A 288,358-nucleotide genomic window follows, 5' to 3' on the forward strand; every position below is an offset into this window, starting at 1 on the left:
TCAATTGCAATCCTAAAACATACTCATATACGATGCATGAAAAACTCACAAAATATTTGAGATATCTTCAAAGACAATGAAGCACACAATAAGACTACAATGGAGGGACACCATAAAACCTGATGAGAATATCCATAGTGAATCAGATGCCCACTTATTGGCACAACACAGTCCTCTGAAAGAGAAGTTGCACAGAAGTAATGCATCTACTCATATAAACTGTCCGTAATCTGGAAGAGTGTATTTTCTCTTTCTTGTTACCCAGACACTGGCAAGTCTTTCCAAATATCTGGGTTATGGATAATCTTGCTCTTACCAAGTCCTGATGTGGGAGGTATCAGGGAATATAAAATAGGTTAGGGAAGAAAGGATACCCACTTTTTTCCAGCATGTCACAGGTGACTAGAAACCCTCCACTCCTGTATAATAATATTCTAAAAGGATGAACAAAAGGAAGAGCAAGGATTTTGTTGAAGTCTCAGTTCCTAAGGATACCTTACTAAAAAAGGATAGACAGCAGGTACACACATAATAATGGCAAATATAAACATCTTAATGTACCTTCCTTCCCCAAGAACCTCTCCTACAAGTCAGTCTCAGTTAAAGTTGGGGCATTGTATTTCAGTAGTGTGTACATCTAAGTAAAATGGTTTAAGGAGAATATCCCCCCCCCCCCCCAAACAGAACCCATGTTACTGTAAAGGCTAGTTCTATTCCCTAGGAATTAACTCTGAAATATTTTCTACAACAGACAAGTTAATATGCAATATAGAAGAGCACATGCACATATCTAAAATGTAAAATATAAAGTACAAGATAAAAAAATCTGAACAATTTCCAAGTATGTTTGTTAGTCTTTCTTAGAAAAGTAGGCTGAGGTGAAGGGGCAAGTGGAGGAACTAGGCACAAAAAGGGGTAGGATCACCTGAGGCTGGAAATGAGAGTGAAACTGTAGGTGAATTAGATATAGACTCCAATGGCTCCAGTACTGACACTGCTTCAGCTTGATTTTGAAGAATTTCCAAAAAAGAAAAAAAGACTGACTTTCTTATCTTTTGCCAATAAAGAATTTTATAACCTGGGAACGGTGTTCCCTTCTACGATCATCCTTGCTGAAAATAGCCTTCTCTTCTTCAATGAGCCGGAAAGCCTGAGGCATCTGTGTTGGTATTACTATGTACCACTCATACAGTTGCAACAGGTAAGCTGAGTATTCTTCCAGTGCCCTTTGCTTTAACCAACACATATGGTTTTTTGAACCATTTAATTTCATTTCAACGGCACTGTATTTTCTTAAATTCTTACTCTTATAAGGCTAAATTTTATCTGATGGGTCTTTTTGACCTCAGACTGGAGCATTACAGTCATAAACCACTAAGCAAATGTAGCTGAGAATATATTCCATAGAGGAACAATGGTAGCATAAGGAGACTTGAAGGTGATGCAGTTCAGAGCACAACTAATGTTATCTTTAAACCATGACACAAGTAGTTCAATTGGCATCTTATTCAAAACTGATGTTGCACCCCCATGACTTTAGCAACTTAAAAGTGGAACGTTGCTACTTGGAGTCAGAGTGCAAGAAGAGCTAAAATCCTGGCTGCATTGAGGAGGGCTATATGGATGTGTCTTGGGCCTTAAATACAAAAGCAAGGAGACAGAACATGTAGGAAACTAAAAGACTAAGGACAATATATGATAAGGCAGGCTGATCATTTAAAGTTTAACATCACAAGGTGTTGTAACAAGTGCAATCCGAGTGAGGGACCCGACTAGGTTCAGCATGGTCCAGACATATGAAGACGCTATGAGAAGAAAACAGGCAGCCAGGGAAGGAGAAAGGAAAAGAGGATGGAGGGATATTTTGCAACTTGCTTATAAAAATAACTTTTAAAGTAATGTGCTCTGGGGAAATGGCAATCCATAAGCAAAATACAGTAATTTCGAACACATAAAATCCATGTGCACTCGGCCAATGAGAGTGATCTCTAGAATATCTCTAATTTGCAATAAATAGAGAATTCAATGAAATTTCTAATAACTTATGCTTGAGAAAACAAGCAAGAAACATAATAAGACCCACAAATAATAAATAAATACAAATTCTATTTATGAAAAAAATCACCAGATGTGTGAAGTGACCAAGTAAAAGAACTCAGCCAATCATGCTTACACATTTGTTATTCTTTTAAATCTTCAGATGATTAAAATCCCCCCCAAATGAAGATAATGAATGCTAATCAAGTGAGCACTAAGGAGTGAACAAAGCCCTTGCTTATAAACAAATGTTAGAGACAGTTAGAAAAAGGAATTAAGTCTAATATCACATATGTACGATCATTTATATTATCAAAAGAAAAATATTTACGTCACTTGAACACATGTGCCTAGAATCTGGTGACCATACATGCCCTCTAGATATTCCATGATTTATATGTTCATGTTCTAGTTAACTGTTAGGTTTTGCAGTATATAAAATTATCTATTTAACAGAGAAGGGGGCCAAGTGAGGATATTCCCCCTAAGGCTTGGTCCACTGTTCTTAACGCTACCTCGCTGATGCAGGAAATGGTGAATATGGATGAAAAAAAAAAATATATATATATATATATATATATATATATACATATATATATATATATATATATATATATATATATATATATATTTTTTTCAAACTATTTGCCATTTCCCGCGTTAGCGAGGTAGCATTAAGAACAGAGGACTGGGCCTTTTTTGGAATATCCTCACCTGGCCCCCTCTGTTCCTTCTTTTGGAAAATTAAAAAAAAAAAAAAAAAAAAACGAGAGGGGAGGATTTCCAGCCCCCCGCTCCCTTCCCTTTTAGTCGCCTTCTACGACACGCAGGGAATACGTGGGAAGTATTCTTAATCCCCTATATATATATATATATATATATATATATATATATATATATATATATATATATATATATTTTTTTTTATACTATTTGCCATTTCCCGCGTTAGCGAGGTAGCGTTAAGAACAGAGAACTGGGCCTTAGAGGGAATATCCTCACCTGACCCCCTTCTCTGTTCCTTCTTTTAGAAAATTAAAAAAAAAACAAGAAAGGGGAGGATTTCCAGCCACCCGCTCCCTCCCCTTTTAGTCGCCTTCTACGACACGCAGGGAATACGTGGGAAGTATTCTTTCTCCCCTATCCCCAGGGATAATATATATATATATATTCTTTTCTTTCCTTCATACTATTCGCCACTTCCCGCATTAGCGAGGTAGCGTCGAGAACAGAGGACTGGGCCCTTGAGGGAATATCCCCACCTGGGCCCCTTCTCTGTTCCCTCTTTTGGAAAATATATATACACGCACATACATACATACATACATATATATATATATATATATATATATATATATATTTCTTTTTTTTTTTGCTTTGTCGCTGTCTCCCGCGTTTGCAAGGTAGCGCAAGGAAACAGACGAAAGAAATGGCCCAACCCACCCCCATACACATGTATATAAATACGTCCACACACGCAAATATACATACCTACACAGCTTTCCATGGTTTACCCCAGACGCTTCACATGCCCTGATTCAATCCACTGACAGCACGTCAACCCCGGTATACCACATCGATCCAACTCACTCCATTCCCTGCCCTCCTCCCACCCTCCTGCACGTTCAGGCCCCGATCACACAAATATATATATATATATATATATATATATATATATATATATATATATATATATATATATATATATAGGGGAGAAAGAATACTTCCCACGTATTCCCTGCGTGTCGTAGAAGGCGACTAAAAGGGAAGGGAGCGGGGGGCTGGAAATCCTCCCCTCTCATTTTTCTTTTTTTTTTTTCCAAAAGAAAGAAGAGAGAAGGGGGTCAGGTGAGGATATTCCCTCAAAGGCCCTGTCCTCTGTTCTTAACGCTACCTCGCTATCGCGGGAAATGGCGAATAGTATGAAAAAAAAATATATATATATATATATATATATATATATATATATATATATATATATATATATATATATATATATATATATTTTTTTTTTTCTTTCAAACTATTTGCCATTTCCCGCATTAGCGAGGTAGCATTAAGAACAGAGGACTGGGCCTTTGAGGGAATACCCTCACCTGGCCCAATTCTCTGTTCCTTCTTTTGGGGAAAAAAAAAAAAAAAAAAAAAAAAAAAAAAAACGAGAGGGGAGGATTTCCAGCCCCCCGCTCCCTCCCCTTTTAGTCGCCTTCTACAACACGCAGGGAATACGTGGGAAGTATTCTTAATCCCCTATCCCCAGGGATAATATATATATATATATATATATATATATATATATATATATATATATATATATATATATATATATATATATTTTTTTATACTTTGTCGCTGTCTCCCGCATTTGCGAGGTAGCGCAAGGAAACAGAGGTATGAGTTTGTTGAGTATTCCTAGTAAATTATATGGGAGGGTATTGATTGAGAGGGTGAAGGCATGTACAGAGCATCAGATTGGGGAAGAGCAGTGTGGTTTCAGAAGTGGTAGAGGATGTGTGGATCAGGTGTTTGCTTTGAGGAATGTATGTGAGAAATACTTAGAAAAGCAAATGGATTTGTATGTAGCATTTATGGATCTGGAGAAGGCATATGATAGAGTTGATAGAGATGCTCTGTGGAAGGTATTAAAGAAAGAATGGTGTGGGAGGCAAGTTGTTAGAAGCAGTGAAAAGTTTTTATCGAGGATGTAAGGCATGTGTACGTGTAGGAAGAGAGGAAAGTGATTGGTTCTCAGTGAATGTAGGTTTGCGGCAGGGGTGTGTGATATCTCCATGGTTGTTTAATTTGTTTATGGATGGGTTTGTTAGGGAGGTGAATGCAAGAGTTTTGGAAAGAGGGGAAAGTATGAAGTCTGTTGGGGATGAGAGAGCTTGCGAAGTGAGTCAGTTGTTGTTCGCTGATGATACAGCACTGGTGGCTGATTCATGTGAAAAACTGCAGAAGCTGGTGACTGAGTTTGGTAAAGTGTGTGAAAGAAGAAAGTTAAGAGTAAATGTGAATAAGAGCAAGGTAATTAGGTACAGTAAGGTTGAGGGTCAAGTCAATTGGGAGGTAAGTTTGAATGGAGAAAAACTGGAGGAAGTAAAGTGTTTTAGATATCTGGGAGTGGATCTGGCAGCGGATGGAACCATGGAAGCGGAAGTGGATCATAGGGTGGGAGATGGGGCGAAAATCCTGGGAGCCTTGAAGAATGTGTGGAAGTCGAGAACATTATCTCGGAAAGCAAAAATGGGTATGTTTGAAGGAATAGTGGTTTCAACAATGTTGTATGGTTGCGAGGTGTGGGCTATGGATAGAGTTGTGTGCAGGAGGATGGATGTGCTGGAAATGAGATGTTTGAGGACAATGTGTGGTGTGAGGTGGTTTGATCGAGTAAGTAACGTAAGGGTAAGAGAGATGTGTGGAAATAAAAAGAGCGTGGTTGAGAGAGCAGAAGAGGGTGTTTTGAAATGGTTTGGGCACATGGAGAGAATGAGTGAGGAAAGATTGACCAAGAGGATATATGTGTCGGAGGTGGAGGGAACGAGGAGAAGTGGGAGACCAAATTGGAGGTGGAAAGATGGAGTGAAAAAGATTTTGTGTGATCGGGGCCTGAACATGCAAGAGGGCGAAAGGAGGGCAAGGAATAGAGTGAATTGGATCAATGTGGTATACCGGGGTTGACGTGCTGTCAGTGGACTGAATCAGGGCATGTGAAGCGTCTGGGGTAAACCATGGAAAGCTGTGTAGGTATGTATATTTGCGTGTGTGGACGTATGTATATACATGTGTATGGGGGTGGGTTGGGCCATTTCTTTTGTCTGTTTCCTTGCGCTACCTCGCAAACGCGGGAGACAGCGACAAAAATATATATATATATATATATATATATATATATATATATATATATATATATATATATATATATATATATATATATATTGCTTTGAAGAATGTATGTGAGAAATACTTAGAAAAGGAAATGGATTTGTATGTAGCATTTATGGATCTGGAGAAGGCATATGATAGAGTTGATAGAGATGCTCTGTGGAAGGTATTAAGAATATATGGTGTGGGAGGCAAGTTGTTAGAAGCAGTGAAAAGTTTTTATCGAGGATGTAAGCATGTGTACGTGTAGGAAGAGAGGAAAGTGATTGGTTCTCAGTGAATGTAGGTTTGCGGCAGGGGTGTGTGATGTCTCCATGGTTGTTTAATTTGTTTATGGATGGGGTTGTTAGGGAGGTAAATGCAAGAGTTTTGGAAAGAGGGGCAAGTATGAAGTCTGTTGGGGATGAGAGAGCTTGGGAAGTGAGTCAGTTGTTGTTCGCTGATGATACAGCGCTGGTGGCGGATTCATGTGAGAAACTGCAGAAGCTGGTGACGGAGTTTGGTAAAGTGTGTGGAAGAAGAAAGTTAAGAGTAAATGTCAATAAGAGCAAGGTTATTAGGTACAGTAGGGTTGAGGGTCAAGTCAATTGGGAGGTGAGTTTGAATGGTGAGAGGCTGGAGGAAGTGAAGTGTTTTAGATATCTGGGAGTGGATCTGTCAGCGGATGGAACCATGGAAGCGGAAGTGGATCATAGGGTGGGGGAGGGGGCGAAAATTTTGGGAGCCTTGAAAAATGTGTGGAAGTCGAGAACATTATCCCGGAAAGCAAAAATGGGTATGTTTGAAGGAATAGTAGTTCCAACAATGTTGTATGGTTGCGAGGCGTGGGCTATGGATAGAGTTGTGCGCAGGAGGATGGATGTGCTGGAAATGAGATGTTTGAGGACAATGTGTGGTGTGAGGTGGTTTGATCGAGTAAGTAACGTAAGGGTAAGAGAGATGTGTGGAAATAAAAAGAGCGTGGTTGAGAGAGCAGAAGAGGGTGTTTTGAAATGGTTTGGGCACATGGAGAGAATGAGTGAGGAAAGATTGACCAAGAGGATATATGTGTCGGAGGTGGAGGGAACGAGGAGAAGAGGGAGACCAAATTGGAGGTGGAAAGATGGAGTGAAAAGGATTTTGTGTGATCGGGGCCTGAACATGCAGGAGGGTGAAAGAAGGGCAAGGAATAGAGTGAATTGGAGCGATGTGGTATACAGGGGTTGACGTGCTGTCAGTGGATTGAATCAAGGCATGTGAAGCGTCTGGGGTAAACCATGGAAGGCTGTGTAGGTATGTATATTTGCGTGTGTGGACGTGTGTATGTACATGTGTATGGGGGGGGTTGGGCCATTTCTTTCGTCTGTTTCCTTGCGCTACCTCGCAAACGCGGGAGACAGCGACAAAGTATAAAAAAAAAAAAAAAAAAAAAAAAAAAAAAATATATATATATACATATATATATATATATATATATATATATATATATATATATATATATATATATATATATATATATATATATATATTCTATTTATTTATTTTACTTTGTCACTGTCTCCCGCGTTAGTAAGGTAGTGCAAGGAAACAGACAAAAGAATGGCTCAACCCACCCACATACACATGTATATACATATACGTCCACACACGCAAATATACATACCTATACATCTCAACGTATACGTACATATATACACACAGACATATACATATATATACACGTGCATAATTCACACTGTCTGCCTTTATCCATTTCCATCGCCACCCCGCCACACATGAAATAACAACACCCTCCCCCCGCATGTGCACGAGGTAGCGCTAGGAAAAGACAACAAAAGCCACATTCGTTAGCACTCAGTCTCTAGCTGTCATGTATAATGCACCGAAACCACAGCTCCCTTTCCAAATCCAGGCCCTACAGAAATTTCCATGGTTTACCCCAGACACTTCACATGCCCTGGTTCAATCCATTTCTTATACAAAAAAAGAAAAAAAATATTATTTCATTATTATTATACTTTGTCAGTCTCCCACATTAGCAAGGTAGTGCAAGGAAACAGACGAAAGAATGGCCCAACCCACCCACATACACATGTATATACATACACACCCACACACGCACATATACATACCTATACATTTCAACATATACATACATTTACATACGCAGACATATACATGTATATGTACATGGACATACTCACACATGCTGCCTTCATCCATTCCTGTCGCCACACTGCCACATATGAAATGGCACCCCTTTCAATGCATGCGAGGTAGCACTAGGAAAAGACAACAAAGGCCACATTCATTCACACTCAGTCTCTAGCTGTCATGTGTAATGCACTGAAACCACAGCTCCCTTTCCACATCCAGGCACCACAAAACTTTCCATGGTTAACCCCAGATGCTTCACATGCCCTGGTTCAATCCACTGACAGCACATCAACCACAGTATACCGCATCATTCCAATGCACTCTATTCCTTGCATACCTTTCACACTCCTGTATGTTCAGGCCCCGATCGCTCAAAATCTTTTTCACTCCATCCTTCCACCTCCAATTTGGTTCCCCATTTCTCCTCGTTCCCTCCACCTCTGACACATATATCCTCTTTGTAAATCTTTCTTCACTCATTCTTTCCATGTGACCAAACCATTTCAAAACACCCTCTTCTGCTCTCTGAACCACACTCTTTTTATTACCACACATCTCTCTTACTCTTTCATTACTTACTCGATCAAACCACCTCACACCACATATTGTCCTCAAACATCTCATTTCCAACACATCCTTGCAACCATTTAGCATTGTTGGAACCACTACTTCATACATACCCATTTTTGCTCTCAGAGATAACATTCTAGCCTTATGCACATTCTTCAACACTCCCAGAACTTTCACCCCATCCCCCACCCTGTGACTCACTTCCACTTCCATGGTTCCATCCGCAGCCAAATCCACTCATCTAAACACTACACTTCCTCCAGTTTTTCTCCATTCAAACTTACCTCCCAATTGACTTGACCCTCAACCCTACTGTACCTAGAAACCTTACTCTTATTCACATTTACTCTCAGCTTTCTTCTTTCACAAACTTTACCAAACTCAGTCACCAGCTTTCGCAATTTCTCATTTGAATAAGCCACCAGCGCTGTATCATCAGCAAACAACAACTGACTCATTTCCCAAGCTCTCTCATTCACAACAGACTACATACTTGCCCCTCTCTCCAAAACTCTTGCATTCACCTCCCTAACAACCCCATCCATAAACAAATTAAACAACCATGAAGACATCACACACCCCTGCCACAAACCAACATTCACTGAGAACCAATCACTTTCCTCTCTCCCTACTTGTACACAAGCCTTACATCCTCGATAAATAAAATAAATACATATATTATACTTTTTTTCATTATCCCTGGGGATAGGGGAGAAAGAATACTTCCCACGTATTCCCTGCGTGTCGTAGAAGGCGACTAAAAGGGAAGGGAGCGGGGGGCTGGAAATCCTCCCCTCTGGGTTTTTTTTAATTTTCCAAAAGAAGGAACAGAGAAGGGGGCCAGGTGAGGATATTCCCTCAAAGGCCCCGTCCTCTGTTCTTAACGCTACTTCGCTATTGCGGGAAATGGCGAATAGTATGAATATATATATTCACAATTTGTTAGACTACGGTACCAACATGTCACCACAACATGGACAAATGGTGATGAAAGTAAACAAGGCACTCCATTCATGGGAATGTCCCCTGCTTGAGTGCATGCTGCCAGAGGTAACCAATGGCATGAAACAAAATTTTCATTAAGAGCAAAGCTTCCCTTTCTGAAAACTCCTTTGCTTAAAAAGATGGATAAGGATATTACCCCTACACAGAATAAACTAAGTAACTTTTTCCCTACTGACAGGATAGCAGCAAAGAACAAGCTATCTCCTCTAACGTAAAGCTGGGTTTCCCAGTTTCCGAGACTAACATAAGTACTTCACACGAAAATTAGACCTATCAAAGATGTACTCATCTCCTTGTCTAACAAATATAAATTAATTTCCAATTCTTAGGACAATATTGTTTAGGACATCAAAATACCTTCTTGGGATGACCAGTTGCACCTGGAACCCTTTAGACAGATGTGGCTTATCAGTTATTTACCTTTACTTACCTCTCAAATAGAAATGCTAACCTCATACTATGACAATGGCACAAGTCAAAAGAATATTCACATATAGTCAAATGAAAAACTCAAGCTTCAATGGAAGGGCTTCCTTTTGACAATTGTGTAGGTGCTTGAAGGGCTTCTTTTCGACACTTGTGTAGGTACTTTAAAGTTCTTCCAACAAATCATAATTTGTGCAATGTAAACATCATCTACATCATGATGAAAAACTTATTTCTGAGCTTGCACCTTATAGATGATAAGCATGATCTATGAAACTGATGAAGCTTGTGCTGTGTACATTACACTTAGACAGATCATAGGCATGCATCTCTGTGGTTCGTTGTTAAGTGCAGAAAATAGAAAGAAAAATATATGGTCATCTCATCTGCTATATGTTGTTATTCTCATGACTAAAAACCTCTGGCAACATTATAACATACAACACACTTTACCATTACACAATAGTCTCTAGTCTGGCAATTCTGGGACTGGTAAGCTGCTGCATTATGGATTTTGTTGGAGTGTGCCAAAGGGACTTGACAGTGAACTGTATGAATCACATCAAATGGTGGGGTTATATATTTTCAATATGTAAGTTTATAAAAGCTATAAACAGTAGCACACCTGCTTGCTAAGTAAATGAACTTTACTGACATGGAAACAGTAACTTTGGAAAATAACAAAAATTACATAAACTACACTTCCTAGAATAGTATTACCTGGGTAGCAACCATGTAAAACAATGTATACTTACAAGATGAGATATCCCCAGAAGTAAGCAGAGCATTCAAAATGAGGGTAAATGTGGGCCAAAATCCAGGAACGCAAAAAAAGACAATACCAAACCAAGAAACCAAAACTTATTTAAGCTGGCAATTACAATGTGAGATGAAGAGTCATATATTTATCAAATAAGGAAAGAGAAAGCTCTTTAACTCTAAAATCTCTGTTCTTAGATTTTCTTTGTTCTCTTTACTCCAGTATAAAGCCATTTGTAAATGGCACTCTGAACAACTGAATGTAGCAAATATCAAATCATGGTAAAATGAAAATCTAAAAGTAATTGGTTCTCAGTGAATGTAGGTTTGCGGCAGGGGTGTGTGATGTCTCCATGGTTGTTTAATTTGTTTATGGATGGGGTTGTTAGGGAGGTGAATGCAAGAGTTTGGGAAAGAGGGGCAAGTATGAAGTCTGTTGGGGATGAGAGAGCTTGGGAAGTGAGTCAGTTGTTGTTCGCTGATGATACAGCGCTGGTGGCTGATTCATGTGAGAAACTGCAGAAGCTGGTGACTGAGTTTGGTAAAGTGTGTGAAAGAAGAAAGTTAAGAGTAAATGTGAATAAGAGCAAGGTTATTAGGTACAGTAGGGTTGAGGGTCAAGTCAATTGGGAGGTGAGTTTGAATGGAGAAAAACTAGAGGAAGTGAAGTGTTTTAGATATCTGGGAGTGGATCTGGCAGCGGATGGAAACATGGAAGCGGAAGTGGATCATAGGGTGGGGGAGGGGGCGAAAATTCTGGGAGCCTTGAAGAATGTGTGGAAGTCGAGAACATTATCTCGGAAAGCAAAAATGGGTATGTTTGAAGGAATAGTGGTTCCAACAATGTTGTATGGTTGCGAGGCGTGGACTATGGATAGAGTTGTGCGCAGGAGGATGGATGTGCTGGAAATGAGATGTTTGAGGACAATGTGTGGTGTGAGGTGGTTTGATCGAGTAAGTAACGTAAGGGTAAGAGAGATGTGTGGAAATAAAAAGAGCGTGGTTGAGAGAGCAGAAGAGGGTGTTTTGAAATGGTTTGGTCACATGGAGAGAATGAGTGAGGGAAGATTGACCGATTGACCAAGAGGATATATGTGTCGGAGGTGGAGGGAACGAGGAGAAGTGGGAGACCAAATTGGAGGTGGAAAGATGGAGTGAAAAAGATTTTGTGTGATCGGGGCCTGAACATGCAGGAGGGTGAAAGGAGGGCAAGGAATAGAGTGAATTGGAGCGATGTGGTATACCGGGGTTGATGTGCTGTCAGTGGATTGAATCAAGGCATGTGAAGCGTCTGGGGTAAACCATGGAAAGCTGTGCAGGTATGTATATTGCGTGTGTGGACGTATGTATATACATGTGTATGGGGGTGGGTTGGGCCATTTCTTTCGTCTGTTTCCTTGCGCTACCTCGCAAACCCGGGAGACAGCGGAAAAAAAAAAAAAAAAAAAAAAAAATTTGGTAGAACTCCAATCACATCCAATGCAAACTTGGTCCATACCGAAACACTAGCAGAAACATTAACTTGTTCCAGAAAACTGAATAAGATTTATCTTCAGAAAAAAAAAAATCTATTTTCTGTATGTTAATAAATTAAATAAATTTTTCTGTATGTAAAAAAGTTTCATTCATGAATCTTCAAAAATAATATAAATAGGGATTCCATGCCAATATGTGTTATTAATCATATACAACTTTTGGTGTTCAGTCCTTCATGTATATGATACACTGAAATATGGGTAATGTCACATCCTGCCTGCTAGTGGTTACACTATCTATCAATATCGATATCTGACGCATGTTCCTCTCTGGAACTCCCTCAAGGGGGTGGCCATGGCAATAGAGTCTCCTTAACTAGTGAACTTAAGTGCCACTTCCTAGCCATTAGCGTCTCACCTTTAACAGGCCAGTGGCAGACGGCAAGTTTAGCACAGTGTTTCCAGTGAAGAGTTACCTTCAGCGAGGTATTATAATTGCAGTACAATTGCAATGAAGAACCTCTCATCCTAAAGGAGTCCATACTTTCCCATCTACTGATTGTAGCACATCCTTGAAGCTGCAAAAATGCATGGAGAAGGGGTTCTGGGGTTATAAAATAAAAATAAATAATAATACTATTACATGGAAAATCACAGCAACATAGAAATGAAGCAATGACAAGAATCCATTAGATATTTACTGCAGAAAATAAATGTTTAAGATGTAACTGCAATTCTCATTATGTGTATTTCAAACCCTTAATCCCCATGGCGATACCCATTGAAGGCAAACTAGACAACAATAACAAACCAATATTTGGCAAAAGTGCAAAACAGAACATCATTCTTTGATTAAATTTTCATTAATCCCACAAAATTCTTTCACTCTTTTCAGAAAGATTATGTGATTCAAAGCCAACTTGTATCATCCAAGATGAATACAACATTTGGTGTTCAATCTCTCGGATGATGTCAATATGACTTACGTTACGAGCATACAGCAAAGTATACATGTCATCTTACAGATGATATGTGTACTTTGCTACCTTGCTGATGCGGGAAATGGCGAATAGTTTGAAAAAAAAACAAAAAAAAACTGCTCATCACTGTCAAAGCTTAAAATACATATTTTTCTAAAGAAATTTATACACCCTCCCTAAAATGTTGCTTTCTTCACAAATGTAAGTGGTACAAGCTACCTTTTTCATATCCTTAACACAACTACACTCATCACTAGATCGGGGAAATTAAGAAATATGAACAAAAATAACATGAGATAGCAACAGACATGATCAGCTCAGATTTCTACACTTATCAGTGGATACAGGATGCAATTTCAAGGGCAAAATAAAGGTAAATAAGACAAAAGCAATGAAAAAACCCAGCTCAAATTAAAAACAGAGCACAAAAAAGACTGCGACAATGTGTGTATACTTGGGCTATGGCAGTGGATAACAGGGTGGTGAGTTCTACAAACACAAGTGCCATTTCAACAAGCACCAATACCCTTGCATATGCCAGACTAGAGACAGTAGAGTGTATTTCAATAATGATCAATAATTTGCAATTTCAAAATACTGCATTACCAATTTGAAAGAAATAATAAACAATGAAAGTCAGTGCAAACAAAAAACTTCTCAAATGCAACAGATCTGTAACTTTAATACGACTAAAAGAAAATAAATTTTTGGCAGAGAAACCTTTTCAAGCACACAGCATACAGTATACCATACACACTGCCCAGAAATATTCTAAAATAGGTCGTCAGTATTTTTCTCACTGGTAAAGGCATATATAATTTGTATCCATTTACTGATAATGATACACACTTCACTTTGAATTATGAACCATACAAAATTAAATTATTTCAATATATCAATATTCCATACCTAAAGTTTCCACTACACTGTAATAAAAATTCTAAAGAATCTGGAATTCCTTTTTCAAATCAGCCATTAGTTTCCAATCAGTCCTGCTTAAGTCATCTCTAAAATGATCTTTACATGCATCGATTGACTCTCTCGAGATTTTGCTAACCAACATATCTTCAGCCTCAAAGTGTCGTCCATATAGTTTAGGCGTGCTACCTGGCACAGGCTCGATCTTGATGCATACATCTACACCTTTCTTAGCCAAGTCCACATTTTTATGGTCAAACTCCATAGATGTTACAATACCAATCTCAACAAACTGAAAATACAAAAACATTAAATCAGACTAAAAGAGACAATATCAAGAAAAGTTTAAGAAGAAAATACAATCAAATACAAATATCATATATTCATTTATGAATGTATGAGTAATACACACATCTAAAAGAATCAAATATATAGAAATGAAAGTCAAGCTGGTCATCCACACAAGAGCCAAGGTGGTGAATGCCTTAACCTACCATATGAATGGCCTGTGCTGGAATCCTCACTTGGATTGGGATGCTCATATTTGCAACGTAAGAAATACATGGTCTCATGCATCAAATATATCCTATATGAGATGTTCTATTGAAAGACACTTCTGATTTTAAATGTGTAAATATTTTCCAGTTGGCTTCATTGCTTCAAGATGGGATGAATTTTTGTCTCACCATCATTGAGTGGTGATGCCTTGCCTGCGTGGATGACTGAGTTCAAACCCTAATCATGGTGAGGGGTATCTGTATAGATAATATTAGATATTCCATGTATGATGCTGAGATCAAATCACAGTTAATCTTAAGTGTGAGAGGTTCATCCTTTGAAATCTATTAAAAATTTGCCTAAAATCCCAAGTACACGAGTGAGAAACTATTTCAGTCATGCTCTTGCCTCCCCCATGGACAGCACAACATTAATTCTTACTGAGGAGGGGGACAGTCATTAAATAGTTCTTTAAATTGTCGCAAAGGAGGGCAAAGATAACTATATCTGGACGAAATGATAAGGAAAGACATGATTACAAATCCATAAGTTTCTCAATAAATCTACCTGGTGGTACAGACAGGAATGAACTGATCAAAGAGATGATACAATATGAAAATGAGCAAAGGAAAGGTCAGAAATAAAAATAATAACTTATGTAGCACCATGCTAATAAGGAAGTGGAACACTTTAGACACCATAACATTTCAGTGACAGATATTAAAACACAGACAATCGCCAACTATGAAGTTTGCCACTCAGGTGTGAAATGTAGGTAAGGGCAACCTACTTTTGGGTGGATGCTGAAGAGTGCAGTTTAGCATGATTACCATGTCAAGCCCATAGAAGTTTGTAAAGAATCCCAGAACAACAACCCAACCAATGAATACCATCAATGGTTTAAATAGTATGTTAACTTCCATCTCTGTATTAGTGTGAACACTGATGAACATCCCCTTTTTCAAAGACTCTCCTTTTTTTTTTTTTTTTTAATTTTGCTTTGCCGCTGTCTCCCGCGTTTGTGAGGTAGCGCAAGGAAACAGACGAAAGAAATGGCCCAACCCAACCCCATACACATGTATATACATACACGTCCACACACGCAAATATACATACTTATACATCTCAATGTACACATATATATATATACACACACAGACACATACATATATACCCATGCACACAATTCACACTGTCTGCCTTTATTCATTCCCATCGCCACCTCGCCACACATGGAATACCATCCCCCTGCCCCCTCATGTGTGCGAGGTAACGCTAGGAAAAGACAACAAAGGCCCCATTCATTCACACTCAGTCTCTAGCTGTCATGCAATAATGCCCAAAACCACAGCTCCCTTTCCACATCCAGGCCCCACACAACTTTCCATGGTTTACCCCAGACGCTTCACATGCCCTGATTCAATCCACTGACAGCACGTCAACCCCAGTATACCACATCGATCCAATTCACTCTATTCCTTGCCCGCCTTTCACCCTCCTGCATGTTCAGGCCCCGATCACTCAAAATCTTTTTCACTCCATCTTTCCACCTCCAATTTGGTCTCCCACTTCTCCTCGTTCCCTCCACCTCCAACACATATATCCTCTTGGTCAATCTTTCCTCACTCATTCTCTCCATGTGCCCAAACCATTTCAAAACAACCTCTTCTGCTCTCTCAACCACGCTCTTTTTATTTCCACACATCTCTCTTACCCTTACATTACTTACTCGATCAAACCACCTCACACTCTCCTGTTTATTGTTATATATATATTCACTTCATCTTTTCAGTTCTTAGCTCCAGTCAATTCTGTACACCATTTATTTTCATCATTAATGTCAAAATTTTATATCTCATCTTCAGGTACTGATCTTACAAGCAAACTCATATACTAGTACAAGTCACCTGTGAGGAAAGGGAAGGGTAAATTCAAGATCGACATGATTTCACATAATTTTCATATGAAAATCATTAAAATCATACATAGAATTTGTCTGTGTCATACGAAAGCCAATCTATATCACTGGGATAGGGGAGAAAGAATACTTCCCACGTATTTCCTGCGTTGCGTTTTTTTTTTTTAATTTTCCAAAAGAAGAAACAGAGAAGGGGGCCAGGTGAGGATATTCTCTCAAAGGCCCAGTCCTCTGTTCTTAACGCTACATCGCTAACGCAGGAAATGGCGAATAGTATGAAAGAAAGAAAGATAACTCAAGGAACCTTCTTATGGGTCTTTTTCACCTTCATGACTGTTCTACTAAAAAGATGATAATGGACACCTTTGGAGTGAGAAACTTTCCAATGAAATAATGTTCCTTTTCATCCACTGATGATGATACCCCATCACAGATGACTTTACTTGTGGAGTAACCACAAGTGCGTGAAGTCCGGTAAAACCGTCAATATTATATAAATATCTACATACTGTATATACATATATATATATATTTTTTTTTCATACTATTCGCCATTTCCCGCATTAGCGAGGTAGCGTTAAGAACAGATGACTGGGCCTTTGAGGGAATATCCTCACCTGGCCCCCTTCTCTGTTCTTTCTTTTTGGAAAAAAAAAAAAAAAAAAAAAAAAAAAAAAAGGAGAGAGAGAGAGAGAGAGAGAGAGAGAGAGAGAGAGAGAGAGAGGGGAGGATTTCCAGCCCCCCACTCCCATACATATATATATATATATATACATTAAATTTGAACTAAATTATACCATGGTCATCATGGTGCAAGGGTAATGTTCATAATTTACAACTCATAAAACCTAGCTTCTATTGCAATACCAGGCAAGACAGGTAGTGTTATGCACAAAGATTTGCACTCTACCTAGGCTAGACAAATCTCTAATGCCAGAGGCTAACATCCTTTGTATAGTAAACGACAGATGGTATTAAGGTTCTTTTGCATTAAAAATTATCAAGTAATTCTAAAGGCAATAATAAATATAAACAAACTCAAAATCAGCTTAACATATACTAAATACCTCTTTCGAAGGAACACAAAGCGGTGTGCCAGTTCTAAGTAGTCCTGTGTCAACAGTAACACCCAATACAATTGGATCCCTTTTATTGAATATTGCCTGGAAACAGAAGACAATACATAAAATAATACTAATGTAATGAAATAAAAATCTCATAAAAAGGTAGAGGAAAAGATGACTTTGAGTTGAGATATGGGTAAGGATAATGTGTAAGATGTGTGATACTTCCTCATGGGAGGTATAATGAAGACAGAAGAGGTTGTGTGTGGCAAGAAATAAAAAAGGGAAGATACTTGCTCCCACACATCAAATACCATAAATCTTTCTCTTCTTTCATGATTGTACAACTACAGCTCTCAGTTTGGCCATGCCTATGGTGATAGGCTCAATAAACTCAAGAAATTAATGAGAGTTTGGGAAATTCAGTGAAAGGAAAAACTGAGAGTAAATCTCAACAAAAGTAATGTTATAATGTTATGAGGTACAACAAAAGAGAAAAGACAGGATGGTTAAAGTATAAGTATGGATGGGGAGGATGCGAAGAAAGTAGAATACTTTTGGGACCTTGAAATGGCTATGGCAGCTGCAGTGACTTACATGGTGAGAGAGGGGGAAGGCTAAGCTTTTGATTGCACTGGAAATGTGTTGAGGTAGAGGTCAAAGCCTGTTTGGGTAAAGTTGAGTATGTATACCGGTATAATAGTCATAAGAGTGCTGTTTGCATGTGTCTTGGGTCTTAAATGCAAAAGAAAGGAGGTGAGTGGCTGTGTTGTACAAGCTGTGAGGCAGACTGATCATGTAAGGAATGAAAGTGTAAGAGAATGGTGTGGTAGTAAGTACAGTCTGACTATGAGAGCTGACCAGCGTTCACTGAAATGATTCCTACGTATGGGGAAGTTGAGTGAAGAAAGACTAAGATGACCTAATATCAGGAATCGAGAGCAAGAGGGGAGGGATAGACTTAGGAGATGGAAGGACAGAGAAAAGGAGGCTTTCGGGTATTGGGGCTTACATATTCAAAAGGGTGAAAGGGGTGCAGGGGATAGAATAAACTCAATCAAAGTGGTATATGGAGGAAGGGGATAAGCTGCTGTTAATGGGCTGAACCTATATACACAAAGAAATAACAATAAACCATAAAATATTCAGTGGAGCTAGCCTGTGCATAGTTGGCTTTTCTTTCAGTACATTACAAATGGCAGCTAGCAAGTGCACGTATGCAAACAAAGTTGCTGTTTACATGTTCCTTTTAAGAAAAATGCTTTCCTGCCCTAGGATTACCTTCTACAGGGATCCCACAGCACTCAGGAAGCTGGCTATATAGAGTTAAATGTATATCTGAGTATGGTGGGTGCAGGAATGATGAGCAAATGTTCTATGCCTACGGTGTGTATGTAGCACGAGGCATTTTGTGATGCCACTATCATATTCATTAATACTTATACTGCCCAATAAACCCTTTCCATGCTGTCTATCTTTCTCCCAATCTTGGTGATGTTGGGGAAGATCATCACTCAAAGTTCAAAAAACTCACCAAATCTCAACAGGATTAAGTTTGAAATTTTCACTTACCGTTGGAATTATCTTTAGTCGACAAGGGAATACAGCAATACTTCTGAATTCATCTTGTTTCTTCTTTTTATATTCTTTTAAATATTCTACGTAGCGGTCTCCTAGGTGATATATAGTTTCCTCTGAGAAGATCTTCACACCCTCCTATACAAAAAATACATATAAATAAAATCATGAAATGGTTTGAAATGGTTTGGTCACATACAGAGAATGAGTGGGGAAAGATTGACCAAGAGGATATACGTGTCAGAGGTGGAGGGAACGAGGAGAAGTGGGAGACCAAATTGGAGGTGGAAAGATGGAGTGAAAAAGATTTTGAGTGATTGGGGCCTGAACATGCAGGAGGGTGAAAGGCGTGCAAGGAATAGAGTGAATTGGAACGATGTGGTATACCGGGGTAGACGTGCTGTCAATGGATTGAACCAGGGTATGTGAAGCGTCTAGGGTAAACCATGCAAAGTGTGTGGGGCCTGGATGTGGAAAGGGAGCAGTGGTTTCGGTGCATTATTACATGACAGCTAGAGACTGAGTGTGAACAAATGGGGCCTTTGGTGTCTTTCCTAGCGCTACCTCGCACACATGAGGGGGGAGGGGGTTGTTATTCCATGTGTGGTGAGGTGGCGATGGGAACAAATAAAGGCAGACAGTATGAATTATGTACATGTGTATATATGTATATGTCTGTGTGTGTATATATATGTGTACATTGAGATGTATAGGTATGTATATTGTGCGTGTGTGGACATGTATGTATATACATGTGTATGTGGGCGGGTTGGGCCATTCTTTCGTCTGTTTCCTTGCGCTACCTCGCTAACACGGGAGACAGCGACAAAGCAAAATAAAATAAATAAAAATAAAATCATAAACACTCACTAGCAAGAGGAAAAAGAAAGATGGTAATAAAACCTTCTATATTACCCAGAAAATTTGAAACTCAGGAAAATTCTATGGAGGACACATGGAATAGCTGCTGGTGCCCTGAAACTCAGGAAAATTCTATGGAGGACACATGGAATAGCAGCTGGTAACCCTCTCCCAATGTAATATTTTGGGTTCCTTGGATCCCCCACCTTAAAATTCTTCTGAAGCTAAACACATGCTGTATTTCATGACCCTGACCTCTAAGTTTTATTAGTGTGCTTCTCTTAATATGAAACACTTCCATGGAAGAAGGGCTACTCATACTACAATAAGAGCACTTTAGACATCCTATCTATCCATCTATATCTCTGCCACCCATTCTCTCTGGGAACTTCCTAAAGGGGGTGGTCACAGCAAAAGTCTCTCCATAACTGGTGAATTCGAGTGCCACTTCTTAGTGTTTAGTACTTCTCCTTATTGGCCTCTGACAGAGGACAACTCTTGTACAGTGTTTCCTTGCTCACTTTAAACATCCAAAACTGTTAAATGGGGGCCTTATGGTAGTATTGGAGAACAGGAATTAGTTATGGATGATGTAAAGACATGACAAAGAATGGTAAGCTGAATTATCATTTATACTATTTAAATGTGTACTAGATAAAAGAGAAACCCAAAGGTTAAGTGAAAAACCTGGTGAAAAAATTAAAGATAAACAAGTGTTGGAATTTTCAATATATGCAGTGACTAAACTAACTTGTATAATTCTGCAAGAAAGCATATCACTGGAAAAAATGAAATGCAGTTCAGTATAGTTTACAGCATTGTAATTAATCTTTAACTGTAAGTTAATTGAAGTAAAACTTACCTTGTCAGCCAAATCTTGAGCATCTTTTTCTACTTTAACATCAAATGCGAGAATGACAGCATACATAGGGTCATGTTCTAACATAGCCGCTGCTCTCATTACATCTTTTTTAACTACTGGACCAACACGAATACCAGAATAAGGCACTTTATTGGCCTTGAAAAATTCAAGGAGGGCTTCTAAAGCACCTAAAGTTGATGCTTGAACATAAACACCACGCTCCTTCACCTAAAAAGAAAAAAAGAAGTGATTATTTTTGGATGAGAATATACTAAGTATGTGTGCAAAAGCTGATACTATAATAGGCTTCAGGCAACTTGGCCTTAGTACTCTACAGAAGCACTCTTAATGGAAATATAAGATCTCATCCTTATTCTCCTAGTGGTCATTATCTTAAATATGTTCACCATTACAATACTAGTGAGGCAGCACCAAGAACAAAGACATGGACTCATTCGCTCATATCTGCTCTCTATCTACATGTACAATGGGCTGATATCAGAGCCCCCAGTCCAAAACTGGACCCAACAGACTTTTCTCTAGTTTTCCCCCACATCTTCATGAGCCTAATTTTGGTCCATTAAGTTGTCCCCTCTACACCATATCACTCTGGTTCACTCTACCCCTTTCAGGTCTCACAACCTTAACTTTCAAAGCATCTTTCACTCCTTCGTTCCTCCTCTTACTTGTTAAATTCTAAAATGTATACCCTCTTAGTATTCTTTTTTTCACTTATCCTCTCCATATATCCAAACCACTTCAAGCACATCCTCTCTAGATCTTTCATACATACCCCTCCTAAGAACAGATGACTGAGGCAAGAATTATGGTAAATGGTAATCTTTATAGGATACTTCTAAACCCAAATCTGAACGAACAAACATTCAAGCTGAGCTACAGGACAAATGCCACCACAGAAATCTATCACTGAAAAGGTTATGTACTCCACTTAAAGGTTCTACATCTCAAAGAAACTCAGGCCAATTGGTCTTTTTTCATCATGCTAATATATCACAGAAACTTTCAGTCTTTTTTCTTTATGCTGAAAAAAATTTCAAGTCACATACCTTTATCGACCTCATAGCAGCATTAAACTCCTTATCAACCTCTTCTTTTAAAAAATCTATCTCATCCTCATGGTATGCCACTAAAAGATTTAGCCCAGCAATTGCCTTTTCTAATTCACGGGCAGCAATCTTTACACCCTGGGCTGCTGCAACCTCTTTGAACTCATCATACTGGCCTTTTACTCTTATCTCTTTTAAAGGTTTGGGCAAGAGTAAAGATCTGAAATAAAAGAGTAATCAGTTTTCAAATACTGTTTTAGAAAGCAGTAAAACATAATTTTACAATAAAATTTTGAGTATAGGTGTAGGTCCCGACATCCACAACATACAATATAATCATTACTGCACATCAATATATGTGTCAGAGGTGGAGGGAATGGCAAGAAGTGGGAGACCAAATTGGAGGTGGAAGGATGGAGTGAAAAAGATTTTGAGCGATTGGGGCCCGAAAATACAGGAGGGTAAAAGGTGTGCACGGAATAAAGTGAATTGGAATGATGTAGTATACCGGGGTCGATGTGCTGTCAATGGATTGAACCAGGGAATGTGAAGCGGCGGCTGGGGTAAACCATGGAAAGTTTTGTGGGACCTGGATGTGGAAAGGGAGCTGTGGTTTCGGTGCATTACACATAACAGCTAGAGACTGAGTGTGAATGAATGTGGCCTTTGTTGTCTTTTCCTAGCACTACCTCGCATATACATGGGGGGGAAGGGGTGCCATTTCATGTGTGGCAGGGTGGCAACGGGAATGGATGAAGGCGGCAAGTATGAATATGTAAATATGTATATATGCATATGTCTGTGTATGTATATGTATGTTTCCATTGAAATGTATAGGTATGTATATGTGCATGCGTGGGCATTTATGTATATACATGGGTATGTGGGTGGGTTGGGCCATCCTTTTGTCTGTTTCCTTGCGCTACTTCGCTAATGCAGAGACAGCGACAAATTATAATAATAAAAAAGTAAAACCTCTCTAGCATTCTAGTACTTGAATTGTTCTTACCTAATTTGCGTAACTATAGGGCCCTCTGTACCAGCTAAGATTATCGTATCTCCTTCACGAAGTCTACCATTCACCAGGATTACATCTATTGTAGTACCATGACCCTGAATTGTCTTCACTTCTAAAACTGTGCACTGAAAATGAATGGGCAATAATAATAAATACAAATTACAGTGGCTTTTGACCTGAATGTACAAGATGAGTGAAATAACAGGAAACAATCAATTAGACACAAGAATGTTAAATACTTCTAAAGACCAGAAACTGGCAGTTCTCGTAATTAAAGTTTTCTATAGTAAAATTTAAGAGTCTACAACATTCTACACAGCAATACATTTTAAAATTTCACAAAAATTAAGCATCACATACCTGTAGTTCTTCTGAAAACATTAATCTCTTATGAAGTCTCTGCTGGCACATTTCACATATCAAGGCTATTAGATTACCCATCCCATCACCAGAGATGGCACTAGTGGGCACTAAAGAAACATATGATCGAGGATCTGGGTTCTTCCAAAACAATGCTGCATTCAAACCCTGAAAAACATTCAAACTCAATTTCATACACTTACTTTGATGAATATCCAATATCCTCTTACAAAGTCAATTCTAATGTAAAAATGAATGAGAATACTAAACATTTGCTAAGTACCAATTTGCCAAATAACCCCTAAAAAACTGCAAAAAGCAATACCAATATTGTGTTCACAATCTCAGGAAAAATGTAAACCTAAAAAGAATACTCCCAACAGATATTAATATAAGTACTCATTTCTTAAAAACAACAAAATATATGTAAGTACCAGTAGCATTCTTTCATGAGCATTAGTATCAATAATGGCATGCATTTTCTTCACCAAAGGAAATTTTGAAGGGTATGCAAAATTAGTCAGGTCCTAAAAATTCAAAGCTATGAGGTACTAGAATTGTGTAATGTCTTGCCATAAGTTACATACTGATATACATATTTTTCTACAAACGTTCAGTGTTTTCAGAATTAGCAAGGTAGCGTCAGGAACAGAAAATGGATTCTTGTGAAAAAAATTCCCTCAACTCCTTTCTGTTCCTAATTTTGTAACCTATCAACACAGGAAGAAAGGATTCCCTGCACCCACACTCCACCTGTTAGTTTCCTTTTACCAAAGACAGGAGAAACATGGATGGTGTTTGTCTCCCCACACAAATATGAACATCCCATCATTCAAAACTGCTATAGCATTTGCAAATTTTTTTAAAAATCTTAATCAACATTCAAATCTATGCTATCAACACCACAAAGGGTACCTGACACACAAGTATGAAGTTCCAAACTTATTATTCTTAGAGTTATTGTGCTTAAAATAAAGTGTCCACAAAAACACCTAGAGAGAGATAAACATACAAATGTAACAGTGATGACTTAATGTCCCACATACACTTGTAAAGGTAGGACATAAAAACCAAATGTTTCCTTTGCAGATAAATTTCAAGATACTTACACTTTCAATGATTAAACTATACTGTGGTTATGCATTTTTCAATTACTGTGGTTATGCATTTTTCAATTACTGATGTTATTCACTGAGGGAAAAAATAGTGTCCAGTAGGGGTAAAAATATGACACGGCCTATTATTAATGCAGCAGTTTTGGGTTACAAAGAGGGCTAAAATGTGGATAGTTATGGTTCTTGATTTGAACACCATTTTCCTTAGTTTGGCACTGAGCATAACATACTTAATACTTCATTTGCTGATAAGTAACACAACTTTAGTTTAAATGGTAGAACCACTTTACCCAAGAGGTAACTTTACTAAATGATAATTGTTCCTGCAACCTGTGCTGGACAAAGAAAAATCAACCCAGTCTGGAGAGAGAATAAATATACAATAAAAGAAAGGAAGGTGGAAGGACATTTTGAGGAAGCAAATGGAAAAGTATACAAAAACATGTACTGATTACAGCGTATGAGGAAATCTGTGTATGTCATCCCAACATAATGAGATGCTATATGCAAGGAATATCTATATCAGAAATGTGGACAGGGATAAATAGTGATACATGAAAAAACAAATGATGGATAGTGGTTTCACAATAATCATTTCTAAATTATTGAAATCAAAAAGGTAAACACACTTTCAAAAAGAGACTGCCAACTCAACTATAAAACAGATTACCTTCCTACCTGTATATTCAAAGCTTGGATAATTTCAGAATTTCTACGTTCGAAGTCATTCTTTGAGGATTCCTTCTGTAACCTGAGAACTTCTTGGATGTCTTTAGATGGGTGAGATTCCCATTCAAATACCCTGAGGGGAAAACAGAAAATAGAAATACTAAGAAAATTTGGTGGAAAAGACCTATCCATACAAATGTCATTACAATTTTTTGATAAAGTATATCAAACTGTTACATGTAAATCTTAATTTTTCTTTCTTTCATACCTATTATTCATTTCCCACATCAGTCAGAGAGCACCATGAACAAAGAAAAGGGCTCATTTGCTCACATTCATTCTCTAGCTGTCATGTGTCATGCACCAAAAACACAGCTCCCATCCAAAACCAGGCCCCACACAATTCTCCATGGTTTCCCAAGCCACTTCATAGCCTTGGTTCAGTCTGCTGACAGCACATCGCCCCCTGTAAACCACAATCCTCCTATTCACTCTATCCCATACAAGCCTTTTACCCACCTGCAAGTACAGGCCATGAGCACTCAAATTCCTTTTTACTTCATCCTTCCATCTCCAATTTTGTCTCCCTCTTTTCCTTAATATCATTTATCATCATCACACTTAGACATCTAACATACACCTCTAAACTACACTACATCTATATTCTTCCCATTCTTTACAGTCGTCAGTGCACCTTGATGAGAATTACATAAAGAAAGGGCAAATATCTGACAAGGAAAAGATACAACACCCTTATTAAGAATACCTCGATAAACTGTAATATCAGAAATGTATTTCAGAGACTAGTAGCTGGCAGGGAGCCACCAGGGTAGTACATTGCTGATAAAACCTTCCTGGGTAACATGAGGGTAGTGATGGCTGCATAGTGAGCCAGCACTTCAGTGGTTGTCAAGCTGCACTCCTCTGACTCGGGTAGCTGTCTTTTCTTCTCCCTCACCCATATGTAAACTGCTGGCATTCTGTCCACAAACATATAATATCTTCTTGTCACACTGAAAACTCAACAACACAACTCATTCTTTCTAATTCTAGCTTTACCTGAGGTAAGCACTATGTTCTAGCCCTGCATGTTGGCAAAATGTAGGAGAATCATATAAAAGAGGAAGGTAAGAACATAAGGCAGGAGCATTAGGTAGAAACATTAGATAGAAATAGTAGGTAGGAACATGAGGTGGGAGCACTAGGTAAAAGTAGTATGCTGGATCATTAGATAAAAGTAGCAAGCTGGAACATAACATAAACACATTAGGTGGAAATAGTTGGTAAGGTCATTAAGTGGGAGCATCTTGAAACACTGCACTAGAGTTGCCCTCTGCCAATGGCCTGTTAAGGGTGAAGCACAAAAGGCTAAGCAGTGGCACTGGAGACTCTTTTGTCATGGCCACCCCCTTCTTAAAGGAATTCCCAGAGGGAACAAGTGTCTGAGATATACATATATAGACATATAGAAAACTCAAAACCTATATAGTTTTACTTTACCTGTCAACCTTGTTTAAAGCAACTAAAAATGGTGTTTTTCTTTTTTTCAAGAGGTTTATTGATTCTACAGTTTGTGGCTCTAATCCCTGGGTGATATCCACAACAAGAATGGCAATATCACATAACGATGATCCTCTCATACGCAAATTGCTGAATGATTCGTGACCAGGAGTGTCAATGATGAGCAATCCTGGGAAGTTTAACTTACTCATGTCAAACTGAAAGGGAGAAAAAAGAAAAAACATTAAGAAATCATGAAACAATAATCCTGTTTCTCCATCTGAAAAAATATCAAAGGTAAAGTTCCATGAAAATCTTTGAATATAATCATACAGAGCCATTAATCAGTTAATTCTCTATGCAAGTACTTCCTTTCATTCTTCTATTTCTTAATTTCATCCAGCTCTTCCTTAATATCCCAAATTAAGTGCAGTTAAAAAACTCAAATTTGTCTTTAATAATTATATCATGACTGAAATTTTTAGATAAAAAACCATGATACCAAAAATTTAAACGAGACATTTGCTGTTAAGCATATATGAGTACTATAAAAGAGAAGGCTCTTTGTTACCTGTTCAGGCATCCTTGGAAAGTACATTTCTATTCCAAAGTATAAGTTTTCCATGCCAAAATATAACTTACAAAAATCCCTTTATCCCTCTACATCTCTCCCAATTAGAACGCAAACACTTCTAAGAGCACAAATAAAAAAATACATTCCAAGAATATGCACCTTCCCACACATGGAATACATATAATTTTATCTGCATGGATACAAGTTTTCTGCCCTAAATCCAAGAGAATGGAACAGGATGGATGTGCTGGAAATGAAATGGCATAGGACAGTGTATAGTCTGAGGGACACTGATAATATTCGAAATGACCATAAGAGTAAAATGAAGTGCACCATGACTGAGATTGCTTGGATAAATAAATTGCTTATAATATGTACATGGTATCATGTCATGCCAGAAAAAACATTAAAAGTGTAATAAGCTTAGGTGTAAAGTGTGAAAATGTACCTGGTCAATTATCCAAGATAATCACATAGATATGTAATATCTATGTCATCCACCTGCCTGTTCCCATCCACTCATCACCAAAGTAAAACAGATCAAATATAATATACTTTTGAGGGTATTCATTTTACTAATGGATAATATACACAAAATAATCTAACATACTTCTGAAGGGATTCATCTTACTAGTGGATAATCTTTTTAAATGCTTTTTTCCCAGTGTACACTAAAAACCACTTTATTCGTTTAAATCCACTCTCCAGCTGTCTTGTACAGTACAAATGCCCTGAAATCACAACTTCCAATCCACAGGTAAGCCCCATAAACCTATCCATGATTTCTCCCATACACTTCATATAGTTCTGACTTGGCCTAATGACAGCACACTGTCCCCATGTACAACATTCAAATTCTCTCAAACCCAGGAATGCCTCTCTTATCATGCATTCTCAGGCCCCAATAACTCAAAATCACAGCTACTCAATCCTTTACCTCCTCAGTTTCCTCCTCTTCATTGTCCTCTCCAGTTCTGACATAAATCCTCTTTAGTTAGTCTCTCCTCACTCATAATCTCCATATATGCAAACCACTTCTGCACACCTCGTTCACATTTTTAAATCATATTCAGCTCATTTTAACATCTCACCCTTACAAAAATATTCCTTACATGATCAACTACCCTAAAACCATATATCATCCTAAAGCATTGCATTTTCAAAAAATTTACTTTATATTCTTTTGTAAATAATAGAGCTCATGACTTTCTTTGAACAGTAACTTCCAGTCACTGGTAAAGATTTTACAACAAATACACTCTATGAGAGGAAATGGGATTCCAACACAAAAAAACAATAAAGGTAATACTTGCATCTTTAACCATGTGTGTTTGTCTCTGAACACCATGAGCAGGAACATTAGTTGCTCCAATTTGTTGCGTTATTCCACCAACTTCACCTTCCTGGACGTTAGTTCTCCGTAACTTGTCTAAGATCTTTGTCTTCCCATGATCAACATGACCAAGAACACATACCTGAAATGTATCAATATCGTAAGCAGTATCAGTTTCAACAATCCTCATGAATGTGTGGGTAATGTCCTGTAATATCTATGCAGTACATCACAGTTTACATCAAGTATGGGTGTTGAAGTATCCAGTAGTTAACTAAGGAAAATCTTAACTTAAAATATGATGCACACACTAAACCAACTTTTGCTGCATGTTACCATGAGATTTTTAACAGCTTGATAATAAACTAACCACAGGTGCTCTTAAATTCCTTGGATCTAAATTCTTTTCATTTAGATCTTTTCTCTTTGTTATCCTTGACAAAGCTCTTTGTTTTCGCTTCTCAGCCTCTGTCTGACGTTCTTCTTCAGAATCATCACTTTCAGATTCCTGTAAATATTTAAAATTTATGTAAAAATGGTGCATGAACTTAAAACCTGGGGGAAGTGATGCTGTTTCCTTTTGGAGTGGGGTAGTACCAGGAATGGACTAAGGAAAGCAAGTAGGAATATGTACATCTGTATATATGTCAATGTATGTATACACTGAAATATATTGGCATGTATACGCACATGTGTGGGCGTTTATGTACATACATGTGTATGTAGGTGGGTTGGGCCATTCTTTCGTTTGTTTCCTTGCACTACCTCACTAACATGGGAGACAGCAACAAAGTATGATAATAATATATAATAGAGCAGAAGAGGGTGTATTAAAATGGTTTGGTCACATGGAGAGAATAAGTGAGGAGAGATTGACAAAGAGGATATATGTCAGAGGTGGAGGGAACGAGAAGTGGGAGACTAAATTGAAGGTGGAAAGATGGAGTGAAAAAGATTTTGATCGATCAGGGCCCTATCATGGAGGAGGGTGAAAGGCGTGCAAGGAATAGAGTGCATTGGAACGATGTGGTATACTGGGGTCGACGTGCTGTCAATGGATTGAACTAGGACATGTGAAGCATCCAAGGTAAACCAAGGAAAGTTTTGTGGGGCCTGGATGTGGAAAGGGAGCTGTGGTTTGGGTGCACTATACATGACACTTCCACTTCCATGGCTCCATCCGCTGCCAAATCCACTCCCAGATATCTAAAACACTTCACTTCCTCCAGTTTTTCTCCATTCAAACTTACCTCCCAATTGACTTCTCCCTCAACCCTACTGTACCTAATAACCTTGCTCTTATTAACATTTACTCTCAGCTTTCTTCTTTCAAACACTTTACCAAACTCAGGATAGGGGAGAAAGAATACTTCCCACACTTTCTAGAAGGAGACTAAAGGGGACGGGGGGATGGGGGCTTTAGGAACCCTCCCCTCCTTGTATTTTAACTTTCTAAAAGGGGAACAGAACAAGGAGTCATGCAGGGAGTGCTCATCCTCTTTGAAGGCTCAGATTGCAGATTGGGGTGTCTAAATGTGTGTAAATGTAACCAAGAGAAAAAAGGAGAGATAGGTAGTATGTTTGAGGAAAGGAACCTGGATGTTTTGGCTCTGAGTGAAATGAAGCTCAATGGTAAAGGGAAAGAATGGTTTGGGAATGTCTTAAGAGTAAAGTCAGGGATTGGTGAGAGGACAAGAGCAAAGGAAGGAGTATAGGTTGTATGTCTGAGGAAAGGAACCTGGATGTTTTGCCTCTGAGTGAAACGAAGCTCAATGGTAAAGGGAAAGAATGGTTTGGGAATGTCTTAAAAGTCAGGGATTGATGAAGCAGGAGTTATGGGAGTAAGTGATAGAGCGTAAGAAAGTAAACTCTAGATTGATATGAATAAAACTAAAAGTGGATGGGGAGAGATGGGTGACTATTGGTGCCTATGCACCTGGTCATGAGAAGAAAGATCATGAGAGGCAAGTGTTTTGGAAGCAGCTGAGTGAGTGTGTCAGCAGCTTTGATCATGGGATCAGGTCATAGTGAAGGGTGATTTGAATGCAAAGGTGAGTAATGTGGCAGTTGAGGGTATAATTGGTGTATATAAGGTGCTCAGTGTTGTAAATGGAAATAGTGAAGAGCTTGTAGATTTGTGAGCTAAAATACGACTGGTGATTGAGAATACCTAGTTTAAAAAGAGAGATATACATATGTATACGTATGCAAGTAGGAGAGATGGCCAGAGAGCATTACTGGATTACGTGCTAATTGATGGGCATGTGAAAGAGAGACTTTTTGGATGTTAAAGTGCTGAGAGGTGCAACTGGAGGGATGTCTGATCATTATCTTGTGAAGGCAAAAGTGACAATATGTAGAGGTTTTCAGAAGAGAAGAGAGAATGTTTGGGTGAAGAGAGTGGTGAGAGTAAGTGACCTTGGAAAGGAGACTCGTGTGAGGAAGTGCCAGGAGATATTGAGTGCAGAACGGAAAAATGTTACAGCAAATGATGTAAATGGAGAGGGGGAGGAATGGGATGTATTTAGGGAAGCAGTGATGGCTTGCACAAAAGATGCCTGTGGCATGAGAAAGGTGGGAAGTGGGTAGATTAGAAAGGGTAGTGAGTGGTGGAATGAAGAGGTAAGATTGTTAGTGAAAGAGAAGAGAGGCATTTGGACGATTTTTGCAGGGAAATAGTGCAAATGACTGGGAGATGTATAAAAAAAAAAAAAAAAGAGGCAAGGGGTCAAGAGAAAGGTGCAAGAGGTGAAAAAGGGGGCAAATGAGAGTTGGGGTGAGAGAGTATCATTAAATCTTAGGGAGAATAAAAAAAGATTTGGAAGGAGGTAAATAAAAAGCGTAAGACAAGAGAACAACTGGGAACATTGGTGAAGGGGGCAAATGGGGAGGTAATAACAGGTAGTGGTGAAGTGAGAAGGAAATGGAGTGAGTATTTTGAGGGTATGTTGAATGTGTTTGATGACAGAGTGGCAGATATAGAGGGTTTTGATCGAGGTGAGAGGGTCTGGGAGAATGATTTGGTAAACAAGAGTTGAGGTAATGAAAGCTCTGCGGAAGATGAAAGCCAGCCAGGGAGCGGGTTTGGATGGTATTGCTGTGGAATCTATTAGAAAAGGGGGTGACTGTGTTGTTGAGTGGTTGGTGAGGATATTCAATGTATGGTGAAGTGCCTGAGGACTGGCAGAATGTATGCATAGTGCCATTGTACAAAGGCAAAGGGGATAAAGGTCAGTATTCAAATTACAGAGTATAACTTTGTTAAGTATTCCTGGGAAATTATATGGGAGGGTATTGATTGAGAGGGTAAAAGCATGGACAGCATCAGATTGGGGAAGAGCAGTGTGGTTTCAGAAGTGGTAGAGGATGTGTGGATCAGATGTTTGCTTTGATGAATGTATGTGAGAAATACTTAGAAAAACAATGGATTTGTATGTGGCATTTATGGATCTGGAGAAGGCATATGACAGAGTTGATAGAGATGCTCTGTGGAAGGTACTAAGAGTATATGGTGTGGGAGGTAAGTTGCTAGAAGCAGTGAAAAGTTTTTATCGAGGATGTAAGGTATGTGTACGAGTAGGAAGAGATGAAAGTGATTGGTTCCCAGTGAATGTTTGTGGCAGGGGTGAGTGATGCCTCCACGGGTGTTTAATTTGTTTATAGATGGGTTAAGGGGGTGAATGCAAGAGTTTTGGAGAGAGGGGCAAGTATGCAGTCTGTTTTGGACGAGAGGGCTTGGGAAGTGAGTCAGTTGTTGTTCGCTGATGATACAGCACTGGTGGCTGATTCGAGTGAGAAACTGCAGAGGTTGGTGACTGAGCTTGGTAAAGTATTTGAAAGAAGAAAGCTAAGAGTAAAGGTTATTAGGTACAGTAGAGTTAAGGGACAAGTAAATTGGGAAGTATTAGGTACAGTAGAGTTGACAGACAAGTAAATTGGGAAGTAAGTTTGCAAGGAGAAAAACTGGAGAAAGTGAAGTGTTCTAAATATCTGGGAGTGGATTTGGCAGTAGATGGAACCATGGAAGCGGAAGTGAGTCACAGGGTGGGGGAGGGAGCGAAGGTTCTGGGAGTGCTGAAGAATGTGTGGAAGGCAAGAATGTTATCTGAGAGAGCAAAAATGGGTATGTTTGAAGGAAAAGTGGTTCCAAAAAATGTTATATGGTTGTGAGGCATGGGCTATAGATAGGGTTGTGCTATCGGGGCCTGAACATACAGGAAAGTGAAAGATGTGCAAGGAATAGAGTGAACTGGAACAACATGGTATACCGGGGTCGACGTGCAGTCAATGGATTGAATTAGGGCGTGTGAAGCATCTGGGGTACACCATGGGAAGTTTTGTGGGGCCTGGATGTGGAAAGGGAGCTGTAGTTTCGGTGCATTACACATGACAGCTAGAGACTGAGTGTGAACGAATGTGGCCTCTCTTTTTTTTTTTTTTGTCTTTCCTAGTGCTGCCTCAAGCATGCACGGGGGAGGGGGTGCCATTTCATGTGTGGTGGGGTAGTGACGGGAATGGATGAAGGCAGCAAGTATGAATATAAAAAAAAATATATAATACATATTCATAACATACTTGATCGCCATTTCTCTTGTCAGCGAGGTAGTGACAGGAAACAGACGAAGAAAGAATGGCCCATTCACTCATATACACATATATACATAAACGCCCATCCATGCACATATAAATATCAATATGTACAAATATGCATACACATACACAGACTTAAACACATAAACACGTACATATTCATACATGCTTGCCTTAATCCATTCCGGGCACCACCCTGCCCCGCTGAAAACAGCATTGCTACCTCCTGCTTCATTGTGGTAGCACCAAGAAAACAAGACAAAAAGGGCCACATTTGTTCACAATCAGTCTCTAGCTGTCATGTGTAATGCACTGAAACCACAGCTCCCTATCCACATCCAGGCCCCACAGCTGGCAACTCCTTCTCTTAAATCGAATAAAAATACAAAATGTTTCAGCATGTGTTATGTTACACATATTTCTATTACTCCGATACAATATAATTCACAATTTACAAAACTGTTATGTATAAAAATTACCTCATCACTTTCTTCATCCTTATCTTCACCCTTTTCACTCTTCTTTGTATCTATTTCTAGGGAAGCTTTAGTGGCTTCTGATGTGTCTGTAAGGATATGAGGATTACAAAAATGCTCCAGTAAAGATTATATTGTAATTATACTGTAACATTTGTGAATATCTTTTCACTCTAGTACCGTGAAATGCCAGAAATCCTAGTTAACATTGAGAATTATCTTACATCTATCAATTATTACAAAATAACTTTTTCATTCTGAAAAATCAAACCTTCTTCATCCTCTTCGTCCTCATCACTATCATCCCATGCATCCTTCACTTCCTCTTCTTCCTCCTCCTTATCCCATGATTCCATTACTTCTTCTTTCTCAGTTTCTTCTTCAGCTACTGGTTCTGGCTCTGGCTTTGCTGAATCTGACAAAAGATTTTCAATACAATAATTCCAATCAGATGGATAAGAATATGAAGAACAATGACTGGATAAAAAGCAGAAAACCTCTGCTCATAATCAAATCATTAAAGATAAAATGAATAGCCTAAACAACTTAAACAGACATACATATATAATATATTCATGCATATTCGCCATTTTCCAGCATTAGCAAGGTAGCGCTAAGAACAGAGGACTGAGCCTTAGAGGGTGTGTTGAAATGATTTGGTCACATGGAGGAGAATGAGTGAGGAAAGATTAACCATGAAGAAATATGTGTCAGAGGTGGAGGGAACAAGGAGAAGTGGGAGACCAAATAAGAGGTGGAAAGATGGAGTGAAAAAGATTTTGAGTGATCGGGGCCTGAACAAGCAGGAGGGTGAATGGCATGCAAGGAATAGAGTGAATTGGGATGATGTGGTATACCGAGGTCGACGTGCTGTCAATGGATTGAACCAGGGCATGTGAAGCGTCTGGGGTAAACCATGGAAAGTTCTGTGGGGCCTGGATGTGGAAGGGGAGCTGTGGTTTCGGTGCATTATTACATGACAGCTAGAGACTGAGTGCGAACGAATGTGGCCTTTGTTGTCTTTTCCTAGCGCTACCTCACACACATGAGGGGGGTGGGGGTTATTTCACATGTGGCGAGGTGGCGATGAGAATGAATAAAGGCAGACAGTATGAATTACGTACATGCGTATATATGTATATGTCTGTGTGTGTACATATATGTATACGTTGAGATGTATACGTACGTATATTTGCATGTGTGGACATGTATGTATATACATGTGTATGTGGGTGGGTTGGGCCATTCTTTCGTCTGTTTCCTTGCACTACCTCGCTAACGCGGGAGACAGCGACAAAGCAAAATAAATAAATATAAATATATATATATATATATATATATATATATATATATATATATATATATATATATATATATATACATAAATGCCCATATACATACATACACATTTCAATGTATACATAACATACATACACAGACATATATATACACATGTACATATTATGGATCTGGAGAAGGCATATGATAAAGTTGATAGAGATGCTCTGTGGAAGGTATTAAGAATATATGGTGTGGAAGGCAAGTTGTTAGAAGCAGTGAAAAGTTTTTATCGAGGACGTAAGGCATGTGTACGTGTGGGAAGAAAGGAAAGTGATTGGTTCTCAGTGAATGTAGGTTTGCGGCAGGGGTGTGTGATGTCTCCATGGTTGTTTAATTTGTTTATGGATGGGGTTGTTAGGGAGGTGAATGCAAGAGTTTGGGAAAGAGGGGCAAGTATGAAGTCTGTTGTGGATGAGAGAGCTTGTGAAGTGAGTCAGTTGTTGTTCGCTGATGATACAGCACTGGTGGCTGATTCATGTGAGAAACTGCAGAAGCTGGTGACTGAGTTTGGTAAAGTGTGTGAAAGAAGAAAGTTAAGAGTAAATGTGAATAAGAGCAAGGTTATTAGGTACAGTAGGGTTGAGGGTCAAGTCAATTGGGAGGTAAGTTTTAATGGAGAAAAACTGGAGGAAGTAAAGTGTTTTAGATATCTGGGAGTGGATCTGGCAGCGGATGGAACCATGGAAGCGGAAGTGATTCATAGGGTGGGGGAGGGGGCGAAAATCCTGGGAGCCTTGAAGAATGTGTGGAAGTTGAGAACATTATCTCGGAAAGCAAAAATAGGTATGTTTAAAGGAATAGTGGTTCCAACAATGTTGTATGGTTGCGAGGTGTGGGCTATGGATAGAGTTGTGCACAGGAGGGTGGATGTGCTGGAAATGAGATGTTTGAGGACAATGTGTGGTGTGAGGTGGTTTGATCGAGTAAGTAATGTCAGGGTAAGAGAGAGATGTGTGGAAATAAAAAGAGCGTGGTTGAGAGAGCAGAAGTGGGTGTTTTGAAATGGTTTGGGCACATGGAGAGAATGAGTGAGGAAAGATTGACCAAGAGGATATATGTGTCGGAGGTGGAGGGAACGAGGAGAAGTGGGAGACCAAATTGGAGGTGGAAAGATGGAGTGAAAAAGATTTTGAGTGATCGGGGCCTGAACATGCAGGAGGGTGAAAGGCGGGCAAGGAATAGAGTGAATTGGATCGATGTGGTATACCGGGGTTGATGTGCTGTCAGTGGATTGAATCAGGGCATGTGAAGTGTCTGGGGTAAACCATGGAAAGTTGTGTGGGGCCTGGATGTGGAAAGGGAGCTGTGGTTTCGGGCATTATTGCATGACAGCTAGAGACTGAGTGTGAAAACGAATGGGGCCTTTGTGGTCTTTTCCTAGCGCTACCTCGCACACATGAGGGGGGAGGGGGATGGTATTCCATGTGCGGCGAGGTGGCGATGGGAATGAATAAAGACAGACAGTGTGAATTGTGTGCATGGGTATATATGTATGTGTCTGTGCGTGTATATATATGTGTACATTGAGATGCATAGGTATGTATATTTGCGTGTGTGGACGTGTATGTATATACATGTGTATGGGGGTGGGTTGGGCCATTTCTTTCGTCTGTTTCCCTGCGCTACCTCGCAAACGCGGGAGACAGCGACAAAGCAAAATAAATAAATAATAACATATTCATACTTGTTGCCTTCATCCATTCCTGTTGCCACCCCACCACACATGAAACAGCATCCCCCCTCCAGCAAGGTAGTGTCAGCAAAAGACAAAAAAGGCCACATTCATTCACACTCAGTCTCTATCTGCAATGTGTAATGTACCGAAATGAAACATCCATGCCCCATACATTTATCTATCCATTATACAATATCGCTGTTTCCCCCGTCAGCGAGGTAGCGCAAGGAAACAGACAAAGAATGGCTCATCTACTCACACACACATATATATACATAAATGCCCATTTACATACACACATATATGCATGCACATATCCACACTTGCTTGCCCCCATCCATTCCTGGTGTTACCCAGCCCAATAGGAAACAGCATCACTAACCCCAGCTTCAGCAAATGGAACCATGATGGAAGTGGAAGAGAGTCATAGGGTGGGGTTGGGGCAAAGGTTCTGGGATTGACGAAAAATGTGTGGAAAGAGAGAATGTTACCTAGATCTCCAAACACATTCAAGTCAAGAGTTCACACCTCTAGGCAAGTCATTTACAAAGACTGAGATGAATCAAGATCCCAGAACAGAACCTTGTGTTACACAGCAGGGTGATGTTGATGTCAACCCACACGAGTAACTTCCCACCATAAGTTGAATTCTGCATACATTGTAGGCTCCACTGGATGGCAACACAAACAAAGGATGACTCACTGGAGCTACCTGGAGGCCTCAGTAACCCACTTGTGACCATGATGAGTGTTTGCGTGCCTTTTCTAGGAACTCTCCAAGTCTGTGGCACCCATCCCCTACCCAGAACACCCCTACTTAGGACTGGCCAATCTCATGAATACTGTATTTTTCTTAAGCTACAAAAGCTTACTTCTTCTTAAAAGAAGCAATGGTTTTGATACTTTCTCTACACCTAATCATATGAATGAAAAAAAGAATCAAATGAAACTTATGCAAATGCATGCACAGGACTAGCTAATCTGGTTGATAGTATTTCCTACACTAATTTCTAGGCACTTTTTCTACATAAAAAGTTTAGCTACTTTCTGCACATTGGGAGACTGAATAAATCAACTGCACATCAAAATGGTTCAGGATAGTGACCAAACTTGTGAATCATATTCTAGTTTTGCTGAATATTTCCTAATCCATAAATATGAATGCTACTGTGATATTTGCCAGTAAAATTTATCTACTTTGCTATTTCCCACAGCAGAAGCTTTGGCAAAAGACTAGGTACAGTATTGATTTCCTAGTCCTTTCCACACATCAATTCCTGCAGCTTATTCTCTGCTTGACTATATATGTACTAAGACCTTTCACTCTGGCCCATCTTTAATACTTTGCATGTACTTGGATTGAATTTCAACCATCATTTACAGAACTGACTTGGGATTTTGTCAAAGTCACCTTATAAGCTGATGCTAACCATCTCACTTTTTAATTCTTTTTATCGTGGCATCATCTTCAAACATATTCAGGTAGGAATCCAACTCCTCTAGCATGTCATTTATGTATATCAAGCAAAGCAACAGTCCTATACTGCAGACTGGTATAAACCCCATTAAAACAAAGGCCCTCCCTCATACAAGCCAGCTCTGGGAAGGTTTACTCAACTGTTATTTATGCTTACCCTGTTCTTCTGGCTTTTCTTCCTTTTTAACTTTCTTGGGCTTAACTCTGGTTCCTGGGCGAGGTCGCTTCTCCCCAACCTCTGGCAAACTAACTCCCTGGGCCTGGATGAATGAATCAATTATAAGAGAAATATCTGGATTAGTGAATAGCTCTGAAATATTCCTTCTGTACCTGTTAAACAACCTTCCTTAAGCAAACTTAAAATATGCAAATGATCTTAGTAAAAAGAAAAGTCATATCATATGCAAAGGCTGTTTGCAAAAAAAAAGCGTGTAAAACAGATGTTAAGGCAAAAGTATGGTCTCCAAACCATGGGAGATTAAGGCTTTAGTGCTATAGCAGAAAAATTAAACACAAATTTTCAAAAAGAATAATATCCAGATACTGACTACTAAATAGAGAATGACTATCAATTTCTTTTAACTTACCTTTAAGTGCTCTAAGAGACCCTGTGCCCTTCGCAAATCTTGCTTCTGTTTTGCTGTTAATAACTTTCCCTGTGCTTTAAGTCTTTCTTTTCGTTCTTTCTCCTTCTGTTTCTTGTGTTCCTTCTTCTCCTGTTCTAATCTTTTCTCTTCTTCTATCTTTCGGAGCTAAAAATAATGGTACAAACATATCAGCAATGGCCTTTTAAAATCCAAAGCAATATTTCCTACCTTTACACCAATGTGATCCAAGAAAATTAGCTTAAGCTTTAGACAAGATAAATCAAGTGCAGAGCCATTCCATAAAATCAAGACATCACTGGCCTTTAACTTCACTTCAATGCGACTGGTCAAAGGTCATCTTCACTACACCCTGGTGCAAACTCTTCCACAACATATATTCATGGAACCTTCCACAAACTAACTCTGTCATCCCTATATGCCTTATACAAGTCCTTCTCTTTCTCTAGGTATTTCCTGAACATATTTTTCAAAGCAAACACCTGGTCCACACATCTTCTTATGTTGTTTCCATTTTTAAGGATTATAAAAAAAGAAATCTATAAGGGCTACAAAGACATTTTTGCCATGGCCACCCCTTTGATGAAAGCTTCTGAAGGGCATGAACATCAGATATATATGCAGAATACATACACAGAATAATTTTACAAAACTCCCACTATTCTTTTATCATCCCAAACAAATATCAAATCATACACATCCTACTGAACCCATCACTACAAAATAATGAGCTACCATCTGAACATGTTACATCAAGTTGGTTTCCCTAAGCTCAGCCTTAAAACAACAACTGTTTTCCTACTGTCTTGAACTATGCATGACTTCTTTTCCCATTCTTTATTACTGAAAAAGGTCAACAATCCTTCCTTTATATAAAGTCCATTCATATGCCTTTTCCATATATATCAACACAAAATAAATTCTCCTTTACTTTCATCCTTCCCAACTGAATTAACAGTGAGGATTCAAGCTGCACTCCTCTTACCCAGGCAGCTGTCTTTTCTTTCTGCCTCACCTACACGTAGACTTCTGGCATTCTGTCCACATACAAAATCTCTCTCCCTGTAACACACAACACTTAAGTCACACAACTCATTCTTTGCAGCCTACATTTCTTGTGGTGAGTGCTATGTGCTAGCCCTGCCTTTTGGCAATAGATATTAGTAATAGGTAGGAACATTTAGGGTGGACTATTAGGTAGTAGCAGTCAGTAGGAACATAAGGAAGGAGTCTCTGCAAATACTATAGTAGACTGACCCTCTGCCAGTGGCCTGTTAAGGGTGAGGCACTAAAGGCTAAGAAGAAGCAATGGAGTTCATTAGCTATGGAAACTCTAATTGCCATGGCTACCGCCTTGATGGAATTCCATAAGGGAACAGGCATATACAGATTCAGCACTCAAAACCATGTGAAAGAATCAGCACCTGCTAGATTCACAGTTGTGTAAAACCTTGTTGAACTATCAGCACCTGTTAAATTCAATGTTTGTATCTCTGATGCCTAAGTGAAATTAAAACTGACAATCTCAAAACTGTAAATCTTAAAAAGCCAAATTATGATACTTTTTTGCCAGGAAAACAGAATCTAAAATCAAGCAAACTGAAATTATATAACTATTGCAACTAATGATTCTTCTTACCCTTTCTTCTTCCCTTCTTATTCTCTCCTCTTCTTCAGCTTTCAATTTTTCTTCTTGCTCCTTTTGTTTAGCAAGGATTTCTTTCATAGCTGCTAACATTTTCTTGTTAGGTTTAGACTTCTTGGCCTTTGGATCCTCCTCCTCATCCTTTTCTCCCTTCTTCTTCTTCTTTTTCTTCTTGATGTTACCCTCACCTGAACATAGGTATGTATATTCATTCCACTGCTCTAACGCAAGAACCACTGTAAATGATGCATATTTTCCTTCCTTCAACTCTTTATTATACTAAATGAGCTAGAGTAATTTCTGTGTGGTAGCAAAAGGAATACATATGAGAGACCTCTAAAGAGTGTCCTAAAATAGTCTGAACACGAGCGATGACCAAGAGGGTATACATTTCAGAAGTAGAGGGAAAAAGGAAAAGGTGGAAACCAAGATGTAAGGATGAAATCAGATGCTTTGAATATTCAGGTCAATTTAAGAAATTTGTCTCCACCTCTACAGCTCTTTCTGGGTTCAAGTTACAGTGTTGATGTTGGTGCTCTAAACAACAGCCCACACAGGAATATGGCCCCCAATACAGTCTAGCTGATCAGAGGTAACAAGTAAATGAAACTCAAATGAGCTTTTGCATTTCTCCACTGGGTGGTCCATAATGAATCTAATAGTAGTGTGTTACAAAGCTCTAGCCTTATATGTTGACACAGGTCTTTCTTACTGAAGTTTCTTCCTTTCATAACTGACTGCCATTTCCCACATTACCAAGGTAGCAACAATAACAGAAGAAAGGCCACATTCACTTACATCCGTTCTCTAGCTGTCATGTGTAATGCCCCAAAACCATAGCTCCCTATCCAAAACCAGGCCCCACAGACTTTTCCATGGTTTATCCTGACCATTTCACATACCCTAGTTCAGCTCAATGACAGCACACTGACCCTGTATATTACATCATTCCAATTCACTCTATCCCATACACACCTTTCATCCTCCTGCATGTATTTTCTATTTACTTTTCTTTTAAACTATTCGCCATTTCCCGCGTTAGCGAGGCAGCGTTAAGAACAGAGGACCGGGCCTTTTATGGAATATCCTCACCTGGCCCCACTCTGTTCCTTCTGTTGGAAAATTAAAAAAAAAAAAAAAAACGAGAGGGGAGGATTTCCAGCCCCCCGCTCCCTCCCCTTTTAGTCGCCTTCTACGACACACAGGGAATACGTGGGAAGTATTCTTAATCCCCTATCCCCAGGGATAGGGGATACTTTTATATAATGAATATTTCACAGCCTTCCATATGTGTCTTGGCAGGGTGGGGAGACATCAATAGGGGAGCCAAGAAATGCAGCTGGCTAAACCTAGAGAAATATCATGCAACTCAGTTACCCACAAATCCACAGTATGTGCAAATATGTTATCCTAGCATGATGCCACATTTACATAGCCACTATTACAGTCACTTTCAGAATAAAACAAACTCTCTATGTACTTTTAGTATATACATTTTGAAGAAAAGAATTTGTTTCTTCACCAATGTAAATAATGTTCTGTCAATGTAGATAATATGGAAATACAGAATATCGTGTAATATACAGAAGTACGCTCATGTAAAAAATACATATATCACTTACTATATCATATCATATTATACTTGATTGCCAATTCCTGCATCAGCGAGGTAGCAACAGGAAACAGACAAAGAAGAATTGCCTATCCACTCATATACACACACACACACACTCCATTCTTCCACCTCCAATTTGGTAAAAAATATGTGAATACATATGAATAGTGGGAAACCATGCTTGAAAAAACATTTCAACCATGTATCTACATAGGAAGGAGAATGTTTGTTCCCTACCCAGGCCCTACCTTTCCATGCAATATCATCCCACACTACCAAAGAAAATATACCACTTTCCTGGGTAGTTTCTTAAAAAATGTAAGATATAGACATATGAAAAAAAAAAAGGGTTATTTCTGAGGAACTAGTAAGTTAAATGGTCAAGGTGTATGCCTGAATATGATGTAGTAACTAAGAACTGAACTTAGATCTAATACTCAACCAAGGTGTAAATGCACATGCAGACATGGATATGAATGCTAGGAGTAATAAGGCAATTTTTTCCCTTATTTTGTACAAGCAAAATAAAAACAAAGATTTACCCAAAAATCTGCTTCTAATTCTAACTCACTTCAAAGAATCAAATTTCCAAACAATACAACCCTGCAATAACATAAAAATAGTACAGATATCCATTTTTTTTTTTTTTTTGCTTTGTCGCTGTCTCCTGCGTTTGCGAGGTAGCGCAAGGAAACAGACGAAAGAAATGGCCCAACCCACCCCCATACACATGTATGTACATACGTCCACACATGCAAGTATACATACCTACACAATCCACTGACAGCACGTCAACCCCGGTATACCACATCGATCCAATTCACTCTATTCCTTGCCCTCCTTTCACCCTCCTGCAGGTTCAGGCCCCGATCACACAAAATCTTTTTCACTCCATCTTTCCACCTCCAATTTGGTCTCCCACTTCTCCTTGTTCCCTCCACCTCCGACACATATATCCTCTTGGTCAATCTTTCCTCACTCATTCTCTCCATGTGCCCAAACCATTTCAAAACACCCTCTTCTGCTCTCTCAACCACGCTCTTTTTATTTCCACACATCTCTCTTACCCTTACGTTACTTACTCGATCAAACCACCTCACACCACACATTGTCCTCAAACATCTCATTTCCAGCACATCCATCCTCCTGCGCACAACTCTATCCATAGCCCACGCCTCGCAACCATACAACATTGTTGGAACCACTATTCCTTCAAACATACCCATTTTTGTTTCCGAGATAATGTTCTCAACTTCCACACATTCTTCAAGGCCCCCAGGATTTTCGCCCCCTCCCCCACCCTATGATCCACTTCCGCTTCCATGGTTCCATCCGCTGCCAGATCCACTCCCAGATATCTAAAACACTTCACTTCCTCCAGTTTTTCTCCATTAAAACTTACCTCCCAATTGACTTGACCCTCAACCCTACTGTACCTAATAACCTTGCTCTTATTCACATTTACTCTTAACTTTCTTCTTTCACACACTTTACCAAACTCAGTCACCAGCTTCTGCAGTTTCTCACATGAATCAGCCACTAGCGCTGTATCATCAGCGAACAACAACTGACTCACTTCCCAAGCTCTCTCATCCACAACAGACTTCATACTTGCCCCTCTTTCCAAAACTCTTGCATTTACCTCCCTAACAACCCCATCCATAAACAAATTAGACAACCATGGAGACATCACACACCCCTGCCGCAAACCTACATTCACTGAGAACCAATCACTTTCCTCTCTTCCTACACGTACACATGCCTTACATCCTCGATAAAAACTTTTCACTGCTTCTAACAACTTGCCTCCCACACCATATATTCTTAATACCTTCCACAGAGCATCTCTATCAACTCTATCATATGCCTTCTCCAGATCCATAAATGCTACATACAAATCCATTTGCTTTTCTAAGTATTTCTCACATGCATTCTTCAAAGCAAACACCTGATCCACACATCCTCTACCACTTCTGAAAACACACTGCTCTTCCCCAATCTGATGCTCTGTACATGCCTTCACCCTCTCAATCAATACCCTCCCATATAATTTACCAAGAATACTAAACAAACTTATACCTCTGTAATTTGAGCACTCACTCTTATCCCCTTTGCCTTTGTACAATGGCACTATGCACGCATTCCGCCAATCCTCAGGCACCTCACCATGAGTCATACATACATTATATAACCTTACCAACCAGTCAATAATACAGTCACCCCCTTTTTTAATAAATTCCACTGCAATACCATCCAAACCTGCTGCCTTGCCGGCTTTCATCTTCCGCAAAGCTTTTACTACCTCTTCTCTGTTTACCAAATCATTTTCCCTAACCCTCTCACTTTGCACACCACCTCGACCAAAACACCCTATATCTGCCACTCTATCATCAAACACATTCAACAAACCTTCAAAATACTCACTCCATCTCCTTCTCACATCACCAGTACTTGTTATCACCTCCCCATTTGCGCCCTTCACTGAAGTTCCCATTTGCTCCCTTGTCTTCCAATATTTCTTATGAATTCCAGAAATCATAAACTCTGCTTTCCAAAAGAATTGGGTACTATAAAACTGCCGCTGTTGTTTTTTTTTCTAAGCGCTTACATATTCCACATTTACAGGGACATACTTGCCCCTGAAAGGAGTACTACTCATGTATCTCAGGAACACCTAGCAGTACCTCTGTTTCAGGTGAAGTAGAATTCTCATTGTTAATCATCCTGCAACTATCTCTCTTCAACTATGCCTATACAAGCCTCTGTGACATTATTTTCTTATATCTGTTCTAGAGGTGCTCTGTGACATTATTTTCCCTCTATCTGTTCTACAGGTATCATTTTGGCCAATCTTAAAACCCAAACCCACAGCACAAGACCAGATGCTTCTCTCCCTGGGAACTCTGCAAAGACCAGCAACACCAGGATTGCCTGTTATGATACCTTCCTCTTTAGGCATACTTTGCCTCTGCCACAAAAATAAATCACTTTTGAGAAAAATAAAAAAGTTCTTATATCAGTAAGGATGCACAACTGCCATCAAGTGAAGATACAACTTAAGAGGCTGCATACATTTGATCCTATCTATCTACATCTGTGATGCCTGTTCCCTCTAGGAACTCCTACAAAGAGAGTGGCCATGGCAAAAGGCTCCACTTATCTCTGTCCTTACATGCCTCCCCTGCTTATACCATTGCATGCATTCCTCCTTTCCCTCCCTACAGAACTCTTCCACTACATCCTTACCATGTAAATGTATGAGAAGTTGAATACACAGATACACAAACAGCAACTTACCATCACCTTCCTCTTCAGGTTCTGGTGCATCTTCCTTTGCAATTATGGGCTCCACCTGTCAAAATAAGGAAAAAAATGACTTTGGCAGAAAAACTTTTTCTTGTGACAAGCTGTGAGCTATAAATTTGACTGGATTTTTTCTTCACAACCCCACAACCTCGCTATGTTAGCAACATTATGACTCACTGATTCCCACATTTCAAGCATCCTTTAATCAGTTTCTTTCTTCACACCACTCCATCTCTCTACTCCTTACTTAAATCATAACTGCTATAATGATTGTTTCATATACAGTACACAAAATCTGTCAACCCTTAAGCATACACTGTTTCCATTTGCTAACATTTCTCATCCTCTAAAATTCAATTCTACCATATGAATCTGTAAGACTTAGCAACTACAAGCATGCTGTGCAAGCACTTTGAAATATCTTTCGAGGCATTAGAATTTGTAATGCTGAAGTTTCCAACTTAAATTACCCCTTTTCAGTCTTCTCATACATCTAGTATAGAATATGGAAGATAGAATACTTCTATTACTCTTCCCTTTAAATGTTAACTACAAAAAACTACTTAAATACCTTTGCTGCTGTCTCTGGTGCATCCTTTGCCTTCTTTTTTTTTTTCTTAGCTTTACTTTCATCTTTCTTTTCTTCATCATCCTGTACAAGAAATACTTTGTTAAAGAAAATCTAAGTGGTTTCTCATGAGATCACTAACAACATGCCTCAATTCTTAACCACTTTTCTGTCACAGAATAGTGTGAAATATATCTTAATGCTTAAATGTCTGAAAGTAATATGAACCTCAAGGGCCTCAATGTTCATAGCAGTTCCCTTTAAATCAATTAACTTTCGGTGGGTTTTTATTACTGCTTCTCTGATGCAATACAAAATTCTTGTGAACAGAGAAGAGGAAGGCTGATTGAAAAATAAATCCCATGAAATACTTGAAGCAGGCCACAGCCTTGGAAATTACAAGCTTTCACCGCTTGTGGAATATAAAATAGAACTCTCCTTGCATAAAAAGAAAAAAAATCACAAGTTTTAATACCTTTCAATATGCATATTTCTTTACTGGCGTATTTCTATAGTGCTATACAATAAGTAACGTTCTACAGTGCTAATAACCACAAAATTGTTATCTGGAATAATGGGAGTACAGAAAAAGAGTCACATTCCTGTTTGAGAGACTGCTGGTAGAAATAAATCTATATAAAACGTTAATCATACAACCTAAATAACATCCGTCCATACAATTAATAATCAATGGACATGCATATAATTCAGTAATCTCAAGAACTGCAATCTTCTGAATTGATCCTCTTTGAGGAGGTTCAAGGAATACATAAAAATTTGCATACATCATCATAAGCTTAACTTTCAGGTACTGTGAATGTGAAACTCTTAACTGCTAGGTCCATCCAATGATTCTTAATAAATCAGTTATCTTAAATATGAATGACTGACTGACTTTTTGGAGTGTGGCATAAGGTGGGGACAGACACCAGAATCAAAGCAAAACAACAGAGCAAGTACTAATATAAATACATGAAGCCCTGGTATCCATGCGTAAAGAGTGATGTGAAATGATTATGTACAATAGGAAATCCTTATGAACTGCTATATGGGATAACTGACTGCCCGTCAGTCCTTATACAGAAGAAACGCTACACAGAATAGAGAAAAACAACATGAAGCCCTGGTATCCATATGTAAAGAGTGATGTGAAATGATTATGTACTATAAGAAATGCTTATGAACTGCTATATGGGAAAAATGACTGCCTGTCAGTCCTTATACAGAGGAAATGCCACACAGAATAGAGAAAAACACAAGATAACTATGTCTCTTAGTCAGCAACTGTATTTCAGTATAATAATTTGTCCCTTCACCAGTATCTAATGGTTAACGATGATAATAGAAATGCCACTGCTTTTTAATTAACAGAAATGATTCCACACAGTTGCATGCAAAACTGAAATCCTAAACTATCTTTCATGTCTGATCCTCAGCTTACACTGCAAATTTACCTTATCTTGTTGCACTTCCTCATCCTGAGCAGCATCAACTTCAACAGATATCTCACTTTGATCCTTCTTTTTCTTCTTCTTCTTCTTTCCTGCGTCTTCTTCAGCTGGTTCTACTAGCATTTCTGCATCCTTTATTTCAACTTTGTTTGGTTCCTCTTTTGGTTTTTCTCCTCTATATTCAGATTCCAGTTCAGCCAATATCTTATCTAAGTCTTCTTCGTCATCAGCACCCTTCTTTCTCCCTTTCTTTTTCTTACCTTTCTTTCCTTTTTCTTCTTCAACAACTCGCAAAGGTTCTTCTTCCTCTTTCTTTTTCTTCTTCTTATTATCTCTTTTGGATTTCTCTTCCACAAGTGGCTCATCATCATCATCATCCATCAAATCACCATCACTATCACCCATGAGGGCAGCAAACCCTCCTCCCACTTTAAGTTTAATTATGATTTCGTCTTCTGATTCATCGGAATCCCTTTTGGCAGACTTTTTGGATTTCTGCAATATAATAATAATAATAATAATAATAATGATTTTCCATGCTTGTTCCACCTTTTCCACATTACAAGGTATGCATGGAAAAGATGAAGAATGGCCTCATTCACTCACATCCACAACCACATTAATAACAAACAACACTACCACAAGCACTACTACTACTACTACTACTACTTGCATCAAAAACACACACAATAATAATAATGTTATTAATAACAATAATCATATATTTTCATATTCATTCAACATTTCCCACATAAAGGTAGTGCTAGGAACTGACAAAGAATGGCATCATTTCCTCTAATCCACTATTCAGCTGTCAAGTATAATGAACCAAAAACAAAGTCCTCTATCCACAACCAAGCTTCATACAACCTGGTTCAGCCCACTGACATGTCGCCCCATGCATAACATAGCTTTAGTTTGCTCTATGCCATGCATGCTTCACACCTTTCTGTATGCTCAGGCCCTAACTAACATTTTCTCAAATCTCATTGCTTACTAACTTTACTAACTCATGCCATAAAGGAAACTTACATTTATCAAAGTGAGCTGCATTTTCATCAGTAATCGGCATTAAAATGCAAATTAGAATATTTCTGCTGGATTATGATTTTGTGAAAAGATACTTCCCTTGTGCTGAACCATTACAAAAGACAAATAGCTATGGAAGCAATATTTTGAATGAAAATTTGTGTTTTGTAAGTTTATGTGGATCAAATATGACAAATGAAAAAACCCAACCTTTTCCTTTTTCTTCTTTTCAACTGGTTCTTCTGGTGCCTCCTCCTCCTTTCCTCCAAATTCTGCAAGGGCCATTTCTGCCAATTCCCTGGAAATATCATCTTCCCAGTCTTCATTTTTTCTCCTTCCCTTCTTAGATTTCCTGCCCGTTTCTTTGGGTGCAGAATGCTCAATGTCATTTAATATATCCTCAACATCTCCATTCCTGCACAAAGTAGAAGGATGAATAAAGGTATTAAAATATGAACATCTACATCATGAATTCTTATAACAGACCTAGCATTTTTTTTAGGCAAGATCAAGTACTTATCAACAAATGTAAAATAAGAAGCATCAAAAGGAGTTATGATCGATTTATATACCAGCCCCATTTCATTTTTTGAAAAGCTTAATTCTGATCAATTCAAATTCAGCTTCCACGATATTTTGTTTAAAACTGATAAGTAGGGAATAATTTCATTTCACACATAAAAGCTGTAAGTAATGTTTTGAAATGCTTAATTCTTATTAGTTCTGGTCGTTTCCATAACATATTGTGTACATGATGAAAAATTACAAAAAACTACTCGTAAAGCCATGTCTCCTGTGCTAAGTACAAAACCAAGATAAGAAAGTACAAAACAGTTTATCATACAACACTGTCAATAAACTGAGGCTGCCTACCACTGCAAAACAAAATAAATATCCAGAGCTATTTTTGATAAATACCAAATCTGGCAATTTACTTCCTGATATTCATAGCCCTTGCTATCATCACCCTAATTATCACCAATACGTTAGAGAGAGAGAGAGAAAAAAAGCTTCAAATCATTCTCCCTAAGTCTCATTTTACACTTAATGCTGATGTTACAGCAAAATAAAATCTATGACATTCTTAAAGGACTGAGTTATGATGATTTGGGAAATGAGGTAAAAGAATGGGAAACACTTTAAAAAAAATGAACACGTGAACACCTCGCCTAACTTACCCTAGCAACCTATATTTTCGATGTTACTTTGGAAACTGTGAATGTTATGATGTCATTAGCATTCAGCTGCTTGTAAATTTGTTCCCTATGTGTAGTTACTGTTAGTTAAGTGAATTTCCTTCCTACAGGGGAATGCAACCAATAGGGAAAAGGAAGATGATGACAATGTCTATGGTAAATTTCAAGTATGATACAGAAAGTTAAGGTAAATCTTAGCCCTTACGTGAAGTTAGGTAAAGTATTTGCAGGTTCTAGTGGTTTAGGCTTGTGTTTCAGTTATGTTTCCCTCACGTTTTACACGTTCATCACAGACTTTATATCACCAATCATTAGAGAAAAATATGGAACACATCATGTTCCTCTTGTCAAAAATCACTTTTCCCAAGTACACATAGTCCAGCAATATGCTTTTCATCCGTTTCCACTTTGTTGTGATCCTAAACTGTAACTTTCCAGAAAAATTCAACATCAATCTAAAATTCCCCCATTCATCAGCTTAAAACTTCTGAAAGTACGCAGACAAGTATGTCCATAAATAAGAGGCAATGTGAAAGGGAAATTTTCTCCCTAATGACACCTGATCTACCTTATTCATCTTCTGAATTCTTTGACTCTGAACGTAAGATGACCCATATTAGATCAGATCTTAAATACAAACGAGGATGATAGTCATGTGTATCTGTTCTTAGCTGATTTTGTCACTGTATTGCGGGTAGCCCGGCCTAGTGTGCGAGACAGACTGTCACCATACATGTACTTGCACTACCGCCTCTGCCTCACTCAAACATATTTCATTTCACTTACGCTTCAGTTTTAGTTCCCTTCTTCTTCCCCATGGTCAAGATTTTTACAGAAGCACGAATTTACACAGACCGAGTAACATATGGAGGGAGCAAGGGAACACACACCAACTCTTCTACCATTAATTGGTGACACTAGCGCCGCCTCTGCGACGATTGCTAAACCATTCTGTATCACTTATGTTCTACGGGGTCTCAAATCCCAACATGACTTGGCACAGCAATCACTCCAAAACATATTAATGTATATCGGTGGACTTTCACACTAAACAATGGAAATCATCTTCAATTTTTTTTTCGTGTGATTATCAAAATGTTTTACTATTTCTATTCACTTTTCCCCTGTATTTACTACGATTTATAAATGACTAAGTTACAACATATTGCTTAAAACGAGGCAGAGAGGAATTTTCTTTTAATACCAGGTAGATTTTACATGAATGTTCAATTTAAAACCCTTAAACGATTGGCATGTGGCAAAAAAATCAAATTTGTTTCCATTTCCTCAGCGATTTTTTTTACAAGATTTTTTTTATACTCGTATTGCCCCCATCTATTAACTTATATATATATATATATATATATATATATATATATATATATATATATATATATATATATATATATATATATATATTTTATACTATTCGCTATTTCCCGCGATAGCGAGGTAGCGTTAAGAACAGAGGACTGGGCCTTTGAGGGAATATCCTCACCTGGACCTCTTCTCTGTTCCTTCTTTTGGAAAAAAAAAAAAAAAAAAAAAGAGAGGGGAGGATTTCCAGCCCCCCGCTCCCTTCCCTTTTAGTCGCCTTCTACGACACGCAGGGAATACGTGGGAAGCATTCTTTCTCCCCTATCCCCAGGGAAATATATATATATATTTTTTTTTTTTTTTTCCAAAAGAAGGAACAGAGAAGGGGGCCAGGTGAGGATATTCCCTCAAAGGCCCAGTCCTCTGTTCTTAGCGCTACCTCGCTAATGCGGGAAATGGCGAATAGTATGAAAAAAAAAAAAAAAAAAAAAAAAATATATATATATATATATATATATATATATATATATATATATACATATATATATATATATATATATATAAATTATATGGGAGGGTATTGATTGAGAGGGTGAAGGCATGTACAGAGCATCAGATTGGGGAAGAGCAGTGTGGTTTCAGAGGTGGTAGAGGATGTGTGGATCAGGTGTTTGCTTTGAAGAATGTATGTGAGAAATACTTAGAAAAGCAAATGGATTTGTATGTAGCATTTATGGATCTGGAGAAGGCATACGATAGAGTTGATAGAGATGCTCTGTGGAAGGTATTAAGAATATATGGGGTGGGAGGAAAGTTGTTAGAAGCAGTGAAAAGTTTTTATCGAGGATGTAAGGCATGTGTACGTGTAGGAAGAGAGGAAAGTGATTGGTTCTCAGTGAATGTAGGTTTGCGGCAGGGGTGTGTGATGTCTCCATGGTTGTTTAATTTGTTTATGGATGGGGTTGTTAGGGAGGTAAATGCAAGAGTTTTGGAAAGAGGGGCAAGTATGAAGTCTGTTGGGGATGAGAGAGCTTGGGAAGTGAGTCAGTTGTTGTTCGCTGATGATACAGCGCTGGTGGCTGATTCATGTGAGAAACTGCAGAAGCTGGTGACTGAGTTTGGTAAAGTGTGTGGAAGAAGAAAGTTAAGAGTAAATGTGAATAAGAGCAAGGTTATTAGGTACAGTAGGGTTGAGGGTCAAGTCAATTGGGAGGTGAGTTTGAACGGAGAAAAACTGGAGGAAGTGAAGTGTTTTAGATATCTGGGAGTGGATCTGGCAGCGGATGGAACCATGGAAGCCGAAGTGGATCATAGGGTGGGGGAGGGGGCGAAAATTCTGGGGGCCTTGAAGAATGTGTGGAAGTCGAGAACATTATCTCGGAAAGCAAAAATGGGTATGTTTGAAGGAATAGTGGTTCCAACAATGTTGTATGGTTGCGAGGCGTGGGCTATGGATAGAGTTGTGCGCAGGAGGATGGATGTGCTGGAAATGAGATGTTTGAGGACAATGTGTGGTATGAGGTGGTTTGATCGAGTGAGTAACTTAAGGGTAAGAGAGATGTGTGGAAATAAAAAGAGCGTGGTTGAGAGAGCAGAAGAGGGTGTTTTGAAGTGGTTTGGGCACATGGAGAGGATGAGTGAGGAAAGATTGACCAAGAGGATATATGTGTCGGAGGTGGAGGGAGCAAGGAGAAGAGGGAGACCAAATTGGAGGTGGAAAGATGGAGTGAAAAAGATTTTGTGTGATCGGGGCCTGAACATGCAGGAGGGTGAAAGGAGGGCAAGGAATAGAGTGAATTGGAGCGATGTGGTATACCGGGGTTGACGTGCTGTCAGTGGATTGAATCAAGGCATGTGAAGCGTCTGGGGTAAACCATGGAAAGCTGTGTAGATATGTATATTTGCGTGTGTGGACGTATGTATATACATGTGTATGGGGGGGGGGTTGGGCCATTTCTTTCGTCTGTTTCCTTGCGCTACCTCGCAAACGCGGGAGACAGCGCCAAAGTATAAAAAAAAAAAAAAAAATATATATATATATATATCATGTCTTTTTTTTTTTCCAAAAGAAGGAACAGAGAAGAGGGCCAGGTGAGGATATTCCCTCAAAGGCCCAGTCCTCTGTTCTTAACGCTACCTCGCTATCGCGGGAAATAGCGAATAGTATGAAAAAAAAAAAAAAATATGTCTTTACTCTTGGGCATGTATGCACACACACCCACCCCAAGTTAAGCTAGATACCTACTAATTAACCACCTTCGAACGGAGGATGAACACCTGGGTCAGCTGTAGGCCAAGTACCATGATAAGAATTCGAACTCATGCGGAATTGATAATATAGTTGACTCATTATCAGAAACGCTAGCCACTAAACCACGAAAGTCCGTACACAACCTTAGGAGAACATGAGGAGCCATAAAGTTTCACCATACCGAGCAAATATGTAAATAACTGCATTTGATGAGATTCCCAGATTATTCAGTGTCTGTAAATTTATCATTCACCGTGTTTCATATGATATCAACATACACATTAGCTTAAAACAATTTGGGTAACTTCTGTGTTCTTGTTCCTATCAGATAACCTATTTCTCATTTCAGCTTCATCATCATTTTGCTAATAAGATCCACTGTGCTCAGCATAAGCCTATCATGCTCTCCCGAAGTATACCGACCTATTCTTAAGGTCACTTACTCACTACATACATATATTAGCTACAAACCCATCATTATTACAGTCTATCCACTAAGAACACTTTGTCTACTTGTCCTGCATGCCCACTCTATATGTCTTCCACAGCCACTGTTAGTTCACTATCTCCAGTATAAGTGTACCTTACTCATATTTAACCTGCTATGCTATCTGTAAGTTGACTATGCTCATTATATATCCACCATGCTTACCATTTGTTCACTATATTCATTGCTTTTGTCATTAATCCCCTATGTGGCTATAAATCATCCTCTCTCTAAACCTAAGCATGCTAACTGTAAGTCCTCCATGTTCAGTTTAATTTAACAATACTCAATTTAACCCAATATGCTTAGTTATGTTCCGTCCTTATACACAACAGTCCGATGAATCATTTTTTTTTTCTCATTACAAAAACATTGTTAAAATCTACTACATTCATGTTTGGTACAAGCCCTACTCTTTAACAGCCTGTTTTCTGTAAGGAAAATTTGGACTTTCATCATTACAGTAATAATAAAAACAGCAGTTTGATTAATAATTTGAAAGCATGCAGGGGACCTTGAAACATTTCAGTTGTTAACTTCTTTGCCGTACCTAAGATCTGAAGGAGCATCCCAAAGACCTTTCATGAATCAAGTACTAATGGTACTTTAAAACTTTCAGCAGCGAGTTCTATGATGAATGGGTAGATTACTTGGAGTAAAACCAATACATGAGAGCCACCTTACCTACCTGCTTCTCACAATCTTGAAAAAGTGTAAATCAACACAACTTCTAAAAGTACATCTGAGGACAATGTTGCTCAGTTTGTGATCACAATATTTTTCACAGCTTACACTCAGGTATCTACCTTTTTCCAGTCTGCCAATCAAATTCAACATCAGCTGTATTCCCACACGAACAAATTAAAAAAATGCAAGCCATACTGAAATTAACTATTTGCAATTTACAAAAAATGTTATTAGATCAGTCTGTATGTCAAGCACAAAAACTCATTTCATGAAACTGGTCTCTGTGAGGCCAAACTGTATGAGAATGAACTTGAAAACTATAACTAGTTTACACATGGCTACAATATGCAAGGGGGTGGTGTCAAAGTTTATGGAAGAAAGTCTTTCATCATATCAGGAGCATAAAGATCTACATTACTATAGGAATTCAGCAAAAGGTATTGAGATCTAATGATTAAATTAAAATTCAATGATTCCCATTTTCATAAAGTAAATAATTTAGCTATAACCTTACAAGTCATTTGTTCATATTTTGTACTGAAGTTCTGTAGTTATCTAGTAAACTAAGTCTTCCACTGCAGCATCTCACAGTATTCTCTCAAATTAGTAGATCTATCAGATAAGGTCTACATTCACCTTCCCATCATTTCACACAACATACTTGTAAATGCAACTAATCCAATGGCACTTAATACAAGTAGTATGGCTATGGTTTACTGTAGTGTGGCTCTCATATTCAATTATGATTCACAATGAGTGACTCTGATGTTCAATTATGATTTATGGAAACAGTCTTACCTTTAAGAATAAGCAACATAATTATTTTCTGACATTATGATTTATGGAAACAGCCCTACCTTTTAGAATAAGCAACTGAATTAGTTTCTGGGGAGCCGAGCATTCTTCAGAACGAAAGTCCCCTAACTTTGACATCCATCCAAAAAACCATGCTCTTGAGGATTAATTCTACAATGAAATAAAAATTTTAGTTATGATTTAATCAGTTGTGAGAGATAAACAACAAATCATTTCAAATCAACTTTATATTAAGCATTGTATAAATTCCGTTTCATACATAAAAATTCCCTTTTACAGACTAGATTGCATTTTATCAATTCAACATATAAAACACACATTCACTTGTTAGACTTTCAAAATAAAAGCAATGATAAAGACTATGAAAAACATTTGGCAGGTTATGTACTACTTATAAACCCACCTAATGGCACTTAATAATGTGCTTTTGCTACTCGATTAAGGCTCAGTGATGCTGAAGTATAAATTCAACAATGTCACTAAGGCAGTAAAGTTTAACAACAATCTAATGTTTCTGCATAAAATCAATCATTTGTAGTAATTCTTAAGAATACATTAAGGAAATATCAATGCTACACTGTTTTTCACAACCAAAAATGCAAGTCAAACAACACAGCACATAACATAATATTTACTCCATCCAAATCACAATGAATGGAAGGTCTTTCCTGCAAGCAAGAAAGATTTATCAGTCTTTGCACATAGGATAATACTGACTGGGTTTCCACATGTCAAGTGCAGTAGATCAAACCCTAGTTTTCAGTTTCTGCAGCAATCGTCAATGCATGTCAGTCATGTGGCAAAATGAAATGTGTAAACCTTGTGCTTATTTGCCAGACTACTAATATCATATCTACAGTAATGTACAGATATTGTAAAAGTTAACTGAGTAAAAGAATGATCTTGCATGCAAATATGGTATAAACAGAACTACTACAGAAGTCTGTGAGATGACACAAGCAGTTAAAATCATAGCAGGTTACAATCAGCACGATTCCACCTCAACCCACCTACTGTGTATTGTGAACACCATAAAATACTACAAGACCTAACTAGGTCTAATTGTAACAATTTTCGAGAGATAATGTTCACATCCAATTACAAAAGTGAGAGTGGAAAATCTAGTATTGCACAAAGTACATCACTCACTCTGTTCATCCTCTTATACAAAGCAAAAGAAATATCAAACAGAGCAAATAATGCAATTTTGAAAAAATTATAGCAAAAAGCTGAAAAATTTACACAATAAACGCTGCATAATTCTTTTCATGTCCAAAACCTGGTATATGATAACTAAAACATTATACCAGACAAGGAAGGACTATACAAGAAAGATTATCTAATTCTATTTATGTGAGTTGCCACAGACAGAACACAGTAAAAACAAGGTGAAGATGAGGGAAACTTGATACAATCTGTATTCATTACACTGCTTCAATAAGGTGAAACTTGACAAGAAAGAGGACTGAAGCCTTTCAACTATGTACAGAATGACGTACTATGAGAGGCTGTGACCTGTGGTGAAACCAAATAACCTGTCTCTTAGCCTATCCATCAACATGAATTTCATCCCATTAATATGGGATGGACCAAGAACAAAGAGGGATGTACTTTTTCAATACATAAATTTGCAGACCTTCAGTCCCCATCCCAACAAGTTGATAAAGTCAGGGTTACCCAGTTAAACTTAATAGCATTATTCAAATGAAAGTGAAGATTGCCAGCAAAACGTTGTTTCATACAATATATTCATACAATGTGATTTTATTAAGAATGTACTGGTGCTCAAACATACCTGCACATTTTTTTCTGAACCAGAATATAAGGATAAATTGAAATATTTGGTCACAAGATAAGTAAAACTAATTTGTCTCATAACTGTCTGTTACTACACTACTCTACATAAGTACTTTATTAAGAAGCACTGTTTGTATGATAACTACTCATTTCAAAGGAAGGAAAAATTTTTGTAATGTAACATCTCATTCATAATGTTCCCAAATGAGTAATAAGGTATTCTTGGGTCAACAGGCTTGTTTGCTGGTTACCGATGAACATTTTGCACTAACATCTACAAGTGGAATTATGACGTAGTTGTATGGTTCTTGGAATCAAACCATGACCCTTGAGTTTACAATTCAGAGAGTTACTTGGTAAAAGACATGAATTGCTCTGAAAATATATGAGGTCATGATGTTACAATGATGCAAGTAAAACTTTCTAGACTATGTACAGCTACAGTAACAATACAGCTAGCATTAAGCTACAGTGTGAATAACAGATTTTGATGTGATGAGTCTACCAGTGAATCTACTAAAGATATCTTTAAACCAGTTTGTGTATGTCTTTTAATTAGAAGCTGCTACAGCAAATCTCTTGAAACAGTGCCTAATATAAATGTCTGTAAACTGTTCAAACAAGATAAAATTCCACAGGGGTTTAACAAGTTAACAGAATGACTGTAAGGAGTTCATATCAAACTAGCATTTTTGGATTACAGTAAATGCTATGCATGTTCCTGATTATGCTATGTAGTCAGAGGAAAGAATGTTCCATATATACTGCAATAAAATGTAGCTATCAATTTTTTAAAACCTTAGGAAATTCATATTCTATTCAGGTAAGAATACAAAGACATGGCTCACAAAAGAATTCATCATTAGTAAATAATATATTCACTGTGTGGTCCCTTGTGAGATATAATCAGAAGCAGGCTACATGGAAAAACTAGGGCTCATACAAGTTATTATGCGAAACTATTTTACAACTTAGCATATAATCTATGACAAGACTCGTACCCAAATGTGATCCTTGCTAATTTGGGTCCTTAGTAAAAAATTCTGCTTGAATAATTTTGTTATTAATAAAATGATAAGTCAAAAGCCATATATGCACATTTCAAGGGGTGTTGAACAGAAAATTTAATGGACTAATGAAGTAGCAATAATGATGGTCTTAATTACTCAACGATAGGAAACTGAGAAAAATATTCATTAGGGTTCTATAAAACTGGGTCACTGTAAGGAACAAGACTCTCCCCAAAGGATTTGAAAAAAAAAATCAGATCAGGTAACACGAGACTTCCTGGAAAAACAGCTCCATCCAGTTCATATTGAAGAAACATGACTGGTAGAGAATAACTGTCTTACTCAGGTAAAAAATACATGATTCAGTCACTTATTCCTAAACTCCTAAAATAATCCCGCCTCAACCTAGCTGCTAGGCAATTCTTTGCAACAGTGCTCCCTCCCATCCAAATCAATCCCATATCTACCCACCAATCCTAAATAAGAATGAAAAAGCCTACCCCTGCCTGACATTTCAGCTATCTTCACTCAAAGATCCTCCACACTTTAGCAAACACTCAACTGACAAAACCATTCTGCAATGAAGGAAGAGACTGAAGAGAGCTGAGGATAAAACAGCTCACTGGGGAACCCCACTAATTAGTTTTAGAGGTGAAGCCATCACGAGTGATTCTGGCATACTGACTGGCTATGAAATTGGCCATCCACTTTTTGTTACTGCTGTGGAGGGTTGTCTCAGGCCTTTTTTGTGTGGGATGAATTATAGGATGGTGTCAAAGGCAGGAGGGAGGTTGTGGTTGGTTGAATCTATCTAGAATATGTTGTGGTGGTAGAATATTTGGGTGTGAAGCCATACAGTGGGTGTTAGAGTAGGATACACCTTAAGGTTGTGCTACTTCCCATAGCAGGGAAATGCAGACTCCTTTAGAGTGAGAAGTTCCTTGGTTAGACTGCAACCTAGAGGTACAGCCTTGCTAAAGGTGACTTTTCACTCATAAAGTAACCTTGAGCAGGCAGAGTCCAGTAACACCTACCTACCTAAACAGCGCTACCTCGCACACATGAGGGTGGAGGGGGTTGTTATTCCATGTTATTCATGGAGAAGTTTTACCTAACAGAACCCAATTTTACCATTATTGTTACTTCCCTTTGCATGATTTCATTTGTTTAAAAGCTCAGTGATGTATTCCACCTCCTGAATATGGCTCTGATATGTGCATAGCTGCAATATGGCCATGAATAATACATTCATATGAAAATGAAGCAGAGGAAATGTGAAAATGAGAGAAAATTGAATGCAAAAGTCTCCAAGAAATTACAACTTGATATTAAGATTATACATGGCAGTGAATCAATACACATATGCATATGTGAATTCTGGCATATTTGCATAAAATGATAATACAGTAATGTTTGGGTAAACAGGTACATAAAAATGTGGATCGCTTGGAACCTGGACACAGCAGGATCTTTTATTCTTAATTTTTCAGTATTTAAGACAGAAAAAATGTAATTCTATGCTTCAAGTAAGTTTTCCTAGCTCACACTAATATGACAGTATGCTTCTCTTGTGCTGTTTTTCTCAAGCTAAATACACTTGAAACTGAACAAGGATAATAAAAATAATGCAAAAAATAATATATCTTATCTTAAGCTTTTCTTGATATCTGACTGCTGGATTTTGATGTTGTAGCTCTGCTTAGTTTTAGTGAATGAGGTCTGGTCACGAATTCTAGTATCCTCCCCTCTGATAATAATCAACCTTCAAAAAATCCTAGACCTACCTTTCAGTCTTCTGTTACTAGACTACCAATTTCTCACAACTGGATTTTCCATAGAATATGCTTCAAAAGAATCAGAATAAACAGACATATATGCCAAAAGCCCTTCACAAATATCCACTTGCCAAAAGAAACATAACAAGGAAGACAACTCCAATGATTAAAATGAAAACATAAAAGAATAGAAAACTGGACTACTGAAAAACACCAGTTATCCCTTTGCTAAGAAAACTTTTTAACTAATAATAGGGCTCCTGCTCACTGAGGTCAATTAACCAGAAACAATATCCAAATATTCAACAATACATAATAATTACCCATTTGGTAACAAAAGCATCATTTAGACCCAATTTACACTAGAGAAGATATCAAAACAAGTAAAATCAGCATGTATACACACAAAGTATATTACAAATTGATTCTATCCTCTATTTCTGAAAAAGAAATTACATGTCGAAACAGAAACATAATCAATGTGTGTAACTCTTTTCATGTGGCCACCCCTCACCAGGAGTTCCTGGAGGGGACGGGCATCAGAGATATAGACATAATAGACAGAAAGTAACTGCCAATATCCTCTTGGATAAACATAATCATACAAAGATAAGTGCTATTAGAAATGAAAAAACTTATAAGTAGTATATTAGAAAAGCTGCATGATACATCAATAAAAGAAAATTAACTGTTTCTTCTAAGAAAGAGGAGTGTTATTTCAAAAGCTACTGCAAAGAGAATGCTAAAACAGAAAAAAAGATTAGGGTGCATAATAACAAATACCATGTACATCATGGTTACAGGGTCCTGGAAACTGCTAGACTGCACTGCTGAGACTAAACAAAAATTTGACTTTCAACAGGGAGTGACAAAATTAAATCTCAGTCAGTATAAAGACTAAACAATGTCAAATCATACAAATTTTAATAAAATTTAATGAATGTAGATCATGGATTGAAAAGTTGCTCATAGGACACTGCCTCAGAAAAAAAGTTTTTAAATCTTCAAAACTAATTTTTTCCCTCAGTCTGTCCCATTAGCATTTCACACATATCCACATAAAGGAGGAGGGTTCAGAGTATAAACATGAAAACAAACTAAAGAAAAGAGGAGAACCAAACACTTCATTAGTGAATTGGAAGTACTGCATACTGGAGTCCGAGTATGTAATGCTAAGTGATGGACAAATCCATCTTTTGTAGTGAAAGTTGAATAAATCTAAAGATTTCTGAGGAACACTAATTCATCTAAAAAACAAATAAATAGCTTAAATCATGATTCCATATTTGATGAGCTGTTTCTGTAATGATTAGGTGAAATAAGTCAATGAAATGAATAAGTGAAACTACCACTTCACTTCCACTATTCCTGCAAGAACTAGGTGAGTTGCATCTCTGCAACACTACGTAATACTGAGGACAGTCTTATTATGCAAGATGAGATGGTGGGTTGGAACAGATTACATACCAAACATCCATCCACAAATGATTATGGTCCTAGTATTATTACTTCAGAGAGTATAAGTCAGTACGTCAGCTAATGTATCCTTACATATTTGGAGACAGGCATATATAAAAGGCCTCTATGAACCAGTTTACTGAAAAATTTTAAACAGCAATATCATGCTTCAGGAAAACTGATCAAGAGCAAAATTGTCCTCACTGACACTCTTCTGCTATAGGCACTGTGAACAACTAGGAAAAACCATCTTGAAAGAGCACAATATTCCTATCACAATACAATGCTCATCCTTTCCATCCTAAAACTGATAACCTTTTCAAAAGAAAAAAAATAGTATAAGTCAATGACCAAAAACAAGTTTTTACTTCAATTGTCAAGTTTATCAACTTAATGCTCTGAAGGCTCTTCATAGTAAAGTCAAAAATATCTATCAAACTCTAAATCAGAATAAGCATTATTCAGGCATTAAAGAAAGAATGTATAATAGGGCACGTTCTTTTATAAACAGAAACAAGAAAGTAATAAAACTGATGTAAATAACAATAGCAATGATAATAATGAGGAAGGATATTATTGATAATAAATATAAAATAAATAAATAATTCTACTCCTACTAATCTTTTTCATACCTTCATGCTTTGTCCCACCCTAGTGAGGTAGCGTCAGGAACAGACTGAGCCTTTGAGGAAAAATTCTCACTGGGCTCCTTCCTCGATTCCTTCTTTTGGAAAGTAACTATACAGGAAAGGAAGATTTCCAACCTTCCACTCCCATCCCTTTTAGTTGTCTTCTATGACAAGCAGGAAATACTTGGGATAAAAAAATACCAATAATAATCATAGTAATAATAATAAGAAACATCCATAAGTTTTTTCATAATGACTGACATAGGTAAAACTTGGGACAAAGAGGTATCATAGCAGCTAATCCTCGAGGGGCTGGTCTGCACACAAAAACTGTAGGGAGCAGCAGCCAAACGCATGCCAGGGATCCACACTTGGGGGAGGGGACACATGCAGACATCTCATGAGAACAATGGCCAAAATAACACCTAGATAACAGAGAGAAAGCAGCAACACTATAGCATAAGGAAAAGGAAAGATGAAGAGAGGTTGATGCTCTGTGAAGTGCATATAGATAGACACACAGGCTGAAGAAGTTCATTTGATGTTAAAAGCAAGAAGTATTTTCATAGCAACATGATATAAGGCTAAAAACTGTTAAGAATTACATATGATACCATAGAAATTTTTGTCTGACCAAAGAGCCATACATGCTTACCATTAGTAATGAAAAATAAAGGTTAATTGAGTTTGCAAGACTAAATCCTTGCAATACTCAACCCCTATGTGAAGCTGAAAAGTGGAATAAGTGAAGTAACGTGATAAATGGCTAAAAAATTTTGTCTGAGCAAAGTAATGAAAAATAAAGGTTAATTGAGTCTGCACGACAAAATCCTTTCAATACTTAACCCTTTGTGAAGCTGAAGAAGTGTAATAAGAAGTGGTTTTTCTTATGCAGCAATCAAACCAGTATCACAATACTTATTTCAGAAAAATAATAATAGATATATAATAAAATAATGATAATTATCATGTACCCACACTTGTCCAAATGAGACCCACTAAAAATCTTGATGGTTCAGGTGATTCATTTGTCACTAACACAGTGGCCAGCATGACTACCTCTGAGTGACAGTCTCATTATGATTTAAGATACAGACCTCACCCTCTTGTTAATAAAGGATTCAGTAATGCTGAAAAAAGGTCAATATGGATCACTAATCATGACAGTACGTACAGAATACAAAGGAAACATTTCTTCGATTCATGAAGAATATGAATATGTGGCACCTGTCATGAAAACACGAGACATAAGATAAAATGTATTTCTATTATTAAAGTACTGGAGTTCACCAGTTATGGAGACTCTTTTCCCCTTGGCCACCTCCTTAAGGGAGTTCCCAAAGGGAACAGGCATCAGTGATATAGACAGACAGATAGTAGTGGTCAAACACATAAATGTACCAAATATGATTGACTCCACATCATTACAACCATTTCAGGCAAAGGGCAGGATGAAACACTGAATAACTGTTGAGCACTGCACCTGAAGAATTTACTCATAACACAAGGTCTCAGTTTAAAGTTGTCTTCACAAAGTCTGCTGCATATTTCCATAGAAAGAAGGATCAGTGAGAGGAAAAAGTAAGAAATACCATGCTATAAGGCCAATAAAATGACATGCCATCAGTTTACTCCGTTGTGGGTTTGGTGCTTTTAACATTTCCTTAACTTCTGGCAGACCCATGTGGTTGCAAAAGGCATGAACTGCAAATAATGGCAAGAAGTGACCTGCAAAGAAAAAAGTATTCAATATTTCATCAAATATCTAAGGGCAACAACTGCACTAGTTTTTGGCCTATATTCCAACTACCTACATGAAAATATTCATCCCTCTAAAGCTCAAGTTTCAAGAAAGGTAACAATGTAGCAGATTAAAGAATATATTGTACAAATAAGGTGGATGACCCTAATCCAATGTGTAAGAGTTAGCCGTAAACCTGTAAAAACCATGTTTTAATTTTAAACTAGAATCCTTGCCTATGTTCATTTTCATGCAGTACTCTCGAGCAATTGGATAACTCTAGTTGAAGAAGTATACAAGACTAATAAGCCATTGTCAGATTCAAAGCATAACTATGATGTGTTCCCAAAAGTCTGAAAAATCTACTTAAAGCAACACTGCAGCCATAGGACAAATCAAGTCACCTTATGCAGCTGTCTAATATGTTAATGAAAACCCTCCTACCCAACTGTTCTCCAACCAGTTTAGGACCATACAGGTTGTAGGAAGGTGACACAATCTCTAACAGGGATGGTGAGATGGGCAATAAGATGCAGGTAAGTATAAGTGAGGAAATTAGTTTAAAAATTGCTTTCCACAAGCTAAAAGGTAAATTTTTGGGCAAACTTTCATTTGGCCTCATATTCATGTCGTCTTATCAAAGAAATTTGCAGGGTAGGAGGATCTACTCTATTAGAAAATATCTGGTCACCAAAAAACAAATGGCAGGTGACAGGTCGGTCAGGAAAATGGTTAAGTCAAAGGTGAGGTAGACTATAAGAAATGATTAACTATAGTGACAAATCATTAGGGCAAATGTTATTTCAGATGAAGATGTCAAAAGAATTACAGGTGATGGGATACAATGGAAGCATTTTGTATACAACAGAGAGGTAGTGTGAATGAAGAAGGTGATCTTGCTTGAATCAATTTACTGTGCAAATTGAAAAATTTAGTACCTTTATAGGTGTGAATGAATTTGTTTCACTTTAACACAAGGGGCATGGATTTCACATGTCTATGAATGAATTTAGAGTCTGTACATACCTGATACATCCACTGGAATTGGAAACCTAATCCATCTATCTATCTGTCTTGATAAATGGACAAACATAAATAATAAAAAATTCTCTGAATTAAATCCTTAAATGAATTTAACAATATTTACCGTTATCGATTACCCTTTTACTTTGGCAGATAATATACATTAGGAACACCCTGCAAATTTTAAGAGTCCAATATGATGATGAAACATTACCATAATAATGAGGAGTCACACACACACCTAATCGTCAAGGCCTCAATTCCTCAAATTTATAAATGCTGGAACATGAACACCATGTAAAAAGTTTCTTCTACTAAGAACATTTATAATCCTACCATATAACTGTTTTTACTGGCATATCTGTGTGACTCAGCAAGCTGTTACATTTTCAACCACCTGATAGCTGAACTGATGAGAATGTCTCATCCCTCACCTAACTTTTATCTTCTTTAAGTCATCTTAAAGACAGCAGATGTGTTTGGTGTAAGGTAGAATGCAGAGCGAGAAAGGCAAGATGAAAATGTAGGAGGGTTGGAAAGCCTTGCATATGATGAACTGTGAAAAAAGGACAGGAATGGGACTACAGGAGGGTAAAAGTGCAAGAAAAAAAAGGGTAGCTGCTGACTAGTTAATCAGACTATTCTATAATCATATGATCCAAGATGAGGTGCCACAGGACTGGCAAAATGTTCACACAGTGCCCTTATATAAAGGCAAACATTATAGAAATGAATGCACCAAATAACAGGAGTGAACATCCTTTAAAATAAGTGCTTATTGCAGAAATACTCAGCTAAGACTTCAGCTTAAGTTTTAATTTGTGCTAGATAGAAAAGATAAAGATCATGACCTGTCAAAAGGTCAATATATAAGCTTATTCTGCTAGTTCCAGCAGACTTATGCTTATCATATCATTGTTTAGTATGTCCCAATTTACTGTATCATTCAAGATATGCAATATACATCAGCAAAGAACTGAAAACTAACGAAAAAAGCAGCACCTTATCAATGGGTACATTTAGCCTTAACCAGAATGCAGAGACCAGCTTGCCTGAAAATGACTTTCGAGAATATGCCATTGTGTGAAATATGCCAAAGATAGCTGCAAGAGGTCATCATAAGTTACCTGCTGAGTACAGTATTGTTTTTCAATAAATTTTTTAGAATGCCCCTTGGGCGCATAAGATATTTTTTGTGACTATTAAGTGTGACTGTGGCATAATTAGTCATGCAATCTACTCTCTGGCCTAGTGCAACCCAACAGCTCGTGTGGGAACAATTGTACGTGTAAGAAAGTGAATTTGCTTGTTTTTTTTTTTGTTTTTTTTTCATACTATTCGCCATTTCCCGCATTAGCGAGGTAGCGTTAAGAACAGAGGACTGGGCCTTTGAGGGAATATCCTCATATGGCCCCCTTCTCTGTTCCTTCTTTTGGAAAATTTAAATTTGGAAAATTTGCTTGTAAGTGCAAATAAACCTAAGAACTGTGATGCTAGAAACTTCTGAAAAAATATAGTGAAGGTATAGTAAACATTTGAAATATTTTACATTATAAATGATAAAAGTCAAATGAGAATCATACCTGTTCTAATGAAGAGAAAGGCAGAATAGAAGCCAAATACTGACGTATAGAGGAACTGAAAACCTGCAGAGAAAACAAATGAGATATTATTCGACCTGAAACAAATTATATATCACAAAACAAAAGTGAAAAGGAATGAGGTGGAACCCCACAAGTGTAAAATTTCCTTCCCATATATTCACAAAAGTAACCACACACAAGCATACCAGTAACCAAAGTGTCCACAAAAGTGTGTGACTAGGATTGTGACTCTGTGGGAGAAGAGAGCAAATGGTATAAATTTATCCTGTCAAAGGCCTCAGTAATGAACAAAGGTACTCAATTATGCCAAGTCTTGAGTGAAACATAAAAAAGGCTTATGAAGCAGATGAACATGGAGTTAAAATGAAGAGTAATCTACAATCTGAAAGTTTTTGAGGTGGAAATTCTACTCTTTCAAAATGGGACAGGTCACAGCACTTAGGAAAATCAGGGAAAGGTCACTGTTTTAACTCCAGAACGACATTGTGGGAATCTCACTATGCATTCAAAAAGTACACCACATCCTTCAGGCAGTCTCAAAGATTTAGGTCAGTAATATTAGTGAAATTTTGTTCTAGGATAATGATAGGCAGTTAAGTATAAAATGCTTTGTGCTAATGATAGGCAGTTAGATATAAAATGCTTTGTGCTAATGATAGGCAGTATAAATGCTCTGTGTCTTCAGTGGGATGGTAAAAGCATAAGCAGGGAAGGTCTTGAGAGTGGTCTTGTGTTAGTATTTTCATGGTAATAAGTGGTGGCCAGTTCTGAAGCATGGCAGTGTGAGACTTGTTTATAGTGATATTATGGTTTATGAAGGGTTTTCCTCAAAGGGGATGTGTTGATAACTGTGTGAAAGGGGTGACTGTATAGTGTTTGTTGGACAAAGTACATGTGAATATTTTCTGTTGCACTAGCACTACCGCTGATAGGGAAGGTTTGGCTGTATAGGTGTATGAAGAATTAGTCTTACTTTACTACATTAACCCTATCCCCACACATGAAGCACTTCTTACCCATTCTAATGACATCCCTTCTCCTAGAAAGCAAACAACATACTCACGAGATATGACCCATAATCCATCCACACAGCTACCTCATCCCTAAACAGAAGTCAAAAACTAATTAATAAAATTCAACCAGAAACACATCCAGAAACAACTACCCACCTAACATTCACTGCCACAGTTAAAAACAATTCAATTACAACCCTTGCAGAAATCTTTTGCAACAAACCCCAGCAACATATCAGACTTTCATGCGAAACACTTGGCTCAGTTGCAATCCAAGCAGTTATAGATATCTTCAGCCACTCCTGATTACACTATAAAATTCCTAATATCTGGCATCTTGTAAGCATAACAACAGTCCTAAAACCCTCTAAGCCAGCAAAGTCCCCTTCCTCCTATCCCTATATATCACTTCTGTCTTCAGGATCCAAACTCTTTGAAAAACTGATCAAGATATTCCATTTTCACTGACTACAACATTGCTTCATACAACTCCACCACCATACTACAATTCCTTTACCACCATACATAAACTCATGTACCCTATGAATACTTACTGGATATGAGTATAACAGCTGGAAGATCTGTTCCTACTCGTAGACGGTCAACTGCATGGTGAAGATGGGCTGCAGGAAAAAAAAAAATAACGTTGAATGTCTCCTAGAGTACTGGTAGTACACTTTTATATGCTTTGCATTCCAGAGTATGAAATGGGAATTACTCTAAAGGAAAGCTGGGAGTCAGCAGGGGCATTAGTCCATCCCCCTACCCTTCCCCAACCACCGGCAAGCAAGTCATTTCCGATGGATACCCATGCCAGTGCACCATGGAACTCATGGTTTTCAAGGACTGAAGATAAACAACTCTAGGGCAGCTGCTGCCTTTGTAAAATACAGTTTTCTCCCATTTGCTTGATCTAGTCATAAATTAGTAACCTTCTAGGAAAATAAGACAAATACCAGACTTCATTCCTCAGAAATCCAAAAGAATGGCAACATGGCCTCTGAGATACCAGACATCTACCTTTACATAAAAGAATGAAGTTCCTGAAACTTCCCATCTTGTAAAAATAACCATTCAGTGCTTTAGTAAAGATTATTAGTGTCCTAAAGACAAACATTATTTCTAAGAATTACAGAGCTAATGTAAGTACACCAACACAGACAAAATGAGCATGTAATAATACTTTACTGCACATCACGCTGGCATATTCCATTAGTATGGCAAAATGGTGTGAAGTTTTTATAGTTAAGAATGTGTTTTTTATTCTTAAACTTCTACATTGAAAAAAAAGATTAATGAAAACAGTGCTTTTGAGTGTGTCTTTGTAAAATCATGAATGGTTAAAATGGGTCTCTAATTCAAGTATCTTACAATCATCCTTTGTAAAGAAAAAAATTTAGGCTCAGATATATAAAAGAAAGAAAGACAAGTTGTTGTTACTCTGAGAAAGGCCATGGCAGTAAAACTGTGATTTTGTTGATGTAGTTTAGTCAGTTAGAAGGTCTAAAAGAACATACTTTCATGTATGGATGTGTAAGGATAGTCTAGTCAAATGAAAAGGACGGCTGTATAGAGGAAGAACTGAGTATACAAACTGTCTTAGATGAATAAACTGAGGAAATAGGTGGTAATAAAAGTGTGAACAAGGAAAAGTGCCTGCAGGTGTGCAAAGGCAGCGAATGAAGGAAACAGCATGAGTTCCTTTGCCTGACAGTGGGAAAACATATATTGGATTTAAATAGAAAGGTATGCAATAAAACAGTAACTTTATCAGTTGATTTTAAAGCAATGTATGCAATAAAATAGTAACCTATCAGTTGATTTTAAAGCAATTACCATACACTAGTAAATGGTAACAGTCATTTATATGAGGAAGGGGGACAGGAGGCTAAACGGAGAAGCTTTATTTCAGGACTTATCATTTTCTATCTCTTATAGTAATGCTTCCATAAGCAACTAATATCAACCAATACAATTCCATATTGTGACAAACTCATTTAAAATAATATGACCTACCAACACCAAAGAACAGAGGAGCTATAAAGATAGCTTTTCCTGGAGATACACACTGCATAAGGATTGGCAGCATACAGGCACGAAAGGTGAATTCCTCAGAAAATGGAGCAACTACTTGATTACGCCACCAGATTGGATTTTGTGCAGTATTATACCAATACAGTGGATCTGAAATTTAGAGGTTTATGATACTTATCAACTACTAATGGTGCATGTCATATGATGAAAATGTGACAAATGCATTAACCATTACAATATGAAACCACATACCCCTATCCTTGACAACATCCCACAGACCTTTCCATGGTTTCCCCTGGCAACTTCACGTCCTGCTTCAGCCCACTGACAGTATATCTCCTGTATACCACATCACTCCAATTTACTCTATTCAGCGCATGCCTTTTACCCTTCTGCATGTTCAGGCCCCAAGAACTTAAAATATCTCTCACTCCATCCTTCCACTTCCAATTTGGTCTCCCCATTCTTCCTGACCTCTCCACTTATGACACATACATCATCTCTGTCAACCTAACTCATTCTCTCCATACATCCAAACTATTTAAGCAAAACTTCTTCAGTTTCCTTAACCATACTCTTCTTGTTACCACAACTCTCTTACTCCTACCTTTTTATCATTCATTCAACCATGCTACCTCACACCACATACTGTCCTCAAGCAATTTATTATCAACACACACACACACATATACGTCTTCCATAAATGTTCGCTGTTTTCCACATCAGCAAGGTAGCACTGGGAACAGACAAAAAAGGCTGCATTTGCTCATATCCATTCTCTAGTTGTCATGTGTAATGCACCAAAACAACAGCTCCCTATCCACAAACTGGCCTCACAGACTTTTCCATGGCTTCCTCTGGCTACCTCACAAACCCTTGTTCAGTTCCAACCTGGGACATCCACTTGGTCTGAAATGGAAGCACCTACTTAATAACCTTATTCTTATTCACATCATTTCTTGAACAACAAGAACAGTGGGTCACCTGTAAACCAACAGCCTCATCTAGAATTGGAACACTAGTAGGCCCATGGGCAATTCACAGTCAACAACTCCACTGAGGTATCTACTTCAAATCATAGCACATTAATTACTAGATCTTTTGCAACCATAAATGTTCAGTAAGACTTGCAGACAGCAGATAATACAAGTTGTGATACCTGAATAGAGCAGCAAATTGAACTGCCTAATAAGCTTTATTACTGCAGATTTAATAGTACAAAGACAAAATAAAAAGACAGAATCACATCAAGATAAAATGTCAATAAAATCTTAATCAAAATGAAGTTTCATCCACAGCTTAAAATACATTAACATCTACCAGGACCCACCTAAATACATGCGAAGTGTGTAACTGACAGGCACTGAGAGATGTGACTGGATGAGGGGACCCAGAAACAGTATGGATGTGAGGATCATTGGCAGTACTAATGCAGGGAGGAGTCCCTCCCATCTCAAGCCTAACTGTGACAAAAGTGTCACCTGTAAAAGAAACAGACAATATATTCAGAACTGAGTCTAACTTATCACTTATTACTTAGCACATAAATCTGGATACCGACAAGATATCAATTTTGTTTCTTTCAATAATAGCATAAATACTTATAAAAATTCATTGTTATTCCATTGCCACAAGAATTGTAAAAGAAAGGGGGTTATAAGAAATATAAGTTATATCCTAAAATATCTATATGAAGACTAATAATATAAAACAAAAAAAAATCTGCAGAAAGTACAGACAGAATTAACTTACCTCCTGCGAGTCTTTACTTCCAAACCAAATGACAAAAAATGGAGATATAATTGTCATGAAGAAAACACTGATGCACCGCTTCTTAATTGTTGATGGATGGTCTCTGGTAACAGAATCAAGTATTGTGAATATGCCATCAAGAATAAATGCAATACTATCAATCTATCATATTCAACTCATTTTCAGTTGACACTGGTTACATCAAAAGAATTTTTGCTGCTAAGTTCACTTACACATATCCTGAAGTTATGTTCAATGTGCTACAATGAACAAATGTTTTCACACACTATGAGCATTCCTCATTTCTTACTCTACAACAAGTTGTTTTGCCATGCAAGAAAAACATCTACATTCACACCTCTAAACTCAAACCCAAAATCCTACACCATGCACAATTAGAATTAATTTCTTGTCATCCTCCTCTGGAATACATTCAGTTCAAAATAATTTCCTCACTACGTCTGTCACCCTCTTTGATCTCCATTTTTTCTTCTTGCAGTTCTAGCCATAAAACCATAGATTTTCTTCAACAATTTCCCTTGGCCATATATCCATTATGGTTCTACCACTTTAAGAGGCCTTCATCTAAGGGTCTTTCCTAGGAGTTCTATCTGTTTTATCTATATCGTTGATGCCCATTCCCTCTGGGAACTCCCATCAAAGGGGTAACCACAGCAAAAGAGTCTCCACTTGTGCCTCCCTTGAATTTCTTCCCAAAGTAACACTATGTCTCTCAATACTATATTCTTTAATAATTCTCTTGATTCCATCTTTAGTACAGATTATAAATCATCCATCTCTACACCTACTGTAACTAGTCCCAGAAATCTTTGGTTATATGCTCATACAATGGAGTTTGGGCAACCTTATTCCGCAAACTACAATTTTTGTCCACTTACAATAGCCCTTTGTGCATGTCCATTTCTTCTGTCCTGCATAACTCTACAATATTCCAACCATAAGCTTTCCTGCTACCATCTTCAGTGATTATCACTCCTTAATACAGAATTCAAAAATTAAAAAATAATACAAAAAATTTTCACTGAAGCTGATATTACATGACAAATGCTTACCTCTTTTAACAAAGCAGAATTCTATTCTTACATTTATTTTCAGCATCCTACCCCTAAACAAATAATCAAACTGTTCTACTGTTCTAACCAGTTCTTCCTCAGGTGCAGCAGTCTGTGAGCAATTCGTTAATTTTACTGGATGGCTAAACTGAATGCATATCATGATGCCACTTTGAATACACCATTACATTTATCTGATGGTGAAAATTGCAAAACATTATAAACCCTGGTGAATCCTAATAAATCAAATAGGAATGCTGTTATCATCAGAATGTTCTCAACATGGAAATTACAAAAAATACAACGGAAGAAACTCCAAAAAAAACTTGATTAGTTGGCTTGTCTCCTACTGTATTTCGCTAACACTACGGCAATTTTCTAAAATTCCTGTAAATGAGCTGCGTTCCCTTATTCACGAAATTTAGGGACATCTTTCTTTTTTAGACTTTTGAAATATGCCTAAGGGGACATGAGTACTGTGAATTTTTACCCATTTAACACCATAAGGCTCATTGATTAACGAAAAGGTGGTAAAATCTAGTAAGCAAACCCCTAAAAAGGGAATCACTATAAGCCTCGCGTATATGCATAAGCTCCACCTTTATATAATTAGTGATAGTATAGGAATGCAACCTGATAAGAGACCTATTATTAACTCCTGTCGGACCAATACACAAGCTTTCTCACCTTCCCTGAGTTGCATTCCACACGTATAAGCTTCCAACATAGAGAACAGATAAAAGAAAACAGGCGAATACTTCTTTTAGACACAAGCTAATCATACTAGACACGCGATAGCCGGAACCAAGTCTCCCGTGATCCACTTTGAGTTTGTTTACAAAAGTGATCGCTTACGGAACGAAACACACTACACAACCTGTCCCATCTTCTGTGTCTCGTTGCTGCTACAACTTTTATAGTTTTCGCTCTCGACTGAAAAGCAAAAGTGGGTGTCAGGGAGTAAAGTTAGAGAGACGCAGGCTCAAGTGAGCCTGTATCGAAGCAGTTGTCATATTTTCATATTTCTCTTTCCTGTACAGGTTGCTGTCTTCCTTTTCTGATTCAGATACACGCGGATTGCTTGAATTGATTACGACCTTTCCATCTGTCTTGTAGCACAAGACAAAACATAATAACTCTAATCATCATTCTATATTTCAAGTTCCCTTTATCCCTGGGAGAGGGATTCCCATGTATCTCCTGCCTTTTGTAAGAGGAACGGGAGCAGTTGGATGGAAAGTTGGACACCTCCCTTTTCTTGTATTGTCAGATTCCAATATAAGGGACAGAAGAGCCGTGCGAAAATGGTTTTCCCAAGGCTCAGGCTGGGATGTCTGAATGTGCGTGGGAGTAACAAGAATGAGTAAGGTAAAATGGGCGTTATGTTTGAAGAGAGGAGTCTGGATGTTTTGGCTCTAAGCGAAACTAAGCTCAAGGAAAAGGGGAATAATGGTTTCAGAATGTCCGAGGTGTACAGCCTAGGACTGGTGTGAAGACAATTGCGAAGGAGGCTGACGTTTCTCATGTGCGAGGAGCTTAGCGAAAATGTTAACGAGTATCAGGGCGAGTTCAAAACTGATGAAGGTGTGAATAAAAACAGGTTATAGGAGGTGGGCGACTGTCATTGCCAACTCACCTGGTTGCATCACCTTATGTTTATGTATTTTCTTAATCACTTGTTTCTATGATTTTTCTTTTTTTTCTTTTTTGTCCTGCCTCTACAACAGAGTATGCTGGACATACTCTGCGCCTGTCTGTCGACACGTTCTTGTTACCTGGATAACTCAAGATCAACACATGATACACATTTCATACTCGAAAAACCCAAACCTTCCCTGAGTAGCAACTATTGATTGGTATTTTATACCAGTTCTTTAACCGCGGAAGCAATTCCTCGTCGATGACACAGACAACACAAGAAAAGATGTCTCAAAAATAATCTTTACTGATCATTTATCAGACAAATAGAACAAACCAGATCCAGCATGTATGATATACATGAAAAATTACATGAACCACCTGACTGTCTAACTCAAGTATTAATGATTGAGTTTACCAGCATTGTTACCCGTGAGGGATAAATGCCAAGACAACTAAGAGAGAAAGACACCCTCACAGTATTTGAAAGATAAAAAGGCTTAAATCGTAGCAATATGGAAAAAAATATGATAAAGAAAACTAAACTATGTCATCTGTCGCGGTAATAACCTTCAACGCGTAGGGATATAATGCAACAAATCCTCGGACGTTCACCTCGGTAATCATACTATGTTCTGTCAGCCCACAAATGTTTTATGTATTTCAGCTGAGACAGCACGAGAGCCGCTCTAGTCAAGACATTCCCAATAACGCTTCTCTCTCTCTCTCTCTCTCTCTCTCTATATATATATATATATATATTCTTTCTCCCCTATCCCTGGGGATAGGGGAGAAAGAATACTTCCCACGTATTCCCTGCGTGTCGTAGAAGGCGACTAAAAGGAGAGGGAGCGGGTGGCTGGAAATCCTCCCCTCTCGTTTTTTTTTTTTTTTTTTTCCAAAGGAAGGAACAGAGAGGGGGGCCAGGTGAGGATATTCCCACTAAGGCCCAGTCCTCTGTTGATAACGCTACCTCGCTAATGCGGGAAATGGCAAATAGTACGAAAGAAAAGATATATATATATATATATATATATATATATATATATATATCATGGCCTAAGAGATGAACAACTGGGTTGATGCTGCGGACAAACCAGGATTCGAACTTATGTGGGCTCGACCGATGGGGGAGCATAGAAAATTACCACACGAACAGCCGCCATCCACACACAAAAGAAATAATATTTCACTTACACACCTTTTTTTTACCTACATATATTCTATGTCGACACACTAGGCCGTTCACCTTTGCACGTCTAACTTTAGCATGATGTTTCTACACGTGTATTTGTGTGTTTGGAACAAACACAAATGATGTAGCCCTCTTATCTAGGCATTCATCTCTTAAAAACGTCAACAATAGTAATCTACTGTGTAATAACCGGAGAACTTATCATAATGTGGGTCTGAAAAGCGGAAACGTGTAATGCAGTATGACAGCAAAGGTCAACAAACCTTTCAATCTTTTCATTTATCTATTAGTGTGGCGACATGGCATAGAGGGGCTACCCTAAAGCTGTATCAGTGTTACACAGTTTTTCAGAGATATGGTTGGTTAGTTGCCCGTCACGCCATCACCAAAGACTATATAAACTTAGTCTTTGCTCCATCATGAAGGATGGCAAGTTATACATACCAACATTAACAGCTTTGATGTATCATAGAACATGCTTGGAGTGATACTACTCCTTTGAAAGGGTCCTGGAGTTACTGAAGAACTTTTGAAAGTTTCTTCACTTCCAGGACAGCGTTGTTTCCAGTGGCAGGAAAATTATTGACTCCTTGAGCTGAGAAATTTTTAGACGAGAGTACCGTACTTCCGATGATAAAACTTTGCTATAAAAAGGACTATTCATTATAGATTGTATTCGCGTTGTTACCCTAGGAGCAGTTTCTCTGACAAGAGTCCTATTGTTACCCAGGACCTACATCTAATGGCTCCTGCAGACCAAACTGCGGTACTTCCAATAGCAGGGAATTGTAGATTCCTTTAGAGAGAAAATTTCTTTCTTTGACGAGATTGTATTCCCAGTGATACAGCTTTGCTAAGCCGGCGGAGTCTGGTAACACCACGCCCTCTCTAAGGCTCAATCCTCTATTCTTAACGTTACCTCGCTAACGTGAGAAACGGTGAATATGCATGATATATATATATATATATATATATATATATATATATATATATATATATATATATATATTATCCCTGGGGATAGGGGATTAAGAATACTTCCCACGTATTCCCTGCGTGTTGTAGATGGCGACTAAAAGGGGAGGGAGCGGGGGGCTGGAAATCCTCCCCTCTCGTTTTTTTTTTTTTTTCAATTTTCCAAAGAAGGAACAGAGGGGGCCAGGTGAGGATATTCCAAAAAAGGCCCAGTCCTCTGCTCTTAACGCTACCTCGCTAACGCGGGAAATGGCGAAGTTTAAAAGAATATATATATATATGTATATATATATATATATATATATATATATATATATATATATATATATATTTATTTATTTATGTGTGTGTGTGTGTGTGTGTGTGAGTGTGTGCCACGTATACTGCGAGAACGTAAGTGGTCTTGGCATTATATATTTAACATCAAAATTTGTTATGTATTTTTCGCTAAATGGATATAGCTTGACGTTGACGGCCTCATTGACTCTCGCAGTTCGACTGACCCCAAAGCCCAACCAACCAACCGAGCAGGATAATCGATGTAGTAGTTCAACATGAAAAAAAAAAAATCAGTATGATACATATAAAAAGGAGGAACATCTTATGGGTAAATCTTTTCCTTCTGAGCATACTTTTACCTCTTCTTCCGTGAACGGGAGTATGCACAAAAGAAAAAATACGATGGTGTTAAGTATAGCAAGAAGACAGCGAGAAGTGACTTAGCGGATGATTTTACAGAGGTGTACAACATCTAAGGTTTCCACAGTCAAATCTGTAAGGTCCATACTAATAAACACTAACTATAATTAACAGATAAACATGTGTTAAGACCTTTCTGTCCCACCAAATTCAACACTTAAAACTTTTCTTCTTTATAACAAACTCTTCTCTCTTAGGTTTTCCAAATATTTATTCTAAGAAATGAACCACAAGATACTAGTGGACCGACAAAGAAGAAATTAAACACTCATTCCTAACAACATAATTCAATCATGATATGATTAGCCTATCATCTGTAACAACTTGTTTCGTTAATGATTAGCCAATCATTCCTAACAACTTGTTTCACTCATGATATAATTAGCCTATCACATCACAAAAATTAAATACGTAATTCATCCTTTACTGGGTTGAATTTTTATCACAGACATTTATATTGTGCACTGTAAGGAGTAACAAAAGATTTTGCAGTCTGTTTTTCAAAGTGCAACAACTGTATTCGTCCTAGTCAGATTTCCTTCTTCAACACGCCATCATAATAAAAAACCAGCTACAGTTCTTTGTCCTATAAATGTGATTCCGTTGTGGGAAGAGCTTGTCCCACAACCTGACTTATGGTACTTCACTGCGTGTCACTTATGTAGCCTTCATTACCCTCAAAATGGGTTTGATACACCAATAATGGAGAAACGGAAATGGCTTTTAAAGTCCGATTTGGGAATCCTCTCAACCATTCTATCTGCAATTGGAAGAAGATAAACAAAAAAATTAGATCTGAGCCAAGCAAACCCTTACAACATGGCATGTTAAAATATTAATCAAAGTATGAATTACTCTACAACCTAAGATATCACATCAACAAACAGCTTCAAGTAAATAAAAATACAAATTCAGAATGTCATTTTTTTATTTGAGACGTGTAAGTTTACTTAAAATTAGCTTGGATATATATATATATATATATATATATATATATATATATATATATATATATATATATATATATTTATTATATTTATTTTGCTTTGTCGCTGTCTCCCGCGTTAGCGAGGTAGCGCAAGGAAACGGACGAAAGAATGGCCCAACCCGCCCACATACACATGTATATACATACACGTCCACACACGCAAATATACATACCTGTACATCCCAATGTACACATATATATACACACACAGACATATACATATATACACATGTACATAATTCATACTGTCTGCCTTTATTTGTTCCCATCGCCACCTCGCCACACATGGAATAACAACCCCCTCCCCCCTCATGTGTGCGAGGTAGCGCTCGGAAAGACAAAAAAGGCCCCATTCGTTCACACGAAGTCTCTAGCTGTAATGTAATAATGCACCGAAACCACAGCTCCCTTTCCACATCCAGGCCCCACACACTTTCCATGGTTTACCCCAGACGCTTCACATGCCCTGGTTCAATCCATTGACAGCACGTCGACCCCGCCATACCACATCATTCCAATTCACTCTATTCCTTGAAGGCCTTTCACCCTCCTGCATGTTCAGGCCCCGATCACTCAAAATCTTTTTCACTCCATCTTTCCACCTCCAATTTGGTCTCCCACTTCTCCTCGTTCCCTCCACCTCTGACACATATATCCTCTTGGTCAATCTTTCCCCACTCATTCTCTCCATGTGACCAAACCATTTCAAAACATCCTCTTCTGCTCTCTCGTTAACCACACTCTTTTTATTTCCACACATCTCTCTCACCCTTACATTACTTACTCGATCAAACCACCTCACACTACACATTGTCCTCAAACATCTTATTTCCAGCACATCCACCCTCCTGCGCACAACTCTATCCATAGCCCACGCCTCGCAACCATACAACATTGTTGGAACCACTATTCCTTCAAACATACCCATTTTTGCTTTCCGAGATAATGTTCTCGACTTCCAAACATTCTTCAAGGCTCCCAGAATTTTCGCCCCCTCCCCCACCCTATGATTCACTTCCGCTTCCATGGTTCCATCCGCTGCCAGAGCCACTCCCAGATATCTAAAACACTTTACTTCCTCCACTTTTCCTCCATTCAAACTTACCTCCCAATAGACTTGACCCTCAACCCTACTGTACCTAATAACCTTGCTCTTATTCACATTTACTCTTAACTTTCTTCTTTCACACACTTTACCAAACTCAGTCACCAGCTTCTGCAGTTTCTTACACGAATCAGCCACCAGTGCTGTATCATCAGCGAACAACAACTGACTCACTTCCCAAGCTCTCTCATCCACAACAGACTTCATACTTGCCCCTCTTTCCAAAACTCTTGCATTCACCTCCCGAACAACCCCATCCATAAACAAATTAAACAACCATGGAGACATCACACACCCCTGCCGCAAACCCACATTCACTGAGAACCAATCACTTTCGTCTCTTCCTACACGTACACATGCCTTACATCCTCGATAAAAACTTTTCACTGCTTCTAACAACTTGCCTCCCACACCATATATTCTTAAAACCTTCCACAGAGCATCTCTATCAACTTTATCATATGCCTTCTCCAGATCCATAAATGCTACATACAGATCCATTTGTTTTTCTAAGTATTTCTCACTTACATTCTTTAAAGCAAACACCTGATCCACACATCCTCTACCACCTCTGAAAACACACTGCTCTTCCCCAATCTGATGCTCTGTACACGCCTTCACCCTCTCAATCAATACCCTCCCATATAATTTACCAGGAATACTCAACAAACTTATACCTCTGTAATTTGAGCACTCACTCTTATCCCCTTTGCCTTTGTACAATGGCACTATGCAAGCATTCCGCCAATCCTCAGGCACCTCACCATGAATCATACATACATTAAATAACCTCACCAACCAGTCAACAATACAGTCACCCCCTTTTTTAATAAATTCCACTGCAATACCATCCAAACCTGCTGCTTTGCCGGCTTTCATCTTCCGTAAAGCTTTTACTACTTCTCTATTTACCAAATCATTTTCCCTAACCCTCTCACTTTGCACACCACCTCGACCAGAACACCCTATATTTGCCACTCTATCATCAAACACATTCAACAAACCTTCAAAATACTCACTCCATCTCCTTCTCACATCACCACTACTTGTTATCACCTCCCCATTAGCCCCCTTCACTGAAGTTCCCATTTGCTCCCTTGTCTTACGCGGGAAATGGCGAATAGTATAAAAAAAAAAAAAAAAAAAAAAAAAAAAAATATATATATATATATATATATATATATATATATATATATATATATATATATATATATATATATATATATATATATATATATATATCCAAACATTATCTGGGACTTTAAGTTACTTTTAGTAATAAAGGAACTAAACAACAGAAATTATATGTATACAATTCTACAGAGATTATATTTTGAGTCTTTCTTTTCACAAGACCCCTCTCCCCTCCCTCCCTCTAACATGCACAGCATGATCACTCTACCCAATTAGCGCCTCATATTTCAGAAGTTCTACTTACATGCTACAGTGAGTAATTAACATCACGCCACTGGCTCAAATCTTACAGAAATACTTCACATCCTTACCGTTGGGTGTGTATTGGACATAACGGCAATATAATCGTCAACCACCAACAGGTGTTCGAAAGGCTTACTATCAAGGAGTTTCTTTGCACCTTGTTGATTGATGACGTACCCATGTGTCCCGTGGGATTGGACCACATGTACCAGTGAGTCAGAATTCTCCACCTGTTTCCAAAGAAATGACACAACTCATTACTACAGGTACATTTTTTTTTTTTTTACATTATTTTCCTCCATGCCGGAACTAGATTACAGTTATTTTCTAGCGTTCAAACACCTTTAATCCACACGAGACTTATACAGGGGAAGACAATTGAATTTAAATAGCAACAGGCCACTGGGTGCTCTAGAAGCTGTTAGAGAAAGAGGAGGAGTTCGGTAATTGAAAGAAAAACAGCGTGGTAATAGCAGAAAAAGCATCTCGATGATTTAAAGGGAAATGCATGTAAACTTTAAGCAAAACTATGGAGCCTTGAAGTCTATGCTTAAATATATGTATAGTATGGTCCTACATTCAGCTGCTCTGTTTGATATATAATTCCATTTCCCAACAATCCTACTGAAGAAAAAGTACTCTGCCATACTCAAGCTTAAACGTTTACTTAACGAGTTTGTATACATTACTGCAAGTGTACTCAAGAAAATCTAATCAAAAGGAGTTTCTTAGACTATGATTAAAGCCTATGAAATTCGGAATGCCTGTATCTATTCACCTCTTAATGTCCTCTTTTACCTACCAGAGTCTCTGTAGGGTGCCTGTAAACTATTCCAACTGTCATTTTCCTATGCATATCTTCCTACCACCTAATGCATCAGTCTCTAATCCGTAAATCTATTTCGTACACTGCGTGTACTAATAACATAAATGACTGAGACATTGTAAGAATTACTTACAGAAGGGGATGGGCCTGTTCCACAAGGGCTGCTGTTTCCTTCTTTTCTTTTTTTCCCCTCTTCAAAGCGCACGTATTTACTGGCTGAGGAGCCTGCTAAAACGCACAGCCACCAGATATTTCATGAGCTGCCCATCTTTCTCCTAACTCAAGCCAACTCAGTGTACATTACCTCATGCCTCTGACTCTCTTTTCTTATCAAAAGCAAGTATGTCTCACGCAGAACACTGACGTCCTGTTCCATTTTTAGTGAGAGTATAGAGGGTTCAGTACTCGCTCACACCATTAATGCAAGGTAATGGGATAATCAAGTATTCAATCATACCATTAATGCAAGGTAATGGGAAAATTAAGTATTCGATCACACCTTTAATGCAAGGTAATGGGATGGCTCGTCTAGTTTTCTGATGTTCTTATCTAGCCACTAGTTCTTATAATTTCTCGCAACCTTCTCAACAAGGGGATTGTTATAAAAAAAAAAAATAATGTATCCAACTGAATTCGTTCGTTTCTAAATGGAATATGGCACCCAAATGATAATCTGCATCACTGAGTGATAACATATGAAATTTCAACACAGGTCTCAAGATTTCGATGGCATTTACATCTGTCAATGGAAAGTAATGAAGCAATTTACAAAGATAGATCATCAATCAGTGGCTGTATATATGTTCTTCATTACAAAGTATCATTCATGCTTGAGAACTATTTTACCAAATCTCAAAAACGCTGTAGTTAATGAACATGGAAATGATGGACTAGCAGTTATAAAGTATTATGAGAGAACTTACCCATACTTCATCGAACTGTAAGACCATCCTGCGACCAAGATAAATATAATCCCAGTCAACCAGACTATCGGCCTGGTGTATCATATGCTGCAATTTTTGTCTAAAGTTAGGCTGAAACCGAACATCATCTTCAAACACCACAACCTAAAAAACAAAAATATATAGAAAATATACAAAATTATTCAAAGCCTCTGCACTCACTCAAAATATAAAACTACTGCAAACAGCTGATAGCATAACAGGCAGCTTGGATAGAGATACGCCAGATATACGAATTAGAATGCTGTGAACACACGGGGCCCAAAAACTATGAAAGGTCATGAAAGGAATGTAAGCTTACAGGCTTCAGCCTGGAGAAATATAAAAAACAAAATCCAGCCTGTTCAGAAGTGCTATTGTTTACAACTGAGGTATGGAGTCAAACAAACCTACAGAACTAGTGTGGATACATGTAAGATATGGTCTTCAGACACTATGAAGGCACAAGTTTATGTTTGCGACAAACTGGCAACGGCTACCATATATGTTAGGTCTAAAAACGGGAAAAAATTCTCTCTATAAGGCAGTGTGTGCTGTGAGCATTAGAGATTCTCCAGGCTATATTTAAGGAGTCACGGACAGACAGACCTCTCTGAAACTACATGCTGCTATACCCCGCAACCCTTAGGTTGAAACTTGAAAGCGAACACAGCTGGTACTGAAGACACTTTTTTGGAGAGAGAGAGAGAGAGAGAGAGAGAGAGAGAGAGAGAGAGAGAGAGAGAGAGAGAGAGAGAGAGAGAGAGAGAGAGAGAGAGAGAGAGAGAGAGAGAGAGAGAGAGAGAGAGAGAGAGAACCATAAAGAGAACCCACTGGATAACTCAGCGGGAGAAAAGGTCCTTCAGTTTTTAAACCCTACATTTCTTTCCTTTGCGATCTGTCCCACGAGAATGAGGTCATTATATCCACATGAAGGAGGACTCACCACAAATTCAATTAAGAAAATAAATACCCTCAGGGGTGACTCGGAGACACACTGGAATCTGTCTCTTCTAAAGAATATCCCCGAAGCCACAATGTCTGATTACTGTACCAACTGATGGTGGTTGCAAATGAGTGCAAAAGACCCATTCTTTATTTCCTCCAAAGGTGATTTCCTGAGGAGGGCTGAGGCCACCTTCCTCAAATCATATGCGCCAGCCTAAAGCCAGGTTGAACCCATAAAACGATTTCTTAATCCACAGAGATATTCCCTATTGGAAAAGGCTTCCAGTTCCCAGGCTGCACAAATATAAGGGTCACCTCAATCATCTTTAGTGAAGTCCAAGAGGGATCTACGAGAGGGCAGTGGGCATTATAGCATGGTATCTTGACGAAGACTTCTAGGATTGGATGACGATGGGGCTAATTCTCAATTCAACAGTTTCATTTTCAGTCTAAGGTTCGACTTTTATCTTAACCCGTAAAGATATTATCATTAATGCGATTTCTGTGTAATTCACTAACTCTCCTCATAGACCCTAAAAATTTATATGACAAAGAGAATAAGTAATGTGACAACCAGGCTGACTAGAGAGACCCTCTATTATAATGTAAACACCTTATGATAAATACACCACCCACTTTGGTGGTCACACATTGTAACTCCCATTTGATGTGAAATTCTTCAACTAATAATGCTACATTTACTAAATAAACTATCGTGAACTTACCTTTTCGTAGCCGTTTCTGACAATATCTTGCCAGATGTAGTAATGACTAAGTGTACAACCAATTTCACCAAAGGTCAAGTTTGTTTTGCTCCAGGCCCAGGGGTTCTGAAAGTCCGAAAACTGTTTAACACCGAGCTGTTCTAAGTAACTTGCATTTAACTGCTTCCCGTCTATTCCATCATATAATTTCACATCTAATCCCAGTTCATCAAAGTTACGGTACATTCGTTCACGTCTTTCTGGTCGTCTAGCCAGGTTAATCAAATATATCTCGTCAAATCCAACTTTATCTTTCTTGGGTAATGGAGGGACATATTTAATGAGAAGCCGAGACACTGGCAGTGGTGGATGATCAACAAGAACTTCTAGCTTGATACTTATGAGGTTCTCATAGTCCAGTTCCAGTTCCTGGTCTTCCAGCCGTGGGGTCATAAATCCATACACTTCAGAGTTGCACACATACATATCAATGCCAGCATTTCTAGCAGAAATGGCAAAGGTAATGATGTCATCAATTGGTCCATCATAACCACTTACATCATTTGGGGAGAAAGTGAGAACATCTGAGTCAACTCGTCTCAAGTCAACAAGGACACAAGAGTGAACCATTGGGACAAAGAAGCATCCTCTCATCCACCGGTAGAATATGGGAAGGTACTCGTATGTACGCTTATACCAATAGTCTTCGGTCATTCCACCCCAGAAATTGCTGTAAGTATCAAGTGAAATCAACATGGGTGCTACTATGGCTTTTTCCTCCTTCACCAGAACATGAAGGGTGTCACTTTTTGTTATAAAAACATCCATGTCTAGGAACCAGATGTAGTCGGCCCACGTCTGTCTCGCAAAAGACAGAGCTTCCTCTTTCATCTGAATAATGTTATTAAACCTTTCCTCGTTCCACTCGGTACCGTACACATCACCTGGATAATATTTTGGCGATTGTTTGTCCAATTTCACATTACATGAATGATATTCTTGCTGTTTATGTGCCAACCATTCTTCCAGTATGACGATTGTCTTATCTACATTATGATCTGATCTCATAAAGAGCGACATTCTGTTCTTTGGGTATTCCAAACGCTCGAAGAGTGTCAAGAAGTATGGCAGGGTATGCTCCTTGTTTCTCGCTAAAAGTACCACACAAATCGTAGGCGCTTTGGTTTCATATTGAGTGACTGTTTTCTGTGTCTTTATATAACTCACCAGAGGAAATACTATTAATATCAATCGTAAAATCGTTGAAAAATAAAACATTTTCTTTTTCCTCTGTATGACAGGCACGTTGTAGGAGAGGTGGTTTGAAGAGTTCTGCGGCAACTTTCAGCTGCCTGGTACATAAGTAATCAGACTAGAGCTCCAGCACACCATCACACCTGCACTACCAACCAACGGTTGATGAACGACGAATAACTATTATTTCCTGTATATCATACCAACAGACCAATGGGTTTAGGCCTAAAGAAGCTGTTTTGTGGCACTGAAGAACAGAAACTCATGGATTACTATGACAGGTAGAGACATTTTTTTTTTCAGAGATCACATAAACTTTTCATTTATCTCTTCCTCAAGCCGTGTAAATTTTTTGATTTGCCTCTCAATAACTTTTGTTAATTTCTCTAAGTCTTATGGTCTCTGTAGATTGTCTTTATTTCTTCTCGTAGCCTATCTACTACCTGTTGATCCCAGAGTGCCTTACCTACCCGTAAAATAAAAAAAAAGCTTAACTAAATCAGCTGTGCGTGTGATAAAAGACTAAAGTTTGGATTAATTTGCTGCCCAATTTGATTGATTTGATGACTAATTTCCTTACCTTTTCTTTTACGGTAACAAATGTTTCAGGGTCACAGAGTGAACGACGTAAAGAAATATTTTGTTGTCATGAAAGTGGATGAATAGAATAAACTTAATGAAACATTAAATGCGGATAGTATGCACAAGTTTCAGAAGTTGCACGATAACAGAGACTGCAAAACCCTCTACCAGTAAATTACATATGAATAATGTACACACACGTCAGGACCCAGCACAAGCCACGAACATTCACCTCTACAAATTTATTCATATTCACGTGTCCCACACTTGTGGAAATGAGGAAGGTACTATATCCAGTCATCCTTTCACGTTATTATTAATGTGCAACGCGAACATTCATCCAATTTCCCAATTAATTCAAATACATTATGTCGCACGCTAGGTCGGACGTGCCCGAGAGAGCTTCATATTTTAGTTGATATATACAGCATAACATTAACGATAGTTGCTGTTAATATATTAAGAAGCTGCGCTCCATACTTAATGTAAAAGTCTGAGCAAATAAACTATTCTCTTCGATATTCTATTTTGATGAAAATGTTTCACTAACAGAATTTTTCTGCATTTTTCTGTCGACAAGCAAAGCCGTTCACCATTGTGTTCGATGATTACATACATTTGTTTGGGACAGATGATGATAATGTTCTTTGATGGGTTTATTGGTCGGGTATAATAGAATGGTACAAACTGACAAAAGGACGGAAAACATGTTAAACAACAATGCTTTGCTACACAAGGCATACACGGTGAAGTAACAAGGCAATGGGCTATTGGAGGTGCAGGATTATGGCGAAGCAGAGATAAAGTAAGGTAGCTCGAATAATATGAGACATACTTGGCAGAGGTCATGTGATGCTGGTGACGGTATAATAGGTGTCAAATGATACAGAATTGCGTGGAAGTGCGTGAAGCCAAGACCTCTTGCAGACGGACCACTAGGTGTCGCTCCTAGTTAGCTCCATCAGTCGTACATACCAGCAACTCAGTGTCGCTGTATAGTGGTCCTTGTGAAGGGGTTTCCTACAGAGAAGCGCCTCTGCAAAATAGCAGACAATATATTATCAAAAATTTGTACACTGCAAAAGAGCAGAGAATATATTATCAAAAATAATACAGAAACATACCTGCTTTTTGTCTGGTACGAAAATGTTACACAGCTTCTCCCATGCCTTCCCTCTTGATAATTTATAGCTGTACTCATTGCACTTCGAGTCCCAAATCGCTGGTAGCTGTTCTACTCCAATAATAAATCGGTCTGTACCAAACTTGACATTGTACAACTGCTACACCAAGTTCCGCACAAGCCAAGTTCCAATGACCGACTGGCTGGCTGTAGGCTTAGTCTGGTCGCATGACAGCCACCGAAAGCAGTCGTGTGGAAAGATCTACGCAACGGGTGTCCACCTGCAGCACGGATCCGCGTCTCCCTGTCACAGACGCCCGTGCGAAAGCACATTATTCAAAACCAAGGAAAAACATGGGCGTCACCGAGTGGTCCGTCTGCAAGAGACCTTATTACAGCTGCTGCTCATGACGGGCGGAGGCGATGTCCCATGCGATTCCTGCTAAGGTGAACGTCGGGGATGAGGCACCACAATGAAATCTGACATGAAGATGAAATGTCAGGAGTCGTGTTGGGACATTTAGTGACGGAGACGCCCTTAAGGCGGCTGAGGTTGGAGTCACATCGCCAAGAGCTCTGGTACCTTGTAACTTGTAGTCTAGTGGTGAGTTAACTGCCTGACTGGAATGCTGCTGTGATACCCGGGTATGAAAGAGGCGGCGAGGTCAAGTCTGTCGAGATTAACTATTCCTAAACATAATTAGAAACATCAAAATCGAATGTCGCAAGCTTCTGACCTTTCTCCCTGCTGGTGGACTAGAGGTTAAGACCATAAGAGCGGTAATCATACAACAAATGTTAAATCTACTTTAGAGGACTGAAGCAAGAAATGGCCCATCAAAATACAGAACTATACTGTACATTCAGATATACATGAAGAAAAATAAACTAGCATAATATGAGGGTGTTTAAACTTTATTTTCTTCAGTAACAAATATTACTACCAAGATGGGTTAAAGGGGATTTCACAGATTGCATAAAGATCTCCAAACAAGGTATATGCTTAGCAAGGATATTGATAAAACAAAGTTTGGGTTCTTTAAGACATCATCCTTACATGATCAAATGGTATGCACTAACACTAAACAAGCCACTTGAAAAATTGCTCAAGGGCTCATGTGAAGATGGATGGGTGCCAGAGAAGTAGAGGAAAGCAAATACTGTGCTTCTTTACACAAAAGGCAATAGATAATAAAACTACAATGCTGGTTTGTGCTACTGATAATCATTCTATATAAACTCCTATAAAGACAGTCAAAATTATGTAAATTAGTTCTTCTGAGGCAAAGAGGAGAGGACTCACTCAATGAGTGAACAGCCCTTGACCTTTATTGAGCATCTGTTACAATGCTGTTAATACTAAGGCACAAAATTTTGTCTCTAAATGATGTAGGGAAGTTCACAAAACTTCAATAAAGTCTGCACTGCTGTGGTGTCATTCATTACAAACTTGGCCCCTCTACCCTGCTTCACATCGCTCAGAAGGAAGAACAGCCACAAAAGGGTCAGTTCTTTTCGTAAGATAAGGCTAACACCAGAGTCCACACTTCTGCTTTTAAGTGACCTTTAGGCATTGGTTCCAGAGGGGCTCCCCAAACCATGGGTATCTGCAGAATTTTCTTGATGTGCCATCAAGCTTCATATAACTCTTCTGGGAAATCTCTTGATGCATCTATCCCTTTAACCACAAAGAACTTGTTCATCTAAAATGTCACTATACTGACTTGTAAGTTTGCTGAATCATTGTACATCCTTACAAATTTGAATTTTTCTGATTTCTAATTGACAGTAAGATTCCATAAATCTGATGATTTACTTGAAAAGATATTCACTCATTTCTATCAAGAAACAAAATCAGTAATGCACTTTTATTATTCAGCAATACAAAAGTTAACTTTTGTAGTTCTTTTTACAGAATCTTGGTCTGCTTATGAGAAAGAAACTGTTGATGTAAAGCCTTTACACTTACTAAAGTCCCTACTTAAACACTTATCCACAAAAAAGGGACTCTTTCTTTCCTATTTATGTGTCTAACTTGGGCAATCTTTACAAGATCCAGTCAATTCAAAAGTACTTGCTAGGGAAAGAAATACTGTATGAACAGGGCTGTTATCTACTTTCTGTCAAAGACCATCTCTTGGGGTATCAAGCCACCTATGACTTGATTTTCCATTAGGTAGGATTATTGCCTTTCACTCACTACACATATCTTGCCTGATTAAGAAAGCTATTTCTCAGCCTCTATGCACATGTATGAGTACTCCTAAGTCTTCAATCATCTTAAAATACTTTGTTTCTTGTTGGCCCATTACAGCATACAACCATTTACAGTATTTTTTCATGACTTCGTTGTTCAAATTTCTCTTCATTGCACTCTCTTAAGTTCTCCAATGCCAACTTGTATATGTATACCATGTTTAGATCTTGCAATTTCTCTTTCCTATTCTGTACTTGTCATTTTCTTTTAAAGTTATCAGCAAAACATCATATTAAATTTTCATTTTTATCTTTATATCTATATTGGATATCATTATCATGTGGAGTACTGAGGCTAATGCCGTTTTTTGAATAACTCCTATAAAATTCTCCATCCAATGCAGTCAAATCTGCTACTACCTTGAATTTTCTTTTCAAAAGAAACTCAATCTATTTTCTTGATGTACCTCTTTACATTCTATTTTGCCTTTTTTACCCTAGAATCTTATGGTTTACTTTGTCAAATGCCTTAGCAAAGAAAGATAATAGCCATTCTCTTCCCCACCATCAATGCTTCATATACAGTATATTTCTATAGTGCTTTTTCAGCTGTGTTTGTTAACTTTTGTCTGGTATATATCCGTGCTAACCTTCATTAATTGTTTTTGTAATTGATTAGGTGCCTCCCTATATTTTTCTTTATCACTCTGGCAAAGAGTTTAATCACATGCAGTCAAAGTTTATTTCAACAGCATTTCCTTTTTTGTGTATTTGGACTTTACTACTACAATCATCTAGGTTCTATATCATGTGCTTCAATGTTTTTCTTACTGATCTTTTGTCTTTTGGGATGATCAGTGATGTGGTTCAGGATTATATGTGAAAAAAAAAGTAAATCAAAATACATAAAATATCTTCTGAATAAATCATTCCCTTTTAACAATGTTGTTATCTATTTCTTAGTAATTAAGAGTAAGTACAAAGGAAATCAAAATATGACAGCGCAAGTAAAGCAAAAGCACACTGAAGAAGTGTATTTGTGAGAGGTCACTCAGTGGATAATTGTGCAAAGGTAAACAACATCCAAAGATTCTACAGAATATTCTGTATGGTCTATACTGCTAAATATTAACAGAATGTAATAGGCACACAAACATACGGTATGTGTGGAGCTATTACCTCTTCTCTTTCTTACCCTTTTCCACTATTCAACATCAATATTTCTTTTTCCATATCAAACTACTGAATTCTTCAAAGATTAATCTATTATCTTTTCCAAATATTTATCTTAAAAATAAACCTGAAGATACAGGAGAGTATTCCATCAAAGTGGAAATTAAACACTTTTCTAACAACTTGTTTCAGTAATGATATAATTAAATCATTATATCAAGAAAATGTACACAAACAAAGCATTGACTATACAGTTCATCTGGATTATCACAGCACTTTATGTTGTGCACTATATATAAAAAGCAAAAAAAATCTTGTAAAATGGTTTTCAAAGGGTAATAATTGAATTCTATTCACAGTTCATCCTTTGTCAGTCCATTAGCTCTAAAATCCTGCTCACTTCTGCCCTCTAGATTTGACTCCATTGTGGGAAAAGTTTGATCCTCAGCCTGAAGTACGGGACTGATCTGCGTGTCACTTACATAGCCTTCATCCTCCTCAAAGTGTGTTTGATAAATCAATAATGGAAAAATGGAGTAGATATTTAGATTACGGACTGGAAACCTTTTCAACCAATCCATCTGTAAATCAAAATGGGGAAAAAGAAGTTAGAGGCAAATAATCCCCCAACAGCATGGCACGGCAAGTCAAAATATTCATGAAATGCTACATATGAACTACTGCGTAAAAATTAGGATATCCCCTCTGTGATCAGCTGAAAGTGCCCAAACATACCAGTTCTGAATATGAAAACTGATTTCTATCCTCAGGAGACTAGTAAACCTAATCAAACTTATCACCTTGGACTAAGTTACAGAAAAGGTGAGTGAAGGTCAACCGTACAGTGGCTCTTACAATTACAGCAAATAGATGATTATTTGTACCTATAAATTAAAAATAACAGATATACTGCCCAGTTCTCACATTCCACACCAAAAGCAACACAAAATATTTATACAAACGAAGCACCCTCAGAACACCAGAATTGGTCATGAGAAACGATCCCCTGGTGTCTTCTATAAACATTCATCTGCTCCACTCTCAACAATGCCTCACCTTCTTGGTCTTCCACACTCACAAAAGGAAATATAACAAAGCTGTAAACCACTCACAATAGAGCACTCGGAACAATCACTGGTTGCCTAGCTCCCACACACATTAAACACCTACACAATGAAACAAAGATCCTCTCAATACAATCCCACCTCAACTCGTTTCTAAGCTATGTACATCACCCCTCACTACAACTTCTCAAGCATCATTTCAACATATCCCACACCCTTCATGCCCATAATGCAACTACCATATAGAAAACACTGGACTTACTGCTCAACTGCCCTGTACTCTCTACAAACCACCACACACAAGATATGTTTTGGGACCTTTACTCTTCTTGATCTATGTAAATGACTTACCTGAAGGCATAGACCCTTACCTTAACATGCTTGCAGATAATGCAAACGTCACAAAGGTAGTGAAAAGTGAGGAGCATTGCATCATCTTACAAGGGGACTTGAACAGACTCCAAAGTTGGTCTGATACTTGGCTGATGAAATTCAACTCAAGCAAATGGAAAATAATCAGGATGGGACAATGCGGAATTGGTCTCATTATGATTATCATCTACCAGGAAATAAGCCTCGATTCTTTGTATGAGAGGGATTTGGAAGTTGAAACTGTCCCTAACCTGCTGTCAGAAAACATACACAAGCAACTGGAACCTCTGCCAAAGGTGGTACTAACCATACTCATCATACCTTGGCTTCAAAATCTAGGTTAACTTGGAATCCAGAATGTTGACTGTTAGTATGCTCTCAAGCATATAGCTCTCAAGTCCTATATAGAGCTTTTCCAAATTTTATGTTACAATCAAGTGATTGTGAGTAACATTAAAAGCCAGAAAAAGCATGAATTGTGAAAAAGGTAAATCTTCATAAGTTATGAAAAAATAAATCTTCATAAGTTATGAAAAAGACAAAGCTTCATAAGTGTTAACAAATCCTAATCATATCAATCCAGACAGATTCAGATGTTTACACAAAATGTGGTATGGTATTTGGCAAGTTTTCAAGGTGAACAAAGTTCCTTGGCCCCTGGTGGTGCAGGAATAAGTACAAATAACTACAATGATCTTAATCATCAAGTTGACAAAAAGAAAAATTATCAAAATGAGGTTACAAACAATCAAATAATTTCTCTTGGCACTCCAACATATAATCTTTCAGGTCCTATTTTCTTATGAAAGAATAAGAAAGCTCTCTTATAAATATTTACCTCGCTCATCATATTCATACCTTTGGGAATGTATCAGATATAATCGCAATATATTTATCAACAACCATCAAGTGTTCAAGTGGCTGACTATCAAGGAGTTTCTTTGCACCCTGAAGACTGACGACGTAACCATGTGTCCCAAGGGAGGCATGCACATGTACTAGTACATCAGACTGCTCCACCTGTTTTTAAAGTAAAGATATACCTCATGATATTACTGCAGTTAAACCTTTACAAGATTTACCTTCATGCACCCTTCATTTACTTGACTTCATACGGAGTAATACTCAGATTAATGAGGCACAAGTAGAAAATACAAATGACTTACAGAGAAATGCTTGAAAACTTTACATGTAACTAAGGAGGCACAGATAATGTCAGTCACAGATTTGAAACTAGGTATTTATCAAGTCTGATCTGAAACATGCTTACATTATGGTGCTACACCAAACTACTCTGACATGTAAATCATCTCTTAAACTAGCAATCCTGTTGAAGAAAAAGAATTTTTCAAGTTAAAACATTTACCCATGAGTTTCTATCCATTGCCCGGAAAAAATCATACAAATCGAGCCTGAGGCATCCTCTCAGATCGAGATTAACAAAGCTTTTGATAATTTGGAATACATCTATCAAATCATCACTTTCTCTTTTCTATGCTGAAAGGAATCCTTTTAGTTTGTACTGTAGTCTCTCCTTCGTTCTATGCCTTTCATCCTGTAGGATGATCAGAACTGAACACATTATTCAAGGTAAGGATGCACAAGTGAACTGATGAGTGAAGATTAGTTTCCAAGGTCCACTGCCCCACACAGGCCCGTGAAAGTGGTGTAGTGGTCAGTGTCAAATTAGTCTGAATCTCATGAGCCCAGTTTAACAGTTTGTTAAAGTCAGTTTAAAGCTTCCTATATTCAATTTCTTTTGTAGATTTATTTTCCAGCAGTGCAGTGTCTGTGAATTTTGATTTCTAACAAAGCAGTGTATTATAAATGTCACTGATATATCATAAAAAGAATGGAAAAGGCTTTTCAAACATGACCATATAAATTTGTTAAAATCCATGCTGATAATAGTCTATTAAGTGATGACCCTTTAAATGCAATACAATCATGTTTCAAATGATGGTTTCCATAGGTTTTCCAACTACAGACATTAAGCTGATTGGGCAAGGTCTTATTAAATTTTTCAAACATCAGGGTTGACATACTTTGGGATATTAGTTCTCTTTTCAGTTGAGATACATTTGCAAAGGTTTAAAATCTTTGATTTGGTGTGAGTGTCTTGAATCATGTCATCATTTTCTATAATCAATGGAACAATGGACTGGGTACTGACTTTCCTACTTCTGACAGTTATAAAAATTCCTTAGGAATTCTTTTGGAATTCTGTGCAAGATATGACTCTAAAGTCTTTTGCATAAATTTGCAGCCCTATATTTCACTGTTCCACCATGATTGCTTAGTTTTGGAAATTGCCATCTGCTGCACATTGACTCCTTAGTTCCCTCTACTATTTTGAGTGTTTTACCGAAGCATTTCCAAGCTGCATCCACTGCATGCTGTTATGGAAAAAGACCATCTACTGCACATTGGCACATATGTTCTCTTAACTACTTTGAACGTTTTTCAAAGTTTTTTACAAGCTACATCCACTTCATACTGTCTTCATCAGTGGTGAAGATTAATGAAATTTACAAATTCAAAATTGAGTATTTTTCATTATTTTCATGTTCACCAGCATTAAAAGCACTTGCAAGTTACATAAAAAGTAATTTGTCTAGGATTACATGTTCTAAACTTTTCTCCAACTTCAACATTATTGGCAAAATCCTCATTTGAAGCTAGATCTAAGTTTAATACTTTCATGTCTTGAGTAAGTATTTCAATGTACCATTTAAGGATGCTCTCAAGCAAGTTTAGTTTGAGCTCATGCTCACAGCTACTGGAAATGAATTTTCTTTTCTTAGATACTGTTATGTTAATATCACAACCTTAAACTGACTTTTGTTTATTGCAAATTTCTGCTAACAAGTCATAAAATCTTTCATCTACTACTATTGTCTGAGCAGAGGCCCTGTAAACTAATTGTATTCATCTTTTTATGAAGCTTACCTCTTAATTTACACAAAAACTAGATCATAAACAGTTACAAAATATGGGGGTACAGGATCAAAATTTGATCAAATGAACAGACACAGCTGCCTAATTACTGTCCCATTACTGTTAAAACAGAATGTACCCTGGAATTGTGTGTTTAACAAGGAAATCTGTATTTTCAGAGATGCCAATTATACTACATTTTTTCCAACTATATTGTCTTAAAATATGAAAATTTGCTTTAAATACTGCATGCGTTACAATGTAACATACTGATATATGACAGGACTCACTAAGGAGGCTGACAAAATACACAGCACCTAGTTTATTCAGGAAAAACCCATCTTTCGTGAACACTACAGGCCCTGCATCCAAGGCTTCTTGATGTACACAGCATCACTTCATGCTTCTGACACCTGTTTAACTTTGTTATGGAATAAATGGCTCATAAACAACACTGAAGACCCATTCAATTTTCACCACTGACAGTCACCACTAATTCAAGGTAATGAGATGGTTTACTTACATTATAAATCATACCACTAATGGAAAGTAATGGAAAAGTTTCATATCTGGTTTTTAAAATGAATGATGCCATATTCAGCCACATGCTTTTAATATTTTGTTGCAAATTTCTAACAATGAGGATTATTTTCAAATGAAATATTGTTTACTATGTTGTTTGATGGAATATGAAAAAAAAGGATAATCTAAATCACCAAATGATAAATGTCTGAAATACTGTTTCAAAATTCCCAAGGCAAAGTAATCAGGCAATTTATGTTAGTATTATTGGCTATGAGTTTTTTTTTTCATTACTTCATCCAACATGCTTGAGAACTATTTCATGAAATCTAACAAACATTAACTTCATTAGCATGAATATCACTGACAAGCAGCCATAATGTATTACTCCACAACTTACCCATAAATCATCAGATTTATAAGTCTTCCTGCGACCAAGATAAATCAAATCCCAGTCGACCAGTTCATCCGCCTGGCCTACCATAAGTTTCACCTTTTCTCTAAAGTTGGGCTTAAAGCGAATATCATCTTCAAACACCAAAGTCTGTAAGCATAAAAAAAAAATTAGAATATGTGCAAAGATCATTCATACCTTGAACAAATGTCAACAATGGATAATTGACCTATGGTGCTGAGGAAATAGCTGTAAACATCAAAGTCAGTATTTAATATGTCATTAACTTGTGGGTTAACATATACAGATCATGGGCAAGGGAGTTGGCCTAAACCCAACCCAAGTGTTCATTCTCCCCTCGAAGGATCTGGCTAAGGCTCAAAATTCAAGATATTGTACTGCAAACAACAAAATACAATACGGGTTTTCTGTGGACTATATATGAAAAGACAGATCACAATTACATGTGAAACCCCCAAGAAGGCGTGGTTACCAATTTACACTCGAAGATCATTCCTATTTAGTATAAAAGACGTACTAAATCACAATACTACTGCTGATAGTATACAGAATAAGTTGATGAGAACATTAAGGCCCAAAGCTGCTTGCCTTCCTACCTTCAATAACAATATCAGAAACATTGAGGGCCATTTAGCACATAAATTAATAAAAAAAAAAATTAATGTGTACCTAGCGTGCAAGGCTGTGAAAAGTATGTATGCATACAGACATCAAGCTGAAAAATCCTGTCGGCTTAGAACAACAGTGCAGCATGTTCACCAACTGAGCTATCAAGGTAAACGACCTAGGATAAGAAATCAGAGCCAGTGTAAGGTACTTACTGTCCATATAAGGTATAGTTTTCGGAAAGCACAATACACAAGCACAATAGCAAGTTCGCAATGACCATCATGTATTGGGTACGTGTAGGTTATGAAAACTGGTACAAACCATTTCTTTCCAAGGATATCTTTATTTTTTTTATTTTTTATTGTACTTTTCGTTGTCTCCCGCGTTTGTGAGGAAGCTCAAGGACACAGACGAAAGAATGGCCCAACCCACCCACATACACATGTATATACATAAACACCCACACACACGCATATACATACCTATACATTTCAACATATACATTCCCACATGTACACATTCATACTTGCTGACCGCCTATCTTTCCGGTGGGAGTACAATGGCCTTCCTATCTGCTGATATACTACTAACTAGGTCGTGGCAGCTCCGCTTGAGCCAATCAGAAAACACAGAATTGTCATAAACCCACATAATCATGACAGTCTGACAAGTGTGTGTGTGCGTCAGGAGAGATTCTCTACTTACAGTGGGAACATCTCGTGATGAACACACCCACTTTGGTCAGGCACAGTAACTACCATTATATGTGAATTCTTCAGTTACTACAACTACTTTAGGTACTATATAAGCTTTCAGGAACTTACCTTTTTGTAGCCTTTGCTGACAATATCTTGCCAGATGTAGTAATGACTAAGAGTACACCCAATCTCACCATAGGTCATATTTGTGAATCCCCACGGGTCCTTGTAGTTGGTAAACTGCTTTACACCTAGCTTTTCTAAGTAACTTTCATTCAACTGTTTCCCATCAACTGCATCAAATAATTTCACATCTAATCCCAGTTCATCAAAGCTACGGTACATTCGTTCACGTCTCTCTGGTCGTCTAGCCAGGTTAATCAAATATATCTCGTCAAATCCAACTTTATCTTTCTTGGGTAATGGAGGGACATATTTAATGAGAAGCCGAGACACTGGCAGTGGTGGATGATCAACAAGAACTTCTAGCTTAATATTTAGGAGTTGCTCATAGTCCAGTTCAAGTTCCTGGTCTTCCATCGGTGGAGGAATAAATCCATACACTTCAGAGTTGCACACATACATATCAATGCCAGCATTTCTAGCAGAAATGGCAAAGGTAATGATGTCATCATTCGGTCCGTCATAACCAATTACATTATCTGGGGAGAAAGTGAGAACATCTGAGTCAACTCTTCTCAAGTCAACAAGGACACAAGAGTGAACCATTGGGACAAAGAAGCATCCTCTCATCCACCGGTATAAGAAGTGGCGGTACTCAACTGCACGCTCGTAAAAATAATCTTCGGTCATTCCACCCCAGAAATTGCTGTAAGTATCAAGTGAAATCAACATGGGTGCTACTATGGCTTTTTCCTCCTTCACCAGAATATGAAGGGTGTCACTTTTTGTTATAAAAACATCCATGTCTAGGAACCAGATGTAGTCGGCCCACGTCTGTCCCGCAAAAGACAGAGCTTCCTCTTTCATCTGAATAATGTTATTAAACCTTTCCTCGTTCCACTCGGTACCGTACACATCACCTGGATAATATTTTGGCGATTGTTTGTCCAATTTGACATTACATGAATGATATTCTTGCTGGTTATGTGCCAACCATTCTTCCAGTATGACGATTGTCTTATCTACATTATGATCTGATCTTATAAAGAGCGACATTCTTTTCTTTGGGTATTCCAAACGCTCGAAGAGTGTCAAGAAGTATGGCAGGGTATGCTCCTTGTTTCTCGCTAAAAGTACCACACAAATAGTAGGCGCTTTGGTTTCAGTCTGATTAACTGTTTCTTGGGTCCACACATAACTTGCCAGTAGAAATATAAAAAATATCGAACGTAATAAATGCGAAAACCGGAACATTTCACTGCGTGACAGCAATTGCTTGCTACACTGTACCAGAGGTGGTTTGATGACGTCTACCGCAAACAGCTGCCTGGAGGATAATCAGGCTAGAGCTCTCGTACACCATCAGACCTTAACTCTCTGCCAAAGGTTGTTGAACGATAAAAAAAAAGCTATAAATTTCTGAGAACTAAACATATGTATTCAAACAGCAACTGACTAATGTATCCTAAAACAGCTGTTTGTGACACTGAAAGAGAACATACTCATTATTACGACAGTAAAAAGACATATTTCGAACAGTTCCTGTAAACTTTTTAAGACTGCTAAGGAAGTGCAATTAATCAGGTGTGGATCTGAAGCGAATTGGAGGATCAATCTTCCTCCTCCTGTCTTCTCTTTCCCTCCTTGCTAACATGTACCCTTCTGGATAAAATTAGTAAGATATTCTATCTGATTAATAAGCTTTCTTTCCACAACTCCAGCAATATCAGGTGCGTTTTCCCTAATAAGATCCATAAATTCCAGCCTTTACCATATATAACTAATCCATCGCATGTGTACATTATATTTAGTCTAACATTACCGTCTATTAATATCTCTGACCTCTGCAGCCCGTTCTCTTGCCTCATTTGGTGTCTTTTCTTTTCTACTGTATTTTCTATACATCTTTCTACTTAATTAGTCGATCACGTGAGATGAATACCCAATAGAATTCCATCTTACCTTCAAGTTTCTTCGCATCTGGCAATTCCTTGGCCTCTAGGTAACCTTTTAAAGAGCATTTTTTTCTTTACCCTATCTTCTATATAGACTGTATGATTCAGTTCAAAAAATATAATTTATGATTTTACGTCAACCGACCTCCCAGTTTTCTAATCTTTTTAATTTTGGTGCCACTTATTAAATTTATGGCCAAGTCCTTCAGCGTCGATTCATCAACGTCTGTTAACTTTCGCTGAAATCTCCACTTTGGGTAACAGGCACTAATCCTATTATGATATACACTTTTCTAAACTCTTCGTCAGCCAGACAATAAATTTTTCCCAATTACTCTACATCTAACGATGCACACACTATTCTTTCTACATTTTCACTTAGTTTTCTTTGCATCTCTTTCAATGTCTGCAGGTTTCTATCCAACTACATCAGTGTTCACGCTCTCAGCCTGTTGACCAGCCCCAGGAAAACCGCAACTGCTCCAACTTTATGTAAAATATTCCGAATAGTTTTTATGCTCTGTATCACAAGCATTTCCTCACGTTCAACATGCCTCTCGAGCATAGATACTTCTGATCTTTGCTTCTCAATCATTGTACCTTCTTTCTAATAATTTCAGGTGAATAGCACAAACTGAACTAATGCTTTGTTCAAGCCCCTTAAAAACATGTTCCAACTCCCTGAGTTCCTCTCCGATCTGATGGCAGTCTTCAAAGGTCTTTGATTCGATCTCTTGGCTTCTTTATCTCCTCCTCCAACCATGTTAACTGCTGATTTCGCCTCTCAACAAGTTTTGTTAATTTCTCCAGCTTAATGGTCTCTGTAGATTCAATCTATATCTTCCCGTGACCAACATCCAAAAGATCTTACCCTGATTGAAACCATTTCTGACATACAAACATAAATGAATACAATACAGTGAAACAAAAAATGCCAAAATCTGCTGTGCGTTTGATAAAAAGCTGAAGTTTAGACTGAACTGTAAATCTAATTTTTCTTACCTTTCAATGGTAAATTTTCAGGCTCATACAGATCATAGAGATCTTGTTCGGGAACCTTACCCTGAATGAAACCATTTCAGATTTATAAACATATCTAAATACAATACAATAAAAAAAATGCCTAAATCTGCTGTGCGTTTGATAAAAAGCTAATGCTTTGGACTTTCTGTAAATCTAATTTCTCTTACCTTTTTATGGTAAAGAAATAATCCAAAAATTATGGAAGTGGATGGATGTAATAAAATGCCTAAGGAAACATTACATGCGAAGTTTTAGTATATTTAAAAGGTTATTTCACGATTTGGGAAACCGCAAGTGTAAAATCCTCTACCTGTAAACTACAAATAAATAATTACACGTCAGGAACCAGCAAAAGACCCGAACATTTGCCTATGTAAATTTATTCAAGGCTCACACTTGCGTAAGTGTACATAATTCATACTTGCTGCTTTTATTCATTCCTGTCGCAATCCCGCCACATGAAATGACAATCCCCTCTCCCCGCACGCATGTGAGGTAGCGGTAGGAAAAGACAACAAAGGCCACATTCGTTCACACTCAGTCTCTAGCTGTCGTGTAATGCACCGAAACTACAGCTCCCTTTCCACATCCAGGCCCCACAAAACTTTCCATGGTTTACCCCAGATGCTTCACATGCCCTGGTTCAATCCACTGACAGCACTTCGACCCCGGTATACCACATCGTTCCAATTCACTTTATTCCTTGCACGCCTTTCACTCTCCTGCATGTTCAAGCCCCGATCGCTCAAAACCTTTTCCACTCCATCCTTCCACCTCCAATTTGGTCTCCCACTTCTCCTTGTCCCCCCACCTCTGACACATAAATCGTCTTTGTCAATCTTTCCTCGCTCATCCTCTCCATGTGATCAAACCACTTTTACATACCCTCTTCTGCTCTCTCAACCATACTCTTTTTATTACCAAACATCTCTCTTACCCTTTCATTACCCACTCGATCAAACCACCTCACACCACACACTGTTCTCAAACATCTCATTTCCAACACATCCACCCTCCTCCGCACAACCCTATCTATAGCCCACACCTCGCAACCATATAACATTGTTGGAACCACTACTCCTTCAAACATATCCATTTTTGCTTTCCGAGATAATGTTCTCGCTTTCCACACATTTTTCAACACTCCCAGAACTTTCGCCCCCTCCCCAACCGTGTGACTCAGTTCTGCTTCCATGGTTCCATCCGCTGCAAATCCACTCCCAGATATCTAAAACACTTCACTTCCCCCAGTTTTTCTCCATTCAAACTTACCTCCCAACTGACTTGTCCCTAAATCCTACTGTGCCTAATAACCTTGCTCTTATTCAAATTTACTTTCATCTTTCTTCTTTCACACACTTTACCAAACTCAGTCACCAGCTTCTGCAGTTTCTCACCCCAATCAGCCACTAACGCTGTATCATCAGCGAACAACTGACTCACTTCCCAAGCCCTCCCATCCACAATAGACTGCATACTTACCCCTCTCTCCAAAACTCCTGCATATACCTCCCTAACAACCACATCCATAAACAAATTAAACAACCATGGAGACATCATGCACCCCTGCCGCAAACCTACATTCACTGAAAACCAATCACTTTCCTCTCTTCCTACTTGTACACATGCCTTACATCCTCGATAAAAACTTTTCACTGCTTCTAACAACTTGCCCCCCACACCATATACTCTTAACACCTTCCACAGAGCATCTCTATCAACTCTATCATATGCCTTCTCCAGATCCATAAATGCTACATACAAATCCATTTGTTTTTCCAAGTATTTCTAACATACATTCTTCAAAGCAAACACCTGATCCACACATCCTCTACCACTTCTGAAACCACACTGCTCTTCCCCAATCTGATGTTCTGTAAATGCCTTCACTCTCTCAATCAATACCCTTCCCATATAATTTACCAGGAATACTCAACAAACTTATACGTCTGTAATTGGAACACTCACCTTTATCCCCTTTGCCTTTGTACAATGGCACTATGCATGCATTCCGCCAATCCTCAGGCACTTCACCAAGAGTCGTACATACACTGAATATCCTCACCAATCAGTCAACAACATCATCCAAACCCGCTGCATTGCCGGCTTTTATCTTTCGCAAAGCTTTCACTACCTCTTCTCTGTTTACCAAATCATTCTCCCTAACCCTCTCACTTCGCACACTACCTCGACCAAAACACCCTATATCTGCAACTTTGTCAGCTAACATATTCAACAAACCTTCAAAATACAAAGTCCATTTCCTTCTCACATCACCACTACTTGTTATTACCTCCCCATTTGCCCCTTCACTGATGTTCCCATTTGTTCTCTTGTCTTACGCACTTTATTTACCTCCTTCCAAAACATCTTATTATTCCCTAAAATCTAATAATACCCTCACACCCAACTCTCATTTGCCCTCTTTTTCACCTCTTGCACCTTTCTCTTGACCTCCTGCCTCTTTTTTACACATCTCCCAATCATTTGCACTATTTCCCTACAAAAATCGTCCAAATGCCTCTCTCTTCTCTTTTACTAATAATCTTACCTCTTAATCACACCACTCACTACCCTTTCTAATCCACCCACCTCCCACGCTTCTCATGCCACAAGCATCTTTTGCGCAAGCTATCACTGCTTTCCTAAATACATCCAATCCCCCCCCCCCCCACTCCCCTTACGTCCTTTGCTCTCACCTTTTTCCATTCTGCATTCAGTCTCTCCTGGTACTTCCTCAAACAAGTCTCCTTCCCAAGCTCACTTACTCTCACCACTCTCTTCACCCCAACATTCTCTCTTCTTTTCTGAAAACCTCTACAAATCTTTACCTTCACCTCCACAAGATAATGATCAGACATCCCTCCAGTTGTACCTCTCAGCACATTAACATCCAAAAGTCACTCTTTCGCACACCTATCAATTAACACATAATCCAGTGACGCTCTCTGGCCATCTCTCCTACTTACATATGTATATTTATTTATATATCTCTTTTTAAACCAGGTATTCCCAATCACCAGTCGTTTTTCAGCACATAAATCTACAAGCTCTTCACCATTTCCATTTACAACTCTGAACACCCCATGTACATCAATTATTCCCTCGACTGCTACATTACTCACCTTTGCATTCAAATCACCCATCACTATAACCCGGTCTCATGCACCAAATCTACTAACACACTCTCAGCTGCTCATGATCTTTCTTATGCCCAGGTACATATGCACCAATAATCACCCATCTCTCTCCATCCACTTTCAGTTTTACCCATATCAATCTAGACTTTACTTTTTTACACTCTATCACATATTCCCACCACTCCTGTTTCAGTAGTGCTACTCCTTCCCTTGCTCTTGTCCCCTCACTAACCCCTGACTTTACTCCCAAGACATTCCCAAACCACTCTTCCCCTTTACCCTTGAGCTTCGTTTCACTCAGAGCCAAAACATCCACGTTCCTTTCCTCAAATAGACTACCTATCTCTCCTTTTTTTCTCATCTTGGTTACATCCACACACATTTAGACACCCCAATCTAGAGCCTTCGAGGAGGATGAGCACTCTCGATAGGATGCCATTTGGTAAACAGGCGATTGGCCAAAACAAACGAGTACATCATAAATTCATTATTTTACGAATCTTATCAACTTCAACGTTATCCAATTTGTAGAGACCATCACTAATATCAAGATTATAATTCTTTGTGTATTCAATAATAGGTGATTCAATGATATTTCTCATGGTAATAGAGTTAGAGTTGATAATTGAGATGGCATTAATCCAGTCAATACAATGATCATAGTTTTTAACGTGATTAAACAAGGCATTTGACTCTTGTCCCGTTCTTATAATATAAAGGTAGCAAGTATGAATTGTGTACATATATATATATATATATATATATATATATATATATATATATATATATATATATATATATATATTTCTTTCTTTTAAACTATTCGCCACTTCCCGCGTTAGCGAGGTAGCACCAAGAACAGAGGACTGGGCCTTTGAGGGAATATCCTCACCTGGCCCAATTCTCTGTTCCTTCTTTTGGAGAAAAAAAAAAAAAAAAAACGAGAGGGGAGGATTTCCAGCCCCCCGCTCCCTCCCCTTTTAGTCGCCTTCTACGACACGCAGGGAATACGTGGGAAGTATTCTTAATCCCCTATCCCCAGGGATATATATATATTATATATATATATATATATATATATATATATATATATATATATATATATATATATATATATATTTATCTTGCTTTGTCGCTGTCTCCCGCGTTTGCGAGGTAGCGCAAGGAAACAGACGAAAGAAATGGCCCAACCCACCCCATACACATGTATATACATACACGTTCACACACGCAAATATACATACCTATACATCTCAATGTACACATATATATACACACACAGACACATACATATATACCCATGCACACAATTCACACTGTCTTTATTCATTCCCATCGCCACCTCGCCACACATGGAATACCATCCCCCTCCCCCCAAATGTGTGCGAGGTAGCGCTAGGAAAAGACCACAAAGGCCCCATGCGTTCACACTCAGTCTCTAGCTGTCATGCAATAATGCCCGAAACCACAGCTCCCTTTCCACATCCAGGCCCCACACAACTTTCCATGGTTTACCCCAGACGCTTCACATGCCCTGGTTCAATCCACTGACAGCACGTCAACCCCGGTATACCATATCGCTCCAATTCACTCTATTCCTTGCCCTCCTTTCACCTTCCTGCATGTTCAGGCCCCGATCACTCAAAATCTTTTTCACTCCATCTTTCCACCTCCAATTTGGTCTCCCTCTTCTCCTCGTTCCCTCCACCTCCGACACATATATCCTCTTGGTCAATCTTTCCTTACTCATTCTCTCCATGTGCCCAAACCATTTCAAAACACCCTCTTCTGCTCTCTCAACCACACTCTTTTTATTTCCACACATCTCTCTTACCCTTACATTACTTATTTGATCAAATCACCCTGACATTACTTACTCGATCAAACCACCTCACACCACACATTGTCCTCAAACATCTCATTTCCAGCACATCCACCCTCCTGCGCACAACTCTATCCATAGCCCACGCCTCGCAACCATACAACATTGTTGGAACCACTATTCCTTCAAACATACCCATTTTAGCTTTCCGAGATAATGTTCTCGACTTCCACACATTCTTCAAGGCTCCCAGAATTTTCGCCCCCTCCCCCACCCTATGATTCACTTCCGCTTCCATGGTTCCATCCGCTGCCAGATCCACTCCCAGATATCTAAAACACTTTACTTCCTCCAGTTTTTCTCCATTCAAACTTACCTCCCAATTGACTTGACCCTCAACCCTACTGTACCTAAAAACCTTGCTCTTATTCACATTTACTCTTAACTTTCTTCTTTCACACACTTTACCAAACTCAGTCACCAGCTTCTGCAGTTTCTCACATGATTCAGCCACCAGCGCTGTATCATCAGCGAACAACAACTGACTCACTTCCCAAGCTCTCTCATCCACAACAGACTTCATACTGGCCCCTCTTTCCAAAACTCTTGCATTCACCTCCCTAACAACCCCATCCATAAACAAATTAAACAACCATGGAGACATCACACACCCCTGCCGCAAACCTACATTCACTGAGAACCAATCACTTTCCTCTCTTCCTACACGTACACATGCCTTACATCCTCGATAAAAACTTTTCACTGCTTCTAACAACTTGCCTCCCACACCATATATTCTTAATACCTTCCACAGAGCATCTCTATCAACTCTATCATATGCCTTCTCCAGATCCATAAATGCTACATACAAATCCATTTGCTTTTCTAAGTATTTCTCACATACATTCTTCAAAGCAAACACCTGATCCACACATCCTCTACCACATATATGTTGAAATGTTTCTTTTCTTTCTTTCAAACTATTCGCCATTTCCCGCGTTAGCGAGGTAGCGTTAAGAACAGAGGACTGGGCCTTTGAGGGAATATCCTCACCTGGGCCCCTTCTCTGTTCCTTCTTTTGAAAAAAAAAAAAAAAAAGGGGAGAATTTCCAGCCCCCAGCTCCCTCCCCTTTTAGTCGCCTTCTACGACACGCAGGGAATACGTGGGAAGTATTCTTTCTCCCCTATCCCCAGGGATAAAACGTTGAAATGTATAGGTATGTATATGTGCATGTGGGACGTGTATGTATATACATGTGTATGTGGGTGGGTTGCACCATTCTTTCGTCTGTTCCTTGCGCTACCTCGCTAATGCGGGAGACAGCGACAAAGCATAATAAATAAATAAATCTATGGAGAATATCAAAAATACAAAGACATCACCCACCATAAGATCAATGGGCTTGAACAAACACTAAAAAGCACACCTGAATGCAGTTGATCACAGAGCTATTTCATTAAACATAGACCTTGACCTTGATAGATGCTAAGAAATAAACTTAATTTAATGTCTCTAAAAACGTATGGGAAATCATAAAACTTCATTAAACACTGCAAAGCAGTGGTGTCGTCCATTACAAACTTGGGCCTTTCACCCTGCTTCATACTGCTCAGAAGGAAGAAAAACAGACAGGAATTAATCAATTCTTTCCTGATGATAATCAGGATACCACCCTAGTCAACACTTTTGGTTTTAAAAGATATCAGACATTAGGTTCAGACTAGGTTTTCCCAAACCATGGATATCTGCAGATTTTCCTTGATGTGCCACCAAGCTTCATATAACTCTTGTGGGAAATCTTGATGCATCTATACCTTTAAACATTTGTCATCCACCAAAAAATCTACTCTTTCTTTCCTAATTTTGTGTTTAACATGGGCAGTCTTTACATCTACTAGTCGTCAGTTCATCAAGAAAGCACACAAGAGAAAAACATACTTCTCAAACAGTATACTTGTAAACTTTAAGGTTGTCATCTTTCTGTCAAAAGACCATTTCTCATCCTACCAACCTACCAAAGTGTAGGTATGACAAGATTTTCCATTAGGTAGGATTATTGCCTTTCACTCATCACACATATCTTGCTTGATCAATAAAATTATTTCTCAGCTGCTAGGCACATCTATTATTACTCCTAAGTCTTCTGTCTTCTTCACAAACTTTTTCTTGATGGCCCTTAAAGCATACAACCATTCTGTACAGTATCTTCTCATGACTTAATTGTTCAAATGTTTCTTCATTGCCCTTCCTTAGGTTCTCCACTTCCATCTATATTCCTTTTTACCTTTGAATCTTATGGTTTACTTAGTGAAATGCCTTAGCAAATTTAAGAAAGACAATATCCATTCTCTTTCCTAGCATCAGTGATTCATATATATTTCTACAGTGCTTTTGCAGCTGCATTTATTGACTTTTACCTGGTATAAATCCATGCTGATCTTCATTAAATGTTTTTGTTATTGATTAGTTGCCTCTGTTTTTCTATCACTCTCAAAGAGTTTAATCACATACAAAGTCCATTTCTACAGCATTTCAGATGTTTGGATCCTCCCTTGTGTACTGGAAACAAATGTTCCTTTTTGAACCATACTACTGTCATCTTGGATCTATCTTAAGAGCTTCAACAGTGTTGTTATACATTTCTGTCTTTTTCAGGATGATCAGCGATGTAGTTCAGGAGTATATGTGAAAAAAAAGAAAAAAAAATACATGAAATATCTTAAAAATAAATCTTTTCCTTTTGACAATTCTTTTATCTCTTCCTTGGCAACTGGGAGTAAGTACTAGGGAAAACAAAATGTGATAGTGCAAGTAAAGCAAATAGTATGATAGAAGTCACTTAGTGGATAATTCTGCAAAGGCATACAACATCCAAGGATTCTAAAATAATTCCCTATGGTCCATGCTGATATATATATCCTAAACAGAATGTAACAGGTACACTAACATATAATCAGTATGTTAGAACCTATTAACTCTTCACTTTCTCACCTTTATTATCTAACCTTAATATATCTCTTTTCATAACAAACTATTGAACTCTTTAAGCATTATTCCTTTATCTTTTCCAAAGATTTATTTTTACATTGAAGCACTTGAAGATACAACAGAGTAATCCATGTGAGTGGAAATTTAAAACCCAGTTCTAACAACTTGTTTCAGTAATTATATAGTTAAAACATTATGAAAATTCACACAAATAGCTCATCCATTTCTTGCTCAAATTTTACCACAGTATTTTATACTATGCACAATAAGAAGAAAACAAATGTGTAAATTGTTTTTCCAAAGGGTAATAATTGTATTCATCCTATTTACAGCTCATCCTTTGTCAGTCTGTCAGCACCAAAGTCATGTTTTTCTTTGCCTTCCAGATTTGACTCCGTTGCAGAAGAAACTTGTTCTTTAGCCTCACCCATGACTTTTGTATTCGTGTCACTTATGAAGCCTTCATCGTCATAGAAGTGTGTTTGACATATCACTAATGGAGAAATGGAGAAGACATTTAAATTGCGGACAGGAAACCTTTTCAACCAATCAATCTGTGAATCAAAATGGGAAAAGAAGTTAGAGGCACGCATTCCCTAACAGCATGGCATGGCATGTCAAAATACTCATGAATTGCTTCACATGAACCATTGCATAAAATGTAGGATACCACCTCTATGATTAACTCAAAAGTGCATAAACATACCAGTTCTGAATATAGAAAACTTATTTTATCCTTAGGAGACCTGTAAGCTTAATCAAACTTAGCTTGAATAATTTTACCTAAATTTCTTGTTCAAATATCACCTTGGATAGTAAGTTACTGTATAAGGTGAGTTGAAGGTTGACAGAACAGTGGCTCTTACAGTTACAGAAAATAGATGATCATTTGTACTTAGTAATATAATTAAAGATGACAGATATATTGCCCAGTTATAACTCTGAATGGACAATCACTTCCACAGAAGAACACAACAACTATTCCATGCATCACATATAGCACATATAACACTCACTCTCCACACCAAAAACAACACAAAAATATTCATACAAACTAAGTGCCATCAGAACATTAACTGGCACCAGAGTTGGACAAGTAAAATAATCCCTTGGCATCCTCTAGAAACATTCATCTGCTCCCCTCTTACCTATGCCTCACCTTCCTGGTCTTTCACCTTCTCCAAAAGAAATATAACATAGCCGTAAATCACTCAAAATAGAGCACTCAAAACAATCACTGGCTGACTTGCTACCACAAACACTCAACACCTACACAATCAAACAAAGATTCTCCCCATACAATCCCACCTCAAGTTTCTATGCTCTAATCATCACCCCTCACTACAACACTAAAACACTACTTCAACTTATCCCAAGATTCTTCATGCTTATGATGCAACTAACATAAAGAAAACATTGAACACTTACTGCTCAACTACCTTGCACTCTAAAAAAAAAAAAAAAAAAAAAAAAAAAAAAAAAAAAAAAAAATCTGTTTTTGGACCTTTACTCTTCTTGATCTATGTAAATAACTAACTTGAAGGTACAGACTCTTCCGTAATATCCTTGCAGATGCAGAAGTTATGAAGGACATGAAGAGGATTGCATCATCTTACATGGGGACCTAAATAGACTCCAAAGGTGGTCTGATACTTGACCTATGAAATTCAACCCAAGCAAATGGAAAGTATTGAGGAAGGGACAAAGTGAAAGACGGCATCAGTATGACTCTTATCTATCAGGAAATAAGCTTCAGGATTCTTTATGATAAGGACTTGGGAGTTGACACAATCCTTAACCTCTTGCCAGAGTCGCATATTATGAGAATAGCAGAGACAAACTGTCTGCTGGTGAATATCAGAAAAGCTCTTAAGTATATGGATAAAGAAATACTAAGCAAGCTGTTCATACATAAAGCCAAAACTAGAATGTGCTTCTCAAGTTTGGTTACCACAGTGAAAAAGGCACAGAGCTATTAGAGAAGGCCCACATGAGAGCAACAAAGATGATACCAAAATTATGAAACCTAAGTTACAGGGAATTCCTAAAGGGTTTTAACTTGTCCCTAGTGCAATAGATAAGAGTGAGGGGTGACCTAATCAGAACCTTTATGTTTTCAAAACAGATTGATGAACAGTTCTTAAGACATGTAAAGATACAGGAACTAGTAGACTCAACACAAAATGAAGTAAAAAAAACATTTAAAAAGATGTAAGAATTATATCTATAGTGCAAGAGTGATGGGAGAATAGAAAACAATGACTGAGAACATGGTTGATGCAGACACCGTACATAAAATCTAAAATATGTAAGTAAGCATAGAATGTCCACAAAATATGGCTGCATGAGTGTAAAACTCCATCCCCATACAGTACAGTTAAGTAATTATAAAGCTTTATGACCTATGGTCTCAACTGCTTAACATGGCCAGCTTCCTGAGTGCTACAGGAACCTCAAAAGAGATTACAGGGGCAGAACATAAGTAAGTTAATGGTAAAAGCCACTCACTAATACCCTGAATGCTCAATCTCTAATGTGAATAACAATGAAACCTGATACAGGCTTTTTCCTAAAGGTTTCATTCATATGTAAATTGAGTAAAAATCCCCAAATATGAAAAAAATGTACCTTCAACTTGGCTGCATCGTCTGCTAACGATAAACCCTCTGTTGTCCGGAAGAAAATTATACATAGAAAATAGTCAAAATGTATTTTACGTATAAAAAGTACCAAGAAAAAGAAAAGACAAGCAGGAACTTCTAGCTCAAGAAAAAATAATTATGAAAGATAAAAAAGAACTCTAGTAGGCTTGAGGGTCAAGTCAATTGGGAGGTAAGTTTGAATGGAGAAAAACTGGAGGAAGTAAAGTGTTTTAGATACCTGAGAGTGGATTTGGTAGTGGATGGAACCATTGAAGCAGAAGTGAGTCATAGGGTGGGGGAGGGGGCGAAGGTTCTGGGAGCAATGAAGAATGTGTGGAAGGCGAGAACATAATCTCGGAAAGCAAAAGTGGGTATGTTTGAAGGAATAGTGGTTCCAACAATATTATATGGTTGCGAGATGTGGGCTATAGATAGGGTTGTGCAGAGGAGGGTGGATGTGTTGGAAATGAGATGTTTGAGGACAATATGTGGTATGAGGTGGTTTGATCGAGTAAGTAATGAAAGGGCAAGAGAGCTGTGTGGTAGTAAAAAGAGTATGGTTGAAAGAGCAGAAGAGGGTGTATTGAAATGGTTTGGTCACATGGAGAGAATGAGCGAGGAAAGCTTGACAAAGAGGATACATGTGTCAGAGGTGGAGGGAATGAGGAGAAGTGGGAGACCAAATAGGAGGTGGAAGGATGGAGTGAAAAAGATTTTGAGTGACCAGGGCCTGAACATGCAGGAGGGTGAAAGGTGTGCAAGGAATAGAGTAAATTGGAACGATGTGGTATACCAGGGTCAACGTGCTGTCAGTGGATTGAACCAGGGCATGTGAAGCGTCTGGGGTAAACCATGGAAAGTTTTTTGGTGCCTAGATGTGGAAAGGGAGCTGTGGTTTTGGTGCATTACACATGACAGCTAGAGACTGAGTGTGAATGAATGTGACCTTTGTTGTTTTTTCCCAGCACTACCCTGCGCGTATGCAGGGGGAGGGGGTGTCATTTCATATGTGGCGGGGTGGCGATGGGAATGAACAAAGGCAGCAAGTATGAATTATGTACATGTGTATATATGTATATGTCTGTGTATGTATATATATGTGTTTTTTGAAATGTATCAGTATGTATGTGGACGTCTGTGTATATACATGTGTATGTGGGTGGGTTGGGCTATTTTTTCGTCTGTTTCCTTGCGCTACCTTGCTGATGCAGGAGACAGCAACAAAGTATAATAAATACAACAAATATAAACATGCATTACACATGACAGCTACAGACTGAGTGTGAACGAATGTGGACTTTGTTGTCTTTTCCTAGCACTACCTCGCATGCATGCGGGGGTTGGGTGGTGTCATTTCATGTGTGGCAGGGTGGCGACAGGAATGAATAAAGGCAGCAAGTATGAATTATGCAAATGTGTATATATGTATACGTGTGTATGTATGTGTATGAATACATTGAAATGTATAGGTATTATATGTTTGTGTGTGGACATGTATGTATATAAATGTGTATGTGGGTGGGTTGGGCCATTCTTTCGTCTGTTTCCTTACGCTACCTTCGCTAACGCAGGAGATAGCAACAAAGTATGATAAAAAAGAACTCAAACCCATGTCTCTAAATTCAACCAAGAACTGTTCTGAATTGAAATCATATGCTAAGGTTAAACTCAAAAATGGGTGAACAGATACTTTTCAGTTAGAAATGTGAGACTTTATGAACAAACAATGAGGTAAGTTCAACAGCAAATATCCCTAACACTTGGATAAAAAGACATATCCAGTCCAGTCATGTAGTCTGCAAATAAATCAACAGAGATTCTCATGATAAAAGGATCTATGATCTATTCTGTGATATAAATCTACTGATCTTCTTGTTCTTAAATTCCCTAGAAAAGGCACACAAACAACTGAAAATTCTAATAAAAGTGGTACAAACCCTACTCATCATGTCCTGGTTTCAAAACCTGTGTTAACGTGGGGTCCTGTATATTCATTTTTAATATTTTCAGGGATACACAGAATCATAGGCCTTTTTCCAAATAAAATATGCTGCAATTGAGTAATTGTGAGTAACATGAAAAGCTCAGAAAAGTAATGCAAGTTATCAAAAGATAAAGCATCATAAGTGTTAACAAAGCTTAATTATATCAGTCCGGATAAATTTGAGTGTCTACACGAAACGTGCTATGGTATTTGGCAGGTTTTAGTTCCTTGACTAAAGTAAAAGAAAGGTGGTGAATATATAAATGCAGATAACTAAAAAGATCTTTTATCACAAGGTTAACACAAGTACAATTTAGCAAAATAAGGTTACAAAATATAAAATTACTTAAATTAGTATTCTGACAAATAATTTTTCAGCAAATAATTTTCTTTAAAAAATGGGAAAGCTCTTTTATTAATGTTACCTCTCACTATAAATCGACAAACAGACCTCACATTCTTACCTTTGGGTATGTATCAGCAATAATTGAAATATATTCATCAACAACCAATAGGTGTTCAAGTGGTTGACTATCAAGGAGTTTCTTTGCACCCTGAAGACTGATGACATAACCATGTGTCCCGTGGGAGTTTAGCACATGTGTCAGAACATCAGATTTCTCCACCTGTTTTTAAAGTAAAGGCATACCTCATGATATTGCTGCAGTTACACTCATCACATTATTTTCCTTCATGCTGGAATCAAAAACAGAGTTTAAGTTCTATACACTCTTCATTTACATGACTTCATACAGATGAATACCAATATTATGTGGTAAGAGTAGAGATATACTGATGATTTACAAAGTAATATTTGAAAACATATCTAACTAAGGAGGCACAAAGAGTGAGAGCCAGATTTGAAACCAGGTATTTATCAAGTCTGATTTCAAACATATCTACAGTATGATGCTACACAGAACTACTCTGAATGGTAAATTATTTCTTAAATTAACAATCCTGTTGAACGAAAAGCACTATGACTTACTGAAGGTAAAACAGTTACCCATGAATTTCTATCCATTACTATGAGAAAAATCAGACAAATGAGCCTGAAGTATCCTCTCAGATCAAGATTATCAAAGCATTTGATAATTTGGTATACCTGTATCAAATCATCTCTACCTTCTCTTTTCTAAATCAAGGAATCCTCCTGGGTGGTTACCACTGTAGTAGGATGATCAGAACTGAATGCAGTATTGAAGGTGATGATGTAGCAGTGAACTGATACGCGAGGATTAGTTTCTCAGACATGAATTCCATTACCCTATCTATGAATCCTGGAAATTTTGTTTGCCTTTTTTTGTTGCTTCTGTGCTCTGCTTATTTACCTTCAGGTTTTCAGAAATCGTCAAACCTAAGACTTTTCCTTCACCTATCTTTTGTAGTAAAATAAAAATTTGTACTGTAGCTTACCTTCTCATCTTTAATACTGATACGTAAATTTTTGCACTTATAAAAACTGGAATTAATCCAAATCAATATCAGATTTAATCTGAACCTAGTAGGCCATTTACCAGTTTCTCTAAATCAGTCTGAAGATAACTATGTTGAACCTCTGTTGCAGATTTATTCTCCAGTTGTGCAGTGTCTGTGAATTTTGATTTCTTACAAAGCAGCATATTATCAATGTCAGTGATATATCATAAAAAGAATAGAGAAGATTTTTCAAACACGGTCAATTTCGTCAAAACTCGTGCTGATAATCGTTTAAGTGATGACCCTTTAAATGCTAAACAATCAAGTTTCAAATTATGGTCTCCTTAGCATTACCAACTACAGACATTAGGTTTATTAGCTGATAATTCATGGGCAAGGTCTTAGTGCCTGTTTCGAATATAGAGTTACATTGGCAGTCGGCTAGTCCACAGAAACTTTTCCTTTTGCAAGTGACTTACTGAAAAATCTTTTTTTTTTTTTTTTTTTTTTTTTTTTTTTTTTTTTTTTAACTATTCGCCATTTCCCGCATTAGCAAGGTAGCGTTAAGAACAGAGGACTGGGCCTTTGTGGAATATCCTCACCTGGCCCCCCTCTGTTCCTTCTTTTGGAAAATTAAAAAAAAAAAACGAGAGGGGAGGATTTCCAGCCTCCTGCTCCCTCCCCTTTTAGTCGCCTTCTACGACACGCAGGGAATACGTGGGAAGTACTCTTAATCCCCTATCCCCAGGGATCTGTAAGTGCATTAACTGTCTCATTTTTTGCTTCTTTAATCACCTTCAAATAAAATTTATCAGGAACTGCCTTTAATTTACTTTTATTCCATTTAATGTGTATGTCAAAATGTAAGAATGTTTTTCTCTCTAACATATATGACTGGATTGGGACATGTTTTCTGTATCTCAAATCATGTCATCATTTTCCATAGTTAATGGACCAACTGCCAGGATACTGACTTCCTTGCTTCTAACATAGCAACAAAAATTCCTTAGGAGTTCTTTTGCAATTCTCTGCAAGATATGCCTGAAACTGACATTTACTGTCCTTTGAAGTGAGCATCTCTTAGTCTTTTGTGTGAATTTGTAAAACTTACTCCTTCATCATGGTTACTATCATCTTACAGGTTTCTTGCATGTGACTCTCAAAGACATCAGGCAGTCCTTTATTTCACTTTTCCACCATGTTAGCTTAGTTTTGGAAATTGCTATCTGCTGAACTTTGGCTCTTGTGTTCCGTCTTTTACTTCGAGTATTTCACTGAAGCTTTTCCAAGCATGCATTACCATGTAACATAATGATATATGAAGGGACTCACTTAGGAGCCTGAAAAACATACAGCACCCAGGTTGTTCAGATGTAATCCATCCTTTGTAAATAATTTAGGTCCTTCATCCTAGACAACTTAATGTAACGCAGCATCACTTCATGTTTCTGACACATTATTCTTGTCATAGAATAGATAGCTCATAAACAACAAAGAAGCCCTGTTAGATTTTTGCCACTGAGTACAGATGGTTGAATAATCAGTCATACCACTATTTTAAGGTAATGAGATGGTGTAGTTATGAATCTATCTATATTCATTCATGATGTCCTTTCCCATCTGAAACTCTCTCCTGGGGGTGGCCATGGCTAAAGTCTCCATAACTAGCGAACTACATTGCCGCTTCTTAGCCTTCAGTGAATTGTAACACTAATGCAAAGTATTGGAAAAGTGTCATGTCTGTTTTTTAAATTAATGATGATGTCACATTTAGCCACCTGCTTTTAATAATTTGTGGCAAAATTCTCATGAGGATGATTATTTTCAAAGTATTTCTTTGGGGATTAGTGAAGGAATATAGCACAAACAGAATAATCCACATCAACAAATGATGAATAACTGAGTCTGAACAATTGTTTCTAAATTTCCAAGGCATACACATATGTCATGCAAAGTATTCAGGCAATTTGAAAAGCAATACTAGGCCAGAATTATGGCTATGCATATTCTTTATTACAATTTTTCCTACATGCTTGAGAGCTATTTCATGAAATCTAATAAACACTTAACTTCATTAACATGAAAATTACTGACTAGCACCCATTATAAATTACTACATTACTTACCAATATTTCATCAACTGATGGAAAAGTCTTCCTACGACCAAGATAGATAAAATCCCAGTCAACTAGTTCATCAGCCTGATCTATCATATGTTTCACCTTTTTTCTAAAGTTTGGCTTAAAGCGAACATCATCTTCAAACACCAAAGCCTGTAAGGATAAAAAAACAAATGCAGAAAATATGCAAAGATTATTCATACCCTGAACAATATCAACAATGGTTCATTAGCCTATTGCACTGGGGAAATAGCAGTAAACATCAAATTTAGTATTCAGCATGTTATTCACTTGTGGGTTAACATATATAAATCCAGGTCACGGGAGTTGGCCCACACCTAACCCAGGTGTTCATCCTTCCTTCAAAGGTACCTGGCTCAGGCTTAAATTCAAAACTGTTGTATTGTAAACAACAGAAAGCAGTAAGGTTACATAAGGATTACAGATGGAAAAAGAAAGATCGCAATTAACATGCGGAAACCCTATGAAGATATGGTTACCAATCTGCACTCCCAAGATCATTCCCATTTAGTTACAACAGAAATACTAAATCAAGAAATGGTAGATAGTATATACAAGTAGAATGGTGTGAACATTATGGCCCAAACTGCTTGCCTTTTTACTTGCAAATACAATGTTAGAGACATTAAGAGCTATTTACTGAATAACCCTAAAAATGCGAGTGTACCCAGCATGCAAGGCTGTGAAAAGTATGTATGCATACAGGCATCAACCTGAAAATCCTGCCTGCATAGAAGAGCAATATTGCAGCTTGTTCACCGACTAAGTTATTAAGGCAAAAAAAGCCTCAGAACCAGTTTGAGGTACTTACTGTATGTATAAAGTAGTTTTCAAAAAGCATGATAATACATCTTAGCAAGTTGGCAATAGGTCTTCATGTTTTGGGTATGTAGGTTATGAACACAGGTAAAAACCTTTTCTTTCCAAGGTAGAGTCCGTTGAGCACAAAATATTCTATATTATATATTTTTGGAAAGTCAGGATTACAACCTTCCAACCCTCTATCTTTCTGGTAGGGATACAATGGTATTCCCATCTGAAGACATACTATTCATTAGGTTGTGACAGGTCATTCATTTTGGGCTCACATATGGTCAATCAGAGAACACACAGAGATGTCATCATAAACCTACATAATCATGGCAGTTTGACAGCTCAGAATTTCCAGATCACAGGCATTACCCAAAAGTAGCCACAGTTCATACAGAGGGTTTTTCAAAAAAAGAGAGGGTAAGGCTGAGCAGAGTAACAAAACTAGGAATAAAAGCTTGCTGGACAAGTCTTTGGGAAAAAAGATCTTTAATTCTTCAAAATCTAAATTTCTTTCTTCTGGAAGCTGTCCCATGAGCATGAGAGCATATCCACATGAAGTCGAGTTAAGAATAAACTTTCAAATACGAAAAGTAAACCCAACAGTGAAAATAATTACCTACAAAGGTGATTTACAGTTACACTGGAATCTGTTTCTCCTGAAGGCGGAAATCCCAGATCCACACGGTGTAGATCCGTAATGTGGTTGATGAATGCCAAAGACCCTTATTCTTATCTCTTACAACAAATTCCTGATGAAGGGTAAGGTAAAGACCACCTTTCTTCCATCCTGTACTCTAGAGTAATGCCCACGTTGAGTCAGTATAATAAATTCTTTAATCCACATACAGATATTCCTCACCAAAAGGGTTTGAAGGTTCCTCATTCCACAAATATAAGATTCTTTCCATAATGTATTCCCGCAATGTATCGGTTAGTGTTCCTGACCGCAACACTTTTATGGGCAGCTAAAGGACGAGCGCCTTGGTTCGAATCCTGATTAAGGCAGTTTGTCCACAGTCACACGAGCTGTTCGTCCACCCCTAAGGGTTGGTTCATAAATTGAGTACCTAGCTTGGGCTAGAGAATATATATATATATATATATATATATATATATATATATATATATATATATATATATATAGAGAGAGAGAGAGAGAGAGAGAGAGAGAGAGAGAGAGAGAGAGAGAGAGAGAGAGAGAGAGAGATCCCTGTGAAGATAAATAATACGGACACCTAAACCAAAGTTGTCCTGAGAAAAGCGAAGGTTCTTCGCATGATACTCATCTACTATGCTAATTAATTTTTGTCGACGGAGGTGTGTGTGTGTGTGTCAGGCACACTCACACTAATGTTACTTGCATCTCATTAACTACATTAATGACTTTTCCTTTAACCAAACATGAGTCCTGCAAGATATTATGTCGCCTACATTTGGAGCGACCATGAATATGGTACTCGTCAACCATATGGGCCAGATGCCCGACCACTCAGATGCATAGGAGTTGAACATCCCCAGCTTGCTACTGGCGACCTAGCCCTGTAAAGAAACGGTAGAGGACTAAGCTACGGGAACTCGTTGCCTACCGAAAGTCGACCAAGGTCCACTGGACACGGTGTAAAATTTGAATAACACGTCCCAAGTGACGCAGCGAATGGGTTGTATTGATGTCGCCCGACGCGCGACATTAATATGGTCCCCTCCTCTCATGTGCTTCTTCAAGATCCATACAAAGAAAGCCAACATAAGCCCTGGAAAAACAACTCAGATCCAGAACAACTCGAGTAGATAGGGCGTAGGTGTGAAGCCAAGGAGGTGTCATTAACACACCAAATAAATGCAACATTCATGAGAATGTAGATAGAATGAATAACAGCAAAAAAAAAAAAAAAAAAAAAGATTAGCAGTACATAAGTACAGTGTGCACCTTAATCAACCATTAACAGAACACTTATCCTTCGTATGGTAGAGAAACCAGTAAATACATTCGAAGATTGTCTAAAAATTATATCATGTTTAGGATTCTGGGGAAATTAGTGAACGACAAGGAGTGTCGACCGTAGCTCCGAGTGTCAGATGATGTCATCAATGTTGGGGTCAGTGACTGGTGAAGAGCGGACTCGGAATGCTGTATAATAATGCTGTCTTACGGTGAGACAAAGGTCCCACGCACTTTACTAATACCTAAGGGAAGTAAGTCTGTAATGTGACTGTAGATGACTAGAACTGACAACTTTATCAATAATGATGGAAAAATATTCAACTTGCTGTATTCACAGTACACACAGTAAGGCATATATTTTCAGATAAGGTGGATATGATTTTGATATCTGAAACAAGAGTGGCTATTTCATTGAACATTCCTACTCGTGCAGTAAGCAATGGCGCAAGAGGATACAGAATGCACAAAAGGTCTGAGGACTGAACCTCGATAACAAATAAATACTAGGTAACATAGTGATGAAATTGTTAACAAGGATTGGGCAACAATGAATAAATCATTCCGCAGATTACGTAGTAAATGAAGTTTACTACGGCTGAACAATGATTGGATTAAGAATCAAGATATATATAACATATAAACACCCACTTTGGTCAAACATGGTAAATACCATTTTATGTGAATTCTTCAGTTACTACAACTACTTTAGGTACTATATAAGCTTTCAGGAACTTACCTTTTTGTAGCCTTTGCTGACAATATCTTGCCAGATGTAGTAATGACTAAGAGTACACCCAATCTCACCATAGGTCATATTTGTGACTCCCCACGGGTCCTTGTAGTTGGTAAACTGCTTTACACCTAGCTTTTCTAAGTAACTTTCATTCAACTGTTTCCCATCAACTGCATCAAACAATTTCACATCTAATCCTAGTTCATCAAAGCTACGGTACATTCGTTCACGTCTCTCTGGTCGTCTAGCCAGGTTAATCATATATATCTCGTCAAATCCAACTTTATCTTTCTTGGGTAATGGAGGGACATATTTAATGAGAAGCCGAGACACTGGCAGTGGTGGATGATCAACAAGAACTTCTAGCTTAATATTTAGGAGTTGCTCATAGTCCAGTTCAAGTTCCTGGTCTTCCATCGGTGGAGGAATAAATCCATACACTTCAGAGTTGCACACATACATATCAATGCCAGCATTTCTAGCAGAAATGGCAAAGGTAATGATGTCATCATTCGGTCCATCATAACCAATTACATTATCTGGGGAGAAAGTGAGAACATCTGAGTCAACTCTTCTCAAGTCAACAAGGACACAAGAGTGAACCATTGGGACAAAGAAGCATCCTCTCATCCACCGGTATATGAAGTGGCGGTACTCAACTGCACGCTCGTAAAAATAATCTTCTGTCATTCCACCCCAGAAATTGCTGTAAGTATCAAGTGAAATCAACATGGGTGCTACTATGGCTTTTTCCTCCTTCACCAGAACTTGAAGGGTGTCACTTTTTGTTATAAAAACATCCATGTCTAGGAACCAGATGTAGTCGGCCCACGTCTGTCCCGCAAAAGACAGAGCTTCCTCTTTCATCTGAATAATGTTATTAAACCTTTCCTCGTTCCACTCCGTACCGTAAACATCACCTGGATAATATTTTGGCGATTGTTTGTCCAATTTGACATTACATGAATGATATTCTTGCTGGTTATGTGCCAACCATTCTTCCAGTATGACGATTGTCTTATCTACATTATGATCTGATCTTATAAAGAGCGACATTCTTTTCTTTGGGTATTCCAAACGCTCGAAGAGTGTCAAGAAGTATGGCAGGGTATGCTCCTTGTTTCTCGCTAAAAGTACCACACAAATAGTAGGCGCTTTGGTTTCATTTTGACTGACTGCTTCCAGGGTCCTTATATCACTTGTAAAAAGAAGTATTATGAATATCGAACTTAAGGGCATTGAAAATTGAAACATCTCCCCGTGTGACTCAGGTTATGGTTGCACGAGAGGTGGCGACAAGGTCTGCCGCAGCCCGCAGCTGCCTGGTGGATATCAGACAAGGGCTCCCCACACCTTTGTCACACCTGCACTCCCAAGCAAAAGGTTGTTGAACGGTGAACAACTACAATATTACACCTGCACTTCCTAGTAAAGGTTGCTGCCATAATAACATGGTGACAAATGTGGTCAAAATTATTGACAGCGCCAATTAGCCCTTTCCATAATTCCCTCGCAAGTGTACAACAATAGGAGAATCATTTTGAGCAGAATCATCAAACAAAATTACATGTATATTCTATAAATACTAAGATACTGCCAATAATCAAACAAGAACAGGTTAATATATCTGAAGACTGGCGTATGAATGTTTCACACTTGAGTCTTGTTAAAAGACTGTATATCAATGATGCATCTGTATGACGTGTGAGATTAGTCATCATCATCATCTAAATATAAAAAGAAATGTCATTATTTCAAATGCTACTTGGATCCGACGAATTTCGCGCGCAGTAATTTCGCTATTTCAGTTTCGACATTACATATTATCTGTGGCGCCTCCCCTGGATTACGGTCGTGGTTCTATACCAGACTGAGGTAGATTTAGGTTATTGAAAATAATTCTTATAACGTATGTGGACCCTGTGCTTCGTCAAAAAGGAATAACGGTGGCGCAGCTACATGCAGGCAGTCGGGTAACAGGTGCTCTGCACTCCCACACAGCTCACGAGAACAGTGGATGAAATATTACCTGCTGAACAGAATGTGTTGCACATCGCGGTGTAGGAATGGATGATTGAAGAGAAGTGATACCAGGGAAAATTAGAGATGGGAGACTTTCTATTACACTTTGGTTAATAGAAATGTGGAGTAACAACCAAACCGGATATGTCAGCAGTACCTCCTAATTCGATGGATAAAAATCCCGTTGATATGAAAGAGCTTCTCAAAGAAAAATAATTACAGCACCTACTAAAATACCAGCTCTAGGGAAGCAGACTGAGGTTTGTGGTGGGCTCCTATAAATCACTTAAAAGAAATATAAAGTATATCAACCAAAAAATCTAACCTGGCCAACCAGTTCTTAAAATTGATAACCGCTGGTGTAAAAAGAGTTCTTACAAATATTTGAATTCCCGCGGACATAGAGCAATATAATTGATGTTCCCGTAGCCCTCAAAGATAAAGTTACGGTTCCAAACCCGTAGCCACTGTAGACTCGATTCCATCCAGCACAGTATCACTTTCTTGAAAGCTACATGATTCACTAACCTAAAATGAATATAAACATTGAACGATAATATATATATTAACCTCTGTATTGCACAATGATATTTTTGATATATCTACTCGTTATTTCCCCTCAAGAGTCGAGAAAAGTTTGCCAGATGCCAACGAATCTCTGTGTTTGTTGTTTACATCTGAGAGAAGAGGAGTCTGTCCATTTCGCTTCAAGCGTGAGAATCACAAGAGCGACAAGCCAAAAAGCAAGCCTAGAAAGTGCAACACAAGCAGCTAAATAAACGACGTTCAGGTATATGTGTACTTTAAGAGCACCACAAAAATAACAAAGAAGACAAGCATATCATTAGACTCAACATAGCAGAGAGGTTAAAGTTATATAGAAGGGTTGTGATGAAATATAACATTAACGACACAATTTATGTTAGCTCCACATCGCTTCCAGCTGTGGGTATCGAGTGATTTACTCATGCAAAGCAAGTACAGTAGCTTGGTAATCCAGTAACGGTTGCCGTTATGACATGGAGCGGTCTTCCCAAACAATCTCCCCTAAACCTAGCTGTCATTTTGTACAAAAAATAGTTTTTCTTAGCACCGGTACGCGAGCGTACGTTATTTATTATATTTCTGTGGACACCCTCTTATGTAGGAATCACACACAATGACACAGTTGACCAATTCGCCAAAACTGCTTGCGATGGTCCCACATCCTCACGTGAACCTTGCTATCGGTCGAGAATTCGCCCAGAGTCACGCCTTCCTAAAGTCCACTGTAGGAACAGACAGACCTGATACAAATACCGTTGCCGGGGGCCTTATGGTCCGCAAGCGCAATGTAGGCTGCCGAGGTAGGGGATGAGCCCCACTTTCCCTCTTGCCCCCTCTGTTACTCACGCCTCTCAAACACATTACAATATTACTGCTTGGACTGTCTCGTATTCAATGACATGCTGCCACAGGGACAGTTCCTCACCACAATAAGTCACTACCACTTAGTACACGAAATCCTAAATCTGATTTTCATTCGCACGCTTTATGTGCCCTGCATGGCACTAGGGCTTTTGAAATTTCATTATTATGTATTATATCATAATTGCATTGGTTTGATGCCCTAGGGTGCAATGAATAGATGAAAACAATAAAACAGTCCTCAAGCAATGAAATTCAAGGGGACTGCCGTCAGATCGGTAAAATACACCTATAATACTGTAGGAACTTGTCTTAGCAGTTCTAGGTTAGGTTATGTTGGTTAAGTTAGGTCTTGTTGTAATTAACTCTACATAGCATCAGGTATGGCATCACAATTTTGGGATGGGAGATTGCTGAACAAAATCATAAAAATACAATCGGAAAAACAATAAAACTGCTATTAAAATTATATTTAATAAGTGGATTGGGTCTGCTACAGTGTTACAGATAAATTTCACCCATCCTACCACAGGCCTCTTGGATTTCTTTGGGAGACTTACATGTAGTTCTCTCACTAAATGCCAGATAATATTCTTTACTTGTTCTAGTTCTCTGTTTTCATCACCTTCATCCTACATCTCTCTTTTAAACAAGCTCTCAGTGTGCCAGTATTGCATTGACCTTACTGCAATCGTCTTGGATTTCATAGTTTAGGAGTACTGTACCTACTGATTATCCAATAAAATGGCCTAATCAGTGAGGTTTTGGTAATGTGACCAACAATCAGTTATGACTAGTACTTAGGCAAACATATTCTGTAATTACAATAAGTACTGCTTTTCATTTCTGTCTTCTGCAAACTTAAGAACAGTTCCTATATGTACCATTCAATGCCCACAATCAAGTTTTCCAAGTCAACATGTCAACTTAATTTCACCATTTCCATGTAGGCACTAACATCACCAATGTTTTCCTTTCTAAAATCACAAAAGTGCCCCAGGAGCTCACAGCAGAAGCTAAGCCAATCTGTCAGTGTGGTTTTTGAAATGTCCACCTCACACACATATGTAAAATTTCTAATTACAAAAATATTTGAGAAACAAAGACAAAAAATGAACATGCATTTTAGTTAAGCTGAGCTAGAAAAAATGACAAGTATCAGAGAAAACAACAGTATCTTGCTCTCTTGGTTGCTGAACATGCAGAAATAGTAACAGGTTCTAGAGACATTTCATACAGAAATTAATCAAATCATGCTCATCTGTCTAAATCAGTTCTAATAAGCATTAGAAGACTGATAAGGTCTTCCATATCCATAAGTTACTTCTGTAATGCCCTCAAACTACATATTCACTGACTTTTGGCTTACAGAAAGAAGCGGAGATGATGTCGAGGTCTCTGAGAGCGGAAACCCGCTCTAGGGGAAAGGAGGAAACCAAGCGGTCTATGCAGGCACTGGATAAAGTCCGACGATGGTAAGTGAATTGATGAGGAATATATATATATATGGTGACTGAGTTTGATAAAGTGTGTGAAAGAAGAAAGCTGAGAGTAAATGTGAATAAGAGCAAGGTTATTAGGTACAGTAGGGTTGAGGGTCAAGTCAATTGGGAGGTAAGTTTGAATGGAGAAAAACTGGAGGAAGTAAAGTGTTTTAGATATCTGGGAGTGGATCTGGCAGCGGATGGAACCATGGAAGCGGAAGTGAATCATAGGGTGGGGGAGGGGGCGAAAATCCTGGGAGCCTTGAAGAATGTGTGGAAGTCAAGAACATTATCTCGGAAAGCTAAAATGGGTATGTTTAAAGGAATAGTGGTTCCAACAATGTTGTATGGTTGCGAGGCGTGGGCTATGGATAGAGTTGTGCGGAGGAGGGTGGATGTGCTGGAAATGAGATGTTTGAGGACAATGAGTTGTGTGAGGTGGTTTGATCGAGTAAGTAATGTAAGGGTAAGAGAGATGTGTGGAAATAAAAAGAGCATGGTTGAGAGAGCAGAAGAGGGTGTTTTGAAATGGTTTGGGCACATGGAGAGAATGAGTGAGGAAAGATTGACCAAGAGGATATATGTGTCGGAGGTGGAGGGAACGAGGAGAAGTGGGAGACCAAATTGGAGGAGGAAAGATGGAGTGAAAAAGATTTTGTGTGATCGGGGCCTGAACATGCAGGAGGGTGAAAGGAGGGCAAGGAATAGAGTGAATTGGATCGATGTGGTATACTGGAGTTGACATATATATATATCCCTGGGGATAGGGTAGAAAGAATATGACCCATGTATTCCAAGCATGTCGTAGAAGGGCGACTAACGGGAGGGAGCGGGGGGCTGGAAATCCTCCCCCCCCCCCCCCCTTTTTTTTTTTCAATTCTCCAAAAGAAGGAACAGAGAAGTGTGTCAAGTGAGGATATTCCTTCTAAGACTCCTCTGTTCTTAACGCTACCTCTCTAATGCAAAAAATGGTGAATATGCATGAAAAAAAAATATATATACATATGAATAGGAGGCTGTGGTTTCAGTGCATTACATGCAACAGTTTGAGAATGCACGAGAAGAAATGAGGCCATTATTTTTATATTTCCTTGGAATTACGTCACTCGTGCTGGAAATCGTGAACAAGTATGAAAAAAGGATGCATATTTGCTATTTTTTCGACTTTTTCAGATAATGAAAGTAAATCTTTTTGGAAAGCTGCTGTAAGTGCAAGTAGCATAAGCTAGCTATACACATTATCATTAACATTTACATTTTCATAAATAATATGACCACACATACTTTATCTCAAATATTTAAATTGTACTTTTTAGTTACCAGTATTTTTCCATGTTTTTACAACCACTTTATATGACAACTGACTTTATTTTGCAGGGAGAAGAAATGGATAACCATACATGATACAACAATGAAAATTTACAAATGGGTCCCCATTGCTCAGGATGTAAGTAATATCTGTTTCGTATGGACATAGTATATTAGTCATTACAAAGAAAGCCAACCATGTTAGCATCTTAAGAGAATTCTTTATGCCAGAACTATGGGCTATTGTTTTGCATATCTGTAATATTTTCTTATTTATTGCAGTTTCTTGTTTGTCTCAGGATTTTTCATATTCTATAAATCTTTTTCTTATGATTTTTTATAAGTATTTTCTTGTCTCATTATTTTTCATGCTTTCTATAAATCTTTTTCTAATGATTTTTTATAAGTATTCCTATTACATCCAAACATCTCATGCTCAACTCCAGCATCCTTTTCTGAGCCTCAAAGTGACCCGAAGTACATATGGAATTGGTCTACCATATGGGTCATATTAGATTCATATTTATCTGGAATCTTCAAAATATTTAGTAAGGAATGGTCTTTACATTTTCTTCATATAACTGGAAATGAGATGTTTGAGGACAATGTGTGGTGTGAGGTGGTTTAATCGAGTAATTAACGTAAGGGTAAGAGAGATGTGTGGAAATAAAAAGAGCGTGGTTGAGAGAGCAGAAGAGGGTGTTTTGAAATGGTTTGAGCACATGGAGAGAATGAGTGAGGAAAGATTGACCAAGAGGATATATGTGTCGGAGGTGGAGGGAACGAGGAGAAGTGGGAGACCAAATTGGAGGTGGAAAGATGGAGTGAAAAAGATTTTGTGTGATCGGGGCCTGAACATGCAGGAGGGTGAAAGGAGGGCAAGGAATAGAGTGAATTGGATCGATGTGGTATACTGGGGTTGACGTGCTGTCAGTGGATTGAATCAGGGCATGTGAAGTGTCTGGGGTAAACCATGGAAAGCTGTGTAGGTATGTATACATGTGTATGGGGGTGGGTTGGGCCATTTCTTTCGTCTGTTTCCTTGCGCTGCTTCGCAAACGCGGGAGACAGCGGGGGGAAAAAAAAAAAAAAACTCCCTCCTAATTATTAACAGACATGCAATGTAAAAAGAACTGCCATCTTGACTTTGGCCCCCATCAGATGAGATTAACCCATCTTGTACCCCTTACATATGACCCTCCACCAATATTGTTTGGGTTTAAAAGTAAGACCTTTGGCACAGGCAATCAGTCCTTGTAGAGAAAAAAAAAAAAAAAAAAAGTATAGAAAATTTACAGAAATTAATATTGCTGTTTGTTTTGGTCTGTTCCAGTACTAAGTGAGCAGTTGGACAGGGTGTGGATATATCTGGATATAGATGTGGGGGAAGGGTAGAGGATCTTGAACCCTGTCACAATTAAAATCACCCCAACATTACAATTACAGGCCACTATTATCATTTGATTTAAGCATTTGAGAAAAATCCTTTCATAGCTGCTGCCCATGTTCCTACCTTTGCAATATAATGATACAAGGAGGGGAGGATTTTTGGACCCCTGCTTTTGCCCCTTAGTTGGCTTCTATGACACGAGAAGATACCTTGGTAGTATTCTTTCTCTCCCACTTTCAGGGATCTGGGTAAATTAAAAAATATTTGTTTTTGCTCAGTTTTAACTTTTTTACAGGATTACTTCTTACATTGTAAACAAATGATGATTGTTTCATTATTAAATAGCTGGACTAACATCCAAAATTCTTAAATTTGCATAAAGCTATACAATCTGATCTTAAGACTCCAGTCACAGGAGATACATCATAAATTATAACATTTGGCGAAGATTTTCTTTCCACTTGAGTGAAATATATGTCTTATATTTTATCACATTTCCTAGGAACGTAAAAAGAAAAGTGGAGGCAGCTCAAACAAAGAAAATCGTATGTGCAGCCGAGACAGCAGTATGTCAGCATTTCCAATGGGAGGGGATGACTCTAATACAGGTAACTATAACCAATTATCCTGTACAGTATCTTTACAGTTTCCTTAGAGTGTCACTTTTCTAATAAGAAAAGTCATTTTAACCAAAGGCCTTAACTAAGTCAAAAGATATGCTTTCTAATCCATATACTTTTGTGTGTGGTCCTTTGGTGGTATTGGCAGTATCAAGTGGATGTCCATCTCAAAAAGTTGATTATAGACAACCTCAAATATTTTTTTAATAAAAAAACTTAGGCTGGAGTGGATTACTTTGTTACATATTAACAGTTCATCATAATCATTCTTTCAACCCTTGGTATAACTGGGACATTCCAGTGCCACTTCTTAGCCTTTTGTGCCTCACCCTTGACAGGTCACTGGCAGAGGGCCCAAATCTTAAAGTACTGCCCTGATGTAATTGCACAATGCCTCCCCCTTTAGTTCCACCCCAAGGAGTGTAATAAAGAGGTCACCATGAGAAGGCAGGGTGAGACTTGGAGAGTATCCCTTCGAGGTGCTGAAGCATAATAACTTTTCCCAAGTTTAAGCTTCTTTTACTTTCCACAGTAGCAGCACCTCCTACCTCATTGGTTATGATACTCCCATTGTGCAAATGGAGAGAAATAGAAAGAATGCATGAAATGGTGTATGCGAGGGAGGCATGTAAGGACTGGGATAAGTGGAGACTTTTGTTGTGGCCACCCCTTGATAAGAGTTCCCAGAGGGAATGGGCATTAGAGATATAGATAGATAGATGGACATAATCATGCTGCCAGTGATTTTCTTCCCTTGATATATTTTTCAGATACTGGAGATTTGTGAAATAAACTCGATATGAAATATATTTTCCCACTCAGGAGGCTGACAAATAAGTTGTCATCCTGATCTGATGAATAGAAGACACCAAGTTCATGTATTGGTTGGCCTAGGCAGCCTTTAGGATTAAAAGATTCCAGATTACTCTCTCCATTTATTTTTTTTTTCTGTTAACGGTATGTACATTAGTGACTTTCACCATTGCTTGAAAATCATGTGATATCAGCTTGCATGAACACTTTCCAGAGTTAAATTTCAAGGACCAAGATGAAGCAACAGCACACATGTAACCCTTCACTCTTATTATGCTGTCACCCCCTCCCTGTTGGCCAATGATCAGATTAGCATTCATTTATAGGTCATCCACTAATGTCATTAGACTGCATTTAGTTATAGATCATCCACAACCTCAGTTTAGCTGTCATAAGGTGCATCCACTTTCCCAACAAGTTTGCACACTTACAAGAATAACATACATTTGTTATAACAGTCCAAAGACTTGGCTGTTTTATTTTGGAGATCCAATGGGAATAGACTGAAATCCTATGCAGTACTTTGCCTAATTATTTTTTTCTCTGCAAGAGATATTTAATTCTCTGCCCACAATTCTTGCTATATTTTGCAGTTTCCCTTCCTAACTTGAAAGCATACTACATAAAAACTTCCATTTTTTAATGTATTCCTAAGGCAGATCTAGAGATGACAATGTGGTTGTTACCACCTTGCACTCCTTTCATCACTTTTATTCAACCTATGTCTCAGTACCAGATTTAACTTCTTGGTACACAATAATTAATACCCAAATGTGCTTTATCTATTATATTTATAACAAATAGATCAAAAAGATTATTGAAGACAGGTTCACTTCATGTTAACTCTATTCACCTCACATCCTAAAAAAACATTTATTTCCAGCCTTGTCAATGATGAGTGACTCCCAGGATGCAACTGACTTCTCCTCAACTCAGTTCAACATCTCAGAAGATTCTAACTCTGAACCACCATTTAAGAAAAAGCTTATGGAAGGCTGAGGAGACTGTTGAATGTGATTACAAAAAGAAAATGGATGAAAGTGAGAATTATGAAAACTTGCAGTGAAGCAACAAAATGTAATATGTAATATCAGAAATTAGGCATATAAATCTGAACTGAATGGAAGAGTGAATTATTGAAGCATATCCCTACTAAACATGCTTCTGGTATGATATTTGCATGTCTTATCATACGTGGTCATGGACTGGCAAATGACTCATCACTCCATATAGGAGGCATCCCATTCCAGTGTTTGTAGCACGTCCAGTATGACTTTAACTCTATACAAAAATTAAATGTGAATTAATTCACATGTCTACAGTTAATATAGTCATAGTGTAATTCTAGTTGTTCATGAAGTCTAGCATGTACTGTGGCCCCTAACTGACCATTGTTTTCACTTGGTGTGGCTGCACATATACATTTACAGTGCAGTATTATATGACTCATATTTCTGTATTCATGCATGTATCATGACTTCAAGTGTTGGTGCAAATGGTTGAAAAATTTTAATTTAATGCAGTCAGCAGTGTAAGTGAAGATACTATTGTCCAGTGTTCTCAGTTCAGTAGGCACTGTGTAAAAGACAAAGAACAGGTTTGTGTTAAGTAAGGACTTATTCTCTACCTAAGTTATATTGATTTATTATTGTAGTTGTGGTAGTATGCTGCAGTCATGATTGACATCCCAACCTGGATGTTTGATTAAGGCAGCAGTTTTACATGTTATGTTATGCTTAATGCTATTTATCATTATTTAAAGCCACTGACCTTTGTAAATTTATCATCATACATCCACCATTTATTTTATATATAAAGAATTACCTTTTAATTATTAAAATGAATTGAAGTGTATTCTGATTATTTAAAGTTTGAACCAGATGAAGCATGTCAGAGATCTTGCAATTAGGGTTAGCAGGAGGATTACTGTTGTGGTATTCATGGTTATGAATAAGGAGAAGGATGGTAATGGGATCTTGATATTAACATAGAAAGTAATTCACTGTATAAAAGCTATAATGCAATATATTTTTTATTGACAGTCATTTCACAAGCTATGATAGTATCCATATTATTATACTAGCAACAGAAACAGGTGCTCACAAAGCTGACACACAAAACTGCACAATTAAGGTAACATTAAGGGGGTAAGAATAATTAAACTGTGATTCATAGGATACTTTCTGATCTCTTCCATAAATATTCAGTGCACTGAATGTATTTTTTTTATCTTTTTTCCCCTAATGAAAATGGAGATCTCAAAAGGATGTAAAAATACATAAGTGTAATGTGTTTCATGTAAAGTATTGCATGTGAAACGTAAGTTGCATATTTGGAACTAAATGCCGCATATATAATGTCAGAAGGTAACTTGAGGGAATAAACTTATATACATTGTAGCAGTGAATGAACTTGAAAGATTTATGTCTGGCTGTGAATTTTATTATCATCCTTACAAATTTATATCATATGAAAAAAAAACTGTGCACTCCAATTGCTCAATGTTCCATAAGCCTGGGGAACATTTGTACACAAGTAGCTGAATCACTGTACCTTAGTTGATGAAATCCAAAGAGCTAGATATAAATGATATTTGGAGTCAGCAGGGATATTTACTGACTTTAAATCCTTCCTGACCAGACAAGATTGCTATTAGTTTTATGATTTCCATTCTCTAAGAAAGCTAAACTTTTCCTGACCTTATTAGCTGTTTGCGTAACTAATACTTGTTCTCGAACATCTCAAATGACAAATATCTCCGATAGTCAAAAAATAGGAAAAAAAAACACAATCTAGAAACATTAACACATGAAATATGTAAGAAGTAACTTTCACAGCATCTCTTATATAAAAATATATTGCAAAAATTTTAATTTGAAATTAACTAACATTTGTTATTCTATGATTTATATTAAGCCTAGGAAAAAATATGGTTCAATATATTCTACATACCTTTAGTCAAATGAGGATTTGTCTGTTTTGTTATCTACTTGTCCATGTGCTATTTGATAGCTGGACTAAGGAATCAAAATTTTTTCAAGGTATTTTCTCAGTATTGAAAATGATTGCTCCCACTGATTCTGAAAGTTTTATGGTGAGACTAGCTGAACTTAAATTCCAGCCAGATACAGATTAAAATAAATTATGTTCAGTGATACAGTACTTTAGTATTCCCAATCCTCTCTGTACCAAATTTTCACCAACCTACCTAATCATAAGTGTTGAGCTGAGAGACTGTGGTTAATCTTTGGTAGATTACATTGAAAATATATTCTTAACTAGTACTGTATTTCATTTCTAAGACAGTTAGTGATATTAAAGTGCTACCCATGTTTCGGCAGCCTAAACCTGCCAAAAACAGGTGAATATGGGGCAGGAGTGGGTAATTAGAATTTCACCCCTCTTTTTATAATCCCTTTCTAAACAGAAGGAACCCATGAGGAATTTCTTTCTTGGAAGCTCAGTCATTTGTTCCCAACATTAACTTGTAAAAACAAAACATATGAGCAACACTGAGTATATATGATGTATAAGTAATTATATACAATAATGTTGCAATTTTATAAACTGATCTTCATAAATCATTACTACCTAACTCAACCCCATTAATCTACCTCCATAATTAATGCAAACATTCTAAATTCTCAGCATGGCTTATGCTTAGTCTCTTCCTGCACTCATTTCAATCTTATGCCTTATATCACGAACAAATTATAATTAGCACTACGAAAAATCCTACTGTGGCAGTTATGCATATATTAAAGGAGGAAAAGGTATGGCCCTGTCCCTCCCATGCTGTTTCACTCTGATTTCCACAACTTGCCAGGCAGCCAATCCTGCTCGACCAGGCAAATTAGCAACTGTCTCTAGGACACTAGATACTGATACTGATTCATTGGATGCTGAACAAGATTCTGATGATAACAAGAAAGTGATCTTGATTTTGATATTTATTTATCTATTATACTGTCGCTGTTTCCCGCGTTAGCGAGATAGTGCAAGGAAACAGAAGAAAGAATGACCCAACCCACCTACATACACATGCATATACATACACATCCACACATGCACATATACCTACCTATACATCTCAACGTATACATATATATAAACATACAGACGTATACATATATACACATGTACATAATTCATAGTCTGCCCTTATTCATTCCCGTCGCCACCCCGCCACACATGAAATAACAACTCCCTCCCCCCTCATGTGCATGAGGTAGCGCTAGGAAAAGACAACAAAGGCCACATTTGTTCACACTCAGTCTCTAGCTGTCATGTATAATGCACTGAAACCACAGCTCCCTTTCCACATCCAGGCCCCACAGAACTTACCCCAGATGCTTCAAATGCCCTGGTTCAATCCACTTACAGCACGTCGACCCCGGTATACCACATCGTTCCAATTCACTCTATTCCTTGCAAGCCTTTTACCCTCCTGCATGTTCTGGCCCCAATCACTCAAAATCTTTTTCACTTCATCTTTCCACCTCCAATTTGGTCTCCTACTTCTCGTTCCCTCCACCTCTGACATATATATCCTCTTTGTCAATCTTTCCTCATTCATTCACTCCATGTGACCAAACCATTTCAAATCACCCTCTTCTGCTCTCTCAACCACACTCTTTTTATTACCAGACATCTCTCTTACCCTTTCATTACTTACTTGATCAAACCACCTCATACCACATATTGTCCTCAAACATCTCATTTCTAACACATCCACCCTCCTCCACGCAACTCTATATATAGCCCATGTCTCGCAACCATATATCATTGTTGGAAACACTATTCCTTCAAACATACCCATTTTTGCTTTCCAAGATAATGTTCTCAACTTCCACACATTCTACAATGCTCCCATAACTTTTGCCCCCTCCCCCACCCTATGATTCACTTCTGCTTCCATAGTTCCATCCGCTGCCAAATCCACTCCCAGATATCTAAAACACTTCACTTCCTCCAGTTTTTCTCCATTCAAACTAACCTCCCAATTGACTTGTCCCTCAACCATACCGTACCTAATAACCTTGCTCTTATTCACATTTACTCTCAGCTTTCTTCTTTCACACACTTTACCAAACTCAGTCACCAACTTCTGCAGTTTCTCACCCAAATCAGCCAGAAAAATAAGTGGAACGTTTTGGAACAAGTGCTGGCAGGATAATGTGTAAATGATTCATGTCACTGTGCAATGATGAACAAAACTGTGAATATTGTTTTATCTGAATATCATGTTAATAAAATGTAATGAATAAGTGAAATATCTGAAAATGTTTTGAATAGTACCTCCAATGAGTTGAGGTTGGGACACTTGTACAAACACCAAAATCCTAGTGGTGTGTGTATTTGTGATTTTTCTATGAGAAGCAATATCACAGCTAACCATAGTAGCAATATCGCAGCTAACACACCATAGTAGCAATATCACAGCTAATACATCATCAGTAAACACATGAACTTTAAAAGGCTGTACAGCTCCATGTAAGATAAGTTTACATGATTTCTCATTTGATTTTTGATATTTTCTATTTAATGATATGGCTAATTTCTTTGATAAACCCCCGTCCTGGGAAAGACCTATATTTTCAGGGCTTTGCAGCTCAAGGGTTAAGAATTGCGAGTAAAATTCTAAAATTCATGGGGCCACCTGAGTAACTACACTGGAATCTGGTTGCTAGAACTGTACATTTTTATTACCTGCCATTAGAGGACTATGTAGGCACCTTCTACTGGCTTGTTTCCCCAAGGAAAAGTCAGCAAGCTCTTCCATCTACCACTCATTTTCTACACAATTTTTTGTGAGTCTAAATAAATACAAGTTCATACAAGAGGTAGAAATACAATTTATCATGTTATTTACTGGAAAATTAGTTGAAAGTTCCGAGTCAAAGGCGACTGCTAGCATTCACGTGCAAGGTACCCCTTTTACCTTTAACCTATTTTCTCCTACACTTTCCTGAATATGTAGAATTCATGCATTAGCCAAGAAAGTACAGTCTTGAATGAGTATACTTGAATGTTTTAAAGCAAAGGCAATCACAAGCACTTCCATCTCTTTCAAACATTTTTCATATTTTTGGAATACGTAGATTATTAATTTATGCATTAGGTATGAACCTACCAAAGATAATTGTTTAGAAAAATATATAAAAAATATAATTTATCAGAAAATTCACCAAGCACAATTCAAATGTTTTGAACTGAAGGCAGTTACAAGCATTCAGTTGCTATATGCTACTCCATCTGCACCCATTTTGTCTATTTTTTCTAAATGTTGATAATTAATAGTTTATGCACTAGTCAAGAACCTACTGACAGAACTGTGTAGAAAATAGCCTGAAAAGTAAAAATAAACATCATTCACTGAAAACAAGGTAAATGTTATGAAGTAATGATAATCTCAATCACTGGCTTTCATGTGATAAATGACAATATTATCACTATGATCATTTTCACCATTAATTTCTAAATATGGAAATAACTAGTATTTCCTTAAGAGCAATATTAGGTGTGCTATTAGAGCCTCCATTCCCTAACCCTGTATTCATATTGAAAACCAGTGAACTGAAATTCTCAAATCTGAAAATCATAAAAATTTCTGTCTCTGACTCATGAACTTGTGCCACATCTGTGTACTATATAGTGTGGTAAAGTATGTGAACAAATTATGCAAAATGTGTTCAACTTAATAAATCAGTGCAGTACATTCAACATCATTCATTTCTTGAAGGCTTTCTGTTTGTAAATACAAAGTTAGTATATAAGATTAAAAAAATTCTAAATTTCACTTTATTCACTACTGCCAAATAATGTTCACAGTACTCTGTACCTCTCTTCACAAAATATCATACTGTACTACATTAAATAATAACAAGTACTGGTGGTGGTTGACTACTGATACTTTCAGAATAATTGGTCGAGCAGTACTAGCAACAGCAAAAGGGAACAGTTTAAACTATGAGACATCTGCAGCCATCTGTTTGGTGTTGGCATACTGCAAAACTGATGACATGAAGAACATACTCTGGCTGATGTAACTGTTGCCACTTGTTGCCTGTGAACCAAGTAAAAACAATAAAACATTTAAATCAAATGAAACAAGAGCACTGAAAAATGTCTACACTTCACAGCTATAAAAGATGATAATTTTGTATGTAACTTTGTAATAAGAGAGGACAAAAACTGCTGTAGAGATCTCTTACACTTTAGTGTAATTCTACCATATTTAAGTTGTCTTTATCTTATGAATTTCCTTTCTAGATCGTGAATTCTTCATCAAAGCAAAAATACTATTTTAAAAAACTCTTCTAGAACAATTGCAAGATTTCTTTTCTTTCAAAAACTTTGAGCAATGACAAACCTGAGCCATGGACACATTTTTCAGTTCCTATATGTCAAGGGAATTATGAATCACCCATTCCATAAATAATGTCAATTATTCATTTCCAATATATTCAGTTGATAGACAAAATTCTTCATATATACATTATAACATTACCTACCTAATGTAAATTTTTTTTGTCAACTTCAAACAATGTCAAGCTGAGAGTTACCAGAAAAGGTGATGCTGAACAAGTGGACACCAGCATGAGACAAATGACTTCTTGCCTTTATTTCCTTGACATCTTACATAAACAGTGAGCAGAAAAGAGGAATTCAATGCACAGGCATCTACCTATGCAATGACAATTGTCTATGAAAAAAGTTAAGATACAAAGAATGGATATGGCATCATTACAACATTAAAGAATGGTGAGAGGAAACAAGGGGAGCCTGAAAGTCAGATGGCAATAAGGTTATTACATTTGCATCATGTGATTTTTGAAGGGTCTGCAATGGTTAACAGCTTTAATGTGTTAAAAAGAGCTCTAGAGGCAGACACATATACAAATAAATGGTTTTTTAGCCTTTAGATCTGAAAAACAAAAACAGACGACCCACCTGTAAATAGATATTGGTGATTGTGTTATTCACTTGGGGATCAGCAGGTGATGCTCCAGCAGTGATAGCTTCACACACCTGGTCTGCGATGTCTTCTATGCCACCACACACAGCATCTGTGAGTCTACAAATAGGATGGGGGGAAAAAAATTGAAGACCATGTAGCAAACATGTATGGCTGTCATTTTCAAAAATAGTTATGAACAAATGTTGTATATAACAGTAATTTACTATAAGCTTCCCCTGACTAGGGAAGTGTGATCTACTTGTGTGGTATAAGTTCAATCTCATTCATGAAAATAAAATGATCAACTTTATTTTTCTTTCTCATCACCATACACTACAATGAATCAAATCATACTTGTTCACTTACAAACTCTTTAACAAGAGTCCTTTCACATCAAATCAACATTCTAGCTGAACATCTACATCTGCTAGCACACTTTCTACTGGACAGCAAGCAATGTATGTAAATTCTTACACTCTTGGTCACCAAATTTCCTTACTTTCTCTATCTGACAAACTCTTACAATCGCAACCTTGCACCCTGTTCTTTTGACAAAACTGATCTTCCTATGTGTCAACTTCCACCACCATCACTGACCTGCAAATAAAAGATCTCTAGCAAAAACAAGCTTATAACCATATCATCTTAGTATACATCTCTAAATCACTCCCTATTCAATGCCTTTCTCAATCTACCTTCCTTATTGCCCTTTTCCATCCACTCTCCTGGCCCCACGTTCCTTTTTCAGCAGAAGTACTACCCTTTCCTTAACTCTTGCCCTTATACTAACCCCTAACTTCCCCTGGGACATTTCTAAACCATTCTTCCCCTTCTCCTTAAGGTTTATTTCACTCAGGGCCATAGTATGCAGATTATATATCCATATAACACCCTCCAGTAACCTTGAGTGGACAACCACTCCCACTGAGCAAAATGCCAACAATTCTAGGCATATGTCACACATACCATTCACTTCCCATACCAATAACATCAACACAAAAGCAGAACACTAACTGGCTCCAGATTTGGACGAGAAAAAGAATCCCTCCTCATCCTAGACAAACAATTCCTTCGTTCCACTTTAAACCATATCACCTGCCTGGTCTTCTGTCTTTTCAAAAGCAAATATAAAAAAAGCTGCAAACCACACAAAAGAGTAACTCAGAAAATCACTGACTGCCTAGCAACTACAAACATTCAACAACTACACAATGAAACAAAGATCCTCCTCACACCATCTCATCCCATGCTCAATACTGACTCGGCAACAGTACTAGCCCCTCCCAAGCAAACCATTCCATAACTAACTACTGCCTCCACTTTGGTACCTTGTACTCAAAGATCCTCAATCCCCAACAAATATAACACAGAACACATACGAGCTGAAACAACCCCAAGCACTAAATATCCACCCTCCCAACTAAGTCACACTACACATACTGACAGCACAAGCCACATTCCTTAGACAAACATGAGTCACAGTCTCCCATCTATGCTCTGAACATCACCCATCCCTATAACACAACAAATGCTATATCCTAAGACCCTTCATGTTCACAAAGCAAATACATTAATGATGACATAAGTGCCTACTACTTAATACCTGTGTACTCTCCACACATGGTGACACACAACATAACTGTACTTTACGACCTTAGGTCCTGACCAGTGGATGGTCCCAGTAAATCAAAGACACAGATTCTGGTATAATAAAGAAATAAAAATAAAATACTACTTTCTATTCTCTTTTATATTTGTCCCTTTTATTATCTGTTTTCCATTTCCAAAAGAAGGAACAGAGAAGGGGGACAAGTGAGGATTTTTTTCCTCTAAGGCTCAGTCATCTGTTCTCGGCACTATCTTGCTAACACAGAAATTGCCAATATGAAAAAAAATCCCACGCATTCCCTACATGTCATAGAAGGTGACTATAAGGGGTGGGAGTGGGTGGCTGGAAATCCACCCCTCCAGTTTTTACTTTTCAAAAAGAGGGAACAGAGAACGGGGTTAAAAGAGGATTTTCTGTCTGAGGCTCAGTCCTCTGTTCTTAATGCTACCTCGCTAACTCCGTAAATGGCGAAGATGCATGAAAAAAAATATATATATATATTTTTCATGTACATATTCATACTTGCTTGCCTTCATCCATTCCTGCTGTTCCTACCCTGCCAGACAGGAAATAACATCCCCCCCCCCACCACCACCACCACCTTCAGCAAGGTAGTGCCTGGAAAAGACAAAAAAAAGGCCACATTCATTCACACTCAGTCTCTAGCTGTCATGTGTAATGCATCGAAACCACAGCTCCCACAGACCTTTCTATTGTTTACTCCAGACACTTCACATGCCCTGGTTCAGTCCATTGACAGCATGTCGACCCCAGTATAACACATTATTCCAAATCACTCTATTCCTTGTGCGCCTTTCACCCTCCTGTATGCTCAGGTCCCGATCGCTCAAAATCTTTTTCACTCCATACTTCCACCTCTGACACATTATGCCCTCTTTGTCAATCTTTCCTCTCTCATTCTCTCCATATGTCTAAACCATTTCAACCCTTCCCCCCCAATAATTATAACCTAACAAACCAATATGGCCATATGTCAGACACCGATTTTTCTGGACACAATAGGGTATCCTCATTTGCCACACATACAATATGAACGTCTACCAACTCACTCTTTAAAACGTAGAGCAACAGTTAAAGGATCAGCCTGAGGAGTGATGAGAGACAATTCAGCACCTTTGTGAATCACCGTTGACAGCTGCACTACAAGGGCTGCTAAAACTTTAAACAATTCTTGTTCAACAGATGGCCCATCAACCACTCCAGCTTCTTGAATGATTGATGCAGTATCCTCAACAGCTGACCAAGCCTGTTAATGTGTGACTAGTAAGTGTTTTCAATGAATTTGGATCTACAAGAATGATAAGAAGGAAGAAAAACTTTCTTGTCCTAATAAACCTAAACTCTAAAAGTTTGACTCTTTAAAATCTCATTATTTTTGTATCAACTTAGGTAAGCTATGTTATAAAAGTTCAAGACATCAAAATCTGGGTAGCATGAACAACTAAAATTTTCATACTCTGAAATGTAACAGCATAAGTATTTTGTCTGGTTCACGATGACAACCATAAATTTTCTTTTTCGAGCTTATTCTACATACAAAAGAGTATGCAATTCAACCAACGGTTAAATAAGGCTACAACCATAAGCAAAATTTTGCCAAGTATATAATTCTCACTATTTCCTGGTTCTCTATTGTCTTTATTATTCGAAATTTTCCTAGAATTGGGCAAATACCATAACAAGTAGTCATAAGGAAAATTTAAAATAGAAGAGACTATTTTCTGCACTACACCATGTGTAAGCCAACTACTTGCCTCAAAGTTCAAGAATGTTCACATAGACACCAACATACCAAGACTTATAAAATCACATAAAAGTATTCATTAAGTGATGATAAATATAACAGCTATGCCAGAGAGATATAAAAAGCTCTTTGCACAGCCTTAGCTCACATGCCTTTACACCATAGAGGTAAATATCAGCTTGTCAAAACTAGTTCTCTGCATTACTTAAGTCAGCTAAAGGAACTGCTTACCTTGCTGATGTGACAATAACCTAAGCATATGGAAGATGAAAATGTTCTTACATATTCCATTCAGCAACAGTATCAAGAACGTGATTCCATAATAAGAAATTGTCATGGACATATAACCAAAAATAATCTCATATCCTAAAAAGACAATACTCAGTGAGGATAACTTATCCTTTTCTAACAACTACAAGTGAACCAATGGGGGAATTTCAAGAAGCAAGAAGGACGAACAGATGTTAGGAGCAAGGAAATGATACTGATAAGCCTACAATGTCAACTGGGTAAATAAAAATCCTTTCAATAAGATGAGATACCTGATTTAAATGGAGGCAGAGTGAAAATTTCAACTGACTTCCACAAATGGAACTTACTCAATGGGAATAGTAAAAAAAATTTAACATACCAGTAAACAATATTTATAGGTCCTAAAAGAAATAAAATCATTCCTCAAAATAGACTGACACTCTACTTCCAGTTTTCACTTATCAAAGCCAAAACTTGCAAAGTTAAAAAAAAAAAAACTCAAGATATTATCCTCTTGCTCTGATATATAATAATCTGAAAATAATTCTGTGCAAATAAGTCGTTAAAGTCCATAAGCAATAAGAACAATTAATAACAGTTACTAGCCAATACACAACTGAATGGCTAAAATCATTTTTCTATTTGGTTATTCACAAAATCATGGTTTAATACCAGGAATAATGTAATGAAAATGGCTATTTTTATACAGATATGTAATATGCTTCAACAGAGTAACAAAAAACTGAGGTTTTGTTTCAAGAAAGAGATCAGCTTACACTATTTCATACCAGCAGTCTCAAAAATGAAAGTTTTTCTGTTATGCATTAATACTTTCAATGAATTTCATTAGCCAATACTCACATTAGCCTAGCAATATCACTTCACTTTTGTAATATTTCAAATACATGCCCTAAAATCCCATTTTTTGATTGGTTACTTAAGTTTTCGGGTACATTTGTAAGCTGCTGTCCAATAAAGCCTCCCTACATTGAAATGAGCAGTTCCTTGGTTCACACATTCAATCCAGAAAAATAACATGAAAATTAATGTTAAATAACAACAGCGTAAGATAATCAACTTTACCATATTTATTTTCTCAAAGTGAAGAGGAAGGCCAGCCTTAGGCAAAACATTTGTCACATGTTCCACCAAGTCTCCCTCAAAGTGGGTATCTTCATCCAGCTTGCAAGCAATCTACATATAAAAAAGAAATCCAAAATTTTATGGTTATATCCATACTAGTACAGCACTTTTCACATTTAATGCATAGTGAACCAGGTAAAAGATGATGCAAATAATATGAGCATAACATGGGTTCTCTTATATTTCTGCACTTTTCTTGCTAACACCTCTTTTCTATCTTATGAGTACAAAATCTAAACCTACGATCTGTTTCTCTTTAGATGAATTCCAGAAATACTGTGCAACATACAAAATTCTTAAGTTTCTTTATGGAATTTTTCTTTATCTATCTATATACCTATCTCCTGGGAATTTTTCACTATCTACACCTATCTCTATGTATCTTTGACCTCCAATCTCTCAAGAGGTGTCCACAGCAAAAGAGTTTACATTCAACCTTGTCCTTATATGTCTCCCTTACATATGCCATTCCATGCATTCTTTGCCCATTTCTCTCCCTCCAGTACTCTCTCTCTTTCTGTGGGTGAAGCAATGAAACTGGAAATCCAAGTAGCATATAGATGCTGAAATGCCACATGATGATATAGGAAGTTTTAGAGATGTGGTCCTATGAGTGCAGAACACTCTACCTGAACTGTACAGATAACAAATAAATAAAATATCAAGCAAAAATATGAGCAGTCCAAGTAAGGAATGTTCTTCCATACTAACAACAGTAAAATAACCCTATTAATATGTAAAAGCATATATTGGCACTTGTCAATACCTTAATTTCAGAATTAGCAGCCTGAATTTTATCAAGTAGATAATGAGGCAAACTTTGCAGCATGGATGTCATCTTGGACTCGCACTGTCTGGCAATTAATGATAACGCCTCTATATGCACAGGTCCCTCAGTAGCTTCCCAGGCTTGGTAAAAAGTTGGCTTATGCAAATTCTTGGACTCCCTCTCATGATCTCCCGTTTGATTTTTACTTTCTTCCTCTGCTCGCTGACGTGCTTCTTGCAAAATCTAAAAGAAATGTAATTCCAAGTTAACATATCTACTGACAATTTCTTTGTGCACCCATGGAAAAAAATTAAGTCTTTTCACGTCATCATACATTCGCACCCAGCAGCTGGTGCTCAATCTTCTGTGACATATTTAAGTGTGAAACTCAGCATGTTTCTCCAGTCACACCTCTCTACTTTTATCCTTAATTTATACACCATTAACACCTTACTCGTCTAATTCATCTCTCTTGCAATAATAACTTCGATAATATTTCCAAATCAGTTCTTTGAAATGTTATAAATGCCATAACAAATATCATATTGCTGTATATTCCTCCAAACCTGCATCCCCTTAAACACATGCTCCCTGATATTACCAAGTATATCCCCTTTGATCTCCTACACCAGCTAAGTTCACTTGTGCTCTTACTAATTCTCTTAACATCAACTCTCTGTCAACACTAGATGAACAGTATATATTTTCTTATCTATAATCAGTCCATCTTTCTGCATATCCCAATTTGTTAGTTATGGACAGTATATAGGAAAAATCTGGTAAAAATGAAGTACTATGAATTTTAGGATGCAGTAGCATGAGTACTGGCTGAGAAATGAATGAAAAAAGGAAGAAATTAACCAAAAGTACAGATAAATGATGCTTTGCATATGCTGAGTGTGATGTCAACAGGAAGTTCTGCATAAGACTGATCTAAAGCTACTTCCTATTTTCATCAAAAGTTCTATTTCATACAACTGGTAGATAATCCCAAATCCTGCATGTTTGTGACCTTTGCCATATCAGATTTTGAAATGTTGCAGGTTTTGGGTTGTTCAGCATCATATATGCAAATACAGGAAGCCACTGATATGGAATAAAGCCATTTACATGCAATACTTTACATGCATAATGCATATGAAAACCCCCAAGAGTAAAATCTTATACAATCATATCCATAGAAGAGCTAGTCCCTGGAACATTTTGGTTTTCAAGTCACCAGATTTGGGATCATCCACCTGTACCACACACAAATGACTATAGACACTTAATTTCAAAACTTAGATACATCTCTGAAAAGGGTTCTGTAAATCAGCTCATGCAAGGAAGAAAATTAGAAAAGCTATAGAATCAAAAATATTACCAGTGATAAGTTGGGTTTTCTATTTTCAAGAAGGGCTCTTTTTTTCCGGAGTCCAGGATCCCCTTCTTGAATAACATTCATTGCTTTTCGTCCAATTACCTCTAATGTGTCCAGCCCTCCTAGTAAAACCTGAAAGTTTGCACAAAAACAATACCAGTGAAACAAATCAATAATCCTATCAGGCAAATATCAAAAAGAACCTTTTAAAGAAGTAACATCTCATCCTCCCCTAACTATGAATCTAACATTACAAACCTAAGCTAATAGAGACTATTCTTCAAAGCAATCAGTCTTTGTACATTGATACCTCCCAGGCATGCTCAAAAGAACAGTCATTCCATGTAATGTTACTATTCCATATAAACATTTTCATTTACCAATCCAGTACAAATTCTAAATATACACATCAACTTATTCCTGTCATTTATACACTGTACGATTTCTTTGCTGCCTTGACACTGCAAAAATAATGAACTCTATTCCATAGCATTCTTATGGCTACTAACCAACAAAGTTGAAAAACATGGGCATGGGATGCAAAACACTGAGTAACCAGTAGCTGTTTCAACTCACTACTCCACTACTTACTGTGCCCAGTATTTTCAAATGTTCCAGATTGTATGTGGCACTTTGTCCTCAAAGCCAGGGTTTCTGGAGGGTTTCTCATCCTTGAAAATCTTTCATAAGGTAACTACATCACATAAAAAACTGCTGCTTACACAATTAAAAATCTATGCCAAATTCTCTTGATGTAAATCAGACTTCCAGCCTTCAAAAAGCTCTGTTAAATCTCTAGTCTAAATTGCCTCTAGAATGAAAACTACCTTTACAGGAAACAAAATGTAGCTGGCCATCAAATATGAAATACCTATAATCTTCACCTATCACTTAATAGAGTAGACCAGGTGCATTTACTCGTACTAAAGCTAAGCCTGCTGTAGTTCAGTGGAATGGAGATTTTTCATACATCCTAATATATGTGCTTCTTAATTTCTTACTTTGCAAACAGGAATTCCCATAAGCTCCACTAACATATCTAATACCACCTCTTTTAGAAATCTAATCATCCCTTACCTTATCATTGCTTGTTACAGTACATGTGCCTCTTTCAAATATTCTTTCTATACTGTATACTTATCATGCCCTTGCTAATAACATGTTTAAAGTAATCAAAACATCTCTTTCATACTATTCACCATTTCCCGCATTAGCGAGGTAGCTTTAAGAACAGAGGACTGGGCCTTTGAGGGAATATCCTCACCTGGCCCCCTTCTTGGGTGGGTGTGTGTGTGTGTGTGTGTGTGTGTGTGTGTGTGTGTTCAGCCTCCCGCGCCCTTCCCTTTTAGTTGCCTTCCTTGACACACAGGGAATATGTGGGAAGTATTCTTTCTCCCCTATCCCCAGGGGCAAAAAATAAATATAAATATATATTTATTTTTATATTTATTATACTTTGTCGCTGTCTCCCGCGTTTGCGAGGTAGCGCAAGGAAACAGACGAAAGAAATGGCCCAACCCCCCCCATACACATGTATATACATACGTCCACACACGCAAATATACATACCTACACAGCTTTCCATGGTTTACCCCAGACGCTTCACATGCCTTGATTCAATCCACTGACAGCACGTCAACCCCGGTATACCACATCGCTCCAATTCACTATATTCCTTGCCCTCCTTTCACCCTCCTGCATGTTCAGGCCCCGATCACACAAAATCTTTTTCACTCCATCTTTCCACCTCCAATTTGGTCTCCCTCTTCTCCTCGTTCCCTCCTCCTCCGACACATATATCCTCTTGGTCAATCTTTCCTCACTCATTCTCTCCATGTGACCAAACCATTTCAAAACACCCTCTTCTGCTCTCTCAACCATGCTCTTTTTATTTCCACACATCTCCCTTACGTTACTCACTCGATCAAACCACCTCACACCAGACATTGTCCTCAAACATCTCATTTCCAGCACATCCATCCTCCTGCGCACAACTCTATCCATAGCCCACGCCTCGCGACCATACAACATTGTTGGAACCACTATTCCTTCAAACATACCCATTTTTGCTTTCCGAGATAATGTTCTCGACTTCCACACATTCTTCAAGGCCCCCAGAATTTTCGCCCCCTCCCCCACCCTATGATCCACTTCCACTTCCATGTTTCCGTCCGCTGCCAGATCCACTCCCAGATATCTAAAACACTTCACTTCCTCCAGTTTTTCTCCATTCAAACTCACCTCCCAATTGACTTGACCCTCAACCCTACTGTACCTAATAACCTTGCTCTTATTCACATTTACTCTTAACTTTCTTCTTTCACACACTTTACCAAACTCAGTCACCAGCTTCTGCAGTTTCTCACCTGAATCAGCCACCAGCGCTGTATCATCAGCGAACAACAACTGACTCACTTCCCAAGCTCTCTCATCCCCAACAGACTTCATACTTGCCCCTCTTTCCAAAACTCTTGCATTTACCTACCTAACAACCCCATCCATAAACAAATTAAACAACCATGGAGACATCACACACCCCTGCCGCAAACCTACATTCACTGAGAACCAATCACTTTCCTCTCTTCCTACACGTACACATGCCTTACATCCTCAATAAAAACTTTTCACTGCTTCTAACAACTTGCCTCCCACACCATATATTCTTAATACCTTCCACAGAGCATCTCTATCAACTCTATCATATGCCTTCTCCAGATCCATAAATGCTACATACAAATCCATTTGCTTTTCTAAGTATTTCTCACATACATTCTTCAAAGCAAACACCTGATCCACACATCCTCTACCACTTCTCAAACCACACTGCTCTTCCCCAATCTGATGCTCTGTACATGCCTTCACCCTCTCAATCAATACCCTCCCATATAATTTGCCAGGAATACTCAACAAACTTATACCTCTGTAATTTGAGCACTCACTCTTATCCCCTTTGCCTTTGTACAATGGCACTATGCACGCATTCTGCCAATCCTCAGGCACCTCACCATGAGTCATACATACATTCAATAACCTTACCAACCAGTCAACAATACAGTCACCCCCTTTTTTAATAAATTCCACTGCAATACCATCCAAACCTGCCCCCTTGCCGGCTTTCATCTTCCGCAAAGCTTTTACTACCTCTTCTCTGTTTACCAAATCATTTTCCCTAACCCTCGCACTTTGCACACCACCTCGACCAAAACACCCTATATCTGCCACTCTATCATCAAACACATTCAACAAACCTTCAAAATACTCACTCCACCTCCTTCTCACATCACCACTACTTGTTATCACCTCCCCATTTGCACCCTTCACTATATATATATATATATATATATCTTTATTTCTTTCATACTATTCGCCATTTCCCGCATGAGCGAGGAAGCGTTAAGAACAGAGGACTGGGCCTCTGAGGAAACATCCTCATCCAGCCCCCTTCTCTGTTCCTTCCTTTGGGGAAAAAAGAAAAAAAAAAAAAAAAAAAAAGGCAGAAGGGAGGATTTCCAGCCCCCCGCTCCCTTCCCTTTTAGTCGCCTTCTACGACACGCAGGGAATACGTTGGAAGTATTCTTTCGCCATTTCCCACATCAGCATCAAAACATACATTGTAAAATTCTGTGCAGTATGATTCTCTTGTTAAATCCAACATGAATTTTAGCATTCATGACTGATTCTAAAAGAAATGATGAGTAACTCAGCCATGCATTAAGCTATCTGACAGTACCTAGAAAAGAAAGGGAACCAATGGTAAGAAATATACATAAATTACAGTTGTGGTTGGTCTATCTTATTTGAAATTGTTTCCAACATTGCAAAAAGTCAAAAAGAGCGGCAATCTACTGTCCACTACACACAAGGTTAAATCCTATTCTGAATAACAGCCTCTACCAAATACTAATATCAAATGCATTCCTGACTGTATACAAGTCTCTATCTTTATCTAATTGCTCTTGTAACCATATATTTTTCATTCTACATTGATTTATTAGTTCAGCGGGCAAAAACCGTAAATCATGTTGCTAAAGCATTCAAGTCAGGTAAATAAAGTTTTTCATAAATTTTTTTTTCTGAATGGTAGAAAATGAAATACATGCACCATAAAACTATCTAACTGATTTCCGTAACTTTTTTCTCAATCTATTATTACTTTGGGAAAACCTGAAAATTTTACCTTTGAGCTGGCAGTTTCTAAAGCTCCTGAAACCCCAGAAACAAGGAATCCAAGTGATGAAAGACCACTAATGCCATAGTCTACTACATTCTTTACATCTTCATTCCCATCATCATCACTACTTGCCATATCAGCCCTGATACTGTTCAAGCCTGAGGAAATGAAACTCAAAGATTAATCTCTCTATTCACATAAGGAACAAGCCATTTCCTCTACTCAAATAACAGAAACTCTTGCAGAAATTTTCCCCTGACATTTTAGTTACAAGCCATTCTTAAACCTATACATCTGAAATGTTAAGAGGAAAATCTGAATTCTGCAAGCTGGCTTAGCTGTCATATCAGAGGGAAAAATCAAACTCACACAGCAATAAAAACTTGTGAAATGAACAAGGACTACTGACATTATTGTACTGTGGCAGATGCAAAAGCAGGTACTGATGATATTAATATCATGCAGTCCTATGGCTGCACTCCACACAGGCCCAGGGAAATGATGACCTTTCACATGTTTATGGATGGGACTGTGAAGGAGGTGAATGTGTGTGTTGCAGAAAAAAGTAGGTCTGTAATCTGTCATGGGAGGTGATGCCTGCAAGGTGAGTCAGTTACTGTTTGTTGATGACAGAGCACTGGTGGCAGGTTTGAGTGACAAACTGCAGAAGCTGGTCTTTGAGTCTGGGGGAGTGAGTAAATGGAGAAAGTTTTGTGTACATGTGTTTAAAAGCAAGGTCATTATGTTTAGCAGTGGAGAGACAAGTTGGAGTATGATTTTCAACAGAATAAAACCTGAAGAAAGCAGGATGTTTTAGATACCTGACAATCAGCATTTCAACAAATGGGAGCTGAAGTGAGCCATGGTGTGGATGAAGGGGGATAAAGTCCTGGGTATTTCAAGAAGTGTATGTAAAGAGGGATCACTGTCTATGATACAGTAGTCCTGATAGTGTTTTATAGATGCAAGGCACGGGTCCTAGATGAAAAAAAAAAGAAAGTACAGAGGAGGATGGATATGTTCGAAATAAAATACTCATGGACAGGGTGGCGTGGGTGATCAAATAAGAAATGACAGGGTAAAAGAGATGTGGTAGTATGTACTATTAGTATAGAATGCAATAATGCCTACTTACCATCTATTTCAATCATCCACATATACTTACATACATCCCTCTCTTTAAACCAAGTATTACCCGTCAACAGACTCACAATACTCCTCAAGTTATTCATTCACACCTCTGGATATCCCATGACCTCCAATTATACCCTTAACTGCCTCACAGCATGCTTTGACATTCCAATCATCCATCATTAGTGCTTAATCCCTCAGGTCAAAAAATGTGATTACAGAAAGCAAACATGGTCAGAGAAGGTGAATGAAGAAATTTCCCTAGGTGTAAACAATGTTAAATCTAAAACCAGTTTACGTTCAACCATGACCACTACATCATTCAACAATGTTTGACTTACTGTCTCCTTTAGCAGGCTCCTGAATTTCTTCCACTGCTTTGTTTGTTACACATCTTTCTTCATGTTTCAACTTCTTTTCATGTTCTGCAATCTCCCTAGCCATTGTTTGAGGGTCTGGTACTCCTAAGCTGCCTTCAACTGTCTCCATTACAGTCTCAACACCACGGCCTACTTCCCGAGTGAAAGTGGAGGCAGCAGAGAAAAGTGTACTGCCCCAACCTCCCCAAGATCCTCCCCATCCTTCATCCCCTCTATCATCTTCTGAAGAAATCTAGTGACAAGTAAAAATGTTAGATGTCAAATCATGATTACTAAAGGACAAAAATTACATAAATACATAAGCATAAACTGATACAGAAAGCACTTACATGCAAACACACAATGATATAATGAAGGCACAATCAAGACTGCACAAATGGTAATGAACTCAACAAACCCTTCATAGTGACCAATAATTCTTATCAACCGTTAAAGAGAATTTGACAGAGGTAGGTAGTGGGAGGGGTGTGAAGATATAGTAATGTTTGTTATAAATATCCTGATAGATCCATCTCTGCTATTATAGAATTTGACATCATGTCATTTCACTTTGAATCAAGCTGTCAATCAATATGAGTTCAGATATTTTTGTTATTGGAACCTAAATTTTCACCAACTCCAAAAAATCTAATTAGATCCATTCATATGGTGAGTACTAAATCTAAAGTGTTTCCATATCACACTGAGCCATGCATCAGCTGATTTAAAAATGCACATTTCTATAGCATTTCAAAGACTTTGGTAATGGTGCAGTAAACATAAATTCACTTACATGTTTCCTCTCATTTTCCTGTGAATGAATTTGCTGCCATCTTTGTTGCTGATCCATCCAATGTTCATCTTTCAGTTTATCCTGCATTATTTCAGAAGCATCATTCTTCTCTTCTAGACCTGTCTTCTGCATCCCTAAGGTACTTTTGGAAAAACTTTTCTCTGTTTCACTTGAGTATTCTTTTGATGAGATGATACTATCAGAACTAATACCCTCCAAAGTTTTCTTCTCTATTTTTGAACCTAATCTTTTTGCCCCTAATCGTTCCCCAAGCCTTTCACGAGGCTTTTTCATACCTATCTTAGATTCACGGACTGGTTTGGAATTTGAATTGGTCAATGAATCCAGTTCTCTCAACCCTGACTTTTTTCCCTTTTCTTCCTCACCCCCTGATTCACCTTTGCTAGAACAACTCATTTTCTCCATTTCTTTGTCATTTTTTGTGTTTTCAACTTCTTCAATTTCTTTTTTTCCCTCTATTTTTGTAATTTCTTCAGTCTCTTTCATTTCCTGTAATTTCTCAACCTCTTCCTTTGTCTTTACATCATCACACTTTATCATCTTCCCTATATGATCACAGGTGTCCTTTCCATCTTTGGTTGTCTTTTGTTTGTGTTCATTCTCTTCTTGAAATACTGTTTCATTGTTGTGTTCATGTACATGGGAGATATCTCCAACCAAAAGCTCACTGTTTCTGCCTCTCTTCTTTACTCCTCTAAGAATCCCTTCCTCACTTTCCTCTTTGCAAATGCTCTGGTCAGCATATTCTACAATATCTTCTACAGAATTTGATAAGGCACATTCCTTTGACTTTTCTTTATCATTTGCAGTACATTTATCCTTGTCTAATGTATCACACTTCTGGGCATCTTCATCATGACTAGGTAACAAGTTTTCATTAGTTAAAATATGATTCTCAGTGTCTTCAATGCTCAAGCCACTTACTGCTTCATGTATTTCCTTATCATCATTAATTCCACTTACTGCTACATGTATTTCCTTATCATCATCAATTCTTTCCTTTCGATCTATCTCCTCCTCATAATGTTTTTCTTGTACCTGAGTTGCTGAGGAAGATTTACCAACATGATTTGCCTTATAATTACCTGTACAGTCTAAATGAATGGATGATCCCTTGTTGTTATGACTTTCACTAATATATGTCTCTTCCTCAAGAAAATTTGCAGTGTGAGGTAATGGTGATGATCTGTCTTTCTGTGATACTGTTGGTGCTTCTTTAATTGGTTGTGAGGATTCAAAATCTTCACAATCAGAGCCTTCATCGGCAGACTGGAATTCATCTTCACTCTCTGATGACATGATTCTGGAAATGAACATGGACAGATACTTTTAAACCTGGTACATACATACATACAGAGTGAAATGCAAATACAGTATGCATAAAATTAGATACTATGCAGCAAGACACTATACATTAACTTTACCATAATGAGGGTAATAAAAAAAAAACCTCCAAATTATGATTATTTGATACCTAAAAATACAGTGGCCAGTGAAAAGGATCAGATTCTTTAACATTCATTCTCAATCAAAGGTAGGTAGCTAGAACAATTTGTCCTTCATCAATGACCTTTCTTTACGAGTATACCATACCTGTCTACCTTTTCATGCCAAAGTTTCTGCCAGAGAAAGAAAGTATCATCAAGGACAGGCCTAAAATGAAACATAAATGAGTGGAAAAAAGGAGAAAATACTTTTTATAAACATTATATGTCAAGCTGTCAATGGATTGAACCAGGGCATGTGAAGCGTCTGGGGTAAACCATGGAAAGTTCTGTGGGGCCTGGATGTGGAAAGGGAGCTGTGGTTTCAGTGCATTATTACATGACAGCTAGAGACTGAGTGCGAACGAATGTGGCCTTTGTTGTTTTTTTCCTAGCGCTACCTCGTACACACGAGGGGGGAAGGGGTTGTTATTTCACGTGTGGCGGGGTGGCAAAGGGAATGAATAAAGTCAGACAGTATGAATTATGTACATGTGTATATATGTACATGTCTGTATGTGTATATATATGTATACGTTGAGATGTATATGTAAGTATATGTGTGTGTGTGGACGTGTATGTATATACATGTGTATTTGGGTGGGTTGGGCCATTTCTTTCATCTGTTTCCTTGCACTACCTTGCTAATGCGGGAGACAGCAACAAAGCAAAATAAATAAAATAAATATATATGTCAAGCCAATGGGATGACAGTTGCTAGGGTGTTAAGATATGCTGTACTAGCACACATTTCCAGGGTGAAGAATAAGTTTTACTTTTTAGGCAAATTAAAAACAAATGTGCTTGCACGAGCAAAAGTTCTGAGGCACCCTCATTATCTCTAAAGAAACAAAAATTCTTTGAACTGCATGCAAATAAATAAAAGAATGCTAAGGTTATTCAAGGTGAAGTTACTACAGGCATGAAAACAAAACAGTTTTTCAAAATTAAGAGAAACATCACTATGATAAGAAAAACAAAGGAAAACCAGAATAACAGAAATTCTTAAAGTTTACTTTGACAAAAGAAATATCTAACGGTAGAATAAGAGAGGTTATCACACCTCTTTAGAATAAAGGAATGCTTTGCCTCATGATTACTTTTGTGCCTAGTACTGACTTCAAGCAAAGATGAAATCTGAATCAGAGTTTCAGGAAGGAGTATTTTTCAGATCTGATATACCAGTCCTTTACCCAAATGGCCTTAGAACAAGAGAAGCAGAACAATGGATTCGGTAAATTCTCACAGAAAGAGTGACTAAATATCTCCATGTCAGGTACATATTACTTCTGCTATAAACTCAGCAGAAACATAACCATCACATGAGAAGCAGCAATAAGCTACCCAAGGAAACTGAAAATATGAACGAAAAATCCTAAGTTATTCCAACCATCACTATCAAAGTACCATAACTAGCATTTAATGGGGTAATTTGAAAGAGGTATAGTTAGTAAATATGATTATAAGAATGACTGGATGACCTTACTGGGGATCAAATTATGTATCTAGAGTGCAACGAATTAGCAGTGAGAAACAAATCCAGAATATTAGAAGAGGGCTCATTAAGTCCACAGCACGAGCAAGATGAGAAGATAAGAATTTGCTCTGGATATAATAAAGTATGGAAAATACAATGACTTAAAAACAGGGAGGCTTTCAACTACACCCTGTGGTACTGATATTAAAGTTCTCAAATTTGTACCATCAGGAACAAACCCAGTCCATGTTTAACTCTTAAGGGTGCCCTTCACAAACTCCTACCCGTAAGCAGCCATACCTTGTAGTCCCTAGCATCAGACTGTGTCAAACCTTTCACTGCTCCATGCATCACATGATATTCTATTCAGCTGATGTTTGCTTCCATCAATTACCCATAAAAGTGACTGGTATCCTCCTGTCACAACTTGATAAAAGAGCACACATCTCAGTCACACTGACTATTCAGCAAGCTTGTACATAATCTGAATGTGATGGCATGAGTAAGCCCTCACTCCATTAATTAGTTTCCGAATATAAAAAAACAATCACTGTGGTACTATTGTTGATATCTTTGGTGAAAAGTAAGTTAATGTTCATTCACTTAAGTAATAAAGTTCTGCGTAAATACACACAAAAAATGTAAGTAAATAATATCTATCAGTAGACAGAATGAATAATCATGTAAATAATATGTGTGGCATATATACTATGAAATCACACCGTAAGAAAAAACAGTGAACAAGACTGAGTAGAGAAAGAATGAAACCACATCTTTGCTATCCCTTAATCTTTACTTCACTTCCATATATACACCTTAACCCTTCAATATTCTCTCCCTTACCTCTCCTTCCATATCATGATGACATATCATAAAAGACATTAAAAACCTACCATAATCTCACCTAATAACGTACCTAACCTAGATCCTGAAAATGTCGAGTTAAATCAAAGGGTAATAGTAAAAAATCAAGTAAACAGTCTGTATGACATATTTCCACAACAAACGGCCTAAATACTAGTCGAAGAATTCTCAGTATGTACATACCACTTCCTTATACATTGCGTCATACAACTTCCATCTGTTATACATCAAGCTAGGCCTAAAGCCATGACATGGGCAATGTCGCCCGTCTACCTTATCCGTCATATAATTTACCTATTTTCCTATGATTTATTTTTTCATTTTCATTATTCAACACATTATAACCTACACTTTACAATATCATAATGTTACACATCCAGTTTCACTACGTGAAATACTTTCACTTACACCTGTCAACTTCTGGGGATCAACAACACCCTTTCTATTCCCAACACTTACATGTAAACAGCAACACGTCACTGGGGACGACGGTGTAGTAACAGCTTTTTAGAATTCATAGGACTTACAATACCACCATATTCATATACATTTTCCTGCTACCCTAACAGGTTAAAGTGCATGATCAACACATGACTCTGGCAAACAATAAAGGAAATCCACACTTCCCTTCCAGCCCTTTGCTAACATTTGGAGCCACTTTTAACCCCCGAAAAAATCCCTTCACAAAAACAACTCATGAAACATTATATATATAAATATATATATATATATATATATATATATATATATATATATATATATATATATATATATATATATAATCAGCTGCAAACCTGCTATACCTCTTTATAAAGTAATGAAAAGCATACTCAAAATTCATCACGTCCTAACTTCCCCACCCTCCTGCGTCTCAGTAACTCTCATAAACAATACTCTGGCCCTGAGAACATTTCAGTTCCATATAAACCAGTTCTTCCCATTAGTACTCCGGGCACTTCCAGAAATTTTCAAATAAGTCTGATAACAGGACAGACATCCAGAAATCCGCCAACATAACATCCACCTTTAAACCCTCCTCCCCACGCCGCATATCCCTGCTATCTGATGATGATAACTCAAAGTCCTGAAAAACTGATCCATAACAGATTCAGCCAAAACAGCACTCACTCACCCACACATATCTTAGCCAAAATAGCCCTCAATGATCCACACAAATCATAGCCAAAATTGCCCTCTACATGGCTTCAACCAGCCACAACCATCCTTCCGGACAGTACTAATTGCTACAGACGTCAACCAAATATTTGAAGCCGGTTTTCAACATATTCTGAAACATATACTTGACATAACACCCCACCCAAGAAAAAGTTAACTATCTTCTCAGTTGGCCACCGCTTCGTCCACTAGGCACTAACAAAGGTCATAAGGTGTAATGTGTTTTACATACGGAGAGCGTGGGGCATCCTAGTAGAAAGTGTTCGGTATCTTCAATACGCGTTGTGGGCATGGAGGGTCCTGGGATGTATTGAATGGGTGTCTTTCGCAACGCAGGGATGTGATGTCCATGGTGTACACAGTAATGTGTGAATCGTGTTTGTCTGGATAGTGTATGTTCAGACGGATCCATGTCTGGACAGGCGGTGCTTAAGATCAAGTTGGTACGGCGGTTCTATTGTGCTTGTCGGGTCATATCAGTGTATGTGTTTTGTCAGTGATGTATGCTGGTAATGGGGTGGGGAGGGAGGTAAGGGAATAGCGGTTGCTGAAGTGTGAGACAGTAGATTTTTCATTTCTACTTGAAGGTTGGTAGTTAGTTACGGAGTGGTTTGGGTAGGAGGGGTTTAGTGTTGCTGCAATACAAAATTGAGCATTCTGAGGCGGGACCATGTTGGGAGGAGCAGTGTTTCACTGTATGTGTTGATTATTTGTGGTTTGCTAAGCACCTAGTGATTGTTTTGTGTCATTTTCAGCTTTGTTATAAATGCTTTTGTAAAGGTGAGGCAGGGGTTTCCTGCAGTTGCAAGGCGACGCTACAATCAACAGCAGGGAAAGGATGGACTCCTTTGGAGTGGGAACTTTTACAAAAAAAAATTGTACTCCGATGATACCCATTGCCGTGGGTGGCTTTTTCAGTGGCAGCCTAACCAAAAGCAGGCAGACTCCAGTCATGACATGCATCATAGATATAGTATACATCTTTGATCGCCGTTTCCTGCGTGAGCCAGAGCGGTCCTAGTGAAGTGGTCCTACGTAACATGATTATATAGGATGGTGGCCCTTTTTTAAGAGTTTGTACGACATTTTATGAGAGGTCCTCTAAGTCTCTTAGGAGTGTGGTAGATTTTCAAATAGGGAAACCAAGGTACGTGATGTTGATATATCTCTTTATTCACCTCCAAACACGAACCTTAACACGTCTCAAGAGTCGCTGATCCCAGTGCTAATCAAGGCTGACACTATTACAGTACATCTTCCCTCTACACAAGGAATATCGATTGAAATACCGGTATTTCAGGGATACTACATGTTGAAAACCTGACAAAAGTCTTAGGTTACACAGCTCCTACGTCGTAAGTCATGTGAAAAATTCATGGAAAAAAAAAATGGTGCTTCAAAATTCATTTCCCTGATCTCCTTGCTGTTGTCTTAGTCCCACATCTCTCTCTCTCTCTCTCTCTCTCTCTCTCTCTCTCTCTCTCTCTCTCTCTCTCTCTCTCTCTCTCTCTCACACACACACACACACACGTCTCCTGGAGAACCACCGCGTCGAGAATCCACCCAATCTGGTACACTAGGGAATGTTACACTTGTTGGTGTCGACGTGGGTTGGATAGTCACACTGTAGGATGTTCTGGTTCCAGTAAAGCCCGTTCGGACACACCTCCACGTGAGGCGACCCACCGTAGCACCAGTAATACTGAAAGAAACAAACGCTCCGGTTCTGTTATCAATCCACAGTGCTAAATGTGGAGTTGTAATACACTATGTAATGAATCGGTTATACGAATAAGTTATATCTTTACATTATGATGACTTACATAGTCTATGTTAAGATGGCAGCCAACACAACAATCCTGCTATATTAGCTTTTAAATTGTTAATATTTATGTCAAGTTCAACGATGTCCCTTCAAGTATGAATAATGTTAATGAGTTTCTGGTTTGAGCATCAATATCGTGCACACACATACAAAGTATAAAGGTATAATAATCACACCAGGAACCAAACGATCTCCAAAAAATCATCAACTACACGACAACAGATTATAAAATCGTCCTTCAATAAAGGCACACAAGATATGCATGAATAACCATTAGAAGTAAAAAAGACAAAATTGCTAATACATAATGTCCAAGACGCCCTCCTCGATCAATCATAGAGTCCATCCAACCACAAGGTTGTCCCTAATATTTTGTATGAACCAAGTGTAAGATCACACAACACAAGCATGTCTGGCCAGCCAGGATAAGAATCACACGTTTGACACCCAAAATATAGCCATATTTCTATCACAAAAAAGTTATTATTGCATTAGTTTACTCGTTCATAGACCAAAGGTGAACCAGGTAAACTCTGTCCCAGATGAAAAAAAAAATCCTGTCCGTCTGTCATGGTTTACTTTATCCTCAATGGAAGAGGAGGATTACGTTGGTCTGAGGGAGACAAGTGAGGAGAGAAGGCTGCTGCTGACGACATTACCTTATCACAATCGTGATGTGGGTAGTAGGTGTTGTCCACTTCGCAGATCCACACATTGCAGTTGCTGGTGTCGACGCTGTCCTCCCAGTTGCACACCTCCAACACGGCGTCCCAGACGGTGCCAGGCCCGCACATCTCCAAGATGCCCTGGCCGCTCACGCACTCCCAATACTGCAACACCGACACCCTCACCTCCACACCTGTTGTTGCAGCTTACTTTCTCATGTTAGTGACCATTCCTAAACTGCTCTTTTTGAAAAGTTGGTAAAAAAAAAAATCATGCAAACACACACACACACATACATATAGCAACAGACATACACACAAACATTCATTTATCAATCATGTACACATTTACACACAGAGACACACATACGTACACGAAGACTGTGATAACTAACAAAAGAAGCAAGAACACAAGTCTAACCTTGTTACAGTCAGAGTGGGGGAAGGTGGTCCCATCAGGTAGGCCAAAGCAGTCAGGGCGAATGCTGGGGTGAAGCGTGGTGGTGAAGACTGGGCTAACAGTTGTGGTGGCGGGAGTGGCCGTTGTGGTATACTGCACAGGGGAGGTAGGGGAATCAGTGGTGAAACCAGTACCAGTAGAAACGACAGTGGTAGATGGTGTGGTGGTCGTAGCTTGTGGGTTGTTGGTGTAAGTCGTCGTTGATTCCACTGTAGGAGTTATGGCATTGCATTCCTGTAAAATGTAAATAGTTCCACTGTGATAAAGGTCCATTCCCTGGTATGAGGACAATATCCCTAAACGTAGACACCCCCAGGGAACCCTAACTCGAGTTACAAGTGGTCGGTTGGACGGACCTGACACTTGTCGTGCTTTGTCCCCATCAGATTCGGTGCCCATTCATCTACTAACCAAATACAGGACAAAGACGTGGCGTTAACTGTGTAAGACTAAACATATTTCAAGATGTCCGACACCCTGCTGGACCGCCATTATGAGGGAGAGCAATGCTGCTCCAGCCACAGTATCCACATAGATGTTGAATGTTACTCTTTGTAGCCACAGTGTCATGCCTTACCTTCCTTCCTCCCTGCCAAAGGACCCCATTTTATGGGGCTGCCGCAATGTAAAGTGAGCTATACACAACCACACAGTGGGACCACAGGTCAGGATGTGTGACGATGTGCGTCTTGTCTGTGCAGGATGTGTAATGATGTGCAAACGTCTGCCTTCGCAGGGCGCGTTGCAGACCAGCTGATGATGAGCGGGTGTTCTTTGTCATCAAGATGGAAGCTGCATCTTGATGACAAACCGATTCCTGATCTATCTTGAATCGATGTTTGGAAAGTCGGAAGGAATGGCGGCGTCCCAGACGTAGACAAGGAAGTGTGTGTCATGCATGTGAGGAAAGTGGAATGATGATGATGACGTCACTGTGTGTGTGCGTGAGAGAGAGAGAGAGAGAGAGAGAGAGAGAGAGAGAGAGAGAGAGAGAGAGAGAGAGAGAGAGAGAGAGAGAGAGAGAGAGAGAGAGAGAGGCATGTTACCACTCACCACAACGTCACTCCCTGGGGGTTTATGCAGAGCTCGCTTCATCCTTTTGATGAGGTAGAATGGCTCACTGTAACACTCTGACCTGAAGTCGTCCGTGTCAATCGTCCATACCATTATGCCGGCCAGACCCTCGTTCTTGGCTAGTCGTGCCTGCAGGAGGAGAGGGAGGAAAGAGTGGGAGTGGTGAGCAGGTCATCTCTCATCACAGAACCGACGACTACTCAAATGATGGAGGAGCTGCTATGTTTACTGTGGCCAAGCTATGAGTTCTTACACTGGTATTTTGATAGTCACTGACCCTAAAAAAGCATCCTCTTCAATACAAGTGTGAAATTCACTGAATAAAGAAAATAAACTTAAAATATAATCGTCTTTCTCCATGAAGCATCATATAATGAACATATTTCACATAGAAATTTGAGTTTCGAATACGTGTTATCGTAAAGTTGGAATGTAATTATGAGTAAAATAATGAGATATTGTAATGAAATTATACAGGTGAGGTTAAGCATCCTGAAGATGCAATAATCATATCCCATTTCTCCATTGAGTACAGATTACCAAACAGATTATAAGTCATGAAGATGGGGGTTAATGACCAACTAATGAAAAGACACATAATAGTTTAAGTTAATACTGTGACAACAATGAAAGACACACAGCTATGGTGTGTTCACAGACAATTGATATTTACATCCTCCGTATTTCAAGAAAGCTTACTGAGGAAAAAGAATGTCGTGCATATCACACTGGCTGCAACAACACAGCCAGTGAAATACCTCACTCGTCTGTGTTAACTTTACCAAGAATCACCACTTGTAGAGAGGGTGTCACCCCACATGTAGGAGGAATCGAGGGAATTTGATCTGGTCAGACACTCAACACACAGACACAAAGTTGGATGTCTTATGAACTGTTCCGACATGAACATGTGCACCAAACCATCAACCAGACTGTATTGCTTACCTACATACATACAAGAACAGATACGTAGATTCTCCAATGTTTTCCCATTTTCAGCTTCTACAGATTATAAATCAAAATATACAACCCTCCGGTAATGTGGGAAATGTATTCAAAACACACGTTATGAACAAGGTCCTTCTTGCACCGAGATTTACTTCATGAACGCTTGCTTTAAGTGCACAAACACTCGAACACGATTATACCAGATGAGTCACGCACCAGACGAGTCATGCACCAGAGGAGTCATGCACCAAAGGGTCATGAGAGCCGGGTCGGGACAAGTCATGACTCTCCTCAACAGCAAGAAAGAAATGCTAACTCTACAGAGACGCTGGATGAAGGGGTGATCCACCTACCTTCAGGTAGACAGAATTCTCGTCGTCATAGCCGCACCATATCCTGTCGCTCCTGCAGTAGAAGTAAGGCTCATGCAATGCTTGGTCATGCACCACAGTGCAGTCATCCCCACTGTACTGTAACCTTTCACAGATCTGCAAGAAAATGGGGTCTTCCGGTAAGATGGTTTCAGCATTTCCAACAACATACATACCGTTATCATGACGGGCCACTTTCGCACACGTTAAGACACACACGTCAAGAACCGAAGCTTTGAGGAAAGCCTTACTTCATTGGCGCCCAGCGTGCCCGGGATCTTGGTGTAAGGACCAGGAGGCCCCGGGGCATGGGCAGGGGCCAGGATGCCGTGGTCATCAATGTCGTCCAGGGTCCAACAGCGACCGTAGGTGGGGATCCCTAGCACCATCTTCTCCTTGGGCACGCCCAGGGACAGGTAGTAGTCCAAGGTGTAATGCTGATCAACACGAAGAGGAAATAAATATGAACACTTCGCTCTGTCTTTAACCTCAGTTCTACCAAACCACCATCGCAATATCGTAAATCTAAAACATGTTACCAGCAAAGTTTGGGTCTTGTATATAAGTCAGGACCTTGTCTGCTTGAGAAGTGAAGTTAATCTGTTTAGCAGCATAAGGAATAAGACAAGGCATGTAGCTAAGGTAGAGAAGTCAAAGGAAAAGATATAGAAAAAAAAAAAGACTACCACAGTGACAGATTAGCAGAGATGTCGAAGTGAAACTGGAGCAAGGGAAAACCACAAGTCTTTACAACAGAGAAAAGAAAATTCAGGCATGATGACAAGTGTCAAACTCTCTTCCATTAAACAACAATACCACCTCAACCTTCACACTGCTCTCCACCCTCAATATCTGAGTCTTTACTCTGTTCTCATCATCCACAGATGTTCCCTCACCTTTCCACTCGTATCATCCCACCCTGCTCAAAAACACTCACCACATTAAAGTAGACATTGTCACCCCAGTCGAGGTAGTAGCCACAGAGGGGAGCATTGTGGTGGGTGTAGTTTTGCCAGGCGCCGTGGTAATCATAGCCCATCACGTGGATGGTGTCAAGTGGTTCCACCAGCTTTGGCAGGTCGTATGCCTCATCCACCGTGAGCTTGTTGGGGGAGGTGGCCGCTGACAGCAAAAGCGGTGGGGAAAACTGGTCGAATGCAGCTCTTAATTCTTGAAAAAGGATTACAAAGTTTTCCTGCCGATGTAAATATGTTAAAAAGTTGGCTTCTATCGAATTAAAATGTGAAGATATGTCAATTATCTACGGCCTTTCTCATCAAGGTCAAGCATGAGAGTCGTATGAACAGTGTTGTTGCTTAACACATACTACTACCATCCTGCCTGAGCAAACTTTCATTGATGACCAGAAATTATTTACGTTCCCTTATTCTCAGAAATGCTGGTCTTACTTACCAGGATACACTGAAAATTTCTCCTTGTTTAGACTTTCACCTATCTCCCTTTCTCTAACCTCTTATCCACCCATGTTTTTATTACCATATTTCTTTATTTCCATTTTTCACTAACTAATAATTTCTTTTTCTTCAGTTCCTCCCTCTTCACCCAAGGCCTGGCCTCAGTTCATCCCCTTCCCCACCTAAAAAAAAAAAAAAAAAGGTCAAGTCCAGTGATGTGTACACTCTATATACTTCATCATTCTTTCAAGTTCAAACTAATCTTGACCCGGTCGTAACAGTTTCCTACCCCAACAGCAATACTCTAAGATCGACCCTACTCCACCGATCATGGTACCTCAAACTGGTGTGTGGGAGCAGGAGACTGATGCTGGCAGCACTCACCTTATCCACTGGTCTGCCTCCACGCTCCGTCGGGTACTCCCAGTCAACATCGAGCCCATCAAAACCATGATCAGTCAAGAGTTTGACGGAGCTGTCAATGAATGTCTTCCTTTTGGATGGATCCATTGTCATCTGCAGAACAAGAAGAGGGAGTAAAGTCGTATCAGAATTCCTGGTTAACTTTTCATTACTCTCTGATAAGACTCTTTTTACGTGTTACGTCAAGCTAACTTGGCCTATACTGCTTAGGAATTAGGCTAGATCATCTTTTGTATACACTGTTACATATGCCATTTTGTGGATGTCTGCTATTTGGTTTTACCTCACCGATAACATCACTGGTTTCACGAATGTTGTTTCGGTTTTATTTAGGAAGAGGGTTGGAATTCTGTTTGGCCCTGGAGGGCAAAGAGTGTGTATGGGAAAGAGTGAGTTGGATCAATATATGGTATACCAGGGGGTGACGTGTTGTTAGCGGGCTAAATCAAGGCATATGAAGAGGTCTAGATAAAAGTCCAATTGAGGGAAACAAAGATCTTGAAACAGAATCGAGTTACAGAGAAAAGTTACCAGATATGAATCTACCTCAACTGAAGGAAAGGAAAACGATGGGAGAGAACACAACTTTCCGGGGGTCTAAACTGATCTTAAGTTAAGAATGGGTTGTTCTTCAAAAACTGAGAAGACATGTGTCAACAAGTTGTCTTCCCAAAGATCTATTCAAGTTTTTTCCTTGATAGACTGAATAACTTAGTGTATCACTGAACTTAAACACAATTACTTTCTCTCTCCCTAATAAAAGGACAATATGTATTTGTGAATACCGAAGTACTGTCTGCCTTACCATGGAGAAATCCTCTGATCCCTCGTTCCAACCGCCCACAGCCAGGATAGCCTTCAAGGAAGGGTTCTGTTGCTTCAGGGCAACAAATCTATCAAAGGCGCAGTTGTTTCCGTTCTCATCTGGGCACAGTTCATTCCACGGGTCCACAACCTGCACCACATCAGGGAAAAAAAAAATAATCACGGTTAGGTTTGAACATCTGCCTTTGGGGGATAAGGCACAATGTAGGTGTGAACAAGCGTAGGAATCCCCCTCCCGTATTGTACAAAGACATATAGGAGGCCATATTACGTTAAAAGACTGGGAATTCTCCAACTTCAACCCACGTCTAGAACAGTATAAGTCACTGGCAAGAGTTGCACTATACCTCAATGGTCCAGGTTTGGTTATTGATGGCGGTGAAGCCGAAGATGTAGTGGGTGCAGAGGAAAGGGTCGATGTCGTCCACGTCGAACTTCCCGTTACCAGGCCGCCATACTGCCCACGACCCGTAGTAACACACTACCTTCTCTATATAGAGATGATAACACGCCATGTTAGTCGTACATCTTGTAGGGTTTAATGGCTATCAAGCCTCAACATCGATTATATAAAGAACAAAACCTGTGTGAATGGCGTGTCACAAGATATTTGAACATATATATATATATATATATATATATATATATATATATATATATATATATATATATATATATATATATATAAAATCATCGACATACACAAGGACTGAAGTGGCCTTCAGTACGATTTTGTTAGCTCCTACCAAAGTTCTATCTATTTATCGTCTTGTAAGAACACTGACAAGTTAACGAAGAAATGTATTTCTGATGAAGTTATGCATATACAGTAGTTACACAAATAATAATCAAAAGAGGACGAATATTTCTAAAATCAACATCGCTCGAAATAAAGTTGGCATAATAATAATAATAATAATATCTGATGTAGTGATTCTATAAATCAACATAAACTCACCAATCACAGTTAATGTAAATAATAAAGATGACATAAAAACTAATAATGACAATTCTGATTAATAAAGTCAACTGTCCGGTGTGTAAATGTTGACATGGAGACTGACTGACCTCCTGGGGCGTAAGCATAGGCGCTCAGCGGCGGGCTTGTCAGCCCAAGCGCCAGCAGCAGCCCCAGTGTCACAACACATCGCATGGCTGGCGATCGACGATTGGTGGCAGCTGCCCGCACGTGCAATATGTACCACCGCTCTGCATTTTATCTCTCTCTCGCTGCGCTCTGCATTTTATCTCTCCCTCGCTGCGCTCTGCATTTTATCTCTCCCTAGCTGCACTCTAGGTCACTTGGGAGGGTTTTATTATACATGAGGTGAGTCATGCACTGTTCGCTCTACGTGACTGGCTCTTCTCGTTTTAGTAACGGTTTAAGACTTTTTATATTTGTCTTTTCGTAAAAGGCTCCGGTCACTGACAAAATTTCATCTAGTCCTTATATGAATTAAACAAAAAAGACAAAGAGGAGAAACAACATAAGTGCTTTGGAGTAGATGGAGTCTTTCCATCTTTTAAAAGTGGTCAGGCTATAGGTGTTTGGAAGACGAGAACGTTAACAATTGCAAAGTTTAGCGGCGTGGGGAAACAGACGTGGCAACGGCTCATCCTCAAGTTACTGTACGTAACTAACCAAGCAGGGAAGTCCCACATGTGAATCCATACATTAAGTTGTTCTACTCATCTCATTAATTGTATCGTTACACTCCTTCCGATACAGCCTCAGTATATAATTAATCATATTGTCACTAACAATATCATCAGCAGTTACTACTGTATTCTTAGAATAATTATCGTTTACTGTAAAAACATTCTGCAACTAACATTTGCACAAATCTAGTGTCATACAACGATAAATTTCGTCTTTTTCTTACACGTACAATTTATGCAAAATTACGAGAAATTATATTCGAGTTTAATAACTTCGCACACCCGCTTCTCATCAGCTCTGCACGGGGTACTAATACAAGCGTATGTCTGGTCATGTGAAGTACATGGAAATAAATCTACATTTGAAAGATAATCTCCACACTTCTAGTAAAAGAATCAGAGATGAACCTCGTTTCCGCTTGCTGATGTTTGTTCACGTTTATATATAGCTTATGACAACGCTAAAGCATGAATCACAGTGATAAATTGATAAGTGCGTCTGCACTGCCAACTGTGACATCTGAATGGGGGAGGTGATGGTGAAAAAAACGCCCAGTTCCTTATCTCTAACTTCCCAGGTTTCAGTTTTCCAGCTATTCTATCTAGTTTTTTCGTATTCCTTCCACCCTGGGGAGGGTCACAGGCCTGAGGTCCCACTCCCCAGCCCGGCAGCAGGTGGTGGATGGGGTGAAAAGTTCCCGCCCAGGGGAAGCACTTCGTCGGGAGCTCCCCGCCACGTCTCAAACTCCACCACCCACGCCACCACCCACCGAACCGAAGCTCCGCATATTGTATATGATTAACCCATCTTACGTTATGAGGCTAGTTTAAACCGCATAGACCTGCAGCATAAATGGACTTTGGTCTTGTGTTTTGACATATGGACCCTGACCCCGTGTCAGCCATAACCCTGCTCGTACCTGCACCTTCCCTGGAGATAAGGTGAATGACTGACTGCTCCCTGGTTCTGTGTGGTGAAGATCTGGCTTTGTGGTGGCCACGTACCTATGTATGGTGGACATGCAACGATGGTAAATATGTATGTAGTCTACATAAAGATCAATGAATAGGTTAGCCCATATATTTGTATAAAAGGAATTATCTAATCACATATATAGTAAAGACGCAGGAATGCAGTATGTAGTTTGATCTAAAAAGTATTCAATGTATAGTATAGACTTGCAGCCTATATGGCTTCAAAATTTAGATATAATTACTCTATTTTCGGTATATAGACAAGACCTCCAACCAATTTGTACGTTCAGAATATTCTAATTTCTGAAAGAGTTTAAGATAATGATTGTGAGTCAGTTAAGTATTCCACTGACAAGCCTAGCCACTGTGCTTGTAAGGGGCTCTTATATGGCCAACGAAATTCTAATACAACTGCTTTATGAGTTACAAAGCGAAGCTAGTACGTAACTGTGGCTCTTAAACTTATGATAAGTTATTCCCCTGAACACGACGATTCGAGCCTACAGCACAACGATACGATCCGACCAAGTTAGTATAACCTACCTCTGAAGGGTTACGGTGAAAAGCCTAACTTATGTCATATCCTCGTACTCCGGCGTCGTACCGTCGTACTCCAGCGGCCGTAAAGTCGTACCGTCGTGCTGGGAAAGGGGTATGTATCGTGGGACATGGGGGGTGGGTGGGGATGGTGCCCAGGTGGTAGGGGCTACCTAACTAGCAGTAAATACCGTGATAACTTTATCAACAAACATATGCTGTCTCACCGTCTGGCCAGGTTCCCATGACGGCTTAGTTGACCAGTTTATATATATACATCTCCACATACAATATGACCTGACCAATCCCCACATTGCTATGGTCAAGCCAATCCCCACATTGCTATAACCTGGCCATCCCCCACACTGCTATAACATGGCCAATCCCCACATTACTATGACCTGGCGAATCCCTATATTGCTATGATCTGGCCAATCCCCACATTGCTATATGGCCAATCCCCACATTACTATGACCTGGCTAATCCCTATATTGCTATGACTTGGCCAATCCCCACATTGCTATGTGGCCTGGCCAACCTCCATACTGCTCTGACCTAGCTGATCCCCACATTGCTATGACCCGGCCAATCCCCAAATTGCTGTGGCCTGGTCAATCCCCACAGTGCTATGACCTGGCTAACACAATACAGACACCCAACACAAAATCAGCGATAACGGGAGAGAATTAGTTTTGTTATGAAATTTTCGGACTTGAGAAAAGAATTTGAAGACAAGCTAACGACTCAGTGTTCAAGATAAGCTTACTGATAAAACTCTACGTAAATTAGGGAAAATATTACTCCAGAAGCTTAAATATTACGGTAACTCTACTGACAATTCCTTATTTTGTAACTGATCCAAGTGTTCACAGACACGTCATTTGAATCTCGTTTTCTACATGAACTTCTTTCTACTTTCATTTTCTTTAGCCTCTATATTTTTCCCCCTTTTGAAGTGCTACATACTAATATGACATTTCGTAAATCATAGTAAAACGGCGCGAACCCCAATAGCCAATCACAAATCTAATTTCAGGCCGTAATAGAACGTCACGTCATGTGGATTTGAATTAAAATTAAACAATACATGAGCGCAAATCCAATTCTCATCTATTTTGCATGTTGAATTACGGAGTAAATTAGCGTATTTCACACAGCCCCTTTTATATCAAAAGATCATATATTTATATATATATATATATATATATATATATATATATATATATATATATATATATATATATCCCTGGGGATAGGGGATTAAGAATACTTCCCACGTATTCCCTGCGTGTCGTAGAAGGCGACTAAAAGGGGAGGGAGCGGGGGGCTGGAAATCCTCCCCTCTCGTTTTTTTTTTTTTTTAATTTTCCAAAAGAAGGAACAGAGAATTGGGCCAGGTGAGGGTATTCCCTCAAAGGCCCAGTCCTCTGTTCTTAATGCTACCTCGCTAACGAGGGAAATGGCGAATAGTTTAAAAGAAAAAAAAAAAAAAAAAATATATATATATATATATATATATATATATATATATATATATATATATATATATATATATATTTATTATCCCTGGGGATAGGGGAGAAAGAATACTTCCCACGTATTCCTTGCGTGTCGTAGAAGGCGACTAAAAGGGAAGGGAGCGGGGGGCTGGAAATCCTCCCTTGTTTTTTTTTTTTTTTTTTTTTCCAAAGAAGGAACAGAGAAGGGGGCCAAATGAGGATATTCCCTCAAAGACCCAGTCCTCTTTTCTTAACGCTACCTCGCTAACTCGGGAAATGGCGAATAGCATGAAAAAAAAAATATATATATATATTGTAAATCACATACGTGAAGCAGTGCATGAGCAAACGCGCTGGAAAAAATTCATTTTTCTAGCGCGTTTACTCATTATATATATATATATATATATATATATATATATATATATATATATATATATATATATATATAAACTATTTCACTGGCATCATACGGTACTCGGATGCAAAGAGACCACAGGATTGATAATGTTTGGAACGACATCCGTCCTTGTTCATTATGCAGATATTTACGGTAACCGATTATGTATAAACTCTAATAATGTTAAAGCCTATTACAAACATCAAGTAGGGCTGCAATATTCCTGAGAAAAAAAAATCTGCAAAGGTTCCTAGGCTTCTAGGTCAATGTACGATGTTGCAGTTATGGTGCTTAAATTCTTTCTTATAGATTCAGCTGTTGCGTGAAGAATCCACATCATAAATCTTACAAACTTGGGGAAAACTGCCTTAATTTTTCACAAAGTGCCGCCATTTTTCAGCTTAGATTTAAAATTAATCGGAAGCCCATCCACCATACCATGGAGCTTGCAACGAGCATGTGGGTCGCGAGGGAAGATGAGATCTTCAGATATGGCTGGTTGTGATTCACGTCATGAAGAAAGTGATCGAAGGGCAACCATATCTGTAGTACCAATTACAAGCATTTTAAGACAAGTAGGACAGACTTTTAATATATATATATATATATATATATATATATATATATATATATATATATATATATATATATATATATATATTCCTGAAAGCAAGGATTCCAACCCCGTACAACTTGTGGAACTCTTTAAGTATTAAAGTAGGCATAACCGAATGGTTAACCATACCCAGCTACCACAAAAATGGTACGGAGTGATAGATAAGACCATATCAGCTCTGTAAGTGTTGATAAAATCAAAAGATTCACTTCAGATCTTGAGCACGACGGGACTACCCTTAAGCATGACGATATAATGACCTGGCCTTCAATATTGACCCTTAACGATAAAAAAAAAGAAATAAAAAAATCACACCCACTGTTCGCACCGTCGAGTTTAAAACAACTTTAATCCGACAGTCTCTCCGAATCCCAGGCAGTAATATGTGGCGCCAGTAAAACAGTGTTTTAATTACATAAATCTGGTGATGACAGACACATTAGCTTACCTAATACAGAAACATTACACCGCCAGTTTTTAGACGCGTTCATGGTTGTTCATGTTTATTCGCGTTTTAGGAAAATTTACAATACATAAAATCAAGTTAAGGTGTGCACTGATAAAGGAATCTTTTTATACTTGTTTCAATGTACAGTTCAGGTGATGTATCATTTTCGACTTACTTAAGGAATTTTTACATATATGCAACAATAAATGTTGAAAAGGTACTGTCGGAAATAATCAAAATATTGTTAATGAAAATGGTACAGAATCTTTACGAAACACAAACCTTATCTGGCATGTGTGTGTGTGTGTGTGTGTGAGGCAGGTCGGGTACACTTCACCATAGAACTTCGCTGCAGCGGCGTGAATACACTCTTTGTCTTCCAACATGGCGGTGAGAGCGCTACTGGTGTGTACTTGTCGGGGACAGCTCCGAGAACTGTACACATAAGTCTGCATCTCTGACCCTCCATAGCACTTCCTTTGAGCCACTTGGTGTAAAGGCTCTCTAAGTACGTTCCGGAGGCCCTTTACATTTCCTCTAGTTGCCCGTAGTGCACGGAGATGCGATCCAGTTTCTGACTGGGGAAGCTACTCAGTGAGCGGGGTCTGAATAGAACTTCTTTCGCTTGGACAGCGCTTTTCAAAGCCAATGGTTAAGAACCACAGAGATTCTAAAAGACAGTTTCTTATTCCTTGAACTGTGTTAGTCCCTCTGTAGTCTCCTGGAATTCAGGTAAATCCAAATTGATTCTGACGAAGAGAGATGGCGTAAGCTGCAAGGGTTATAAGGAAATCTGAGTGGTCTTTACATTTCTGGATTTGAAAACGCGCAATACACGAGCCTTTCAAGTAACAGTATACGGCTCCCCATAGATTGGTCGAGTGGGCACTCGTTCAATCTATTCAAATTAGGACAAAGAAGCAAATAAAAAGATATAAATGAATATGCCAGTGATAACACTTGAAGCGTAGTTATTATGAGAGTAATTAAGTTCCTTCCTAGTATAAATGCTTCCCAGAGAGAACAAAGGTGTTTGAATTCTTTTTTTGCACATAAAATAATAAGGCATATATATATATATATATATATATATATATATATATATATATATATATATATATATATATATATTCACAAACACGTAAAAAATGGAATTACAACCAGAATATATATATATATATATATATATATATATATATATATATATATATATATATATATATATATATATGGTGGAAACAAAAGACTTTTAGAAGAATCTCGCGGTTCATCTAAGAATTTAGTTTCCCGTTGTTCAGGTGATCTAGTGTACGTGTTGAAGACTTCTTTAAACCGTGTTTGAGGATTTTTGATCAATTACGAATTCTTAATACAAGCAGATACGATTGGAAAGTTCCAGAGTGGTATAGCAGGTGAAAAATATGGCTGATTCAACCATAAATATTCTGAAAGCATATAAAACACCTTGGTCAATTAGAAGAGCGAAGAATGTCCAAAAAGCTAAAAAGAAATCAAGAAAAAAACGCCTTAGAAAATCTGCCAAAAAAGAGAATCTCCAAGAAAGTAAAAAAAGACCAAGGAAAAGTTGCCTTACAAGCCCTTTCAAAAAACAGACGCTTCTAAAAGCTCGAATAGCAAGAAACATTCACCTTAAAAAGCCAGTAAAAAAAGTCAAGTTTAATAAAGACGTAGAAGTGGAAGAAGTGGAAAGGTACAACGAGAGAGTGGTTCCTAAAGAAAACCCCAATATACCTCAGCCAGCTCATCACAATGAGAAAACCAACACCCAGCCACCTCATCACAATGAGAAAACCAACACCCAGCCACCTCATCACAATGAGAAAACCAACACCCAGCCACCTCATCACAATGAGAAAACCAACACCCAGCCACCTCATCACAATGAGAAAACCAACACCCAGCCACCTCATCACAATGAGAAAACCAACACCCAGCCACCTCATCACAAAGAGAAAACCAACACCCAGCCACCTCATCAAAAAGAGAAAACCAACACCCAGCAACCTCATCAAAAAGAGAAAACCAACACCCAGCCACCTCATCAAAAAGAGAAAACCAACACCCAGCCACCTCATCGCAAAGTGAAACCCAAACCCAAGAAAATCCCGCCTTCGCATTACAAAGAAATTGGCGAAATATTACGGCTATTTGATCCCAAGAATGACTACGATAAATTCCAGCTTCCTAGCTTCGTGTCTCGTTCTCACCCAAAGGATATCGACAATGCTGAGCCCCCTGGTCACATGAATAAGGAACAGCCTCCCCGCCACATACAAGATATCAAGAACGTCCTGAAAAGAAAAGGACCGAGAAAGAAGAAAAAGCAACTCCTGTCATCATTTTTTGGCAAGCCATTGAGCAGAGATTTTAGAGCCAAGAAGGACCGCCCTCTTCCCCTGAATCTGTTAATGAGGCCCAAAACTACAGGCATTGTCCAGCACACGTTTAAGCGTAAGCTCAACCATCGGGTAGATCCATCTGCACGAGCTGTGGAGCTAGAAAGAAGTAAGTTTGTTATTGTTGTTGTTATGGTAAATGAAGCTCGCTCAAACTTTAAACAACATATTTAAAAGTTCAAAAGTTCTGCCACCTCTCTTATTACTCAAGTAGCAGTTTATTTGATACCTCTTTCTATCGTCTCGAATCGGCCTGATTCTCATAATTGTCACAGGAATTCTGTCGTCTCAAGCATGTATGAGAACTGATACAATGTCAAGAGCACAGTAACAATGACTAATGACAGTGTAAATACACTGGAAAGACAATGGCATAGTACTGACTTACATGATAGCTTCGATTTTGGTAAAGATGTGTTCTCGAATAGCAATGTGATGATTTGATTAGTGCATTATATCTTAGCTTTTGATTATTTTTTTAGATACATAGCGAGATAGTGATCAACAAATTATGATCCTTGATAAAGATTTTTTTTTTTTAAATGTCGCAGTATAGACCGACTTTAACTGCCTAGTACAGTTACTAACCGATGCTGTCATACCTTAAATAAGTTTAAGAGAGCATACTAGTACAGTGTTACAATAACCGATACTTTCACTGTCCGGTATCATTTTAGATTACATACTAATCTAGTCTAGCAATAACCGATACTTTCAAAGCCTACTTCTATTTCAGATAGCATCCTTACCTAGCTTAGCCATAACCGATTCTTTATTCATAGCCTAGCTGTATTCTAAATAACGATCCTAGTTATTTTTTTCAGTTGTGCAGTAATGAATGACAGCCATACATTTATGTATAGCCTACATAGCACCTTGATTACTGATACATTAATTTACTGATCTAATAAATTTGTAGTACACAGCAAAATACTACATTAATGTATACACAAATCATCACAATGCAAGTTGAAAATACCTTAATAGCGATACAATGAAGCTTAGAATTTGACAGCTTTATAAAGAAAACCAATGTAACTTAATTAACCTGCTGCTTCGTCTCTATGTTAACCTGATTTGAAGAGTGTGCCATGAATCACACTACAATAAATCATTACAATATAGCCTATCACAACCGAGAAATACCAGATAATCCTACGTTAAAATATTCACTCTTTTTTCAAGAATGGCAGGAAGTACTTTTCTTAATTGTTATATTATGATGCCAAAATTATTTTCCTGGGTCCTGTGAGGAGAATCTAGATACCTTCTACATTTGCTGATTTATGTTAATACCTACATCTGTTTATTCTTAGTTGCTTCAAATCTTACTCACTAGTTTGAAGATCTAAAGTATATGGGACCATAAAATTCAAACCTATAATAATTACGTCACCATGGAAGCCTAGCTTATGGCGCTGTTATGTTTCTAATATTCTGAAGACACTAGAATTCTATTTGTCTCTTGGATACTAAGTACTTAAAATCCCAGTGACTAACGCGTGATTACTTATAAGAATTTCAGTAACGATTACTTTGAAAACATGAGAATTTTTGTTAGTAAACTGTAGTTAATGGAATCCTAGTACCTGTTAGAACTTAAAACTATCATAGAATGGAGAAAACTTGTAATCCTATCCTAGGTTTGAAAGTGATCACTTACCAGAATCCTTTTAAGATCTTATTAGCAACCAAAATATCTTGGAATCGATTAAGCACAACTAAGCTAACTTAACATTAGCTAGTAAGCGAAATGCGTTTAGACCCCCAGTCTTCCAGCCTAGCCACGAAACAGAAAATGATTATTTTACATAGTAAGCGGTTAAAACTCCTGGGTCATCTATTCAGCAAAAATCCTGTTTATGGTGGTACAGCAAATCACGTCAGTATTAAGAAGAATAGTCAGTTAAATATGCAATCAAAGATAAAGGTTAGAGTTTGGAATAGGTTGTTGCACAGAATTCTATACTACAATTGTAGACATGCATTATGGAATTACACTATCTTGTTAATGACACGTTTTTTTCTTTGTTCGCCTTCATTCCATTGACTTAGAAGATCTAGTCCAGTGCATTTAACCAATCTTTTATACTTGAACTTCATGATGGGCAGCGCAAAGTATTACTGGAACCCACAGGCACATTTTGAACTTGGGTATGATTTATCGTCACAATTTCCTTGTCCATTTTTGGTTTGTTTTGTTGTCTAAATGATGGTAACATTAATTTGCTATTTCAGGGCGAAAGATAAGACTGGCAGGAGATCTGAGACTAGCCATAGCGTATCTAAATGAAGGTAAGTAAAGATGAGAGTTAAAGGGGTTACTGGTGAATGAATATCGCAATGTAAGTAAACTTATTTCATTACATTGGTGAGAAAAGTTAATAAAAGTACTAAAGGAAATAAAAAATGCACTATTATCATACAACATTTTAAACAAACGTCTACTGTCAGCATTCACATCATTATCTTTCAGTTTATTTCATTCATCTACGATACTTATATTACAAAAGTACCTCTACATATTTTCACACGAATTTTGCTTAATGTTATGGCATCTGGGTGTTCTATCCTTGATTCTTTCGAAGAGCAATTCACTGCTGACTTACTCTTGTTTTAATAACTCAATAACATTCCTTGGAAACGACAAAGCACAAATTTAGGGCCTTTAACCTTAAACGCGCAATTTATCTTTTATCTTAATTTTTTATTTCTTTTTACATTTTGGATCAGTTATAATGAAACATTATTTCCACAGATACCGATGTAGAAAATGTGACACACAGGCCGAAATTCGACAGTGCAGTGATAAAAAAATGTTTGGGCGAAATCATATCAGTAAGTACCAAAGAACCAAGTTCACCAGCCAATTTAAACTTCTGACAAAATTCATATGTCTAAACACATCAAATATTACTTCTAAGTAAAATATGGCATGTTAGTTTGACCAATTAATTCTGGAGATCATTATGTGCATGGACTAGCACAGTAAATTCCTAGATAACTTAAAGCCGTGACTTTTAAAGGTAAAGCGCTAATTATATCTAACATTTGGAAAATACCCTTGATAAATAAATTTCTTGACGCCCTTCCTGATCTTCGGAGAGAAAAATAGCTATGATTCTTTACATTTGCAAAAATTTCCAGAGAAAGCTGCTATGCATTTGTGAATATCTGAAGTACCGTAGTAGTACACCGAGAATGTTAGAATGCTTGGGTAAGGTAAAAGGGCCCCGAGGGATGACGTTGTAAATAATACCACCCATCGATGTAGTTTGAAGGGGTTTCCAGATATTACAAACTACAGGAACTATCACCTTGAAGAGGTATCAAACACATGATTTTCCTTGCATTCCATATTCTAACAGTGCTTATCCGGGGCATCCTCTCTTAAGATAGGTCATTAAATCCTCAAGATTCCACTGTGGTCGAGCACCATCATATATACACCTACCACACTAACCTCATACTTCGTCTCACACTAACTTTGCCATTCAGTATTTAGGAAATGTACTCCTTCATCTCTTTGTACGCAAATTTCTCTACTGACCACTGCCGTGTTTGCAGTCCGCATACGAGAAGGACAGCAGAATGGCGATGGAGTTCCAAATGCTGGAAAAGAGACGACCGGATCTGCCCACGACCGTGGCTAAGCAGTCTCACAACATAATAAAGAACAGGTGCCGCTCTATACTACCAGGTGAAGGAGAAAGTCCGGGAGACTGACTGTTTTTTTGTGATAACTTAAATACTATTCTACAGTATTTAGAAAGTAATTTCAAATACTGCCTATAAGAGCTTTATTTCAATAACTTTGCTTATCTTGTTTTCCTATAGAAAGTGACATGATGTAAAGAAAACATTTTGATGCTAAATGACAGTGATTAGTGGTGCACGAGAGACTTAGTTATATGTGAACCAAATCAAAAAAGACATTTAAAAATTCAGGGTTACATCTTAAAACAACCAGGTAGACTATAACAACTATTTCGCTCAGCTTAACAGTCGTACACTGTTGGTCATTTTCTTGTTTCAAAATCCCTTCTCAGAGTGTCTGCTGACCAACAGATGTCCATTTTGCTTTTACATTTTTCTCTAAACCTGTATTTCTTTCCAGCGGACTGTTTCCGGTATGTGCTCAAGCCAGTCAGGAAATTCAAGGGATCCATGGAATATTTCGACCATGAGTACGACCTAAAGAACGACTACATCAATGCCACTGTGGTCAACGTGAGTACAGACGTTGCCACCCACTCTGGCCGGCCCCATCTACAGAGTCCGTCAGGCCTCTTCATTCAGTAGCCTAACGAAGATATTCTCTCTCTCTCTCTCTCTCTCTCTCTCTCTCTCTCTCTCTCTCTCTCTCTCTCTCTCTTTCTCTCTCTCTCTGGACTGGCAACGAAAAAAAAAATGTCACTTGTAAAGACAGATAATTAAAGTAAAATATTTTTCTTATCTCTGCTCCTGCAAAGAATCTTCCATCAGCCACTCACGTAGAGCAAAATCAAGTCTTCGCGTTGTTCATTTACAGAACGGCTTCCAAGAGTTCCTGGTGACGCCCCACCCCAAGAGGAACACAGTGAGCGACTTCTGGAGGTTGGTGAGGGACTCTGGCAGTTGTACCATCGTCATGATCATGGGTCCCACTGCCGACTTGGTGAGTTCCAGGATTACACCCCACCTCTCTCTCTCTCTCTCTCTCTCTCTCTCTCTCTCTCTCTCTCTCTCTTTCTGGTGACCAGAGACAATGAATGTGGCCAAAGCTTAGACTTTCATATCAGATACGAAAAATATATATATATACATATATATATATATATATATATATATATATATATATATATATATATATATATATATATACATCTCTACAAACTGGATAACTGAAAGCGTGAATGAATTTGCCTGCTAATATCACAAACGCCTGAACAAGCCACATTCTTAGAGTGGATGATTTTTTCCCACCAGTGTAACTTCTAACTACCTAGAAAGAAAAATACAAAATATTGTAAGTTTTATCTTCACTCCCATCAACAGGTTAACCTCAATACACGTCAGTGTACTGTGGTGCTGTTAGCGCCTTCTCTGTGGTTTAGATGTCTTTTGTTTCTTCTGTGTCTACGTCTTGTCTTTATTGTAGCTTTATTCTTGCCCTCATCATTGCTTCGAAGCTTCTAACATCAATGTTTCGAAGCTTCTAACACCACTGCTTCCAAGCTTCTAACACCATTGCTTCCAAGCTTCTAACACCATTGCTTCAAACCTTCTAACATTACTGCTTCGAAGTTTCTAACACCTCACATATTAATATATCGACAGGATGACTACCCGCGCTACTGGCCACTACCAGGGGAAAGCCTCAACTTGTTCGATGACACATTCACACCCATGTCGGTGATTAACGAATCCCAGGAATGGTTCCTAAATTTCGTTAAACTGGACAAGCTGAGGAGGGATCAGGACCGAGCGAAACAGAGAGTGCAGCGGAAGGCGGCGGCGAAGAGAGAGGGGCAGCAGCAATGTAAGCGCAACGAGGAGACGGAACAAGAGCAACAGCTCGAGGAAGGGCACGATCGACAACCAAAACTCCCTCAGAAACCGGAAAAAGGACGTCGGCAGCTTCAGCAAGGGTCGCAGTTGGAGGAAGGGCATCAGTCAGAGGTAGAGCTGCTGCTGGAACAAGGGCAGCAGCTGGAGCAAGATCATCAGCCAGAACAAGGGCACCAACAGCCACAACAAGGACAGCAGCTGGAAAAAGGGCAGCAACCAGAGCAAAAGCAGCTGCCAGAGCAAGGACAACAACAACCTCAAAGCCCAGGGCAAGGGCAGCAGCAACAGCCTCGCAAACCAGAGCAAGGGCAGCCGAGACAGCCCCAAGAGACAGGGCAAGGGCAGCAGCAACAGCCTCGCACACATGGGCAAGGACGGCAGCAACAACCTCAAAAGACAGAGCAAGGGCAGCAACAACCTCAAAAGACATGGCAAGGGCAGCAACAACAGTCTCAAAGGGCAGGGCAAGGGCAGCAACAACAGCCTCAAGAAGCAGGGCAAGGGCAGCAACAAAACCCTCGCAAACCAGAGCAAGGGCAGCAACAACAGCCTCACAGACCAGGGCAATGGCAGCAACAACAGCCTCAAAAGACAGGGCAACAGCAAGAGCCTCAAAAGCCAAGGCAAGGGGAGCAGCAACAGCATCAAAGGAGAGGGCAAGGGGAGCAGCAACAGCCTCGCAAACCAGAGCAAGGGCAGCAACAACACCCTCGCAAATCAGAGCAAGGGCAGCAACAACAGCCTCAAACGTCAAGGCAAGGGCAGCAAAAACAGCCTCAAACGCCAGGACAAGGGCTGCCGAGACAGCCTCAAAAACCAGGGCAAGGGCAGCAACAGCCTCAAAAACCAGGGCAAGACCAGCAAAAGCCTCAAAAACCAGGGCAAGGGCAGCAAAAGCAGCCTCAAACGCCAGGGCAAGGGCTGCCGAGACAGCCTCAAAAACTAGGGCAAGGGCAGCAACAGCCTCAAAAACCAGGTCAAGAGCAGAAACAACAGCCTCAAACGCCAGAGCAAGGGCAGCAACAACAGCCTGAAAAACCAGGGCAAGGGCGGCAACAACCTCAGAAACCAGGGCAAGGGCAGCGACAACAGCCTCAAAAGGAAGGTGAAGGGCAGCAACAACAGCCTCACAGGCCAGGGCAAGGGCAGCAACAACAGCCTCAAACGCTAGGGCAAGGACAGCAACAACAGCCTCAAACGCTAGGGCAAGGACAGCAACAACAGCCTCAAAAGACAGAGCAAGGACAGCAACAACAGCCTCAAACGCTAGGGCAAGGACAGCAACAACAACCTCAAAAGACAGGGCAAGGGCAGCAACAGCCTCAAAAAACAGGGCAAGGGCAGCACCAACAGCCTCAAAAGACAGGGCAAGGGCAAATACGACACCCTCAAAAACCAGAGCAAGGGCAGCAGCAACAGCCTCAAAAGACAGGGCAAGGGCAAATACGACACCCTCAAAAACCTGAGCAAGGGGAGCAACGACACCCTCAAAAACCATGGCAAGGGGAGCAGCAACAGCCTCGCAAAACAGAGCAAGGGCAGCAACCACAACCCCAAAAACCAGAGCAAGGGCAGCAACAAGAGCCTCAAAAACCAGAGCAAGGGCACCAACAAGAGCCTCAAAAGGCAGGGCAAGGTCAACAACCTCAAAAAGCAGGGCAAGGACAGCAACGACAGCCTCAAAAGACAGGGCAAGGGCAGCAGCAACAACAGCCTCAAAAGACAGGGCAAGGGCAACAACAGCCTCAAAAGACAGGGCAAGGGCAACAACAGCCTCAAAAAGCAGGACAAGGGCAGCAACAACACCCCCAAAAACCAGAGCAAGGGCAGCAACAACACCCTCAAAAGACAGGGCAAGGGCAGCAACGACACCCACAAAAAACAGAGCAAGGGCAACGGCAGCCTCAAAAGACAGGGCAAGGGCAGCAACAACAGCCTCAAAAGACAGGGCAAGGGCAGCAGCAACAGCCTCGCAAACCAGAGCAAGGGCAGCAACCACACCCTCAAAATACAGGACAAGGGCAGCAACAACAGTCTCGCAAACCAGAGCAAGGGCAACGGCAGCCTCAAAAGACAGGGCAAGGGCAGCGACAACAGCCTCAAAATACAGGGCAAGGGCAGCAGCAACAGCTGCTCAAACCAGAGCAAGGACAGGAACAGCCTCAAAAAACAAGGCAAGGGCAGGAACGACACCCTCAAAAACCAGAGCAAGGGCAGCAACGACAGCCACTCAAACCAGAGCAAGGGCAGCACCAACAGCCTCAAAAGACAGGGCAAAGGCAGCAACAACAAGAGCCTCAAAAAGCAGGTCAAGGTCAACAACCTCAAAAAGCAGGGCAAGGACAGCAACAAGAGCCTCAAAACACAGGGCAAGGGCAGCAACAAGAGCCTCAAAACACAGGGCAAGGGCAGCAACAACAAAAGCCTCAAAAGACAGGGCATAGGCACCAACAATACCCTCAAAAGACAGGGCATAGGCACCAGCAACAGCATCAGAAGACAGGGCAAGGGCAGCAGCAACAGCCTTGCAAACCAGAGCAAGGGCAGCAATCACACCCTCAAAAACCAGAGCAAGGGCAGCACCAACAGCCTCAAAAGACAGGGCAAAGGCAGCAACAACAAGAGCCTCAAAAAGCAGGTCAAGGTCAACAACCTCAAAAAGAAGGGCAAGGACAGCAACAAGAGCCTCAAAACACAGAGCAAGCGCGGCAACATCCTCAAAAGACAGGGCAAGGGCAACAACAGCCTCAAAAGACAGGGCAAGGGCAGAGCAACAGCCTCAAAAGCAGAGACAAGGGCAGCAACAACACCCAAAAACCAGAGCAAGGGCAGCACACACTCAAAAACAGGAGCAAGGGCAGCAACACAGCCTACAAAAACAGGCAAGGGCAGAGATCCTCAAAAGACAGGCAAGGGCAGCACAACAGCCTCGAAACCAGGCAAGGGCAGCACAACACCTCAAAACCAGAGCAAGGGCAGCAACACCCTCAAAAGACAGGGCAAGGGCAGCAACAACAGCCTCAAAAGACAGGGCAAGGGCAGCAAGAACAGCCTCAAAAGACAGGGCAAGGGCAGCAACAACAGCCTCAAAAACAGGGCAAGGGCAGCAGCAACGCCTCAAAACCAGAGCAAGGCAGCAACAAGCCTCAAAACAGGCAAGGAACAACAAGCCTCGCAAACCAGAGCAAGGGCAGCAACGACACCCTCAAAAACCAGAGCAAGGGACAGCAACGACAGCCACTCAAACCAGAGCAAGGGCAGCACCAACAGCCTCAAAAGACAGGGCAAAGGCAGCAACAACAAGAGCCTCAAAAAGCAGGTCAAGGTCAACAACCTCAAAAAGCAGGGCAAGGACAGCAACAAGAGCCTCAAAACACAGGGCAAGGGCAGCAGGAACAGCCTCAAAACACAGGGCAAGGGCAGCAACAACAAAAGCCTCAAAAGACAGGGCATAGGCACCAACAATACCCTCAAAAGACAGGGCATAGGCACCAGCAACAGCCTCAGAAGACAGGGCAAGGGCAGCAGCAACAGCCTTGCAAACCAGAGCAAGGGCAGCAATCACACCCTCAAAAACCAGAGCAAGGGCAGCACCAACAGCCTCAAAAGACAGGGCAAAGGCAGCAACAACAAGAGCCTCAAAAAGCAGGTCAAGGTCAACAACCTCAAAAAGAAGGGCAAGGACAGCAACAAGAGCCTCAAAACACAGGGCAAGCGCGGCAACATCCTCAAAAGACAGGGCAAGGGCAGCAACAACATCCTCAAAAGACAGGGCAAGGGCAGCAGCAACAGCCTCGCAAACCAGAGCAAGGGCAGCAACACACACCTCAAAAACAGAGCAAGGGCAGCGACACACTCAAAAACCAGAGCAAGGGCAGCAACAACAGCCTCAGAAGACAGGGCAAGGGCAGCAGCAACATCCCCAAAAGACAGAGCAAGGGCAGCAGCAACAGCCTCGCAAACCAGAGCAAGGGCAGCAACCACACCCTCAAAAACCAGAGCAAGGGCAGCAACCACACCCTCAAAAACCAGAGCAAGGGCAGCAACGACGGCCTCAAAAACCAGGGCAGCAACATCACCCTCATAGGTCGGGGCAAGAGCAGCAACAGCACCCTCATAGGTCAGGGCAAGAGCAGCAACAGCACCCTCATAGGTCAGGGCAAGGGCAGCAACAGCACCCTCATAGGTCGGGGCAAGAGCAGCAACAGCACCCTCATAGGTCAGGGCAAGAGCAGCAACAGCACCCTCATAGGTCAGGGCAAGGGCAGCAGCCACGACAACGCCACGCCAAGCCAGAGCAGATGGGAAAAAGGCAGCGGTTACAGCATCGCCAACAGCAAGAACAACAAAAGCTGGAGGAGAAGCAGGATGAAGATGGAGACAATACAGGAGGAGGAGAAGGAGGAAGAAGAGAGGGGGAGGGTGATGAAGAGGAGGAGGAAGAAGAAGAGGGGAAAGAAAAGGAGAAGGAGAAGGAGGAGAAAAAGGAAGAGGAAAAGGAGAGAGAGGAGAAAGAAGAGGAGAAAGAGGAGGAGAAAGAGGAGGAGGAGGAGGAGAATAGGAAAGAGGAGGAGGAGGAGAAGGAAGAGGAAGAAGAGAAGGAGATGGAGGAGGATGGTGAAGATCATCAAGAACATAAGAAACAAGAGAGGGAAGAAGGTGGGAAAGAAAGAGGCGAAAATGAAGTGGATAAGGAAGAGGAAGTAGGAGTAGGAGGAGGAGGAGGAGGAAGAGAGGACGAACAAGAGGAGGAGAGGTCGGCGGAGTACCAGAGGCAGCAGGAGTACGGAGTGGGTGAGGTACAACCTCGTCAGCTACAACATTACCAATGGGAGACTTCTCTCCAGGAGCAGTTCCAGGCTCAGCACCAGAGCTGCCGCTACTTCTACGTCACGGACTTCCTCCTCGATGGGGTAAGGAACCTTCACCTCACAATCCTCAAAAGAAACGTCGTACAAAACACACACACACACACACACACTCGTAGTTGTAGAGTTAGCAACGTGGTCGCAACTTGTAAACTTTTTTTAAGTTAAGCCACCTCTTCAGACTCCATCATTTGTTTTTCCTATCTATATATATATATATAGAAAAAAAAATTGAATCCCATAAGATGTATAACTCTTAAAGTTTGATTTTCAAGTCACATTTAATAAGGTTAAACTTGAAATCATAATCAAGGGCGGGGCAGGAACAGTAGCAAGGATCACCTGCCGCAGTAACTGTAGTTGTGGTAGTATAATAACCAATAGTTACGTTAACTAACTTTAGTAGCGACAGCATTGTTAAGTAGGTGTACAAGTAACAGCACAAGCAGCAGGATCCTTAACGTAGTAGCAATAGTACTCACACCAGTAGCAACGGCAGCAGTAACAACAGTTGTCATCCGTAGCAACACCATCATCATCAACAGAAGGAACAAACAGTAGCATCGCATGAGTCAGCAACAGGAGCAAATTTTACAGTAACCTAACTGTACAGTTGTAGGGGGAGAGAGAGAGAGAGAGAGAGAGAGAGAGTTGTACGCCCGTGGGGTTGGCCCTCTCCATCCCTCACAACTTCTCTACCATTAGCAGTAGCGTCATTTATTCTATCACCTGTTCGCGCGTCCAATCATCGAATTCCGCAGGATGGTATGTCCCGGAAAGTGCGTCACCTCCACTTCCACATGTGCGGGGAGAAGATGCTGCAGTACCCTGGCTTCCTCCTGCTGGCCCACAGAGCCATCAACCACCAGGAGATGAGTGGCGGACCCATCATAGTGCACTGCGCGTAAGTCCTCTAACTCTCCTCACTCCTTCTTTCCTTCCTCCTCCTCTGCTCTGACGGTAAACCTCGCAGGAATGACTGCTGGTGTATTTTGGGGAGCCGAGACTAGCTTAGAGTGATCCTTCTTTGTCCTGAGAGCGATCATATCCAAAGCAGGCGAGGCATTAAAATCTCTCGCATCCATTTAAAGTAGGCAAAGTCCTTGGGCAAAAGTCAGGTGGTTTGACCAGCTGCAGGGTAATTGATTTTCGAGTCTCTGACGCCTCTCTCTCTCTCTCTCTCTCTCTCTCTCTCTCTCTCTCTCTCTCTCTCTCTCTCTCTCTCTTCATTATGTGTGGAATTATACAAATGATCCAGCGTCCCTGTCCTCTTGCTTTCCAGCGACGGAGCCGATTACTCGGGCGCCTTCGTCGCCCTGACTAGACTGATCCAGAAGGAGGTCGACTGCCCCAATGTCAAGTTCATCGACATCTTCGAAGCTGTCGAGCACGTCAGGCAGTACCTCCCCCGCGCCGTCTACCAGTTTGTGAGTTGGTGTTATACACTGAGTTGTAGTAAATATTAGTGTCTGTTGGTGTGTTGTGACGAGCTTGTGTTGCAGAGTTTATCAGCGTGTTGTATTCAAGTGTTGGAGTTATTCTGAGTGTGTTTTAGTGGGTGTCAGTTGTTGGAGTTGGCTTTACCTAATGTGTTGTGAGCGAGCAGTTGTCTTGTCTCACTGTAAGTTGTAGTGAGTTATGATGCCAGTTCGCCTGTGTTAGTGTGTATATAAGAGATTACTGGAACCAGGAAGTACATTAATGTTTTGTATGCTGAGATTCATATATATATATATATATATATATATATATATATATATATATATATATATATATATACATCATTATAATCTGTCGTTATAGTTTTGGTGCTATGCAAAAGAGCAAACCTAAGAATATACGAAATTCATGATTCCATTATCACAAGTCGAATTAAATAGGCTTTTTGTTTTTTGTTTTGTTTTGTGTTGGAATATGCTTGTAGTGACGCCGCTGGTGTTATCATATCCCCAGGGATGCTACAGATTCCTCTACAAGTGCATGCAGAAGTTTCTCTCCAAGATCGTCTACCTCGGACACTGGCCCTCGAAGGAGGAGCTGCCGCGGGAGGCGACGACGAATCTATCGCGAAGAATGGGGATCGACAGTCTGTTACAGAGGATCAAGTCCCAATACCCGGATATTTACAAGAGCCACGCGGGACGGCTCTCGGAGCGTAGGGGAGAGAAGGAAGCTTATCTCGACCTCTTCCGAGAGGTCATAGAGACCATTGAGAGCCAGACAGACGACAAGGGACCCTTCAAGACCCGGAGGTGCAAGGTCATACCAAAAGTTCGTAAGAGGCCAAAGACCTTCCCTGCCTGCACACGGGGCCTGTGTAACCTCAGACACGTGCCACTCTCCTCCCTGAAGAAGGCGATGGTTAAGCTGGACAAAAAGTAACCTTAAGGCCATCAAGCTCTCTGGGATATTAAGGAGATAAACCTCGAATAAATGGGAGAGAGAGAGAGACCAGGTTTTATGCATGGGGTTACCATTATCGACCGTGTAATACCAGCAAGTTCAAGAAAGGTCGATCAAACGCCTCAACAGATGTAATATGTATCAGTCCTTAGGCACTGGAGACCCTCTTCCCCACATCGCCCCATCCCACCCCGGAATGGAATATCATATCTCCCCTCCCCTCTCTCCTGGCATCATCTCCCCAAGAATAGAATATTGTATCCCCCGTCAAGTGCCTCCATGGGAAAGCTAAAAAAAAAAAAGGAAATGTCGATGACAGTAATTAACGGATGAATGAATTAAGATGGTAAACAATTTTAGTTGCCGAGATGCTTTGCATATTTGACCAGTGGAGTAAAAAAAAAAAAAAAAAAATCTAATAACAACGGATAATGTCTAGCATATCTATATTTTTTTCATCCATTTTCTATTCTCTTTTCTCAATGGTCACTGTTCTTTGGAAGGATTCACAACAAATATGATTTAGAAAGGAAAGTGGAAATTTTTGTCCTTCATTACCATAACGTTTCTATATATTTTTGTATCAAATAATGATGAGTGTGGTGGATTTGTAGTTTAACAGAATAAATAGGAAAACTGCAGCCAAGGACTTGCAAGCAAATATCAACATTCGTATGACAAGGTCATATAAACACAAAATAATAATTTGCAAAAAAAGAAGACACGTGGTTTCAGCAACACCTTAATTACAAGGAATACCATAGGAAAAAATTATGTATAAGAAACAAGTTAGATCATTTGTGAAGAGGTAACTACGGTGAGTGAGATGTGGATGAATGGAATGTATTTTGTGATGAGACTTTGCATAAAGGAAACATATTCAATAAAAATTTTCATGATATTAAAATAAGTTTGAGACATGGGGGACCCCCTCGAGTGTAGAACTCCCTATCTGTACTGTACCAAGAGGGAATTACAAATGATTACAGTAGATAATTACATATAAGTGATTATACACAGGATCAGATGTACCATCCCATGTCTGACCACATCATTGTTCTGTCGAGTTCCCTGTCTCTCAGTTACTCGGGACATTTCTCATCATCCCTGCATCATCAGCAAACACGACCCAAGCTAAGACTCAACCTCATCAGTCAACGCCAACACAGCAGTGATAAATAGCATTGTCCCCAACGAAGTCCTGAAGGAACCCCCCTTTAAGTAATCCTGACCCCCACCCTCTCCCTCACTCGGCTCAATGAGGTATCCTTATCATTCTCTCTCTCTCTCTCTCTCTCTCTCTCTCTCTCTCTCTCTCTCTCTCTCTCTCTCTCTCTCTCTGTGTTATAGATAACCATCAGTCCATTTGAGAATCCCTCCTCTGAGCCCCCCCCTCCTCCATCAACCCACAAGCCTGGGAAAGAAGCGTCTTAATCATCACCAGTTTCCTACTGGGCGAGGGAGGGAGGGAGAGGGAAGACAGAGATTAAGAAAGGTCGTCTGGCATTGCAAAATGAGACACGTTCCACCCACTAGTCTCTCCTAAGATACTGCTCAAACTTATCGTACAATAATCCGAGAATCGTCGCGCACGAACTTATATCTCCTGGGCCCCCCCACATGCTCTCTCTCTCTCTCTCTCTCTCTCTCTCTCTCTCTCTCTCTCTCTCTCTCTCTCTCTCCTACAGTACACCCTATTAAGGAATACATAACGAGAGTCAGTACGCTCGTTCAATGTTGTTTGCGGTCTGACAAGTGACATCATCTGGCCTGCTCTCATCAATTAAGGGTTTCCAATCACTCTAACAAGCACATGGGTCATTACCAATTAAGATGATAATAAACTTTCATAAACTTTTTCTTTTCAGTTTCCTCGATCTCTTAATGTTCGTACTTAACAACACAATCTGCAAAAAACAATCTGTGATTCTGCGAGACATTGTAAAATGAACTACGTCATTTCTACGGAAAGGAAAATAACGCGGTAAAATCGTGGAAGACACACAGACACACACACACTGCTACCAACGGTCTCCAGGGGGATGCCACCATTACCAGCAGATGTGGCTGTGTTTGCCTGGACGCCCCAGGCCACCCACCCCTGCCCGTGTTGCTGCAGCGCGGCCGGGACTCAGACCCGCTCCCACAGGCAGGCCCGTTGGCCTCCAACAAAATTCAAAATCCTCCCTAAAAATCGCACTAAGCTGTAAATTTAAGCAGGCTATAAATTCAAGTCCCTTTTTGGCACCTGGCTAGTTTAAAAAAAAGGTGTTTAAAAAAAGGAAAGAAACTAGGCGGTATTTTGCTTTAATGCAAACTATTTACTTTCTTTTCTAACCACGTAGCAAGTCTAAGGTTGCCCATGTCTCCTGTTGTCACATACAGCCTTGAGGTGAACACAGTGGCCTGCTCCTGATTACAGTCTTCTGTATGAACGATAAACGAAACGCTACTGGTGAATTAGGGTATATTACGGGATTTCCATGGATTCATTATGCAGGCAGTTAATTAATTAACCCTACACAAGAGGAAGTTGAATTTTATATATATATATATATATATATATATATATATATATATATATATATATATATATATATATATATATATATATATCAATAAATAATAATAACTCCTGTTTATATTCTGCACTGAAGTTACTTCGCTGTGTTAAATACCATGTTTGTTTTTCTCCCTCATCCCCGTAATACTGCAGCTAGCCAGCAACATTCCTAGCAACACTGCAACCTCAGCATTACTCCAGCCTTCTGGCAACACTCCAGTCTCCTAGCAACACTCCAGCACCCCAGCTACACTCCAGCACCTCAGCTACACTCCAGCACCACAGCTACACTCCAGCATCTCAGCTACACCCTACCACCTAAGCTAGACTTAAGCAACCTAGCTACACTCCAGCACCAGAGTTACACTCCAGCACCACAGCTACACTCCAGTCCCCCAGCTACATTCCAGCACCACAGCTACACTCCAGCACCTCAGCTACACCCCTGCACTCCAGCACCTCAGCTACACTCCAGCACCACAGCTACACTCCAGCATCTCAGCTACACCCTACCACCTAAGCTAGACTTAAGCAACCTAGCTACACTCCAGCACCAGAGTTACACTCCAGCACCACAGCTACACTCCAGTCCCCCAGCTACACTCCAGCACCACAGCTACACTCCAGTCCCCCAGCTACATTCCAGCACCACAGCTACACTCCAGCACCTCAGCTACACCCCTGCACTCCAGCACCTCAGCTACACCCCAGCCCATCAGCTACACTCCAGCACCCCAGCATCACCTCAGCTACACCCCAGCACCACCGCAGTTGCCGGATGCCGCCATCCACCACTCTCACACCGGACACTCCTGCCTCCCTCCCGCCATTATTGGTTCACATTTTAAACAGTCGAGTTTGTCTCTGCGAGGACGGCAATTTCCTCCTCTTTGACTGTCGGCAGTTTATCACGAAAGTCCAGTTCGGACGTTCGTACTGTAAACTACGCTACCGTATAGTACAGCGTCCAGTGTCCTGGAATCATAGTCATTCATATCATATATCAGAGACTAACTTATAGTCATTTATATCATATATCAGAGACTGATCAACTTATAGTCATCTATATCATATATGAGAGACTGTTTGATGAACTAATGAGTTATGGATTGTACGATAGTTGTACGTATTGGTATTACTATCCTTAAAATGGTAACATGAAATATTGAATATTATAACCGTCAAACAACATCCTACATCCGAAAAGTCACGTAACACCTTCCTCTGTTGTTACAACTCGAGTATAACAAAGTTACCTTTAGCGAGGTTGTACTGGGAGCACACACTCGTGCAAATGAGTCCATCACTTCCCTGCTACTGGAAGTAGCGCAGCCTCTAGGGAAAGTCCCATCGTGAGCGAATGGGAAAAATTAAGAGCTTCGTGGAGGACCTTCCCGCCCCAGAGCCCACCTTACCTTGCCCCCCGTGCGAAGCGCATCTTCAAAACTGCAGGAGCCCAGTATGAATATTTCCCGACGCTCAATAACAACAACAACAATAATAATAATAATAATAATAATAATAATAATAATAATAATAATAGTAAATAATAATAATAACAATGATAATAATAATAATAATAATAATAATAATAATAATAATAATAATAATAAACAGTTGAATGACGGGGGCTGATCATATATAATCGCATATACAGTTGGGATGAACGAGTCTTGATTATATGAATAATAGATGATTATTGGAATTAATGAGGTTTGCATGGCCTAGTGAGGGCACGCGGACTCAGACTTGAGCACCTAGAGCTGGAGGAAGTGTGTGTGACGCACTCACTCCTACATACACATACACACACCATGTACACGCAAACGAACCCGCCATGTATACACGTAACAAATGCCATGTATGTATTAACACATCAAATGTACACAAGCAAAGTATATGTATCAATTACGAGTGTATATTTTTTGTGCACACTCAAACATACTTTACTAAGTGTACACAAGCACATATACATACAACACATGCCATGTATACATAAACACGTTGCATATATACACAAACATACAAACATGTGATCTATACATATACAGAATCAGACACTGTGTATATGTAGCTTCACACACACACACACACACGTTATTACATGAAGCAGTCAACCACCATCCCATCTTCTCCATCCCTTCCATGGCATCATCGACCCTCCCTGCACTGCAGTACAGCCTCCCCCTCCCCCCGGCTGGTGCAGTGGGTGGGCGGGGGAAGGTGGGGGGATGGGGGAGCCTCTGGGGTGGGGTGGGGGTGGGGGGGGGGGGGGCATCAAGGCCGAGCGGGAAACTTGGCTGGAATTCATGACCTGCCAACACTGTCTGCACGTCCCTGTGTACTGATGGGATTACTCTGTACCCGGAGGAGGAGGGGGGATTACTCTTCACCAGGGATTACCCTCTACGTGGTACTCGGAGGGGGATTACTCTTCACCAGGGATTACCTTCTGCGTGGTACTCGGAGGGGGATTACTCTTCACCAGGGATTACCCTCTGCGTGGTACTCGGAGGGGATTACTCTTCACCAGGGATTACCCTCTACGTGGTACTCGGAGGGGATTACTCTGAGACTACCTGATACCGGGAATTACGCTGTGCAAGGGATTACTCCGTCCCATGGGTTATTCTGCTGGGATTACCCTATACCAAGATAACGCTGTGCTGGGGATTACTCTGTACCGGGTTATTCTGCAGGGGATTACCCTATACCGGGGATTGCGCTGTGCAGGGGATTACTCTGCTAGGATCACCCTATAACGGAGATTAAGGGAATTCAATGGGGATTACCATGTATGTGAGTATTCCTATGAATATGGATAATGACTGTGCCGGGGTATCTACTCTGTACTAGGATTACCTTATAGCAGGGGATTATTCTGTACTGGGCCACTACAATGTACCGGGGATTACTCAGTACTTGGAGTTACTCTGTATGGGTATTACTCTTCACAGGGATTACTTTAAATGGGAATTTCTTCACGGTGGATTACTATGAGCGGGGAAATAAGTCTGCGGGGATTACTTCATGAGGGGAATTTTGCCAGTGCGGGTGATTACTCTCAACGGGATTATTCAGTGGGGATTTATCTGTAACTAGTGAGAACTCCCCTACACGAGGGTGGATTTCTGTGCACAGGGAATTACTCTGAGCAGGGATTACTCTTCGGGGAAATTACCCTAAACAGAGATTACCCTGAGGGAGGATTACCTTTTACGAGGAGATTACTCAGTGCGGTGGACACAGATGTCTGTGGGAGAGAAAGTTCCAGGCTCTGGGGGGGGAGGAGAGGGGAGGGAGGGAGGGAGGGAGATGATGCTGGATACAATCTTCTCTCTGTCTGGGGGGGAGGGGGGGCCCCCTGGAAGGAGGGGTGAGGCAAGGTAGTGTGATGATAATAAGGGGGGCAGTATCAGGGATGAGGATGGCTGAGTAGCAGGGGGTTAGGAAAGGTGAGTTCTTGGGATCAGGGATGGGGGAAGGCTTATTAATATAAGGGATGGCTAACATCCAGTATCAGGAATGGGGAAGGCTTATTAATATAAGGTATGGCTAACATCCAGTATCAGGGATGGGGAAGGCTCAGGATCAGGAATGGGGAAGGCTTAGAGATTGTGTGTGAAGTTCTGTACAGGGTCCTTCTCGCTCTAAGCTGAAGATACAGGGTCATGAGCTGGACCCCTCAATACCTCACTATAGAGTAAGCACATATCAATCCCACGACTAGTAAATGCCTTTTCTCCTAACGACGTCCGTGGACTCGTCCATCGCCCTCGTCCCGAGTGAGGGGAGATCTACCGGGTCTGGAAGATCATAGATAAGGGTTATCTACCACAGTGGAGGCTGCCAGCTGGCCTAAGATAAAAGAAGAGGATGGGCGACCTTTCAGTCCATCTCAGGCGTCCATTTGGCTGTGGCTCAGCGACTCGCTACATCATCCTCTCTTTCTTTTTTTTTCTTTTATTCCACGAGGTTACTGGGAACAAGTTCCTTATCCAGCATTTTCGTCTCATTATGAAGGCCTCTTTTGGCTTCTTTAGCACTCTATTTGACTTTACGAGTCAAGAGAATTACCTCTCATTGTCTTCGTGGCAGTTTGTCTGTCCTTTGTGAGGCGAATTCTTGTTTTCCTTCACTTTTCTTTCCCCTTCTCCTGAAAAAACCTTTCTTGTATTTAGTCTTCGTTTTTTTTCCAGTGGTAATTTTTTTTGTTAAAGTTTTCCCGTCTATTAACTTTTGATATAATCTTTTTTATATCTATCGTCGTTTATCTTATCACTGCCAGGGTCAGTAAGGCCGTCAACGCGAGGGAATAACCAACAGTAATTCTTATTTACACTTTTTTAATTTTTTTCAAGATTCTTCTAACATCATATATAGACGCTCTCACTGGGCAATGGAGAAAAACGTGATGTGTGTGTGTGTGTGTGTGTGTGTGTGTGTGTGTGTGAATACGTAATGTTTATTTCACAAAATTATCTTTTAAGATCTAAATTGTAACAATTTGTGTGCTTAAAACCACCAGTTTGTTATTAGACCGTCTAGACAGAACTGGTTATACGGTGAAGGGGTTCAGCCCTGAGTCATCCACTGATACGACCCCTGACTAGGCCCTCATTGCCAGGTCAAAGGTTGTGTCACCATGTTATAATAGTCACAGCATCAACGAATCAAATATCTATGAATGAGTTTATATTTTTGATATATGTATTTCAAGTTAACCGGTAATGAATTAGGCCAAATATGAATCACGTAAATCCCTGTATGGAAAATAAATATTTTATCTCGGATCAGATGTCACCGGTTCTAATATTCCTCCATGATCTTGCAAACCCGGACTCTTCGACCGAACCCGTTTCTCTCGTTTAACAGTTTTCCCGGCCGGTATTCCGCCGTGTCCGTCGTTAATCTTCAACGTTAAACTCACTCGTACGTCGGCATTACGCCTCAACTCGCCCACCAACTTAAACAATCCAAGTATTGCGAGGGGGAGGAAAGTGTTGGAATGCCAAGTTTCTCCATTATTGGCGGGAGGATGTAAACACGGCCATCTTGACAATCAAATGAAAGTCTAAAGTTTTACAAGTTGGTTATTGCAAAATGGGAGATGCAATAGTCTGGTGGACTGGAAAAGTTAACTGATATTACTCACTATAATAATTCATTACTACGCCAAATAAAAAAACAGATTCGTTTAATAACTTTTCATTTTCTTTTCTCAAGAATATTTTTTTTCACAATTTTTTGTACGTGGTTCAAATCTACATCGATATGTATTGCGATAACCGAGCGAAATATTGTTGAAAAATGTCAGTGGGGGTAAAAATGTTGGCTTAGCTGTTCATACAAAGATAAGGTTGTTTATGCATTGCCAAGCGAAGCTGCTGAATGTTAGAGGAAAAGGAATAATACTTCAACCTCTCACGTGCATGTTAGTAAGAGGTAAATGCATATCTCTACATTCATTGTTAATATATATATATATATATATATATATATATATATATATATATATATATATATATATATATATATGCGTGAGTGGACGTGTATGTATATACATGTGTAGGTGGGCGGGTTGGGCCATTCTTTCGTCTGTTTCCTTGCGCTACCTCGCTAACGCGGGAGACAGCGATAAAGCAAAATAAATAAAAATATATAAATAAAATATATATATATATATATATATATATTATCCCTGGGGATAGGGGAGAAAGAATATTTCCCACGTATTCCCTGCGTGTCGTAGAAGGCGACTAAAAGGGGAGGGAGCGGGTGGCTGGAAATCCTCCCCTCTCATTTTTGTTTTTAATTTTCCAAAAGAAGGAACAGAGAAGGGGGCCAGGTGAGGATATTCCCTCAAAGGCCCAGCCCTTTGTTCTTATCGCTACCTCGCTAACGTGGGAAATGGAGCATAATATGAATGAAAGAAAAAAGATATATATATATATATATATATATATATATATATATATATATATATATATATATGTGTGTGTGTGTGTGTGTGTGTGTGTGTGTGTGTGTGTGTGTGTGTGTGTGTGTGTGTGTGTAAAGCCGCCTTAAGAAATCTCAAAAAGCTAACACAGACATAAGGTATCACTTAATTGACTACATTAAATGACTTATAAAGATAGGGACATATAGGTTGTTTCAATGGCAAGTTAATCATACTGCGATTACATGAAATCATGATTGTTTTGTATTCCATTCGTAGGAACTAGGAGGAAGGAAGAGGAAGGTAACGATGAAGGAAATTTTAGTGTCGGGAAAGTGGTGAGGCTTAACCCGGCTCGCTTGGCCGATGTTTACATGGGTAGTTGGGTAGTCTTGGCGTGATGGGAACGATGCTGTAATTCTTGGGTATATACATACATACATACATACATACATATATATATATATATATATATATATATATATATATATATATATATATATATATATATATGCTGACATGAGCTGAAAAAACTATAGTGAAATACATTCCATCTTTACATATCATATCATAAAAGAACGGAATTCACATAATGATACATGTTTATCAAAATTATGAAAATACAAAAAAAAAAAAAAAAACAAATATTACGATCGAATGTGGCATCACTTGTCACAAGGCAGGAAAGTAGTGCAAATAGTTGGTTTCCACTGTGTAACTTAGCATCAAGTCATCTAAACAGAGTATGGAAAATAATGAAGTTTATATAGAAACATGAAATCACAGGAACGTCAACTGAGCTCGTAGTAATTATCATCAAATATTTGATTTCAATATACGAGTGATGGTGCGGAAACGGTTAGCCAACGGGATCTGTTACGTATATTAACTACTCCGTTCTCTTTGAGTCACACACACACACACAATCTATATATGCGTGTGTATGATCCCTGTTGTATATTATGGAGAGTTTTACACTGTTGTATGCATGTAGAATGTCCTTACTCCTATGTGTGCACACAAACATACATTCACCAGTCTAAACCATGCACCCATTTATCGACCATCTTCGAGGGGAAGACAAACATTTGGGACTGGCTGTGGGGTCCAAAGGGAAGACGAACATCTGGGGCTGGCTGTGGGTCCAAGATTCGATAACAACAATGTGGGCTCGACCCCGGCCATCCAATACTGTCTTATGTTCAGTAATGCTAACTACAAGGCCCACGGAGGTCCGTGTATGTTGGATGCGTGTAAGGATAAATTCTGGTCTCTTACAGATGAACTTTTTCGTCTTAACTGCAGTAAAACGCTGGTTTATTGCGTTTAGGTTTTGGTGAAACTCCCATTTGATTTAATTCTCATACATCTTTATGCAAAAAAAAAAAAAAAATTAACACTGAGAAATTAATGCATCTCGAATAGTTGTTACCTTTAGTCATTAAATGGTACAACTCGAGAAGTTACCTTTAGCCATTAAATGATACAATCACCTTTCGTGTGGTCTGTTTCAATTTAATCATTACACCCACAATCACATATATATTCCTGCTTTATACTGAATCTGCCTTGAACACATGTGATGCTTAATGCCCTGGAGCTTGGCAATATGACTTCAGAATACGAATGTACGATCCTTGTGTATGTTCGTCAGGTCAAGACTTGGGTTTCAAACACAATCACACAATGTCGGGCTCAAGCTTCGCCCACACACACACACACACACACGCACACACACACAGTCTTCAAACTCTACGCTTTATGAAAGACGATTTGGATACTAAAATATGCAAAGGATAACGTTGAGAGACGAAATAACAGCACGTTAACATGGGGTATACGCATGTGAAAATTACATAAAACATGCGAGGAAGGATGGCGGGATGAGAGAAGGAAGGCGGCCGCTGTGTCAGTTGGCCTCTAGTCTTTGTGGCGGACGGACACATAATGGTGGTGTTCCCGGCGCGTCGCTTGGGGGTTGTTGCTATAACCGTTACGAACTACCATTTTTTTCCCACCCTACTTAACTCATGGGTTCATTGACTACGTACCACATCTGTTTATTGAAACTCCAACCCCCAAGTGAAGCTTCATGTTTTAAAGTTTCACGAGGATGACATTATTGAGAACTTTAACATCATTGGATCAAGTTTCATATAGTGGAAAAATTTCCCGATTCATTTGGAGATGATATTACCCAGGAAAGTGATTGTGTAGGAACATGATAACATATATCATAATTATCATTATGTAACCCTAGGGGCCCATTTTATGGGGTACATGTAGCTCTGAGCTTGCTCCCCATGCAGAAACAGGGTAAGATGGGCTTCTTTGGAGCAAGAAGGTCTTGTGGATACGGGCCTCGTCGAAAGTGACCTTATACAAGACATGATGTTAGCAACTTGCAGGGGAAACCATTATGTATGTATGTATATATATATATATATATATATATATATATATATATATATATATATATATATATATATATAAAGATTGCACAGCTACAAAAGAATGGTATTCCATTGTTCACTATTGAGTTTAGTTATTTCATACGTGTTGGCTTTATCATTATCGTTATTGGACGTAAATAGAAGTCTTGTGAATGACCGAGTCGGACAGTTCAGGTCTGTGATGAAATTATTAAAAGTCCATCCCATACATCAAGTGTATAGGGAACATTATGTCCTCTACCTCCTGTGTCTGTTTGCCCGCGGAAATATTCTGGTTAGCAGAATGACTGAAAACTTAACTATAGTTACCCCCTGTGGTACGCAAAGAACTGATCAAGTATGGAGGGGCAAGTGTTGCATAAATTTGTATATCACTTAGAAAAACGCTTTTCTGAATGTGTTTTAATTCAGAGGTGCTGAATGATGGGATGTTCAGACTGTTTATGTTATATGTCAGGTATAGACTATATTTCATGGTATATATTTCTTCGCAAATGTTTCTATTTTTTCTGTCTTTGCCAGTTGTGGGACATTGTGCAACACAAGAGCTCTCTTTATACCACTGTGAAGTGAGCGGTTAGCCAGCCATCCTCCTGCCCGGTGAAATTGACTTTGGGGTTGAGGACGGTTGTCGATGAAGTTAGCTTCAGACGAGGGAATTGCGATCAGTGAAGTTGGTCTCGGAGTAGGGAACTGTGATCGGTGAAGTCGGCTTCGTGCTCGGGAACTGTTATCGGTAAAGTTGGCTTCATGTTAGGGAACTGTAATCGGTAAAGTCGGCTTCGTTCTAGGCAACTGTAATCGGTGAAGTCGGCTTCGGGATCGGAAACTGTGATCGGTGAGAGTTAGCTTAATGCAAGGATAACACACTGGTCTGTGAAGTTTTCAGGCGAGGGAAGTGTGGTCGGTCAAGTCAGCTCCGCGGTGGAGAATAGTGGACGGGAGTAGGTTAAATTTTGCGTTGGATGTGAAGAGGTGGGTTGGGTGTTGGTCAAAGTGAGCAGTTAAAACAGCGTACCTTTAAAAATGTCAGCTGATGTTTTTAGCTTAAACTGCGATTAAAGGAATTTAATTCGCTAATCAGTTTAATAGTAATTTTTCTAAGTTGTTTTAATGTTGATATTTCAATAACGTTGTCTGTTTATCAATTAAACTGGGCCAGTGAAACAAAGACGCTATGGTATGCAACGGGATTTTAAAGTATATTCTATATTATCGGAAAAGTAGAGACAAATTGGTTAGTTAATAGGATATTATTAAAGTAATCGGGTTAGTTTTGTGTAATGGGGCAATTTGGGTAGTGATTTCGACACCAATTATTCTAATTAGACAAGCATTTACTCGAGGTAATTTACGTAATATGGGGTGTATAACAGAATAGTTCGAGGGTTATCTAATATGTCGTTGACCACCGAGTTGTTTCAACAAGAGGTCACTGAACACGTAGATGTTAATGAGAATTTCGTTTATCATGAAAGCCAGTTGTTTACCGAACAACTTGCTTGTACCATCCGTGTCGCTACAAAGAACGTCGTTAGGAATATTTTCGATGTTGAATTGGTTACATGTGTAATTCGAGGGTTGTTAGCCTATTTTCCAAGTTCTGTGCTCCCTTCCTCTTCTCCGTATTATCTGCTTATTCTCCCAACTGTATCTGCTATCTCTTCTCCCTCCTATTTCTTCTCCCTTGTCTCTCACGTTATTACCTCTCCAGTCTGTTCTACACTAACTCTGTCTTCCTGTTACTTTTCCCTGCAACCCCTCTTACCTTATCTGCTGTTTTGCATTTCCTCGTTCTTCGCCATTTACATGTTCATTCCCTCTCCCGTACAAAACATTTTAACTTCCATTATTCCAACCTGTCATTTCCCAGGTATTCCCCTCCTTTAACTTAATTACTTTATTACCAAAGTAATGTAATGTAATATTTTTTCCAGTCCGTCATTCACAGCCTAAAATTTCTTGTTCACTAAGTTATGCAACACTTCATAAACCACTTCATTGTATAATTTTTCTTTATTCATTGACCTTTACGGCTAATTTTACGTCACTCAGGCACCACAAGGCAGCATGGTACATATTACAGCTAATTATGCAATCTCAGGACGCCCTTCGTGGCGCCCCAAACGGGAGAAGGATAAGGTGGGCTCCTTTGAGGCTAGAGGGTCCATACCGACTTTAAACTTGACTCTCGCTCCCCATACGCAATAAACAAACTCTAAATAAATGTACAATGACATAAGGATGTGCCGTAATCTTTATGTATACGTTCAAACAAAACGTCGATTTTTTTTTTTTCAAAGCTGAGGTTACCAAGCTGAATATATCGGTTACCAATGCCTACAACGGGTATCACTCTGGCTACCATTGTGAATATATAGGCTTCTAATTCCCTTAGTAGATATATCATCACCTAACAGGTAATTAGGGATGGCGTTCGATAAATAGGGTGTCGAAGCTTCTCGAACAAAGCCCGCTGGTCTTAGAAATGGGCAAAACCATGTGGAAATTGGGGCGTGTCACTCGGGGTAAATAGTAGTGTCAATCTGGGAATTCGGAGAGCCAAGGAGGGAACAGTGGATGTCAGTCTCCGGGAGACACGCAAGGTGCAGCAGAGTCGGCTCTTGTCCCAATGCAATGGCCGGAGCGGAGGAGAACCAGCTACCTCTTCCATCTTTTAAATTCAATATAACATACAAGTCATAATCAATCCTTACAGTGTAAACTAAAAATATAACATACAATTCATAATCAATCCTTACAGTGAAAACTAAAAAAAAAAAAAAATGTATGGAGGAACATAATCTAGCACTACCCACTCGTTGAATTAATTTGCACGTATAAAATAAATATGATTAAATAAAGGTAAATAAATAGCGTAGGTACGTAGCATGTTTGGACAATATCCGACAACCTTCATTCATCCGCACCTTTTATACTAATGGCCTTTTGGTTAAATATACCATTCACAATATTCTAAACTAACCTCCGTATATAGTTGAAAATAATTCACAATCTCTGTGAATATCTGTCAGATGAGGCATATAAATGGTCTACTTTAGGTGAGGTCATGGGGTTGTCACCAATATAACGAAGCTTTTAAGGAATTCGCATATATTAAACTTAAACACATCATCTTTGGTGCAATATATATATATATATATATATATATATATATATATATATATATATATATATATATATATGGCAAAGGGATTTAATTTTTCGTATATCAATATGGAAAATTCAATTCATATTTATCTGCAGATGAAATCCCTATATCCCTAATTGTAAAGTTACTGTTCAAACACGTGATACAAAGTGTTTACATGGTTATTTTTTTCAATTACCGGATGAGCGAATCACTGAAAACATATCAGAGAAACATTTGATAATTATTATCAATATTTACTATCCTACGATAGATCCTCAGCATTGTTTGAAACCCCATTAAATATGTAGATTAATTATTAGTAAGAGATAAATGAACTGGAGGAGAGAGAAAAAAAGGGAACGATGAAAGTTAAAAAACCTATGTAATAAATACTGATACATGAAGCAACATTTTGCGGACAAGGGAACGCGAAAAATGCATCTGCCAGGAATACTGTTGTTGCTGGCAGCTCTGTGTTGCCGGTGGCGAGCATCGTACGGCTGGCAGCAAGAGGCCAATCTGGACGAGGCGGGCAACGTGTTGTTGTTCTGGACGGCAGATGTCAAGAAGAACGTCCTCATGGTCGAGGTAAGGGAAAGAAAATGTTACATAGTTGTCTACTGACGCTCTGAGTGTGGGTGTTTACATTAATGAAATATATGGAGGATTAATAAGCGAGTTTACTCATAGTTTAGGTAATGGCGTCGTGTCAGCTTATCCATATTCTCGGCAACATTGACTCATACCATGTAAATGGGATCTAAGTTAATAAATATAGATAAACAGGTCGAACGTATATATAATTAACGAAAATATAAGTTCGGTAATGGGATGCCATTCAGAATGAATACTCGTGTGGATTAATAATGTTGCAAATGTAATGATGAATGACGATATATGGCACTTAATGTCAACTATTTATGAAAATCCAACCACTCCTCTGTATCGAGGACTTCAATATATATATACTCATAATTGTGTTTACCAAACAAAGTCGCTGTGTCTGACATCATTTTGGTAGCACAAGAAATGGTTGCTCTCCTGACCTCCTCAATGATCCAGCTGGTGTAGGGCGACCGCAATTGATATCTAGTCCCGTCTTGGATCCACTGATCCAGAAAACTACATAGAAACAAAGTACAAAAGTGTGGGGAAGGATGACGGGCTATTATAAGAAAAAAATAAAGTGGAGAAGTTGTGATTAGTCGATCTGAAAACAGGCTGATCACAACCCCTTATTGTTGTTTTTTCCGGAGTAATTTCTTGTCCCGTCATTCTCCTTTGAAACTTTTCTTCTTGATTTCTTTACAGTGTTCCGAATCAGCTGTTTCACGAGGAGACTCCGTACCAAAGTCAGCCCATATCCTCGCCGGGTTATGGTGGCGGGGAACCATCTCTTCCCTGATGATGATACGGTCGTGGAGCGCAGCGTCTGCTGTGCGTTCCACCCAAATAAGCGAGATTGGGCTTCCCCGATAGCATTAAAATTGGTGTTGAGAGAGAGAGAGAGAGAGAGAGAGAGAGAGAGAGAGAGAGAGAGAGAGAGAGAGAGAGTGGATCGCGCGAGGCAGAAACACCCTACCGTTGAATCTAGGTCCCACATGTGTGTGTGTGTGGGACGAATGAAGTCGTGTTCACCTTACAAGATTGCAATCATCTTTGCAAGACTTTCCTTTTTAAACAACATCCTGTACTATTAATCATAACGAGGACATCAGTATGACTATATATCATAGGAACAAACAGTCCTACAGCTGACTAACCCACAAATGTGACCTAGCCAACACTACTCCCAATTCGTCATCCCCTTCATAGAGCAAGGGTCTACCAGCACCAGAGACGCAGGTGTTTCAACGGTCGTTATGGGAATTTACGGAGCCACTGTTGGGGTACTCGGACTGACTGGCTGTCTGTGGTGTGAGATGGACGGGGGGGAGGAACGGCATTCCACCACCACAGGTCTGCGGCGACCGTACTCGTTCAAGACGGGTCACGAGGAGGGAGGAGGAGGAGGAGGGGGAGGTCAAGTGGTGGTTGCATCAACTGCAGCCTTGGGGGGGAGGGGGAGGGGGGTGTTGGGAAATGACAGGCTGGCTGTACTGTCATAACGCCTCCCAGCACCCTACAGTGCCTCTCCAACCAAACAACAGTCAGTTGATGACGCAGTCACTGGGAGGTCACTGGACCCCGTAACCTCTACACACACACACACACACACACACAACACACACACAGGGAGCCACCTGCTCTCACACCTGAACAATTTGTATTCAACCATGAGAGGAAGATGGTCGCACCGTCGTGCTCACAAGGTTACCAGTGATGAAAGAGAGAGAGAAAAAGAAATAAGATCGTAGATTTCAGATCGAATTTACGACAGTAAAGGGTGGGGTGGGGGGTGGGGGGTACCGGTGGGGGGGGGGGGGGGGGGGGATATATCGGTCGTGAGGAACATCCAAAACAACTGAACATCCTCCAACACGGCAGCTGAGGCTGGGAGGTGTCTGGAGAGGGTGAGAGAATGTGCTTCTGCTGGCGAACATCACTGATCTCCCTCATCTGGCCTCACGTACCGGTAGAAGATGATGCTGCTGTAATCACCATCAATAACTGTACTTAAACCTCGTTAACCCCACAGTGGCAGACGAGAGCCATAATCAACCCTTAGGAATATCAGTAAAACTTTACCCCGACACATTAACGTGCCCGCTTTATACCTCCTGTCGTAAACAGAAATAAGAAATATGGATATTATTAAGTATAAGTAAGAACTCTGTCCCCCCCCCCCTACTTAACACAGATTAGGAACGTAGGACAGTACATAATTATGTGCCCCTGTAGATAACCTTGCCATAGACCCATCAGGATTAACCTCTTTGTTATCTGAAGCTCACACACGTATTGTTCTCCAGATAATAACAACCCTGTCATAGGACATCAACAGGCCTCCTGCCATCTGTCCCTCCCATGTACTACCATGTATTGCCACGTACTAGTCATGTACTATTCTCATGTGCTAGTCATATACTGGTCATGTACTACTGCCACGTATTGTCAAGTACTAGTGTCATGTACTACTGTCATGTGCTACTGTCATGTACTACTGTCATGTGCTACTGTCATGTACTACTGTCATGTGCTACTGTCATGTGCTCTTGCTGTCGTCAGATCCAGGGCCGGACGCTGGGATACGTGGCGCTGGGCATCTCGGCCACCGGCACCATGGAGAGATCTGACTTGCTCATCGGATACGTCGACTACCTGGGTCAACCACACGTCCTGGTGAGTACTTGGGTCAACCACACGTCCTGGTGAGTACTTGGGTCGACCACACGTCCTGGTGAGTACCTGGGTCAACCACACGTCCTGGCGAGTACCTGGGTCCTGCTGACGTGAACCTTCACTGGATAATGATGCCACGATATGCATCAATGGACGGCATAAGCCCCCTGTTGTAGTTCCCTGGCAGCCGCTCTTAGTTCTTCCAGAACCCAAACCATTCTACACCTCGTCCTCCAAAACCCAGATCATTCTACACCTCGTCCTCCAAACCCAGATCATTCTTTACCTCGTCCTCCAGAAACCTGATCATTCTTCACCTCGTCCTCCAGAACCCAGAACATTCTACACCTCGTCCTCCAAACCCAGATCATTCTTTACCTCGTCCTCCAGAAACCTGATCATTCTTTACCTCGTCCTCCAGAAACCTGATCATTCTTCACCTCGTCCTCCAAACCCAGAACATTCTACACCTCGGCCTCCAAACCCAGATCATTCTACACCTCGTCCTCCAAACCCAATCATTATTTTTATACACCTTCCCTTCTCTCCTCCCTCCCACACAGATGGGAGAAGGGAGAGAGAGGGAGGAAGAGCCTCCCTCTCACACTGATGGAGTTAGAGGGAGGAGTGTCTGGGGTCATTAGCCTCTTGTCAACACTGCTAATTAATGATCAGCGGGGGTGCCCTGTCCCCTGACCCCTCCCTCCTCGCTCTCCACGTCAACACAGTCAAATCTCCCAAAATACCACGTCAATGTCTCTAAAACACCCAAGTTCCTCCCCTTAAAGCCCACATCAACCTCGTCTCAATACCTTCGCTAACAAAATCCAATACATTAATCGTGTTACAAAGCACATTTACGGGTGTGTGTATGTTTGTTGGGCGGTATGGGTGTCTTACGTGCGTGTCTGTCTGTGTGTTTGTAACGAATGTGTTATCTACGTGAGGTCGAGTTAGTTATATATATATATATGTTATAGAGTTCCCAACGATCACTCTCTCCCTGTGGTACTCTGGGGTAAGTGACTCTGGGGTATTGAGTGCGCGAGCAATCCTCCAAAGAAAGGGAGGGTAAGATTGGGGGGGTGTGTTACGTTAACAAAAAAAAAAAAAAAAAATGCAGAATCCTAAGTAGTTTTCCTGAGAGAGGCAACACTTTGAAGAGAACGGGGTTCAGTTAAGCAAATTATAGAGGGCGTGTTGATATAATTTTCAGAAAAGTGTTAAAACAATTCACACGTTTATGCTGTCTGACCCATTCCTATTATTATTATTATTATTATTATTATTATTATTATTATTATTGTTGTTGTTGTTGTTATCATCATTATTATTATAAAGAGCTGAACCATTGTGTTAAATGTGAGGCCCAAGACCTTGACCTGTATGAAATGGTGTTGAAGGTGGAGGCGGGCGGCCATCATGAACAAACACACACACACACTGGAAGCAACTCCCATGAATCATCCACTTTAGAAAAGGCATCAGAGTTTGTGAATACATCAGCCTGACTTATAGGTAAGATGCCACTGGATGGCTCCTAACCCTCTTCAGAAATACCAACTTTCTTTTATGTACGAGGAAGAAGTTTATATTGAAGTGGCACTGAAGTAATGTACTTTATCAGAATCAAATTAGCTTCCTAACTGGAAGACAAAGAAGCTATTTTGGAAGGGGACACGAGGGTGAAGTAAATAAGAGTACGTGATAAAGCCAGATAACAAAGGACCTGATAGATTACGACAAAGACTATCATCTTTTCCAGGTCAGTAATAGTATCCTACGTTCCTAGATCTATTACAGACGGAGATAATGACAGAAGAAGGATGAGAAAGACACCTTACATTCATATCTCTCTGAGCCTTGAGATGCATATAATGAGAAATCACTATGGGAATATATCGTGACGAAGCGACTCTCTATGTGTCTGTAGGAGGTGATGTAAACACGAGGAAGGAATGGGGAGAAAAATGAGATTAAGAGAGAGAGAGAGAGAGAGAGAGAGAGAGAGAGAGAGAGAGAGAGAGAGAGAGAGGATGAGAGAGGAGAGGAAGAAGGATTTTAAAATGACAGAAAGGGTTGGAATCGCACAACAATGAATCTTCCGCTCGTATAGTATGTGGTTCAGCTTGTCATATGAACACTGTTCTCCCAAGTTTCGTTGAAAACTTCTGTTCGTGAAATACGTGCGAAAAGTCGGACGACTATAAGACTACATGGTGTAGCAATGGTAAGGCGCGAATGTAATGATCAATGAGACAGACAACCGGACATGACTGTAGTAGTCTTACATTGTTTCGAGGAAGATAATCACAAGCCATTTACACCCTAACTCTTCTAACTAGCTTCCCATACCTAACCCTTCACTAACCTCTACCAACCCGCGTCACATGTCCTGTTTCACCTTGGGAATAACACACGACCCACACACTTGAACCCCAGGCCCCCCATTCTCTATAACCGTCCATTATCTATAACTACCGATAATGGTCGTAGCTGTAATTCACATTATCAGTCAAGTTAGCAGAGGTAACCGGGGCAGATAACGTCTGCCTCACGACTTGGCATATATTCAGGTGGGGGGGAACCGCTGCGCACGTTTTCGTTCAATCGTCCCATCATTTCTCTGAATTTGTCCATTTTTTTTCTTTTTCCCAAAAGATTCGTTCTTGGTAATCGTTACGTTCATGTTTCTTTAAAAAAATCTGTCGTAAAAAAAAATATGTTCAGTCATCATTGCAACTCCTAATTTGCATTATTATTATTGGGTTTATATATTGTTTCATCTTCAAATGTTTTTATAAGAGTGTAATTTCAATGGAGAAAACATTGTGTGGTTTCACTGCTAAACGTGTGTATATGGAGGTTCCCCTATGTTGGTGCGATATGACACCGCTAGGAATGACAGATGGCATATGACAGACGATGACAGGGGAGGTGACAGATACATGAACACACGAGATAATATGTGTCATCTGGACCTTCATACCTGTAGAAATATAGGACTTAACAACTCGCTTGAGTGTGTACGTATGTAGAAACCATTCAAGTGGTGAACGTGAGAAAAGGTGTGGGGGAGGTGACGCCGCCCTTGGAAGACCAGGAGGGGGGAAGACGGGGTGCGGGAAGGTGTGACTTGTTCCATGATGGATGGCGGGTGACAAGGGCAGCCGCCCCGGGTCAGTCTACTACAGTCATGGGATAGGGGGAAGGAGGGAGAGTGAGTTGTTTGATCTTCGCCCCCAGAGGAAGGAAGTCCTGGCATAACACAGTGTCAAAGGAGAAGGAATAAACGTGTGTCAAATAAATTACTGAGAGAGAGAGAGAGAGAGAGAGAGAGAGAGAGAGAGAGAGAGAGAGAGAGAGAGAGAGGTCTTTTTTTTTTTTAGGGGGGGAAGGGGGTGTTATCGCCTGAGTCTTCTAGAATCATCCGCGACCCGCGGAGGTGTTGAGCGCATTCAGGCTCCTCCTCCTCCTCCTCCCTCGCCCGCCTACGTGACAGGCCTACCCTAAGAGAGACCGGGAATTATGAAGAACAAATTTATTGAAAGGCAGGAAGGGAAGATAAGTTTTAGAAAGCATTTTTGAGAAGTGAGACGTGAGAATTTCAACGGATATTGAGGGTTCTGGACACTCCTGGAATACAGATATGTCAGTTCTGGGAAAACCAGGTTGATCTGCTCCCAAGTTTAAATATTAAATATTTTTTCCTAATCCTTTAAGATATATCATCTTTTTCTCTACACCTCTGAGTCTTAAAATTTATTAAATTTATTATCTTTTAATGAACTGAAAAGATCGTGTTATGGTAACGAATTTCTCCCTACATTATCTAGATAGTAGTTTACTGTTAGCCTCGTATTAACTGGGTAGCGGTTTACTCTTAGTCTCTCGTAGCGGCTGGATAGTGGTTTACTTTGTCTCGTAGAGGCTGGATAGTGGTTTACTTTGGTAGAGGCTGGATATTAGTTTACTTTTAAGCTCGTATGAGCTGGGTAGCAGTTTACTTTTAGTCTCGTAGGGGCTGGATAGTGGTTTACATTGTCTCGTACTGACAGGACAGTGGTTTACTTTATCTCGTATTGAAATTCAGAAGTTTTCTTTGTGTGTCGTTAACAGATGGTAAAAACAATTCAACACTTACTCGAGAGAAAATTGGTGATTTGCAATGAGGACAGTAGTTGGAGGAGAATAAATGGGTGATAACTGGAGGGGGTAGTTAATTGGGTTAATGAGGAAAGCTTTTAATGGGAGATTAGATAATGAGAAGGAACGACGGAAGTTGTTCCAGCGAAAGAATGAATGAGTAGTGAGGAAAGTTGCTTGAGGGGGATAATGATTAATGGTTAAGTCATGAGGAGAGTTGTTAAAAAGGAGCAGTGATGGGTGAGGGAGGTATATAACAAGCGAGGGAGATGTATGACCAACAGGGGGAGGTATATGACAGGCGGGGGAGTTATATGACGGACAGGGGGTGGTACATGACGATGGGGGTACAAATTTGACAATCAACGGAAATTCTTACATATTTAGATTTTTTTAGGGGTAGGAATTATTTTGACGACTCAGTTTGTATATACCGGAGGGAAGAAATGCAAATATCACATTCTCGTTTCACCCTCCCCAACAGATGTGGGGAAAGTCATGATGCTCGCCGCCAAACTCATGATTCTCATGCATTATGAAATACGGGACTTCGAATGCGCTGCTGAGAAAATCTTCCAGCGTCTGCCTTCGTCATTTGTCAGTTCGCCAAGTTCTTTTCCCTCCTTCTCCCGTCCGTTCCTTTTTCGTTGGTAAATGCAGTCTCGTCCGTTCACTCAAGCGTCTGTCACGTTCTCACACAGAACGGCTACTCTCATTCTTATGTTACAACTCACATTCGAATACTAATTGTTCACTGCTGGCTTTCATCTGCCTTATATATATAAATATGTGTGTGTGTGTGTGTGTGTGTGTGTGTGTGTGTGTGTGTGTGTGTGTGATTCAGTATATGCATAAAACCACGAGGAAAATGAAACACGTGGTTTTATGCATATTCTAGATCACACGCACCAATGTGACCTCTTGCAATATTTGTGCTTGCATATGTTCCCCTCATTTTTCATGTTTTTTTTTTTTAATAAATGAACTCATTGCCAACAAATACATTATAAATATTCGCATTAACAGTTCCAATTTTCACTATCAGGGGAAAAATAAAAACAAACCCAAGTTTCTCGCACGTTACGCCCACTGAAATAGGGCATGGAAAATAGGAATAGTTCGGCTGTGAGCATGAAGAGGGCAGCGTGGAGCGAGTGGTCAGCAGGGCAGAAGGTAATATCCTGGCAGGGGAGGGATTCCACACCCGCCCACGGGAGCCAGGCCGCGGCACCTCGCATAGTTCCGCCAGTTGTGATGATGGTGGCCGCTTATGAGCCAGAGAGAGAGAGAGAGAGAGAGAGAGAGAGAGAGAGAGAGAGAGAGAGAGAGAGATTGGGAGATGGAAGGAAAGCCCAGATATGCTACAGAGAGAAATTCTCTCTTACTTTATTCCACACACCATCATTCTATCGTCTGTTAGTTACCACAAAGCCCTCTGGTAATAGAAATCCACTGAAATTGATTTATCAATTATGGCTTCACTCGCTTCGTTGTTCCTCAATCCCGAAGTCAATCTGCGCTGCCCCTCAAATACTCTGGGTCACAGCTGAAGAGTATAAGGTTTTGTATCGTCTCTGTATCAACACGAAAAAACGATCGGGTTAAACATCAGGCAAAAGGGATCTGAGCCTTTCTATCTTGTGCCTCTGAAGTGGTCCCAACCTTACCTAATGTAGGTCTACCAACTTTTGTCTTACGTTATTGACGCCCGTCTTGTCGCACTCTGTGGTAAATGGATAAATATTTATATCCCTGAGCACGACGGTACGACCCTTGGATAAGACGATATAGCCTTTGAAATGAAGGTTGTGGGCTGGGTTGCCTAACCTAACAATGTCACTGTACCAAGATGGCCATCCGCTTCCTCAGATGGTTAAGGGTTCATAGAAAAATAATGGGAAATTTGAGATCTACATCCTTAAAACTGCCAATTACTAAAGTTAATGTATAGAGTAATAAAGTAGATATAAAAAAAAATAAGACACTGTGAGCCTATTATGAAAATACAGTTCTCTGGATATGGAATTTCACGGGTGCTAGGCTAAGGGGCTGGCCTGAATCGGATTAGGTTAATCTAAACTGTTTCGAATAGGCTACGCTTTGACGATAGGCCTTAGACTCTTGGTGAATTCTTTTTTATTCTCAATTTGCCTTAGACTCTCGATGAATTCTTTTTTATTCCCAATTTCAACTGACGCTGTGTTACATGTAGCTAACTTTGGCTAGGTTGGTTTGCGCTTATTAGTGCTACATTAGGCTGGATTTATTCTAACCCTTCCTAGATGAAGATAAAAAATGTGTTTGCCCTGCTAAACCTAGTTAAAGTAACCTCAATGTTGATATGTCCTAAGGTGGACTAACATACAATGTTTTGTCCTCGTACAGAGTGTCAGCCTACGCCACACTGGTCAGGTCTCTTGTAGATACCGTGTGAAACCAGAGGCCTGCGATGGTTTCATTCTTTCTCCCCCTCTCGTGTTTGAACCCAGACGCACAGATATCGCCAAGTATCCCTCCCGGCAGTGGCGAGATGACGCCGCGGGAGGGCGTGCGTGGGGGTGTTGAGTGCAACAATACATAAGGTTGATCCCCGCCAGCCTAGTTATTGGAAATCCATCCCAAACGGTCGTTCCCAAGAGCTGCGTGAGGCTTGTTTCTGGCGCGCCCAAGGCACGCCAGGAGATAGCCCAGGGATACGTAACAAGACTACAAGGAGATATCCAAATGTAGATAACAGGCTAATCAGGAGAGGGCTCCGACTAGATAAGATAGCCATAGATAGATAGCCATACGAGATAACCAGGATATACCATAGGTAGATAAAAAAAAATGGCCATGGGATAACTAGGTGTCGATAACCGGGATATAAAGAGAAAAAAACAAGAGCATACTAGCTAGGATATAAGCAGACATTAATAAAAACATAATATCTACATAACAGGATACCCAAAATATAACTCAGTGTTCTGTGACAATATGTGTCACCCTCAAATTTACCATCAACACCCTTACAGTAATCATGACCACTCCACCTCTCACATTACACACACATAAAAGTTAAGATGCGGTACATACATAAACCAGGTTAAAAAGACGAAGCAACAGAGTGAAAAACTCTCCCCAAAACACAAAACTAGTATTCACAAACAGTTAAGATGCGGTACATACATAAACCAGGTTAAAAAGACGAAGCAACAGAGTGAAAAACTCTCCCCAAAACACAAAACTAGTATTCACAAACAGACGCACGAAATATATATATATATATATATATATATATATATATATATATATATATATATATATATATATATATATATATATATATATATATATATGTGTGTGTGTGTGTGTGTGTGTGTAAGTTAGCTTCATAAATATAACCTTTAACAAAACTGGACCCAAAATAATCGTCCTTATGACCAATAACAACATTCCACGATCCAATGTTTACCAAAATGTTTTATATTTTTTTTCTCGCTGATGGCATTACACAACTTCAAATCACTAGAGAACACAACGAGGCACACTAAACCTTACAAAACTCCTGGTAATCAACGTCATGTCATTCGAGGGGTCATTAGTGGCACAATCAACAACGATGCAGGTAATTAGGAAGCTTGATCGGAGCGATGGATCAGCCCAAGTGAGATGTTTAGTGTTGGTCGTGAATATAAAGACGGATTCTAATGCGCCTGATAATTCAAACTGGGCTTTTGGTTTATACGTTTTAAAAGTCCTTGAGCACAACGGCACGGCCCTTGCTTGAGCACAACGGCACGGCCCTTGCTTGAGCACAAAGGCACGGCCCTTGCTTGAGCACAAAGGCACGGCCCTCGCTTCAGTACTAGGGTGCGACCCCCGAAAACGATGGTACGACCCTTGACCACGTTATGACCCCAGAAAACGTTGATACGACCCTTGAGCACTACAGTTTGGCATTTGAATACGAACTGGCTATCATACGCATGGGCTGTACCGTCGTGCACAAGTATCGTACCATCGTGCACAAGTATCGCACCGTCGTGCACAAGGATCGTACCGTCGTGCTCAAGGACAAGGGATTAAACAGGTATCGCCAATGAAGGTAAGCCCTACGTGTCAAAATATCCTCAATTTGCTACAAAATGACAGAGTGAGTTTTATTCATGTGTTACGGAGAGTGAGTTTTGCCCTCGTGTTGCCCCGTCTCTTAACCTTTCATTTACTCTATGTCTTAACCTTGATACACACGTACACACAAACACCTCAACTTAAGCCAGGTAGCCATTCATCCACCAGCCCCAAAGGAGATGATGAACAGCTGGGTTAGCTGTGAGCCGAGTCCCCACTCAAGGATTCGAACCCAGGCTCTTTTGACTGGCGGGTCGGAACGCTAATCACTGCAATTCAGATGGCTCCAATCTCTGTGTATGTAACTATCTATATACTTAACGGGGTGGGAGACCAACAGTCAAAGGGCCCCCAACTTTTAAACTTTCCCTACCATACAACTTTCTAAACTTCTGTATACTTTGTGAATCCAATTTCAAGACTTTGCATCTTTGGAAGACCTGTTCATTATTGACATCGCTAAACTAGTTTAAAAAAACTTAAGAGGTTGTGATGGAATCATCAGTCCTGGCTCTTGTCTCGTCTATAGTGGACTAATTCATGGACTCAAACCTCTCATTACAGTTCTAGTACCATCTTCACTGACGTTTACTGTTAGTCCTTTGTGCTACTATAGGTGAAGTGACCGAACTTCAGAAGCATATTCTAATAATAGCCAACGGTGCGATGCTATTAGGTTACTAAATATTTCCTTATTAATAGAGTTGAATGCCAGCAGACAGTATGTCTTCTTTACAAATCTGGAGAGAGGTTAGGTGATGGTTGACTCCCAAGTCCCTCGTACACACAGAATCCTGATATATGCGAGATAATATTCATGTCGAGGCCTTCTTTCACTACGCCCCATCTTCATCAACCATGCATCAAACCAACTCTGAATTCTGTTTAGATCCCCTGATGCAATCCTCACCACTCTTTACTTCTCTCATGGCCTCAGCATCATCTGCAGACATTCAGATACGAGTCTAATCTCTCCGTCAAGTCATTCACATACAAACAGTAATGGTGCCAAGAGAGGACCCTGTGGTATGCAAGCCACTGGTGGTCTCAATCATTTTCAAGAGGGCACTTCTTGCATGCGTCCTTTCTTCCCTTCCACTATGGGGATTCTGTATTCATCGAGAGAGAGTTTCCCTATTACTCCTGCATTAAGATTCCGCTTCTTTCCCAACCTCCATAGTGTGTGTGTATGTGATAATACAGGATGGCACAAATTATGCACAGTTTAGTAACTCAAAGACTAATAAAGCCTTGAGCAAGACGTTATGACCCTCAATGTCCATATCGTCCAAGTCCAGACCATCATATCCAAGGGTCGTAACCTCGTGTTCAAGGGAGTCATATGTGGAGGACCGCTGTCCCAAGTAGACTTGACCACAAAAAAATTTACATACAAGAAAACCTACTAGACTTTATATAACAACTTATTTGCCATTAGAGGTCATCTTCTAGACCAGTTTCAAGTTTATATATTCTGTCATCCCGGCAGATGTGTACCTGAAGGGCTAAAGTTCACATACAATCGTGTCTTGTAACGAACCACTTGCTCTATAACGCGCCCCCTTGCCTAACGTATGATGACCTAATGTTTACGCACTTTGAATATCCCTAAATAACAACCAGAGGGAAATGCGACGTCGGGAAAATCTCTCCTTGACGACTGGACCAAAAGGGTAAATGTCGAAGAAGCGTCGGGAAATTTCCCCTCCCAAACTGGAAAGGAAAAAAAAAAAAAAAAAAAATGTCGAAGAGGCAGCGTCGGGAAATTTTCCTCCCCGGTGACGAGAACAAAGGGAAGATGTGGTCCTCCAGGAAGCGATGTCGGGGAAATTTCACCCATGGGAGGTGAAGGTGTGTGGGGGTGAGGGAGGGAGGCTGTGGGGCGTGGAGATAACGGGAGGAGTTAACCCTTAAGGGGTAGTAGGCGCGCATAAGATCAGGCTTATCATACCTAAATGGTCGCACCGTCATGCTCAAGGGTCGCTCTTATGCGGTTGAATAATTAAGATAATCCTTATCAGGTCGTCTCTCTCGAAACATTCGTACGATCAGAGAGAATTCGAATCCTGGCAGCAGCCAGCCACGTTCCAACACTCCTCCCGAGTTCTGGGGGTTCTCGTTCCCCGCTGTATGTCACCAGCCTCTTACAAACCTTCCACGGGTATTTTGAACGTCAGATCACCTCCATAAACCTTTCTAAAAACCACATAAAACTCCGTATCTCACGCACAAGACTCACGTCACCGAGAGGACATTACCCGAGTGTAATACCTGTACCGTGTAAGTCTACAAGACCAAAATAATGTCCGCCTTTTAGGGCCAAAATACGGACTGTGGTATTCCTGGAGACTGTCATTACGAGCGACGAGTTTGTAAAAAGTTGTATGAAATGTCTCGGTATAACCCGGAGCCACATTAGGTGCCGGCGTCTGCGGTGATGCCTCTGGCCCACATGTCTGGCAAAACGACTTGAAAAATGGTGTTAATAGAAGTGCATTATCTGGGCGGGTGTGTTAATTACTGGGTGGTGACGGCCATGTTGTGGCTGGGAGGTAGGGATGACAGGGTCTCTCTCTCTCTCGATGTGAGGGAGAGAGAGAGAGGGAGGGAGGGAGAGAATAGCCGGCGAGAGGGTGAAGACGGAAGTAGGGAAGAGGAGGAAAAATAGATGGTTTGGTAGGGAGCGAGAACAGGAGGTCTTGAGTGTTGGGGGAATATTCTTGTGGTGATGGTGTCAACCACGTTGACACTTGGTGAGGGGGGATTCTTGTGGAGGTGGTGGTGTATATGAGGAGTCATCATCATCACCACCACCACCACCACAGAAGCAACACTGAACAATGACATCCACCCTCTCCCAACACACACCCCTCCCCTCTCCCCCGCCTCAATCACCACCAACCACCATCACAGACACAAAAGACCTCCTCCACCATCACCAACAACAACAACAACAACAACAGGAGGCCAGGCGGGAGGGTCCGGGTCAAACGCTGTAAAGAGAACGTTTAATAAAAACGGTCGTATGGTTCCCTTGGGGACACCCCCCCCCCCCCCCCCACACACACACACACACACACACATCATGTCCCTCCCTCTCCCACTCGCTCCTTCTGAGCACTCCCTCCCCCTCCTCTCCCTCTCTCGTAACCATCGACCACGGTGGTATATATTACCAGTGCTACCCGCCAGGGTATCGGGGGTGGGTTTAGCCTCTTCCTGGGCAGTGGAACCAGCACTTCGGTAGCTGTCAGGTTTCATTCCTTTGACTGAAGTAGCCGTCTTTTCTCTCACAGCCTCACCCGCACGAGGGAGGTTGGCTTTCAGGCAACAAACATACAATGTCTCCTCTCCCGACTCGTGCAACTTCAACTACAAAAATCCCACAACACCCCCAACAACGCTTTTAGATTTTTCCTGCGGTGAGCGCTACGCGTTAGCCGTGCCTCTCGGCAAAATCTCGTCCTTAAATACTCTCTCTCGTAAGTCATTCACCGCAACGTTCAACACTACCCACGAGAACCTGACGTGAATATCGTCATTTGTCCAGACGATCTTGTACTCTGTTGCCCAGAGAGTGTCTTTGCATCGACGTGAGAGAGAGAGAGAGAGAGAGAGAGAGAGAGAGAGAGAGAGAGAGAGAGAGAGAACATGAACAACTTAAATGTAACACACGTGACGAACACCTCGATCGAGTCTGAAGCACCTTCCTCCTCCTCCCTCCCTCCTCCTCGCGACGTTTACCGCCAGAATCTGAGTTTAAAAAAACCCCTAATCTCTCTGGCAGCACAAGAGCCATTAAAGAAAAACTCTCTTCAAGAACTACAGTCGTTGAACTAGTCTCCTGAACATGGCCTCTTTACTCATCTCCTGGTAATGGACCTGAACGCGACCCTCACCGTGAGCTAACGGAACATTTACCGAACCGATAGAGTCGAATCAGTGTATTGAACTAGCGTCTCGAGCCGGTGAAATGAACTAGTGTACTGAATCACTGAAGTGAAGCAGAGTATCGAACCGATGAATCAAACCACTGTGTCGAACAAGTGTGTCGAAGCAATGAATAGAAGAAAGTGTACCAAAACAATGAATCAGTCGAGCGTATCAAACCGGGGGATCGAACCGAAGCATCTAAATACCAATACCTCACGGCAAACCAGCACGTCGAACTGAACTGATCTGTAAAATCAAACTGTCACATTAAACCCCGCCACCATGATCCACCCACCCCACCATTCCCCTTACCTCCCTCCTCCCAGAACAGAACAAAACCAGCCTCCTGACCAAGGCCCATTAATTCCTCCCTTACTAATGGACGAGTTGGCAGCCCCTGTCGTGTTAATCGAACCACGGTCCATCCATTGCAAGAGTTAGGCCAAAAACCACTGTTGCCACGGCGGCGGGGGCGGGGGGGGGGGGGGGGGGGGGGGGGGGGAATCTTTGTGGCGAAGACCAGTTGTAATATTTTCTCCTTTTTCTTTCTCGAATATTCTCTACCACTGCACTTATGCTGTCAGCATTCACTACGTCCTCGTCAGTCCTGTTATATTCATCCACTACCCTCGCACTACACAAGTCTCTCTCACGGCAGTTAAGGCGGACTCGTGTCTGTCACCGAGGGACTTCCAACCTTAGGCTCCGACCTTCTGGGAGCAAGAAGGAACTTGAAAACACTTCTCATGGCAGCATAAGAATACAATCCGGTACAGACGGCATGCGAGGCCCAAACCCCTCGGTATCACACTCGGGTAACGCTCTCGAGAAACACACGCAACGAGCACTTCACAGGACCCCTGTCAAGTGGTGCTGGAGATACACACTCAAGAGAACGGGAACTCAGGGAAAAAAACAAAGAAAACCCCGGTCAGCAACACACTCAGAGAACAACGCACTTAAAGAGTATACACTCAGGGTAAATGCGAGACACTCGCGAGGTATACTGCAGGAACGCACTTCAAGACACACACTTGAGGAGGAAGGGACGCGAGTAATGCGCTCTCTGCATTCCTCAATGATAGCCACTCGATCAGCCGGGGCAGAGAGAGAGAGAGAGAGAGAGAGAGAGAGAGAGAGAGAGAGAGAGAGAGAGAGAGAGGCGAGAAGGCCTCGGTTATACCAATGTAAGTGAAGGGCGGGTAAGAAAGGGAGTCAAGAAGGCGATAAATCCCTCCTTCACTGATCAATACTCGGCCTTAATGATACGACGACGCTTTTGCTTCAGAAAGCCGCCTCTGACACTGTCTTGCCTCCTGAGTCGCTCTTAAGGGCTGACACCTAACATGGCTGACGGTAAGGGTTATCATCGGGTCGAACCAAAGGTCAGGGCATCATATCCAAGGGTCATAACGTCGCGCCTAATGATCGTCCCATAGTCCTCAAGGATCGTACCGTCGTGCTCAAGGATCGTACCGTCGTGCTCAAGGATCGTACCGGCGTGCTCAAAGATCGTACTATCGTGCTCAAGGATCGTACCGTCGTGCTCATCGATCGTACCGTCCTGGTCAAGTATCGTACCGTCGTGCTTAAGGATCGTACCGTCCTGGTCAAGGATCGTACCGTCCTGGTCAAGTATCGTACCGTCGTGCTCAAGAATCATACCGTTGAATGCATTATTAGCGATTATTTAATTATTCATTTGGGGGCATTTTTCAAAAAAAAAAATCTAAATAAAAGGTTTCAAAAATAAACCGAACGATACGCCAAAATATTCACGTATTTATGAATGCCACTATTTTATGGAAGGTTTTCAAAGAACGTTATGCTTGTTGTGTTCCCACTTTTTACCCAGTCACTCGAAATAGTGTGCATTTTCACTGTTTGGACTTATTGCTTATTTCTAGATCCGTATTCTTCGTCTTATTGCGACACTGAGAGAGAATTTACATACATATTTATCAATATATTCATTCATGTGCTACCTGTATCACACACACACATTACACACACATTTTTTTTTTTTTTTAATTTTCCAAAAGAAGGAACAGAGGGCTAGGTGAGGATATTCCAAAAAAGGCCCAGTCCTCTGTTCTTAACGCTACCTCGCTAACGCGGGAAATGGCAAATAGTTTAAAAGAAAAGAAAATATATATATATATTCCTCAAAGAGAGAGAGAGAGAGAGAGAGAGAGAGAGAGAGAGAGAGAGAGAGAGAGCCGAGCTGAGCTAGCCTGAGGGTATATGTAACTGGACGGGGGGAGATGAAAACCTCCAACTAATGGAAGGCACAAGAGAAGAAGGAATGTAATTCTCCTTTGGGTGACATAAAGGGATATAATGGTGTATACGACTGTCAAATGGATTCTGATACTGTGTGTCTGGAGGGAGAGGGTTTTATAGCTTCCATCCAGGATAGAAGGGAGGTAATAAGCTAGGATGGGGAGGATAGTAACGGTATATGTGAACGTATTAGGAAAGACTACTCTCTCTCTCTCTCTCTCTCTCTCTCTCTCTCTCTCTCTCTCTCTCTCTCTCCACGCACACACACACACACAGCAATCCCGCCACCTACCAGGCTAATGGCCTAAGACTGAAATCCCGGTGAGGGCAGTCGGCTCATAACCAACTCAGCTGTTCATCTGGTCGAAGGCAAGAAGAAGAAGAAGAGGGAGAAGGTGGATCAGATCTTATTATCAAGAGATAACATTAAATTCCAAAAGGTTACAGTGAAAAAAAAAAATGGACTCCTTATAGACATTATACTCCTGGGAAAATGGCGGTTGACAAAGCCTATCTACTTTCTCTGATAACATATTCCTCTACGGAGACTTCTCTATTGACAGCGAATGCAGACATGGCTCCCTTAGCTGTGTATACCTCGCTTCTATGTACTGATATCCAGCGTATACTTACCATCTGTATCCCTAATTAGCGTATACCTAGCCTCGTTATTCATAGCCGATATATACCTAGATATATTCCGAAAGATATATACACGGGAGCTCTGTATTTCTCAGAAGACGCCAAAAATCCTCCCACATAAAATATGAAGAGCCAGTCTGATCTCTCGGCGACGCCCGCTTGTATATTGCTTTTATGAACCCATAAAAATCTGCGAGAAGTGTGAGCGCGAATTTGCAACCCAGTCTTATATTTTTCTCCCGTGAGGAAAAGTTTTCAGGAAGTGATAAAAAGGACTGAAACACTAGCGAGGGAGATGTTGCCGGATTGGATCGAGATATAGAGTTGCGAAGCGTTTGTTTACACGGGACGTCATCTAGGTGTATAGGAACGAGGCTTCCGTCTCAGAAGGCGTATGAGAAAAATTGCTTTTGCTTTCGATGGGCGCTACCAAAGTATACAGAAACGAAGCTTTAGCATAAGAGAGGATACTGGGGTGTAGTAAGAACGATGCATTTCCTTGCAAGTAGGCGCTACCGAAGTGTGTACAAATGGAGTGTTTGAAATCATACGTTATCGAGGTGTATAAGAACGAGTGCTTGTTTACGTGAACGAGCGCGGAGCCAAATACGATATCGCACTTCGTATATATTTATATCTGTTGTACATGAGAGAGACAGAGGTGCTACATGCAAATTAACTGCAGGCATTTACATCTCCTTTGTTTACATGAGGTAGTGCGATGCTAAATGCGGGTCCATCTGACCTATTTACATTTTCATTTGCATGAGAGTGCGATGCTAAATGCAGATTCATCTTAGTTATATACATCTTCATTTGCATGAGACGGCAGGATGCTCACGCCTTGAGAACACGGGTACGACGCTACGACACGAGCACGACTATCATACCCAAAGGGGCTTACAGTCGTCTTTAAGGCCCTACCGTCCGTGTGCTCAGGGGCTGAGCTGTTATGATCATACGGTTAAATGGAGATTAACCTTACGTACTACCAACAGGATGACGCTCCATCTCAGTCAGGCTATACCCTGCCAGAATTCAAACCAGATGGCCCATATCCAACCCAGGTCTCTCTCTCTCTAGTAGATAAATGGGTACCTAACTTAGGCTGGAGTGTGTATCTATATACACACATAAGAGTAAAGGAAAGGTACATACGTACAAGTTTGAGACGGGGCAAAGCGAGCGTAAAGTGTAACTCTCCCCATAACACACGCATACACAAACACATACGCGCGTGCGCGTCCTTATAAACAGATGCAAAGACGTAAAGATTCAACCAGCCGAAAAATCCATCAAAGTATATCCCCAGAAAATCGTCCTCGATTTTTTTCCCTCTTTCTCTCCCCCCTTTTATATCGGGTACCCAATATTTTGCGAACTGTCATCTGGATTCATCCGTGATGCGCAAGGCGAACGCTTCCAAGAACACGTTTCACCGCCCTCCTCCCACGCATCAGTCAGCTGAGCGGGTATCAATTGCTCTCGCTAATATTTCCGTCGACGTTTCACAAAAATTATAATGTTACAAATTTGTTTTGGTTTCTTGTTGCAGTAGGTAAAGAAATAATTGCATATATATATAATTTATATATCGGATGTCTCCGTATTCTGCTTTTATGTTACGTGGTGTGAGCATGTGTTGACAGTGAAACTGGTTGGTATTTGATACTTGGGATGGCTGTGTTGGCAATATGGGTGTTGGTAAAACAAGTGGTGGCAATAATAATGTTGGTAATTCATTTTCTTTATGGTAGAAATGTTGGCAGCGTACGTGTAATTATAGCAGTGTTAAATTAACGTGAGCTATGTAAACGTTGTACGTGGAGACAAAGTTGTAGTTTAACACTGTTTGTGGCGTCCGTCCACAACATAAGTGCAACACAACACAACAGTTGTTCCAAGGTCCAGCGAGTGTTGCGGCGGAGTGTTGCAGGAGCGTAGAGGGGGGAGTGGTAACGCTGGTGCCAGAGCCACAACCACTAACAGTTGTACGTCATCGTCTGTTGGCGTCATTCCCTCACTTATCGACATACCTCGTGCCTCTCCTTCCTTCGTACGGTGCTCAGGGAAAGGGAACAACTGATGCATAAAGGGAGTGTTGAAAGGAGGGGAGAGGTTCATGGGTCTGTCCTAGTGTAAGACGGCATTGATTTTTGGCCCAGCGCTTGGAAATCACCATGGTAGCGAGAGTGGTATAGTGGTGGTAGTTGTAGCGGTGGTTGTGGTGTGGTGGTTAGATGAGACACAAGACATGGCGGTCCGTAGCGACGGGGGTATCTGCCAGAAGGGGGACAGTTATGGTATCATAAGCTCCTCATCCATAAAGATGGAGATGGGGGGGAGTGGAGGAGAGAGACGCTCGTGATGGTGGTGGTGGTGGTAGGGGGATAATAATAATAGTGGTGATTCAGAGGAAGTGTGAGTGATGCTGGTAATGTTTGTTGGGGATGGTGGTGATTTCATAAACCATTTCTGTTATCCATCGCCCCTTTCCACTATTAGTTCCCATTCCTATCATTCACCACCCCCTACCGTTATAGGCACCACATCCACTACCATTATAATCACCACTGCTATCATACATCACCCACTACCATTATAGTCACCACTGCTATCATACATCACCCACTACCATTGTAGTCACCACTGCTATCATACATCACCCACTACCATTATAGTCACCACTGCTATCATACATCACCCACTACCATTATAGTCACCACTGCTATCATACATCACCCACTACCATTATAGTCACCACTGCTATCATACATCACCCACTACCATTATAGTCACCACTGCTAGCTATCATGCATCACCATAATCATGTTTCCCTCCACCAACACACGAGGAGCATCTTCAGACTCCTATCATCAGTCATAATAACTCCCTCCCTCACTTCCCATTCAGTATTTCCCTCATGTTTGGCCTCTCTCTCTCTCTCTCTCTCTCCCTTTCCCGCCCTCCCCTTGCGAACATCTCCTGTCAGTCATACAGAAATCTCAATACACCAGGGGTTAAGGCGCCTCTGTTCTTAACAGTCTTCCACAGCTTCACCCTATCTGTCTTTCCTTGCTACACCCTACCGTCTTCCCCTGTCTCACACTGCCGCCCTTCCCTGCATCACCCTGTCTGTCTTCCCCTGCATTACCCTGTCTGTCTTCCCTAGCCTCACCCTGTCTGTCTTCCCCTGCTTCACCCCGCCGTCTTCCCGTGCCTCGGCCTGTCTGAGGATATAAGACACTAAATTCTTAAATCCTAGCGTTCCCTTTCATGGCATCCTTAGCAGGATATAAAAACCATTGATCCTAATCAGAGCATCGTGTTTGGAAGGCGAAGTTCGTCGGCTCTAGTTGCAACAGCTCTCCAAAGTGTCGGATTATTGACCCCTTTGCTAGCACGACGGTACGACCCTTGAGCACGAAGGTTGTGGCCTTTAGACACGACGGTACCACCCTTGAGAGCGACGGGTGTGACCTTTAAACACGACGACACGACCCTGGACTGTGATGGTCTGTTTTTGACCTTCAGGTAAGGTTCAGGTCCCATAATTTACCAGCGTGATATTCGACCGCTTTCCTCCCAGGCCTGCCTTTCATCAGCAAATTTTGGCAACCTTTCTTCATAATACGATTATCTTCATAACCCGAAGTGTATACAAATGTACCATTAACAACGTCTCAAATAATCATGTTTATGTGTACGTCCGACTGAAGTGTTATAACTAAGAACTCTGTCGTATTTCCTATTCTACCTGACAGCATATACTCCTAGATTATGGCACACAATCCTAACGTGGCATAATATTCTAAAGTTATGATTCTAAAATTCCTAATGATGTATAAAATTAATTTCATAAATTCGAGTTAACTCCCGCCGTGCTACAGTCTGTCTCCAGAGTTTTCCGACTCTGACGGTACATTGCAACTTGATTGTTTATCATTTGCCATCTCAAAGTAAGACTATGTTTTCGTCATACTCAAAAGACGAAATGAAAAGCAAAGTGCAACGGCTTTTTCTCGCGTAAATTCAAAGGCTTTCGTAAGGACGAATGTATTCAAGTTTCCATAGTTTCTAACACCAGTGTACCACACACAAAGGGTGCAGTTAGCCAAACATTGCCTTCTCCCCGCTTCTGTAGAACACATACAATATCCTACCCTTTGGTCCCGTGGGGAATGTGCACCTCTTACCTTCACCTCCCTGATTCTTGATTCCTTTTGGCTCTCGATTATTCAGCCTACTTTTTTCTTTCATATAATCCAGTTAACGTTTACAGCCTTAGCTATCCCAAGGCCGTTATTAATTATAACTGTTCTAAACTGGTACTATAAGGTTTAATACTGAACATGTACAAGTGTTAAAATTGTTCAGTCTCACTGAACCGTGCAAATCTCATCCAACAACTTTCAAAAACATGTTCAAATGTACATCAATTCCTAACATTAACACAAAAATTCTACATCACCACAATAACCCTCTGTCGAGAAATATTTTGGAACAGTCTTGGACAGATACAAAGACTTTAAATCAAGCAAGAACGACCGTAATCGTGTGCTAATATAAAGTTTCTTCCAAGACCGATCAAAGTACGCACGGAGGCTTCCAGTCATGCAAGAGCAGTCGGTGGTAACTGGCAAAGACGCTGAGGACTTGGCCGGCCACCAATCAGAGCGCGTGTGGCCGAGGCGCGGAGTCACATGACCGCAAGACGTGCGCTCATTGGCCCACTCTTCCCAGCTTATATAATCACGATTTTTTGGCCACATTTTCCCTGCTCTCTGCTACTACTCTCTGATGCTTTTCCTCTCATATTGTGTCCGACTTCTCGCGTTTTCTTAAAATCACCCGATTATTTTTCTCATTTCATTCTTACATGTGCATTTTGTTTTGAGTGGATTTCCCCTCTTCTTTATCATTCCATTTCTTGATTTATCTTGCAATGTTCACTTACAGTTGTCTTTCATACCCTATATAACGTTCTATTGGGGAAGGGAGCTGTACACTTATTAGACCTATCTCTTGAAAATTATCTTATCATACAATCTTTCAAACTCCTGCATGCTGACCACATTTACCACATCCTCTTTCAGTTTATTCATCAACTACTCACACTGTGAAAGTACTTCTTAACATCTTTATCAATGTTTCTTACTCGATTTCATGTTATGTGTATGGGTTCTTTTATCTACATCTTTCTCAGCCTTTTCGTCGAAGAGGTACTCGATTTTTCTTTTCTCACACTTGCTCTTCTCGTTGCCTTTTATCTCACGTCTGCCCCATTATCTTTCATCGTATCTTCCCTGCTCTTCTTTGCCTTTTTTAAAGAGCCCCTTTCCCTTCCTTTCTTTTTTCCCCCTCCTCGCGTCTGCCCCTGCCTCCGCTTTGTTATATTCCATCGAACCCGATGCATCCTCCTCCGTCTGCAGGGGAGGACGAGGAAACAGAGGGTCGGGCAGGTCAGTCAGCCAGCAGTGCAGGGAGTTGGAAGGGGTCGGGACAACACACATATGGCTACACAGACCAAACATTCTCAAGAACTCGTTCAATTCCTTCGGGATAATGAGGGCGTCTGTGTTTACAATGAGATGGTGAATTAGGATATCATCTTTCCATTAGTTTCTTCAGACTGAGCAGTTACGTAGTGACTCCTGTCGCTCAAACTCGATGAGAAAATTCTTTTTATAATTATCAAAGACCAGTGGCGTCCCCCTACACCATCTTCTGCCACGTCTACTCCGGGACACTGTACGAAAAGGTCTTGCTGGCGTTGACGTTTGGAATATAGAGAACTTAACCTTACATCTCATGGGATCCAGGCCTGAACAGCGTTCTCCTCCATGGAAGGCGGTAGCTATACCAATCCTGGAATAACGTCATAGGATCTGGAATAGGTGATGTAAATTCCCACCTTCCAGAGTTCGGGAATTGCCGAGTGGTGCAGATGCCATTTAAACCAAGTCTGTGTGATTGTAAGAGCGATGATACACTACGCGTTTCCTCCCGGTGCTGCTGGAACGCTGATACGAAACGTGTTCCCTTGCTGCTCCAGGAACACCAGAACGTTCCGTCTTCCCTGCTCCTACCAGAGGACTGGAATACACCATGTTCCCTGATGCGACTGGAACACTAGAACGCACCGTGTTCCTTACTGCTGTTAATGGAACACTAGAACGTTCCGTCTTTCCTGCTGCTGCTGGAACACTGGAACCGTGTTCCCTGCCGCTAATGCTACTGGAACACTAGAACACACGGTGTTCCATGTTACTGCTGCAGTGAATGGTACACTGGAACGCTCCGTGTTCCCTGCTGCTGCTGCTGGAACAAGGGCCGTGGCTGGGTCCCTCGCGCCAGGGTGCACTGACCTGCTGGCTTTCTTCCAGTTATCCAGGTCTCCCAGCCTGGCTGCTCCAGTAGAGGAGTCCCCCCGAGTTAATCCCTCGGTGATCAGGGTTGTTCCAGGCCAGGCTGGAACAGCCGGGCTCCAACGGTGTCATCCCTCTGTCCTCGAGGGTTGCTTCAGTGATGATCTCAGTAAGACGCTCCCAAGTCTTGTACATGTGTTTAACATGGCCTGAGTAACCAACAGGTTTTAACCTCGAGTAAGGTTGCTCTCTCTTCTCTCTCTCTCTCTCTCCCTCCGTGGTACGTTCCCTCATTACCATATCAAACTTGATTAGACCGTCTTGTTTGTCAGGTACAATATGGCTTCTCTTTCTCGACCTCTCCTGTACTCTCTCTCTCTCCCCCAGTGCGACCCAGATATGTCTCATCCTCCGGTGTAACTTCACACTATTCCCGCCTTTACGTTCGTGTGTTATTGCTGCCTTGACTTTTTGCGGGCCTCGGTCATGGGTCTGTAGCATTCTCTTGCCCCGAGTGTCTCTTTCCCGTTGACTGTGTCTGCTTGTGGGGTGAGAACGATGCTGTTGAGCAGCAGCTATTTCCCCTGGACGTTTTTAATCTGTTGTTGATCCGTTCCTCGTCTTCTGTTTACTCTTCCGGCTATTGATTTTACCGTTAGTTCCCTAAATATGTCTAATCTTTTCTCTTAAGTCCCGATGCCCATATTTTGCTTTGCTGTTCCGCTACACGTTTTCCACTGCCCACCTACCCATTTTTCTTCTGCCCAGATTCCCACTTTCCACTGCATTCATCTCTCTCTCTCTCTCTCTCTCTCTCTTGCCTAGTTCTCTTATCTCTCCCATGATCTCTTCTGGCCTACGTAACATATTCGTACATCAACCTTAGTTAACCTTATTAAGTACGAGAGTACGACCCTTTGATTATGGTGTCCAGGTCTTTGACCCGAACCTAAATTGTACCGTCGTGCTTAAGGGACTGTACCGTCGTTAACAAAGATCGTACCGTCGTGCTCAAGGGACTGTACCGTCGTTATCAAAGATCGTACCGTCGTGCTCAAGGGACTGTACCGTCGTTCTCAAGGATCGTACCGTCGCACACACAAAAGGTTGGGTATCTCTACTTAAGCCGTCCGCAAGTTTTTATCCCTAGGATGGCCGGCTGCTAAGCTGTTGTGCCGCGTTGTTCCCATGGCGACCCCGTGTATCCCAGGTCCCCCAGCTGGCCAAGAAGACCTCCCCCCACCCACAACCTCTCTTAGCCGCCCCCTTCCCTCCAATAAATGTGTGGGGGAGGGGGCGTTATCCCCTATATCTGCCCCTTTTCGTTGGGGATTTCCTTACCTTTCCTTACCCACCCTAAATATCGTTAGGTATTTCTTTACCCCCCTAAAATTGTTTTTATTCTCATTCACGACAGTGCTTGATTCCATGTGATAGTTGCATTCATTAAGTGGTTTATACTTTAGATTACGATGGTATATGATCCATTAAAAGTGTAATGGTTTAATGCTTTCGATACAGTGGTTTACCATTAACGGCGCAGTGGATGAATTTTTAAAGTGCAATGTCTAAGTCCAAAAAGTAAACGGGTTTAGACTTGGTAAAGTGGGTTTAAATATCAAGGTTGTGGTTTAATGCTCTGAATACAATTACCTAGTCCCAAGAGAATAGTGGCTCCAAGTTAACTTTGGGTACGATATTTGAACCTCTTGAGTACGATCGTCAATACTGATGGCTCAATTTTTCATTAAACTCACCTCGATCTCCTGAGTGAGCTCGGTAATTCCATCCATACAACGCAGCCTTTCAAGTACGAACGACTTAATACTCTGATACGAAATCTAACCCATCAATTACATTACCATTAACCTTCAAGCATGCAAACATCTAAATGGGTACAACAATCTCACTTCGTTTTGCATGAGACTCTTTACTCTCCCCTCAGGTAAATGTCAATCACATGAGTCCAGCTTCAGCTCCTTCATGTAAATATTTGACATCATCTGAGTCGTGATAATTCTATTGAATAACAAGGAGAAAAGAAGAGCAAGAATGGCCATGAGCGACGAGAGCCCGTTACATTCTCGACGATTCCTCTCAGGCCGCTCGGTAGCAGCGCCCGGTGCACGACGATTCCCTCTTTTTCTCCCTCCCATCAGTAAACACCGCCTTAAACATTACCACGGAGCATGTAGTGCTGGCGTACCCTCTTGCCTGGCGCTGATGATTTGATGGCTTTTGCACAATGGCAGTGTCTGCCCCTTTGATCAGGGCGGAGGAGGTGGCAGGGTAGGAATAATTACGGAAGGGGAAGAGGAGCGGGGTGGAGTGACGAGGTTAACAAAGATTTCCCGAAAAATGTTGGGGAGCAGAGAGGGAGAGAAGAGAGTATTAAACGACGTGAATTTCCTTTTCCTGTGTTCTATAACACTGATGTTCGACTGTCCGTTTGATAATGAAAGTATGAGGAATCTAATCATGTGAACGAAAACACGAGTCTTGAGTGTCATGGACTTTACTTTGGTGATTTAAATAACCCCTACCACTCCATCTTACCGGTCTGATCCCTTGTCCTTTCAGTTTCTCATTACAAAGAAACTACTGAAACACATACCCAATTATACCTATGCGGGATTACAGGAGTACCGGATTATATAGTTTTAAATGTGCGTAAGACTACATATACATCCGGAAGGATACATAAAAAGATTTGATGGCTTACGCAAGATTATCTGCAGTCTTCAATGTATAGCGTTGTATATAGTCATTCCCTACCCACCTCTCCCTCCCGCTCAACAGCCAATAAGAGAAGAGTTGAAAAGGAACAACAAGCAGTTTGGTGAAAGTGCACTGCCTTGGAAAATCTACACAAAAATACGAGTCGAAAAAGTTGCCTACTTGGAACGGACACGATCTCACTGTGGCTACAACACGAACAACAAGCAGGCCTTATTTATCAATGAAGTAATGAAGTATTTGTCTAATTCTGATGGCAATGATAATCTTTTTATTTACTATAGATGAAAGTAGTTTACTCCAGTATTATTCTACAACACCAGCGGAAAAAAGAAAAACTTTTGCCTATGTTGCTACATCCTGTTATCTTCATATCAATATTTCCGATCACTGAACTTCAATGAAACGAAAAGAGATTTTCGTATATATCAAATTCATATAAGTTAAATTTGAAAACCTGGACCTCCTCGGACAGTCTCCGGTTACATATACTTGGAATCGCCGGTGTATATGATTAAACGTGTACGCGATTACGTGTATGAAAATACACGTGAAGCATGAAAGTTCCTACGCGACGACTCTCTCTCTCTCTCTCTCTGATCCAATTTGCTTGCACGAGAAGTGAGGTTGTTGAAGGCGCTCAGGCCTTTCCTTAACCTCCTCCCTCCTCCCACCACCCCCAAGCTATCGGGCTCAAGAGAGCTTCGGGTAAGAGTTCCCGATAGCTCAAATCTTGATGAGATATGTAGATGGAGAAGCCATCCTGATAAACTATTCGTCGTTTTATAGTGCGCGCGCGCGCGCGTGTGCGTGTGTGTAAATTTGTGCACGTACACGTGACTTTATGTTTGCATGTTTTTGTTACGTTTTTAGGCGCATAGTGTGTATACAAATGTACATACTGTATGTACATATATATATGATGTGGCTATGTATACAACTTTCTTCGTGTGTCAAGTTTTGACATAAAACTTAAAAACTTCATTCTGTACCATATCAGCGTTGCTGTTCGTCCGTATCTCTCAATCATACAAACATGTCACTTCTGATTTCCGTAGGTATCAGAACGTAAATTCATTTCTATTATAATGCCATTTTATACATTTCTTTATTCACCGTACAATTTCTTAAACTGTCTTTCATCCGGTATATATCTGCGAATTCATCCTTGATAAATGACAAAATCATCGATTACATGCTCCTAATTGCCATTCGGATCTAAAATATATTGTTAAGCATTTGGATAGTTAAGTGGACTTGCAACTAGTAAAAGGTTGTTTGGGTGGGACGAGACAGCGTCCTGCCCTGTGATTGGTTGTCATATTCCCTGGCCTACGATTGGCCCATTCATATTCCTTGGATTTCTGATTGAGTGATTCGTGTTCGCATCGCGGGAGACAGCGACAAAGCAAAATAAAATAAGTAAATAAATATATGTATATATATCCCTGGGGATAGGGGAGAAAGAATACTTCCCACGTATTCCCTGCGTGTCGTAGAAGGCGACTAAAAGGGAAGGGAGCGGGGGGCTGGAAATCCTCCCCTCTCATTTTTTTTTTTTTTTTTCCAAAAGAAGTAACAGAGAGGTGGGTCAGGTGAGAATATTCCCTCAGAGGCCCAGTCCTCTGTTCTTGACGCTACCTCGCTATCGCGGGAAATGGCGAATAGTATGAAAGAAAGAATATATATATATATATATATATATATATATATATATATATATATATATATATATATATATATATCCCATCTACCCACATTTGATGTAACGGGTAATGTATTACCCTTTTGACATATTCTTCCAACACTAAACATAATTCCATTTCTCCAACAGGATTACTGGGCGCCGAAGAACGGGCCGCCGATTCTGGACAAGTCACAAGACTGGAAGTTGTTGGCTGGACGTCAGAACGAGACGCACACCATGATCCGCGTTCGTCGCCCCATCACACCCAACACAGCCGACGACATTGAAGTATTCGTGAGTATTACCCCAACAACAACACTGAAGTAGTCGTGAGTATTATCCCAACAACAACACTGAAGTAGTCGTGAGTATTATCCCAACAACAGCACTGAAGTAGTCGTGAGTATTATCCCAACAACAACACTGAAGTAGTCGTGAGTATTATCCCAACAACACTGAAGTAGTCGTGAGTATTACCCCAACAACAACACTGAAGTAGTCGTGAGTATTATCCCAACAACAACACTGAAGTAGTCGTGAGTATTATCCCAACAACAACACTGAAGTAGTCGTATTATCCCAACAACAACACTGAAGTAGTCGTGAGTATTACCCCAACAACAACACTGAAGTAGTCGTGAGTATTATCCCAACAACAACACTGAAGTAGTCGTGAGTATTATCCCAACAACAACACTGAAGTAGTCGTGAGTATTATCCCAACAACAACACTGAAGTAGTCGTGAGTATTACCCCAACAACAACACTGAAGTAGTCGTGAGTATTATCCCAACAACAACACTGAAGTAGTCGTGAGTATTATCCCAACAACAACACTGAAGTAGTCGTGAGTATTATCCCAACAACAACACTGAAGTAGTCGTGAGTATTACCCCAACAACAACACGGAAGTAGTCGTGAGTATTATCCCAACAACAACACTGAAGTAGTCGTGAGTATTATCCCAACAACAACACTGAAGTAGTCGTATTATCCCAACAACAACACTGAAGTAGTCGTGAGTATTACCCCAACAACAACACTGAAGTAGTCGTGAGTATTATCCCAACAACAACACTGAAGTAGTCGTGAGTATTATCCCAACAACAACACTGAAGTAGTCGTGAGTATTATCCCAACAACAACACTGAAGTAGTCGTGAGTATTATCCCAACAACAACACTGAAGTAGTCGTGAGTATTATCCCAACAACAACACTGAAGTAGTCGTGAGTATTACCCCAACAACAACGCTGAAGTAGTCGTGAGTATTATCCCAACAACAACACTGAAGTAGTCGTGAGTATTATCCCAACAACAACACTGAAGTAGTCGTATTATCCCAACAACAACACTGAAGTAGTCGTGAGTATTACCCCAACAACAACACTGAAGTAGTCGTGAGTATTATCCCAACAACAACACTGAAGTAGTCGTGAGTATTATCCCAACAACAACACTGATGTAGTCGTAAGTATTATCCCAACAACAACACTGAAGTAGTCGTATTATCCCAACAACAACACTGAAGTAGTCGTGAGTATTATCCCAACAACAACACTGAAGTAGTCGTGAGTATTATCCCAACAACAACACTGAAGTAGTCGTATTATCCCAACAACAACACTGAAGTAGTCGGGAGTATTATCCCAACAACAACACTGAAGTAGTCGTGAGTATTATCCCAACAACAACACTGAAGTAGTCGTGAGTATTATCCCAACAACACTGAAGTATTCGAGAATATTATCCCAACAACACTGGAGTATTCGTGAGTATTCTAACAACAACACTGACGACATTTATCAATCCAAATCTTTGAAAGAGTTCGAGGATGTACACTAAGAAAACCATGGCAAAAACATTAGGCTTTTCTCAGTATTATCACTACAACAGTAATATCAGCGAGATACTGAAGAAAAGAAAATTATATATAATATACTTTGACGACAATATCCGTTATGTCAAGACAAACTATTTTCTATATTCATTTTTCGGATGTTTAAACCGCTTGGTTTATTCTGACCCGACACGTCAAAACCAATTGGTTGACTTTCCTCTAACATGTTCATAACCACTTGACATTATTCTGTACAACGTGAGACCCACTAAAGCCATTCTCATAACACGTTCCAACTGCCGCATTAATTTACGCAAGCAATCGAAAACTTCTGTAAAACCACATTATGTCAAAATTACTTTTTTAATGCCTCAGGAAATGAACTTATGGATAACAGGTATTATAAATACATCGGTCATTTCAATCGTGAGAACTTGAACTTTAGCATCGTAGAACATTAAAAGATTTATAAACTCAAGAATGTACAAATAAGCTTAAAGGACAAATGGAATATGTGAATTAAGGTCAAATATACTGATGAATGAGACTTTTTTTCTAATGGAATATGTGCTATTAATAAGGTCAAATGAGAAATTATCTATTGAATGAGACTTCTTTCTACTTATTGAATACCTTATTTATAAATAAAAACTTTTTGATTTGTCTGTCGTAACATGACAGTTTCCTCGTACTACCTCCCCATTAACAAGCATCCCGTACAAACTCCACCTCAACAAGCACCCCTTACTAACCCCCATCCCCCCCCACAACAAACACCCCTTACTAACTCCCTGTCTGTCCATCTCCCTCCACCCCAACACAACCTTTACTAACCCTACCCCATAACTACCTTCCCCCTCCCCCATCTCCTGCACCCCTTACATACTAACCCCCCACCTTAGTAACGACTTCCCCCTCCCTCCCTCAGGACTGGCCGACGTGGATACTGTGGGCGTGGCACCCACACGACCCTGGGGACGACCTGCACCCGGACTACCACCAGCAGCACCGAGGGGCGCGCCAACTCTGCCTCCTGTCCACCACCTGCTGGCCTACCCCGCGCTCCCACGCCTCCGTCGTCGCCTCCTCCAGACACCTCCTCCTCCTCCTCCTCCTCCTGCTGTTGTTGTCGGCGCTCTTCTCGCCTCTCTTATGAACCGAAGCATAAAGCCCTTCAGCCACAGCGTCTCAGCGGCCCTGACGGATACCGTCGCCTAAACAAAAATGGAGGGGGGACGATTTATTACGTGTTCTAAAGAGTTAATAAAGGTCAGGTCAAAGGGCCGGCCATCATTAATCAAACAGGGGAGTCATGGAGGGGGTTATGAATCACACAGTTCAACCAGGCTGATGTCTGCCTGCCACCGCCGACCCCAAAACACGGATTTACTCTCGTCTTCTCAAACCTTATTAATGTAATGGAATCAGTGCGAGGAAATGGTCGAAATGGGGCAGAGTCGGTGGTCGTTTTCCAAATGGGGAAGTTAAACAAGGTCGCTTTCCAAATGGGGAAGAGTCTTGTAAACAAGGTCACCCTCCAAATGGGGGTAGTCTAAAGGTCGTTTTCTAAATAAAGTCAGGTTTCCTAAATGAAGAAAATGTCGTTTTCTGAGAGAAAAAAAAGTTTTTAAAATCCTTGTGTGCGAGAATCGATCTTCAACCTGAAATTTCAGATACAGTTACAGACGTGTGGGCGTGCATACAGGTAAGTACTTCGTCTTCCCTGAAATCATCCATGATATTACAGTAGATGTATGGTAATTAATACAATGCCACCTGGAGGGGATGAGACTCGAGTTTGTAGACTGCCAATTAACTTGACTCTTCATCGTACTCGAAAAAGTCTTCAGGGATATCATACCAGATGATGACTCAAACCAGGCTTTATCTGGTACTAGGGAATTTGATTTGTAATGCAAGGATGTTCAAAGATGTTGTGTCCCAACCCCACATCACTCGCAGTGTCGTCTACCCACACCATTGGTCTAGGGAGGAACCTCTGATCATCCCCCATCCCACTACTTTCTGTGGCTAGATTCCCCACCCCCAGGGTGTATCTCCTTCCCTTCTGCCTTTCAACCATTCAATAATTCGTACGGTCTTAGCAAGGACCAGGGCAGGTCACTACCATCACACAAGCACTCGTATGTGCAGAAACACACACACACGCACACCCCAGCTTAAGCCAAATACATATTTATCGACCAGCCGCCGCATGGGGAGGATGAACACCTGAGTTAGGGATGGGCCGACTAGTGACGTGCCAAAAATTTGAACCAATGCGGACCCGGCCCTGGGCGGGCCCGTGGTGACTCAGTGACGCTAGCCAATGCACCACTGGCGCCCACTACGTGGATATGAGCATAAGCATTTCATACCTACACATAGTAACTTACTCTTACTAACGAATATTTACCTACGTTTAACCTTCCTATATTACATTACATTATAATTCTCTTTGATTTAATTTTTTTGTTTCCTGTACTGTGCTTCATGAGGATAAATTTCACAAGACGACAGTGGTCTGCGTTACTGTACACCATAAGAAAAATCATTTAGGCTTGCGATCCCTTTGCTTATGTTTGTATAGGGGATAAAGACGCAATATCTTATACGTTTTGACGAGTAAAATGACTGAGAAAGGTCGACTTTTAAGATGAGACGGCACAGGTAATTGAAAGCCCATATATATATATATATATATATATATATATATATATATATATATATATATATATATATATATATATACCCTACGCCAGTTACCCAATCTATCGATCAACCTTAAGGGAAGATGAACAACTGAGATGACTGTGGACATACTGCATCAACCTGGTTCGAACCTATGCCCTTGACCACGGGCGACCCGTGAATGTATCATGGTTAAGCAACGATAACCGCCACACCACGTCTTATATTTCTGAACTTGAAACTATCTTAACTAACACTAGAAGAGACCATAGCCTGACTTGCGCTGGGAGTTCTGGAATTACCATACTAACTATATGGTCGCTTCGATGTTCGAATACAACCGTGAAATAAGCAGTTTTACGCCACGATTTCTTAATACACCTTTGCTAAGTAACCAGAAGTGAATGAAAGGTGGGGAAAAGGAAGAATAAAATGTCTCTGAAATAAGCCTTGATCCGTAAATGAAATCGCACTTATATATATAGACACACAATCATACAATGCATATACTATCATATTCATACATTTCATTACGCCTATACCAAACCCCCAAATAACCAGAGTTATATGTTTTTGTATAATGTAAGGATTTATATATAAAATTCTCACATGTGAATTAAACTTAGAGTTAAGATAAATGATTCCATGTTCTTATATATATATATATATATATATATATATATATATATATATATACTTTAAATAACATTATACCTGATTTTCATCTTATATTCCTAAGTCATTATCAGTCTTTCTAGTGACAATATCCTACTGTAAAGCAACGCAGATTTTCTATGCGACAACATTTACAATTATTAGCATAATTAGCCTTGAGAGGGGAAATTATCAATATGGGACACTGCACTATAACAATAAGCCGATCCAAACAGCAATAGTTCATGTAATACTTATATATATATATATATATATATATATATATATATATATATATATATAGTGATTCATGCTGTTAACATTAGCTTCCAGGGTACGTTTGGTTAATGTTAACCTTCGTTCCATATTGTTACAATTTCTTCCAATGTAACTCACATTCACATTAGTCGAGGTGTCAACTGAAAATAATCGAATTAGCTACGGTGTTAGATATTTAGTTTCATATGTTAAACTGTTTCTTCTGTTAACTTTGCGTGGTGCTATTTTCGTTTTCTACCTCTGTCAATTTCCCAGTTATATATAAAGAGAGGGGTCATTGGTCAATTCCGTCGGTAGACTGCATAAATGAAAAAAAAACTTTTTACGTGGACTGTGAACCTGGATTCTGGATTCAACCCAGCGCTGAGCACGTCGCCGGTAAGAGCATGATGGTCGTCATAAGGCCAGGTCAGTCTACCAGAATCGTAACTTTGAGGATAAAATTCTTTAATTCCAAGAAAAAATGAGGACGTTTCATTTACTGCTAATCATTAAGAATATATAACCAATTTCGTCTCCATGTAAGGTTTATAGCCAAAGAGATTCAGCATTAACGAATAAGATGCTTAAAATTAACACTGATGACAGCTAACCAGAACACAGGTCCAGCTTACGTTCAAGATGAAGGTGGCTGATTGTTTTGGCCAATCAATAAAGGCCATCATCATCTAGGAATTTCAACCAGCGGGAAGTTCAAAGACAATCTTAAGAATACATACACTCTCACAATGCACTGGGATTATTTTGTTTATCTAAATCACATGTATCGGGTAATATTTGTTTTATTTTCTCAAAGTCATTGTTCGATGACTGAGGTTATCCTTCACGTACTTTTAATTGTTCGCTTCTCTCCGTAATGGCTTTAAACTATCGATGTAATGTTGTGTAGATAGTAATATAAACACAGGGGAGTAATGACGCTCAATTCCAAGAGGAAAAATTTATCCCGAAATTTTGTGACGAGATTCGTATGGAGGATGGTTAAGCGAGCTTCCGCGAGGTGTTCTCCAGTACTAAAATTTCAAATCCTCACATTCTAAACTGATTTCAAGACACACTGATGATATACATATATATATATATATATATATATATATATATATATATATATATATATATATATATATATATATATATGCGAATTCGTCCTCTCTACGAGTCTAGTTAGGGAATCAGGGAGTTTGTGTATGTGTGGTATATCGACTTTGTTCAAGCTTCTCCAACCTCCTTCTGTACTTAGAGCTAATACGCTGTTCCCAAGTTTTCTGTGTCAATTTCAGCTTCTTCAGCCTTAACCCTGATCCATCACAGTCCAGACTGACTGAACTTACCTGACCTTGCTCCTCTACGAGGAAAAGTAACCTTACCCTAATAAAATTATATAAAGGAACGGTCGTTCGGCTGGTTAAATGTGTATATTTCCCAACTCGTGTTTGATCTCCACTTAACCGTATAAATAAGCATTTGTAAATACTTCGGATATAATTCATTTACCTCACAACTTTCCCTACACTTATAAATACGAATGTGTATTTCAAAATAATCTGCTCCTGAACTTGTAAACAGAAGGAAAGGAATTAATGTTGTATAAAAGTAGCCCATCCACTTCCTGCTTTCGAGGCAAATTAACCCTAATTCATCAACAGCTTTATATATAAATATATATATATATATATATATATATATATATATATATATATATATATATATATACAACATAATTCCTGGATATGTTTACGATTTTCATATATAATTAGCGAATGGAGAAGTCAACCATTTAATCTACAGATTTTTACTTAATAATTCTTGGTACTATTGTATAAATATACATATTTCAGCATTTACAATGTCTTCTACAAAAAAGCAGAGAATTGTAATTCTTTTACTGACTGGCATAATGTGGTCATATATATATATATATATATATATATATATATATATATATATAATTATATATATATATATATATATATATATATATTTGTTTCTGTAAATATCAAAATGGTGTAACTGATTCAAGCAACAGAAATTTATCGAAATATCAAAGTTGATTTGTAAAAACTAACATGTATATTATGTCATCTAAGATTAGGGGTGAAATTGTAAATGATTTAGCTGAAGCCATTTAAACATACTACTGCTGTAATATCATATATATATATATATATATATATATATATATATATATATATATATATATATATATTAATTTATAATGTAGAATAGAGCTTGTTGCTATTTTTATACATTTTATATTTCATACAATGTATCAATGCATTTGTTTTCATGTCTATTAAGTGCATTCAACGGGTACAGATATTGTTTTGAGTTTACAACTGTATTACTTATTGTATAATTACCTTTATACATCCCTGATGCTGTCGTTGCACAGCAAACTGTCATGCAATAAACATGATGAGAAAATAAACGTGGAGTGTAACCTGAATCCTTTATATACGATTCGAGTTCATACACACAAATACATAATACATAGGAGGAAAAACAAGGTATGTGTGGGTATATATATATATATATATATATATATATATAAATAATAATAATGATAATAAAGGGGAACACGAGGAAAAAACTTTCCCCTTAACACATAAAAAGTAATTAAACACGAAAGATACGGAACACTCGATAATTCTGAAGGTCTATTTTGTACAATTATATACGGACTTCCGTGGTGTAATTAAGCAGTACTCTTGCAGCAGAACAATGTACAAGAATTAGAAATGAGCTGTACAATACAGTTTTCATAATAAAAGAGAAATCATACAGTACAGATGAGAGTAATTCTGTTATTATTAGAAACAGTGGAAATTTATAAGCACCAGTAAATAATAATAATAATAACGACAAACAGTTGGACGGAATATTCAACCGTAAATTTACCTAACCTAGCCTAAACTTAATAAAAGTTTATGGAAAGAAAATCCCGATCGCACATACCGTACCAATTCTGTTTCAAATAGGTAATAAAGAAAGGAAACCCCGATGGTCACTTTGAGGAACGTAACTCTACACATCATAGATTTTTTTCGTCCACTCTTGATAATCATATGAAATACTCAGCTCTTTAATCTTAAACTTGAACGTCTGCAAAGACTTTTGTCACCGTATTTCTAAATCACATTATGAATGTGGGGATACAGGTTTGATGATTAGAAGTGGTATGCTGTGTTCAAGATGATTAATCAACATGGAACAACAAAGTATACATCAATAATAACCAAATAAGAATTTCCTTAATTATAACTCTTGAGCCCCTTTAACCGCGTTACTGGAGCCTGGAGGATACATCACAATTATTAACACAGAAACTGTAGTTCCTGGACGATTGTATTCCTGTTTCTAAAGGCCCTAACAGTTCATCAACGCTGCGCTACTTCCAGTGGCAGGAAAATGTATACTCCGTTGGTGAGTGAAGTTCTTTAACTAGGCTGTACTTCAAACGATACAGCCTTACAAATGCTGACTTTTCACTGAGCAGCAGTCAATTAACGCGTAAAAACTGGGTGGGTAAAACATACGGAAAAATCTCTTACCACTCATTATTTCGTTCCTCTGCCAAGATATGAGAGAGAAAGAAAAGAAGAGACTGCAAAATGAGAGAGAAGAGGGTGAGGGGCTATGTAATTATCTGTTGTACAGTACGAGAGAGTTCTATTACACTCGTGGGACCCCATTTTTAAACTCAAAAATTTACTGTTAAGAATGAAGAGCTGTGCAACTTACACATTCTCTTTGTGTTGTGAGAATGACCTTGTGGACAAGGCCAGCAACCCAAGCGCGTGTATGTATGGAAGAAAAAGACAGCAAGTTGGACCAAAGAGAGGAACTTAACAGCCACTGTCACGCTGGCTTACCCAAGCGATTATCGAGCGGTTTTGCTCCCCTGGTCGGTAGCTGCCTACCAACAGCTACCTACCACTATGATTCTCAGTGGGTGTTGTGAGTTTACTTGTTTTTGTTAATTTGTCAAGTTTACTTCTGAAGCTTCGGGTCCTACTGGCGAAACAAAAAATGAGCTGAAATAAATTGATGTTGAAAAGTTACTTTATATTAGTAATCTCAACACTACAATCGTAGTATCTTACGTTGGTGAAGTATGCTAGGATATTAATAGGCGTTTTGTTTAAGTATGGAAATTTGGGGTTGAAAGTCTATGAATCACAAGACACCACAAATGAACAAAGTAAACCTCAGCTTACCGCAGTAAACCAAGGTAAACCACAAGAAAAACACCAGTAAACCACTGCACACCGCAATACACAACAGTAATCACCTGTATACCGTGGTAAACCCCAGCCAAGCACAGAACCAGCACACAGCCACATGAACGATTTTATGTCCCCAGGAAATTTCCAGGATTCATCTCCTTAAATTGTCTGCTCTCTCCAACGTCCCAAGTACTAACTTGTGCCCGTGGGTGCTGGACAGCTATACCACATCCCAGGGGAATATATCTCTGTGTATATGTGTACTGAGTGCATGCAATTAGGTTTAAATCTACACTGACTACAAATGTAAATTAAGCAGTACTACATAAAGCAAGGATTCTTTTCTTTAATTTCAAATTTAGCCAACAAAAACCCAAATACTCCTGAAATAAAAAAAAAATAAATACCTTTCATTTTCATCTTTGAATGTGAAACCTGTTTTCTACCTCACGTCTAATTTCGCCTCCACCCTCCTCTTCTTGTCTAAATACACAAATTTGCAACTACAATTTTGTCCATGTCATACACACACTACAATTCCCTATATAGATAAAAAAAAAAAAAAAAAATACGGGCCATTTTCTATTGACAGGCAATATCAAATTCACTAAAATGTCGGTTGGCATTATATCGCCTGTTCATTACCAATTTCTGAACCAATTTATAGCTGCTAATTAGCACTATTTGCAGCCATTTACTTCCCCGGTGCTGGAAGGGCGTTAATTTCCCAGCGCTGTTATCTCTGGCCGACACCCGCCTTCACAAATTAGTTCCAGGGAGGTTCCAGGAACAGAGAAAACAATTAGGTAAGACATTAAACGAATCGCCAAACTTTTTTTCGGGGGAAGATGGAGTCAGTACTGCGTAGGAAGGTTTGCTGCATGATCTACTGTCTTCTGGTTTGGTCTCCCAACCCCTCACGTTTTCTGACGAGTGTTTAAGTTTAAATCTGCTGTGATCCACTACGGTTTGCTCTGTCCCCCCTACGTCTAATAAAGCCTTCCGTGGTTTAATTTTGATTTGTGATTCCCTCCATGGTCTTTACGGTTTACAAGGATTCGTTGTAGTTTAATGTATCCTTCTGTAAACCCCCCTTCAGTACAGTAGTACGACCGAAGACGATACTATGGCCCAAAATTTTTGTTACGATGGCGTGATCTTAGCCAGCCAGCATCAGCTGATAATCCTAGTCAGCCAATGCCAACCCCTCGTTATCCTACAGACCGCATACCTTCCTAGCCGGCCAGTGCCATCCTAGTGTCCTAAGCAGCATGAGGAAGCCTGACCACATCATCCTAGCCTGCCAAAGGCAACTAATCTATGTCGTCCAGCCAGCCAGACGCACTCACCCCATGTTGACCTGCCGGCCAGTGACATGCCTCTTGGCCAACCCGCTCACCAAGCCCATTTGGCCATGTCAACTACCCAGGTCATTTGGCCATGGCCAATCAGTCCACTTTGGCCACCCTGACATTATCATTGCACTGTTCATTTATTTGAACAGTACCTCTGTAATGTCACTGTTAGCTAGCTGTCCTGAACATTGCAGTTTATTTCCTTACATATTTCTCATTAAACAGTATCTCTGTTATGTCATTATGGTCTAGGTTTGTGACATAAGCATTAAACTGTTCATCTCTGTATCAAATGCTCAGTTGGTCTGATTTACTGACATTAACATTGCACTGTTCATCTGTGTCTCTTTGAACAGTACCTCTGTAATGCCTATCAGATGCTCAGATGGTCTGTGGCATTATCATTGCACTGTTCATCTGTGAACAGTACCTCTGTAATGTCACATGAAAACGAAAATAATAAAGTGAACTTTACCGCATACGATGCGCTGTAATGGTCCCTGCATGGATGTGGTCCTGGACGACCTATTATCGTTTACCTGCAAAACAATAATTAAAAATAAATACTATACAAAATCTTCCTTTCATGGAACAATTTTGCACAATATTAACAACAAATATCTCCATTACTATCAAGGGTACTTCGGCAGACATAAATACGTGTGTGAGCTCTCACTCATCATGGTAGATGAGGAAACCTGGCCTCACTCCTGGCTAAGTCCAGCAAGGGTGGACCAACAATGTTTTTTCCTTTAAATATATTAATCTTATCTCAATAATAAAAACCTAGGCCTCACTCCTGCCGAAGTCCAGCAAGGGTGGACCAACGATTTTTTTTTTTCTTTATATTACTTTTAACTCAATAATAAAAACATTAAGTTCCTTTCTATTCCTAAAATTCGCACATGCTAATGATATCTGTGATGAGTTTGATATACTAATTATAGAACTTTAAAACCTATCTATTGCTAGGTCACTGAGGCCAACGTAAAGTTTTAACCACTGTATATCTTGTACGCCTTCAGGTGTTCAAGTTTCTAGGGTAATGTACGCTCACTGGATGACCATTTTCAAAAATACATCTCTATATTAGATATAAATATCCCTAAAGTATTTCATAACCCACGATTACTCAAGGCTCCGAGCATATAAAACCGATCGATGAAAATAAAAATATCCAAAAAATCTTAACAAGCCGATCGATAAAACGAAAAGCATCCAATCAAAAGTTTATTACATCAAACTGTAGGATTTTGTTAAACTCAAGAAAACCACATTTTGCCATGAACTTTAAAGATTTGCATAAAATTCTTACCTGTTTTGCAATTCAACATACCTAACGAAACTGTCATATCAAGAAAAAAAACTATGTAGTTTGGAAAACATTACATTATACTGGACATAGATTGCAATTAAACAATTTCGTACAATAAGCCAATCTAGACGAGAGGTTATTTCAATTGATGTTTGTTTCCTGCTTAAAAGCCTATTTGATTCAGACGATGGACGTCAACGTATACCACTTCGAGCCAGACTTTTCCTTACAAAAGTCAAATATGTAAATAAGCGACTGCAACCCGTTCGAGTTGACAATTCCCCGCAAAGATGGCACGCCTCCCTAGTGCTGATTCTCCCACAAAAACGTCACTTTACTTTTCTGAGCAAATGTTCTCGTACAAACAAGATGAGGGTAACATTCCCTTTCCCTCCCAGAAACCACAGACTTTTTCCCATAATCCCCTTTGTGCCTATGATGTGGGATGGCAACTTTTCCCAAGGTTTTTATTACCTCGCCCAAAAGTTCCATAGACTTTTTTGATTTTCAAGTAATACAACAAATAAAGGCTACCTATTATTTCTTACACAACCCATGTGTCAAATAAAAAAAATTAATGGCACTGGTAATGGTTTTCTGGGGAGAAAATCAGTTACAAAGAATTAAATGTCTGGTTTGCTAATACACCTGTAATCACCTGACATTTACATAATTTTCCTGTATGATACAAGCCTATGCTCTTGAAATAATAAGAAAAATGACGCACACCGTATACCTCCAACCACCTCGTTATCACACGGTCACCAGAACGATCCTGGCAAACGAGGGACCCCAACTCCTGGGAGGGGGGAGAGGGTCACTAGCTGGAGGTATCGCCATCTTGGATGATCGTCAGGAAGACATTTGGGCAGGAAACGACACTTGGTTTGGTAACTAACCACCGTTACACACTGCATAGCATTTGGCCAGGCAAGTACATCACGGAAGTTGAATCTCATATGACCATTTGCTGTCTGGGAGCGAAAGTCTCGCACAAAACGTGAAAGGAGTTGCAGTCTGGCTGGCAACATAGCAAACAAGGCGTTGGGCGGGAAAATGGTAAGATCAGGTACCCAGCTACTATAACAAACGGTATAAATATGGCGGTAACTTATGAATAATCCTAATCCCAGATGAGCTAAGTTAACCTTAATCCTACTGAACGTGATTTGCAATATCTCGGTAACGCAAGTAATTCACTACCCAGGAAAGAGTAAACAATCCAACTGTCAACATACGAACCGCTTATTTCTGTAGCGGGAACATTAAAGACGAACACACATATCTATTGGGTCAGCAACATCAAGCCTAACTTTAAATGACGTGCAACAACCTAAATTGTTTTCTTTTTCAGTCATAAAACTACAAAATCATGGCAAGGCAAGTGTAAAGAGTCCGAAAATGTCTCCAACTACTTTGGTTCCCTGCGATGCCAACTACAAAACAAGCAACTTACAAGTGATCTAAAAAAAACAATGAATTTTCCATCATTCCTCACATGAACACATTGTTCCCTGAATTCATAAATAATCTGCAGTTCTTCCCAGCGTCTGCAGTCGCTGCTAACTTACCCTTTGTTTCTTCAAAGCCATATTTACGAGCAAAACAATACGTCACATCCTTCCATTTCAATCACCATAATCAAAATGAGAATGAAAACGGGGAATCAGCGCAGAAACAGCTGCGCACTAGCAAATTTTTGTCTCGTTACCCTACCACGACTTGGATTACATTTCTGACGCATAAATAATATTCAAATACGATTTCTGTCTTCTTTTACCAAAAACAATAAATCCTGAATATCATATAAACTAAAATTCGATCTTCTATCTGTTAGACTTTAATTAATCTTATTCTTTTAAGCACAAGCCAGGGTAAGCATTCAAGTCAGAACATCAAAAATTTTGACATTTCTCTCGTCTTGAATTTTCCTTTGCCTTTGTGAAGTGAAATGACTTCAAAAGTGTTACAATCACTTATAAGTGTTAATCTAAGAATAAATGAGTGCATAAAGATAATATGATTCAGTGGTTGATTTCAGATGGATTTGACCAAGTATATCCAAATGCCAACATACTTTTGAACGCAGCAGTATGTCAGTACTACCAACGAACATTTGCCATTACATGATTCTACTAAATTTCTCGACAATCCAGCATTCTCTCAACCGCCAGTTCAACATTTGATACCATAGGTGCATACATATTTGACATGTGATATGTGCTCAGGTATGCTTCACTCTTTATAATGGGGAGCAAAGATAGATCAATATGACTTCTTTAGACCGCATAGACCTTAGCTGCACTGTTCGTAAAGACTGTCAGCTTGTTTCAACAAGCAGTATTTCGTCAAAGTCTACCAACGGTTGATGTTGGTAATATGTAACTACACTAAAATTTAACATCAAAACTAAAGGCAACGAACAAGTCGACTACAGTTCCTACAAATAATACAACGAAATATCCTGAATGTTAGTAACCTCTATACTACATTTTCATATACGCAAATTTCATCATAAGTTCAACGTGAATGTATATTGTAAATAAATCATTAATAGATACACGACTATGAATCTGTATTTGGTCACCATTCAACGGTCGTTAGTTCCTTAACACGAAGATCCGACATGTAAAGGCGACCTTATACTCATTAAACATGCTAGGATGACCCTAACGCGTGACGTTATACTCATTAACATACTAGGATGACCCGAACGCACGACCCATGACTGCGACAGTACGACCAATGGGCAAGACAGTCTTAACTCCTTCAACACAACGGTACTACCCTGAAACATACGACCTTTGAACACGGTGTACAAACCTTCAAGATGGTAGGACCTTTGACGCACGACTGTACGACCCGTGATCACTATTTTGACGGTCATCCAGTATAATAATAAGTTTTGAACATTTCGGGTCACAACAGACCACAGTACTGTAGGGTAAACCTCAGCCTAGCGCAGCAAAATCCTTGACACCAGTAAACCATTGTACACCACCTCAGTACACCAGGGTTACATCAGACACGAGTAAACCACTGGATGTTGCAGGGTACCTCATTACACCAGGGTTTACCTTAACTGACGGCAGTAAACCAAATTACAGCTCAGTACACCAAGGTTTACTTCTCGACACCTGACACGCTCAGTATCCCATGGTAGACCACAGCTGCCGCCATGTATACCGTGGTATACATCAGCAAAGCACAGTAAACCACATCAACACCACACGACGGGTCCATGTTACCTGGAAGGTTCCAGGATTTGTTTAATCGCCCACATAATTGTCTTTCCTTTTTTTTTCCAGAATTTCCCAGGAACTAATTTGTGCCCGCGGGTGCTGGAAGACGATAACACAGCCCGGGGGAATATAACATTCACTCAAGGACAATATTTAATAACTATTTTGTTACAAAAACATAACCAATGTAACAAAAGGGAATATCTGAATACCCCCTCCCAAGGTAAACCGACCCGTATTGTTTCATATATCAAGGTTGTTTTATTACAAGAACCTAATTACAAAAGTACAATCAAGTTTTATCTTTAAGAGGCGAAATATTTGTCAATTTCTTTTGTCTTGCTTGCTTCTTTTTATAATTTAAATATGCTTTTCGATTAGCCAACGGAATTTTGTAAAAACCGTTATGCATCGAAACTCATTTTCTATATACCAATATGGGTCAATTCCTATTGGTAGGCAATATCAATTTCACTAACACTGTCGGCGAGCATTACATCTTGTTCACTACCAATTTCCGAACCAATTTATTGCTGCTAATTAGCACCATTTGTGGACACATTTCCCTAATGTTGGCAGGGCGTTAATTTCCCTGAGCTGTTATCTTTGGCCTACACTCGCCTTCACAAATTAGATCCCGGGAGGTTCCAGGAACATAACACAATCGAGACATGTAAAGAAATCCAGAAACTTGTGTTAAAATGAAAGGAGCAATGTAGTCCACATGGCTCTATAATCTACTGGTTTCGTTAGTTCAAAGTTTTTACACTCGTGTTGCCTTAAGGCCTGTCTACACGAGCGGGCTTGCCCGTTAACCGGCAAATTCTGGCGGGTCTGCCCGTGAATGTTGTCCACACGACCGGTGATGAACAGCCGGGCCTGCCCGACGATGTTGCCAGTAGCGGGTGGAGTGCGGTACGAGAACCATGGTGCCTAGCATTGCCAAGAAAAAGATTTTGTGCTCTTATAGCATTTCGGCTTCACATTCCATAAACATGGATTCTTACGATAGAGGTCAATCAAAGAACTAGTAAGTGCTTTAGACCAAAAAATTGTTGGGGGCTCACTAGAGTTATCCTGGGCTGCCATCGTTAAATGTTCACTGTGCTACTATGCCGTGGGATGAAGGCCCGCTGTGGGTTCACGTCATTATCTTGCGTCTGGCAGGGTAGAAACTCCAGCTACCGGGCACCAGCTCAGCGATTTCGCTCGGCGGGCTTTCGGGCAATTTGATCGTTTGCCCATCAAATATGCCCGTTAACGGACAAGCCCGCTCGTGTAGAAAGGCCTTTACACACAATCGTACTTGCCGTCTATTCCTAAAACTATCACCAATTTCTAACCAAAATTCCCATCGCCAACACCTAACGTACATTCTAATCTACAAATTCATGACCATTTAATAGTTGTCCACTATTCCTTGAAACGTACAACGGATTCGCCCTCCTCGCTAAAACTTTTCTTTCCCCTAAGTTACCTTGGCCTTCAACCCTCATCCACCTGGTCATTCAAATATAGTCTCCTTTAAATTCTATTAAAACTGTCATAATACTTCCCAAACCATATCAAAATTTAAATGAAAAAATTCCTTTCAGTAAACCTTTATGATCATAGAACACGGGGAAAAATGATCTCAAAATGTCAAAATATTTAATTTAGTTTACATGTAACACTTAAAAAGCTTAAATTCAAAAATTTGATTGGCCAATCAAAATGTTTTAGACATTCGGAATTATTACAATGCTATAATTTTGAAGTGGAATTATTACAATGCTATAATTTTGGAGTGGAATTATTACAATGCTATAATTTTGGAGTATTGCCGTTAACATGTAAGGGTTGCTTCACACCCCTTACACCTTCCTGGGTCCAATATGTAAAGATGTCATCGACACAGATGTATACTCGTCTTTCCTGTGTAGTCCTCACGGTAGTTATCCTGGAGATGGTCCTGCATTTGTCTCCTCAGTAGCCAAGGTCGTTCCCATGCCCAGTTCATGAAAAAGAAATGGGTCCATTAAGATCATGTAATTATTAATGCATCCTACATTACTACAAATACTTCAAATCAGAGTGTTAAACTGTTGGTTCGGAAGGCGGCTGTCTGCTACTGAACTCTTTAAACCTTAATTCTTATAACAAGTTAAGATTAGTTGCTTAATTAAGCCTCGCCCTGGTCTACCTGCGAATAAAAAAAAAATTAAAGAATGTAAAACTTCAACTCTAATCAGGATCTCTGCCTATATGGGCTAGGCTATAAACTTCACTCAAAATGTAAATATACACCATATCAAATCTTTCCTGAAATGGAAAAAGTTGACTATTAAATCACCCGATGATCAATTAGTCTGTGCAATCACAAATACAAAGTACTTGTGGATGTGACGGTGCTATACCTGTAAAAATATCAAGTTGTTGTTAAGAGTTGGTGCTTCGTAAATCTACAACAGCCTTTTACATACCCATGATAGGAAGAGTAGTTCATTTCTAAGATAATAGGCTACGGACGGGTAGGACTGCTGCCACTCACCGGAGAAAGTACACACGAACTGTAACTTGTTTCACTTACCATTAAATATAATTTTGATCTGAGCATCAAACTTTCCTACTTACGTTTTCTTTTTCCTGTAGGATAAAAATTTCAAATTTAGATATGCCTTAACCTATAAACCAGAAGATTTAACGTTCATTCTTAGTTTACTTTTAAATTACAATAATTCAATTACAAAACCTGCATCATCCCCGACTAGAAGCGGCCTACGTCGCCCTATCCAGCCGATGCCATCTCTCGTCGCCCTAGCCAGCCGATGCCATCTCTCGTCGCCCCAGCCAGCCGATGCCATCTCTCGTCGCCCCAGCCAGCCGATGCCATCTCTCGTCGCCCCAGCCAGCCGATGCCATCACTCGACGCCCCAGCCAGCCGATGCCATCTCTCGACGCCCCAGCCAGTCGATGCCATCTCGTCGACCCAGCCAGCCGATACCATCTCTCGTCGCCCCTGCCAGTCGATGCCATCTCTCGTTGCCACAGCCAGCCGATGCCATCTCTCGTTGTCCTAGCCATTCAGTGCCAACCTACGGTCTTCGTAGCCATCCTAAAGAGCCGGTAGCAGAGAATCCACGTCGTCCTATCCAGGTCTACGACAGCCATCTTAAAGTTAACCTCAATCCTCTTCTGTGACTAACAACTTCTCAGGTTCATGACAAACGTTGCACTGTTCACCTGGGAAATGTACTTCTTCAGTGTCACCAACCTGCCCTCGTAAGCTGCTCAGTTGTTACATATTAATGACACTACAGAGGTACTGTGCATCTTAATAGTACCTCCGTAATGTCATTAAGAGCGTCTCATAGTCCTGGTTCGAGACTGTACCCTCTCTCTCTAAACAGATCCTCCGTAATATCGCTATCAGCCGCCTTGATGTTCTAGGTCTGCGACCAAAATTCCACAGTTAATGTCAATGAACATGGGAAATGTCCCTTTAGCTGCTTTGACGGTCTACGTACCTGACTATCATTGCAGTGTCAACAATACTTCTAATGTCAAAATAACATGCTCTGGTGGTCAATGTTTATGACCTACAGAGGCACTGTTCATCTCTCCTTGAACGGTACATCTGTAATGTCATTAAGAGCGTCTGTACTAGTCCAGGTTCAAGACAAATATTGTAACATTTCTCTCAATAGAACCCCCGTAATGTCGCTATCAGCCGTCCTAGTGTTCTAGGTTTGCGACCAACATTTTACAGTTAATGTCCATGATTATGACCACTACAGAGGTATAGTTCACCCCTTTGAAAAGTACCTCTAATGTCAATTAGCTGCTTTGATGTGAAGAGGTTATTGACGCTAAACAAAACAAAACCTCTAATATCAATGTAAGTTGCCATGATGTAGATTTTGGACTTACATTGCACTTTTCGTGTTACGGTACCTATAACGTCAAAATATGATGCTCTGGAGGTCAATACTTACGACACTACAGAGGTACCGATCATATCTTCGAAATGTACATCGTAATGTCATTATGAGCATCTATTAGTACAGGTTAGAGACGTTTACATTGCAGTTTCTTCAAACAGTAACTACAATGTAGCATGGAAAATGAAATTAAAAATCTGGTGGGCCGGATTTATGACCAACAATGCACTGTTCACCTGTCAACAGCGCTTCTGTAATGTCAATATAAGCTGCTGTGATGGTCCACGTTTATGACACCACAGAGGTAGTTCATCTCTCCCTGAACAATACCTCGTAATGTCATTGCAAGCTGCTCAGATGGTACATATCTATGACACTACAGAAGTACTGTCCATCTCTCCTTGAACAGTACATCTGTGTCATCAAGAGCGTCTCTACTAGTCCTGGATCGAGACAAACATTGTACCATTTCTCTCTCAACACAATCCCCGTAATGCCACTATCAAACGTCCTGGTATTCTAGGTCTGCGACGAACATTTTACAGTTAATGTCCATGAAAAAAAAACAGGAAATGTCCCTATCAGCGGCTTTGACGGTCTACGAACGTGACATTATCACTGCACGGTTCATCTAAGAGCAGTACACCTGTACACTAAAACTCATCCAATGGTCCATGATTATGACCACTAAAGAGGTATAGCTCATCCCTTTGAACGGTACCTCTAATGCCACTAAGCTGCTCTGGTGATCCGTGTTTAGGACACTACAGAGGTACTGTTCATCTCTCCTTGAACGGTTCAGTACATCTGTAATGTCACTAAGAACATATCTACTAGTCCTGGTTCGAGACAAACGTCGAACCATTTCTCTCAACAGAACCCCCGTCATGTCGCTATCAGCCGTTCTGATGTTTGCGACTATTTTAATGTCCATGAACAAAACATTGGAAATGTCCCTATTAGCTGCTCTGACGGTCTACGTACATGACAAACACTGCATTGTTCATCTGTGAGCAGTACAGTACACCTGTCACGTGACTAAGCTCATCCAATGATCCATGATTATGCCCACTACAGGGGTACTGTTCACCTCTTTGTACAGTACCTCGTAATGCCATTAGCTGCTCAGAATTTCCATATTCATTCCAATACAGAGGTTTAGTTCACCCCTTTGAACAGTACCTCTATAATGTCACTTAGCTGCTTTGATGGAAGACGTTAATGACAAACACTGCCTAGTTCATCAACAGAACAAAACCTCTTATGTCAATACGAGCTGCCTTGGTGTAGATTTTTGACATGATCACTGCACTGTTCATCTGTGAACTACCTGTCAAAATAGATGCGCTAGTGGTCAACGTTCATGACACTAGAGGTACCGCTCATACCTTCGAAAAGTACCTCGTAATGTCATTATGAGCATCCAATAGTGCAGCTTCGAGACGTTAACATTGCAGTTTATGCATAAACAGTACCACTAATGTTAATAAAACCTGCTTTGATGGTCTAGGTTAACGAAATTAACATTACAGTTTCTCTCTAGACAGTACCTATAATGTTAATACAAATGGCTCTAAGTCTAGATTAACATAAACACTGGTTTCTCTAAACAGTACCTCTAATGTTAATACAACCTGCTTCGATGGTCTAGGTTAACATTAACATTGCACCTTTTATCTAAACAGTACCTCTGTAATGTCGATATAGGCTGCTTTGATGGTCTAGGTTAACAACATTAACATTGCACTGTTCATCACCCATGATCAAAACCTCTCAGTATCAGCTGCCTTGATGGTCGAGATTTTTGACATTAACATTGCACTGTTCATCACCTGTGAACAGTACTTCTGTAATGTCACGAAAACATTCGAGCACATACCTTAAACAACGCACTGTCATGGTCCCTCGCAGACCTACCAAGGTCCCTGTATATTACATGGTCATCTTGAAGACCCTTCTTGAGTTGTGCGCAGGTTTACCAATCACAGAGGGCTGACTACCTTACCTGCAAAATAAATGTGACTTGAAGTATACTCATCTTATCAAAATTCTATATTAATAAATGCACCACCAAGTCCCCCTTTATCCCTGGCAAATTTAACATAGCTAAGAAGGCATTGCTAAACGAACTGGGTGAAAATTACTGAAACTTTAGACCTAATCTACTTCCTCAGTCGTTAAATAGTTACGTTTTAACTACAGAATGAAAAATCTTGAACGTCTTCAATTGGTCAAGATAATTCAGATATTAAATGATCTGAATACACAAACATAAAAATATAAAACCTTTGAAACCAAGGGGCAATGAAGAAAATGAACATATGTGCAACTTTACTCGTAAAACACTAAGATGTTTGCAATGGTTACAGTTCTATACCTATTTTAGTTCCCACATCTGAGAATCAACCTACATTTTACCATTTCAGTTTCATTCATGGAAAAAGATTTCAACTTACAAACTCTGCTGTTTTTGAGTTTTTATCACATTTGAAGTTGAAATTCTTAATATTTTTGACATTTACATATATTTCGTAAGTAATCAATGCCTTGTAGTCGCCTATTCTTTCAATAATTTTCTCTAATACTTCCCACAGTAGCGAGGTGGTACCAAGAACAAGGAAAGGCCTCATTCGCTTAATCATGTGTAATGCACTGAAACCATATCCACCTATCCACAACGTTACCGAGACCTTTCCAAGCTTTCCCCACGCTGCGTCATAGGCCATGGTTCGATCCACTGACAGCATGTCACGCCCTTTATACATCAACATACTCAAACTCTTGCACATCTTTAACTAGAAAATTAAGGAAAGGGCTCTAGTCTACAATAATTCAATAAATCACTTTCTACTACCTCACTATTGCAGGAAATGGTTAACTAGAAAAATATACTTACATTTTTAAATGAAGCCGCTTCATTATCCATCAAGTCAGAACGGGTCCACTTCATGGGCTGACAGCCCACGTCGTCCCAGCCATCCTAAGCCAGTCCTCGTCGTCCAAGCCAGCCAGATGCATCCAGCCCACATCGTCCAAGCCATCACAGCCATTTCGGTCCTAGCCCAGCTACTTCTCACTAGCACACCTGCACTTCTTAACCCCACCCTTCAATCATTCAGGAGAGTTGGCCTCCCGTACAAACCTATTCAAAATTCGCTACTCAAACTAACCCGGTCGACTTGGCTACCCTCACTCGCCAACCTCCGTTAACCCACCCTACTTGGCCACCTCAGCTCACTTCCGCTCATTCAAGGCCTACCCTACGTGGCCACTCCCGATTAATCATACAGCCCAATGGGCCAGCCCTGCTCATCCAAACCACTTGCCACTCACTCAATTAGGCTATTGAAACTAACCCTATCTCAACCCCTTTGGCCACTCCCGCTCAACAGGCCCTTTGGCCACATCTCACCTAGCCTACCTCTGCCCGCTTAGCTCCCTTGGCCACCTCTGCACTGCACGCACACCCATGCCTACTCGGGCCACCTCAGCACTGCACAACCAGGCCAAATCGGGCCACCTCTGCACTGCACACCCAGGCCAACTCGGGCCACCTCTGCACTCCCAGGTCAACTCGGGTAACCCCTGCACACACCCAGGCCAACTCTGGCCGCCTCTGCACACCCAGGCCAAATCGGGCCACCTCTGCACATCCAGGCCAACTCTGCACACCAAGGCCAACTCTGGCCGCCTCTGTACACCCAGGCCAACTCTGGCCACCTCTGCACACCCAGACCAACTCTGGCCACCTCTGCACACCCAGACCAACTCTGGCCACCTCTGCACACCCAGACCAACTCTGGCCACCTCTGCACACCCAGACCAACTCTGGCCACCTCTGCACACCCAGACCAACTCTGGCCACCTCTGCACACCCAGACCAACTCTGGCCACCTCTGCACACCCAGACCAACTCTGGCTACCTCTGCACACCCAGACCAACTCTGGCTACCTCTGCACACCCAGACCAACTCTGGCCACCTCTGCACACCCAGACCATCTCTGGCCACCTCTGCACACCCAGACCAACTCTGGCCACCTCTGCACACCCAGACCAACTCTGGCCACCTCTGCACACCCAGACCAACTCTGGCCACCTCTGCACACCCAGACCAACTCTGGCCACCTCTGCACACCCAGACCAACTCTGGCCACCTCTGCACACCCAGGCCAACTCTAGCCACCCGTGCACACCCAGGCCAACTCTGGCCACCTCTGCACACCCAGACCAACTCTGGCCACCTCTGCACACCCAGACCAACTCTGGCCACCCCTGCACACCCAGGCCAACTCTGGCCGCCGCTGCATACCCAGGCCAACTCTGGCCGCCTCTGCATACCCAGGCCAACTCTGGCCGCCTCTGCATACCCAGGCCAACTCTGGCCGCCTCTGCATACCCAGGCCACCCCTGCACACCCAGGCCAACTCGGGCCACCCCTGCACACCCAGGCCAACTCGGGCCACCCCTGCACACCCAGGCCAACACTGGCCGCCTCTGCACACGCAGGCCAACTCGGGCCACCTCTGCACACCCAGGCCAACTCGGGCCACCTCTGCACACCCAGGTCAACTTTGCACACGCGGGCCAACTCTGGCCGCCCCTGTACACCCAGGCCAACTGGCCACCTCTGCACACCCAGGCCACCTCGGGCCATCCCTGCACACCCAGGCCAACTCTGGCCGCCTCTTGCACACCCAGGCCAACTCTGGCCGCCTCTGCACAACCAGGCCAACTCTGCGCACACAGGCCAACTCGGGCCACCCCTGCACACCCAGGCCAACTCTGGACACCCAGGCCAACTCGGCCACCTCTGCACACCCAGGTCAACTTTGCACACTCAGGCCAACCCTGGCCAGGGGCCCTGCACACCCAGACCAACTCTGCACACCCTAGCCAACTCTGGCCGCCCCTGCACACCCAGGCCGCCTCTGGACACCCAGGCCACCTCTGGACACCCAGGCCAACTCGGGCCACCTCTGGACACCCAGGCCAACTCGGGCCACCTCTGGACACCCAGGCCAACTCGGGCCACCTCTGCACACCCAGGCCAACTCGGGCCGCCCCTGTACACCTAGGCCAACTCTGCTTACCCAGGCCAACCGGCCGCCTCTACACACTCGGTCCGTCTCTCCTCTACACACCCAAGCCAACTCTGGCCGCCTCTGCCCACCCATGCTAACTTTGCACACCCAGGCCAACTTTGGCCGCCTCTGCACACCTAGGCCAACTCGGGCCACCTCTGCACACCCTGTCAACTTTGCACTCCCCGGCCATCCCCGCAAATCCAAGACATTTGGGCATTCCCGCAAACTTAATCCATGGCCATCCCCGCAAACCCAGGTCCATTTCATCCTCGCTATCCCGGCAATCTCAGCAAATCCAATGCAATTGGCCATCCTCGCTCCTCCGGCCCACTTGGCTATCTCTGCACACCCAGGCCCACTTCACCTTCGCTCCCCCCGGCGATCTCAGCACACCCGGCCATCCCGCTCCCCCGGCCCACTTGGCCATCTCCGCAAACCCATCCATCTGGCCAACTATGCACACCCATCCCCGCTCCCCCGGCCCACTTGGCCATTCCCACAAATCCCATCCACTTAGCCATCTTCGCAAACCCATCCATCTGGCCACCTGTGCACACCCAGCCTACGACCATCCCCGCTCCCCCGGCCCACTTGGCCATAACCGCAACTCCAATCCACTTGGCCATTCCCGCAAATCTAATCCACTTGGCCATTCCCGCAAATCTAATCCACTTGGCCATCCCCGTTCCTCCGGCCCACTTGGCCATCGCAAACCCATCTACCTGGCCACCTCTGCACACCCAGCCTACGACCATCCCCGCTCCCACTTGGCCATTTCCGCAAATCCAATCCACTTGGCCACCTCTGCACACCCCGCCCCACTTGGCCATCCCCGCACACCCGTCGCACGACCATCTCTGCTCACTAAGCCCAGACCTTTGGGAGGGAAACTGCTTTGATTTACTGACATCCACACCGAGTTGTTCATCTTTGAACAGTACTTCTGTAATGTCACTATTAGATCTCATGATCAGTTACTACCAATGCACTGTTCCTATACCTAAATAGTACCTAATGTCACTTGCAGTTGCTCTCGTGGTTTAGCCTAGGACTGCGACATTAACATTGCACTGTTCAGTGAACATTACCTCAGTAGCGTCAGTCAACTGCTTTGATGCTCTATATAAGCGACATTAAACATTGTACTGTTCCTCTCTGTACTATTGGTAAACAGTACCTCTGCAATGTCACTAATACACCTCGATGCTCTTGGTTTGACACATTAAACATCGCACTGTTTGTGTCTGTACTATTAGTAAACAGTGCCTCATATGAAAAACGAAATTTGGGTACTCACCAAGGCGCGATGATCTTGTCCCTCGACGTGAAGTGGTCCCTCCCTCTTACGACCTACCTGACGTAAAGCGGTCCCTCCTTTTTACGACCTACCTGCAATGCAACATTGGAATAAATACATAAGTAGATACAAGGTAAAAAATATATATTTTGTATACAATTTATTTTGCTTTGTCGCTGGGGTCATCATACCCCCACATTGACATTGGAATACACGAGTGGCGAGGTAAAAACGTTTGAATGCTGGCTCACCTTATCATGACGGACGAGGAAGCGTTGGCGTCAACTCCAGGCGAGGTCCAGCACGGGTGGACCAACAGCCGGGGACAGCCCTGCCTGCAACAATAACAAGCGACTTAGTGATCGTATTCTAAATTGATTAATCTTGAGAAATACTAAGAGCAATAACTACTTTGGGGTGGAAAATCTGATTTCCTTAACTGCCTTACAACTGAGCAAAAGCTAGCTTAAATACCTCAATTATGTAATAGGAAACAAGCCTATCATTCAAAATCATACATTATGCAAGGCTTTGCTAAAAAAAAAAAAAGTCATACACCCACACACAAGCACGCATTTGCAACTAATTAGTTACCACTAGTGTTCAAGTCGGTAAAGAAAGGACCTGGTAATTTAATAAGCTGGTAATTTTTCATCCGAGGATATATTCACCATATTCCTGTAAAGTAATCGCAGCTAAAAAAAAAAAAAAAAAAAAAAAAAACCGGCGGCGGGAAAGTTGCCCGTTGAAACGTCGCCGCCATCTTGGATTATCCACACGACGGCGGTTGAGCAAGGAGCGACACCTCGGACGGTTATCATCAAACTTTATAAACTGTAAAGCATCTGCCCAGTTATGTGCCAATACAAAGCTGAATACCATATGCAAATTTGCCGTCTAGCAGGGGCAGTCTCGCGTAAAACGGGAAAAAGGTTGTCATCGGCCATGATCCAACATGGCGACTTGGCGGGAGAATGTAGGGCTTCGGCTGCCGGCCTAACAGGCGACCGACTTTAGCATTACTAGTGCAGTGTGTTAATGCAGCGAGGTGCGGAAAATGATTTGCAGCATCGAAGTTAATCGAAATATATGAAATACAGGATATATGGGTTGTGATTACAACCGAAGTCATGTAAGTAGATGTGGGTCACTCTTGCATCCCAATTCATTCAGCAACTTTTACCTTATCGTAATGTGCATTTCAGGAGTTATTCATCCGTAATATACGCTATAAATTCAGTACACACCTGTAGCCGTACTAACAGCTTGTAATGCACTGTGGGTAAATTACCGTAGTGGAAAAAAATACAAAACCAGACACATGCAAGGGCAAGAAACATGAGAGATCTCAAGCTTGGGCCATTTCTGACACATGAAGGCAACCACTTAGCCGACAAATCATCCCAGACCCCTTTTATTTTCCGTAATTCCTCACATTTACACATATCTCTGCTTTCATACATAATTTGCTGTTCTACCCATCCTCTGAAGTAGCTAACTTACCTCTTCTTTCTTCTAATCCAAAAACCCCCAGCTCAGCACACTGGGTACGTCCTCTCACTCCGGGCACTAAGAGCAAAATGAGATTGAAAACGGGGAAACGTCAGGGAATCGCCGGCAAATTTTCGTCTCATTACCCTACTGCGATTTGGGTTATATTTCTGACATCTGTTTTTTAAATATGCTTATCAGGTTTCCGTATATTTGTACCATAAATATAAATACAAATCTTTTATATTAAATGAATACTTAAAATCAATTATTTCTCTTTTGAATTTTAATTAATCTTAATATTCTAAACACAAGCCAGTCAAACGAACAATTGCAGAAACATCTAGAACTTTGACAATTCCCGCCTCTTTTGAGTTACTAAATGCCCTTGTCAGATGAATAGACTCTGTTTATTACACTCGTTCACAAACAATTAACTTAAATATACAGACATAATTAATCATGATACGATACTGTATCCTTCAATGATAATATCAGATGGACTTGAAGGAAAATCTATCAGAATGCAATTGGATTAATACTTTCGAACACAGCAATGTCAGTGCAACGACCAAACAGCTGCAATTACAAATTACATAGCATTCCTTTTGAATTTCTCGACAATCCAGTATTTTCTCAACATGTACGCCGATATACTGAGTATCAAAACAAGAACAATACATTGTGTAGACCTTGTATGACTTCGATACATTGTAACACTTCTCAAAACTACTTTAATGTTCTAACTAGCAGTTAGTCGTCAAAGTCTCCCAACAAATGCAAGTGCCTGCACATAAGTCAGATATAAGAATGTAGCATCATACCGAAGCAAAACGAACAATTATTCAATTATGGTTTAATTAACTAGGAATAATGTACATTACTAATTAGAGACCACCAATTTACTGCCAATATGCCACACACCAAATTACCCATATATTTAATTTAAACTACTCAGTCACTACCCATTGAACACAACGGAACAACCCATAAGCACCCTTGAAGACGTCGGTATGATCCTTGAGCACAACAGTACAACCCTTGATCCACGATCTTACGATCCTAAGACAAGGGCAGGAAAACCTTTAGAATGATGGACTGGCCTTTGTCCTGACACCTAAAACTGAAGTCTGGTCAAAGGCTATACACAAAATAGCAATACTCTATCGTCGGGCACCAAAACTTTGCCAAGCACACTGTTACTGGAACATTCCACACCACTGCTCACTCAAACCCAACCACCCTCATCACATAAACCAGTGATTACAGGTTGAAAATCTGGCTGATGTATTACCTGACGTAAATTACTCTCACCACACAGGCCAATGTTTATAGGAAGCAATCCGGGCCAAAGCTCAGCCTAACCTCAACTTAAACCACCATACAGTTCAATGTGTACAGGTGTGTTGGGAGGTTTTAGCAATCCAGAGTAATGATTACCCTAATCGTATCACACAATGAAAGTCAATACTTATTCTCAACACATACGATAATGTGTAGAAAAACAGTTAACAACGAGGTTCACCCTAGCCTAGCCTACTTTAGCGATCCAGAACACTGTTTAACCTAACGTACGACTAGGCTAATGTGTAAAGGGGGAATTGAGTCAATGCTCTTCCTTACCACACAGGATAATGTGTAAATGGAAACCATTAAGGATTAAACTCATCCTATCCTACCCTAACTGACTAGGCTCATCCTAGTCTACCCTAACTTTTACCTAACCATATGGGGTGACATGGGCCATTGTGTAAAGGATCACTCGAGGCCAATGCTCACTAACCTCCTCACCTTGCCCTCAACCACACATTGTATTTTATTTCTGCTTTAATTCTGGGATATCCAAAGTAAGATGGGCCTATTTAAGACCTTGGCATTGTGTGTTCCTTGAGGAATAAACTGAAATCTGATTCTTTGCATTTTATAATAATGCATATGAATTCATTGTAATGAATAAATAAAACTTAATACAACTTCCAGTCATATAAGTTTTCTTGCCTACATGTCCGATGTACTTAAAAGAACACTTAAAGTTAAAAAAAAAAGGGTATAGTAACTATGCCATTTATTGTGTTACAGTCTGGTATTGTTCAACAGTGGATGGAGTACAGTAAGGCAGTTAGTAATGTATATTCCTCTGCATTCTGATGAATAATTCAATGGGGTTATGAATTCTTCCTTCATTACAAAACTGTTAAAAAGCCATATTGAAACAACTGATACATGAATTATGATTAATATGAACTACTAAGCTAAATGAGCCTGAAAAACATGGATTTAACAAAAACTCATTTCTATGGATAAAGGTCTTCTAAATCATGCCATAACTGATAAACACAATTAAGAAGCACAATAAGGAAGAATTATAAAATGGCCATATGGTCATCTGTTGGTATATTTCATCATTACTAAAATTCCTGAAACCTTTCAGGTTATCTATAGACAACACAGGAAAATGTTAATCTTTCTTTTTTTATACATACAATGCTTCTCCCACATTAGTGAGGTGAAATCAAATTAACAATGGCTGCATTTGCTCACATCCACTTCCTAGTTGTCACAATTAATGTATGGAAACCAGAGTGTACAATCCACAACCAAGACCCACAGACTGTTCAAATATTTACTTTGAAAATTTCATATGCCTTAGTTCAGCCCACTGACAGCATGCTGCTTCCCAAATACCACATCAATTCAATTCATTCTAACCCATGCATGCCTCACCCTCCTAAGAGTTCAAGCCCTGAGGCCTCCTTCCATCTCATTCTTCATCTCCCTCTCCTCATTCCTACATGCATTCCAGGTCCCCTCCTTCATATCAAATCCTAAACCATCTTCTCTCAGTGATCTGCTGCACCTTATTGCCATACTTTTGCTCACATTACTTTCAACTTTTCTCTTTCATGCAATTTTGTAAACTCTCACCAGCCTCTGGAGTTTTCCTCTGGAGTTTGCCATTGAAGCCATGTGATCTGTAAACAGCAACTGATTCATTTCCGATGTCCCCCAATAGGCCACAGATCTAGCCTTTGCTCTAAGGCTCTTACATTCAGCTCCTTAAATATCCCTTCCATATCACTTTGTGTAAAAATTACATAAACCTATATTCTTTACAAAACATTGAAAGATGTTATCACTAGTCTCTAAATATGGGTCGAAGATTATTTCCATGGGAATAACCAACATGTAAATGAGGACAGTACATCTGTAAGTCAGTGCATGTGGCTTATAACATTTTCACAAACATAATCATGATGAAATTACATCAACAGGTCAATACATGTAGTTTAATCTTACAAAATGGTGTCATATTTCAAACATTAAAAAAACTCTTTCTTTAGAATCATCAAAATGATATCCAAATTAGGAAAACTGATCTCACAGCATTTCAATTTCATTGTGTGGTTAGTGAATACACAACAGGTAAATCAGATGATAACTATAGACAACCAAAAACTTTCTTTAAGGATCTAAATCAATAATGGAATTCCTGTCAAAATCTAAATGCTGTTATAGGAACTTTTGTGAAATTTTATGTCAAGAAATGGAGGGAAGGGTTCAGAAAATAGAAAGATATATGTCAACAGATACAAAAAAGTATTATCGGATGATATATATAGCTCAACAGTTAGGCAGCATTTAAAATGTGTAAGAGAATAAGAAAAGAGTATGGTATACTAAGGAAGGAGTACTTCAATTCTGATCAAAACATAAGGTACATAGCAAATGATCCTCCAAATCTATCACGTAAATTTATAAGCTGCATATTGTCAGTTTAAGAACAATAAGTCAGACAGAAGAATTTCAGTGTTATTCTGTTTTCCTCTAATGCCTTCAGACAAAAATACAATTGTCATACATCCAGACAAGTCTGGTTACAGTGGCTGATAGAAATAAACTTCTACTCATAACAGTCAAATGAAAATACTGAACTGTAAAATCTTATCATATTGGTCAGAAGGAATTCTTTGAACACTTTAATTCATAGCATTCATAAACAAGGGAATAATGTTAAGTGAAGACCTAAACGAGGGCTAAAGATGATATGGGAGAGCAGGGCATGATATGATCATGTAAATTAATTTGTGCAAATTAATTAACATCATCTGTTGGCAGATAATGTCTTCCAGTCATTAGTTTCCATCAACAAAGATAATAAGTAGCAGGCATAACTAAAGGACCTGCAATAATGAAATAGTTCTTTATATGCCTATTTTCAGTAATTTAAAAGATGAACTAGAAACAAAAAATGTAACAACGACATATGGAGTGGCCTGAATAACAAGCCCTCAGTTTGTGTTAGTCTTACAAATATAGTTATATATCAGATGATGTGACTGAACATTATCTGGGTTTGATGTTTTTCAAGCATGATTTATTCTATCCATATGAATCAGATTAGAATGAAACCCAGAAAAATTTACTCAAATGATTCATCAGAATTCTGTTTATGATTGACTGAATTTTCTTCTCCAGCATCACCCTGATTAGACACATGTGGTTCCTCTTCTTGGAATTGAAGATGAGCTGAAGCCAGATGTTCACCATGGCTATCATCACCTTCTGAGACAAAAGTTGGAGGTTTATGTAGCTCTGGATTGTGTGTACGTGGAACAAGGACTGCGGTGTCTCTACCAGTAGCTTCTTCAGGTGGATCAAGCTCATCTGGGGTTTCGGGTGCAGGGGGCGGTGAATGATGGAGGGATTCTCCCATTGGCTAAAAAGAAAAACAGTAAATTATGTAAAAATGGAACTTATTTGTATATAAAAGTGATTGGCACTTAAATTATTAGTCTTATTTCATGATCAGTTTCGCATTCTGACAAGAGGAGGCATGGAGGCATGTGGTTGACAACAAACTGCTGTAGGAAGAAGAGCCAATAAAACATCAGCTCCTATCATCTGCTTTTATATTTTTCAAAAATAAATGAAGTGTAGTTATTTATTTGCTGTTATCACTCTAATGGTTTAACCTGTATAACAAATACTGAATAACCATCAGGAAAGTATGGTCTAACTGAAAAACCATCACCAATTCATTTCACAGGTGTGGGTGGTAGGTGTCTGTCCTTCAATTCTCTTTTGTTAGAGTGCTGAAATAAGCTGTTTAAACACATTAATTACATGGGGTTACCAAGCATCTCTTTCCAGTAGCTCCTGCAGCTCTAAGGATACACAACTTCCAGTAGTAGGGAAATGATGGACTCCTTAGAATGGGAAAGTCTTTAATGAAAGTGTAATTATAACTATACAGCCTTGCCAAAAGTGATTTTTCACTCGCAGTGTAACCTTGTGCAAGCAGATTCTCGTAATACCTATCACAATGAAATAAAGATTCTCCAAATACAAGCCCACCTCAACATGCTTGGCACTCATTTCTATTAAAAGCACTACACTCCTCCCATCCAAATCACTCCATAACTAACCATCCACCACAAGTAAAAGTAAAGAGCTTACCCCTGTCTCATGCTTCAGTAACCTCTACTCAAAACACACAAACAATGAAATAACAAAAAAAAAAAAAAAATCTAAACAACCACTTATCTTACTCATTCTTAAACTCTAAACACCACTCGATATATACCTGTCAGAAGCAACATTCCCTAAACAAACACAAGTCACACTTTCCCATCTATACTTTGGACATCACTTATCCCTATAATGCTATAAACACCATTTCAACATACCATATCCCAAAACCTATTACAAAGACTTAATTGTCTTGCACTCTTTGCACATAGATGCACTCACAACAACACTACATCATATAACCTATGGTCCTAACTGGTGGATGTGGCCATTTTCCTGAGTGCTGTTGGAACCTCATAACAATAGAAGGGACTCCTGTGGCAGGAGATAATCAAGTAATCTTGGTATCAAGACTCACCTGTAATGTATCTTGTGTTGTCGACACCTTCTCCTGTGGGGCAGTTTCATCTTGAGCATCAAGTCGTGTTCGACTTGTTTTTTTGCAAAATGCTGATCCATCTACACCTAGAAGTGAAGCTAATTTGGCTCCATTTTCGATGACCTGGTGAATGGTAAAGATTTTATGGAATTGATAATAAACTGTCAAATAACCAAGAAGAAATCTAATCTTAGCATGATAATGTTACTCATTATTTTTGTAGTAAAAGAAAGAAATATTTAGAATAACATGATATGAAAATCACCTCAAGAGCAGATTGTGTAAGGTTTTAAAGGATACTGAATGTAGGGTGACAGATTAAACAAGCAAAAATATTATCTTATGATAATGATGTAATGTGTTTCATTAGCAGAAAAAATTGAAAGACTGAAAATCTACATCAATATTAGGCATGAAGAGACAGTATGCACTAATAGTAGATGGCTTTACATTCACAGTGCAGACCTGTTGATGGTCTGGCATACTTTCTGAAACCTTTTCAGTACCATTCAGTTTCTAATTTGCCACATTTCTTTTGATGTAATTTTCTTCTTTACTACTTTTTCCCTTGCATATATTTGCAAAAGTAACTATCAATCTAAAAGTAAGTGCTCTAACTTACCAAGTAAGCACACATGAAAAATCTATCAGCAAATGTTTCAGGCATTTATATCTGGTCTTCAAAATAAGAAGACTTCTCAGTTCATTACTTTTCTCAAGTCAAACCATTTGCTGTTTTTCATTATACTATGATATACAAACTTCCATTCAGCAATATTTACACACTATACTATTCAAATATTTACACTCATACCAATCAACATCCATCATACAATATTGTGCAATCTAACTTCCCTTATTCAACCCTTACAAACCTTCAAAACATCTTTCACTCTATCGTTCCACCCCTCTTTGGTTCCCCCCCTTTTCCTTTTTCCTTACTTCTGACATGTGTAACCTCTTAGTTATCCTTTCCTCACTCATCCTCTCCTTATGTCCAAATCACTCAAGTACATTCTCTTCAAATCTACCATCCTTACACCACATATAGTCCTCAAACATTTAATTTCCAACATATACACTCATTCCTTTACACTTTTGTCTATGGCCCACTCCTTGCATCCATACAGCACCAGTGGGAATACTATGCCATCAAATATACCCATCCTTGCCTGTATGGACAGTGACCTCTTTCCACACATTCCTCAATGTATCCAAAACCTTTGTCCCCTCCTGTATCTTGTCCTCACTTCAGCTCCCTGGCTCTATCTGCTACCATATCTATTCCGAGGTATGTGAGACACTCCACTTCCTCCAAGGTCTCCCTATTCAAACTCACAATCCAAATAAATTGTCTCTTTTCACTCCAAAGCCTAATACCTTGCTTTTATTCTCATTTACTCTCAACTTTCACCTTTCATACATTCCAAACTCAGATTCTCTCTCAAAGTGCCACCAGTGCTACATTGTTAGCAAACATCAACAACTCCCAACACCCCCAACCCAAGAAGACCCTCACCATCCCATCCATAAAAAGATTAACAAGCCAGGTGACATCACATACCCCTGCCAAAGAACCATCATCACCTTGAACTACTCACCCTACTGTCTACCTATTTGCCCACATGCCTTAATCTACTGATAAAAACTCAATGCCTCTAGGTAGCTGCACTTTCCACAGAGCATCTCTATCAATCCTTTCGTATGCTTTCTCTAGATCCACATATGCCACCATAAGCAGCAAATGGCAACAGGTAAGAGTAATGAAGAGAGAATGAATGAGAATAGGAGTTATTTACGAAAGTAGTGCAAGCATGTGCAAAAGAGGTGGGCGGCATGTGAAAAATGGGCAGGTGAGAAAGGTTAGTGAGTGGTAGAATGACAAAGTTGCTAGTGAGAGAAAAGGTGATGTGTATGGACAGTATTTACAGGGAAGGCAAATGATCAGGAGATGCACAAGTGGAAGCAGCAGGAGGTCATGAGGAAGGAGACTACTCACCTCAGTATCCAGGTCTGCCCCAGTTGACTGTCGGAATTTAACCATCCTCACTTCAAACTCATTGATCATTCTTACTGCTCCTTCCTAGCAATTAATAGAGAATTAAAACTATACACATGCCTAACAATGTTTTGGTGCACTTAAAATGTTTTCTAATGATCTGCTAATCATCAAAATTTTGATAGATTATTTGTGCAAATTTTTGCAACATAATGGCACATGAGCATAATGCTACATCCATAGATTAAAGGCCTAGAACTATCCCTTATCATAGTGTGATGAGCTGGTCCTTTAGTTAAGCTTTAGATTTTTCCATTTTGTCAGAGCTGCATACCACTTTGTTCCATAACGGAGAGCATAAGGATAGGCAGATGGACTAAATTGCCTACTGAAATAAAGAACATGACCCATGGAAATTTACAGTGTTCGATTAGCAAGCCATCAACTCAGTTTGTTACACCAGCTGCCCCATTAAGAAAACTGATCAGCTAAATACATGCAAGTCTACTAATCTACTTGTGGGCTTCTTAAAAGCTCATTTCAGTAGCTATATACTTGATCTTAATGCTTTAGAAAATTGGAAACTGTGGAAATGAAATTAAGTTAACAAACACCTTACAATAACTTTTTCCTTTTGTAATTATTCTTAGACAGGCTTCAGAAGAAAAAGGAATTATACATATGGATCAACTAAGTCTTAAAAGAATCTGTTTGAAAAAGTTTTTCTTCTCTGATCTTAAACCTTCATCATTTCCAAAGTTACTTTGGGTAAGGCACATTCAAAACTGATTATCATGAGATAATGACAGCAACCATATTTATAAAATCATTGCAAAGGAATGTAACGATGAAAATCAGTCGCCTTCATTCAAACACTTAGCAATCTTGTTTCTCTCTACCACTAACTAAAGAGGTTGCCATACTGGTATTTGTGATGGTATGAACAGGTCAACCTACTAGGATGGCAGAGGTACTACCATTTAGCTTTGGCTTTCAAAATTATAATAAGCATCCTCTAACAAATGAACTGAAATGAGTAACAGTATCCTGTTGTCTGTAGTAGTCTACCAAAGACTGCGACAGGCTAAATCAGGCTTTCACTTGATATGTGATCCAACTCAATATCTGACAAGTTTTGCAAACCTAATGTCACTTCAAGTCATCAGGAAAACACAAAGAGAAGTACTGTAATGCCCATGCAGGTAACTGAACATGAAACAAATTTATTCTGATTGTAGTAATGAAAAATCAGGAAATCCACTAATTATGTTTTGTCTCATTCATGCTTCAGTGGTTACAAGAAAGAAGATAAGAACAAGGATTCTTATACTGTGTGTACTAGTGGCACTGGAAAATTTGTAGTCATAATGACTTCCCAAGGCCACCAATTCTAGCTACATAACATTTAAGTTCTTTATGTTGTCATCCACTTACAACAGCTAAATACACGCAAAATTCCAAAAGTTCTATATTTCAACCAAATTCTGAAAAAACTTTGTAGCTGATATCCAAAATGTCATACATTTTGTTTATGTTTGCATGATAATCTTAACAATCTTAAAATATGTTAAAAACAGGTTCACTAAATTAAGTAATTTGTATTTATACCTTATCGTCGTGGTTGTAAAGAAAGATGGCATAGTTGAGGCAGACACTGGGATCTCGCACCTCTAGACTTATGGCCTGCTCATATGCCTGTCGGGCATTTTCTTCATCATCTAAGTACGTAAGAGCAACTGTTTGGAACACAGATAACAAGTTAACAAAACAAAAATGTTAAGTACTCTTAAATCAGGGTAATGCCATTAACCAAAGAAACACATCAGAGGTTATTGATTATTCCAAGAGCTCAGAGTATATTCAAATGTAATCTACGAAATCAATTTATTGGTACAGAATAAATAAGCGTGAAAGACAGCGAGAGAAAATCTGAAGGAGTTCAGAACATATAAGTAAGGATGGATAAGGAGTTAAACCTGAGTATAACATACATATTGTAAATGTTCCTGTAAAGCCTGTATGTTATTCTCTACAAAATCCCCTACAAATAAATGCACTAAAACCAGCTTGAAATAAACTTTATACCCCCAAAGCTTTGGTACAGATAGTCAGGTGAGATTTGAGACTATATTTTCACTACCATCCCACACAAAATTACTCAAATGCACAAAACTGAAAATTATTTCTCTGAAGTCTTAATCTGATAAACATCAATCCTATTTAGTTCCCTCATTGCATATGTCCACCTCTCCCACTGTTCTTGTGCCTTTAAATGTATAACAGCCATAGGAAATGTCGCAAGAGACAGCAGTAAAAATAAGTACTAGTTATCTGTTGCTAAGAGATGTAGCAGCTCACATCAACAAACAATACCAGCCTTAGATAGATAAGAAATAAACAGAGGAGAGGTAACTCACAGCACTCCAGACCATAGGTTTTTATTCCAAGCCATTTGCAGATCAGTTTCATTCGATTTCAGCTTAATTACCTGATCTAGCAGTGCAGATTCCATCTAAATTAGTATATCTATATAAAATGACCAAAATAGAAATAAAATCCATTCTAGGTACTAGTACTGAAAGAAAACACAACTAAATGAATATTAACACGGAATGGTGCAAGAAGAAACTAGTTGCTGACCTTGGTATGATGCTTAAAGCATTACCCAGTTTCTGTAACTAAGAAGACACAAGAAACAGGGACCATTAGGAAGCCTTAAAGTGTCTTCCATATCAAAATCATCATAAAATAAAATGAGCTATGCAAAAAACAAACGTGCGTGCAAAAAACAAACTAAATAACATTTGTACTATAGCTGCTAATGCTAAAAATCCTGAGCACAGTTCAACAACTCAATCAGAATCAAATGTCGAAAACAATTCTTACATTGTTGTCACATGTTTTGGAATGAGTAATGTAAACCATCTACAAAGGCAAAGGAGTAGTTCAACCGGGTACAAAATGGATCCATGAAGATTTACAACTCCTGAGAGACCACTTCTTAAAGGATGATTATTCAATGGTTGATGGTAAACCTTGCCAAATCCTTAGGCTTATTTACTTGGTTACCACTGTCTGGCTGGTGGATGGTCACAGTACGTCTTTCTTAACAAGCCTCTTTGTATTCTCTGTATTCTCCTCAGGCATGTTCCCCTATTCTACTCTTCTATCTACTATGCACTACCTCTACACGTAAAGAGCTAGAAACATACAGTCTGTCTTCAGATACCACATATCATCATGTACATACTGGCTAGAAGCATGAAGATGTGTCCTTTTGTAGGCCTCAGATTGACAGCAGCAGAGAGGAAATGGAATGCTGATGTGTACTGCTGCATGGTGAGATGAACCAATCCAAGGTTGTAAAGAATCTTCCAGTCAAATGGTGCTAAGTAGTTTGCTCGCTTTAAACAGCTTATAGCCTAGAGACAAAATACAATAAATGCATTGACACAAACCATACAACTCAAAATGCAAAATATTTTACATGGCCATACATCATACTTACAAGTACTTCTAATTTGAACAGATGTATCTCAAAATCATATGCCACAAATGAAAAATCATCTTTTCACATGTACCTTTCTAACTCTATGTTTTACAAAAAAAAAAAAAAAATCCTCCTGTAAGATTCTCCCCTCACACACATTTCTATGTTTACACCCACAAGTATAGGCTGGATATGGTTCTCATTTATTCCAAACATCATCAAACCATATCTTTTTTTAGCTCCTTGATTGCTTTTCTAACAATGGTCTAACCCATTTGTTGGCCAGCTGATTAAGCTTGATTTTGGTCTTCTCTAAAATATGCCTTTTTCCACCAAGATTCTTCATCTGTACTTTGCTATTTACCAATTTTTCCATCAAAATCTAATAACATCCTCCTCAATAGGATATATAACTTTTTCTGTAATTTCATCGCAGTTTTGTCTGCCACTCAAACTTAATGTAAGGCATTAACTCAAAAAACACTCCTTTCCATAAAATATACTCACTGCTACATATTTCTTCTTCCCAAAAAAGCACATGGCAATATTATTCCAGAGTGGAGGAGATTCTGGAATAGACTGGGCAGCCACACGGTATTTGGCCAGCGCAACATCAAAGTCCTGGTGGCTCTGGGAATATGCAATGAAAAATTAAGGGAAAAGAGATCTTAACACAATCAGTAATATTTCAAATACAGAATCTTGAAAAACACCCCAGCAAAAATATCCAAACATCAAACCAAAAACTTCACACATATACATCGGGATTATGATTCCTCTATATATACTACAATTATCAAAAAGTTGTGTCAAGCACAACCAAGAGAACTGTATGCTGATGCATTATTATCAGAGAACTACAAGAAAATATATCAATACCATATTACCACTAGATATATGAAAGGGCACTGTATAACTTCACCTACATACAATTTGCTGCTTCCTGTACAGATATATCACCTGCTTATCTACACCTATACTTCTGTTTTCCTGCTTTCAAATCGCTGATAGACATGTATGGCTTGGGTAGCATTTCCTTAGTACACTATCAAACTTTGCATATCCTTAAACACCTCAAAAATCACAGTCTTCTCTAATTACCAGCATGGCTTCCATAAGGCAAGATCCACTGGTGATATTCTTTCCTACTTACTAATGTCTGGTCATCATCCCTGCAAGATTTTGGGGAGTCATGTGTAGTTGCCCTTGACACATTTAAGGCTTTTGAAAGGCTGTGGCATTGAAGGCTTCATCTCTAAGTTCCATTGTATGGGCTTCCCTCCCTCACTTTGCTCCCTTGAATTTAGCTTTCTCTCTGGCTGATCTATCTTTGCGGTTGTTGATGGATCAGCCTTCCCCATTTCCGACATCAACAGCAGTGTCCCTCAAGGTTCTGTCCTGTCCCTTACACTTTTTCTCATTTTTTCAACAATTTCCTCTCCTCCACAAATAATCCAATGCACTCATACACTGACAACTCAACACTGCATTTATCCACATACTTCAATTCTGCTCCCTCTTCTCTCAATCAATATGCATCTCATCTTGACATGGCTTCCTCAATAAACTCAAAATTGCACAGGTTATCTCTGTGGGGTATGCAAAACCTTGTTAAGTTTAATGCCTTGGATTCAAGACCCAGTTTCTACCCATCTATCAAAACCACACAACTCTCATCTCTCTTTGATGGTTCTGTAATTCCACCTCTTGACTTAATGAACATACTTAACATTACTGTAACATCCACTCTTTCTTGGAAGCCCCACATTACATGAATAGCTAAGTCTGCCTGTTTAGATGTCGAAACTTCTCTTCTGAACTGTTGCTCCGTTTATACGAGGAATTGATTCATCCTTGTATGAAGTACTGTTCTAACTCTGCATCCTTACTTGACAGAGTTGAAAGTAGTCCGCTTCATAAACTATCCCATTCTATCTTCCAAATTTGACCCCCTTGCCCTAAGCCGCAATGATGGTTCACTTTCCCTCTTCTATAGGTATTGCTTTGGTTCTTGCTCCCGAGAGCTGGCTGCTTGTTTGCCTACACCACTAGCTAGACCACACAAATACTCAGCAAGCTGCTTCATCACATGATTATTGTGTGGCCATCAGCAACTCAAGGGTGAGCCGTTTTGATACCTGCTTCTTTCCCTGTAAGTCGAAGCTTTGAAACTCTTTTTACCTTCTCATGTCTTTCCTAATATCTATGACCTAACACATTTCAAAAGACAAATTTTTCACTTTCTCAAAACTTCATAAATACTTTCCCTTGTCTTTTCTTTTTCCATTTCATAATTTTCTCTATACTTCAATTAAGGCCTGGCGCTGATGTGAACTTTTGTCCATGACTGGAGAAAGAGTAAGAGAGAGAGAATAATAAAAAACATGGTCTCCCTCACTTTATTTTTCCACACTACAGTATATTCTAAGAAGCAATACTCTTACCTGCAAAAATAAATAATAATACATACCAGTGAGACTGCAGAGAACTTTTTTGGGTTGTTTGATGATACATAGCCAGCTGACACAAAAAGATCAACGGAAACTCAAAGCGATGATTTTTTCCACCAACACCTCAAAGCCAAAATCATATGTGTGCATCAAAATACAGGTAAACTCATGGAAATTAAAACAAGAGTCACACATAAGAAGTACATCAACTTTCTAAATGAAAACAATGATGGCAAAGCAATAATAATGGAAGCACTGACATAACAAAATAGTTCTTAAAATGTAAAATAAAAAAGCATATGCAACTTATGCAAGTGTGCCATGAGTTACAGTGCAACTAATACTGTATACATAAATATAATCAAAACTGACAATAATCTACACCAAATAATACATTAATGAAATAAGACTTATTCACAGGCATTATTGCAAAAAAAAAGCCAGTATTATTTCTCTTACCGCAAGATCCCTTCTTGGAAGAGGTCCTGGTGTTATAACAGGATTCCTTCGCCAGAGGCTCCTGCAGCCCAAAGTTATGCTAAACTCAGGAGCAAGGACAGGTGGATTTCTCTGAGGCAAGAAATTGCCAGCACACTGCTCCCATGTATATAACCTCACTCTAATTAACCCTATCCTGTAGTGCCTCAAGCCCTCCTGCATGTTTTAGACCCTGTTGTTCAAAGCATCTTTCACTCCATCCTTCCACCTCCAATTTGGTTCCTCTCTTGTTGCTGCCCTCTCCACTCTTAATCAGCCTTTCCTCACTTATCATCTCCATATGTTCAAACCATTTTGGCACAAACTCACACATACATGCAGAATTTCCTTTTCACATCAGTTCACCATTTTCCATACTGGGAAGGTAGTGTCAGGAAGAGATATAGTAATAGCCTCATCTACTTATGTGCAAACTAGCTGTCATGTATAATGCACTGAAACTAAATCCTCCCATCCACAATAAGGATCCACAGACCCTTCCATGGTTTCCTTCTGACCACATGATGTACCATGGTTCAGTTCACTGATAGTACAGATAACATGTCAACCCCTGTATACCACAACACTCCAATTTACTATATCTTATGCATGCCTCACACTCTCCTGCATAATCAAGCCCCATCTGTCCAGAACATCTTTCACTCTATCCACTTGGTTTTCACCTTTTCCATGTCCCCTATTCTTCTGATGCATATATCTTTTTTGTCAACCTCTTCTTATTCATCTTTCCATATGTCCAAACCATTTCAGAGTAAGACGGCTATGGTCAATGGACAAAGACATGATGTAATGGTGCCTTTATACAAAATGAAGTGTTGTAAAGAAATGAAGGAAGTGCAATTGAGTTTTTCAGGAAACGTTGTGCCAGTGTTGCAAGTTAGTTGGTTAGGCTGCTCAAAATGTGTATGGCCAAAGGTGAGATGTCTAAGGACTTGTGGGAAAGGTGAAAAGGTACATGGGAAATTGATGACTGAGAAGGTAATGTCATTTGTGGAACAGCTGTTTAAGAAGAAGTAAAGTGGTTTGGGGAAGGACTGGATATATGTACCAGGTATATGTATTGAAGATTATAAGATAAAGAAAGATATGGACTAGAACGTGGCATTTATGCATCTAGAGAAAGCATATAATAGGCTTGTCTTATGGAAGGAGCTAACAGAAAGCTACTAAATGCATGATCTTTTTTATTTGGAGAGCAAGAAAAGTGTCATGTAGGAAGGGGAGGACAGCTATGGTTTACAACAGAGGTGGATCTACATCAAAGATGTGCAGTGTCACCACAGCTACCTAATATATTTATGGATAAAATGGTGTGGGAGAATAAATATAAAGGTCTTTGAGCAAGGAGCAGGTTCTGCAGCATGCTAGAGGTGTTGGTCAAGGAGGTGAATTGCAGATGACATGCTTCTGATGGCAGATGCCAAAAAGTACTTAGACTAATGACAAGGTGTTTACAAGAAAAATATTAAAATTCAATGTGAATAAAAATAAGGTAATTAGGTGCACTAAGGTGGGGTGGGAAAAAGTGGGGGACAGGACTGTTTAAGCACGAGTTTAAATGAAGAGGATCTGGGGAAAGTGGAGTCCGCAGGTACCTGGAAGTGAATACGGCAGTGAATGGAACTCAGTAGGCTACAGTGAGCCACAGAATGGAAGATGGAGCTAAAGTTCTTGGCACATTATGGAATATGGAGAAGGTACAGTTAGTATGAAGGTATGGTAGTCCTAAGAGTAATGTATGAAAGCAAGTCTTGGAGCCTTGAAAGTATAAAATATGAAGGGGGCAGATAAGCTGGAATAATAATACCTGAGAATGATATGTGGTGTGAGGTGAGTTGACTGTGTAAGAAAGATATGAGAGTCTAAAAGGGATGTGGCCATGAAAGCAGTCTGACTGAGTGGGCTAAAGTGTGTGCTGAGATGGTTCATATGTTTGGGGAGGATGGGTGCAGAGTCTGAGAAAGATCTGCGTCAGAAGTATTTGGAGCAAGTGGAGAGGAAAGGAGGAGACTGAGGGATAGAGTGAATGAGGCCCTGGATTATCATGGGCTAAACCCTCCAGAGGGTGAGAAGCTTACGTTAGCTTGAATGAGTTAGTGATATGGTATATAGGTTGATGTGTGTCAATGGGCTAAATCAGGGAACATGAGAAGTCAAAAGTAAACAAAGGAGCAGTTATGTGGGAATTGGCTGTGGGTAGTTTCCTCTGCTTTCACTGAACTGTACATGACAGCTAAACATTATGCAGTAACTTTCAGACACTAGCTTGTAACACAAGTGATAAAAAACAACTTGTGTTACAAAATAGCTCAACATCGAAAATGCATCTTAAGTTCCTTCCTTTCCCTTTACCGTCCTCCTCTACCTCCTTGTCTCTTCCTTCTCTAGTAAGTTTGGTTCTCTTACAGATGTAATAATATGAGGCAAAACAAAGAGTAACGCTATCTAGATCAAACAAAGCAGTGATTTAAAACTACATCTGTACATCAGCCAGAAAGTACAAAATAAGTTTTGTGCAGAAACACATCAAATATACAAGTCATAAAACTCAACGTAATGCACTGGAGTCTAATGTATAAACAAAGAACAGTGCGCTGAGACTGAAATTCACCTGCATCATGGACCCAGCAGCAAGAATTGCTCGTGTGTTATTAGCATCAAAGGTGAGAGTTGTACCTAGATGCTCAAACGCTTGTTGATGTTTCCCAGTCTGCATGTACAGGAGGCCAAGAGCAGTGTGAAGATCTCCATTTTCAGGAAAATACCTAAAATCATTCAAAAATATGCATGTCGTAGAAGGCGACTAAAAGGAAAGGTAGCAAGGGGCTGGAAATCCTCCCCTCTCATTCTTAATTTTCCAAAAGAAGGAACAGAGAAGGGGGCCAAGTGAGGATATTCCCTCAAAGGCTCAGGCCTCTGTTCTTAACGCTGCCTTGCTAATGCGGGAAATGGCAAATGGTATGGAAAAAAAAAATATATATATATATATATTTTTTTTTTTCCATACCATATATATATATATATATTTCCCTGGGGATAGGGGAGAAAGAATACTTCCCACGTATTCCCTGCGTGTCGTAGAAGGCGACTAAAAGGGAAGAGAGCGGGAGGCTGGAAATCCTCCCCTCTCGTTTTTTTTTTTTTCCCAAAAGAAGGAACAAAGAAGAGGGCCAGGTGAGGATATTCCCTCAAAGACCCAGTCCTCTGTTCTTAACGCTACCTCGCTATCGCGGGAAATGGCGAATAGTATGAAGGAAGGAAAGGATATATATATATATATATATCCCTGGGATAGGGGAGAAAGAATACTTCCCATGTATTCCCTGCGTGTCGTAGAAGGCGACTAAAAGGGAAGGGAGCGGGGGCTGGAAATCCTCCCCTCTCAGTTTTTTTTAATTTTCCAAAAGAAGGAACAGAGAAGGGGGCCAGGTGAGGATATTTCCTCAAAGGTCCAGTCCTCTGTTCTTAACGCTACCTTGCTAACGCGGGAAATGGTGAGTAGTATGAATAAGAATAATAAAAAAAAAATATATATATATATATATATATATATATATATACATATATATATATATATATATATATATATATATATATACATATATATTGACGTGCTGTCAGTGGATTGAGTCAGGGCATGTGAAGCGTCTGGGGTAAACCATGGAAAGCTGTGTAGGTATGTATATTTGCGTGTGTGGACGTATGTATATACATGTGTGTGTGTGTGTGTGTGTGTGTGTGTGTGTGTGTGTGTGTGTGTGTGTGTGTGTGTGTGTGGGGGGGGGGGGGCATTTCTTTCGTCTGTTTCCTTGCGCTACCTTGCAAACGCGGGAGACAGCGACAAAGTATAATAAAAAAAATAAATATAATATATATAGGTATATATATATATATATATATGTAGGTTTGCGGCAGGGGTGTGTGATGTCTCCATGGTTGTTTAATTTGTTTATGGATGGGGTTGTTAGGGAGGTGAATGCAAGAGTTTTGGAAAGAGGGGCAAGTATGAAGTCTGTTGGGGATGAGAGAGCTTGGGAAGTGAGTCAGTTGTTGTTCGCTGATGATACAGCGCTGGTGGCTGATTCTTGTGAGAAACTGCAGAAGCTGGTGACTGAGTTTGGTAAAGTGTGTGAAAGAAGAAAGTTAAGAGTAAATGTGAATAAGAGCAAGGTTATTAGGTACAGTAGGGTTGAGGGTCAAGTCAATTGGGAGGTGAGTTTGAATGGAGAAAAACTGGAGGAAGTGAAGTGTTTTAGATATCTGGGAGGGATCTGTCAGCGGATGGAACCATGGAAGCGGAAGTGGATCATAGGGTGGGGGAGGGGGCGAAAATTCTGGGAGCCTTGAAGAATGTGTGGAAGTCGAGAACATTATCTCGGAGAGCAAAAATGGGTATGTTTGAAGGAATAGTGGTTCCAACAATGTTGTATGGTTGCGAGGTGTGGACTATGGATAGAGTTGTGCGCAGGAGGATGGATGTGCTGGAAATGAGATGTTTGAGGACAATGTGTGGTGTGAGGTGGTTTGATCGAGTAAGTAACGTAAGGGTAAGAGAGATGTGTGGAAATAAAAAGAGCGTGGTTGAGAGAGCAAAAGAGGGTGTTTTGAAATGGTTTGGTCACATGGAGAGAATGAGTGAGGAAAGATTGACCAAGAGGATATATGTGTCGAAGGTGGAGGGAACGAGGAGAAGAGGGAGACCAAATTGGAGGTGGAAAGATGGAGTGAAAAAGATTTTGTGTGATCGGGGCCTGAACATGCAGGAGGGTGAAAGGAGGGCAAGGAATAGAGTGAATTGGAGCGATGTGGTATACCGGGGTTGACGTGCTGTCAGTGGATTGAATCAAGGCATGTGAAACGTCTGGGGTAAACCATGAAAAGCTGTGTAGGTATGTATATTTGCGTGTGTGGACGTATGTATATACATGTGTATGGGGGTGGGTTGGGCCATTTCTTTCGTCTGTTTCCTTGCGCTACCTCGCAAACGCGGGAGACAGCGACAAAGAAGAAAAAAAAAAAAAATTATATATATATATATATATATATATATATATATATATATATATATATATATATATATTATCCCTGGGGATAGGGGATAAAGAATACTTCCCACGTATTCCCTGTGTGTCGTGGAAGGCGACTAAAAGGGGAGGGAGCGGGGGCTGGAAATCCTCCCCTCTCGTTTTTTTTTAATTTTCCAAAAGAAGGAACAGAGGGGGCCAGGTGAGGATATTCCCTAAAAGGCCCAGTCCTCTGTTCTTAACGCTACCTTGCTAACACGGGAAATGGCGAATAGTTTGAAAAAAAAAAAATATATATATATATATATATATATTTCAAGGGAGCGAAAATTTTGGGAGCCTTGAAAAATGTGTGGAAGTCGAGAACATTATCCCGGAAAGCAAAAATGGGTATGTTTGAAGGAATAGTAGTTCCAACAATGTTGTATGGTTGCGAGGCGTGGGCTATGGATAGAGTTGTGCGCAGGAGGATGGATGTGCTGGAAATGAGATGTTTGAGGACAATGTGTGGTGTTAGGTGGTTTGATCGAGTAAGTAACGTAAGGGTAAGAGAGATGTGTGGAAATAAAAAGAGCGTGGTTGAGAGAGCAGAAGAGGGTGTTTTGAAATGGTTTGGGCACATGGAGAGAATGAGTGAGGAAAGATTGACCAAGAGGATATATGTGTCGGAGGTGGAGGGAACGAGGAGAAGAGGGAGACCAAATTGGAGGTGGAAAGATGGAGTGAAAAGGATTTTGTGTGATCGGGGCCTGAACATGCAGGAGGGTGAAAGGAGGGCAAGGAATAGAATGAATTGGAGCGATGTGGTATACAGGGGTTGACGTGCTGTCAGTGGATTGAATCAAGGCATGTGAAGCGTCCGGGGTAAACCATGGAAAGCTGTGTAGGTATGTATATTTGCGTGTGTGGACGTGTGTATGTACATGTGTATGGGGAGGGTTGGGCCATTTCTTTCGTCTGTTTCCTTGCGCTACCTCGCAAACGCGGGAGACAGCGACAAAGTATAAAAAAAAAAAAAAAATAAAAAAAAATATATATATATATATATATATATATATATATATATATATATATATATATATATATATATATATATATATATATATTTATTTACTTATTTTATTTCATTTTTCTTTCATACTATTCGCCATTTCCCGCGTTAGCGAGGTAGCGTTAAGAACAGAGGGCTGGGCCTTTGAGGGAATATCCTCACCTGGCCCCCTTCTCTGTACCTTCTTTTGGAAAATCAAAAAAAAAGAGAGGGGAGGATTCCAGCCACCCGCTCCCTCCCCTTTTAGTCGCCTTCTACGACACACAGGGAATACGTGGGAAGTATTCTTTCTCCCGTGTTAGCAAGGTAGCGTCAAAAATATTTTACATCACCTTCCTGTCTTAGGACCCTGGAGCAGGAAGGTTTAGGCAAAGGTATATGAAGTACATAAATGTACATACCTTTCCTATAGCTGCTTGCTACTCCTACCTTAATGAAGTAGCATCAGGAACAAACAACTGCCTCATGTGCACTCACTCAATCTATAGGTGTCATTTATAGAAACCATAGCCTATCATAGTTCAAAAGACTATTCAATTTTTTTTACCTTGACCACCACTTCATATGTTCTGGTTCAGCCTACTGACAACATATCACTGCCACTATACCATTTCAATCCAATTAATTCTATCCCGTTCAAGTCTCTCGCCCTCCTGAATAATCAAGAGCCAACACCCTAACATCCTCCCTCACTCCATCCTTCCATTTCTTATTCTCACCCCACCCCTAAATTGCTTTTTCCACCTCTGACATGTAAATCCTCTTGACCACTCTTTCTATACTCATACTATCCATATGTCTGAAAATTTTCAGCACATCCTAGTCAGCCCTCTTAATCAAACAGTGTTTAATACCAAAACATTTTCTTATACTGTTCTTCCTTACCTGATTAATCTGCCTCATACCACACATCACTCTCAGATATTTCATATCCAACATGTCTACTCTTTTCCTATCTTTGGCATTCAAGGCCCAAGAGTCACCCCCATACTGCCCTCTCAACACGTTCATATCCAACCTCTCCTTCGCATGCCCATCAATTAGCACATAATCTAATAATGCCCATTGACTATGGGCTCAACCTACCTATCATACTTATACAGACTAGACCCTCCCACCCAAACCACTTCATAAGCAATCACTGGCTCCAAAGTAGAAGTAAAAAGCAAATCCCTTCTCCACACTTTTGCAAAGTATATTTACAGAAATCCCTTTCCCTAAAAAAAATATCTTTGATAAAACATCTAAAAATCATAATCCCTCAACAAGGACAAAGTAACCCCTTTCCCAACCCAGACTTAATCCCCACTTCAGAAGAAACATAACCATCTGAAACTATGTGTCTTAAGCATGTACAAGTTACACTTACTCATCTGCATCCTGGACATCACCCACCTCTGTGGCATTACACTCACCAATTCAACATATCACAAGACCTGCAAACCCAAGATGCAACTTCTATACTGAAGATAATGAATATTCACACCTCAAATATCCTGACAAAAAAAAGGTTAAAACTTCATAAGTATAGCTTATTGATAACAGATATGTTAAAGTGAAGAACTCACAAAATTACTGATTTTAGAAATGGACTTACTCAATTGCAGCCCGGTAAGTGTTGATAGCAGAGGGAATATCATTATCCAGAAGATAGAGTCTAGCAAGCATAGCAAAGGTTTGGTGGTGCTTGTTCACTTCCAGGGCAAACATGAGGTGCTCTCTTGCATCTTCATACTCCTTCAGGTGCATATAACAGACTCCTTAAAAAAGAAGAAAAAAATCTAATTATATCAACATATGCATATATTTACACTGTGAGAAAATGGTTAGATTAAAATGAACATTTCTGAATTCTTTTAAAGAAAGTTGTCCAGTCAGATTGGTTGAACCCTAATATGGAAAGCCTAACTACCCTAAATTTCTTAGGGTGGCCCCAAACAACTGTTAAACATGAGTCAGCCAATCACAGCCATCTGAAATAACCAAAACAGTTGACATATTGTTATCCCACTTAACTAGGGTTAGCTCACTCCCTGAATGACAGCTACCCATCAAAAAAATATTGGTATAATTAAGTCAGGTCCACACATATCCCACGCAATGATAGATGGGTAGCAAGTATGTTAGCTAATCACATTATAATGGTAAGTTTCACCTAAATTATGATGTAGCTCCCAGTCAGGTTTATTCAGCTTGTCCTCAGCTTGTAGATATGCCTCAACAGCTAGTTTGTGTCGTCCCAAAAGAAACCTGGAAAGATATTTCCGTTTCTGTAAATCACAAATCCAACACTATGCCTTTCATTCACAGCAAGTAACTTCATATACAATCACCTTCAAACACAGGTAACACTGAAACAGCAAGGAATATTGATCATTTATCAACATTTACAAATCTTATGCATGCTCCCTCAATCTGTCCTTAAAAACTATTGTAACAGGGTTTTAACTTAATACAGTTACCATTGTTTATGATAGTCATTTATTGATCACACTCAGATTATGCATGCACTGCATTCAAAACTTTTCTTTCCTTTCATACCTTTTCTTTCCCACCATACCTTACTCTTACTCTGTCTTTCCTTACACAATCAACCTTCCTCACACCAAATACTGTCATCTAGCTTTTCATTTCCAAAACATCCATTGTCTTCCACTCTTCTGCATTTGTAACCCAAGATCTGCACCTATACAGCATCACTGGAAGAGCTGTGCCACCAAACATACCCATCTTTACCCTCAAAGACAGACTGTGATCTCTCCTTCCACAAACTCCTTACTGCACCTAAGACCTTTGCCCCTCGCCTACCCTACGATACGCATCTTTCCATTGCTGCTTCCACTCACTTATAACTTAAAGCCTCCACTTCCTCTAGGTTCTCAAAAGTCAAACTCACACTGAGACCAATATGTCTCACACCCCTGTTAAACCACATAACCTTATCTATATCTACTTTAATTCTCAACTTCTTTCTTTCACACACTCTCCTAAACTCAGACACCAGCTTCTGTAGTTTCTCAACAGAGTCTTCCAATAAAGCTGTGTTATCTGTAAACAGAAATTGTCTGACCTCCCTGGCCCCCATCCACATCAAAATTTAGACCCACCTCTCTTCAAGGCACTCACACCCTTCTTTCCACCTCAGCCACATACAAAGAAAACAGCAATTGTGGCAGCACACATTCTTGGTGCAAACCCATCTTCATCTAGAACTGCTCCCTTCCTCCCTTCTAACTCACAAACACTTTATTCTCCCCATACAAACTCTTCACTTACTCTAGTGACTTTTTTCCACATCATATATTTGTAGCACCTTCCTCAGGAATTGTCTGTTAACCAAATCATACATTTTCTCAGATCCATTAATGCGACATACAAATCTCTCTCTTTCTCCATGTGTTTCTCAAACAAGTTCTTCAGAGCAAACAATTGGTCCACACACAGTATATCCTCATTTGGCCTTCCCTCTGTTCCTTCTTTAGGAAAGTAATAATACAGGAGGGAAGGGTTTCCAGCCTCCCACAACCACCCACTCTAGGTGCCTTATAGAACACACAGGACATATGTGGGTAATATTCCATACCCCATCCCAAACAAAAACCATCATTACAACAAGAGGAATTATCTAACTAATATCAAACTCAAGTATATTCACATAACCATCATCAGGCAAAAGAGGATTAATTGATATTACATATTACTACACAAGAATTTCTAATCATAAAAAAAAATCTCCACACAGAACCATAAAAAGGACTTATCTAATCTAACCACATGCCAACAAGATATGATCAGATATATGATAAACACAGTAAAAGGGAATCTTTAAGGAACACAAAACACAACTTGTACTTACAGAGCGCGAGCCATCTGTTTTATGTTTTCAATACTGCTTGGGTTGAGGATGTTGCACAGCTGGAATAACTCAAATGACTCTTGGATCTTCCCTTCTTGCCTCAATATCAAGCCCTGCAAGGGACAGACCATTCCCTAGATTAAAAAACATGAAAAAACTCCCATTGTATATATATGTGTTGTCAAAGTCCTACTTTGGACCTTAATGGTATACAAAATCAAATCAAGAAGCTACCACTAATTGTCAATTACACCACCATGCTGAGCTAATAACTATGACCAACTTCAAAACCACTGCATCCCAAATGAGCCCTCAGTGAATTACTAAATTTCTTGCTTCTAATTTACAAATTGTCTTGGAATCACCAATACAAGATGACAATAGTTAGGATATATGGAGCACTCTGATTATTATTTTTCATTACATGGATAGATAGGAGGCACTGTCTAAGGACTTCATACTCTTCAGATCAGAGATAAGGATTAAAAAAAAATTAATCTCATCTGGCATTAATAAAAATCAGACAATAAAATATGGGACATATGAACACATAATTCACCATCTTCTTTAAACTGATACTAGTCAATGAAATATGTTAAATCCCCACTTTCTTTTCACAATATTCTTAATCTATCAATATATAACATCACCTAACAAAATTTCTGATCAGAAATAAGTTCATAATCCAAAGAAGGGTAATCCAACATGCTTCCTTACTCTCAAGGAATGAATGAGATTAAGGATCATATCATAGGCACAATCACGCACTAGTACTGGCTAATAGTTTTAATTTTCAATAGAGAAATTCTAGTATTCACCAAACAGTTTTGTGCAAATAAGTTTTGCCATACGTATCATTAAAATTTTGCTTTTATGTCAGGAGCATCTTTTTCTTTTATTTTGTTTAAACAAAGTACAAAATTAGGATTGACTTTTGTAAAAGTTTTTCTTAGGTTCTGGCATCAGCAGAAAATGAAATGAATGCTCAAGACACAATAACAAAAAAACAATATAATGCGATATCACCTGAACATAGTTGGCATACTCGCACATACCACGCGTCTCCTCCAGCTGTTCTCGAATTAGCTGTTTGCAGTGATCAAATTCCTTCCTTACATAATGCAAATGGATCAACCAATTCCGGCGTTCTACTGTCTGAAGTTCAGGTGCTGAAATAGCAAAAATTTTCATAACTTGGCATTTCGTAAGACTAAATTAAGGTTATATATTCCCACTATATACAACCAAACTCTTTTAGAAACAAGGATTGTCATACGTCCCATTTAGGCATCTACATCATAAAAATAATATAATTGAGACAGCTTTATCAGAAAGAAGTTTAACTGCATAACGTTTCATTGGAGGAAAACATAAAAAACTTAGAATGAAGAAAATCTGTTGATGAGCATTAAAAACATCAAAGACTTTACCAGAAGAATCATTAACATTTTCTGAAAAGGTTTCAGAAAAGCCAATTTGTAGAACCAGCAAGCAAATTTCATGTTATATTTAAAATTCAAATACAGTACAGGTACATGCAAAAATAAGATAATTCACCAACTGTCAAATAACAAAACATAGATAACTGTTAAGTTTTCCCTGTTTCTGTTCACCTTTCCTTGGACGACTCTTTGCCTTAAGGGCAGAACCAGGGGGTGCAGTTGGTGTTGTCATCATTCCATTGACATGGGATTCTGGGGTTTCAGTCACAGGGTTCATGAGCGTACTTGATGGTTCAACCTACAAGAATGCAATAAATGAAATGTGACTACCCATAGTAAAACAACATTCTGAATATCAAAACTACCATAAGAAAAATCTGACATTACCATGAAAAAAAATCAATATAATTTTCAAATGTATATCAAAAGCCTGTACCACCTCAAGCTTTCATTCATGAGTCTTCCTAATGCCTTCTTCACACCTCATCTCTTCAAATATTAATTCTTTACTCTCTTTCTATTATCCTAATTCCAATCATACAAAATAAGTTATTCATTTCCAATTATCATATTCTGGAGGTGGGAGTGAGAAGAACTTCATACTGCAAGGTTCTTGCCCACTCTACATTTAAAACCTTCCCATTCACCAAAGCTCTCAGAGAATCTTCCATTCTTTTCCTTCGCATAACTGTACACTTAACTTCAGTTCCCACTTCCATCCTTACAAATGTCCACTCCCAGATACCAAAACTCCTTAACATCTAATCCTTCTCTACTCCAACTGATATCATACTGAGAGTGCCCATCTCTTTTGATAACAGCAATACTGCTCTTATTTGCATTTACTTTAGACATTTTTTTACCAAAAGAAGTCTTCCATTCTATCCAACTCCTCCTAGGATGGATGCATCCAACATAATAGCAGCATCAGCAAACAATAATTCAGGTAGCTTCAACTTTGTTATCTCCCAGGTTCAGTGGGACAAAACATTACTTACATATTCACAAAATGCTACCCATGCTTGAAAGACTTTTTCCATAGTAATTTAAACAATCATTTCACACCTTTCATCCAATTATCTAGCACACTCCCACTTTTCTAAGCTGCCATGTATATTTTCTAAACCCACTCAATAGTAGCTTTACCTTATATCTTCAACATCACACTCATTCCTAAATCTTTAACATCCAGCTTTTATATTCCAAAGTGCATTAATGCTCTTTTTATCTCCTCATTTTGTAATGCTTTCCTCCATTACCTAATCCTCTCAAAAAACTAAACAGTCAACAGGTAGAAGAAAGAGGGTACTAAAAAGACAGGGGTGATAAAATGGAGCATCAGTGTTATACTGATGTGAAAACATGGAGAAAATGGAAAAGGATGCTGTGTTAAAAGGTCTCTCATTTCAGTATGAAAGAAGGCCCCATGTTAAACTAGAGAATGAAAGGGGTTAATTAATAAGCAGCATCTCATTTCAGTAAAGTAGGAGGCCGTACATTACACATAACAGGGATCAGAAAACTCTGAGAACAGATTATTCAATTCAGATGCACTGATAAGAAAAAATGCATGCAACACAGTGGTACTTTGGAGAAACATAAGGGATATATATATATATATATATATATATATATATATATATATATATATATATATATATATATATATATATATGCACAGATAAAGATGGGACTGCACTGAAAATTCTGACACATCAATTATATGCAAATGTGTATGCATTTATAAATGCAAGTTGAGTCTGGATGAACATGCAAGGACTATGAAGATATAGAAGTCAAGCTGAAATGCAAATTGAACATCCACTGCATAATATCATAATAATCTCTGATACCACAAACACCTTATGAAGTACCAACTTATAAAAAAACAAGTCTTCATTCACCTTTCGATTTGGGTCCAGGCGCTCTGGTAAAAGAATAACCATAGAGCCACCTAGGCCATTGCTGTTCATCCTCTACTTGTAAGGGATCCTTATGATCTACGAGCTTAAATCCAAGTCTCCCTCCCTCAAGGCACATACACATTGGGTGACAACTGAGAAACACATCCTGTTTTGGTCAATACACTGCAAACTAAACGACATTGATTTCCAATTGCAAATCAACATTAGGCTTATTCAAGAAAAAAATAATGAACTGTATCAGTTTCTTAATCTAAATACTGTAAATATGCTAAAGATTTCTGAACACAAATTATTGTTTCAAATACGGTGTGAAAGGCTCAACACTGTTAAGGCTTGGCAGGGCCAAGAACGTCTACAGCTCATTGGAGTTTGGAGTGCTTTAATGGCAAGAATAAGTTGCCAGGTACTAGTAATCACATCATGCCACCTACACCACAAGATAATTTTTTATATGTTACACTGAATTAGCAACACAGCACAATGGCCTTGTATATGATCCTAATAATTCTTAGTATAAAAAAAAAGAATGGGAAGTTACAGCAGCTTAAAGAGTAGTTGGCAACCATTTATTGACTGATGGTCCGGTATGCCAGGCCCCACCTGAGCACATCAAATATTCAAGTCCACCAACACATGCACTGGGATTTTTGTTCCTTCACCACCTGCCTTTCACTACAAGATATAATGCTAAGCATAACATGAAATAAAATAAAGACAAGTAGATGATACACAGAAATCATACACTGTACATATGTTTAATACATCAAAATATATTTCATTCTCAAACATGTGTTCATATATCACATGGTTCCTCCTCATGAACCTGTGGTCTACAATTATGGGTTTAGGCATTATGTGAAGTATAATATAAATTACAATACTGTACTGATGAAACAAAAATTACTGGGAAGAGAAGCCTAAGCAAAATAAAGAAAAAGGGGGAAAAAATTGAGATGGAAAATATCCCCTTTAAAAAGAGAAATGTAGTTAAGAAAAACATGTATGAGTTTCAAAGTTTAATGGGGAAGGGAAAGAATCATATCACAATGGCCCACCCTTGATATGTCAGCAGTCACTATGTAGTAATATAATATGTGAAATAACTTGCTAACTAATATGTAGTCTTACTGTTGACAGAGTACTCATTCAGCCAATGTATGTAAGATTTTTCTAAAGTCTTGTATACAGTAGCGTCTACATTCACAGCCTCATCACTTAGCTTATTATAGTCTTCCAATACTCCACTTTTGTAGAAGCACTTCCTCATATCCTTTCCTTAGATTTTTGCCACAATTTCTTGTTATTTCCCTACTTCTCTCAAGAAACTATTTACCTTCAACATTTTTGATACTGATTAAGAAGCCTAAAAAGTGTCATAATCTCCCCAACACACACACACACACTTTTCTTTTCCAGTGTGGCTAATAAAGAGACAGGAACCCTTCCCTCAGGTTCAGTTTTCTAATTTCAGTTACTACCTTTATTATCCTCTGTTGTACTTGGTCAGATTTATATGGTTCTTCAAGCAGGAAAATCAAAAATGGGATACATATTCTATTCAAAAACCGACATGTGCAGTACATATTTTCCTTGACATTCTTTCATCCTTATACTTACTGCTGATTCATCTGCCATGCTGGGAGTCTATTAGTTGTCTAGAACTTTAGTCAGATCCTGGGATAAAGTTCCTAGCTGGAGTGCACATTTCATAGCTCCATAAGCTCCAAGATAGCTGTTTCTGAAAGAAACAGTTACACCTGGAATTCTCTTGTTCAAAGTCTGCCCACAGGATTCAAGAAATACACTATTTTGTTTTATGAGTCAATCAGATTGTACTTCTTTATAATAGAATGCCATTATGAAACAACAGCTTCAAACATGAACGGTTCTTAAAAATGGATCAATTACTATTCGACATAAAAACTTCAAAAAGATTCATATGTATTTCATTTGTAACTTTCGCAGGTTTGCATCTTTAAAAATAATATATTATACATTACAGTATAAATAAATTCATGGAATAATCAGAGAGCATTTTGACTTATGTATTTCTTTTACAAACTAACTATAATAAGATATTCAGAAAATGAGTTTACACGGGTATGTTCATGACTAGTGTTATATGACTCTGCCTGCATGGGATTACACCAAAGTTGAAAAGTCACCTTTGGCAGGGCTACATCATTATCAATGGATGAAAAGGAGTACTGTCTCATCAAGGAACTTCTCACTCCTAAAGGCTTCTTCATTTTCTTGTAAGTGGTTTGAAGCTGTAAGAGCCCATAAAAGGGATCCTGGGGTTACATATAATAATATGATAATACTCATGACAGATAAACTCAAGCCACTTTCATTATTTTTTCATATTTGATCACTGTTTCCCTAATCAACAAGGTAGCATCAGAAACATGAAAAAAGGCTGCATCCAATCACGTCCATTCTCTAGCTGTCATGTGTTATGCACTTTTATAAATAACACGTTGAACATCACATAAGAACTTCCCTAAAAAACGAATGTACATGAAGCAACTTAACTCTTTCTCTGCAAGTAAGGAGTTCATATAGACAATCCAAAAGTATGTGGAGGTTAATATCAATTCATTAACATATACAAGACTTATTTATCCTAAAAATTCTTTTTTTACCGAGTTTCACTTTTCTACTTCATGCAGCAACATTCATCACAAAAAAGTGTTTCACTGAATAATACAGTGACGTTCTGCTACACTGACAGACCTCTAGGAGTGTAACCCATCTCTTATATGAGGGCCCCTAGTATTATTATCATCATTATTACTATTTTCATTACTATATTTTTTCTATTATACTTAATCACTGTTTTCCGCATCAACGAGGTTTGCGAAAGGAAACAGAAGAATGGCCTACCCCCTCACATACATATACATAAATGCCCACACACGCACATATACATACATACTATTGTTGTTATCATTGCTATCATTATGATAATTACTATCATCATAATCTCTATTCTGCAAAATTTTCATTTCCTACCCATAACACACTTCAAAAAGTAATCATTGATGTTGCATCAACCAGTAATCATTAATGTTGCATCAACAAACTTAACTTTCTATTTTTTATCAACATATGCAAGGATGGGGACACAAACACGAAGAATAATATTTTCCACATCTCATCATAAGTATTCTGATTTGAATTAATTTATATTCATTTATTTTGCTTTGTCGCTGTCTCCCGCGTTAGCACTGAAAAGTATCAATGAAACAAAATGTACACCTATACTAATCCTACATTCTCACTCAAGTTGGATTACATAATATCTATTTATTATTTCTAAAGCAGGCTACAGTAGACACTCTCACCAACAGTATAATAATTTTGGTTATCAAGAAATTTTATCCAGTATCATCTTGTCATATGTATCTTCTTAAATGTGAAACAGGATAAAACAATGATTTATGAGCATCTTTTACTCTCACTGTAAGTTGTGAAATTCTGCCAATTCAAACTCAAAAGTGCTACCATGGCTTAGAAACTGCATCACTGTTTTCCAATTGGCCCTTAGACTATCAAATACAAAAAGAATGTTCAGGACTATATACCATATTCTCCCTAAGCATCAATGCTCTCCCCATGCACCTAAGTTCTGAATACCACTGAATATCACTAATATTCTGGAATATTGAAGTAGTGGTTGAAATACATCTGTAATATTGCAGAAGACACTGTTTGCTTATGAAATTTATGTTTATATCAACAGTTTGTTACTTTTCAGTATGTATTCATAAGAATTTGACTAACAATCTCTTGCCCAAAGATGCAACACCATACTTCCAAGTCTCTTACAATCTGATGTCTTTCAAGTGAGAACTACTTCTATGAAATCATAAACATCATAAGAGAAAGATATACCAAATAAAAAACAAGCAATAGGTCTAAGACACAAATAACAAATTCCAAGTGAGAGTGCATTACCAAGAGAACAGTACACACTGCACAGTCTGCTGTTGATATAATTCTCCTGGCACCACTTACTGTTGACATTTCTTATTAGCATAAACCCAACTAGGTACTGAAGCTTCATTTGTAAATACCCTTTTTCCATGTGTCTCTCCTGCTTCAAAAATATGTAAAGTTTCAATATGACATTCATTGTGCTATTTAGGGAGATCTCTCTTCCTCATACATGGGACTTTAAAAACAACTATACCTGTAAAAAAGAATCTGACCATCAGTTACCCCCAGTTTGACCAGAAGGCTTTAATTCATGCTAAATATGTTTTTCAGTTCTATGTACGATGTTGCAGACTACAACAGAGATTTTGATCTCCAAGTCAATCTAAATGGGACGGCTATGGGCTCACGGGGAAATAATAAGAAGGCTTACAGACCGTTAAGATAAAAAAAAAATAATGGCCAGAACACCACAAATGATTCTTGAGCCATAACATGACAATAACCTGTTGGCGTAAATTATGTTTTAATAGATAATATTCTACAGCCTATTTCAATTTACCTTGTGAAATTCTAGTACTTGTGCTCTTTATCTACATCTGGTGTACGGCTTTAAGTTTGCTGGAAGCCAACCTGAATAGACGGCGACAAATCCTGACAATGACACATGAACAAAGTTAATTGGCCTTAGCAGAGATTTTGTTTTGAATGGAATCCATGACAACGGGATACCGACCGCCAGCTCAACATTATTTACCTAGACCATCTGCTGTTGGCTTACCTCTGGATTAAAATATTTTCCATAAAATTCGGTGTGATTTCCATTAAAACCCCAATATATATATCGTACATATTGAGTCATTCACGTAAGGAATCAATGAATCCCTAAAATCTTACCAAAAGGGCAAAAAAGTCGAATGCGATTTCAGGAAGGTGTACAAGTGCTGTTTTACTCTCATGGGAACCCATCTCTTGAACATGATCATATATCAAAGATATTGAACTTTTGTATGCTGCCTACATTTCCTCCCCGTCACCTAGACCCCATCCCATGATTCGGGATGAAGCTACTGGATGTATGGAGGATGTATGTACCACTCCAGCCAACGTCATTATGATTTGCGGTGTAAACCTGTAAGAGATCATGGGTCCAGTGTGCTAGAGGCAGTAAAATCTAATTAACGTAAGAGATTATCAATTTCTCGGTTTTGCATACATCTGATCCATCAAATGAGGCCATTAGCTCAATTCACAACAACAACCGCAGGAGAGGATATAAGGAAATTAATCATATATTTGATCAGCAGTTCAGCTCTGCCCTGGTCACATGTAACGTGAATAAGATATCTCTTGTCTCCTAACTACGAATGGCATCAGAGGTTCCTCTTCATATCTATTGTCTAGCTACAGCATTTTCCCGGGCAAATAACAAGTATCTGATATGCTCACTGTTTCAGATAATTCTTGATTGAAATCTCTTGAAATACTCAATATCTAAAAAATGAAAACGGTTTACCTGAGTTTAACAGAAAAAAATCAGTTATATATATATATATATATATATATATATATATATATATATATATATATATATATATATATATATATATATTTTATACTTTGTCGCTGTCTCCCGCGTTTGCGAGGTAGCGCAAGGAAAAAGACGAAAGAAATGGCCCAACCCCCCCCCCCCCCATATACATGTATATACATACGTCCACACACGCAAATATACATACCTACACAGCTTTCCATGGTTTACCCCAGACGCTTCACATGCCTTGATTCAATCCACTGACAGCACGTCAACCCCGGTATACCACATCGCTCCAATTCACTCTATTCCTTGCCCTCCTTTCACCCTCCTGCATGTTCAAGCCCCGATCACACAAAATCTTTTTCACTCCATCTTTCCACCTCCAATTTGGTCTCCCTCTTCTCCTCGTTCCCTCCACCTCCGACACATATATCCTCTTGGTCAATCTTTCCTCACTCATTCTCTCCATGTGCCCAAACCACTTCAAAACACCCTCTTCTGCTCTCTCAACCACGCTCTTTTTATTTCCACACATCTCTCTTACCCTTACGTTACTCACTCGATCAAACCACCTCACACCACACATTGTCCTCAAACATCTCATTTCCAGC

General features: G+C 39.6%; 9 protein-coding genes and 2 long non-coding RNA genes across 21 annotated transcripts; 3 read left to right on the plus strand and 8 right to left on the minus strand.

Annotated features, from left to right (window-relative positions):
* Nucleotides 1-14,088: 14,088 nt before the first annotated feature.
* On the minus strand, nt 14,089-50,522 carry eIF5B (eukaryotic translation initiation factor 5B). The gene is made up of 21 exons (XM_071683300.1): nt 50,369-50,522; nt 48,597-48,801; nt 47,361-47,852; nt 45,910-45,990; nt 45,330-45,384; nt 40,412-40,605; nt 38,755-38,919; nt 38,325-38,427; nt 33,946-34,089; nt 33,678-33,763; nt 28,979-29,116; nt 28,589-28,750; nt 26,702-26,919; nt 25,211-25,334; nt 23,418-23,585; nt 23,049-23,182; nt 22,040-22,259; nt 20,973-21,200; nt 19,244-19,387; nt 17,675-17,770; nt 14,089-14,483 (listed from the first exon to the last, which is right to left on the minus strand). Exons 1-21 carry the CDS (start codon nt 50,398-50,400, stop codon nt 14,214-14,216), a joined length of 3,459 nt encoding a protein of 1,152 aa, XP_071539401.1. The 5' UTR covers nt 50,401-50,522; the 3' UTR covers nt 14,089-14,213.
* A 4,827-nt stretch (nt 50,523-55,349) lies between these two features.
* Nucleotides 55,350-72,940, minus strand: Sras (Ras converting CAAX endopeptidase Sras). Its single transcript, XM_071683301.1, has 7 exons — nt 72,737-72,940; nt 70,977-71,079; nt 70,555-70,705; nt 69,207-69,374; nt 67,745-67,813; nt 66,157-66,219; nt 55,350-63,537 (listed from the first exon to the last, which is right to left on the minus strand). The coding sequence occupies exons 1-7, from the start codon at nt 72,829-72,831 to the stop codon at nt 63,338-63,340; spliced, it is 849 nt and encodes a 282-aa protein (XP_071539402.1). The 5' UTR covers nt 72,832-72,940; the 3' UTR covers nt 55,350-63,337.
* A 3,479-nt stretch (nt 72,941-76,419) lies between these two features.
* Nucleotides 76,420-86,157, minus strand: LOC139760314 (glycosyltransferase 25 family member-like). The gene is made up of 4 exons (XM_071683308.1): nt 83,527-86,157; nt 81,836-81,979; nt 80,155-80,316; nt 76,420-77,316 (listed from the first exon to the last, which is right to left on the minus strand). The coding sequence occupies exons 1-4, from the start codon at nt 84,781-84,783 to the stop codon at nt 77,200-77,202; spliced, it is 1,680 nt and encodes a 559-aa protein (XP_071539409.1). The 5' UTR covers nt 84,784-86,157; the 3' UTR covers nt 76,420-77,199.
* A 1,085-nt stretch (nt 86,158-87,242) lies between these two features.
* LOC139760312 (uncharacterized) lies at nt 87,243-155,569 on the minus strand. 4 transcript variants are annotated; one of them, XM_071683303.1, is made up of 14 exons: nt 153,838-155,569; nt 149,533-150,856; nt 148,722-148,992; nt 147,256-147,407; nt 143,082-143,210; nt 141,716-141,961; nt 140,890-141,000; nt 138,860-139,056; nt 136,174-136,297; nt 115,674-115,820; nt 112,593-112,754; nt 95,129-95,272; nt 92,128-92,289; nt 87,243-90,414 (listed from the first exon to the last, which is right to left on the minus strand). In XM_071683303.1, exons 2-14 carry the CDS (start codon nt 150,850-150,852, stop codon nt 90,187-90,189), a joined length of 3,393 nt encoding a protein of 1,130 aa, XP_071539404.1. In that variant the 5' UTR covers nt 150,853-150,856; nt 153,838-155,569; the 3' UTR covers nt 87,243-90,186. The 4 variants fall into 4 exon arrangements, with proteins under 4 accessions (XP_071539404.1, XP_071539403.1, XP_071539405.1 ...); XM_071683302.1 differs by having other exon boundaries at nt 153,787-155,569; XM_071683304.1 differs by lacking the exons at nt 87,243-90,414; nt 92,128-92,289; nt 95,129-95,272 and adding an exon at nt 105,850-108,056 and having other exon boundaries at nt 153,787-155,569.
* On the plus strand, nt 121,714-130,644 carry BCL7-like (chromatin remodeling complex subunit BCL7B-like protein). Of its 2 annotated transcripts, none has more exons than XM_071683310.1 (5): nt 121,714-121,988; nt 123,977-124,080; nt 125,467-125,536; nt 127,290-127,395; nt 129,104-130,644. In XM_071683310.1, the coding sequence occupies exons 2-5, from the start codon at nt 123,989-123,991 to the stop codon at nt 129,217-129,219; spliced, it is 384 nt and encodes a 127-aa protein (XP_071539411.1). In that variant the 5' UTR covers nt 121,714-121,988; nt 123,977-123,988; the 3' UTR covers nt 129,220-130,644. The 2 variants fall into 2 exon arrangements, with proteins under 2 accessions (XP_071539411.1, XP_071539410.1); XM_071683309.1 differs by having other exon boundaries at nt 121,731-121,994; nt 123,981-124,080.
* Nucleotides 155,570-155,706: 137 nt separating the features above from the next.
* LOC139760313 (chitinase-3-like protein 1) lies at nt 155,707-163,845 on the minus strand. The gene is made up of 11 exons (XM_071683307.1): nt 163,629-163,845; nt 162,908-163,050; nt 162,541-162,690; nt 161,697-161,828; nt 160,835-161,092; nt 160,149-160,334; nt 159,880-160,014; nt 158,558-158,707; nt 157,466-157,738; nt 157,039-157,209; nt 155,707-156,256 (listed from the first exon to the last, which is right to left on the minus strand). The coding sequence occupies exons 1-11, from the start codon at nt 163,711-163,713 to the stop codon at nt 156,131-156,133; spliced, it is 1,809 nt and encodes a 602-aa protein (XP_071539408.1). The 5' UTR covers nt 163,714-163,845; the 3' UTR covers nt 155,707-156,130.
* A 6,271-nt stretch (nt 163,846-170,116) lies between these two features.
* On the plus strand, nt 170,117-184,834 carry LOC139760432 (uncharacterized). The gene is made up of 9 exons (XM_071683671.1): nt 170,117-171,221; nt 175,230-175,342; nt 175,644-175,769; nt 176,432-179,391; nt 179,519-180,339; nt 180,431-181,575; nt 182,292-182,434; nt 182,813-182,957; nt 183,484-184,834. The coding sequence occupies exons 1-9, from the start codon at nt 170,117-170,119 to the stop codon at nt 183,910-183,912; spliced, it is 6,987 nt and encodes a 2,328-aa protein (XP_071539772.1). The 3' UTR covers nt 183,913-184,834.
* A 9,523-nt stretch (nt 184,835-194,357) lies between these two features.
* Nucleotides 194,358-235,106, plus strand: LOC139760316 (DBH-like monooxygenase protein 1). Of its 3 annotated transcripts, none has more exons than XM_071683311.1 (5): nt 194,358-194,387; nt 198,316-198,632; nt 201,213-201,326; nt 227,382-227,528; nt 230,002-235,106. In XM_071683311.1, exons 2-5 carry the CDS (start codon nt 198,444-198,446, stop codon nt 230,227-230,229), a joined length of 678 nt encoding a protein of 225 aa, XP_071539412.1. In that variant the 5' UTR covers nt 194,358-194,387; nt 198,316-198,443; the 3' UTR covers nt 230,230-235,106. The 3 variants fall into 3 exon arrangements, with proteins under 3 accessions (XP_071539412.1, XP_071539414.1, XP_071539413.1); XM_071683313.1 differs by having other exon boundaries at nt 194,361-194,387; nt 198,365-198,632; XM_071683312.1 differs by lacking the exon at nt 194,358-194,387 and having other exon boundaries at nt 198,155-198,632.
* A 9,365-nt stretch (nt 235,107-244,471) lies between these two features.
* LOC139760318 (uncharacterized) lies at nt 244,472-250,388 on the minus strand. The gene is made up of 2 exons (XR_011715309.1): nt 249,652-250,388; nt 244,472-248,760 (listed from the first exon to the last, which is right to left on the minus strand). It is a non-coding gene; the product is annotated as an uncharacterized lncRNA (long non-coding RNA).
* Nucleotides 250,389-253,387: 2,999 nt separating this feature from the next.
* LOC139760319 (uncharacterized) lies at nt 253,388-254,705 on the minus strand. Its single transcript, XR_011715310.1, has 2 exons — nt 254,641-254,705; nt 253,388-253,472 (listed from the first exon to the last, which is right to left on the minus strand). It is a non-coding gene; the product is annotated as an uncharacterized lncRNA (long non-coding RNA).
* A 1,973-nt stretch (nt 254,706-256,678) lies between these two features.
* LOC139760317 (BBSome complex member BBS4-like) lies at nt 256,679-286,944 on the minus strand. 5 transcript variants are annotated; one of them, XM_071683317.1, is made up of 14 exons: nt 286,773-286,944; nt 283,889-284,009; nt 282,251-282,402; nt 279,931-280,073; nt 278,905-279,017; nt 277,204-277,298; nt 276,646-276,808; nt 271,585-271,738; nt 266,533-266,655; nt 265,786-265,957; nt 264,144-264,271; nt 262,536-262,619; nt 260,516-260,659; nt 256,679-259,345 (listed from the first exon to the last, which is right to left on the minus strand). In XM_071683317.1, exons 2-14 carry the CDS (start codon nt 283,897-283,899, stop codon nt 259,049-259,051), a joined length of 1,779 nt encoding a protein of 592 aa, XP_071539418.1. In that variant the 5' UTR covers nt 283,900-284,009; nt 286,773-286,944; the 3' UTR covers nt 256,679-259,048. The 5 variants fall into 5 exon arrangements, with proteins under 5 accessions (XP_071539418.1, XP_071539419.1, XP_071539417.1 ...); XM_071683318.1 differs by lacking the exon at nt 282,251-282,402 and adding an exon at nt 280,518-280,644 and having other exon boundaries at nt 286,773-286,943; XM_071683316.1 differs by lacking the exon at nt 286,773-286,944 and adding an exon at nt 280,518-280,644.
* Nucleotides 286,945-288,358: the final 1,414 nt, after the last annotated feature.

This window comes from Panulirus ornatus, chromosome 36 (genome assembly GCF_036320965.1).
Source record: "Panulirus ornatus isolate Po-2019 chromosome 36, ASM3632096v1, whole genome shotgun sequence".
NCBI classification, from domain to species: domain Eukaryota; kingdom Metazoa; phylum Arthropoda; class Malacostraca; order Decapoda; family Palinuridae; genus Panulirus; species Panulirus ornatus.

Coding starts and splice junctions, on each gene's coding strand:
- eIF5B (XM_071683300.1), bottom strand. CDS start 50,400: ATGGGGAAGAAGAAGGGAACTAAAACTGAAGC. Junction 47,853..48,596: donor AAAAGAAGAAAAAGGAAAAG/GTTGGGTTTTTT, acceptor ATTATATTGCAG/AAATCCAAAAAGTCTGCCAA. Junction 25,335..26,701: donor GCTTTAAACAAGGTTGACAG/GTAAAGTAAAAC, acceptor TTTTCCCCTCAG/GGTATTTGAATGGGAATCTC.
- Sras (XM_071683301.1), bottom strand. CDS start 72,831: ATGATTAGCTTGTGTCTAAAAGAAGTATTCGCCTGTTTTCTTTTATCT. Junction 71,080..72,736: donor TGGAATGCAACTCAGGGAAG/GTGAGAAAGCTT, acceptor TTCTGTTACCAG/AGACCATCCATCAACAATTA. Junction 69,375..70,554: donor CACACTTCGCATGTATTTAG/GTGGGTCCTGGT, acceptor TCTAAATTTCAG/ATCCACTGTATTGGTATAAT.
- LOC139760314 (XM_071683308.1), bottom strand. CDS start 84,783: ATGTTTTATTTTTCAACGATTTTACGATTGATATTAATAGTATTTCCT. Junction 81,980..83,526: donor TCAGAAACGGCTACGAAAAG/GTAAGTTCACGA, acceptor TTTGTTTTTTAG/GTTGTGGTGTTTGAAGATGA. Junction 77,317..80,154: donor TGTCCAATACACACCCAACG/GTAAGGATGTGA, acceptor TTCCAATTGCAG/ATAGAATGGTTGAGAGGATT.
- BCL7-like (XM_071683310.1), top strand. CDS start 123,989: ATGATGTCGAGGTCTCTGAGAGCGGAAACCCGCTCTAGGGGAAAGGAG. Junction 124,081..125,466: donor CTGGATAAAGTCCGACGATG/GTAAGTGAATTG, acceptor TTTATTTTGCAG/GGAGAAGAAATGGATAACCA. Junction 127,396..129,103: donor AGGGGATGACTCTAATACAG/GTAACTATAACC, acceptor ATTTATTTCCAG/CCTTGTCAATGATGAGTGAC.
- LOC139760312 (XM_071683303.1), bottom strand. CDS start 150,852: ATGTCATCAGAGAGTGAAGATGAATTCCAGTCTGCCGATGAAGGCTCT. Junction 148,993..149,532: donor AGGAAAATGAGAGGAAACAT/GTAAGTGAATTT, acceptor ACTTGTCACTAG/ATTTCTTCAGAAGATGATAG. Junction 112,755..115,673: donor CATCAGTTGATGAAATATTG/GTAAGTAATGTA, acceptor CTTTAAAAACAG/GTGGAGAAATCTGATGTTCT.
- LOC139760313 (XM_071683307.1), bottom strand. CDS start 163,713: ATGCGATGTGTTGTGACACTGGGGCTGCTGCTGGCGCTTGGGCTGACA. Junction 161,093..161,696: donor GAGGCAGACCAGTGGATAAG/GTGAGTGCTGCC, acceptor TTACATCGGCAG/GAAAACTTTGTAATCCTTTT. Junction 157,739..158,557: donor CCCCAGGGAGTGACGTTGTG/GTGAGTGGTAAC, acceptor TACATTTTACAG/GAATGCAATGCCATAACTCC.
- LOC139760432 (XM_071683671.1), top strand. CDS start 170,117: ATGGCTGATTCAACCATAAATATTCTGAAAGCATATAAAACACCTTGG. Junction 180,340..180,430: donor CAACAACCTCAAAAAGAAGG/GCAAGGACAGCA, acceptor CATCCTCAAAAG/ACAGGGCAAGGGCAGCAGCA. Junction 182,435..182,812: donor CCCATCATAGTGCACTGCGC/GTAAGTCCTCTA, acceptor CTTGCTTTCCAG/CGACGGAGCCGATTACTCGG.
- LOC139760316 (XM_071683311.1), top strand. CDS start 198,444: ATGAAGCAACATTTTGCGGACAAGGGAACGCGAAAAATGCATCTGCCA. Junction 201,327..227,381: donor TGGGTCAACCACACGTCCTG/GTGAGTACTTGG, acceptor TTTCTCCAACAG/GATTACTGGGCGCCGAAGAA. Junction 227,529..230,001: donor CCGACGACATTGAAGTATTC/GTGAGTATTACC, acceptor TCCCTCCCTCAG/GACTGGCCGACGTGGATACT.
- LOC139760317 (XM_071683316.1), bottom strand. CDS start 282,319: ATGAACAGCAATGGCCTAGGTGGCTCTATGGTTATTCTTTTACCAGAG. Junction 271,739..276,645: donor ACTTACCGGGCTGCAATTGA/GTAAGTCCATTT, acceptor GAATGATTTTAG/GTATTTTCCTGAAAATGGAG. Junction 264,272..265,785: donor CATCTTCATGCTTCTAGCCA/GTATGTACATGA, acceptor TGTTCCAAACAG/TTGCTCTTACGTACTTAGAT.